The 288358-nt window shown below is 42.5% G+C and overlaps 2 protein-coding genes across 3 annotated transcripts in view; both read left to right on the top strand.

Moving 5' to 3' along the window:
• Positions 1-16870, top strand: part of LOC136883045 (stabilizer of axonemal microtubules 1) — a 33855-nt gene extending 16985 nt beyond the window's left edge. The window contains exons 4-5 of the mRNA XM_067155186.2: positions 4587-4638; positions 16784-16870. Coding sequence (XP_067011287.1) covers positions 4587-4638; positions 16784-16790 — 59 coding nt within the window. The 3' untranslated portion in view covers positions 16791-16870. The remainder of the gene's footprint in view (positions 1-4586; positions 4639-16783) is intronic.
• A 76185-nt stretch (positions 16871-93055) lies between these two features.
• LOC136883294 (Golgi resident protein GCP60) lies at positions 93056-223185 on the top strand. 2 transcript variants are annotated; one of them, XM_067155529.2, is made up of 9 exons: positions 93056-93450; positions 127145-127286; positions 140416-140556; positions 169930-170034; positions 201255-201342; positions 209343-209520; positions 211589-211689; positions 214777-214948; positions 217628-223185. In XM_067155529.2, exons 1-9 carry the CDS (start codon positions 93267-93269, stop codon positions 217867-217869), a joined length of 1353 nt encoding a protein of 450 aa, XP_067011630.1. In that variant the 5' UTR covers positions 93056-93266; the 3' UTR covers positions 217870-223185. The 2 variants fall into 2 exon arrangements, with proteins under 2 accessions (XP_067011630.1, XP_067011629.1); XM_067155528.2 differs by having other exon boundaries at positions 211565-211689.
• Positions 223186-288358: the final 65173 nt, after the last annotated feature.

The raw sequence follows: 288358 nt of genomic DNA, 5'->3' as shown, positions 1-288358 counted from the left end.
ATACCGATATAGTTGGTCCGTTATTGGACAACCGAGCTCGATAGCTGCAGTCGCTTAAGTGCGGCCAGTATCCAGTATTCGGGAGAACCCCACTGTCGGCAGCCCTGAAAATGGTTTTCCGTGGTTTCCCATTTTCACACCAGGCAAATGCTGGGGCTGTACCTTAATTAAGGTCACGGCCGCTTCCTTCCCACTCCTAGACCTTTCCTATCCCATCGTCGCCATACGACCTATCTGTGTCGGTGCGACGTAAAACCACTAGCAAAAAAAAAAAGCGTTATTGGACATCATACATTTTCCAGCTAACTCATTCCTGATTGCCAACATTTCACCACAGTGTGCTAAGTTGGGTTCCTCAGTTGGTAAATAGAAAACCCACCAAGACGCATGGCTAGTGCATACTGTGGAGGCCACTGCGTAGGCTACTTGGAACCACCGGCAGTGTCAATGCACTACAGTATAAGAGACTTTATCTCATTTTCAAAAATTGATGCCTGCCTGGCCATCAAGTGATACAGATGTTGATTCCCGTAGGGAACCTCAAATAGTACAGCTGTCAGCAGGGTAATCTGATTCTTGTTCTCAGCAAGTCAGCAAAGAGTAAAGGCGCTGAGTCCATAACCATCCTCGTAGATTCTGTAGCCAAGATATTCTCCTTCCTTCAATTTTACCTTGTAAGATAAGCTGAAAGAGTCTCTACTTATCACTTTGAAAGATATGGTCAACGTACTCTAGTTTCTTCTTGACCCCGACTTGGCAGGTTCGATCCTGGCTCAGTCCGGTGGTATTTGAAGGTGCTCAAATACGACAGCCTCGTGTCGGTAGATTTATTGGCATGCCAGTGGCTCCAAGTAGCCTACACAGTGACCTCCATGGTATGCACTAGCTATGCATCTTGGTAAGTGTGCTATTTACCAACTGAGGAGCCCAACTTAGCATACTGGGGTGAAACGCTAGCTACCAAGAATGAGTTAGCTAGAAAATTTATAATGCCAGTGGCTCCAAGTAGCCTACACAGTGACCTCCATGGTATGCACTAGCTATGCATCTTGGTAAGTGTGCTATTTACCAAGTGAGGAGCCCAACTTAGCATACTGGGGTGAAACGCTAGCAACCAAGAATGAGTTAGCTAGAAAATTTATAATGTCCAATAACGGACCATCTATATTGGTATAATAGTGTAATTTAAAAGTTAATTGTTATTAAAAATACTGTATTATATTTTTAAGAATGTTATAATGATTGTTATAGGAATTGTAATAGGCATTCCATTGTTAAATATATTCTAAGATTGAAAATATATGTATGTGATAGAAACAGACATCAGTATGTGAAGAAATGAAGTTTATTCTTGTCTTTATATGTACTTATTTATATCCTCACCTCTCCTTTCTACTGTTCCCTCTACTGTACTGTACTGATCAGTGTCTGCGTTCATCCTTTGCAAGTGTTCCTATCCTTCTACCTAGCTTCCTGTCTTTAAAATGCAGAGTGGGCAAAGAAATTTTAAAAAAATTAATCTGACCCAGAAAATATTTATAAGACTGATACGGAATTGACCCTTGTTAAGAACAGGAGAACAATATCAACAACCATGTTAGGTTCCTCATCAGTATTATGATTTATGAGTAAGAAATAATGGCCAAAAAAACATGTCATTCAACCTGTTAACTTGACAGTAGCTGGCACATCACTGGAGAAAGTCCAATGCTTTAAGTGTCTCAGCTACGTACTTTGTACTTGATCACAACCACAACAATGCTGTTGAAATTAGGTCTCAGATTGAACAGGCAAGGACTGAATTCAAGAGAATAAGTAAAATTCTCTGTAACAGGGACTTTAATATTAATCTGTGTCTCAGTTTACTTCAGTGTTATGTATTTTCTGCCTTACTTTATGGTATTGAGACCTGGACCCTAACAGAGAACACCACCAAAAAACATTGATCTTTTAAGATCTGGTGCTACCAACACCTGCTCACAGTATCATGGGTTTATATAATATACAGCACTGAAGTACTCCACCTGAACATAGCTAGAGGTCATGCACAACATCAAAAAGAAGAAACTAGAGTACGTTGACCATATCTTTCAAAATGATAAATAGAGACTCCTTCAGTTTATCTTACAAGGTAAAATTGAAAGAAGGAGATTATCTTGGCTACAGAATCTACGAGGATGTTATGGACTAGGACCGGCTTTATAATACGATCTCCAGAGCTGCAGAACCACCAGAATGAAAGAAATAATATACAGCAATTAGCGATCTCATCCTTCATATTGAGTGTTGTTATCGAGTCAAAGATCGATACACATTCAGATACTGGTAATCTGGCAACCTTGTTTGGATCTGTGAACAACACAACATCAGGTTGAAAGCACAAGAGAGTGCACTTAAGTACAGCTTTCTCTGATAGGTGGATAAGAGTCGCCCATAAGGTCCTCTATGAACTGCATGCCTTGCGGTATGGCTGGCCTATTCACATATCGCTGAGACCATAGAGTTAGTAAATAATAAACTAGTACTAGCATCAGCAACTCCGTCTGCAAGAGAATCACTGCAGCAAGCAGAGCATGTTGAAATCTCAGCTGTTTGTATAAAAGCTCCCTCCGCTGTACTCATCAGTGTAAATAGAGAACTTTTATAAATGTGTGGATATTGATATGGTTTAAAATTCTTACATGTCAACATTCTCAGATAGTACAGTATAGTTGTGATGTTTCTGTTTGCTAGAAAGAAAGCGCAAATACCTTAAATAAAAGCGTGATAAAAGAGGACAGTGTTCAGATGTGATCCAGTACCACAAAATCAATTTACTTTTCGTGTTAAGTCTTCAAACAACGTGCTTTAAGATTGGGGATACGTATATTTCTCTATCTTTTGTGTAAACAGCCAGTGCTTAAGCATAATTCTATCCAATGACTGAAAACATTCTCTCTTGTACAAAGCAAGTGAGTGAGTCCTTAGGCCTACAAGTAATCATGAGTGTACCGGGCGGTATACCCCTACGCCGCACATTTAAATCTTGCGCCAATTTGAACTCCTGTACAGGAGAAACACTGAACTTGGAACTAGACCTACTTAAACTTTTCCTCAGAAGAGGTCACTACCGTAATTTTGTGATTATGAAGTTGCCAGTACTGTGTGAATTTCTATTTGTTTTGTTCTTCATTGATCAAGAAGTGTAGACATTCTCTCATAGATGTCACTACAAAACTATGATCATGCACCCTGGTGCGAAGTGAAAGACCTTTCAGAAGAAATTTTGTTTTCATAAGTTTTTCCTTTACTAAATTTCGTTCATTCATTTTTGGGTTGGCAATATTTATCCTTTCTTTCCGCCTGTTTTGAATTTAACCAATCAAGAATTTCTGTAATTAATGTCCAACCAATCACATATTTCTTCTTCGATTTTGTGTGTAACTTTTCATCTACCAATAAAACTGAGAGGGTGTGGCTTCATTATTCATGAAAGGTCTCGAACTTTCCCGGAGGGTTTATAAACTGCGGATTTTCACGTCTCTTGGCCACTTGATCAACATCTAACTAAGTGTGTGTATGTGAAGCAGGAGGCGGGAGGTGCCTGGTAAAAGACTAAGAACTTACAACAAATTGTATGTATGTACAGGGTCTCTCATATAAACTAAGACTGAACATTCGGTGTTTGTACTCTGCACTATGGCAACTGCCTCAGCCGAAATTACGCCGCCCACGGCTGCCCTGCTTTAAGTGTATATGAAACCTTACCTTATAAGAAATGTGTCGTCCTTCCTGGGTTGTACAGGCACTACATTCTGGATGACGAGAGTGAGTTCTGTCACTGCAATGTTTCTGATTTCATTTGTAATGTTCTCTTTCAGTTCTTCCAATGTGCGAGGATTTGTTTGATACACTTTTTCTTTCAATTTACTCTGCAAGTAAAAATTGCCCACTGTTAGATCTGGAGAATGAGAGGGAAATAGACCAGCACTGAACACTCTGCCTGCAAACACCTCCGAGATTGTAAGTAAGAAAGGAATCTTCTGCTGTACGATCAGGAGCTGAATCTTGTTGAAACCACCCATGCGATTTTGCTTCTTCCATTAATTGATGGAAGAATGGTGTCATAATGTCATCTTGGTACCTCTCTGCATTTACTGTCATCTTGAAAAAAAATGGGCCCAATTATTCATCTTGCACTAACAGCGCATCAAACACCAATCTTGAGGGACTTCACAAACACCATTACGATTTTCTGCCTATCAATAGCGAGAGTTATGACTGTTCACATGACCATTAAGATGAAACCAGAACTTTTACATACAAAAATATGGTGTTGCAGTGATAACTGTTTCACCATGTTAACAGCTGAGATTTAGATTGGCGACTGATGCTTGCCAGGTCAAACACGTGCAGGCTGCTTGCGAGGTCAAGAACTAAGCGCGCACCTCCCATACTACGGTTTACGTATTGGAGTGTAAAAACACCACTTCGATGGTCTTTATGAGAGACCCTGTATATATATGTATGGACTTAGGTAATATTATCCTCAACCCTTTGCTGTAATGAACATTTGAAGTTTTCATCTCTATATGTGCTTGTTACAGCTAAACAAGACTGCTGCAAAGCATCGTGTTTTGATCCATGCTGCCCTGGAGTGTAAGTATACAGCCTTGCAGGTTTAGCAACATTGAGCTTTATATTTTTAATTCTGTAAAATTGTAATCAGTGTTGAATTTAAGCTGGTACGACTAAGTAATCTGTGCTGGTAGAGCTATTGATATGCCACAGATGTATGTCAGTGAAAGTTTGAGAAACCATGGTCAAAATGTATCTGGGTTCACAAACCATGGAAATGGGGCAAGCAACATACAACAATTGCATCAGCAGCATATTAGTCTGGTTGCAAATGGAATGGTTTAGAAGTGAAACTGGACTAAGCCAGGGGAGTGTGTCATCACCTCTTCTGTTTCTAACAATTATGATGAAATTCTAAAGGAGACAGAGGAAGCATATGGGAATAGAGAGATGAACTTATTAATATTTGCAGACAATATTGTGGTCTGGGGAATGAACAGCAAAGAAATACAAGAACAACTTGATACATTGAACAAAAAATTAAAACGTATGGTATGAAAATCGGTGCAGAGAAAAGCAAGACCATGGTGATATCAAGGGGGAAAAGACAAGGGAAAGGCATTGTGAAAATTTGTGGTCAAAGCCTTGAAATTGTGGACAGTTTCAAATACCTAGGGAATGAATTAATGCAGAATACAAGGCTGGACATGAAGATTAGCACGAAGGTGAAACTGGGCGATGCATTCTACCAGAGTGTAAGAAACCTTGTCTAGAATAAGGAAGTGTAAAGAGATAATGTACCAAATGTATTATGCACCCATATTGACCTAAGTTATGTGGCTGAAATATGGGCAATGACAACTATCGAGGAGAGTAGAATTCAAGCCAGCAAAATAAAATACCGTACAATCTCAAATACCACCCGCACAGTTTTTTCGAAAATATCGCTTCCAAAATTGGGTGCGGGTCTTATTTAAAATTTTGGGAAATTTATCTTTCCGAATGCGCGTAAATCGGGCATCACCGCCGGCGCGGCTTGGCAACAATGCTCTCTCCGCTCTCAGTATACGCTACTTCCACACTTGGCGTCAGTCTCACGTACGTTCTCGGAGTATCAACATGAATTCCACAAAGCGTTTGCAATCTTTTACTGCGAGTGAGAAAATGAAAGTAGTTCGGGAAGCCAACATTATTGGAAATTTGCCGCCAATAGGAAATACGATATTGACAAGTCGTGCATTCGCGATTGGAGAAAGAAGAAAAATGTGTTGTTAACATGTAATGGTGATTGTTACCGTGTTTTGGTGGTAGTTATGCATGAAAGAAGGTGCTGGGTGGTGAATAGGTCTCAAGCTACTAAAGTGAAATTAATTTTAAAATTTAACAAGGTTATATTTTCTTTTCAAAATTAGGTAACAACAAATAGAACAGGTACTTAGTAGCCGAAACACAATTGAAAAAAAATACATTTACATAGGTACCCCATTTGGGGCTTCAAAAGTCAGAAACATAATTCTTGGGCAATCAGCTCAGTTTTACCCCAAACACAATTTTAACGGAGGGGCAGAAAACCCCATTCATACCTAGGAGCCCTTGCTCCAAATTACACTGAAAAGCCTCCTCGAGGCATACAATATACAATTTTCAAAAGAGCCACTCGCTCTCAATTTTAAGCCTCTCCCAGGCCACACCAAACTCCACCTTTAAGCTGTCCTCAAAGGACATATACACAGGGGTAAAATACCCAACCTACTGAGGTCTATTAAATGACAAGAAGGTTAATACATGACCTCTAAAATACAATTTGAGGGGAGGCGAACTTGCACTCCTAATACACTTTGTTTAAGACCTACTTGGCCTTAGGCCGTTAGTGCAAGGGCTAATCCCATACTACAGAGGTGACTTAAGAAAATAACAATTTACATTACATTACGGAAGAATTGGTTGAGAAAATAAGTTCACCTCCAGACAATGTGAGTGGGAGCTCGAGAGGGTTAGCACTCTCTATCCCAGAATGTAGCTTTACAAGAGAATAGATGAAAAGAGAAGTTACATTTTAGGAAAAGGTTACATAGTGGAACGCTTAGAACCCGCCCCGAAAGTTAAACTGCTGAGCTAGCAAAGAAAGAATTTATTAATCGGCCCTTACCTTGTTGTTGACCGCTGCCGAGGAAAGAGGCGCTTCCCGCCTCCTGCTATGTACTTAATACACTGAAAGATGGAACAGAAGTGGCCGAGAGACCCAAAAATCAGCAGTTTAAATACTCTCGCGGAAGTTTCTAGGCGTTAGGGGAATGAAAACACCCTCCCACAAACACTTTATTGGGTAGGACACAGCAACATATTCAAGTTGGGGGAAGATACATCTGATTGGATAGAAATTAATTTAAGAAATTCGGGATTGGTTAGGTTCAACACAAGGGGAAAGAAGGGGTGAATATTGCCAACTTAAACAATGACTGAAAGAAATTTAACAAAGAACAAACTCTTGAAATTAAATTTTCTCCAACAAAATAGTTCTTTGACTCCGCACTAGGTTGCACTATTGTTGATCTTCAGTAGTGTCCTCTAGGAGAGAAGGTTTACACTTCTTACTTCAAGCGAAACCAAAACACATCAAAAATGACACAGTTCAAAAACTCAAAATTTTCCACGTGGTGACATCTTCTGAGAAGGTAAAGAATTAACAGCGTAGATAAAGTTCAGACTTCCTCCAGCAGAGGAGTTTCACCTGGCGCAATTTTTAAATTAGCGGCGTGGAGGTGTACCGCCCGGTACAGTGATCATAGAGCTTTTCATGGACTCAGTGCACAGTTTCCAGAAATTGAAAAAAAAAAACTTTATAAATATGTGACAGAAAGGCAGGAATTGGGATATGGTGTGTCAGCCGAAATGTGTCCGCTAAAGGCATTAGAGATCGCAAAGGAACTCGTTGGATATCGTTCTGGAAATGTTTGTTTTCTTTTATTTGTACTTTCTAATCATTTGATGTGTGTTAGTAAAGATTGTAGTGTAAATAATTTTGACTTCACTTTTTTTTAAATTTTGTTCTTTCAAAATAAGGGTGCGGATCTTTTTCGGTGGCGGGTGGTATTCGAGATTATACGGTATATAAGAAGAGTGATAGAAAAGACAAGGAAAGATGAAATGAGAAACTGAGCTTGGTAGCCACAGTCGCTTAAGTGCGGCCAGTATTCAGAAGATAGTGGGTTCAAAACCCACTGTCGACAGTCCTGAAGATGGTTTTCCCTGATTTCCCATTTTCACACCAGGAAAATGCAGGGACTGTACCTTAATTAAGACCATGGCCGTTTCCTTCCCACTCCTAGCTCTCTCCTATACCATCATCACCATAAGACCTATCTGTGTCAGTGTGACGTAAAGCAACTTGTAAAAAAAAAATATATACAGTAGAGTCTCGCTCAACCGACCTTCGCTTATCCGACACTCCGTGTTATCCGACACTGGTAGTCTTAATTTGAACTTTAGGTGGATGCAATTCTGGGGCACGGGATGTGGAGGGTGCGACTGTCGGACAAGCACTGGCAGTTATGCGGTAGGATTGTTCAGTGTAGTACTGGTTGGGTGCGGATGTTATAGTTTTCATATCCTCTGTGAGTATGGCGAGTAAACGTAAGAAAGTGATTGTTTCTGTGGAAGACAAGTAGAGTGGGTTAAAGAGACTGGACAAAGGGGAAACTCTCCGAGAAATGGCTTCAGATTATGCTGTTGGACGTGTTACAGTGGGAGACTGGAAACATACGAGGGAAAAAATTGAAAAGTGGTGCTCTACCAGAGCAACAAGTGATGCACTGAAAATTAGAAAAAGAACAATGAAAAATGTGAGTACGAAAAAGTAAGTGAAGTACTATTTTTTTGGTTCACTAAAAACCAGGAAAAGGGCTTATCAATATCTGGCCCCATTCTGCAAGAAATGGCGGTGTATATCCAGAAGTAGTTTAATAAAGGGACCCTAATTTTACTGCCAGTGCTGGGTGGCTTGATCGGTGGAAAAAAAACGGTACGGCATTGGGCAGCTTAATATCTGTGGAGAAAAACTGTTAGCTAAATCCGATGAGGTTGTGAAATTTAAAAGACAATTTCAAGAAATAATTCTTGCTGAAGGATTACCCGGTGATCAGATTTTTAATTGTGATGAGACTGGGCAGAATTTCAAGATGATGATATCAAAACTCTTGCAGCCCAAGCCAAGACGTCTGCACCTGGCTACAGGCGTAGTAAGAAAACAGTACTGCATCTACTGTACAATTGAATTAATAAGTCAATACATCGAGTCCCGTAAAACATTGTACATAATACAGTATAGCCTTCCTGTTTGTTTTAGTTCATTTTCAAAGTTATTCCGTATTATCCGACATTTTCGGTGATCCGACGTACTCCAAGTCCCGTTTAAGTCGGATAATCGAGACTCTACTGTATATATAAAATAAAAAAAACAGAGTGAGAAACAAAGATGTTACAGTAGAAATAAATTTGGAATAGAAAACCTAAATGAAAGAACTGATAGAAATAAACTAAGATGATTTGGACATATTAAGAGGATGGATGTGAAAAGAGTACCAAAAAAGATGTTGGAGATGAACTTCAAGAGAAAGAGATCAAGAGGGAGATCTAGAACAAGATGGATTGATTCAATAAAGAGGAGTGCAAGAAGAAACCTGGACTGGGTCAAAGTGATGGATGAGTAACAGTGGAAGGAGAGGGGAAGGTTGATTAGTGTCATAAATGCCCTGACATGGCAAGAGCTGAATAAGCGGAAAGGAGGAGGATGATGATGATGATACATATTTCCTAAATGTACCCCTTTTTTATAAAAATCACCCAGTTTCAAAGTTTAATGTGACATTTTTATCACATCTATATACTGATTTTGTACTACAAGAGTCAGCTGCTCAAAGAACCTCTGAATACTGTATTCAGATAAATAGATAAATAATACTTGGGAAGTAGAATAACAAGAGACAGTCGAAGTAGACGAGAGATAATTAGCAACTTTCAGCTCAGAGAAAAGCTTGTTTATATTTAATGACCTCAGTTTCAAACTAACGAAGAGACTGATATAAGCATTTGTTTGGGATGTTTCCTTGTATGGCTGTGGACAGTACAGGAGACTTGAAACTTTAGAAACTTAGTGCCATCACAGAATGCTCAAAATTAGGTGGATGGGCAGAGTAACGAATGATGTGGTGTTCGCTAGAGCAGGAGAATCAAGGCGTCTTTGGCATCAGATTCAGATTAGACAAGACCGACTGATAGGTCATCTGCTGCGCCATAATACAGTGCTAATAAGCAATAGCAGAGGGCTGCATAGAAGGGCAAAATCAGCAAGGAAGGCCGCATCTGGAATACATGAGCCAAATCATGTCAGATATGAAACATTCAAACTACATGAAACTGAAAAGAAAGGCCAAAATATTTTTTTTTTTTTTTTGTTATTTGCTTTACGTCGCAATGACACATATATGCCTTATGGCGATGATGGGATAGGAAAGGCGTAGGAATGGGAAGGAAGGGGCCGTGGCCTCAATTAAGGTACAGCTCCAGCATTTGCCTGGTGTGAAAATAGGAAACCACGGAAAACCATCTTCGAGGCTGCCGACAGTGGGGTTCGAACCCACTATCTCCCGAATACTGGATACTGGCCGCACTTAAGCGACTGCAGCTATCGAGCTCAGTAGGCCAAAAGAAGAGAAGAATGGAAGAGTGCTGCAAATCAACCTATGTGACGAGAACTGAAGACGGAGAAGAAGATGAAGAAGAAATAAAGAAATTATCCCATATTAATACAACTCAGTACCTACACAATCTTTTCATCTTCATGCTTCATGTTAACAAGGAGTTTATTCTTTCTTTCATTCTTTCTTAATCCATTTACCCTCCAGAGTTGTTTTCCCTCGGACTCAGTACAGTCCAATTTTTTCGATCAAATTCCCCTTTCGTCTTCTCTGAGAACTACTTTGTTCTCAAGGATCTTCTCTCTACTGGGTGCAGTACGTAAGTTCTCTTCCTTTCATCGGAGATGGATTTATACTGTAATGTACATACAGTGCGAAGCAGGAAGGGATATTTTAACCTGTCAGCGATAAATCACTGTGATGTCACTAGCAAAAAAAAGCTTCAATCACTTTTGTCCCATCTTTCCTCTATTCACTTCCCGACAGCAAGACATACGGGCATTACCTCAAGGGCAGTGTCCTGGAGCATTAGACTTTGGGTCACGGGGATACAACTGAACAGGAGTACCTCATCTAGGTGGCCTCACCTGCTATGCTGAACAGGGGTCTTATGGTGAGATGGAAAGATTGGAAGGGATAGACAAGGATGAGGGAAGGAAGACATAATAACATCTATGAGGAAAAGGTGACTAGCCTTCCATGGTCATTTGACCCGCATTGACCCCTGCAGGCTCACCAAAATCTTCAGCACAACAGGTAGAGGGAAAGCCTCCAAGAACAAATGGATTACCGCAGTGAAATAGGACCTAGAACAATTAGAAATTCCACCAGACACCATACAGGATCGCTCCCATTTCCAACGGATTACTATGCAGAGTGTGTTCCCAGTGTCCCTCACCAGCAAGAAGAACACAGGGTGCCAGGCTGAGTGACCCAGATAGTTGAAGCACTGCCCTTCTGACCCCAATTTGGCTGGTTTGATCCTGGCTCAGTCCGGTGGTATTTGGATGTGCTCAAATATCTCAGCCTCGTGTCGGTAGATTTACTGGCACATGAAAGAACTCCTGCGGGACTAAATTCCAGCACCTCACAGTTTCCAGAAAACTGTAAAATTAGTTAGTGGGACCTAAATCCAATAACATTACATTATTATTAAAACACAGGGACCACCAGACCGAAGTGGACAGGAGAGAGAAAGCTGGCACACAGCCAGAAAACAAAAGCTTTCTGGGCCAAGAAGAAACAGCAGACCCATTTAAAGAGTCATTGTGAGCCCTGTGGTCCTAAACAGGCCCAAATGAAAGTAATTTTAAAAAAGATGGGTATGGGTGGTAAAAGATTCCTGTGTTTATTTGGGTTTCTTCTTATCCTACATTTCCGACATTAAGAATGAAGATCTGTCAAGATGGTCCCTCAATGAGTGTTGATGCCTGTTCTCCTGATAAAGCTGGGAAGGAAAAATGAGCTGAGAAGAAACGTACCTTGAAGAAGTGAGACTGTCGAGGGGAGCGCCAATTGATCTGAAAACAATGATGTATGAGGATGTGTAATATGTCCTTGTCCTTTTGTGTTTTCTATTTGTCCTTCTTCTCACACTGACGTGTCATTGTGTTTATCCTATTCCTTTTGATATTCCTATCTTGATAGGGTAGAACATGGGAGATTACTGATGAAAATGAGGGCAATTGGACTATCTAAGATAAAATTCTGAATGAATTTAATTGTATAAATTCCACCTGTTCAATACACATTTGCCATTTGATAAATGGTCTGTCTAAAAAGCTATATAGGACATGTTTCGACCTAGCCTGGAGGTCATCATCAGCTAAAAAACATAAAGAAGAAAGACATATACAAAAAAGTGATACATAAAAAAACGTGAGATAAAATACAGTCAACACATGCAATGGAAATCTATGTCAAATATTTACATAGCTTCAAACTTGGATGAATTTAGTTGCAAGTGTGGGTCCAACCATATTAAATACAACTATTGGTTGGTTGGAGAAAATAATTTAAATGAATGAAAGCTTTCTGGGCCTAGAAGAAACAGCAGACCCAACATGAGCCACATGGTCCTAAATAGGCCCGTGGATGGATTTAAAGTCAATATGTAACCGGAATGAAGTTCATTAATTAGCAATTGGACTAGACAAAAGAGTGGTTGAATTTCTAGAAAACAGAACTCAGAGAATTGAGTAAGTGAAGCATTACCTGATCCTGTAATGAAGAAGAGGGGGTCCCGCAGGGCACTGTTCTAGGACCTTTGTTATATACTGTATATAACTGACATAATGAATAAAGAACTGGAATCACAGATGATGTTATACTGTATAGAGTAATAAATGAGTTGGAAGATTGTGAGCGACTGCAGGGGGACTTAGACAATGTAGTGAGATGGACAGCAGATAATCGTATGAATTAAAGTCTGGCTTTATGAAAAGTCAAGTTGTAAGTTTCACCAAGAGGAAAAATCTTCTCAGTTTTAATTATTGTTTGATGGGGTGATAGTACCTCATGGGGAACGACGTAAGTCAGTGGCGTATGCCGAGTCCAAAATGTCCTCCTTTTCGATGGTTGGTTTAGTGAATGTCAAGCCTTTTAAGAGTTTTGACCTGCAGCCAATAGCCAATGGAGTAGCCTACTGTGTTGTCTAGGCTGCTTCACAAGCTACTGCCCTGGCCATTGCTACTGTCAATACTCAACACCTGATCAGAGGAGATGGTAGCCTATGGTTTAGCAAATTAAAGTCTGGCTTTATGGCTAAATGTATAGAATGCTTGCCTTTGGTCCGATGGCCCTGGTTCAGTTCTCAGAATCAAAACTCTCGTACTGTTAATTCCCCTGGCTTGGAGACTGGGTGTTTATGACCTCTTCGCCATTCATTTTATCCTCATTAGGTCATCACCATGCCTATAAAAATGCTATGCACTATTATTATTAAATACAAATGTTGAATTTTACAGCATTACCAGAGGTCGTACGCATCATTCACTGTTTATTACCTTCCTCGGGAGATCAGTGGTGGTGTTCGACCCATGATCACAGGTTCGATCCCAACCCACAAAAGAGAACATTAAACCTGAAGGATTGCATTTCATTTTAGCATATATACCTATAAAAAGAAAACTGTATTACTTCTATAACAGCAGCCCTGCAGTGTCTTCCTACAAAGATGTAGAAGCAACGGGAGTGAAATATCAGCACTCTGTTATCTATGAGGTGAAGAGGGATATACGATGAGAAACGTAAGCACACATATCCCCCTGGTCCCTGCACCTATCGGGCATACATCAGCAAGCCGCGCGAGGTGGGTCAAGGGGAGAAGGACGCATAACCTTGCTCTCAGAAGTACATGCAATGTTCTTTTTCTTTTTCTAATTGCTTTGAAGTTTTGTACATTGAACAACATGTACATTATAATGTGCTTTAGATTTCCAACATTCCCATTTGAGGTTTGGACTTCACCGATACCCTTGGTAGCCCTCAGTATACGCCACTGATGTAAGTACCTCAGTGTTAATATAAGGAATAATCTTCATTGGGGTAATCATATTAATGAGGTAGTTTGTTATGAGAGTATTTAGGGGTTATAGTAAGGATTTAAAGGAGAGGGCATACAAGTCTCCGGTAAGACCACAGTTAGAGTATGGCTCAAGTCTATGGGACCCTCATCACGACTACTTGATACGAGAACTTTTTTTTTTTTGCTAGTTGTTTTATGTCGCACCGACACAGATAGGTCTTACGGCGACGATGGGACAGGAAAGGGCTATGAGTGGCAAGGAAGCGGCCGTGGCCTTAATTAAGGTACAGCCCCCACCATTTGCCTGGTGTGAAAATGGGAAACCACGGAAAACCATTTTCAGGGCTGCCGACAGTGGGGTTCGAACCTACTATCTCCCGAATACTGGATACTGGCCGCACTTAAGCAACTGCAGTTATCGAGCTCGGTGATACGAGAACTGGAAAAAATTCAAAGGAAAGCAGCACGATATATTTGGAGTGATCATAGGTAATAAATTTCTTATTAATCCGTATTGAAGAGCAATATACTGTAAAGCAAAAGCTAAAGGTTTCCACCTATTCAATACTGTTTGTTGTAACATTAAAAAACTTACAAATATGTTTGGGGTGATTTCTGACAAAGGAGTAGTGTTACAAAGAAATTGCAAACTTTGGACTGGGAAGACTTGGGAGTAAGGAGAAGAGATGCTCAACTATGTTACATGTTAAAAACTTCATCACTGTTCCGCATTAACTCCAAAATTTAAAGTTATATCAGTTGGCGAGATACAGAAGATTAAAACAGCCTTACAATCACTCTTAGTGATCAATTATATATACAAAAAACACAGCACATGTTTCGGCTCCTAAGAGCCATCTTCAGCTGTTACAAACAGTCTAAATTAAAATAGCCATAAATAAGACATTGTCTACGTGATGGTGTGCACAAACATAATAAACATTTAAAACAAGTTCTAACACATTAAAAACACTGTATTCGCAGTATGTATCAAGTACATTCAACTTGAATGTTAAAGAAAGTTCACAGTACAAATTAAAATCGAAAAATGCTGTTTCTTCAAATTATAACAGTCCTATTTTATAAATTCTTCTTAAAGTTAAAACATATCCCTTTCCTGCAACATCCATTAAAAAACTTCTGTTGCCAGCGCGCGTTAATGGAAGAGGGAAATACTCCTCAAGGTTGAATCCAATGGCTGTATTGAATGGTGTGGAACTTTTTTCTTTTGTAATAATATAGTACAAACCTGTATCCTTATTTTGTTCGTTTAGAGCTGACTCCCTTTCTCAGTAACGTGGACAGGTTTAGAGGCCGCTGCTGAGCATCTAGCGTTATGTGGTGTCTGGCTCCATGGCTAAATGGTTAGGGTGCTGGCCTTTGGTCACAAGCGTCTCGGGTCGATTCCCAGCAGGGTCGGGAATTTTAACCATAATTGGTTAATTGGGGGCTGGGTGCATGTGTCGTCTTCATCATCATTTCATCCTCATCAGGATGCGCAGCAGGGTGCAAAATCAGAAAGAAATGGTGGGGGGGGGGGGAGAAGGAACATAGGACTTAAACACTAGTGTCCATTTCAGGCAGTATCCAGCGGGGGGAGGGGGTATAACAATCCCCTGTAAGTAAATTACCCCAATCCTCAGAAAAATGTAAATTTTAGATGTTTTTGTTTGAATTTTGTTGTTATAGCAAGACTGATAAATATTAGAAAGTTATTCCAATCAGTTGAGAAGTTTATGACAGACTGTCCCTTTCTTAAGAAAGGCCAGACGAGGTGAGATTTGTCCTGATTTATTGCTTTATTAGTAGAATCTTCCTCTACCAGGGCTAAGTGTTGACTGAACCAATTTGTCGGTTTTTAGACACTTGAAGTGAATATTGTCCTATTGATACCTACCGGAATCACACCCTCTCCAAGAAGTACAGGAGCTACTTAGAGCAATGACAAGGGAGGAAAGCTCAAGTTACATTTTTGCCTGGGTTTCAGATGTACTTCCCAGAGTTAAACATGAACTATAGGCTGCAGGTGCGGAGTTGCCACAGCTGTCTTGTTTTATTGCTCAAGGTCTAGCAGTCACTTGAATTACTGCTGATGTTTTTATGAAAATATGCGCAGTAAAAATCATTAATTTCAGTTATAAAGTGTATGTGTTCTGAATTTTCCTCATTATTTTATAATGAAAGAATTCCCCCTGGGCAGTTTTAGTGGGGGGGGGGGGTGACTTTTGCGATAAAATCGTTGGTGGGGGGGAAATCCCTCCTCCCCCGTGCGATTTCGCACCCTGACACGCAGGTCACCTAAGGGCAACATATAAAAGGACCTGCATCTGGCGAGCAGAAACTCAGAAACTCCCGGCACTAAAAGCCATACCGGTACGCCATTTCATTTCAGTGTTATGTAGTATGTTTTGAGCTGTCAGTGAGGAGTTGGGATGAAATGACATAAGTATAAAAGTAAGCTTGAGTGGAGCTTTTAATATGAAGGTCCGACTCGTTGGCTGAACGGTCAGCATACTGGCTTTCGGTTCAGAGGTTCCCCGGTTCGATTCCCGGCCGGGTCGGGGATTTTAACCTTAATTGGTTAATTCCTACGGCACGGGGGCTGGGTGTATGTGTTGTCTTCATCATCATTTCATCTTCATCAACCTACGGGCGTCAAATAGAAAGACCTGCACCTTGGCGAGCCGAACCCTTCCTGGGATATCCCAGCACTAAAAGCCATACGACATTTCATTTCATCATAATATGAAGATAAAGTTAGAATTCAAGAGGACAGATTGGGGAGTAAGGGATTGGAATAAATTATCAAGGGAAATGTTTGATACATTTTTAAGTTCATTGAAAATATTTAAGAAAAATCTAGATAATCAATTGTAAATATGAAGTAAACAGATCATTGATGACTGGAAATTGAATGGAGTTGAATCTTTCTATGTATGACTTGTAGTTGTTTGTGCTTTCCATCGCTTACTCAAATATTTATACTGTATTCCTTGTGTTGCAGCTGCTGACAGCAAAGCATATAACAATGGATCTGGAAAACTGCTGCAGTTTGTGACAATACCATTGTATTGTATTGACCTCTCATCACAAGAGGAAGACACTTGTAAATTAATGTTCTGTAATCTTAATATTACAGAATATATTTTATTTATGTTTCAAAGAGTTTTTCAATGTAATTAGTTGTTTTGTAAACTATTTGGTGCATCAAATATACATACATACATACATACATACATTATCATTATAGACTATTATGCCTTTCAGCATTCAGTCTGCAAGCCTCTGTGCATTTATACTAAACGTCTCCACAATCCTCTATTTGCAACTAGTGCTGTGGCCTCATTTAGTTCTATACTTCTTATCTTTAAATCGTCGGACTCGTTGGCTGAATGGTCAGTGTACTGACCTTCAGTTCAGAGAGTCCCGGGTTCGATTCCTGGCCGGGTCGGGGATTTTAACCTTCATTGGTTAATTCCAATGGCCCGGGGGCTGGGTGTTTGTGCTATCCCCAACATCCCTGCAACTCACACACCACACGCAACACTACCCTCCACCACACTAACACGCAATTACCTGTATATGGCAGATGCCGCCCACCCTCATCGGAGGGTCTGCCTTACAAGGGCTGCACTCGGCTAGAAATAGCTACACAAAATTATTATTATTATCTTTAGATCATTAGAAACTGAGCCTAACCATCGTCATCTTGGTCTCCCTTTACTTCTCTTACCCTCCATAACAGAGGTAACCTATCCTCCTACATTCGCCTCTCATGATCCTACCACCGAAGCTGGTTTATGCGTACAGCTTCATCCATCGAGTTCAATCCTAAATTAGCCTTTATCTCCTCATTCTGAGTCCCCTCCTGCCATTGTTCATACCTGTTCGTACCGGCAATCATTCTCGCTACTTTCATGTCTGTTATTTCTAACTTACGAATAAGATATCCTGAATCAACCCAGCTTCTGCTCCCGTAAAGCAAAGTTGGTCTGAAAACAGACCGATGTAAAGATAGTTTAGTCCGGGAGCTGACTTCCTTCTTACAGAATACTGTTGATCGCAACTGCGAGCTCACTGCATTAGCTTTACTATACCTTGATTCAATCTCACTTACTATATTACCATCCTGGGAGAACACACAACCTAAATACTTGACATTATCTACCTGTTCTAGCTTTGTATCACCAATCTGACATTGAATTCTGTTGAATTTACCCACTGACATCAATTTAGTCTTCGAAAGGCTAATTTTCATACCATACTCATACACCTATTTTAAGTTCCAAGATATATTAGACTGCAGGCTTTTGGCACAATCTGCCATTAAGACCTAGTCGGCATCAAATATAAATCAGAATTAAAATTATCGGCTCTGTTAGCAAACGGAAACGGGTAGGGCTTAAGAAGGGAATTCCTCAAGGCAGTATTATTGGACCTTTATATTTTCTTATATATATAAATTATATGAGTAAAAAAGTGGAATCCGAGATAAGGCTTTTTGTACAGAGTAATAAATAAGTTACAAGATTGTGAGAAACTGCAAAATGACCTCGATAATGTTGTGAGATGGACAGCAGGCAATGGTATGATGATAAACGGGGTTAAAAGTCAGCTTGCGAGTTTCACAAATATGAAAGGTCCTCTCAGTTTTAATTACTGCATTGATGGGGTGAATGTTCCCTATGGGGATCACTGTAAGTACCTAGGTGTTAATATAAGGAAAGATCTTCATTGGGGTAATCACATAATTGGGATTGTAAATGAAGGGTACAGATCTCTGCACATCGTTATGAGGGTATTTAGGGGTTGCAGTAAGGATGTGAAGAGGAGGGTATATAAGTCTCTTGGTAAATAGTATTTATGTAACCAGTGGCAGTCAATCCCAAGCAATACTAAAATATTTCCAGTGTAGCCACGTATGAAATCTGTGCAAAGAGTATTTATACAACCAGTTGCTGTCAATCTCAAGGAATAGTAAAATATTTCAAGCACCATCATCTCTTTTCGTGTCGCCAGTATATATTCTCAGAGCTCAGCGACTATTAACTTCATCTAACGATGGATATGTGCAATATCTGTAAAAATAAAACATCTAGTAGGTCAGACAAAACTAACAGGATTACGTGTGGTTTATGTGATAAAGTATTTCATACAAAGGGTCTAAATTTTCAAAAAGAGGACATTGGAAATATGACAGCTGCAATGTCAAAAGTAGTAGTCTCCAAACAATTGGGCATGAGGGGGATACTGCTGGCATTGTGGATAGCAACGACCTGAAAGAGAGAGTTGTAGTAATAAAACTCTTTATTCAATAAAATTGATGATTAAACTAAGTGAGATACGGCAAATATAATAACCATGGAAGAAGACCCAGAAATCCTTAGAAACTGCTCTTGGAGAAATGAAGTATGAACTTGTGGAAAAGAAACAGGGAATTGGATCGGTCAAGAATTCTCAGAAAGAGCTTGAGCGTGATCTTGGTAAATCCATAGAAGTGTGTCATGAAAAGTTGGACCACAGTATCACACAACAAGAAGAACATAATACGGTGTTACAAGAGGCCCTGGGGATGATTGAGAGTTTGAAGGATGAGAACATAAAACTCAAGAACAAAAATCTGGAGCTAAAACAGCGCATTGAAGACTGTGAACAGTACTCGAGGTTAAATACAATAGAGATTCAAGGCATTCCAACACAAGCTAATGAAAATACAGTGCATTTAGTGAAGGCTGTGGGAAGATCTCTCGACATAAATATTAACAAAGAGGATATTGATGCATGTCATAGGCTCTCAAGTAACCCTAACCACCCGTCGTTTAATACTATCATCGTCAAATTCTGTCGGAGAGTACATAAAGATGAACTGCTGAGGAAACACCGCGTGAAAAGGAATCTGTTGACTTTGGACTTGGGATTCACCTACAACAATCCAGTTTATATTAATGAGAGCCTTTGCCCTGCCAGGAAGCGGCTTCTGGCTCAATGTTGTCAACTTCGGAGGTCATCTAATGTGAAGCATCTTTGGACAAGGAATGGCGGAATCTTCATGAGACAAACTGACAATTCCCCAGTTGTCAATATTGCTTGTGAAGAAGACATCAGAAAATTCAAGAACACTATTCATATTGTGTAATGTGTTTGTTAGATAATGAATTTATAATTTATTATCAAAATGTATGTGGAATAAGATCTAAAACACATACTTTATATACAGGTATATTATCTAATAATTTTGATATAATATGTCTGACTGAGACTTGGCTGAATGATGCTTTATATGATTCTGAACTATTTGATAATAAGTATACTATATTTCGTAAGGAGAGGAATGCCATAACTAATTGCAAAAAAGTCCTGGAGTCCTGATTGGTGTTAAGGCAACATTTAATCCAGAAATGGTTCATTCATTAGACTAAAATACTGAGTCAGTATGGGTTAAATTTACCTTCAACAAGTACTATATCTGCACAGTTCACTTTTCCCCAAATTCACATTTACATGCCTACTTAGAATTTTTTAGTAAGTTAGAACAATATATTAATTTACTTGGAAATAACATTATTATAGTTGGTGATTTTAATATCTCTGAAATAGTTGACAGTACGTATGATTTGAACAAACGAAGTAATATAAGTCAAGAATTAAGCAGGGTATTACATTTTTCAAATCTCCACTCTGTTAACAATGTACAGAATAGTAATTGTACCAGGAGGTACACCTCAACTCCGCTCATTCAAAATAAGCGCCTTAATAAACTCATCTATTGACCAAAAGTGGAAACTGCTGTATGAAGTTGGAACTTTAATCAGAAAAGGTCACCACTAAGATATTAAGTAATTTTGTTATTGTGAAGTTTCCTAAACTGAGTGAATTTCTCCTTGTTTTGTTTGCTATACATCAAGAAGTTTGAATATTTTTCCACAGATGTCACTACCAAAAAAAAAGAACCTCTGATCATGCACTCTGGTGCAAGTTGGAAGAAATTATAACATAAAGAAGTTTCGTATTCCTAGGTTTTCTATAACTGAATCTACGTTCTATGTTGGCAATACTTCCTTTTCTTTCCGCCAGTTTTGAATCTAGCCAATCAGGAATTTTTGTAATTAATTTTCAACCAATCCTGCATTTCTTGTTCACTTTGTGTAAGCCAATAAAAATTGAGAGGGTGTGGCCGGTTTAGTCTTGAATTCTCTCGAACCTTCCCTGAGGGTATATGAGTTATGGCTTTTCGTGTTTCCTTGTCAATTGATCGCCGTCTTTCTTCAGCCGGCAGACCATCTACAAGGTAATGGCCACATAAATTCTATCTTTCTTGCTGTCTCCACAACTTTATCTGAGGCGAAGGTCCGGATCTTTAATTATGTAACAAACATTTCTAAAATGTAAATCTTCTTTCGGCTAATGTAAAAAATTTCATAATATTTTTAACTGTAAATCGGGGATAGAGAGTGAGTTACCCTCTCGAGTTCCCCTTCATCTTGGTTTGAGGTGACTCTGTTTCCACAACCTTTCTTTCCTGTAATGAATTAAAGTTATTTCCATCCGAGCCACCTCAGTAGTTTGGGACTAGACCCAGTTTCATCGGCCAAGAGCCCTACAGTATTTTATATTTCATTATCTGGAGCGCGGTGTTCGCCTCCATTCAGTTTGTGCTTGGGCTATTTATTTATCCTGTTCTTTTTTCGCAAAGGCCCTGTAGGTTGGGTACAAGATACCTCTGCGTAATAATATTTCAGTTTGTAAATAGTGCCTTGAGTGGCCAGAGATTGTCAGATTTTCATGTAATGTTGCCTTGAGTAGGCTGGAAAAACTGAGAGCCTGTTAGCTCTTTTTTAAAGTTTTGTAACGGTAAAGAGTGCCTCTGGAAGGCTAGATATTGTAAGTTAGTGAGTAAGCGCTTGTGAATTAGGGGATTTCTGCCCTGGACTAAATTGTTCCTCATTTTGGGATTGAAATTTTGTAAAGTTGAGCTCATAGCCCCAAAATTGTAAAACTAGGGGCTTGAAGCCCAAAATTGTTAAAAGTTCTGAATATTGGATTTTTCCAAGTCTTGTTTCAAGATTGCTGATTGTACCTGTTATGTTGTTATTTGTTAAATTTTGAAATTCTAAAGAAATATAACCTTTGTTAAAGTTTTAATTCAATTCTTGATGTTGTAGTTAGACCCATTCAAGCCCACACTTTCTTTCACCATCTCTGTGTTCCACAAATACGTGGAACAGTAATAATAAGACACTTGATCTTGTGTTAACAAATTTATTAGGCTTACATATTGTTGAAGAAATTGATCCAGTCATTACAAAAAGATGGGTATTATCCTCCTCTTCAGATCATACTTAAAGTTAACCGAAATAGGAGGAAAGAAATTAATCATCATAGAAGGTATAATTGAAAGGCTGAGTAGTCTAACCCTCCCCAATGTCGAAATTGAGTTAACTGCACCATCTGTTATTATTAGCTTTGAACTACATACTGAATAAAGTAGTTTTTCGTGTGTTGGCAGCAATGTTATTTTTTGCCCTTGAAAGAAAGCAATGAATATTTCATGCAACTGTGGTCTAAGCTACTGCTGCCTATCAGAATTGATATATTGATATATGAGAAATGAAGAAATGTGGGCTAGAAATATGACGAAGATAAAATGAAGCACTGGAGAACAATGGCTTTGATATATCGGATTGTATACTCATAATGTTTTCTTTTTGTAAATCTTATTTTTCAAATAGTCGGACACTGTCATGAAGGGGATGGCGTTGATTTACTTGATTATGTTTAAGTATTCACAATGTTTTTTTTTTTTTTGAAACCTATTTCTCAAATATTCTGACATGACCATGAAGATGATGGCTTTGATACACCTGGTTATGTTTCATCAAAATTAAAATTAAAAACTAATTCCATAATTTCCTTTTACATGTTATGATACTTTGAGGTACCAGTAATACAAGAGTAGTTAATATAAGCACTTTTCTGAAAGGTATTTTTAATGTTATGTTCTGAAGTAGAAAATGTTTATCTGACATCCATTGTTATAGTTCTGTGCAACAATGGTGTAACCCATACCATGATGTGTCAAGTACTTACTTTTATGTAATTTTAGCCTTTTCATTTCATCTTAAAACAGTTTATTTAAAGTATAGAAGATTACCATGGTTCAGACTAAGTACTGATGGAAATTAAATGGATGTAATAGTAAATTATGAAAAACTGGCTTATGCCAAATTTGCTGTAAAATATCTCAGTTTTAAATAAAACAAGGTTAGACCACTGTTGCACTCAGCCTTTCAATTTCACAAAGGCAGATTTTGAGAAACTTTACAGTCTGTTGAAGGAAACTGATTGGATTAATATTAAAGAATGCAGAGATGTTAATTTAGCCACACAACTTTTCTATGATAAAATGTATGCTGTATTGGATCAATGTGTTCCAACGAAAAGCTACAAGAAAAGGTATTGCATCAGGTTTACAAAGGATATTATAAGTACTATTAAGTTTAAAAAAATAGAAAGAAGAAAAGTTCTGAGTGTTGCATGCATATATTTAAAACTCTCAGAGCAAAATTAAAAGAGATATAACTATTGAATACAACCAATATGTCCAGAAGATTGAAAATAACTTGAGTAATGATTGTAATGTATTCTGGAACTTCATTAATAATAAGAGGAGATGCTTAAAAAATAACCCACAGTTTGAATTTCAAGGTTGTCTGTTACAATCACCAGATGACATAGCTAATGGATTTGCAGACTATTTCAAAACTATAGACTGTCAGGAAAAGTCTAAATATAATTTGGAATTTAGGGTTAATGATCAGTTAAACAAAAAGGTCTACTTAATATACAGCATATAACTATAGAAGTCCTTAAAGCAATTGACCACCTAAAACCAAAAAAATCAGTAGGACCTGATGATATTCCCCCATATATTTTAAAAGGTTGCAGAGAAGTGTTAGTATATCCTTTAACCTAATTGTAAAAACAGAGACATTCCCTGACTTGTGGAAACACACCAAGGTTACTCCTGTACATAAAACTGGAGATATAAAATTGTTCAGTAATTATAGACCTGTTACTATTGTTTGCAAATCCAAGGAAGGAGAGGCCGTGGACGACCACGATTGAGATGGAAGGATACCATCCAACGCAGCATTATAGAAAGAAACCTGGACTGGGACACAGTGTTGGAGGAGGAGTGGTGGAAAGACCGAAGAAAGTGGAGAGGAACCATATTTGCCCCTACCCGGCTACAGCTGGATAAAGGGAAATGATGATGATGATGATGATGATGATGATGATGATGCTATTGTTTGTGCCCCAGCCAAAATTTTTGAAATTATAGTGTACAAAGAAATTTATGATCATGTTGGAAATAGTATCTCACCGAGACAACATGGATTCATAGCGAGAAGATCCACAGAAACAAATTTTTGCAACTTTACTGAATATGTATCCGCTAGTTTAGATGAATATGCTCAGGTTGATGTAATTTACACGGATTTTCAAGAAGCTTTTGACAAGGTTAATCATGATTGCTTAATAAATAAATTTTCTCCCTTTGGATTTTCTACTATATTACAAATCTTACTGGTATCGTATTTAAAGGATAGAACTCAGGTTGTTAGTTACGAAGGTCATATATCTTCCAAATTTGATGTGAATTCTGGAATTACTGAAGGTTCTAACTTGGGGCTTTTGTAATTTCTAATATTTGTCAATGACATACCGGAAACTATAACATCATCTGAAATTCTTATTTTTGCTGATGATATTAAAATATACAAATCTATTAAAACAGTATCTGATTGTCAACAACTTCAAAATGATTTAGATTCTCTTGTAGACTGGAACAAACAAAATAAGTTAAATTTTAATATAGGTAAATGTGTAGCCATGACATTTATTCGGAAGAACCGGAAGATTAAATATAACTATGCAATAGATACTGACATATTAACTCGTGTCAAGTCTAAAATGGATTTAGGAATAACATTCAATGAAGATTTAAGATTTAACGACCATTGTACCGGTTGGTACACCTATACGCCGCACGTTTGAATTTTCCGCCTTAAAGTACTCCTCTACTGCTAAAACTCTGAACTTTAAAACTGAATTAATTCAACCGTTTATCAGAAGATGTCACTGTGTTAATTTCGAATTGTTTTTGTTTACTAATTATCTAGAAGTGTAGACATTCTCTCACAGATGTCTCTACCAAAAAACTATGATCATGCACCCTGGTGCAAAGTGAAGGAACTTTTAGAAGAAATTTTGTATTCAGAAGTTTTGGTCTTTGCTTAATTTTGTTTTCTCATTTGTGGGTTGGCAATATTAATCTTTCTTTCTGCTAGTTTTGAACTTAGCCAATCCCGAATTTCTTTAATTAATTTTGGACCAATCGTGTCCTTCTTCTTCACATTTGATGTGTAAACTTTAGCCAACCAATAAACGCATGTGGGTGTGTCTTAATTATTCATGAAAGGTCTCGAATCTTCCACGAGGGTATAAAAACTGCTGATTTTCTTGTCTCTCGGCCACTCGTACAACATCTAGCTTAGTGTATGGAAGTATAGCAGGAGGCGGGAAGCACCTCTCTCATCTGCCAGCAGCTCTTCTACAAGGTAATGGCCTGTTAAAATCTTTATTTCTTGCTAGCTCAGCAGTTTAGCCCTTGGGGAAGGTCCGAAACCATTTCAATGTAACCTAACTTTCTAAAAATGTAACTTAGCGCTGGCTTAGGTAAAAGTTTCTTATTACTTTAACTGTAAATCGGGGATAGAGAGTGCTTTACCCTCCCGAGTTCCCCTTCATTTTTGATTGGAGGTGACTACGTTTTCATAACCGATTTTCTATTCTTAATGTATTAAAATTTTCTTATACGAGTCACCTCGCTAGTGTGGGATTAGCCCCTGTTTAATCAGCCTAGTGCCCCTTAGGTTTTAACACGTGTTCATGTAGGAGTGCAAGTACACGCCTCCATTCATCTTGGTATATTTTGGGCCATTTAATTAATCTGTTCTTTTCCACGAAAGCCCAGTAGATTGGGTACAAGATACCCCTGTTTCTTTGTAGGTGTGCCTTGAGGGCAGTTGATAGTAATGTTGGTTGTTGCCTTTGATAGGCTCGGAAAATTGAGAGCGGGTTAGCTCTCTTACTTGTGGTAAATGTGCCTCAGAGAGGCTTGAGATTTAAAGGTGGGAGCAAGGGCTCCATGTTATAAGGGGATTTCTGCCCTTTGGTAATATGTGCTAGTGAGCTGAGAGCTCAGGAATTGTAAAAATTAGGGCTTGTGGCCCAGATTGTTAAAGTCTCTCTAAATCTTGGCTTTCTTGGTCTTGTACCTGATTTGACTTGTTGTTGTTTGTTAAAATCTGAAATTTTTATGTGAAAATTGTTAACTTTTGAAAATATACCTTTATTGAAATTTTAATTTGTCTTTCGGCCTTGTAGTTAGACCCATTCCAGCCCGCACCTTCTTTCACCTCTGCTGATCCACCAAAACACGGTAACAACCATATTAAAAAAATTACGAATAATGCTCTTAAAATGATAGGCTTTATTATACGGAATTCATTATAATTTCGTCCAAAGACACTATTAACATTATTTAACTCATTTGTAAGTGTTCTTGGGTATCTGTGGAATGCAGAGAGATGTAATAAGGTGCGAGGTGAATGGGTCTATCTATGAAATAAATTAATAAAAAATTTTAAAATAAAGGTTATATTTCTTTTCAGAAAATCAAATATTAACAAACCAAATTCTTTGCTTAGTAAAAGAACAAGATATCAGCTACAATAATAATTTTGATTACAAGACTAGAAAACCCACAGATAGGTAAATTACAAGGTTTGAGCTTCTAGCTCTAAATTTACAAGTTTACAACATCGCCAATATGGTATTTAGATAGACAAGGAGAGGAATATTGCAAGACACAAATTATCCACAGCACTTTGCTTCAACCGTTACAATTTAAGGCCTTCCAAAGGCACCACTCAGTAGTACACAAAAATAAAGAGCTTACATGCTCTACAGATTCAACCAAGGAGGCTGCGCTCCCAAACTCTTATAGCCTACTCAAGGCAACTTTACAAAAAAACTTTACAATATGGCCTTTCTAGGTACAACCTATAACTTACAATCTAGTCAATTCAGGGGTATCTAGTACCCATACTACTGGGCCTTCATGGGGAGAAGAACAGGTTAAATTACTGGCCCCAACTCAAAGATGTATGGAGGAGTACACTTACGCTCCTTGAAAAAGAAGTTTTAAAACCCTACTTGGGCTTGTGGCTCGATGATGCAGAGGCTAATCCCAAACTACTGAGGTGCCTTGAAGGACAAGTTAATTGGTAATTTACAGGAGAGAAACGGTTACAACATTGTAGTCACCTCAAGATAAATTGAAGGGGAACTCGAGAGGGTAACGCACTCTCTATCCCCGGTTTACAGTTTAAGACTTAATGAAGTTTTACATCAGCAAGAAGTAGTTAACATTTTTAGGAAATGGAAGGTTACATAGTTAGAAATTAGAACTTTCCCCTCGGGTAAGTTTGGGAAAAGCTACAGAGATGTAAAACTGGTGGCAATTACCTGGGCTGACGTTCTACCTGCCGAAGAATGAGGCACCCCGCCTCCCGTCTTAACACACACACTCAAAGATTCGATGATCAATAAGACAAGGTAAGTTGAAAAAGCCGCAGTTTATATACCCGAGGGGAGGGTTCGAGAAGGCTCTGGACTAAATCCGGACACAACCTCTCATTTTTATTGGATAAACCAAAAACCTAAAAGAAGCCTGTGATTGGCTGAAAAATAATTACAGAAAATTTGTTATTGGCCAGTTTCAAAATTGGCGGGATGAGAAGGAAGTGTTGCAAACCTTGAAGTACCAAAATAAATGATAGTAAATTCTGTTGAGAAAACCTCTAAACACAAAACTTCTTCCAATCACTAATTATTCAACTTTGCACCTGAGTGCATGACCTCAGTTTTTTATAGACACATCAATGGAGGAAAGTTCAAACTTCTTGATGTACAAATAAATCCAATCAGTTTAGGAAATTTTAAAATAACATATTACTCAGTTATTCAGTAGTGGCATCTTCTGATTAATGTCCCAACTTTATGCATAAGCTGTTTCAATATTTGTCGGATAGATAGCGGTCCTTAAGGCGCTTTTTTTAAATGTGCGGGATCGAGGTGCACTTCCCGGTACAGACCTACTCCCCCAAAGGTTCTTCCCTGGGGTGACACAGTAGAATTTTTAGAAAAAATATCTCTAGTTGGAATTTCACGGATCAGAAATTTCTTGCTGAAGGTCCATTTTTAGAATTTTTTTTAGGAAAACTAGTTTTGAAGTCTTCTTGCAGTCATAGAAGTTTGAGTGACACAGTTCAAGTTTGACCGCAAGTGCGGCCGCCGCTGCCGACACCCGGACGATGTCCCCCGGACACCTCCCCCCAAGTACCCTCAGATACACCTCTCCCGCTACTATGAGAGGGGTCGTTATGGTGATCAGATGTAGAAGTACAGTCCCCAGATGGGTTGGCGGTAGAGTTACCGCACCTCAGCCCTAGCAGGAAAGATGGAGCTCCGGCGCGCCGCTCAGAAGGAGACATAACTAGAGTGGAGTGGGCCCATTCCCCACTCTGGTATCGCTCGCCAGATGTTAAGGCACGGCAACCGACGGCTGAGAGGGCACTGAAACAATAAGTATCTTGGTGACAGAGATTGTTTTGCTGGAGCTTGAGCGTACTATATTTATTGTTGCAGGATGTAGAAAGGCAGCGGCTTTGATGGTGAGTGAGTGTCAGCAGTACATGGATTTAGGGAGATGGGGGCTAGGTAATGGCCACCAGATAATAGATAACAGGAATATTAATCGGAAGGGAAGGTTATACAAATCTAATGTCAATGCCTAGTATGATTTTGAAATTATCAGGTCAGAAGGCCTCCATATTACCATCTAATTAATTTTAAGATCTACTATCCCTCTTAAAAGAAAAATAACCTTCAACTCCTGCCAAGATTTAGTGGCTAAAGTAATACACCAATGAATTTATACTGTCTTCTGAGACAGGTGAACCCTAAGTATTCTCTCTGTGGCTGGGTTACTGACCAATAATGTAACCGGGGTTAGAAAATCTAAAATGATACATGGCCCATGGAATCTGTGGGCAAGCTTGCCCGTAGGAACGAACTTTTAACCATGACCTGATCTCCAACTTTTACATTGGTGGGTCTCCGTCTGCGATCATATCTTTTTCTAACTTTTTCGTGGGAAGCTTTTAGGTTGCTTTTAGCTTTCTTCCATAGATCTCTAATATTATCGGGATATATTGTCTCTGGTAATGTCGTTAAGTGAACAAAGATTAGAAAGCCATGTGTTAGGGACAAACTTAAACATGAGAGATGCTGGAGTGAACTTGTGTGACTGATGAACTGCCGAATTTAGAGCAAAAGCTAACCAATGCAGGGAAGTTTCCCACCTGGAATGATCTTCATGATGAAATGCAATTAAGGCAGATCAGAAATTACGGTTGACCCGCTCAGCCAGAGACGACTGAGGGTAATAAGCAGAAGTGGTTACGTGTGAGATAGACAGGTCAAAACAGAATTTGTGGAATAAGTTGGATGTGAATGCCTTAGCATTATCAGAAACTATGTATTAGCAAGGAACAAAAGAAGCAAAGATAGTATTCAGGCAGGAAATGGTGGACTGAGCGGTAGCCAGCTTAGTCGGTAATAACCAAGAAAATCTCGTGAAACCATCTACACACACCAGAATAAGTTTATTTCCGTTCCCCTTTGATTGTGGGAAAGGACCAACGTAGTCTATATAAAGGCGTTCCATGGAGCGAGTTGCTTGATGCAATGACAAAAGCCCTAGCTTAGTGGACAAGGTGAGCTTACTAAGCAAGCAAGATTTACAAGTCTTCACCATTTCTCTAATTTCACCATCCATACCTTTCCAAATAAACACCTCTCGGATCTTTTCCCGAATTTTGAAGATGCCTAAATGCCCCCCCCCCCCTCCAATTTGGTCTCATGCTAGTATTTGAAGATCATCAGCTGGAACCACTGCTTTCATCTTTTGATCGTGCCTCAAAGGGCAATCCAAAAATCCGTTCCTCATTACATGTTCCGCAGAAGAAACAGTTTCCATTATTGGAGCCAGCACAGGATCTCCACATTGATATTTCTCAATATCCCGAAATAACATAGGGGCATCAGTCAAGATAGCCTTAATACCCAAAGGTACGGGCATGGGAAGAGAAGAACTATCTTCCTGTTCAATGGTCTCCACTTCATGTGAAAATATGCAGCTTAATCCATCTGCAACTACATATTCAGATAATCTAATATGCCTCACATCAAATTGGAAAGCTGAAATCCTGATAGCCCAACAGGCGATGCATCCGGTACGACGAGGCCTAGCTAACACCCAACTTAAGGCTTGGTTATCCGTTCCTAAGTCAAATTTGACATGTTCCAGATAAAGGCAGAACTTCTCTAGTGCAAACAAAACTGCCAAAACCTCTAGTTCATAGATGGAATATTTGGCCTCTTGAGCCGATAAGGTCCTAGAAGCATAGGCGATGGGTCGCCTCCCGAGTTCCGTTTCTTGAAGAAGGACAGCGGCAACACCCGATGACAAGGCGTCTTTTTGGACAATGAATTTCTTAGAGAAATCTGGCATGGCTAATACAGGGGCGTTACAAAGAGCTAATTTTAGATCTTCAAAAGCTGCTTGCTGAGACGGTCCCCATTCAAATTTTACGCCTTTCCTCCGCAATAAGTTCAGGGGTGTCGCTCTGTTAGCAAAGTTAGGAATAAATTTCCTGAAGAAATTTTCCATGCCTATAAACCTGGTAATGCCTTTGATGTCCTCAGGAGGTTTGAAATCATGGATAGCCTATATTCTGGAATGATCAATGGAAACACCATCGGGCAACACAATATGCCCTAAGAACGACATGGGAGGTTTAGCAAAAGCCTGTTATTGCCTGCATGTCTGCAATCCTGGCATCGCCTGCCTGCCGGCCGCCTGTCATTGCTTGGCATTGCCTACCTGGCTGCATTGCATTGCCTGCCTGTCTGTCTGGCATTGACTGCCTGGCATTGCTTGGCATTGCCTACATGCCTCTCTGGCTTTGTCTGGCATTACCTAGCATTTCCTGGCATTGCTTGCCTGCTTGGCATTGACTGCCAATGCATGCCTGCCTGCCTGGCATTGCCTGACTTGGCTGCCACCCTGCCTGGCATTGCTTGCCATAGCCTGCCTGCCTGGCATTGCCTCCCTGCCTGACATTGCTTGGCATTGCCTACCTGGTTGCATTGCATTGCATGGCTGTCTGTCTGGCACTGCCTTCCTGGCATTGCCTGGCTTTCTGAGGCAAAGCCTGGCATTTGCTGGCATGCCTGGCATTGGTTGGCATTGCCTTGCTTTGGCTGGCATTGTCTGATATTGTCTGGAATTACCTTTCTTTGGCTGGCATTGCCTGGTAATGGCTTTTGTGGCTGACAGCCTGCCATTGGCTGGCACTGTCTGGGATTGCCTGGCATTCCATGTCTCTCTGGCATTGTCTGGCATTGCCTGCCTGCCTGGCATTGCATGCCTGCCTACCTGTCTGGGATTGCCTGGCAATGCATGCCTGCCTGATATTGTCTGACAATTCATGCCTGCCTGCCTGGCATTGCGTTGTAATGTATGGCTGTCTGCCAGTCATTGCCTGCCTGCATGGCTTGCATTGGCTGAAATGGACTGGCATTGGCTGGCATTGTCTGGCATTGACTCTCATTGCCTGGCATTGTCTGGCATTTGCAGGAATTGTCTGGCATAGCATGGCATTGGTTAGCATTGTGTGGCATTGCCTGGAATTATCTGCCATTGCATGTTATTACTGGCATTGGCGGGCATGAGCTGCAGGCACTGTCAGGCAATGACAGATAGGTAGGCAATGCAAGGCAATGTCACGCAATGCAAGAGAGGCAGGCAGGTGGGCAATGGCAGGCAAGGCCACGACAGGCAGGCAGGCAAGGGAAGGCAAGGCCAGGGAAGTCAGGCAAGGCCAGGCAAGGGCAGTCAAGGTCAGGCAGACAAAGCAAGGCAGGCAGGCAAGCAAGGCCAGACAAGGCCAGGCAGGCAATGCCAGGCAGGCAATGCTAGGCTGACAGCCAGACCAGGGCAGGCAAGTCCAGGGCAGGCAGGTAAGGCCAAACAAGGCCAGGCAAGGGCAGGCAAGGGCAGGCAAGGCCAGGCAGGCAAGGCTAGTTAAGGTTATACAGGCCAGACAGGGAGGAAATTCTGGGCTGTGCTAGGAATGAAGTAAGGCAAGCAGGATATGCTAGTCAATGCCAGACAATGCCAGACAATGTCATTCAATGCCAGACAATGCCAGAGAATGCCGCCCAATGCCGGAAGCAGGCAATGCCATGCGGCAGGCAATGCCAGGCAGGCAGGCTATGTCAGGAAATGCTATGCATGCAAAGACAGGCAATGCCAGGTAAAACCAGGCAGGTGAGGCCAGGCAGTGGCATGTGGGCAGGCATGCATTGCCAAGCAATGCTATGAAAATCCAGACCATGCCAGACAATGTCAGAGAGGCAATGTCAGACAATGCCAGAGAGGCAATGCCAGGCAGGTAGCAAACAGTGCTAGGCAGGCAGGCTAGGCCAGGCAAAGTACGATGATGCCAGGCAGAAATTCTGAGCAGGCAGGCTAGGCCAGGCAATGCCAGGCAGACAGGTCGTGGCAGCAAGGCCTGGCAGGCATGGCCGACAGGCATGGCCGGCAGGCAAGGCCCGCAGGCAAGGACGGGAAAGCAAGGCCACCCAGGCAAGGAGAGATGGGAAAGGCCAGGTCAGGCCAGGCAGGCCGGCAGTTAAGGCCAGTACAGGCAAGGCCAGTAGAAGCAGGCAAGACCAGACAGGCAGGCCATGCCAGGGCAGGCAGGCATGGAGGCAAGTTCAGGGCAGGCAGTCCCGGCAATGCCAGGCAGGCCATGCCAGCCACTGACTGGCAGGCACAGAGGCAATGCCAGGCAATACCAGGCAGGCAGACCTCGCCAGTGAATCCCGAGCAGGCAAGCAATGCCAGGCCCTGCCAGGCTGGGATGCAATGCAATGCCAGGTAATGCTAGGGAGGCAGGCAATGCCAGGCCGGCAGGAAGGCAGGAATGCCAGGCAGCCTGGCAGGCAAATCCAGGCAGGCAGGAAGACGGGTAATAACACGAAAGGCCGGCAGGCAAGGACAGGCAGGGAGGCATCGCCAAGCTGGCAATGCCCTCCTGGCAGGGTATGCCAGGCAATGCCAGGCAGGGGAGGCAATGCCAGGTAATGCGAGGCAGGCAGGCAAGGTCAGGGCAGTCAGGTAAGGCCAGGGCAGGCAGACAAGACCAGGCAATGGCAAGCAAGGCCAGGAAGCAAGCAGGCAGACAAGGCCAGGCAGGCGGGCAATGCCAGGCAATGCCAAGCCATGGCAGGCAGGCAGTCAATGACAGGCAATTTCAGTCAGGCAGAAAGGCAATGCCAGGCATAACAGGCAGGCAATGCCAGACAATTACAGGCAGGTTTGGACGCAATGCCAGGCAATCCCAGGAAGGCAATGCCAGGTAATGACAGGCAGGCAGGAAGGCAGGCAATGCCAGGCAGCCCAGCAGGCAATGCCAGGCAGGCTGTCTATGCCAGCCAATGGCAGGAAATTCCAGCCAAAGCTAGAAAATGCCAGAAAATTCCAACCAATGCAAGCCAAAGCCAGACAATGCCAGGCAATGGCATCCAATGCCAGGGAATGCCAGAAAATGCCAGGCAATACCATCCAATGACAGGCAATGCCAGGGAATGCCTACTAATACCATTCAATGTGAAACAATGCCAGGAAATGCCATCCAATGTCAGACAATAACAGATAATGCCAGGCAATGCCAGTGAATGTGAGTCAATACCAGATGATATTAGGTTATACCAGCCAAATCCAGCCAATGACAGGCAATGCCAGACAGTGCCAGCAATGCCATGCTATGCTAGCCAACACCAGGCAATAACACGCTATGCCTGCCGATGCCTTCCAATGCGAATCAATGCCAGGCAATGCCAGATAATGCGAGGCTATGCCAACCAATGCGAGACAATGACAGGCAATGCCAGGCAATGCCAGCCAATGCCAGCCAATGCCATGCCATGCCAGCCTAAGCCAGCTAATGCCACGCTATGCCTACCAATGCCTGCCATAGCCACGCAATGCCAGCCCATGGCAGATAATGCCAGCCAATGGTAAACAATGACAGGCAACGTCAGGCAAGGCCAGACAATGCCAGACAATGCCAGTGAATGCCGCCCAATGCCGGGATTCATAAGAGAAAGCAAGGCAATGCCAGGTAGGCATAGCCAAGCGGCAAGGCCAGGCAGGCAAAGCCAGGGCAGGCAAGGCCGAGTAGGCAGGCAAGGCCAGGCAGGCAACACCACCCAGGCAATGACAGGCAATGCCATTAATGCCATGCAGGCAGGCAATCCCAGGCAGCCAGGCATGCATTGCCAGGCAATGCCTGGTTATGTCAGGCAATGCATGACAATGCCAGGGATGCGGACAGGCAATGCAAGGAAGCAGGCAATGTCATGCGGCAGGCAATGCCATGCAGGCAGGCTATGTCAGGAAATGCTATGCATGCAAAGACAGGCAATGCCAGGCAAAGCCAGGCAGGCAAGGCCAGGCAATGGCATGTAGGCAGGCAATGCCAGTGAATGCCAGCCAATGCCAGCATATGCCATGCTGTGCCAGACAATGCTAGTGAATGCCGGACAATGTCAGTGAAGGCCAGCCAATGCCAAAAAATAACAGTGAATACCAGACAAATCCGGTGAATGCCAGGCAATTACAGGTAATGCCAGACATGCCATCAAAGCCAGTGAATGCCAGAAAATACCAGTCAATGCCAGCAATACAGGACAATGCCAGGCAATGCCAACGAATGTCACAAAATGCCAATGAATGAGAAGCAATGCCAGACAATGCCAATCAATGCCAGACAATGCCAGTGAAGGGCCAGACAATGCCAGAAAATGCCAAGTAATGCTAGTGAACGCCAGACAATGTCAGGGAGTGCCAGACAAACCAATAATGCCAGACAATGCTAGTGAAGGTGAGTCAATGCCAGTGAAAGCCAGACAATGACAGGCAATGCCAGACAGTGCCAATGAATGCCAGGCAATGATAGTGAATGCCAGATAATGCCAGTGAATTTCATACGATGCCGGTGAATGCCAGCCAATGTCATGCTATGGCAGGCAATGCCATGCAGACAGGCTATGTCAGAATATGCCATGCACCAAAAGACAGGCAATGCCATGCAAAACCAGGCAGACAAGGCCAGCCAATGCCATGTAGGCAGGCATGCATTGCCAGGCTATGCCTTGAAATGCCAGGCAATGCCAGCTAATGCCAGACAATTCCAGGGAGGCAATGCCTGGCAGGCAGCATACAATGCTAGGCAGGCAGGTTAGACCTGGCAATGCTAGACGACGCCAATATAGGAATTCTGGTCAGGCAGGCTAGGCCAAGCAATGCCAGGCAGGCAGGCCAGTGCCGGCCAGCAGTTAAGGCCAGTGCAGGTCAGCAGGCAAGGCCAGTAGAGGCAGGCATGACCAAACCGACATGCAAGGCCAGGGCAGGCAGGCAGAGAGACAAGGCCAGGGCAGGCGGACAAGGCGAGGTGAGGCCAGGCAATGCCAGGCCGGCAGGCCATGCCAGGCACTGACTTGCAGGCAGGAAGGCAATGCCAGGCAATGCCGAACCATGCCAGGCAGGGAGTCAATGCCAGGCAATTACAGTCAGGGAGGAATGTAATGCCAGGCATAACAGGCAGGCAATTACAGGCAGGTTTGGTCGCAATGCCAGGCAATACCAGGTAGGCATTGCCAGGTAATGCCAGGCAGGCAGGGAAGAAGGCAATGCCAGGCAGGCTGGCTGTGCCAGCCAATGCCAGAAAATTCCCGCCAAAGCCAAAATGCCAGGAAATTCCACCCAATGCAAGCCAACGCCACACAATGCCGGCAATGGCTTCCAATGCCAGGGAATGCCAGGCAATAACAACCAATGATGAGCAATGCCAGGGAATGCCTACTAATACCATTCAATACGAAACAATGCCAGGAAATGCCAGCCAATGCCAGCCAATGACAAATAATACCAGGCAATGCCAGTGAATGCAAGCCAATACCGGATGATATTAGGCTATACCAGCCAAATCCAGCCAATTTAAGGTAATGCCAGGCAATGGAGACAATGCCAGACAATGCCTTGCTTTGCCAGGCCAACGCCAGGCAAAAACATGCTATGCCCGCCAATGCCTTAAATGCCAAGCAATGCTCGCCAACGCCAGCAAATGCGTCGCTCTGCCTACCAATGCCTGCCGAAGCCACTCAATGCCAGCCAATGCCAGATAATGCCAGGCTAAGCCAGCCTGTGCTAGACAATGACAGGCAATGCAGGGCAATGCCAGACAATGCCAGACAGTGCCATTCAATTCCAGCCAATGCGAGCCAAGCAGAAAGGCAACAGGCAATTCCAGACAGACAGACAGACAGGCAGGCAGGCAATGCCATGCAGCCTGATAGGCAATGCGAGGCAATACCAGAAAATGCCAGGCAATGCTAATGAATGCCAGCCAATGCCCGGCAATGCCAGCCAATGCCATGCTATGCCAGACAATTATACTGAATGCCAGACAATGATAGTGAAGGCCAGACAATGCCAGTCAATAACAGTGAATACCAGACAACGCCGGTGAATGGCAGATAATGCCAGACAATGCTAGGCAATGCCAATGAATGTCAGGCATTGCCATTGAAAGCCAGGCAAGAGACAATGCCAGTCAATGCCAGTTAATGCCATACAATGCCATGCTATGCCAGTGAATGCCAGGCAATGCCATGCTATGCAAGAAATTGCCTGCCAATTCCACACAATGCTAGCTAATGCCAGATAATGCCAGTCTAGGCCAGCCGATGCTAAACAATGGCAGGCAATAACGGGCAATGCCAGATAATGCCACGCAATGCAAGACATAGCCAGTCAATACCAGATATTACCTGCGAATGCCAGCCATACAATGCCACAAAATGCCAGAAAATGCCAGGCTATGCCAGGATTCGCCAGATAAGGCTAGGCAATGCCAGGCAGGCATGCAATCCAGGGAGGCAGGCAGAGAGAAAATGCCAGGCAGTTATAGCCAAGCAGGCAAGGGCTGCAGGCGTTGCCAGGCAGGCAAGGCCAGGGCAGGCAATGCCGCGCATGCAGTCAAGGCCAGGCAGAAAACGCCAGGAAGGCAGGAAACGCCAGGCAATAACATGCAATGCCAGGCAGGCAGGCTGTGCCAGGTAATGCCAGGAAATGCCAGCCAAAGCCAGGAAATGCCAGGCAGTGGCAACCAATGCGATCCAACGCCAGAAATTGCCGGGCAATTTCAGCTAATGCCAGGGAATGCCGGCCAATGCCACGCAATGCTAGGGAATGTTTGCTAATGCCAATCACTGACAAACAATGCTATTAAATGCCAGCAAATGCCAGACAATGCTGGATAATGGCAGGCAATACCAGTGAATGCCAGCCAATGCCTGATAATGTCAGGCTACGTAAGCCAATGCCATTCAGTGCCAGACAACGTCGGACAATTCCAGGCAATGCCATTGAATGCCAACCAATGCCAGAAAATACCAGGCAATACCATCCAATGCCATGTTATGCCAGCCAATGCTATGCTATACCATACTATGCCGGCCTGTGCCAGGCAATGCCAGATCATGCCAGGCTATGCCAGCCAATGCTGAAAACGAAAAACAATGCCATGCAGTGCCAGTCATTCCAGCCAATGCGATCCATTCAGGCGGCATTGCCACGCACTGCCAACAGGCAGGCATGCATTGCCAGACAATGCCAGAGAGGCATGGAATGAAAGAAAAAAGCAGGCAATACCAGTCAATTCCAGGCAGGCAGGCAATGCCGGAGAGGCATGGAATGCCAGCCAAGGGCGGGCAATGAAAGGCAATTCCAGGCAGGCTGCCAGGCAATGCCATGCAATGACAGGCAGGCAATGACAGATGGACATTCTGGCAATGCCATGCAGCCAGTTAGGCAATGCCAGGCAGTGTCAAGCAATGCCAGCCAGGCAGGCATCAGGCAATGCCAGACAGACTGGCAGATAATGCCATGCAGCCAGGTGGGCAATGCCAGGCAATGTCAAGCAATGCCAGGCAGGTTTACATGCAGGCAATGCCAGGCAATGTCAGCTGGCTGGCAGGTAATGCGGGCCATGCCAGACAATGCCAGGTAGGCAGGCAGCCAATGCCGGGCAATGCAAGGAAAAATCCAAGCTATCCCAGGCTGTGCCAGGCAGGTGGGCAGCCAATGCCAGACAATGTCAAGCAGCCAGGCTTGTAATGCACGGCAATGCTAAGCAATTCGAGAAAAAGCGAAGCAATGCCACCCAATGCCAAGTAATGCCAGACAATACCAGGCAATGCCAGCCAGTGCCAGCCAATGGCGGGCTACGTCAGCCAAAAAGCCATTGCCAAGCAATGCCAGCCAAAGAAAGGCAATGCCAGACAGTATCAGACAATGCCATCCGAAGCAAGGCAAAGCCAACCAATGCCGGGCATGCCAGCAAATGCCAGGCTTTGCTAGAGAAAGCCAGGCAATGCCAGGAAGGCAGTGCCAGACAGACAGACAGCCAGGCAATGGAATGCAGCCAAGTAGGCAATGCCAGACAATGCCAAGCAATGTCAGGCAGGCAGGCTATGGCAAGCAATGCCAGGCAGGCAGGCTTGCATTGGCAGGCAATGCGAAACTGGTCGGAAACAAAGCCAGAGAGGCACGCAGGCAATGGATAGCAGGCACGCTGTTACCGTGCTAAAGTGGATCAGCAGAGGTGAAAGAAGGTACCGGGGTGAATGGGTCTAACTACCAAATCAAAGTTACCGGTAATTTAAAACTTTAACAAAGGTTATATTTTCTGAGTTTTAATAATTAATAACAACAAAAATCTAACAACCTTTGACTAGGTGAAGAAACAAGACTAGGAAGGATCCAAGATTTCAGAATTATAACACATTTTGGGCTACAAGCCCCTGGTTTTACAAGTTTGAGCTCCTAGCTCAGCATTACCAAACAATGATTTGTTCAAAGGGCAGAAATTCCCTAAAACATGGAGCACCAGCTCCGTAATTTACAATGTCAAGCCTCTTAGGGGCACTTTCACAATACTAGAAAAGAGCTGACATGCTCTCAGTTTTTCAAGCTTATTCAAGGCAATATCAGATCTTACAATAACTTGCCATAAAGGCACAATTTACAAAAATGAAACAGGGGTATCTCGTACCCAACCTACAAGGCCTTCGTGTAAAAGAAATAACAGTTAAATAAATGGCCCAAGCACAAAATGAAAGGAGGCAAATACTTGCACTGCTCTATGCAGCAGCTTCTTAAAACCTAACAGGCATTAGGCCGATGAAACAGGGGCTATTCCCAAACTATGGAGGTGACCCACCTAAGAAAGAAATTCAAAACATTAAGGAAGGGAAGAAAATCAGTTACCAAAACGTAGTCACCTCAAAACCGAAATGAAGGGGAGCTCGAGAAGCTAAAACACTCTCTATCCCCGAATTACAGTTACAGTTACAAGTTTTTACATAAGCCGGCAGAACTTACATTTTAGAGAAAAAGGTTACATATTAAATTTTCAGACCTTCCCTGCGGGTTAAACTGCTGAGCTAGCAAGAAATAAGATGTTAAACGGCCATTACCTTGCTGAAGACCTGCTGCCTGATGAAAGAGGCGCCACCCGCCTCCTGCTTCACATCCACACACTTAGATAGACGTTGATCAAATGGCCAAGAGACGTGAAAGTCAGCAGCTTATAAACCCTCAGGGAAAGTTCGAGACCTTTCATGAATAAAACAGCCACACCCACTCAATTTTATTGGGTAGCTTAAAGTTACACACCAAATCGAAGAAGAAGCCTGTGATTGGTAGAAAATTAATTACAGAAATTCTTGGTTGGTTACATTCAAAACAGGTGGAAAGAAAGGATAAATATTGCCAACCCAAAAATGAATGAACGAAATTTAGTAAAGGAAAAACTTATGAAAACAAAATTACTTCTGAAAGGTTCTTTCACTTCGCACCAGGGTGCATGATCATAGTTTTTGTCGTGACTTATATGAGAGAATGTCCAAACTTCTTGATGGATGGAAAACAAAAACAAGTTTAATTTCACACAGTTCAGGAAATTTCACCATAAAAAAATTACAGTAGTGACATCTTCTGAGAAAATTTACAAGTTGGTCCAGTTTTTAGTTCAGAGTTCCTCCTGTAGAGGAGGTTTTATTGTCGCAAGATTTAAAAGTGCGGCGTAGGGGTGTACATCCCGGTACACAGACAATGCCAGGTGATGCTAGGCAATGCCAGACAATGCCAGGGATGCGGGCAGGCAATGAAAGGAAGCACGCAATGCCAGGCAATCATGCAGGCAATGCCAGGTAGGCAGGCTATGTCAGGAAATGCCATGCACGCGAAGACAGGCAATGCCAGGCAAAGCCAGGCAGGCAAGTCCAGGCAATGCCATGTAGGCAGGCAATGCAGGGCAGGCATGCATTGCCAGGCAATGCTATGAACTGCCAGGCAATGCCAGACAATGCCAGAGGGGCATGTCAGGCAGGCAGCAAACAATGCTAGGCAGGCAGGCTAGGCCAGGCAATGCCAGGCAGGCAAGGCCGGCAGGCAAAGCCGGGCAGGCAAAGCCACCCAGGCAAGGCCAGACGGGAAAGGCCAGGTCGGGCCAGCAGGCCAGCGCAGGCAAGGCCAGACGGAAAAGGCCAGGTCGGACCATGCAGGCTGGCAGGCCAGGGCAAGCTGGCAGTTAAGGCCAGTACAGTCCGGCAGGTAAGGCCAGTAGAGGCAGGCAAGACTAGACAGGCATGCAAGCCCAGGGCAGGCAGGCAGGGAGGCAAGGCCAGGCAATGCCGAGCTATGCCAGGCAGGGAGTCAATGCCAGGCAGGCAATGCCAGGCAATTACAGTCAGGCAGGAAGGCAATGCCAGGCATAACCGGCAGGTTTGGTCACAATGCCAGGCAATACCAGGCAGGCAGAAAATTCCAGCCAAGGCCAGAAAATGCCAGGAAATTCCACCCAATGCAAGCCAACGCCAGACCATGCGAGGCAATGGCATCCAATGCCAGGGAATGCCAGGTAATGCGAGGCAATATCAGCGAATGACGGGCAATGCCTGCTAATAACATTCAATGTGAAACAATGCCAGGAAATGCCAGCCAATGCCAGCCAATAACAGATAAAGCCAGGCAATGCCAGTGAATGTAAGCCAATACCAGATGATATTAGGCTATACCAGCCAAATCCAGCCAATGTCAGGTAATGCCAGACAATACAGACAATGCCAGGCAATGCCGGACAATGCCATCCAATGCCATGCTTTGCCAGCCAACGCCAGCCAATAACACGCTCTGCCTGCCAATGCCTTCCAATGCTAAGCAATGCTGGCCAACGCCAGATAACGCCAGGCTGTGCCAGCCAATGCTACACAATGACAGGCAATGCCAAGGAATGCCAGCCAATGCCATGCTATGCCAGCGAACGCCCCCCAATGCCACGCTATGCCATCAATGCTTGCCAAAGCCACTCAATGTCAGCCAATGTCGGATAATGCCAGACTATGCCAGCCTATGCTAGACAATGACAGGCAATGCAGCGCAATGTCAGACAATGCCAGACAATCCCGGAGAATGCCAGCCAATGTTATGCAATGCCAGTCAATACCAAGCAATGTCAGATAAATCTAGCCAATGCCATACTATGCCGGAAATGGCTGCTAATACCAGACAATGCCAGGCAATGCCATTAAATTCCAGCCAATGCGAGCCATGTAGGCAGGCAACGGGCATTGCCAGACAGACAGCCAGGCAATGCCATGCAGCCAGATAGGCAATGCCAGGCAATGTCAAGCAATGCCAGGCAGGCCAAGCCAGGCAAGGCCAGGGTAAGCCAGGCAGCCCCAGGCTAGGGCAGGCAAGGTCAGGCAAGTCCAGACAGGCAAGGCAGGCCAAGCCAGGCAAGGCCAGGCAAGGCCGTGCAGGACAAGGCTAGGGCAGGCAAGGTCAGGCAAGTCCAGGCAGACAAGGTGTGGCAGGCAAGGCCAGACAGACAGGCAGGCAAGGCCAGGCATGCAGGCACGCAAGGCCAGGCAGGCAGGCAGGCAAACCATCCAAGGGGAGGCAGGCAAAGCGAGGCAGGCAAAGCCAAAAATGCTGGACAATGCCAGCCAATGCCATTCTATGCCAGCTAATGCCTGCCAATGCCAGGCAATGCTAGCCAATACCAGACAACGCTAGCCAATGCCAGATAATGCCAGGCTATGCCAGCCGATGCTAGACAATGACAGGCAATGCCAGGAAATACCAGCAAAACAGGCAATGCCAGGCAATGTCAGCTAATGCCATGCAATGGCAGGCAATGCTACTGAATGCCAGACAATGATAGTGAAGGCCTACAATGCCAGGCAATAACAGTGAATACCAGACAGTACCGGTGAATGCCATACAATGGCAGATAATGCCAGCAATGCCATGAAATGCCATTGGATGCCAGAAAATGCAGAGAATGCCAGACAATACCAGGCAATGCCTAGAAATGCCAGTAAATGCCAGGCAATGCCGGTGAATGCCAGATAATGCCAGTGAATGCAAGCGAATGACGGGCAATGCCAGGCAATGCCAATGCCAGTGAATGCCAGACAATGTCAGACTATGCCAGGCAATGCCAGTGAATATCAGGCGAAGCCCGTGAAAGCCAGACGATGCCAGGCAATGCCAGACAATGCTAGTCAATGCCACACAATCTCAGTCTATGCCAGCCGACGCTAGACAATGACAGGCAATAACGAGCAATGCCAGATAATGCCAGGCAATGCCAGTGAATGCGAGGCCACGCCAGATAATGCCAGGCAATTCAACACATAGCCAGACAACACCAGATATTGCCGGCGAATGCCAGTCATTGTCTGCAATTGCCGGGAAATGCCAGGAAATGAAACCTAAGGCCATCTAATGCCACAAAATGCCAGGAAATGCCAGGCAATGCCAGGCTATGCCAGGATTCGCTAGAGAAAACCAGGCAATGCCAGACAGGCAATCCAGGGAGGCAGGCAGGGAGAAAATGCCATGCAGGCATAGCCAAGCAGGCAAGGACTGCAGGCTTGGCCAGGCAGGCAAGGCCAGGTAAGGCCAGGGCAGGTAAGGCCAAGAGAGGTAAGGTCGGGCGTGCAGCCGATGCCAGGCAGGAAACGCCACGCAGGCAGGAAATGCCAGGCAATAGCATGCAATGCCAGGCAGGCAGGCTGTTCCAGGCAATGCCAGGGAATGCCACCCAAAGCCAGGCAATTTCAGCCATTCGGAGGGAATGCCGGCCAATGCCACGCAATGCCAGGGAATGTTTGCTAATGCCGATCAATGACCAACAATGCAATTAAATGCCAGCAAATGCCAGACGATGCCAGATAATGCCAGATAATGCCATGCAATGTCAGTGAATGCCAGCCAATGCCAGATAATGTCAGGCTGCGCCAGCCAATGCAGCACGGCAAGCAATGCCAGGCAGGCAGGAAGTCAGGTAATGCCACGAAAGGCCGACAGGCAATGTCAAGCAGGCAAGGGCGGCAGGCAAGGCCGGGCAGGTAGGCAATGCCAGGCCTGCAGTGCCAGGAAGGGAGGCAATGCCATCCTGACCGGGTATGCCAGGCAATGCCAGGCAGGGGAGGCAATGCCAGGTAATGCGAGGCAGGCTGGCAATGCAAGGCAATTCAACGCAGGCAATGTCAGGCCGGCCCGCAAGGTCAGGGCAGTCACGCAAGGCCAGGGCATGCGGGCAAGGCCAGACAAAGCCGGGCAATGGCTGGCAAGACCAGGCAAGGCCAAGCAGGCAATGCCAGGCAAGCAAGCAGCTGGGCAATGCCAGGCAATGCCAAGAAATGCCAGGCGGCGAGTTAATGCCAGGCAGGCAATGCCAGGCATAACAGGCAGACAGTCCCAGGCAGTTACAGGCAGATTTGGACGCAATGCCTGGCAATACCGGGCAGACAGGGAAGCAGTCAATGCCAGGCAGCCTGCCAGGAAATGCCAGGCAGGCTATCTGTGCCAGCCAATGCCAGGAAATTCCAGCCGAAGCCAGAAAATGCAAGGAAATTCCACCCGTTGCTAGCCAACGCCAGAAAATGCCAGGCAATGGCATCCAATGCCAGGGAATGCCAGGCAAAGTCAGGCCAAGGCATCCAATGCCAGGAAATGCCAGCCAATGACAGACAATAACAGACAATGCCACGCAATGCCAGTGAATGCAAGCCAATACCGGATGATATTAGGCTATATTAGCCAAATTTAACCAATGTCAGGTAATGCCAGACAATGGAGACAATGCCATCCAATGCCATGGTATGCCAGCCAACGCCAGGCAATGCCAGTCTATGTCAGCCAAAAAAAGCAATAGCCAGGCAATGCCAGCCAAAAGAAGGCAATGCCAGACACTATCAGAGAATGCCAAAGAAAGCCAGGCAGTGCCAGACAGGCAGCCAAACAATGCAATGAGCCAGGTAGGCAATGCCAGGCAATGGCAAGCAATATCAGGCAGGCAGGCTATGGGTAGCAATTCTAGGCAGGGAGGCAGGCCATGTCAGGCAATGCCAGGCAGGCATGCATTGGCAGGCAATGCAAAGCAGGATGGCAATGCCAGGAAATGCCAGGCAATGCCAGACAAAGCCGGACAGGCATGCAGGCATTGCCAGGCTTTGTGAAGCAATACCAGGGAGGCTGGCAGGCAAAGCCAAGCAATGCCAGGAGGTCAATGCCAGACAGACAGGCAGGCAATGCAATGCAACCAGGTAGGCAATGCCAAGCAATGACAGGCGGCCGGCAGGCAGGCAATTCCAGGAAGGCAGACATGCAGGCAATAACAGGCCGGTGAAATGGCGTATGGCTTTTAGTGCCAGGAGTGTCCGAGGACATGTTCGGCTCACCAGGTGCAGGTCTTTGATTTGACTCCCGTAGGTGACCTGCGCGTCATGAGGTGGATGAAATGGTGATGAAGATGACACATACACCCAGTTCCCCGTGCTAGCGAAATTAACCAATGATGGTTAAAATTCCCGACCCTGCCGGGAATCAAACTGGGACCCCTGTGACCAAAGGCCAGCACGCTAACCATTTAGCCATGGAGCCGGACAACAGGCCGGTAACGCCAGGCAATGCCAGACAGACATGCTGACAATGCAATGCAGCCAAGTAGGCAATGCCAAGATATGCCAGGTGATCGGGTGGAAGGCAATGCCAATCAATGCCCGGCAGGCGGGCATTAACAGGCAATACAAGGCAATGCACCTAATTTCAGACAGGCAGGCAGGCAGGCATTTAATGCCAGGCAACGTCGAGCACGCAGGCAGGCAATGCCAAACAACGCCAGGTAATGCCAGTCAAAGCCAGGCAATGCCAGCCAGTACCAGTCAATGCCACCCAAAATCAGGCAGCGCCATCCAAAGCCAGGCAACGACACCCATTGCTAGGCAATGCTAACCAATGCCAGGAAATGTCGCCAATGCCGGGCAACGCCAGATAATGCCGGCATATGCCTAGATTCGCCAGAGGAAGCCAGGCAGACAGGCAATGCCAGGCAGGCAAGGGCTGCAGGCGTGGCCAGGCAGGCAAGGCAAGACAGGGAGGCAGTGCCGGGCAGTGCTTGGGAGGCAGTCAGGAAAGCAATGCCAGGCATGCAGAATATGCCAGGCATGCCAGTGAATGCCGGTCAATGCCAGGATTCGCCAGAGAAAGCCAGACAATGCCAGGTAGGCAATCCAGGGAGGCATGCCAAGAGGCAATGCCAGGTAGGCATAGCCAAGCAAGCAAATGCTGCAGGCGTGGCCTAGCAGGCAAGGCCAGGCAGGCAACGCCAGCCAGGCGGGAAATGCCAGGCAATGACAGGTAATGCCACGCAATGCCATGCAGGCAAGCAACCCCAGGCAGCCAGGCATGCATTGCCAGGCAATGCAAAGCAGCCAGGCAATGCCAGGTTATGCCAGGCAATGCACGACGATGTCAAGCAGGAAATCTGGGCAGGCAGGCTAGGTCAGGCAATGCCAGCCAGCCAGGCAGGCAGGCAGGCAGGAAGGCAATGCCAGGCAGACAAGTCGAGGCAGCAAGACCTGGCAAGCATGGCCGACAAGTAAGGCCACTAGGCAAGGCCAGCAGGTAAGGCCGGGCAGGCAAGGCCACCCAGGTAAGGAGTGATGGGAAAGATCAGGTCGGGCCAGGAGGCACCGACTGGCAGCCAGGAAGGCAATGCCAGGCAATACCAGGCAGGCAGGTAATGCCAGGCAGGGAGGCAGGCAATGCCAGGCAGGCAAGGGCTGCAGGCGTGGCCAGGCCAGACTGGGAGGCAATACCAGGCCATGCCAGGCAGTCAGGCAGGCCATGCCAGATAATGCCAGGCAAACAGGCCAAGCCAGGCAATGACAGGCAGGCAGGAAGGAAATGCCAGGTGACACCAGGCAGGGAGGCAATGTCAGGTAATGCCAGGCATCCAGGCAATGGCAGGCCGGCAGGAAGGCAGGAATGCCAGGCAGGCAGGAAGGCAGGTAATGCCACGAAAGGCCGGCAGGCAAAGTCAAGCAGGCAAGGACGGCAGGCAAGGCCGGGCAGAGAGGCAATGCCAGGAAGGGAGGCAATGCCATCCTGGCAAGGTATGCCAGGCATTGCCAGGCAAGGGAGGCAATGCCAGGCAATGCGAGGCAGACAGGCAATGCAAAGCAATGAAACGCAGGCAGAAGGCAATGTCAGGCAATTCCAGGCTGGCCTGCAAGGCCAGGGCAGGCAAGGCCAGGGCAGGCAAGGCCAGGGCAGGCAAGGTCAGGGCAGGCAGGCAAGGCCAGGCATAGTGGGGCAATGGCAGGCAAGACCGGGCAAGGCCAGCAAGCAAGGCCAGGAAGCAAGCAGGCTGGCAAGGCCAGGCAGGCAGGCAATTACAGTCAGGCAGGAAGCCAATGCCAGGCATAACAGGGAGGCAATGTCAGGCAATTACAAGCAGGTTTGGACGCCAGGTAAAGCCAGGCAGGCAGGGAGGCAGGCAACGCCAGGCAGGCTGGCTGTGCCAGCCAATGCCAGGAAATTCCAGCCAAAACCAGAAAATGCCAGGAAATTCCACCCAATGCAAGCCAACACCAGACAATGCCAGGCAATGGCAATAATGCCAGGGAATGCGAGGCAATACCAGGCAATGCCAGGGAATGCCTACTAATACCATTCAATGCGAATCAATGTCAGGAAATGCCACCCAATGTCGGACAATAACAGATAATGCCATGCAATGCCAGTGAATGCAAGCCAATACCAGATGATATTAGGCTATACCAACAAATCCAGCCAATGTCAGGTAATGCCAGACAGTGGAGACAATGCCATGCTATGCCAGCCAACGCCAGGCAATAACACGCTATGCCTGCCAATGCCTTCCAATGCCAAGCAATGCCAGCCTAAGCCAGATAATGCCAGGCCATGCCAGCCAATGCTAGGCAATGACAGGCAATGCCATGCTATGCCAGCGAACGCCAGCCAATGCCAAGCTATGTCTACCAGTGCCTGCCAAAGTCGCGCAATGCCAGCCAATGCCAGATAATGCCAGGCTAGACAATGAAGGGCAACGCCAGTCAATGCCAGACAATGCCAGACCATGCCAGACAATCCCGGAGAATGCCAGCCAATGTTACGCAATGCCAGTCAATAACAGGCAATGCCAGAGAATGCTAGCCAATGCCAGACAATGCCAGGCACTGCCATTCAATTCCAGCCAAAGCGAGCCATACAAGCAGGCAAAAGGCAATGACAGACAGACAGGCAGGCAATGCCATGCAGCCCGATAGGCAATGCCTGACAGGCAAGGCAAAGCAAAGCCAGGCAGGGCCAGGCCAGGGCAGGCAAGTTCAGGCAAATCCAGGCAGCAAGGCGTGGTAGGCAATGCAGGCCAAGCCAGGCAAGGTCAGGCAATTCCAGGCAGGCAAGTTGTGGCAGGCAAGGTGTGGCAGGCAAGGCTAGGCAGGCACACAAGACCGGGCAGGCAGTCAGGCAAGACCAGGCAAGTACCAGTAAACCAGGCAAGGGCAGGCAGGCAAGGGGAGATAGGCAAGGCCAGGCAGGCAAGGTTAATCAATGCCAGACAATGCCAGGAAGTGCCATTAAATGCCAGAAAATGCCAGACTATGCCAGACGATGCCAGGCATGCCAGTGAATGCCATAAAATGCCATTGAATGCCATACAATGCCAGTAAATGCCAGCCAATGCAACGGTATGCCAGACAATACCATGCTATAGCATACAATGCCTGACAATGCCAGGCAATGCCAGCCAATGCCAGATCATGCCAGGCAATGCTTGATAACGACAAACAGTGCCATGCAATACTAGTCAATTCCAGCCAATGCGAGCCATGCAGGCGGCATTGCCCCGCACTGCCAGGCAGGCAGGCATGCATTGCCAGGTAATTCCAGGCAGGCCGGTAATGCCAGACAATGTCAGAGAGGCATGGAATGCCAGCCAAAGGCAGGCAATCCCAGGCAATTCAGGCAGGCAATGCCAGAGAGGCATGGAATGCCAGCCAATGGCAGGCAACAAAAGGCAATTCCAAGCATGCTGCCAGGCAATGCCATGCGATGACAGGAAGGCAGGCAGGCAGGCAGACAAAGCAAAGATAGACATTCTAACAATGCCATGCAGCCAGGTAGGCAATGCCAGGCAATGTCAAGCAATGCCAGGCTGGCAGGCATTCGTGCAGGCAATGCCAGACGGACAGGCAGGCAATGCCATGCAGCCAGGTAGGCAAAAACAGGCAATGTCAAACAATGCCAGGCAGGCAGGCATGCAGGTAATGCTAGGCAATGTCAAGCAATGCGGACAATGCTAGGCACACAATGCCAAGTAGGCAGGCAGCCAATGCCGGGCAATGCGAGGAACAGCCAAGATATCCCAGGCTGTGCCAGGCAGGCGGGCAGACAATGCCAGACAATGTCAAGCAGGCAGGCTTGTAATTTAAGGCAATGCTAGGCAATTCCAGGAAAAGTGAAGCAATGCTACACAATGCCAGGTAGTGCCAGCCAAGCCAGACAATGTCAGGCAGGGAGGCAGGCCAAGTCAGGCAATGCCAAGCAGGCAGGTGTGCATTGGCAGGCAATGCCAGGATATGCCAGGCAATGCCAGACAAAGCCAGAGAGGCATGCAGGCAATGCCAAGCAATGCCAGGCAGTCAATGCCAGACAGACAGGCAATGCCTAGCAATGACAGGCGGCCGGCAGGCAGCAATGCCCGGAAGGCAGACATGCATGCAATAACAGGCCGGTAATGCCAGGCAATGCCAGACATGCAGGCAATGCAATGCAGCCTAGTAGGCAATGCCAAGCAATTCCAGGTGGCCGGGGGGCAGGCATGCCAATCAATGCCAGGCAGGCAATGGCAGGCAATGCAAGGGAATGAACCTAATTTTAGGCAGGCAGTTAATGTCGAGCAAGCAGGCAGGCAATGCCAAACAATGCCAGATAATGCCAGTGAATGCCAGGCAATGCCAGGAAATGCCGCCAATGTCAGTAAATGCCGCCAATGCCAGGCAACAACAGGCAATGCAGGCCTATGCCAGGATTCGCCAGAGAAAGCCAGGCAGGCAGGCAGGCAGGCAATGCCAGTCAATGCCCGGGAGACAGGTAGGGAGTCAATGCCGGGCAGGCAAGTGCTGCAGGTGTGGCCACGCAGGCAAGGACAAACAGGGAGGCAATGCCGGGCAGTGCAAGGAAGGCAGTCAGGCAAGCAATGCCAGGCAGGCAGAATATGCCAGGCAATGCGAGACAATGCCATTCAATGCCAGTGAATGCCGGCCAATGCTGGGATTCGCCAGAGAAAGCCAGGCAATGCCAGGTAGGCAATCCAGGGAGGCATGCTGATAGGCAATGCCAGGTAGGCATAGCCAAGCAGGCAAGGGCTGCAGGCGAGGCCAGGCAGCCAAGGCCAGGCAGGCAAAGCCAGGGCAGGCAAGGCCAGGGCAGGCAAGGCTGAGTAGGCAGGCAAGGCCAGGCAGGCAACGCCAGCCAGGCAGGAAATGAGAGGCAATGACAGGCAATGCCACGCAATGCCATGCAGGCAGGCAATTCCAGGCAGCCAGGCATTCATGCAAGGCAATGCAAGGCAGGCAGGCAATGCCAGGCACTGACTGGCAGGCAGGAAGGCAATGCCATTTAATACCAGGCAGGCAGGAAATGCCAGGTAATATCCGGCAGGGAGGCAGGCAATTCCAGGCAGGCAGACCTTGCCAGTCAATTCCGGGCAGGCATCCAATGCCAGGCCATGCAAGACAGGAAGGCAATGCCAGGCAGACAAGTCATGGCAGCAAAGCCTGGCAGACAAGGCGGGCAGGTAATGCCGGCAAGCTAGGTCGGCCAGGCAAGGCCACCCAGGCAAGGAGAGACGGGAAAGGCCAGGTCCTGCCAGGCAGGCAAGAAGGCCAGGCCAGCCCGGCTGTTAAGGCCCGTATAGGCCGGCAGGCAAGGCCAGTAGAGGCAGGCAAGACCAGAGAGGCAGGCAAGGCCAGGGCAGGCAGGCAGGGAGGCAAGGCCAGGGCAGGCAGACAAGGCCAGGCGAGGCCAGGCAATGCCAGGTCGGCAGGTCATGCCAGGCACTGAGTGGCAGGCAGGAAGGCAATTCCAGGCAATACCAGGCAGGCAGGTAATGCCAGGCAGGGAGGCAGGAAATTCCAAGCAGGCAGACCTTGCCAGTGAATCCAGGGCAAGCACGCATTGCCAGGCCAGGCCATGCAAGGCAGGGAGGCAATGCCAGGCAGGCAACAAATAATGGTAGGCAGGAAAGCTAGGCCAGGCAGGAAGGCAATGCCAGGCAGACAAGTCGTGGCAGCAAGGCCTGGCAGGCAATGCCGGCAGGTAAGGCCGACAGGCAAGGCCGGCAGGCAAGGCCGGCAGGCAAGGCCAACCAGGGAAGGAGAGACGGGAAAGACCAGGTCAGGCATTCAGGCAGGCCAGGGCAGGCCAGAGCAGGCCGGTGTTAATACAGGCTGGCAGGCAAGGCCAGTAGAGGCAGGTAAGACCAGACAGGCAGGCAAGACCAGGGCAGGCAGGCAGTGAGGCAATGCCAGGCAATGCCAGCCAACGCCGGATAATGCCAGGCTATGCTAGCAGATGCTAGAAATGAGAGGCAATGCCAGAACATGCCAGATAATTCCAGGAATTTCAATGAATGCCAGACAAATCCATTGAATGACAGCCAAAGCCATCAATGCCTGTGTTTTACAGACAATGCCAGTGCATGCCGGCCAATGACAGACTATGCCAGATTAAGCCAAACCATGCCAGACATTGCTAGTGAATGCCAGACCATGCCAGACAATGGAGGCAATGCCAGTGAAGGCCAGGCAATGCCATACGATGCCAGACAATGCTAGACGATGCCGGCAATGCCAGACAATTCCAGTGAATGCCAGCCTATGCCTTGCTATGGCAGACAATGCCAGGCAATGCCAGTGAATACCAGCCAATGTCAGAAAATGCCAGCCAATGCGACGCTAATCCAGCTAATGCCAACCAATGCTATGCTATGCCAGACAATGCCTGCCAATGCCGGGCAATGTTAGCCAATGCCAGAGAATGCAAGGCAATGCCAACCGATGGTAGAAAATGACATGCAATGACAGATAACACCAGACAATGCCGTCGAATGCCAGCCAATGCCAGATAAGGCAAGTTAATAACAGGAAACGCCAGATAATGCCAGCCAATGCCACACGATGCTAGCCAACGCCATGCTAAGCCAGACAAGGCCTGCCAATGCCAGACAATGCTAGGCAGGCAATGATAGAGAGGCATGGATTGCCAGGCAATGATATGGAGCCAGGTAGGCAAAGCCAGGCAATGTCAAGCAATGCCAGGCAGGCAATACCAGCAGGCTGGCAGGCAATGTGGGCAATGCCATGCAATGCCAGGCAGGCAAAGCCAGGTAGGGAGGCAGGCAATCCCAGGAAATAAAATGCAATGCCAGACTATATCAGGCAATGCCATGTAATGCCAGGATATGCCTGTCAATGCCAGGCAATGCCAGAAAATGCCAGATAATGCCGGGCTTTGCCAGAGAATGACATGCAATGCAAGGCAATGCCAGGCAGGCAGACATACAATGTCATGCGGCCAGGTAGGCAATGCCAGGCAATGCGAAGCGGGCGGGCAATGCCAGGCAAGCAGGCAGGCAATGCCATACAATGCCAGAGAGGCATTGCCAGGCAGGCAGGCTAGGCCAGGCAATGCACGGCGATGACAGGCAGGCATTAAGTCTAGGCAGGCAGGCTAGGCCAGGCAATGCACTGTGATGCCAGGCAGTCATGCAGGCAGGCAGGCAGGCACGCAATGCTAGGCAGGCAGGCTCTGAGGCAATGTCACGCAGGCTGCCAGGCTAAGCTATGCAATGACAGGCAGGCAATGTCAGGCAGTTAGGGAATGCCAGGCAGCCAGGCATGCAATGCCAGGCAGGCAGGCAGGCTGCCAGGCAATGCTATGCAATGACAGTTAGGCAATGGAAGGCAGGCTGGCATGCAAAGCCATGAAATGACAGGCAGACAATGCCAGGCAGGCAGGCAGGCAGGCAGGCAAGGCCAGAGCAATCCAGGCAGGCAATGGCAGGCAATGACAGACAGGCACAAAGGAATTGCCAGGCATTACCAGTCAGGGAGGCAATGCCAGGTAATGCCAGGCAAGCAGGCAATGCCACACAGCCAGGTAGGCAATGCCAGGGAATGTCAAGTAATGCCAGACAGGCAGGCATGCAGGCATTGCCGACAATGACAGCAGGCTGGCAGGCAATGCAGGCAATGTCAAGCAGGCAGTATATCAATGCCAGGCTATGCAACCCAACGCAAGGCAATGCCAGCCCAAGCCAGACAATGCCAGGCAATGCCAGCCAGTGCCAGCCAATGCCAGGCTATGTCAGCCAATGCCAGTCGTTGCCAGGCAATGCAGCCAATAAAAGGAAATGCCATACAATATCAGGCAATGCCTGCCACATCCAGGCAATGCCAACCAATTCCAGCCACTGCCAGGCAATGAGAGCCAATAAAAGGCAATGCCAGAACAAAATCAGACAATGCCAGACATAGCCAGGCAATGCCAACGAATGTCAGGCAATGCTGGAAAATGCCAGGCAGTATGGCAGACAAAGCAAAGAAATGCCAGACAGGCAATGCCAGACAGAGAGGCAGGCAATGCATTGCAGCCAGGTTGGCAATGCGAAGCAATGCCAGGCGTGCCACAGGCAGGCAATGCCAGGCAATTGCAGGCAGGCAGACATGCAGGCAATGCCAGGCAGGTAATGCCAGGCAATGCCAGGCAAGCTGGCTGGCAAGGGAAAGCCGGGAAATGCTAGGCAGGCAGGAGATGCCTGGAAGGTGGGCAGGCAATGCCAAGCAGGCAGGCAATGCCAGGCACGGAGGCAGGAAGGCAAGGCCAGCAGGCAAGGCCATGCAGGCAAGCCTGATGGGAAAGGCCAGGGCAGGCAGGCAGACAATGGCAGGCAATGCCAGGCATGGAGGCAGGAAATGACAGGCAATGCCCAACAGGCAGGCAATACCAGTGAATGCCATGCAATGCCAGAGAGGCATGCATGCAATGCCAGGCAAGTGCAGGCAGGCAGACATGGAGGCAATGCCAGGCAGTTAATGCCAGGCAATGCGAGGCAAGCTGGCTGGCAAATCCTAGACAGGCAGGCAATGCAATGCAGCCATACAAGGCAATTCACTTAATTTCGGGCAGGCAGCCAGGCAATACCAGGTAATGTCAAACAGGCTAGCTGGAAATGCCAAGCAATGTCAGGTATTGCCAGTCAATGCCAGCCAATGTCAGCCAATGCCACCCATTGCAAGGCTATACCAGCTAAAGCCATCCAATTCCAAGCAATGCCAGCCAGTAGCAGTATTACCAGCCAATATCAGGCAATGCCATCCAAAGCCAGGCCACGACAGCATATCCCAGGCAAAGCCAGCCTATGGCAGGATTCGCCAGATAAATCCAGGCAGCTAGGCAATGCCAGGGAGTCAGGCAGGGAGGCAATGCACAGCAGGCAAGTGCTGCAGGGATGGCCAGGCAGGCAAGGCCAGGCAGGCAATGCCAACAAGGCAGGCAATGTCAGGAGATGCCAGGCCATGCCAGACAATGACAGAGGGGCCTGCAGGAAATGCCAGGCACTGCCAGACAATGAAAGGCAGGCGGGTGATGGTGTGCAGTAAGGCAATGCCACACAATGGCAGGGAATGCCGGGCAGGCAGGCGTTCAATGCCAGGAGGCAAGGCCAGGCAGCCAGGCATGCATTGCCAGGCACTGCAAAGCAGGCAGGTAATGCCAGGTAATGCCAGGCAATGCCAGATAATGCCAGGGATGCGGGCAGGCAATTCATGGAAGCAGGAAATGCCAGGCAATGCCATGCAGGCAGGCACTGTCAGGCATGCAGGCTATGTGATGAAGGGAATGGTTGAGATTTCCCGAAACATGTATGGTTAATAAATAATGTTTCTTTCATTTAATGAGTGTATTGATCAAGGCGGATTTAAATAAACTATTATAAATAGTTATATTGTACAAAGACAGGTAATGCGAGGCAAAGCCGGGCAGGCAAGGCCAGGCAATGCCATGTAGGCAGGCAATGTCGGGCAGGCATGCAATGCCAGACAATGCTATGAAATGCCAGGCAATGCCAGACAATGCCAATGAGGCAATGCCAGACAATGCCAGAGAGGCAATGCCAGGCAGGTAGCAAACAGTGCTATGCAGGCAATGCACGATGATGCCAGGCAGGAATTCTGGACAGGCAGGCTAGGCCAGGCAATGCCAGGCAGGCAGGAAGGCAATGCCAGGCACACACGTCTTGGCAGCAAGACCTGGCAGACAAGGCCGTCAGGTAAGGCCGATAGGCAAGGTCGGGCAGGCAAGGCCATACAGGCAAGTAGAGATGGGAAAGGCCAGGTCGGGCCAGGCAGGCCGGCAGGCCGGGGCAGGCCGGCAGTTAAGGCCTGAACAGGCCGGCAGGCAAGGCCAGTAGAGGCAGGCAAGACCAGAGAGGCAGGCAAGGCCAGGGCAGGCAAGGCAGGGAGGTAAGGCCAGGGCAGGCAGACAAGGCCAGTTGAGGCCAAGCAATGCCAGTCCGGGAGGCCATGCCAGGCACTGACTGGCAGACAGGAAGGCAATGCCAGGCAATACCAGGCAGGCAGGTAATGCCAGGTAATACCAGGCAGGCAGGTAATGCCAGGTAATGCCAGGCAGGGAGGCAGGCAATTCCAAGCAGGCAGACCTTGCCAGTGAATCCCGGGCGGGCAGGCAATAACAGGCCATGCCAGGCAATGCATGGCAGCCAGGCAGTCAGGCAGGCCATGCCAGATAATGCGAGGCAAACAGGACAAACCAGGCAATGACAGGCAGGCAGGAAGGCAATGCCAGGTGATACCAGGAAGAAAGGCAATGCCAGGTAATGCCAGGCAGGCAATGCCAGGCCGGCAGGAAGGCAGGAATGCAAGGCAGCCCGGCATGCAATGCCAGGCAGGCAGGCAGGCAGGAAGGCAGGTAATGCAACGAAAGGCCGGCAGGCAAAGTCAAGCAGGCAAGGCCGGGCAGGGAGGCAATCCCAGGCTGGCAATACCAGGAAGGGAGGCAATGCCATCCTGGTAGGGAATGCCAGGCAATGCCAGGCAGGGGAGGCAATGCCAGGTAATGCGTGGCACGCAGGCAATGCAAAACAATGCAGCGCAGGCAGTAGGCAATTTCAGGCAATGCTAGGCCGGCCCGCAAAGTCAGGGCAGTCACGCAAGCCCAGGGCAGGAAAGGCCAGGGCAGGCAGGCAGGCAATGCCAGGCGATTACTGTCAGGCAGGAAGGAAATGCCTGGCATAACAGGAAGGAAATGCCAGGCTATTACACACAGGTAATGCCAGGCAGGCAGGGAGGCGGGCAATACCAAGCAGCCCGGCAGGCGATGACAGGCAGCCTGGCAGTGCCGGCCAATGCAAGGAAGTTCCAGCCAAAGCCAGAAAATGCCGGGAAATTCCACCCAATACAAACCAACGCCAGACAATGCCAGGCAATGCCTGACGATACCAGCCAATGACAGGCAATACCAGGAAATGCCTACTAATGCCATTCAATGCGAATGAATGCCAGGAAATGCCAACCAATGCCAGACAATAACAGATAATGCCAGGCAATGCCAGTGAATGCAAGCCATTACCAGATAATATTAGGCAATACCAGACAATTCAATTCTATGTCGGGTATGCCAGGCAATGGGGACAATGCCAGGTATTGCCAGACAATGACAGCCAATGCCAAGCTATGCCAGCCAACGCCAGCCAATGCCACGATATGTGTACCAATGCCTGCCAAAGCCACGCAATGCCAGCCAATGCGAGATAATGCCAGGCTATACCAGCCAATGCTAGACAATGATAGGCAACGCCAGACAATGCCAGACAATGCCAGACAATCCCAAACAATCCCGGGAATGCCAGCCAACGTTACGCAAAGCCTGTCAATAACAGGCAATGCCAGATAATGCTAGCCAATGCCTTGCTATACCAGAAAATGGCTGCCAATGCCAGACAATGCTAGGCAATGCCATTCAATTCCAGCCAATGTGAGCCATGCTGGGAGGCAGCAGGCAATGCCAGACAGACAGGCAGGCAATGCCAAGCAGCCAGATAGGCAATGCCAGGCAATATCAAGCAATGCCAGGCAGGCCAAGCCAGACAGGGTCAGGCTAGGGCAGGCAAGGTCGGGCAAGTCCAGGCAGGCAAGGCGTTGCAGAGAAGGCAGGCCAAGCCAGGCAAGGCCAGGCAGGGCCGGTGTAGGGCAGGCAAGGTCAGGCAAGTCCAGGCAGGCAAGGCATGGCAGGCAAGGCCAGACAGACAGGCAGGCAAGGCCAGGCAGGCACGCAAGGCCGGGCAGGCAGTCAGGCAAGACCGGGCTGGGGCCGGCAAACCAGTCAAGGGCAGGCAGGCTAAGCGAGGCAATGCAAGGCAGGCAGGCAGGCAGGCAAAGCGAGGCAATGGAAGGCAGGCAAGGCCAGGCAGGCAGGGAAATATAGGCAAGGCCAAACAATGCCAGACAATGAGAGGAAATGCCAGTGAACACCATCCAATTCCAGGCAATACCGGACAATGTCAGCCAATGCCATGCTATACCAGCTAATGCCTGCCAATGCCAGGCAATGCTGACAAATGCAAGACAATGCTAGCCAATGCCAGATAATGCCAGGCTAGGCCAGCCGATGCTAGACAATGACAGGCAATGCAATGCCAGACAATGCCCGGCAATGCCAGTGAATGGCAGGCAATGCCAGTAAATGCCAGCCAAAGCCAGCCAATGCCTAGCTATGCTCGACATTGGTAGTGAATGCCAGACAATGCCAGGCAATAACAGTGAACACCAAACAATGCCGGTGAATGCCACACAATGTCAGGCAAAGCCAGTGAATAGCAGGCAAACCAGTGAATGTCAGGCAATACCAGTGAAAGCCAGACAATGCCAGTGAATGCCATACAATGCCGGTGAATACCAGCCAAAACCATGCTATGCCAGACAAAGTCTGCCAGTGCCAGGCAAAGCAAGCCAATGAGAGATAATGCCAGTCTACACCAGCCGATGCTAGACAATGACAGGCAATAACGGGCATTGCCAGATAATGCCAGACGATGCCAGGCAATGCCAGACAATGCCAGTGAATGCGAGACCATGCCAGATAATACCAGGCAATCCAAGACATAGCCAGACAATACCAGACATTGCGGGCGAATGCCAGCCAATGACTGCAAATGCCGGGTAATGCCAGGAAATTAAAACCTAAGGCTAGTCAATGCCACAAAATGCCAGGCAATGCCAGGCTATGCCAGGATACGCCAGGGAAAGCGAGGCGATGCCAGGAAGGCAGGCAGGCAATCCAGGGTCAGGCAAGTCCAGGCAAGCAGGGTGTGGCAGGCAAGGCAGGCCAAGCCAGGCAAGGCCAGACAAGGCCAGACAGGGCCAGGCTAGGGCAGGCAACGTGAGGGAAGTCCAGGCAGGCAAGGCATGGCAGGCAAGGCCAGACAGACAGCCAGGCAAGGCCAGGCCAGGCATACACGCAAGGCAGGGCAGGCAATAAGGTAAGACAAGGCAAGGACCGGCATACCAGCGAAGGGCAGGAGGCACAGAGAGGCAATGCAAGGCAGGCAAGGAAAGATAGGCAAGGCCAGGCAGGCAACGCCAACCAACGCCAGTCAATGCCAGGAAATGCCAGTGAATACCAGCCAAAGCCAGGCAAAGCTAGCCAATGCTATGCTATGACAGACAATGTTAGTGAATGCCAGCGAAGGCCAAACAATACAGGCGATGCAAGGCAATAACAGTGCATACCAGACAATACCTGTGAATGCCAGACACGCCAGGTCAGTCAGAAATGCAAGCGAAGGCAGAAAATGCCCGTGAATGCCACGAAATGACAGTAAATACCGCACAATGTAAAGCAATTTCAGTGAATTTCAGGCAATACCAATGCATGCCAGACAATGCCAGACAATGCCAGTGCATGCCAGACAATGCCAATGCATGCCAGCCATGCCAGTGAACGCCAGACAATGCCACAGAATGCCGGAAAATGACAGTGAATGCCAGACAATGCTACTGAATGCCAGAAACAGCATACGAATGCCAGAAAATGCCAATGAATGCCAGAGAATGCCAGTGCATGCTATAAAATGTCAGTGAATGCCAGGCAAAGCAATTAAACGCCAGAAAACATCAGTAAATACCAGAAAGTGCAGGGAAATGCCACTGAATGCCAGAAATAGCCAGTGAATGCCAGACAATGCCAGTGATGCCAGACTAATCAAGCGAATGCAAGAAAATGAGAGCGAATGCAGAAAATGCCAATGAATGCCAGACAATGCCAGAAAATGCCAGCGAAAGCAAGAAAATGCCAATGAATGCCAACTGCCAGCGAATGACAATGAATGCCAGACAATGCCAGTTAATGCCAATGTATGCCAGACAATGCCAGTGAATACCAGACAGTGCCAGTGAATGCCAGAAAAAACTAATGAATGCCAGAAAATGTCAGTGAATGCCAGACAATGCCAGTGAATGCCAGAAAATACCAGTGAATGCCAGGCAATGCTAGTGAATGCCATAAAATGTTAGTGAATGCCAGACAATGCCAGTGAATGCCAGAAAATGTCAGTGAATGCCAGACAATGCCAGTGAATGCCAGAAAATGCTAGTGAAAGCCAGAAAATTTCAGTGAATGCCAGAAAATGTCAGTGAATGCCGGACAATGCCAGTGAATGCCAGAAAATGCTAGTGAATGCCAGAAAATTTTAGTGAATGCCAGACAATGCCAATTAATGCCAGAAAATGCTAGTGAATACCAGAAAATGTCAGCGAATGCCAGGCAATGCCAGAAAATGCCAACGAATGCCAGACAATGCCAGTGAATGCCAATGAATGCCAGGCAATGCCAGACAATAACAATGAATGCCAGACAATGCCAGTGAATGCCAATGAATGCCAGACAATGCCAATGAATAACAGAAAATGTCAGTGAATACCAGACAATGCAAGTGAATGCCAGAAAATGCTAGTGAATGCCAGAAAATGTCAGTGAATGCCAGACAATGCCAGTGAATGCCATAAAATACCAGTGAATGCCAGACAATGATAGTGAATGCCAGAAAATGTCAGTGAATGCCAGACAATGCCAGTTAATGCCAGAAAATGCTAGTGAATGCCAGAGAATGCCAGTGAATGCCAGAAAATACCAGTGAATGCCAGACAATGCCAGATAACGCCATTGATTGCCACACAAATCCAATAAATGCCAGAAAAGGACAGACAATGCTAGTGAATGCCAGAAAATGCCAGTGAATGCCAGATAATGTTAGTGAATTCCAGGCAATGCCAGTGAATGCCAAAACATGCTAATAAATGCCGGAGAATGCCAGTGAATGCCAATAAATGCCAGACAATGCCAAACAAATCCAGTAAATGCCAGTGAATGCCAGAAAATGCCAGTAAATGACTGAAAATGGCAGGAAATGCCGGTGAATGCCAGAAAATGCCGGGAAATGCCAGACAATGCCAGACTAGTCCATTGAATGTCAGGCAATGCCAGTGAAAGCCAGACATTACCAGTGAATGCCAGGCAATGCCTCTGAAAGCCTGACAATGCCAGTGAATGACATACAAATCCTGTTAATGCCGAGCAATGCCAAAAAAGCCATTGAATGCCAGACTATTCCAGTGATTGCGAGTAAATGCCAGGCAATCCCAGTGAATTCCGGACAATGCCAGACAATGCCATGTAGTTCCAGTGAATGTCAGGCAGTGCCGGTAAAACCAGACAGTCCCTGTGAATGCCAGGCAATGCCACTGAATGACAGAATATGCCAGTGAATGCCATACAATGCGGATGAATCCCAGCCAATGTGATGCTATGTCATTCTATGCCAGAAGATGCCTGGCAATGCCAGTGAATGCCAGGCATGCTATGCCAGACAATGTCTGCCAATGTTAGGCAATGCCAGTGAATGCGAGTCCATGCCGGATAATGCCAGGCAAGCAGGCAGACAATGCTAGACAATATCAAGCATGCAGGCTTGTAATGTAAGGCAATGCTAGGCAATTCCAGGAAAAGCGAAGCAATACCACCCAATGCCAGTTAATGCCAGCCAGTGCAGGCTATATCAGCCAAAAAAGCCATTGCCAGGCAATGAGAGGCCAAAGAAGGGCAATGTTTGACAATATCAGACAATGTCAGCCAAAGCAAGTCAATGCCAACCATTGCCGGTTATGCCAGCAAACGCCAGGCTTTGCCAGAGAGCCAGGCAATGCCAGGCGGGCAGTGCCAGACAGACAGCCAGGCAATGAAATGCAGCCAAGTAGGCAATGCCACGCAATGCCAAGCAATGTCAGACAGGCAATGCCAGGCAGATTATGGTAAGCAATGCTAGGCAGGGAGGCAGGCCATGTCAGGCAATGCCAGGCAGGCAGGCGTGCATTGGCAGGCAATGCCAAACAGGTTGGCAATGCCAGTATATGCCAATCAATGCCAGACAAAGCCAGAGAGGCACGCAGGCAATGCCAAGCAATTCCAGGCAGTCAATGCCAGACAGACAGGCAGGCAGGCAATGCAATGCAGCCAGGTAGGCAATGCCAGGCAATGCCAAGTAATGACAGGCGGCCGGCAGGCAGGCAGGCAATGCCCGGAAGGGAGACATGCATGCAATAACAGGCCGGTAATACCAGACAATGCCAGAGATGCAGGTAATGCAATGCAGCCAAGTAATGCCAGGCGGGCGGGGGGCAGGCAATGCCAATCAATTCCCGGCAGGCAGGCAATGGCAGGCAATGCAAGGGAATGAACCTAATTTCAGGCAGGCAGGCAGGCAGTTAATGCCAGGCAATGTCGAGCAGGCAGGCAGGCAATGCCAAACAATGCTAGGTAATGCCAGTGAATGCCAGGCAATGCGAGCCAGTACCAGGCAATGCCAACCAAAATCAGGCAACGCCATCCAAAGTCAGGCAACGACAGCCAATGCCAGGCAATGCCAGCCAATGCCAGGAAATGCCGCCAATGCCGGGCAACGACAGGCAATGCAGGCCTATGCCAGGATTCGCCAGAGAAAGCCAGGCAGGCAATGCCAGGCAATGCCCGGGAGACAGGTAGGGAGACAATGCCAGGCAGGCAAGTGCTGCAGGCGTAGGCATAGCCAAGCGGGCAAATGCTGCAGGCGTGGCCAGTTAGGCAAGGCCAGGCAGGCAAAGCCAGGGCAGGCAGGGCCAGGGCAGGCAGGGCCGTGTAGGCAGGCAAGGCCAGGCACTGACTGGCAGGCAGGAAGGCAATGCCAGTTAATACCAGGCAGGCAGGTAATGCCAGGTAATATCCGGCAGGGAGGCAGGCAATTCCAGGCAGGCAGACCTTGCCAGTGAATCCCGGGCAGGCACCAATGCCAGGCCATGCTAGGCAGGGAGACAATGCCAGTCAGGCAGCAAACAATGCTAGGGAGGCAGACTAGGCCAGGCAATGCACGACGATGCCAGGCAGGAATTCTGGGCAGGCATTCTAGACCGGGAAATTCCAGGCAGGCAGGCAGGAAGGCAATGCCAGGCAGACAAGTCGTGGCAGCAAGGCCTGGCAGACAAGGCGGGCAGGTAATGCCGGCAGGCAAGGCCACCCAGGCAAGGAGAGGCGGGAAAGGCCATGTCGGGCCAGGCAGGCAGAAGGCCAGGGCAGGCCGGCAGTTATGGCCAGTACAGGACGGCAGGCAAGGCCAGTAGAGGCAGGCAAGACCAGAGAGGCAGGCAAGGCCAGGGCAGGCAGGCAGGGAGGCAAGGCAGGGCAGGCAAACAAGGCCAGGCAAGGCCAGGCAATGCCAGGTCAGCAGGTCATGCCAGGCACTGAGTGGCAGGCAGGAAGGCAATGCCAGGCAATACCAGGCAGGCAGGTAATGCCAGGCAGGGAGGCAAGCAATTCCAAGCAGGCAGACCTTGCCAATGAATACCGGGCAGGCACGCAATGCCAGGCCATGCAAGGCAGGGAGGCAATGCCAGGCAGGCAACAAATAATGGTAGGCAGGAAGGCTAGGCCAGGCAATGCAATGCAGGCAGGCAGGAAGGCAATGCCAGGCAGACAAGTCGTGGAAGCAAGGCTTGGCAGACAATGCCGGCCGGTAAGGCCGGCAGGCAAGGCCGGTCAGGCAAGGCCACCTAGGCAAGGAGAGATGGGAAAGGCCAGGTCGGGCAGGCAGGCAGGCAGGCAGGCCAAGGGCAGGCCGGTGTTAATACAGGCTGGCAGGCAAGGCCAGTAGAGGCAGGCAAGACTAGAGAGGCAGGCAAGGCCAGGGCAGGCAGGCAGTGAGGCAATGCCAGGCAATGACAGCCAACGCCTGATAATGCCAGAAAATGCAAGACAATGCTAGCCAATGCCAGATAATGCCAGGCTATGCCAGCAGATGCTAGAAATGAGAGGCAATGTCAGATCACGGCAGACAATTCCAGGAATTTCATTGAATACCAGACAATGCCAGTGAATGACAGCCAATGCCATACAATGCCTGTGTTTTACAGACAATTTCAGTGCATGCCGGCCAATGACAGACTATGCCGGATTATGCCAAACAATGCCAGACATTGCTAGTGAATGCCAGGTAATGCCAGACAATGCCAGGCAATGCTTGTGAATGCGGGACGTTACCAGTGAAGGACAGACCATGCCAGACAATGGAGTCAATGCCAATGAAGGCCAGGCAATGCCTTGCTATGCACGACAATGCCAGGCAATGCCAGTGGATACCAGCCAATGTCAGAAAATGCCAGCCAATGCGATGCTAATCCAGCTAATGCCAACAATGCCATGCTATTCCAGACAATGCCTGCCAATGCCGGGCAATGCTAGCCAATGCCAGAGAATGCAAGGCAATGCCAGCCGATGGTAGACAATGACATGCAATGCCAGATAAAGCCAGACAATGCCGTCGAATGCCAGCCAATGCCAGATAAGGCAAGTTAATAACAGGCAACGCCAGATAATGCCAGCCAATGCCACATGATGCTAGCCAACGCCATGCTAAGCCAGACAAGGCCTGCCAATGCCAGACACTGCTAGGCAGGCAATGATAGAGAAGCATGGATTGCCAGGCAATGATATGGAGCCAGGTAGGCAAAGCCAGGCAATGTCAAGCAATGCCAGGCAGGCAATACCAGCAGTCTGGCAGGCAATGTGGGCAATGCCATGCAATGCCAGGCAGGCAAAGCCAGGTAGGGAGGCAGGCAATCCCAGGAAATAAAATGCAATGCCAGACTATATCAGGCAATGCCATGTAATGCCAGGATATGCCTGTCAATGCCAGGCAATGCCAGGAAATGCCAGATAATGCCATGCTTTGCCAGAGAATGACATGTAATGCAAGGCAATGCCAGGCAGGCAGACATACAATGTCATGCGGCCAGGTAGGCAATGCCAGGTATTGCCAAGCAATGCCAGGCAATGCAAAGCGGGCGGGCAATGCCAAGCCATGTCAGGCAGGCAGGTTAGGCCAGGCAATGCACGGCGATGACAGGTAGGCAAGTAAGTCTAGGCATGCTGACTAGGGCAGGCAATGCACAGTGATGCTGGGCAGTCAGCCAGGCAGGCAATGCCAGGGAGGCAGGCAGCGCCAGGCAATGCAAAGCAGGTAGGCAATGCCAGGCTGCCAGGCAATGCTATGCAATGACAGTTAGGCAATGGAAAGCAGGCTGGCAGGCAAAGCCATGAAATGACAGGCAGACAATGCCAGGCAGGTAGGCAGGCAGGCAATGTCGTGTAGCCAGGTAGGCAATGGCAGGCAGGCAATTCCAAGCAATGCAAGGCAAAGCCAGGCTATCCCAGGCAATGCCATGCCAGGCAATGTCTTGCAGGCAAGCTGGCACTGTCATTCAATGCTAGGCAACGCCCCAAAAATCCAGGCAATACCAGCCATAGCCAGCATTGCCAGCCAGTGCCAGCCAGTTTCAGCCAATGCCAGGCTATGTCAGCCAATGCCAGTTACTGCCAGGCAATAAGAGGCGATTCCAGAACAACATCAAACAATGCCAGCCATAGCCAGGCAATGCCAACGAATGCCTGGCAATGCTGGAGAATGACAGCCAATGCCAGGCAGGCAGGCAAGGCCAGGCCTTGCCAGGCAGGGAGGCAATGGCAGGCAATGCCAGGCAGGCTATGCTAGGCAATGACAGACAGGCACAAAGGAATTGCCAGGCATTACAAGTCAGGGAGGCAATGCCATGTAATGCCAGGCAAGCAGATAATACCACACAGCCAGGTAGGCAATGTCAGGCAATGTCAAGTAATGCCAGACAGGCAGGCATGCAGGCAATGCCGACAATGCCAGGCAGGCAATGAGGGGCAATGCAAGGCAAAGCCAGGCTAACCCAGTCAATGCTAGGCAGGCAGTCAATGCCAGGCAATGTCAAGCAGGCAGGATATCAATGCCAGGCTATGCCACCTAATGCAAGGCAATGCCAGCCCAAGCCAGACAATGCCAGGCAATGCCAGCCAGTGCCAGCCAATGCCAGGCTATGTCAGCCAATTCCGGCCGTTGCCAGGCAATGCAGTCAATAAAAGAAAATGCCAGACAATATCAGGAAATGCCCGCCAAAACCAGGCAATGCCAACCAATTCCAGCCACTGCCAGGCAATGAGAGCCAATAAAAGGCAATGCCAGTACAACATCAGACAATGCCAGCAATAGCCAGGCAATGCTGGAAAATGCCAGGCAGTCTGGCAGACAAAGCAAAGAAATGCCAGGCAGGCAATGCCAGACAGACAGGCAGGCAATGCATTGCAGCCAGGTAGGCAATGCGAAGCAATGCCAGGCGGGCGACAGGCAGGCAATGCCAGGCAATTGCAGACAGGCAGACATGCAGGCAATGCCAGGCAGGTAATGCCAAGCAAGCTGGCTGGCAAGAGAAAGCCAGGCAATGCCAGGCAGGCAATGCCAGGCCGGCAGGCAGACGGGCAATGACAGGCAGGCAGTAGATGCCTGGAAGGTGGGCAGGCAATGCCAAGCAGGCAGGCAATGCCAGGCAGGGAGGCAGGAAGGCAAGGCTGGCAGGCAAGGCCACGCAGGCAAGCCTGATAGGAAAGGCCAGGGGAGGCAGGCAGGCAGGCAATGGCAGGCAATGCTAGGAATGGAGGCAGGAAATGACAGGCACTGCCCAATAGGCAGGCAATACCAGGGAAAGCCATGCAATGCCAGACAATGCCAGACAATGCCAGAGAGGCACGCATGCAATGCCAGGCAGGTAAGTAGTGGCAGGCATTGCCAGGCAGTCTGGCAGGCAAAGCAAAGAAATGCCAGGCAGGCAATGCAAGACAGACAGGCAGACAACGCATTGCAGCCAGGTAGGCAATGCGGAGGTATGCCAGGCGGGCGACAGGCAGGCAGGCAATGCCAGGCAATTGCAGGCAGGCAGACATGCAGGCAATGCCAGGCAAGCTGGCTGGCAAGGCCTAGCAATGCCAGACAGCCAATGCAATGCAGCCATACAAGGCAATTTACTTAATTTCAGACAGGCAGCCAGGCAATGCCAGGTAATATCGAACAGACAGGCTGGCAATGCCAAGCAATGTCAGGTATTGCCAGTCAATGCCAGCCAATATCAGCCAATGCCACCCATTGCAAGGCTATACCAGCTAAAGCCATCCAATTCCAGGCAATGCCAGCCAGTAGCAGTATTACCAGCCAATATTACGCAATGCCATCCAAAGTCAGGCCACGACAGCCAATCCCAGGCTATGCCACCAATGCCAGGCAATGCCAGCCTTTGGCAGGATTCGCCAGAGAAATCCAGGCAGCTAGGCAATGCCAGGGAGTCAGGCAGGGAGGCATGCACAGCAGGCAAGTGCTGCAGGCATGGCCAGGCAGGCAAGGCCAGGCAGGCAATGTCAGGAAATGCCAGGCCATGCCAGACAATGCCAGAGGGGCATGCAGGAAATGCCAGGCACTGCCAGGCAATTCAAGGAAGGCAAGCAATGGCGTGCAGTAAGGCAATGCCACGCAATGCCAGGGAATGCCAGGCAGGCATTCAATGCCAGGAGGCAAGGCCAAGCAGCCAGCATGCATTGCCAGGCATTGCAAAGCAGGCAGGTAATGTCAGGTAATGCCAGGCAATGCCAGACAATTCCAGAGAGGCAGGCAGGCAATGCAAGGAAGCAGGCAATTCTATGCAGGCAGGCAATGCCATGCATTCAGGCTATGACGGGAAATGCCATGCAGGCAAAGACCGGCAGTGCCAGGCAAAGCCAGGCAGGCAAGGCCAGGCAATGCCATGCAGTGCCAAGCAGGCAGGCAACGCCATGCGGCCAGGTAGGCAATGCCGGTCAATGCCAAGCAATTGCAGGCAGGCAATGCCAGTCTATGCCATGCAGGCAGGCATTGCCATGCAGGCATGCATTGCCAGGAAATGCCAAACAGAAACGCAATGCCAGAAAATGACAAGCAATGCCGCACCATGCGAGAGGGGCAATGCCATGCAGACAGCAAACAATGCTAGGCAGGCAGGCTAGGTCAGGCAATGCACGGCGATGCTAGTCAGGCAATGCTGTGCAGGCAGGCTAGGCAAGGTAATGCCAAGCAGGCAGGCAAGGCCGGGCAGGCAAGCCCATCCAGGCTAGGCCAGACGGGAAAGGCCAGGTCAGGCCAGTCAGGCTAGCAGGCCAGGGCAGGCAAGGCCAGGGCAGGCAAGGCCAGGGTAGGCCAGCAGGGAGGTAAGGTCAGGGCAGGCAGGCAAGGCCAGGCAATACCAGGCAGGCAAGGCCAGGCAATGCCAGGCAGGCAGGCCATGCTAGGCAATGACTGGCAGGAAGGAAGGCAATGACAGGCATTACCTGGCAGGTAGGCAATACCTGGTAATGCCAGGCAGAGAGGCATGCAATGCCATGCAATGCTAGGCAGGCAGGAATGAAGGCACTGCCTTGCAGACTGGCAGGCAATGCCAGGCAGGGAGGCAATGCCAGGCAGGCAGTCAGTCAGGCAGGCAGTGCCAGGTAATGCTAGGCAAGCAGGCAATGCAGGGCAATGCCAGGTAATGCTAGGCAGACAGGCAATGCCAGGCCGGCAGGAAGGAAGGAATGCCAGGCAGGCCGGCAGGCAATGTTAGGCAGGCAGGCATTGCCAGTCACTGCCAGGCAGGCAGGTAGCCACTGGCAGGCAGGCAGGTAATGGCAGGCAATGCCATGCATGCAGGCAGTGAATGCCAGGCAATGCAAAGCTATACCAGGCTGGGAGGCAGGGAATGCCACGCAACCAGGAAGGCACGTGATGCCAGGAAAGGCCGGCAGGCAAGGTCAGCAGGCAAGGACGGCAGGCAATACCGAGCAGGCAAGGCCAGTAAGGCAAGGCCAGGCAGGTAGCCAGAGAGGGAAGGCCAGGCAATGCCAGTCAGGCAAGGGAAGGGAATGCCAGGTGGTGGTGGTGGTGATTATTGTTTTAAGAGGAAGTACAACGAGGAAACCATCCTCTATATAACACTAATCAGAGGGAAAAATGGAAGGGATCGGACACTTCGAAAAATGAAGATATCGGTCAAAGAAAGACAAGGGCCACGAAGGGCGTGAAAATGAAAGACTCCCTAGCCCTCGCAAACCTAATAGCGTCGGGGTCGGAAAAGAACAAGAGTTGACCAAGGTAGGTCGGATAGGATAGATGAAAGTGAGGAGACTGGCACAAGTAAGTGGAAGCAATGCCAGCACTCAGCTGAGGGCCCCGTGGTCGCCAACCCACGCTCCAAAGTTCAGAGCCCCTGGGGCCCCTTTTAGTCGCCTCTTACGACAGGCAGGGGATACCGTGGGTGTTATTCTACCGCCCCCATCCACAGGGGGGAATGCCAGAGAAGCAGGAAGACCTTCAATGCCAGGAAATGCAAGGCAGGCAGGCAATGCCAGGGGAGACCAGGGTAGGCTGATGAGGCCAGGCAAGGCCAGGCAAGGGAAGCAAGGCCAGGCAATGCAGGGCAAGCAAGGCAATGCAGGCAGGCAAGGCCAAGCAAGCACGCAATGCCAGGAAAAGCAGGCAAGAAGCCTGGCAGGGCCAGGGCAGAGAAGCAGGCAGGCAGGAAGGCAAAGCTAGGCAACGCAAGGGCAGGCAATGATAGGCACGGCCAGGGCAGGCAAGCGGGCTAGGGTAGGCAAGGCCAAGGCAGGCAGTCAATGCTAGGACATCAAGCAAGGCCAGAACAGGTACACAAGGCCAGGGCAGACAAGGCAGGTGCATGCTGTGATGCAGGTCGGCAAGGCCACTAATACCAATGCAGGCCAATCCAGGAAAGTCCAGGTAAGGCCAGGCAAGGCCAGACAGCAGGCAATGCCAGGCAATTCCAGGACATACCAGGCCGGCAGGCAATGTCAGGCAATGCCAGGCATTGCTAAACAATGCCAGGAATGCAGGCATTTCCAGGCAATGGCATGCAATGGCAAGCAGGCAGGCAGGCAGGCAATGCCAGGCAGGGAGGCAGGGAATGACAAGCAATGCCAGGCAGCAATGCCTGACATGCAAGGCAGTCGGGCAGGCAATGCCAGGAAATGCCAGGATGGCAGTCAATGCCACGCAATACGATTCAGGCAGGCAATGCCACGCATTGCCAGAGAGAAAGGCAGTGTGCAATGGCAGGCAAAGCCTGGCAATGCCATGCAATGCCAAGCAGGCAGGAAGGCAAGGCCAGGTAATTCCAGGCAGGGAGGCATTGCCAGGCAATGCTAGGCAGGCAGTGCCAGACAGGGAGGCAATGTCATCCTGGCAAGGTATGCTAGGCAATGCCAGGCAGGGAAGGCAGTGTCAGGTAATGCCAGCCAGGCAGGCAGGTAGGCAGGCAGGCAGGCAATGCAAGGCAATGCAACGACTGCAGGGAGGCAATGTCAGGCAATGCCAGGCCGGCCCGCAAGATCAGGGCAGTCACGCAAGGCCAGAGCAGGCAGGCAAAGCCAGGCAAATCTGGGCAAGGCCAAGCAGGCAAGGCAGGCAAGCAGTGCCAGGCAGGCAGGCTATGCCACGCAATGCTGGGCCATTCCAGGCAGGGAGTCATTGCTAGGCGTGCTGGGCCATGCCAGGCAAGGAGTCAATGCCAGGCAATGGCAGGCAATTTCAGTCAGGCAGGAAGGCAATGCCAGGCAATTACAGGCAGGTTTGGATGCAATGCCAGGCAATACAAGGGAGTATTGCAAGGTAATGCCAGGCAGACAGGTAGGCAGGCAATGCTAGGCATTCTGGCAGCAAATGCCAGGCAGGCTGGCTGTGCCAGCCAATGCCAGGAAATGCCATCCAAGGCCACAAAATGCCAGGAAATTCCAGCCAATGCAAGCCAAAGCCAGACAATGCCAGCCATCTACATTAAATGCCAGGGAATGCCAAGCAATGCCAGGCAACATCAGACAATGGCAGGCAATGCCAGAGAATGACTGCTAGCACCATTCAATGCAAAACAATGCCAGGAAATGCCAGCCAATGCCAGACAATAAGAGATAATGCCAGGCAATGCCAGTGAATGCAAGCCAATACCAGATGTCACGCTATGCCAGCCAAAGCCAGCCAAGGCGAGGTAATGCCTGACAATGCAGACAAGGCCAGACAATGCCAGACAATGCCAGCCAATGCTATGATATGCCAGCCTACGCCATCCAACGCCACGCTATGCCTGCCAATGCCTGCCAATGCAACGCAATGTCAGCCAATGCCAGATAATGCCCAGGCTATACCAGCCAATGCTAGACAATGAAACGCAATACCAGGCAATGCCGACAATGCACGACAATGCATGACAATCCCGGAAAATGTAAGCAAATGTTACGCAATGCCAGTCAATAACAGGCAATGCCAGATAATGCCAGCCAATTCCACACAATGCTATCCAATACCATGCTACACCAGAAAATGGCTGCCAATGCCAAACAATGCCAGCAACTGCCAGACAGTGCTAGGCAATTCGAGTCAATTCCTGTCAATACGAGCCATGCAGGCAGGCAAGAGGCAACGGTAGGCAGGCATGCAATGCCAGACAAAGCCGGAGAGGCATGGAATGCCAGGCAATTCCAGGCAGGCAGGCAGTGCCAGGGAGGCATGCAGGCAATGCCAGGCAGGCAGACGAGCATGCAATGACATGCAGCCAGGTAGCAATGCCAGGCAATGTCAACAATGCCAGGCAGGCAATGTCAGCAGGCTGGCAGACAGTGTGGGGAATGCCAGACAGGCAATGCCAGGTAGGCAGGAAGGAAATGCCAGGCAATGCAAGGAAAAGCTTGGCTATCCCAGGCAATGTAAGGCAGTCAGGCAATGCCAGGCAAAGTCAAGCAGGCAGGCTGGCAATGCCACATAATGCCAGGAAAAGCCAGACAATAACACCCATTGCCAGCCAAAACCAGGAAATGCCAGCTAGTGCCAGCCACTGCCATGCTATGTCAGCCAAAGCCAGCCATTGCTGGGCAATGCCAGCCAATAAAAGGTAATGCCAGACAATATCAGGCAACACCAACCAAAGCCAGGCAATGCAAACCAATGCCGGGCATGGCAACAAAGGCCAGGCTTTGCCATAGAAAGCCATGCGATGCCGAGCAGGCAAGAAATGCCAGAAACTGCCAGCCAGGCAGGCAGGCAAGCAGTGCTAGGCAGGCAGTCTAGGCCAAGCAGGCAGGCAAGGCCAGGCCATGCCGGACAGGCATGGAATGCCAGGCAATGGCAGGCAATGCCAGGCACTGCAAGACAGACAGGCAGGCATTGCCATGCAGCCAGGGAGGCAATGACAGGCATGCCAGGCAGGCAAGACAATGCCATGTAATCCCAGTCAATATCAGGCAATGCCATCCAAAGCCAGGCTACGACAGCCAATGCCTGGCAATGCCAGCCAATGACAGACAATACCGCCAATGCCGCCAGGCTTCGCCATAGAAAGCCAGGCAGGCAGGCATGGAGGCAACGCTAGGCAGGCAAAGCCAGGCAGGCGAGGACTGCAGGCGTGGCCAGACAGGCAATGCTATGCAGGCAGGCAAGGTAGGCAAGGCCTATCAGGCAAGGCCAGGGCAGGCAGGCAGGCAATGCCAGGGCAGGCCGGCAAGTCGAGGCAAGGCCAGGCAGGGCTAGGCTGGGGCAGGAAGGCATAGCAGGCAAAGCCAGGCAGACAGGCAGGCACACAAGTCCAGACAGGCAGTCAGGCAATGCCAGCCAACGCCAGATAATGCCATACAAAGCCAGACAATGCTAGCCAATGCCAGATCATGCCAGGCTATGCCAGCAGATGCTAGAAATGAGAGTCAATGCCAGGCAATGCCAGATCACGCCAGACAATGCCAGGAATTTCAAGTGAATGCCAGACAATGCCAGAGAATGACAGCCAATGCCAGGCTTTGCCTGTGTTTTACAGACAATGCCAGTGCATGCCGGCCAATGCCAGACTATGCCAGATTATGCCAAACAATGCCAGACAATGCCAGTGAATTTCAGGTAATGCCAGACAATGACTGGCAATGCTGGTGAATGCGGGGCATTACCAGTGAATGCCCGGCCATGCCAGACAATGGAGGCAATGCCATTGAATGCCAGGAAATGCCAGACGATGCCAGACAATGCCAGACGATGCAGGTAATGCCAGACAATTCCAGTGAATGCCAGCCAATGTCAGGAAATGCCAGCCAATTCGATGCTAATCCAGCTAATGCCAGCCAACGCCATGCTATGCCAGACAATGCCTGCCTATTCCAGGCAATGCTAGCCAATGGCAGAGAATGCCAGGCTATGCCAGCCGATGGTAGACAATGACATGCAATGCCAGATAATGCCATACAATGACAGACAATGCCAGACAATGCCGTCGAATACCAGCCAATGCCAGGTAAGGCAAGTCAATAACAGGCAACGTCATATAATGCCAGCCAATGCCACACAATGTTAGCCAAAGACTTGCTAAGCCAGACAAGGCCTGCCAATGCCAGACAATGCTAGGAAGGCAATGCAAGGCAATACCAGAGAGGCATGGATTGCCAGGCAATGGAAGGCAGGCAGTGATATGGAGCCAGGTAGGCAATGCCAGGCAATGTCAAGCAATGCCAGGCAGGTAAAGCCAGGTAGGAAGGCAGGCAATGCCAGGCAATAAAATGCAATCCCAGACTATCTCAGGCAATGCCATCTAATGCCATGATATGCCTGTCAATGCCAGGCAATGCAGGAAAATGCCAGCAAATGCCGGGCTTTGCCAGAGAATGACATGCAATGCAAGGCAATGCCAGGCAATGCCCATAGGGCAGGCAGGTTATGCAGACTGGCAATGCCAGGCAGGCAGGCTATGCCAGGCAGGCAGACATACAATGTCATGCGGCCAGGTAGGCAATGCCAGGTAATGCCAAGCAATGCCAGGTAGGCATGCATTGCTGGGCAATGCTAGGCAGGCATGCAATGCCAGGCAATGCCAGGCAGGCAATGGCAGTCAATGCCAAGCCATACCAGGCAGGCAGGCAATGCCATACAATACCAGAGAAGCATTGCCAGGCAGGCAGGCTAGGCCAGGCAATGCACGGCGATGACAGGCAGGCAAGTAACTCTAGGCATGCAGGCTAGGCCAGGCAAGGCAATGCACGGTGATGCTGGGTTGTCAGGCAGGCAGGCAGGCAATGCTAGGGAGGCAGGCAATGCCAGGCAATGCAAAGCAGGCAGGCAATGCCAGGCAGGCAGGCTAGGCCAGGCAATGCACGGCGATGACAGGCAGGCATGCTAGGCCAGGCAATGCATGGTGATGCCAGGCAGACAGGCAGGCAGGCAATGCCAGGCAATGCAAAGCAGGCAGGCTAGGCCAGGCAGGTTCTCAGGCAATGCCAGGTAGGCTGCCAGGCTAAGCTATGCAGTGACAGGCAGGCAATGCCAGACAAACAGGCAGGAAATGCCAAGCAGGCAGACAAGCAGGCTGCCAGGCAAAGCTATGCAATGACAGGCAGGCTGACAGGCAAAGCCATGAAATGACAGATGGACAATGCCAGGCATGCAGGTAGGCAGGCAGGCAGGCAATGCCATGTAGCCAGGTAGGCAATGGCAGGTGGGCAATTCCAAGCAATGCAAGGCAAAGCCAGGCTATCCCAGGCAATGCCATGCCAGGCAATGTCTTGCAGGCAAGCTGGCACTGTCAGGCAATGCTATGCAATGCCCCAAAAATCCAGGCAATGCCACCCAATTCCAGGCAATGCCAGCCAGTGCCAGCCAGTTTCAGCCAATGCCAGGCTATGTCAGCCAATGCCAGCCACTGCCAGGCGATGAGAGCCAATAAAAGGCAAGGCCAGAAAAACATCAGACAATGCCAGCCATAGCCAGGCAATGCCAACGAATGCCAGACAATGCCGCAAATGCCAGACAATGCCGAGCAATGCAATCAAATGCCATGCTTTGACAGAGAAAGCCAGGCAATGCCAGGTGGGCAGGCAGGCAATGCCAGGCACGTAAGCAATGCCAGGCAATGGCATGAAGGCAGGCAGGCAATGCCAGGCGGGCAAGGCCGGTAGGAAAGGCCGGCAGGCAAGCCCGGGCAGGCAAGGCCAGGCCATATCATGCAGGGAAGCAATGCCAGTCAATGCCAGGCAGCCCATGCCAGGCAATGACAGACAGGCACAAAGGAAATGCCAGGCGTTACCAGTCAGGGAGGAAATGCCAGGTAATGCCTGGCAGGCAATGCCACAGAGCCAGGTAGGCAATGCCAGGCAATGTCAAGTAATGCCAGGCAGGCAGGCATGCAGGCAATTCCGTCAATGCCAGCAGGCTGGTGGGCAATGCGAGCAATGCCAGCCAATGCCAGGCAGGCAATGCCATGTAGACAGGCAGGAAATGAGGGGCAATGCAATGCAAAGCCAGGCTAACCAAGTCAATTCCAGGCAGGCAATGCCAGGCAATGTCAAGCAGGCAGGATATCAATGCCAGGCTATGCCACCCAATGCAAGGCAATGCCAGCCAGTGCCAGGCTATGTCAGCCAATGCCAAGCAATGCAGCCAATAAAAGGAAATGCCTGACAATATCAGGCAATGCCAGCCAAAGCCAGGCAATGCCAACCAATTTCACGAATGCCAGTAAATGCCAGGCTTTGCGAGAGAAAGCCAGGCAATGCCAGGCCGGCAGGCAGACCTGCAATGGCAGGCAGGCTGGCAGGCGATGCCTGGAAGGTGGGCAGGCAATGCCAAGCAGGCAGGAAGGAAGGCAATGTCAGGCAGGCAAGACCTGGCAGGCAAGGCCACACAGGCAAGCCAGATGGGAAAGGCCAGGGCAGGCCGGCAGACAAGGCCAGAGCAGGCAGGCATGCAGGCAGGCAATGGTGGTGGTGATGGTGGTGGTGATTATTGTTTTAAGAGGAAGTACAACTAGGCAACCATCCTCTATATAACACTAATCAGAGAGAAAAATGGAAGGGATCCGACACTTCGAAATATGAAAGTATCGGCCGAAGAAAGACAAGGGCCTTGAAGGGCATGAAAATGAAAGACTCCCTAACCCTCGCAAACCTAATAGCGTCGGGGTCGGAAAAGAACAGGAGTTGACCAAGAGAGGTCTGATAGGATAGATGAAAGTGAGGAGCCTGGTACAAGTAAGCGGAAGCAATGCCAGGACTCAGCTTAGGGCCCTGTGCAATGCATTGCCTGCCTGCCTGTCTGGCATTGCCTGCCTGGCATTTCTTCCCTTTGCCTGCCAGACTGCCTGCCATTGCTTGCCTGCCTGGCATTGCATGCATGCCTCTCTGGCATTGTCTGGCATTGCATGGCATTCCCTGGTATTGCCTGCCTGTTGGGCATTGCCTGTCATTTCCTGCCTCCATGCCTGGCATTGCCCGCCATTGCCTGTCTCCCCCTGTGGGTGGGGCGGTAGAATAACACCCACGGTATCCCCTGCCTGTCGTAAGAGGCGACTAAAAGGGGCCCCAAGGCCAGGGCAGGCAACGTCAGGCAGGCAGGAAATGCCAGGCAATAGCATGCATTCCCACGCAGGCTGTGCCAGGCAATGACAGGAAATGCCAGCCAAAGCCAGGAAATGCCAGGCAGTGGCAACCAATGCAATCCAACGCCGGAAAATGCAAGGCAATTTCAGCCAATGCGAGGGAATGCCGGCCACAGAATATGCCAGACAATGCCAGTGAATGACAGGCAGTGCCATGCAATGCCAGTGAATGCCGGTCAATGCCAAACAATGCCAGTCAATGCCAGTAAATGCCATCCAATGCCGGTGAATGGCAGACAGTGCCATACAAAGCCAGACAATGCCAAGCAATGCCATTGAATGCCAGAAAATGCCAGATAATGTCAGTGAATGCCAGACAATGCCTTGCTATACCTGTGAATGCCAGTCAATGGTAGTGAATGCCATAAAATGCCTGGCAATACCAGTGAATGCCAGAAAATGCCAGGCCATGCCATTAAATGTCAGACAATGCCTTTCAATGCCAATGAACGCCTGTGAATGCCAGAAAATGCCAGGTAACGCCAGTGAATGCCAGACAATGTCGGTGAATGCCAGATTATGCCAGGCAATGCCAGTCAAAGCCAGACAATGCCAAGCAATGTCAGTGAATGGCAGAAAAAGCCAGACTATGCCACGCAATTCCAGTCAATGCCAGGCAATGTCAGACATTGCCAGTGAATGCCAGCCAATGCCGGACTATGCCAGACAATGCCAAACATTGCCAGACAATGCCAGGTAATGCCAGAGAATAAACGTGAATACCATACAAAGTCAGACAATTCCAGTGAATCCCAGACAGTGCAAGACGATGCCAGGCAATGTCAGTGAATGCCATACAATGCCAGGGAGTGCCAGCCAATGTCATGCTATGCCAGTCAATGCCAGTGAATGGCAGCCAATGCCAGGCAATGCCTGCCAATGTGATGCTATACCAGCTATTTCCAGCCAATGACATGCTATGCCAGACAATGCCTGCCAATGCCAGGAAATGCTAGCCATTGCAGATAATGCCAGGCTATGCCAGCCAATGCTAGACAACGACAGGCAATGCCAGATATTGACAGACAATGCCAGACAATGCCAGACAATGCCGTCGAATGCCAGCCAATGCCAGGTAAGGACAGTCAATAACAGGCAACGCCTGATAATGCCAGCCTATGCCACGCAATGCTAGCCAATGCCATGCTTAGCCAGACAAGGCCAGCGAATGCCAGACAATGCTAGGCAGGCAATGCCATACAATGCCACAGAAGCATGGATTACCAGGCAATGGTAGGCAGGCAATGCTATGCAGCCAGGTAGACAATGCCAGGCAATGTCAAGCAATGCCAGGCAGGCAATGGCAGCAGGCTTGCAGGCAATGCCACACAATGCCAGGCAGGCAAAGCCAGGTACTCAGGCAAGCAATGTCAGGCAATAAAATGCAATGCCAGAATATATCAGGCATTGCCAGACAAAGCCAGGCAATGCCAACTAATGCCAGGATATGTCAGTCAATGCCGGGCGATGCCAGCAAATGCCAGGCTTTGCCAGAGAATGCCATGCAATTCCAGGCAGGCCAGCAATCCCAGGCAGGCAGACGGCAATGCCAGGCAATGCCAGGCAGGCAGTGATAGGAACCAGACATGCATTGCCAGCAATGCCAGGCAGGCATGCATTGCCAGGCAATGCCTGAGAGGCTTTGCCAGGCAGGCAGGCTAGGCCAGACAATGCACAGTGATGCTAGGCAGTCAGGCAGTCAGGCAGGCAGTTAATGCCTGGCATGCCAAGCAGGCAGGCAATGCCAGACAATGCCAGGTAGTCAATGCCAGGCAGGGAGGCAGGCTAGGCCAGGCAGTGCATGGTGATGACAGGCAGGAAAGTAACTCTAGGCAGGCAGGCCATGCAAAGCAGGCAGGCAATGCAAAGCAGGCTGGCAGTGCCAGGCAGGAAAGCAATGCTAGGCAGACAGGCTGGCAGGCAATGCCAGGTAAGCTGCCAGGCTAAGCTATGCAATGACAGGCAGGCAATGCCAGACAGATAGGCAGGCAATGCCAGACAGAGAGATAGGCAGGCAACAGAAGGCAGGCTGCCAGGCAAAGCCATGAAATGACAAGCAGACAATGCCAGTCAGGCAGACAGGCAATTCCCAGCAATGCAAGGCAAAGCCAGGCTATCCCGGGGAATGCCATGCCAGGCAATATCTTGCAGGCAGGCTGGCACTGCCAGGCAATACTAGGCAATGTCCCGGAAAGCCAGGGAATGCCACCCAATGCCAGACAATGCTGGCCAGTTTCAGCCAATGCCAGGCTATGTCAGCCAATGCCAGCCACTGCCACACTATGAGAGCCAATAAAAGGCAATGCCAGAAAAACATCAAACAATGCCAGACATAGCCGGGCAATGCCAACGAATGCCAGGAAATGCCGAAAATTGCCAGCCAATGCCAGGCAATGCAAGCAAATGCCAGGCTTTGACAGAGAATGCCAGGCTATGCCAGGCAGGCAGGCAATGCTATGCAGGCAGGTAGACCAGCAATGCCAGGCAGGAAGGCGATACCAGGCAATGCCATGAAGGCAGGCAATCCCAGGCCATTCAGGCAAGGCCAGATGGGAAAGGCGAGGTTGGGCCAGGCAGGCCAGGTCAGGCCGGCAGGCAAGGCCCGGGCTGGCCAAGGCAGGCAAGAGCAAGTAAAGCCAGGCAGGCAGTCAGGCAGGCAATTGCAGTCAATGCCAGGCAGGCAGGTCATGCCAGGCAATTACACGCAGGCAGGAAGGCAATGCCAGGTAATACAAGGCAGGCGGGTAATGCCAGGTATGCCAGGAAAGCAGGCAATGCCAGTCAGGCAAGCAATGCTAGGCAGGCAGGCATTGCCAGTCAATGCAAGGCAGGCAGGCAGGCAGGAAAGGCCAGGCAATCCCAGGCAGGGAGGCAATGCCAGGCAGGCAGTCAGGCAGGCAATGGTAGGCAATTCCAGGCAGGCCTTGACAGGCAATGACAGGCAGGCAGGAAGGCAATGCCAGGCGATACCAAGCCGGGAGGCAATGCCAAATAGGTATAATACCAGGCAGGCAGGCTATGCCATGCAGCCAGGTAGGCAATGCCAAGTAATGCTAGGCAGGCAGACAATGCCAGACAATGCCAGCAGGCTGGCAGGCAATGTGGGCAATGCAAGCCAATGCCAGGCAGAAATCCAAGGTAGACAGGCAGGCAATGAGGGGCAATGCAAGGCAAAGCCAGGCAAAACCAGACAGGCAGGCAGGCAATGCCAGGTAATGTCAAGCAGGCAGGATAGCAATGCCAGGCAATGCCACCCAATGTGAGACAATACCAGCCAAAGCCAGACAATGCCAGCCAGTGCAAGCCAATGCCAGGTTATGTCAGCCAATGCCAGCCATTGCCAGGCAATGCAGCCGATAAAAGGAAATGCCAGACAATATCAGGCAATGCCAGCCAAAGCCAACCAATTCCCAGAATGCCAGTAAATGCCAGGCTTTGCCAGGGAAAGCCAGGCAATTCCAGGCAAGCAGGCAATGCCAGCCCGGCAGGGAGACGGGCAATGCCAGGCAGGCAGGCGATGCCGGGCAATGCCTGGAGGGTGGGCAGGCAAACAAGGCCATGCAGGCAAGGCCACACAGGCATGCCAGACGGGAAAGGCCAGGGCAGGCTGGCAGGCAAGGCCAGGGCAGGCAGGCAAGTCCAGGGCAGGCAGGGAGACAAGTCCAGGGCAGGCAGGCAGGTAAGGCCAGACAAGGCCAGACAACGCCAGGGCAGGCTGAGCCAGGCAAGGCCAGGCATGGTCAGGCTAAGGCAGGCAAGGCCAGGCAGGCAGGCAGGCAGGCAAGGCAATGACAGGCAGGCAGTAAGGCAATGCCAGGGCAGGGAGGCAATCCCAGGTAATGCCAGGCAGGCAGGCAGGAAGACAATACCAGGCAGGGAGCCTATGACAGGTAGGCAGGAAGACAATGCCAGACAATGTCAAGTAATGCCCGGCAGGCAGGCATGCAGGTAATGCCAGCAGGCTGGCAGGCAATGCAGGCAATGCCAGCCAATGCCAGGCAGGCAAGGCCAGGTAGGCAGGCAGGCAATGAGGGGCAATGCAAGGCAAAGCAAGGCTAACCCAGTCAATGCCAGACAGGCAGGCAATGCTAGGCAATGTCAATCAGGCAGGCTTGCAATACCAGGCAATGCTAGGCAATGCCAGCTGAAACCAGACAATATCAGGCAATTCCAGCCAGTGCCAGCCATTGCCAGGCTATGTCAGCCAATGCCGGCCATTGCCAGGTAATGCAGCCAGTAAAAGGAAATGCCAGACAATATCAGGTAATGCCATCCAAAGCCAGGAAATGCCAACCTATGCCGGGAATGCCAGAAAATGCCAGGCTTTGCCAGAGAAAGCCAGGCAATGCAAGGCAGGCAGGCAATACAAGGAAATGCCAGGCAGGCAGGCAATGCCAGCAGACAGGCAGGCAATGCCAGGCTGGCAGGCAGACGGGCAATGCCAGGCAGGCAGGCGATGCCAGGCAATGCCTGGAAGGTGGGCAGGCAATGCCTGAAGGTGGGCAGGCAATGCCAAGCAGGTAGGCAATGCCAAGCAGGCAGGCAATGCCAAGGCAGGCAGGCAAGGTCAGGCAAGGCCAGACAAGGTCAGAGCAGGCCAAGCCAGGCAAGGCCAGGCAAGGTCAAGCTATGGCAGGCAAGGCCAGGCAGGCAGGCAGGCAGGCAGGCAGGCAGGCAGGCAGGCAGGCAGGCAGGCAGGCAGGCAGGCAGGCAGGCAGGCAGGCAGGCAGGCAGGCAGGCAGGGATGCAAGGTCAGGTAAGGCCAGGGCAGGCAAGGCCAGGACAGGCAACGTTGGGCAGGCAATGCTGGGCAGACAGGCAAAGCCAGGCAGGCAAAGCCAGGCAGACAAGGCCAGGCTGGCAGGCAATGCCAGGCAGGCACGCAAGGCCAGGTATGCCAGCAGGCAGGCAAAGCCAGGCAATGGCAGGCAGGCAATGCTAGGCAATGGCAGGCTGGCAATGCCAGGGAGGCAAGTAATGCCAGCCAGGCAGGTGAGCAATTCATGAAATGATAGGGAGGCAAGGCCAGGCAGACAGGCTGGCAGGCATTCAAGCAGGCAATGCCAGGCAGGCAGTCAATGCCAAGCAATGCCAGGCATGCAATGCCAGACAGACAGGCAGGCAATGCCAGGCAGCAAAGCAGGCAATGCCATGCAGGCAAGCAATCATTGCCAGGCAATGCCAAGCAGGCAGGCAATGCCAGGCAAAGCAAGCAATGCAAGGCAGGCAATGTAATACAGCTAGGCGATGGCAGGCAATGCCAAGCAATGCCAGGCAGCCAGCATGCAGGCAATGCCAGGCAGGCAGACATGCATGCAATAACAGGCAGATAATGCCAGGCAATGCCAGGCAGGCTGGCAGGCAAAGCTAAACAATGCCAGGTAATGCCAGTCAATGCCAGCCAATGTCAGCAAATGCCATCCAAAGCAAGGCCACAACAGCCAATGCCAGGCAATGCCAGCCAATGCCAACAATGCTAGGCAATGCCAGCCTTTGCCAGGATTCACCAGAGAAAGCTGGGCAGGCAGGCAAACCCAGGCAATGCCAGGGAGGCAGGCAGGGAGGCAATGCCAGACAGGCAAAGCCAGGCAGGCAAGGGCTGCAGGCGTGAGCAGGGCAGGCAAGGCAGGCAGGCCAGGGCAGGCGTGGCCAGGGCAGGCAAGGCAAGGGCAGGCAAGGTCAGGCAGGCAATACCAGGCAATGGCAGGCAGGAAATGCCAGACAATGGCAGACAATGCCATTCAGTTAGGCAATTCCAGGCAAGCAGGCATGCATTGCCAGGCAATGCCAAGCAGGCAGGTAATGCCAGGAAATGCCAGATGTCCAGAGGGGCATGCAGGGAATGCCAGGCACTGCCAGACAATGCATGGCAGGCAGGCAATGCCATGCGGTTAGGATATGCCAGGCAATGCCAGGGAATGCCAGGCAGGCAAGGCCAGGCAGGAAGCAGGTTAGGCCAGGCAGATAGGCAAGGCCAGGGCAGGCAAGGCTAGGCAAGCCCAGGGCAGGCAAGGCGAGGACAGGCAAGGCCAGGCAGGCAGGCAGGCAAGGCCAGGCAGGCAGGCTAGGCCAAGCAGACATTCTGGGCAGGCAGGCAATGCCAGTCAGGCAGGAAATGCTAGGCAAGGGCAGGCATTGCCATCCAATGCCATTCAGGCTGGCAATGCCAGGCAGGCATAACATAATAAGAAATAGTATGGTACGTGAAAAACATTGACAATGCTTGTAGCTGTCTATAAAAATGATTGTACTTATATTTTATTACTGCAGGGCAGTAAACAGTTAAATATTATCGTAAATTGAAAGGAAATATCAGGTCATGAACAGAAAGATACTATACATGATTGATTTGACACACTTCTTTTCCATTCCGTTACTTTGTGTTCCGGGGTATCTGTGGAACGCAGAAAGAAGGTGCGGGCTGAATGGGTCTATCTACGAAAGTCAAGGATTAATTTAAAATTTTAAAATAAAAGTTTCTTTTTATTTTCAGGAAATCAATCTTAACAAACCAAATTCTTCGCTTAGTAAAAGAACAAGGTATCAGGTACAATAAGAATTTTGATTACAAGACTAGAAAACCCCGATTTAGAGTTTAAGTCTTTATGAAAATTTTACATTAGCAGGAAAGAAGCTTACATTTTAGAACACAGATGGTTATATAGCTGAAGATTAGGACCTTCCCCTCGGGTAAGTTTGCGGAGATAGCTACAGAGATAGAAAACTGGTGGCCATTACCTGGGCTGATGTTCTGCCTGCCGAAGAATGAGGCACCCCACCTCCTATCTTAATACACACACTCAGAACTTCGACAATCAATAAGACAAGGTAGCTCGATAAAGCTGCAGCTTATATACCTGAGGGGAGAGTTTGAGAAGGCTCTGGACTAAATCCAAACACACCCTCTCATTTTTATTGGCAAATTCAAAAGATACAAGAAGCCTATTATTGGCTGAAAAATAATTACAGAAAATTCCTGATTGGTCAGATTCAAAAGCTGGCAGAATGAGAAAGAAGTGTTGCAAACCTTGAAATAACAAAATAAATGAAAGTTAATTTAGTTGAGAAAACATAATAACACAAAACTTCTTTAAATCACTCATTCTTCCACCTTGCAGCAGAGTGCATGATTTCAATTTTGTATAGACATCTATGGTAAAAGGTTCACCCTTCTTGATGTATACCAAAACAAAGAAAAATAAATCCAGTCAGTTTAGGGAACTTTTAAATAACAAATTTCTCAGTTATTCAGTATCAAGAATCAAGAATCTTTATTTGCCATTGACCATATACAATGAAATAAGCTTCGTCAACTGATAATAATTTAGAACTTAATATTAGTAAGGCTAAATGAACATAGACCTTTTATTAAAGCTTAATCTAACTGTACCGGGAGGTACACCTCAACACCGCGCATTCAAAACTGGCACCTAAAAGAACTCCTCTATCAATCAAAAGTGAAACCAATTATACAACAAGTTAGAATTTTAATCAGAAGATGTCTCCACTGAAAATTTAAGTAATTGTTTAGTCATAAGGCTTCCTAAACTGAGTTGAATTTCTCTTCGTTTTGCTTGCCATTCATCAAGAAGTTTGGACTTTTTTCACAGATGACACTATCAAAAAGACTATGATCATGCACCCTGGTGCAAAGTGAAAGAACTTATAATGTAAAGAAGTTTTGTATTTCTAGGTTTTTGTAGCTGATTGATATTCATTTATTTTTGGTTTGGCAATATTTCTCTTTCTTTCCGCCAGTTTTGAATCTAGCCAATCACTAATTTTTGTAATTAACTTCCAACCAATCCCGTATTTCTTCTTCACTCTGTATCTACCAATAAAATTTAAGATGATGATGATGCTTGTTGTTTAAAGGGGCCTAACATCGAAGGTCATCGGCCCTTATAAAATTTAAGAGGGTGTGTCATGATTAATCTTGAATGATCTCGAACCTTCCCTAGGGGTTTATAAACTGCGGCTCTTCATGTTTCTTGTCCAATTGATCGTCGACTATCTCAGTGTGTGTGTTAAGCAGGAGGCGGGCGGCCTCTTCGTTGGCAGCTAGAACATCCATAAGGTAATGGCCACATAATTTGTATCTTTCTGCTGTCTCCGCAACTTTACCTTAGGGGAAGGTCCGAATCTCAACTATGTAACAAACCTTACTAAAATGTAAATCTTCTTTCGGCTCATGTAAAAAACTTTTATAAAGCTTTAACTTTAAATCAGGGATAGAGAGAGAATTTCTCTCTCGAGCTCCCCTTCATCTTGATTTGAGGTGACTACATTTTGTATCTGTTTTTTCTTCTGTAATGTGTTAAAGTAATTTCTATTCCAGTCACCTCAGTAGTTTGGGAATAGCCTCTGATTCATCGGCCTAGAGCCCTGTAGGTTTCTAAGTTTTCATTATCTTGGAGTGCTGTGCATGGCTCCATTCCTTTTGTGTTGGGCCAGTTATTTAACTTGTTCTGTTTCCATGAAGGCCCCGTAGGTTGGGTATTAAATACCCCTGTAAAAGTAAGTTTAATCTGTAAATGGTGGTTTGAGCGACGTGACATTGCTGTAACGTTGCCTGAGTAGGCAGTAAGAAACTGAGAGCCTGTTAGCTCTTTTTCAAGTTTTGTAACTGTAAAGTGTTCCTCTGGGAGACTAGATATTGTGATTTAGGGAGCAAGTGCTCTTGAATTAGGGGATTTCTGCCCCTCATTAAATAATACCTTTTGTAAAATTGTAAAACTAGGGGCCAAAGTGTTAAGGTTCGGAATCTTGGATTTTTCCCAAACTTGTTTAATGATTCCTATTTGTACCTGTAATATTGTCATGAAAAAGATTGTTAAGTTTGTTTTTGGGAAAGAAACATAACCTTCTAAAGTTTTAACTCAATTTTTTATATTATAGATAGACCCATTCAAGCCCGCACCTTCTTTCACCTCTGCGTTCTACAGATACCCTGGAACACTAACATTATGCATTTCTAAGAATTCAGAAGTATTATAAAATGGATTTTCTATTAACCAATCATACATTCTTCTTTTAAAATTACTTAAAAGAGTGGGTTGTGCAGAATAGGGTAATTTATTAAATAATCTTAAACAAATGATTTTCTGTGAGTGAGCAGTCTTTGACAGCCTGTGAATTGGGATGTCAATGTCTGCTTTGCCCTGAGTATTACGAAGGTGAATGTTTTCCCTAGTACTGAATTAATTTATGTTGTTTTTAACATGTGTCAAAGATATATAAATATACAAATTTATAATTGTCAGTATTTTAAGATTAGTGAAGAGAGGTCGACAATGGTCAATTATACCAGCCCTACACATTGTTCAGACAACATTTTTATGTATTAGAAGAATATTATATACATAAGAAGAATGCCCCCCGTAATCAAAGTCCATAAGTAATGTGTGACTGGAAGAGACCAAAATATGCCATCCTTAGGTAGTCACTGCTAATTAAATCCCTCAACTTCCATATCAAATAGGCCATTTGTGATATTTTTTTACAAACATGATCAATGTGTTTTTCCCAGTTCAATTTGGCATCAATATGAAAACCCAAAATTTGACTGACTGACTTTCAATATCTTTGGATAATCCTGGTGTGAGAAATTGAGTTTTATCCTGATTGCAAAACAGCCTATTGGATGAAAACAAATGCATTGCAGTTGCGAGAGCTTCCTGTGACATCTGATGCAAACCTAAGATGCTCTGGTGTTCTGTAATTAACGTTGTATCGTCCGCATACGATATGAGAGCATGACATTTGGCATTTTGCGGTAAATCATTGACTGCCAGAATGAATAAAATTGGACCGAGGACAGAGCCCTGTGGCACACCAGTTGTAACTTTCTTCAAAGTGGATTACCTATTTTTAATTGAGACAAACTAATATCTGTTATTTAAGTATGACTTAATTATGTTCAGTGAGGGATACTCGACACCATACGTTTCAAGCTTTGCAAGTAAAATTTAATTAATAATACAATCAAAAGCTTTACTTAGATCACATAACACCAAAGAGATCGCTTGCTTGTTTTCAAAAGCTGTTAATATCTGATTAACAATTTCAGGAACAGCAGTAGTAGTATATTTACCTTGTCGAAACCCAAACTGACAGTCGGATAGGAGATTGTAAGTTTGAAAATAGTTGCTAAGTTGATTGTATAAAAGTAATTCAAATATTTTAGAAATTAATGGAAAAATCGAGACTGCACGATAGTTCTGAAGAAATCCTTTGTCCCCAATTTTAAATACTGGAATAACTTCAGAAATTTTAAGCAGATAAGGAAAAACTCCAAACTCTAAACACTTATTAAAAATAAAAGGTAGAGGTTCAGAAAACAAATGTATTATTCTTTTGATGATGTAATTAGATAACCAATAATAATCCATACTCTTAGAGTTTGATAATTTTCAGCTAACTTTAATAACTTCATCAGATGTGATTTCAATGCAAAGGGAAGTGTTTTGGCAGGGGGGTTGATTGTAAAGAAAGTCACTCACAGCTGTACCTGTTGCCTTAATTTGATCTCCGATTTCTTTTACAGAGTTTAAGAAATAATTATTCAGTTCTTCCAGATCGAGAAATGTGTCTTGAGTTTGAGTATGGATGTTTTCTTGTACTATAACATCCCATGCCACCTTGCATTTGTTGGGTGCATTCTCAATATATTTTTCACAAGCTAAAGTTTTGGCATGATAAGTTTTCTTTTATATAACTTTTTACAATTAAGATAAGCTTGATACACGCCATTCTGCTCGGTTCCTCCTTGACAAGAGTTTTTATAAATTCTATACAGCAAAAGCATTCTTTCTCTATACTGAGTCAAGTCATCAGAATACCAGTTCAACTTCTTGCTTTTAAGTTTACCATTATGACTAATTTTTACCAGTGGTGAACATAAATGCCACAATTCAACCAATTTATCTAAAAAGTTTCCAAATACAGTTTCAATATCATTTTCTCCCATTTGAAATTCAAATACAAAACCCCAGTTCATTTGTTCCACATTTTCAACAAATATGTTAATATAATCATCACTCTGACTTTTTACCCACATCAGAACAGGTTCGTCATTGTAAATTATGTCAGGCTGGTTAAGACATAATGATATAATGAAGGGGTCATGATCTGCAAAACCCTCACCAACAAGTCTAAGTTTATACAAATCTCTCAAAAAATTTACAATAATATTATCCAAGCATTATCCAAGTAGTGACATCTTCTGATTAATGTACCAACTTTGTACACTAGCTGTTTCAAGATTTGTTTGAGAGATAGCGTTCCTCAAAGCACTTCTTTTAAAAGTGCGGGGTTGAGGTGTACCTTCCAGTGTACAAATATCAAAAAGGAGTTTACGTGCTCCACAACCAAGGAGGTTTCGCTCCCAAACTCTTATAGCCTACTCAAGGCAACTTGACAAAAACTTTACAATCTGGCCTCTCTAGGCACAACCTACAACTTACAATCTAGTCAATACAGGGGTATCTAGTACCCATACTACTGGGCTTTTGTGAAAATGAAGAACAGGTTAACATTACTGGCCCCAAAATCAAAATGTATGGAGGCGTATACTTGGGTTCCTAGAAAACCAAGAATAAAACCCTACTTGGGCTCGCGGCCCGATGATACACAGGCTAATCCCAAGCTACTGAGGTGACAAGAATGAAAGGTTAATTAATGCTTTACAGAAAGATAAACAGTTACAAAATCGTAGTCACCTCAAAATAAATTGAAGGGCAACTCGAGAGGGTAACGCACTCTCTATCCCCTGATTTACAGTTTAAGACTTTATGAAATTTTACATTAGAAGAAGTTTACACTTTAAGAAACAGGTGGTTACATAGTTAAAGATTAGAAGCTTCCCCTCGGGCAAGTTTGCTGAGATAGCTAGAGAGATAGAAAACCGGTGGCCATTACCTGGGCTGATGTTCTGCCTGGCAAAGAATGAGGCACCCGGCCTCCTGTCTTAACACACACTGTCAATAACTCGGCAATCTATAAGACAAGGTAGCTTGAAAAGGCCGCAGCTTATATACCCGAGGGGAGGGTTCGATAAGGCTCTGGACTAAATCTGGACACACCCTCTCATTTTTATCTGATAAACCAAAAAGCAACAAGAAGCCTGTGATTGGCTGAAAAATAATTACTGTACAGAAAATTTGTTACTGGCCAGATTCAAAAGCTGGCAGGATGAGAAGGAAGTGTTGCAAACCCTGAAGTACCAAAATAAATGAAAGTCAATTTTGTTGAGAAAACCTATAAGCTACACACAAAACTTCTTCCAATCACTAATTATTCCACTTTGCACCAGAGTGCATGACCTCAGTTTTTTATAGAGACATCTATGGAGAAAAGTTCAAACTCCTTGATGTACACCAAAACCAAAACAAATAAATCCAGTCAGTTTAGGAAACTTTAAAATAAAAAATATTACTCAGCTATTCAATAGTGCCATCTGATAAATGTCCCAACTTTATGCATTAGCTGTTTCAATATTTGTCTGGTAGATAGCGTTCCTTAAGGCACTTCTTTGAAATGTGCAGGGTTCAGGTGTACCTCCCGGTACATTTGGAAAGAAAATGTTTGAGACATTTGATTTTGATTCCTTTCAATCCAGAACCTAAATAGGTGCCATTTTTGAAATCTTAGAGGTGCCAGATGTGAGACTGAGAGCAAACACTGCTTTCATGAAGACAAAACCTACTATTCTGTCCCCATATGTACTGTAACAGTCAACATTCTTAGCTGCCATCCTCAGTAGCCTGGGTTTGATTTCTGGTACTGCTAGAGATTTAAGAATGGCAGGATAGTTGGTATGTGGTTAAAATGGAACTTGCAACTCACTGCCATTGGGGTGTGCTTGAAAAGAGCTGTGCCACCTCAGGATGAGGACACAATTATTTATTTATTTTTTTCTACTATGCTGCCATGACCTGGGACTAAAACTGAAGAAGAGGAGAATAATTCTCAATTATTTTATATGACATTGAAACATGGACCTCTTCTGCAGCTACAGAGAAGAAGATCCAAACTTTTGAATTGTGGATTTATTAGTAGAATTTGAAGACTTTGTGGAGACTGTATCACTATTGATCTATCCTAGGCTTTAGATAGGGTAGATTATGGGAGACTGCTGACAAAAATGGTGCCTATAGGACTAGACAGAAGAGTGGTTGAATGGGGGCTCCCATGGGGCAGTATTATTGGAACTTCATGATTTCTTATGTATGTAAATGATTTGAGTAAAGAACTGGAATTAGAGATAAGGTATTTTGCAGATGATGTTATACAGTATGGAGTAATAAATAAGTAACAGGATTGTGAGCGACTACAAAAAGAACTTGACACTGTTGCGAGATGAACAGCAGACAATGGCATGATGGTAAACAGGATGAAAAGTCAGGTTGCAAGTTTCTACAGGAGGAAAATCCTCTTAGTTTTAATTAATTTGTTGATGGGGTGAAAGTACCTCATGGGGATCACTGTAAGTATGTACTTACTCTTGTGGAAAAAATGTATAGATACCCGACAAGTTCATCCTTTGTCCCACGTAGAAACAAGCTACGCCCAAATTTAGCTTATTTTATTCTACATTTAATCATGTGGAGCAGAAATTGTTATCATACCCAGTTAAAATTTTAACACAGGTTGAACAAAAAAGTGCCAGTATTTTTTTTCCATTTCCAACTGAGCGCTCCCTTTGAAAATTCGTTGCTTTAAAAGTATTGATCTGATCATTACCAAACTTTAATACGAGAACGGTTTGAAAACTTCTAGGAATCACCGCTAGAGCAATGAGGTTCCCGCGCAATAATCACACATCCTTTGTGAGTGAACACGTGGCGCGTCAGTGCTCTAGCTGCAGGACTGTGGTAGTGACGACTCTTTGTTGTTGTTCCCACATAGTGATTTGTGACAATGGAAAAAACGGAGATTCAAGCAGTGATTAAATACTTTGTAAAGAAAGGTATGAAAGCAAAGGAAATTCATGCCGACTTTCAGAACACACTGGGGGCTCTGCTCCTTCATTTTCAACTGTTGCCAAGTGGACCAGCGAGTTTAAATTTGGTTGGGAGAGCTTGGATGATGATCCGCGTAGTGGACGGCCAAAAAGTGTTACGACCCCAGAATTTATCGCAAAAGTGCATAAAATGGTCATGGAGGATCGTCGACTGAATGTGCGGGAGATTGCTGAAGCTGTAGGGATGTCTTCTGAACAGGTATATTATATTTTAACCGAAGAATTGGTTATGAAAAAAATATCTGCAAGATGGGTGCCGCGACTCTTGACATTGGACAATAAACGCACCAGATTGGAAATGTCCGAACAAAGTCTGGCCCATTTTCAGTGCAACCAACAAGATTTTTTGCGCTGGTTTGTGACTACAGATGAAACTTGGGTCCATTACTATACCCCAGAGACAAAACAGCAGTCAAAGCAGTGGAAACATGCTGATTCACCACCACCAAAGAAAGCAAAGGCAGTGCGTTTGGCCGGAAAGGTCATGGCCTCAGTTTTCTGGGATGCAAAAGGCATTCTGCTGATAGCTTATCTTCCTACTGGCCAAACAATTACGGGGCAATACTATGCAAACCTCCTAGACCAACTACAGGAAAAGATACGCGAAACAAGGCCTGGTTTCGCAAGGAAAAAGGTCATCTTTCATCAGGACAATGCTCCGTCGCACACAAGTGTTATTGCCATGGCAAAACTTCATGAACTGGGGACGAATTGTTGCCACATCCACCTTATTTACCTGATTTGGCATCATCAGACTTTCATCTATTCCCCAAGCTGAAAATTTTCCTCGGTGGACGGAGATTTTCTATAAGGGAAGAACTGACAGCCTAATTGGAGAGGTATTTTGCAGGCCTGGAGGAATCTCATTTTTGAGATGGGATCAAGTCATTGGAACATCGCTGGACCAAATGCATTAGTCTACAGGGAGACTATGTTGAAAAATAAAAGCAGTTCCACCGAGGTAAGATACTTAATTCTGGTGCATTCCGAGAACTTTTCAAACCACCTACGTACATCTTAAAGTAACTTAATGTTGATCTGTATACCAAGTTTTTATTTCATCTGATATTTGCAAAAAGGGTTGTTGTAAATTTTGTGGAACAAGATTTTCTCTTTACTGGGTTATCACAGCCGTAAAAAAATTGGTTTGCTATTGTTACGGAGTTTCCATGGTTCAGAGAGAGGTGAAAGAAGGTGCAGGCAGAATGAGTCTATCAACTATATCAAAGATTAACTTAAAATTTTAAATAAAGGTTATATTTCTTTTCAAATCTCAAAACTTAACAAAGTCTTCACTTAGTGAAGGAAAACCAATGTATCAGATACAATGACAATTTACTGTAAATACCAGAATAGATAACCCCAGAATAGGGAATTTAAGACATTTGGGCTTCAAGCCCCTAATTTACAATCACATTGCCGCCAATGTAGCATTTACCTAGATAAGGAGAGAAATCTCCCAAGACAGATCGCCTTGTTCAAACCAATACACATTTACAGCCTTCCAGAGTCACGCCTCAATATTACAGTTGAATTAGAAATCACAGAAAAGAGGTTACATGCTCTCCCACTTTAACCAAGGAGACTGTGCTCCTAATTTTTTACAGCCCACTTAAGGCAAAATTACAGCAAAAATCTTACAAACTTCTGGCCTCTCTAGGCCCAACCTACAATTTTACAATTTTGCACACAGGGGTAACTAGTACCCAAACTACTGTGCCTTCGTGGAAGAGAAAAACAGGTTAGATTACTGGCCCGAGCACAAAATGAATGGAGGTGTACACTTGCGCTCCTAGAAAATTAAATACAAAACCCTAATTGGGCTCTCGGCCCGATGATGCAGAAGCTAATCCCAAGCTAGTGAGTGACGAGAATGAAGGTTAATTAAACGATTTACAGAAAAGAGAAACAGTTACAAAATCGTAGTCACCTCAAACCAAGTTGAAGGGGAACTCGAGAGGGTAACACACTCTCTATCCTCGATTTACAGTTTAAGATTATATGAAATTTTACATTAGCTGAAAGAAAGTTTACATTTTAGAAAACAGGAGGTTACATAGTTAGAAATTAGTACCTTCCCCTCGTGTAAGTCTGTGGAGATATCTACAGAGATATAAAACTGATGACCGTTAGCTGGGCTGATGTTCTGCCTGCCGAAGAATGAGGCACCTCGCCTCCTGTCTTAACACACACACTCAGAACTTCGACGATCAATAAGACAAGGTAGCTCAAAAAAGCCGCAGGTTATAGGTATACCCGGGGGGAGGGTTCGAGAAGGTTCTGGACTAAATCCGGACACACCCTCTCATTTTTATTTGTTAAACCAGAAACCTACAAGAAGCCTGTGTTTGGCTGAAAAATAATTACAGAAAATTTGTTATTGGTGAGACTCCAAAGCTGGCGGAATGAAGGATGTGTTGCAAACTTTCAAGTACCAAAGTAAATGAAAGTTAATTTAGTTGAGAAAATCTATAAACACAAAACTTCTTCCAATCACTAGTTATTCCACTTTGCACCAGAGTGCATGATCTCAGTTTTTTTGTAGAGACATCTATGAAGAAAATTGCAAACTTCTCGATGCACACCAAAACAAAACAAATAAATCCAATCAGTTTAGGAAACTTTTAAAATAACATATTACTCAGTTTTTCAGTAGTGGCATCTTCTGGTTAATGTCCCAATTTTATGCATTAGCTGTTTCAAGATTTGTTCGATAGATAGTGTTCCTTAAGGCACTTCTTTTAAATGTACGGGGTTGAGGTGTACCTCCCAGTACAATTATAATAATAATGGGGCATCTGTATAGACTTGGTGATGACCTGATGAGAATGAAATGAATGGCAAAGACATGATAAACACTCAGTCCCCAAGCCAGGGGAATTAATAGTAGGTAGGAAGGGGTTGATTCTGAGAACTGAACCGGGCCAATCGGACCAAAGGCAGGCATTCTATCCATTTCACCACAACGCCGGACTTTATCTTGCTAAACCAGGCTACCATGTCCACTGATCAGGTGTTGATTATTGACAGTAGCAGAGGCCAGGGCAGGACCGGTAGCTTGTCAAACAGCACTGACAACACAGCAGACTACTTCGTTGGCTATTGACTGCAACTCAAAACACTTAGGACTTGACATTCACTAAACCAACTACCAATTTCAAAAAGGGGTAATCTAAGTCTAGTGGACACTGGTAGCCCACGTCTTGATCCCTCCATACGCCACTGCCTATATCCCTCCACATATCGTTGGCGTCGGGAAGGGTAACCGGTCGTAACACACGGCCAAGTCTACATGCACGACATAGTTATCCGCGACCCTACCAAGGTGTGGGAAAAGCGGTAGAAGTAGAAGAGTTCCTTGCTGATAGGGATAATCTTAGAGCAATAATACTGATCGAAGGGGATAATAATAATCCGCTTTATGCTCAGCTTGGAGGAAAACAGTGACGTCAAATATGACATTGGCATCTATGACGTAAAACTGCTCCAAAGAATCAACAACTCCTTCAGCGAGCAAACGGGTCATAATGTATTCTTTGCCTTAAACAGCTGAGCATGTGAGCAGAGCAACATTCCGACAGATGTCGTGCTAGTTTGAGATGATTTCCTTACACTTGTGTGTGTAGTGCATCTAGTTCGGGAATGCGAGTAAACTGACTCTTGTGCCGGGTTATCTATTTATAATGTTATGTTGTTAATAAGTAAAACTGTGAATAAAACTGTCAGTGAAAAAAGTACGTGAACATTTTTGTGTATACATTGTTCCATAATTACTTTGACAGCAGGTATACGGAACGTCAACAACGTAGACGTGTATAAAATAATGGCGACGAATGGGGAGGTATCCCAACTCGATAACCAAATTGACCGCCTCAGCATTGCCTCTGAAGAAAGTTTAATTCGCTCAAATGCAGAAGTAGAAGTCAGCAGGGAGGATGAAGAAGCCTTAGAGAAGTGGGGATTTCGACTGAAGGACTTATACCGCCTTGCATTGAGGTTTTATAAAGGTGAGTACATCTATTTGCTGGACACTCGCTAAGTTTTCCGGTTCGTTTTTCCAGTGTCTTTGAAGTTGCTTATACATGTGTATATTGATTGAAGGCTCATCAGTTTGATTTTATGAGAAATAGTTTTTCCGACCGTAGAAAATTCGGTGAATTTCTTCTGCTTGATCATTTTCAAACTTCACATTTGACAAGGACCATTTGACAGATATTTGAGTTTCCTTTAAATGTAGGCCTATTATGTTTAAAGGTACCGGTGCATGCTGCTTATTTGAATATTCGTTTCATTTACAGCCATTAACCTTTCCAAATTTCCTCTGCTGATAATGAGAGCATAGTTGTAGGTTAATGGCCTTATAGCCTATGTGGGTATGCATAGTTACTAATGATTATATTACACTCTCAAGTGTAAGCTATTCTTCTGATAATTGTTTACTTTCTTGGGAGGCCGTGTGTGTTAAGGATTCATTGCCTGCAGACACTAGGCTCTATACGTACTGGTATAGGCCTATTTTATCATCTAGTTAGGAGTCTGCAAAAGGGTACTAAGTTTAATAATGTTATTGGCTTTACATCCCGCTAACTACTTTTATGGTTTTTGGAGAGTACTAAGTTTAAATTAGAACTAGGCCTAAAGGAAACTAGGCCTACCTCTGCATCATCGGGCCACTAGCCCAAGTAGGGTTTTAATTCTTGGTTTTGAAGGAACGGAAGGGTACGCCTCCATACATTCTTGAGTTGGGGCCAGTAATTTAACCTGTTCTTCTTTTCACGAAGGCCCATTAGTATGGGTACTAGATACCCCTTTATTGTAAGTTGTAGGTTGTGCCTAGAGAGGCCAGATTGTCAAGTTTTATGTAAAGTTGCCTTGAGTAGGCTATAAGAGTTTGAGAGTGCAACCTCTTGGTTGAATTTGTAGAGCATGTAAGCTTTTCTTTAAAAATATTTGTGTAATAATGAGTGGTGCATTTGGAAGGCCTTAAAGTGCTCCGGATAATTTGTGTCTTGGGAGATTTCTTTCCTTGTCTTTCTGATTACTATGTTAACGGCGTTGTAAACTTGTAAATTTAGAGCTCGAAGCTCAAACCTTGTAATTTGCCTATCTGTGGGTTTTCTAGTCTTGTAATCAAAATTCTTATTGTACCTGATATCTTGTTCTTTTACTAAGCGAAGAATTTTGGTTTGTTAATACTTGATTTAAAGAAAAGAAATAAAACCTTTATTTTAAAAATTTTAATTAATCTTTGATATCTTAGATAGGCCCATTCAGCCCATACCTTCTTTCACATCTCTGCGTTTCACAGATACCCCGGAACTGAGAGTACCGGGCGAGTTGGCTGTGCGGTTAGGAGCGTGCAGCTGTGATCTTGCGTCTGGGAGATAGGCTAGTGGGTTCGAACCCCACTGTTGGCAGCCCTGAAGATGGTTTTCCGTGGTTTTCCATTTTCACACCAGGCAAATGGGGCTGTACCTTAAGGCCACGGCTGCTTCCTTCCCACTCCTAGCCCTTTCCTATCCCATCATCGCCATAAGACTTATCTGTGTCGGTGCGACGTAAGGCAGCTAGCAAAAAAAAATTTAAAAATGTGGAGAGTTAAGTGCAAAACAATGAAGCAGGATACATCTGCTCTAATCTTTTTATCATATTCATGTGTTGGTCTGCTCCTATTATTCTTACTCCCTACATTTCCCTTGGGACGTAGCTGAATGGGTGTTATTGGGGTAATCATATTAATGAGGTAATTGAGAAAGGTTACAGATCTCTTCACATGGTTATGAGAGTATTTAGGGGTTGTAATAAGGTTGTAAAGGAGAAGGCGTATAAGTCTCTGTTAAGACCGCAGTTTGAATGGCTCCAGTGCATGGGATCCTCATCAGGACTACCTGATACGAGAACTGGAAAAACATTCAAAAGGAAAGCAGCATGATTTGTTAACTGGATGATTTCTGACAAAATAATAGTCTTACTAAAATGTTGTAAATTTTGGGTTGGGAAGACTTAGGAATAATAATAATAATAATAATAATAATAATAATAATAATAATAATTGTATGGCCTCAGCTGCTGTGTGCAGACATTTGAATCTGATGCCATCTGGCTGTCTGCTTGTCGATTTTGATGTTCCATTTTTCTCTAGGCCTACTAGATGGCAAAGTAAACCGAATCTCTCTTGGGCGTCTGTAACGTTTAATTAATTTTGTCGGGTAAACCCCAAATATGTCACCAGAGACATGTAGACATCATACGACATAGTGTCGAATGGACTTAAAAAATCCGACTACCTCTTCCGGGTTTGAACCCGCTATCTTGGGATCCTGAGGCCGACTACCAGTGATCCACAGAGGCAGCTGATTTGGGAGTAAGGAGGCAAGATGCTCGACTGTGTGGTATGTTTCGAGCTGTCAGTGGTGAATTGGCATGGAATGACATAAGTGGAAGAATAAGCTTGAGTGAAGCTTTTAAAAGTAAGGAAAGATCAAAATATGAAGATAAAGTTGGAATTCAAGAGGACATATTGGTGGAAATATTCATTTAGGCCTATAGGAGGAGGTGTAAGGGATTGGTATAAATTATCAAGGGAAATGTTTGATACATTTCCAAGTTTTTTGAAAATATTTAAGAAAACGCTAGGTAAACAGTTGCAAATAAATGTAAATATGAGGTAAATTTTTTTTATAGGGAATCTGCTGCCTGGAGGACAGCCTAAATATAGATCATTGATGATTGATTGTTGATTTGTAAAGAATATGTCCTATTGATATCCCTTTTCTTTTTGTCACAGGTTGCTGAATCATTGTTTGCACCAACTTGATAAAGTATCTTTTCACTTCAGCATTCTTCTGTAACACGACATTGTTCAAATGCTTCTGTTCTTCATCAGACTTCTGTGCAATACCACATTACACTTTGAAGTCTTCAAAAAACATCTTTCTAATACTGTATGTGTATGGCATCTAAGTTGTGTATTCTGGGTACTCATCCTTAAAATTTAATTTTGTTCCAAATTTTTTGAGGCACGTATTCTCCTCCTGCACTTGCTGTTTCAGTTCCTTGCATGTTTTGTTTATCATAACATTGTCATCATATAATAACTTTCACGGGTGTCGCATCTGGACTTCATTTGTGATGGCGTTCATCCATGGTATGAGAAGCGGTGGTGATGAGACTTGTCCTAGATGGACACTAACATTGATTTGGAAGGCATACGATGAAGTCTTACGTGGTTGACATAGGTCAGAGGTAATATAATCAGACTGATCAAGTGCATTATTGCCTTCTTTAAGCAGAAGAAAACCAAAGGGGCGTGGTTCATTGCGGTGGATAGAGACCGTGAAGAAGTGGGAATCATACATAATGACATCCCGGAGCATATCCCATGTAAGAAGAAACTTCAAGCGTTTCAGTGTTTCCAAGACAAGCCAAAATTAAAAACTGGAAAGGCATGGATGCAGGAGGGGAAAGAACGACACTGAGAATGCTTGCGGAAGTATTGGGCAGACATCAAAGTAAGAAGTAGCCAGTTGAAATGATGTGGTCCAGAGTTGGCCAATACGACATGAATGAATAGTAAAGTAAACTCTTGTCTTCATACCAAGGTGGTGCAGCTCTTTTCACGCACACCCCCACTGGAGGCGAGCTGCACGTGCCATTTTAACCCCATGCCAGCCCTCCTGCCATTCTTACATTTCTGGCAGTACCAAGAATCAGACCCGAGCCCCTGGGGATGGCAGCTAATAGCGCTAACCGTTACACTACGTAGGCAGGCAACGTGAATTAATAATCATCAGGTTTATCAACATATTTTTTCTTTAAGCAAGGGAAAATGAGATATATTAGAATGGTAGTTGAGGCCATACAATTATTGTGGGGACGGATTTAGCCCAGTAACTCAGCTGCTGGCTTTCCACTGACATTCAGATCATAGTGAATCTTGAGTGGATTTATCACCTGAAAAATCTTGTGAATTAAGGAAGGGCATCTAGCTTTAAATCCCCACCCAAAACCAATCAATCAATATGATGCAGCCTGGAAAGTAATTTGAGGTGATAAAGAGTTTAAAAAAATATTATTATTGTTGTTGTTGTTACAGGGGTTTCGTGGATCACAGAGGTGAAAGAAGGTGCTGGTTGGAATGGGTCTATCTACGATATCAAAGATTAATTAAAACTTAAAAAAATGAAGGTTATATTTCTTTTCAAATGACAAATTAAAAAAAAAAACTTTTCACTTAGTGAAATAACAAGGTTACAGGTACAAATAGCAGTTTCGAAATTACAAGTGCTGAGCTTCCAGCTCCAAATTTACAAGTTTACAACATCGCAAATGTTGCATTTAGTTAGACGAGGAAAGAAATCTCCCAATTCAAGAGCATTTTGCTCCAAAGGTTACAAATATGATCTTCCAAAGGCCCCGCTCAATATTACACAAAAACCAGAAAGAGTTTACAATCTCTCCACATTCAACGAAGGAGACTGGCTCCCAATTTCTTACAGCCTACTCAAGGCAACATTACCCAAAAATCTTACAAATTTCTGGCCTCTCTAGGCCCAACCAACAATTTACAATATTGTACACAGGGGTATCTATTACCCAAACTACTGGGCCTTCGTGGAAAAGAAGAACAGGTTAAATTACTGGCCCGAACACAAAATGTATGTAGGCTTAAACTTGCGCTCCTTGAACTCTGTTTTAAGACCCTACTTAGGCTTGTGGCCCGATGATGCAGAGGCTAATCCCACACTACTGAGATGACTAGAAGAACAAGTTACTTGATAATTTACAGGAGAAAAACGGTCACAAAATTGTAGTCACCTCAATATAAATTGGAGGGGGACTGGAGAGGGTAACGCACTCTCTATCACCGATTTACAATTTAAATCTATGAAATTTTACATTAGCAAAAAAAAAAGTTTACATTTTAGAAAACAGGTGGTTACATAGTTAGAAATTAGAACCTTCCCCCCCATGTAAGTCTGCGGAGGTAGCTACAGAGAAATAAAACTTGTGGCCATTACCTGGACTGGTGTACTGCCTGCCGAAGAATGAGGCTCCCTGCCTCCTGTCTTAACACACACACTCAGTAAGACGACGATCAGTAAGATAAGGTAGCTTGAAAAAGCCGCAGTTTATATACCCGAGGGGATGGATCGAGAAGGTTCTGGGCTAAATCCGGACACACCCTCTCGTTTTTATTGGCCGAATAAAAAGGTACACGAAATCTATTATTGGCTGAAAAATAATTACAGAAAATTTGTGATTGGCCAGATTAAAAAGGTGGCGGAATGAGAAGGAAGTGTTGCAAACCTTGAAATATAGAAATAAATGAAAGTTACTTTAGTTGTGAAAACCTATAAACACAAAACTTCTTTAAATCACTAATTCTTCTACCTTGCACCAGAGTGCAATACCTCAGTTTTTTGTAATGACATCTATGGAGAAAAGTTCAAACTTCTTGACGTAAAACAAATAAATCCAGTCAGTTTAGGCAACTTCAAAATAACACATTACTCAATAATTCAATGGTTACATCTTCTGGTCAATGTCCCAACTTCATGCATTAGTTGTTCCACATTTTGTTTGATAGTTAGAGTTCCTTAAGGTGCTTCTTTTAAATGTGCAGGGTTGAGGTGTACCTCCTGGTACAGACCTCCTCCCTAAAGGTCCTTCCTTTGGGTGATACAGAGGAAATTTGAAAGAAGAAAATTTTCACATTGAAATTTTATAGATGCTGAAAGTATTTCTTTGAAAATTAATTTGGAAAACAAGATATGAAGACTTCTTGTGATCGTAGAAGTTTATGATGTGCCGATTAAGTTTGACGGCAAGACCGGCCGCTGCTGCCGATAACCCAGATGAGGACCCCCAGGTACCCTCAGATACACCTCTCCCGCTACTTTGAGAGGGGTAATCGTGGTGATGGTCGCCGCAGATCAGATGTAGATGTGCAGTTCCCCGAAGAGTTGGTGGTAGTATTACCGTTCCTCAGCCCTTGCCGGAAAGGTGGAGCTCCTGTGCGCCGTTCAGGAGGAGGCTTCACTAGAGTGGAGTGGGCCCATACCCCACTTTGGTATCGCTCGCCAGATGTTGAGACACGGCCGCCGACGGCTGAGAGGCACTGAAACAATAATTATCTTGGCGACAGAGATTGTTTTGCTGGAGTTTGAAAGTACAATCTTTATTTGTAGGAGGCAGAGGGGCGGGCGGCGTTGATTGTGAGTGTGTCAGCAATGCGTGGATGAAGGAGACGGGGGCTTGGTAATGGACAACAGGAATAACCAGAGGGGAAGATTGTACAATACAAATTTACATATAGAAGCGGGGCAGAAGGCATCCCTATTAACATTAAATTAATTTTAAGATCAAATCCCCTTTTCCAAAGAAAAATAACCTTAGACTCCTGCCAAAATTTAGTGGCTAATGGAAAACCACAATTAATTTACACTGGTTTCACCTGAGAGAGGTGAACGCTAAATATCCTCTCCGTGGCTGGGTTACTGACCAGTAACGTAACTGGTGTTAGAAACTCTAAAATGATACACGGCTCATGGAATCTGGGGGCAAGCTTGCCTGCAGGAACGAAATTTTTAATCATGACCTGATCTCTGACTTTTAAATTGGTGGGCCTCCGTCTGCGATCATATCTTTTTCTAACTTTTTCGTGGGAAGCTTTTTAGGTTGCTTTTAGCCTTCTTCCATAGATCTCTAATATTATCGGGATCTATTGTCTCTGGTAATGTCGTTAACAAAGATTAGAGAGCCATGTGTTAGGGACAAACTTAAACATGAGAGATGCTGGAGTGAACTTGTGCGACTCATGAACCGCTGAATTTAGAGCGAAAGCTAATCAATGCAGAGAAGTATCCCACCTGGAATGATCTTCATGATGAAGCGCAATTAAAGCAGATTGGAGATTACGATTGACCCGCTCATTCAGAGACGGTTGAGGGTAATAAGCTGAAGTGGTTACGTGTGAGATAGACAGGTCAAAGCAGAATTTGCGGAATAAGTTAGATGTGAATGCCTTAGCATTATCAGAAACTATGTATTGACAAGGAACAAAAGAAGCAAATATAGTATTCAGGCAGGAAATGGTGGACTGAGCGGTAGCCAGCTTAGTCGGTAATAACCAAGAAAATCTTGTGAAACCGTCTACACACACCAGAATAAATTTATTTCCATTCCCCTTGGATTGGGGGAAAGGTCCGACGTAGTCTATATATAGACGTTCCATGGGGCGAGCCGCTGATGAGATGACAAGAGCCCTAGCTTAGTGGACAAGGCGGGCTTACTAAGCAAGCAAGATTTACAAGCTCTTACCTTTTCTCAAATTCACTGTCCATACCTTTCCAAATAAACATCTCTCAGATCTTTTCCTGAGTTTTGAAGATGCCTAAATGCCCCTCTAATGGGGTCTCATGATAGTACTTGAAGATCATAGGCACAAGCATAGCTGGAACCACTACTTTCATCTTTAGATCGTGCCTCAAAGGGCAACACAAAACTCCACTTCTAAACACATAAAGGACCGCATGTTCCCCAGAAGAAAGGGTTTCCATTCTAGGAGCCAGTACAGGATCTTCACGTATATATTTTTCAATATCCCGAAATAACATAGGTGCATCAATTAGAATAGCATTAATACCCGAAGTTATGGGCGTGAGAATAGAAGAACTATCTTCCTGTTCGGTCGTCTCCACTTCATGGGAAAATATGCGGCTTAGTACATCCGCAACTAGATTTTCAGATCCTCTAATATGCCTCACATCAAATTGGAAAGCAGAAATCCTGATGGCCCAGTGGGCTAGACGACCGGTACGACGAGGCCTACCTAACACCTAACTTAAGGCTTGGTTATCCGTTTCTGGGTCGAATTTGACATGTTCCAGATAGAGGCGGAATTTCTCTAGTGCAAATAAAACGGCCAAACCCTGAAGTTCTTAGATGGAAGACATAGAAGACATGAAATCGGCCCCCAATATTGCAGGGCAGGACAAGTGTTTAGCAACAAATAACTTCACTTTCCAGGTAAACTTAGAAATACAAATTTTAGCAAAAATGAAACCTAAAATTTCTAATGGGGATGAGTTAGTCGAAAACATTTAACAGAAGATGAACTATAGTCCGGAAACCTACAAACAGTTTTTAAATTAGAGTAACATCCTTCCGAAATTGTGGAAATCACACTCCCTGAGTCTAATAGAGCAGTGACGGGTTCACTGTTCACTTCAATTTTAAGGAATGGCACAAATGTGGGGGGTCTCTGCTGTAATACTGAGGCATACACTGGGGCCTTCAGACGATAAATTAGAAGAGACTTTACCCTTACCAGAGCTTTTACTGGGTTCATCAGGGGCTGAGCCTCGGAAAGGTGAACATGCTGACTCAGCCGATGACACTAGTCATTTCCTATTATCAGAGTTTGCGGAGGTTGCACCAGAAGTTGAGCAGGAGGGGGTGCTATTGACATTAGTGCAATTCTTGCCGAGGTGAGCAAATGAGCCGCATTTAAAGCAACCTTGAGATGTAGCAACTCCGTTCTTAGTCCCACTAAATTTTATCAATGGGCATTTATTGTGAGATGTTCCGTTGAACCACAAGCATAACATTTGCAGGTGGGGAAAGTTCAGCAAGGTGGACGCCGAGAACTGTTAGAAGACGGAGAGGGCTCCTTCGCAACTCGTAAGGTGTCGGCATACCTTACTCCTTCGGCTGATACAGCCATGGCCTCTAACTCTGAAAAGGTGTGAGGACGTGACGCAAAACATAGATAAGACGTATAGGGCGGAGAGATACCTTCAACAATAGTTTGCACTATTTGGTCTTCCAGAAAATGAAGGGCGAACACCTTGGTGTAAAATTTAATGTCTTTGATATAGTCTTTAAGATTCTCATCCAATTGCTGTATTCTGAAATGAAACTCTTGTATCAAAGATGACATTGCTCTAGCCGGAATAAAGTTTGCCAAGAGGTGGGCATGGAAGTCTTCTATGGGTGAGCAATCAGGTATGGCCTCAACTATTTTGTCCGAGAGGACGCCTACGGAATATGGATACATAATTTGAAGTATTTGAGAATGCGATAGGGAGAATACTAATGCGTGATCTTGAAATTCTACTAAGAACTTTAGAAAGGAAATGACTTCATTAGTGGAGTTTACTGAAAATTTAGAAATTCCCTTAAGCAACATAGCCAATGGATGAGGCAAACTATTGAAACCGGGTAACATAATTGGTTACGGCATAGAAGGTTGAGAGGTCTCAAACACAGCATTATTCAAAAAGAAAGGTGGAATTTGTCGAGGATGACCAGACTCAGTTTCCAATGGGGAAGATGTTTGCCGAGTTGCCACAGATTTCGTACTTTCAGTAGATTTACTAGGATCTTCCTCAGTAGGCAAGTTTATCGAAGGGACTTGGTTGGTTTTGGGAGCAGCTGCCCCAGTCAACAATTGACTAACTCTATTTGACATTTCCGACAGATGTTCGACCAAATTGCTAGCCTCCTTAGCATGATCATCCTTTAGCTTTAGAGGCAATATGTTCCTAGCTCTATTATAGAAATGAAATAGTCTAGCTTGTACTCTTTTAAGCTGGTTAGCTGATGGATTGTTCACTTTAAAAAAAAAAACTCACTACCGATGCTAGTGATGGTGGCTAGAGCCTCATCAATTTCTTTTTCCCCAAAGACTGTGATAGAAATAGGAAATTCCAATGACTCTTTGAGCTTGGTTATATCTGCCACAACCGTGCCTCCAGACTGGGTTTTCTAATGAGTAACTGATAGATCAATTCCCCCTTTGTGCAAGTATCCGAGAACGAGGACTTCGCAAGGACCAGGCATGTTGACAGAAAAGTTAATAATTTAGAAAATTTCCTTGCAACCAAAAAAATTCTTAGAGTTTGAAACAGATCCTACTTTTAGCTGTCAAAAGGGCTCAGACTAGACCATTCAACCACGCTCTGCTACCACTTGTTACTGGGGTTTCGTGGATCATAGAGAGATGAAAGAATGTGCTGGTTGGAATGGGTCTATCTACGATATCAAAGATTAACTTAAAACTTAAAAAAAAAAAGAAAGGTTATATTTCTTTTCAAATCACAAATTAAAAAAAAAACTGTTCACTTAGTGAAATAACAAGGTTACAGGTACAAATAGCAGTTTCGAAATTACAAGTGCTGATCTTCCAGCTCCAAATTTACAAGTTTACAACACCGCAAATATTGCGTTTAGTTAGACGAGGAGAGAAATCTCCCAATTCAAGAGCATTTTGCTCCAAAGGTTATAAATACGGCCTTCCAAAGGCCCCACTCAATATTACACAAAAACCAGAAAGAGTGTACAATCTGCCCGCATTCAACAAAGGAGACTGGCTCCCAATTTCTTACAGCCTACTCAAGGCAACATTACCCAAAAATCTTACAATTTCCTGGCCTCTCTAGGCCCAACCTACAATTTACAATATTGTACACAGGGGTATCTATTACCCAAACTACTGGGCCTTCGTGGAAAAGAAGAACAGGTTAAATTACTGGCCCGAACACAAAATGTATGCAGGCGTACACTTGCGCTCCTTGAACTCGGTTTTGACACGACTTGGGCTTGTGGTAATAGATGTTGATTCCCATAGGGAATCTGAAATAATTGTTCCGAATGAGTCAATTTATAATACCAATATAAATGGTCCGTTATTGGACATTATAAATTTTCCAGCTAACTCATTCCTGGTTGCCAGCGTTTCGCCCTCGTGTGCTAGGCTGGGCTCATCAGTTGGTACCTAGCACACCTACCAAGATGCTGGCCAGTGCATACCGTGGAGGCCACTGCATATGGGAATCAACATCTATTATCTGATGGCCAAGCAGGCATCAATTTTTGTAAATGAGACAAAGTCTCTCATAAGTGCATTGGCACTGCCGGTGGCTACAATTAGCCTATGCAGTGGCCTCTACGGTATGCACTGGCCAGCGTCTTGGTAGGTGTGCTAGGTACCAACTGATGAGCCCAGCCTAGCACACGAGGGCGAAACGCTGGCAACCAGGAATGAGTTAGCTGGAAAATTTATAATGTCCAATAACGGACCATTTATATTGGTATTATAAATTTACTCATTCGGAACAATTATTTCAGATTCCCTATGGGAATCAACATCTATTATCTGATGGCCAAGCAGGCATCAATTTTTGCAAATGAGACAAAGTCTCTCATAAGTGCATTGGCACTGCCGGTGGCTACAATTAGCCTATGCAGTGGCCTCCACGGTATGCACTGGCCAGCGTCTTGGTAGGTGTGCTAGGTACCAACTGATGAGCCCAGCCTAGCACACGAGGGCGAAACGCTGGCAACCAGGAATGAGTTAGCTGGAAAATTTATAATGTCCAATAACGGATCATTTATATTGGTATTGGGCTTGTGGCCCGATGATGCAGAGGCTAACCCCACACTACTGAGGTGACTAGAAGAACAAGTTACTTGATAATTTACAGGAGAAAAACAGTTACAAAATCGTAGTCACCTCAATATAAATTGAAGGGGGACTCGAGAGGGTAACGCGCTCTCTATCCCCGATTTACATTTAAGTCTTTATGAAATTTTACATTAGCTGAAAGAAAGTTTACATTTTAGAAAACAGATTTTTACATAGTTAGAAATTAGAACCTTCCCCTCATGTATGTCTGCGGAGGTAGCTACAGAGAAATAAAACTGGTGGCCATTACTTGGGCTGGTGTACTGCCTACCGAAGAATGAGGCTTTCTGCCTCCTGTCTTGACACACACACTCAGTAAGACGACGATCAATAAGACAAGGTAGCTTGAAAAAGCTGCAGTTTATATACCCGAGGGGATGGGTCGAGAAGGTTCTGGGCTAAATCCGGACACACCCTCTCGTTTTTATTGGCCGAATAAAAAGGTACACGAAGCCTAAAATTGGCTGAAAAATAATTACAGAAAATTTGTGATTGGCCAGATTCAAAAGCTGGTGGAATGAGAAGGAAGTGTTGCAAACCTTGAAATATAGAAATAAATGAAAGTTAGTTTAGTTGTGAAAACCTATAAACACAAAACTTCTTTAACTCACTAATTCTTCTACCTGCACCAGAGTGCATTACCTCAGTTTTTTTTAAAATGATATCTATGGAGAAAAGTTCAAACTTCTTGACGTAAAACAAATAAATCCAGTCAGTTTAGGCAACTTCAAAATAACACATTACTCAATAATTCAATGGTTACATCTTCTGGTCAATGTCCCAACTTCATGCATTAGTTGTTTCACATTTTGTTTGATAGATAGAGTTCCTTAAAATCACTGGAATAGAACCAGCTTTTGGGTGGTTAGGCCGTGTGCACTTGCAGAGTTTTACCCAGACGTGCCATTTGGGCTCATCAGGTGGATTGGCACGCCCCTCCAGGAGTCTGCTTAGCAGTGGCAGACCAAGCGCATGGTCCCGCCGTGTTAGCAAATAGCGATTGCTAACCTGCTAAAGGAGAAGTGAATTCTCCGTTTCCAAAAATATCAATCAATGAATCAATACTGATCTGCATTTAGGGCAGTCGCCCAGGTGGCAGATTCCTTATCTGTTGCTTTCCTAGCCTTTTCCTAGATGATTTCAAAGAAATTGGAAATTTATTGAACATCTCCCTTGGTAAGTTATTCCAATCCCTAACTCTCCTTCCTATAAATGAATATTTGCCCCAGTTTGTCCTCTTGAATTCCAACTTTATCTTCATATTGTGATCTTTCGTACTTTTATAAACGCCATTCGAACTTATTCGTCTACTAATTTCATTCCACGCCATCTCTCCGCTGACAGCTCGGAACATACCACTTAGTCGAGCAGCTCTTCTTCTTTCTCTCAATTCTTCCCAACCCAAACATTGCAACATTTTTGTAACACTACTCTTTTGTCGAAAATCACCCAGAACAAATTGAGCTGCTTTTCTTTGGATTTTTTCCAGTTCTTGAATCAGGTAATCCTGGTGAGGGTCCCATACACTGGAACCATACTCTAGTTGGGGTCTTACCAGAGACTTATATGCACTCTCCTTTACATCCTTGCTACAACCCCTGAACACCCTCATAACCATGTGCAGAGATCTGTACCCTTTATTTACAATCCCATTTATGTGATTACCCCAATGAAGATCTCTCCTTATATTAACACCTAGATACTTACAATGATCCCCAAAAGGAACTTTCACCCCATCAACGCAGTAATTAAAACTGAGAGGACTTTTCCTATTTGTGAAACTCACAACCTGACTTTTAACCCCGTTTATCAACATACCATTGCCTGCTGTCCATCTCACAACATTTTCGAGGTCACGTTGCAGTTGCTCACAATCTTGTAACTTATTTACTACTCTATAGAGAATAACCTCAGCTGCAAAAAGCCTTACCTCCGATTCCACTCCTTTACTCATATCATTTATATATATAAGAAAAGATAAAGGTCCGATAATACTGCCTTGAGGAATTCCCCTCTTAATTATTACAGGCTCAGATAAAGCTTCACCTACTCTAATTCTCTGAGATCTATTTTCTAGAAATATAGCAAACCATTCAGTCACTCTTTTGTCTAGTCCAATTGCACTCATTTTTGCCAGTAGTCTCTCATGATCCACCCTATCAAATGCTTTAGACAGATCAATCGCGATACAGTCCATTTGACCTCCAGAATCAAAGATATCTGCTATATCTTGCTGGAATCCTGTAAGTTGAGCTTCAGTGGAATAACCTTTCCTAAAACCGAATTGCCTTCTATCGAACCAGTTATTAATTTCACAAACATGTCTAATATAATCAGAAACTCCCCATGGAGTTAGAATATCAAAAATGGCTTTCACAGCCGCAGATCTTAAAATCACAGGAATAGAACCAGCTTTTGGGTGGTTAGGCCGTGTGCATTTGCAGATTTTCGCCCAGACGTGCCATTTGGGCACTTCTTTTAAATGTGCGGGGTTGAGGTGTTACTCCCGGTACAATTATTTATTTATTGTCTGTGAAGTCTTCAGATTTGGGGCTTGTTGGATCCTCAGATAGCACCACTGAAGGTTATTAGTTAATAATAGAGAAACCGCAAAATCCGATGGTGGCGCCATAATGAGGCTTGCAAGGCATGATGGGGAGTGGGGTGGTTTGCCATTGCTTTCCTAACGACCAGAAAGTACTATTGCAGCACACCTGACCCTACAAGTAGCACTGTTCATAACATCCAGATGCACAAGTCATGCTCTGAATGTCATTTGCGCTGAGCATCAGTATTCAGCACTGTTCGTACTTAAGCATCTTGATGATGGTGATTATTATTATTATTATTATTATTATTATTATTATTATTATTATTATTATTATTATGTCCTTTTGGCCGAGTATGGATCACATTAATTTGAATTCAGCTTCATGTGTATCTGCGCTTTAATCCTCATCCAGTACTCCTTCATCCTTTCACTCTGCAATCTTGTATTTTCTTCTGTTCATGGTGCTGGGTACAGGATCTAACTTTCTCTCTCTTTATTATTATTATTATTATAATTATTATTATTATTATTATTATTATTATTATTATTATTATTATTATGCTACTAGGCCTTCTACCACCACTACTACACTGAGGAAATTGATGACTGAAAGGTGTGTTCTGGATTCCTCATATCCCTATACGTATATGTAGCAGAACTGTAATTGATCATAGCTTTATCTTATCTGAACACTCCCTGTTGTTATGATTATGTTGCTGCTGTTGAATTGCATGTGCAAACATGATTGGAGTATTGAAATCACTAAATGTGTTGTCCATTACACTTTTGATTATAAATCTACCCAAAATTATGTTTTTAAAATTCTGTTCACTGATAACTTACAATCTTCCTTATATTATCTTACTTTCACTTCAACTTCAAGCCGTTAATCACGTAGTACTAATATAACTACCCAAAAATGAATAAAATACTGAAAAAAATATACAGGGTGTCACTTGAACAGGTATTACATTTATATTTACCTTCTATGAAATTGATAATGACATTTCACACACAGGTAGCGTGCTCTTTGAAAGTATATTTCACTTTAGCATATGTTCAGTGTGCTCTTAACTCTTAACTACAGTCATGCAGTCATGGGACTGCACTACTTTTCACACCCCTAATTCTTGGAACATTATTGGCCTTGGAGATCTGCGCGTCTCAGTAGCTTTCTCAGTCTACTGTCACCCCCTATGGGTGGGGGCTGTAGAATAACACCCTCCATATCCCCTGCCAGTCGGAAGAGGCGACTAAGAAGGGCCTCAGGGACTCGCAACTTGGGAGCGTGGATTGGCGACCAAGGGGGCCTTAGCTGAGACCTGGCATTGCTTCCTCTTACGTGTGCCAGGCTCCTCACTTTCATCTGTCCTGTCCGATCTCCCTTGGTAAACTCGTGTTCTTTTCCGACCCTGACGGTGTTAGAGCACTTGAGGCCTAGGGAGTCTTTCATTTTCACGCCCGTCATGGCCCTTGTCTTTCTTTGGCCAATACCTTCATTTTTTGAAGTGTCGGATCCCTTCCATTTTTTTCTCTCTGATTAGTGGTATAGAGGATGGTTGCTTAGTTGTATTTCCTCTTATAACCGTAATGACCGCCACCATCAGTCTGTCAGTTATCATGGTTGCCCGTGTTGGAGGTGCTGTTGTCTCTCATATTGTTAAAGAGACGTCCAGGGGACCACACGACTGTGAGTGTGTGTCAGTGACAGGCGGAGCAATTTTTTTTTTTGCGTCTTGTTTGTTTTCTGTATCTGTTGATGGCGGAGAAGGTGACATGGAAACTGGAAAAATCTTAAAATATAGCCCACTATAAAAACACAATAGGCGGTGTTGATACCGTAGATGATAAGAGCGCCAAATACTTTTCAAGCCATCGTTTACAGCGCTGGCCCATGGTTTTGTCCTTTGTCTGAGGGTTATCAGCGCATGTACTGTTCACCCGTCCTTCACTGAAAGAACTGTACTTAGCAGAAAAACTCTTGTGAAGAAACTGATTTAACCTACACTGCGCCTTCCAACAGAACTGTGATTTTCTATTGGTCGAGGTGTGGAAGCCGAAGGAACTCTCCATGAAGACCTGGGCCAGGATGACAGACTGCTGAGGGATGCGAGGAAGACATGCCAAATTTGTCCATCAAAAAGGAAGGGTAAAAACAAGCTACTTGTGTTGCAAGTGCAAAGTTCCACTTTGTTTGGAATGTTCAAATAAGACGTGGCTACAGTGCATGTGATGTGACGTTGAATGTGGTCAATTTGAGTTGTGCAGATTTTTTCTGTGTAATTTACGATAGAGAACATGTATCAATTTTAACATCGGGGAGTCCTGTGTAACATTAAATTACAATGTTCATGTTTTCAGGAAGGAAATTCCTTCAGTTATTATTAGTGTTCATATGTGAAAATTTTGAATGTAACATGAACAAATTACTTTCAAAACGGTGAAACTAAATTTTGTAAACTTGATGCAATTTTATGGTTTATTAAATAATGAATATGTGATACAAAACTTAAAAAAAAATTGTGTTGGAAGGTGTTTTTTTATATATTTTACCCACCATCCAAATGCGATCCAGAGGACCGCACAATTGTAGTTGTGTGCAAACTATTTACGACTGTGGTTGAGTGTTAACTACGGCCAGCAACCTCTTCAAAAATGAGTGTGTATGTTTATAATGACTTTGTGGCACAAGTCTTTGTGACTCCACTTTGCATCTCAACAATCTGTGCACACATTTCAAGTGTATTTTTAGTTCTTAACAGAAAATACCTTTCTTTCAAGAAACCCTACAAAAAGAAATCACAAATCTGGGTTCAAATGGGGCCAAAATATCCATCATTTAGATCCGGAGAGTGATTTTATGCGACCACCAAATATTGTCCTTAGGAACTCCCAGTGGCGGTTTCTGGTATAGCGCAATGGAGCAATGAACCTCCAGTTTATATCAAATTGTACTCAACTACGTAATTTTCACAACTCCCTTGTCAATCTCGAAGCTCTTGCTAAATCCCTCTATCCGTAATATACTCGTACTGGCTTTCAATTCATGTGAGCTGCGCAAGGTCTGTGGCTGGATACTTGTCTGGAATGAACCCCCTTACAAAGGCGATCTCTCCGTCCGTACATAGGCGAAGGGAGTGGCGAGGTGCGAGGGGACGAAAGCCAGCACTAAGGCAAGACCAGGATATCGCAGAAACGGATCTCTGTTCTTTACGCATGCGCAATAGGCCACTGTCTCAAGACTAGCTAGTCGTGTTGTTGGGGTTGGGGTATGTGCCTGCCATCTGTTGGCCTTACGGGAATTTGACTAGGCAACAGAGAATAGTGCACGTAACTAGCGCTAGTGTTGAAAAGCATCGTTACTACCAAAAGTCACATTAAACTGTCAAATTCCAATTAATATCTTGTCCCAAATATATCATTACTTACTAAACACCTATTAATTTGCCTTCTTTGGAATAATTACCTTTTGGAGAGAAACTTAACTCAAAAATCATTGAGGCAAAGAATAGCAGCAAGGCAATACCAATGAAAACTTTTAAATATAGTTGTTACTATTCCCATGACATCGGAAGCAGAAAGGTGTTTCTCTACCCTGAAGAGAATAAAGACTTTCTAGCGCAGCACAATGACCGAGGATAGACTTATTGCTCTTGCTATGTTGTCAATTGAAAGGAACTTTGTTCGAGACTCTGCGGACTTCAATGAAGCAGTTATTTCTTATTTTGCATGTGGTAAAACTCGGCATGTAGGCCTACCGTATTTTCTGCTCCTCTCGTATTTGATCACATTTCTAGAACGTATGTCATCTTAGTTTAGGAGGTTACGGCCCACGACGGAAGAGAAGCTGGCGGAGATGGGGAGAGGAGAGGTTGGGGGGGGGGGGGAGGCAATTTTTTCTTCTTTTGAACCCCCAGTGATGAAAGTCACGCGCCGCCACTGGGAACTCCAATGCAGTAGGAGCAGTGTGAGGTATCGGATCATCTTACGTAAACCACTGCATTTGGATTGGCAGTTAAGCAGTGAGAAGTTGACTGTCAGTTTGCAATATACAAGGGAGGATCAAATATAATTGGGATTTTATTTTTTATTTAAATTCATTTATTGAAAAACACAAGGCTATTACAATTTATTTTTTCACACAGTTTCCTGCTTTGGAAATGCATTTGTCCCAGGGTATGGGCAGCTTTTTGATGCCCTCGTCATAAAAAGAATAGGGTTGTGTCACCAGCCAGTTGCAGACGAAGTCTTCCACACTTGTCATCTTCAAATCTTTGCCCTCTTAGAGCTTCTTCAAGTGGTCTGAACAAATTCAAATCGCAGGGCGATAAGTCCGGGCTGTAAGGAGGATGATCAAGTGTAGTCCAGTGCATTTCCTTTAGCTTGGAGACAGAGCTGCAGTATTGGGCTGGGCAATGTCGAATCAGTTGGTCTTGTCTTTTGCGGTGATATGCAACCCTCACCTTGTTTAACAGCTCACGGTAGTAAGCAGCATTGATTATGCATCACTCATGCAAAAAATCAATCAGCAAAATGCCTCGTTGATCGAAAAAAAAAAAAGATTGCAAGAACCTTGCCAGCTGACAGTCGAGTCTTGGCTTTCTCTGATGCTGCCTCGCCTTTCCTCCGCCACTCCTTACACACACGCGTCCTTGACGATGTTTGATCACCGAACTGTACAGACAATCTCTGGCAAATTTCCGCTGAACTGTAACTCCTTCATGAGCAAGAAATTTTATAATTACGCGTTGCGCAGTGGAGGGGGTGCACCTGTTGCTCCGACATCGTGAGCGTTACTGACGAAATGGCAATAAATATCTAACAGCACATTCTCCCCACTCCTAACGGTATGCATAGCGCGGGGCCAGTCCTACCAACCATTTATTTATTTATTTGGGAAACCAAAACAGCGAGAAGCCGAATTACAGAGTTCCGCAATGAAATACATATTTACAATAGAGTAGCACAAGGCAAACATAAAGAAAAGTGGAAGAATAATGACGAAAAAACATCTAACGATAAAAATAGAGGAAAAAATTAAAAGCTAACAAAATTAGAGACACAACATATAAAAACAAAAAATAAAGGCTAAAGAAACAACGAGAAAAATTGTTGGACGTAAAACGAAGAGAAGAACTTATAGCTAGGCACAGTAAGATAAATACAGATATAACACTTAAGTAATTGTATAGTACAGTAAAAAATAAATATTATATTATGTACAAATGAGAGGACAGCAATGAGAAGAGAAAAAAGGAATATGAAGAAAATGAACTAGGTTAAGTTAAGGAAGAATCGATTAAAGGAGGCATACGAAGAAAAAACGTCCAAGTTCCGGTCAGAAAAAGAGTTAAGGAGGGTTGGTATGCGGATAAATAAACTTCTTTGAACGAGAGAGAGGTGGGAATACGAAATATGAAGGGGCGGAGTAATCCTGGTTTTGCGAGTTGGAACATGTAAGGAAAAGAAGGATGCAGGTTCAGGAGAACGAAATAAACCGTTAACAGCGTTATATAGGAATCTAAGGTCGGCTACATTCCTGCGACTAGATAACGGGTGAAGGTTTAACTTGTCTAGTATCTGATTACTGCTCAAGTTTCGACAATCAGATACTCTGGCTCTAACAATGGCACAGAAGAATGACTGCACGCGGTCAATATGATTCAGATTAGTGGGTGAAGAGGTAGACCAAATGGGAGACGCGAATTCAATAATCGGTAGGATGCAAGATACATAGTAGGCTCGGAGGGCGCGGATATCGGTGATGTCAGAAAATCTATACAACAAACCGAGAAGTGACATTGCTCGTGCGGTTATCTTTTGTATATGGAGGACAAATAACAATTTACTGTCAAACATCACTCCTAAGTCATTTTGTTCTGTTAAAGTTGGGAACGGGTTACCGAGGAGGGAGTATTTACTGAGAATATGGGATTTACGAAGCGTGATCGAAATAGAGGAACACTTGGCAGGATTAGGTTTAAGACGCCATGTGGAGCACCATTCAGAGAGTGAATTAAGCCCACTCTGTAAGGATTTACGTCAGATAAAGAATCGATTTCTTTGAATATTTTACAGTCATCTGCAAATAGTAGAATTTCACAAGAAACGGAGGATATAGAATTAATGAGATTGTCAATAAATAAGACAAAAAGAAGCGGACTTAGGACACTGCCCTGTGGGACGCCAGAATGTACCATAACAAGAGTCAAACTGAACCCATCAAGAACCACACGCTGAGTTCTGGTATTGAGGAAGCTCTGCAGGAGAGTTAGCAAGCGACCATGGATATTAAAACGTTCTGAGAGTTTATAGGAAAGAAGTGCGTGGTCTACGGTATCAAAAGCCTTAGCAATATCAATGTAGCACACGTCCAGTTGAGAACCGGCGTTAAGAGCAGATGTTGCACGATGGAGAAAAACAGCCAGATTAGTTAGGCAGGAGCTACCAGGAAGAAAACCATGCTGCTGGGACGATATATAAGGAAGTGTGAAAGAAAGAAGGCGCTGGTGGATAATCTTTTCACAGATGAGTGACAGAATGGGTAATATAGAAATCGGACGATAGTTTCTGACATCAGACCTCTTTCCACTTTAAAAAACCGGAGTGATGTTAGCGATTTTCCAGTCAGGAAAGTAGCCGGCTAAGAAGCAACGGTTAAATATAACAGCAATAGGATGGGCAAGAGTCGTAGCGGTATTCTTAAGGAAGACAGGACTGAGACCATCCGGACCAGTAGGTTTATTTTCTGGCAGGGAGGAAAGTAATGAATAGACTTCTGACTCAGAGGTGGAAAAATTACTGAGACTATGAGAAGGAACAGACTCAATAGACGGAAAATCAGGGAACTGAACAGGTGCAACAAAATTAGACGCAAAGTAATCGTTGAAAATTTCCGGTCTATTACTACCACTGGCTAAATTATCACCCTAAGTCACTGTGTCTGGCACACGCTTTGTATTTTTCCTGCTGTTTATCAGAGACCAGAATCTTTTGCTATTACTTCTCACTTCTAGGCAGGCAGAGTTTATGTAGTCCTAGTAATCCCGTTTTAGAAGCTGTTTATGGTGTTTGCGAAGGTCGGAAAAAGTTTTATAGCTGGCTTCAGAAGGTGACCTTTTCCAGTCTTTCCAGGCTTTCGTTTTATTAATTTCTGCAATTTTGGTGTCACTTTTCTTCCAAAGTGGGCATCTGGCGGATGTTTTACGAGTGGGAACAAGGTCACGGATCACAGCACGAGTCCAGTCATAGAACAGGTCCACTGCTTCTTGCACTTCACCCACTTGCAGCAAGTGCCAGGGTAGAAGAGAGAGGGTGTGATTGACAGCCTGCCAATCAACCTTCCGCCACAAGGGTACACAGTTCCTGGTAAAGGGTCGATGACATTTCGGGGGGCGGGGAGGGGCAACAGAGTATGTTGCCTCTACAGACTTGTGGTTCGATTTAAAAATATTTCGTCCCACAGAAATAACGGAAGGCTCCACGGAGCAGAGCAGGTAGTCAAGAAGACTATCCCCGCAGGTGTTCTCAAGGACGTACTGTTGGAGGCCTAGGCCCGTAATATAATGGTCGAGATACCACTTGTCAAGGCTATTAGAAGGGACACCATGACTAGGGGAATTCCAAGAAATAGAGAGGTTAAAGTCGCCTAATATAATTACATTAGGATTCAGATTAATGGCTTTCATTACAGAAGAGAGAAGATTTTCAGAATAATTGAGGGTTGATCGAGGTGGCCTGTAAAAACAAGCAAATAGATATTTGGAATGTTGAAATTTCACTTCTACCCAAATGGCTTCGCAGTCACTACTTAAATCAGTACGTTGGTTAGCATACCATTTGGATTTAACGGCCAGGAGAACTCCCCCGCCCCGAGATCCACGGTCCGTTCTGAAAATGGAAAACTCTTTGGAAAGAGGGATTTCCGTGTCTGAAACAAAGTCAGTTAACCAACTTTCAGAGAAGGCGACAATATCGAAAGAAGATAGTTCTTGTAGGTAGAGCTCACAGTCAGTAATTTTGTTTTTAAGAGAGCAGATATTCTGATGGTAAACTGAGATCGCACTATCCGCCGCGGGTCCCGGGTTTATCTCCACATCACCAGCTAACAGTAGGAATGTCAACAACAAACTTAAAGTAGACCGAGTAGAAAACCGAGATAATTTATTGGAGGCTGGAATCGAAGCTGGTGCTACAAGAATGCAAGGGAGGTTTGCAGTCGGCAGTGAAGGAAAATGAAACTGACGAACGGCAGTCAACCAGTTTCCAACCTGAGGTATATTCAGTCTTGAGACGGCGAGTCGTATACTTCCGGCAAGGGAGGCTTGGGTACGCCAGCAGCCGCCGTAGCACGCGGAATAAAAACAAAGCCGTTTATATTGAACAGACTTACTTCCGAGCATTTCACAACACATGGAATCACTGGCTGGATCATCTAGATGAACATCACTATATTCTTTTGCGCATACTACTTGTTTTGACACTAAAACTCCTAAAAGAACACAGAGGAAAAACACACAGTTATTTATGTAGCGTTGTGGGTAAACTGTTTTGGCTAAAGAAAATGAGGCGATACTGGTGGTGGTGATTATTGTTATAAGAACTACAACTGGACATCCCTAGGTCTTGAATGTTCTAATATTGTTGGAGTCAGAAAAGGACAAGAGTTGATGAAGGAAGGTCGGATAGGATAGATAAAAGTGAGGAGCCTGGGACAAGTCAGTGGAGTAGCAGTGCCAGGATTACAATTTATGTTTCCACATAGTTTTCTGCTTTGGAAATGCATTTGCCCCAGCGTATGGGCAGCTTTTTGATGCCCTCATTGTAAAAATAACAGGGTCATGTCGCCAGCCAATTGCGCACAAAGTCTTCAACACTCTTGTCACCTTCAAATCCTTGCCCTCCTAGAGCTTTTTTAAGCGGTCTGAACAAATGGAAATCGCAGGGCGATAAGTCTGGGCTGTAAGGAGGAAGATCAAGTGTAGTCCAGTGCATTTCTTGAGCTTGGAGACAGAGCTGCAGTGTGGGGGCGTGGAGGAGGATGACCTCTCGCATCGGTTGGTCTTGTCTTTTGCAGCAATATGCAACTCTCGCGCTGTTCAACAGCTTGCAGTAATAAGCAGCATTGATTGTGCGTCGCTTATGCAAAAAAATCGGTCGTCAAAATGCCTCGCCGATCGGAAAAAAATTGTTGCAAGAACCTAGTCAGCTGATAGTTGAGTCTTGGCTTTCACTGGTGCTGCATCCCCTTTCCTCCGCCACTCCTTACTGACTTGTTTGGATTTGGGAGTGTGGTGGTGGATCCATGTTTCGTCGCAGGTGACGATCCGACTCAAAAATGCATCACCTTCTTCTGCAAACCTTGCTGTAAGCCTCTGACAGAGCTCCAAACGCTTCAACTTCAGATTTTCGGTCAAAAGGCGTGGGACTCATCTGGAATACATTTTACGGAACTATAACTGATTTGTCGTTGGTAATGTCTTTAACCGCACAGATGTTTTCATCTGTAATGCTGGTCCGAGGACGGTGATTGTATTGCTGATTTCCCACATGTTCTTGTCCTGCCTTGAACTTTATATGCCAGGCAAATGCTCACGTCCTTTACAATGTTTGATCACCGGACTGCGCAGTCAATCTCTGGCAAATTTCTGCCGCTGTAACTCCTTCACGGGCAAGACATTTTATAATTATGCATTATGCAGTGGAGGGGTGCAACTGTTGCTCCGCGAGCGTTACTGACGAAACGGCGGGAAATATCTAACACCACACTCTCCCCACTCCTAATGGTCCCGCCTAAGCATAGCAGAACATGGCAGGTGCATACTGCATAAATAAATGGAACAAGCTACGAACTCCCACGATGTGTGATTGTGGAGCTCCACAGGAGACATTGTCAACGAATGTGCTTTCTGGGTATTGGAAGGTAGTTAAGGATTTCTTATGGCAACTTTAAAAGATTTGTGGTGTGGTGAGAAGATTGACATTCGTTATAATGAACCAGAATCATTGCTCGTTCATTGGTTGTTTTTTTGTTGTGTGCAGCTTTGTACATTTTTTGTAAATATTGTCTTTTTAATGAGACTATTTTCTAAGATATCTCGGTATTGACCCTATGCTGAATAAATAAATACGATACGGTAAATAAAAGATAAGCACTTTATGGGGAAAAGCAAGAAGTCATTGCTCTGTGGTTCTCTGTTCATGAGTGGATTTTATTATGTGGCTACTACATCATCAATAATTTTATAATTTACAATATTTAGATCATTAATTTGCTGAATTGATGCTGGCCTGGCCATCAGGAATTTCTTCACTATCATCATGGTAAGATCATTGATATTCTGTGACTGTGCATAAGATAGTCTGCCTAGACGCTCCACAGTCACTCTGTGGAAATGGTATCTTGCCCCGTTTAAACAGCAAATCTGGTCATCTCCCAGGTCTGATTTGGATCCTGTTCAAGGCTGACCTGTTTCTTTTGGCGAGTTCAGAGTGGGGGTTTCTTATGTATACCAGCAAGCCATGCAGTGCGGGGGGGTTATCTGGATTTTCCATACTTCTTCCTGCTTTGATATAATCCAGAAATTTTCTCCTTCTAATAGTTGGGCTGTTGTGGTGGGGCAGTTTTGAGATTTTGAGTCTTCTGATCCCCATAGCATCTTAAATGTCTCAGTGAGTAAAAAGGACAGAGTTGCTGCTTACCTTCCTGTATTCCTGATGTAAAGCTTGTTTGTGACACAGGCTTGAAAGTGCAATGTTAACTTACGACAGGTGGACGGTATGTGGGCATGGATTTAATGGTTACATATGAACTGTTCAGCCGAGTGGGAGCACCATATTCAGCTGTTGAGGAAACCAAGCCGAGAGAGATTATTGAAATATCAGAGCATTATAAACTGCCCATTAACGTTAATCTCTCTGGCTTATTGTTCGTATGCATGTATGCTCATGCTTAATGGCCACTGTAGCAGTGTGCCGTATATGTGTATGATCTACATATGTGAAAACAGCATTTGTATAGCATATATCAAGTATTCATGGAAATTGCAACCGTTGAGTCCTAGAATCCGTGTTACCTTCCTGACCACAACAGATATTTTATAAGATTTACAAGTAATATATGACATGTTTAGACCGTATTGTCAACTTTGAATAGTTTAAAGATACTTAAGTTCCACCTTTATAATATGTACAAAAGTTACTCTTAAAGTGAAGTTATAGGTACATGTTTTGACCACATGAAAAGTTTCTCCTATGTTATCGGCCTAATTTTACCACACACTGTTTATTATCCATTAAACCACTCATGGAACACATTTTATGATTAGCAGCATAGAACTGATAGTTTTCTCTTAACTTGTGTGTGAAGAAACATAAGATTTTATACTAGTTTTGTGATGAGATGTTTATAATCCATTAACCCATTAATGGAACACATTTTATGAATAGCGGCACAGAACCAAGACTGAACTACTAGACATGATTTTTCTCTCTTACGAGTAACGATGAGATGTTTCAAATCGATTTCACGTTACCATTTTGTTGTCAAATGGCACACTAAGACCATGTAAATTTGATTTAGCTGTAGACACATATGCAGGGTTATTCACCTAACATGTTACACAGAAATTACTTCTAAACCATTAAATATATTGGCATTCTGTTTTCATATTCGTAAATGTTAACCAGGGCCTTGTAAAATAACGTTCTACTTGGTCTCATGGGGTGATTAATAACCGAGATATTGATACTGACTTCATATTTTTAAATGGAATGGCAAAAATTCATACAGCTGGCCTAAAGGATCAACTGCGTACAAGTTCAAATATGTAAGTATTTTTAAAATCGGACATTTGCTTTTTGAGATATGAATAAGAACAGCATGCGTGGTTTTGCTGCCGCATCAGACGGCGTGAAGTCGGGGCAAGGACATATTGAGGCGCAAGCTGCTTCCTGGCCTTGATTCCAGCCACAGAACGTATAGCAGGCATGTACTGTAAACATATTGTGATGTACTGTAACATACCCTGGGTGTGCAACGGTATTGTATGACTGGCGAACACACAACGGGGAAGGGAGATTAAAGTTGTATTGTTTTGTTTTGACATGTAATAGGTTGCGCTCAGTTTAGCATTTTTTCTCATGGATGGGAATGGGAAGGATTTGGAAAAGAAGTCGACCGTAGCCTATCACAAAGGTACCTATCCGGTATTTGCCTGGTGTTGAACATGGGGCACCATGAAAATCACTTTTTGGTTGCACGAGGCAGGACTCGAACCTACGCTCTCCCGAATGCACGCTACTACAGTCGCGCTGGAGCTCTGCGGAGATTAATGCGTGTAAAATAAAACATAAATAATAGTGTTGCTGCCATCTCACCACGATCACACCTCTGACCATTTGCTTTTCTAGAAGGAGGTCTTCCGGTGTTTTGTGTTATGTTTATTTCTCAACTCATAGAGTAGTATGAACTGTACACTAAAACCAGTGGCAATTATAGCTTTCATTATGTTCCTTTCAAGGCAAAGTTCTTATTTTATTCCTTTTAAACACATCAACCATTTCTGTCCTTTCATGTGTTCGTCTGTCATACACACTTTGCAAACCCATCACGTGTATGAGGTGCTTACATGCCTGGTATCCATTCTGTGGCTGAACTCACTTCCAGGAAACTGCTTGCGCCTCAGTATGTACTTGCCCGACTTCACGCCGTCTAATGCGCATGCAAAACAGGACATGCTGTTCTTACTTATATTTCAAAAAGTAATTGTCCGATTTTGAAAATACATATTTGAACTTGTACGCATATGAACTTTTAAATCAGCTGTATGAATTTGGGCCGTTCCATTTAAAAGTATGGAGTTAGTATCAATATCTCGGTTGTTAATCACCTCATGAGACTGAGTAGTACGTTATTTTACAAGACCCTGTGTACCATTTACGAATACGAAAACAGAATCCTGATATCTTTAATGGTTTAGAAGTTATTTCCGTGTAACATGTTAGGTGAATAACCCTGTATATTGCCTTTTTTTACTGCTAAAAAGTTAATTTTACTATTAACTTTTGTTCTTCACTAGGCTGAGAATGTCCCCAAGAGGGACGAAACATATACCTAAAACTTTGCTTCAAGAATAAAAAGTTTTCTAAGTACTGTAAAGATAGAACTTTTAATGTTAAACCGTTTTATAAGCTTGTCTCTTAATGCGTCACTGAAGTGATGAATCATTTTCCTTAAGCCTTCTGTTAATACAAAAAGAAACTATTGATGATAACTTCCATCTGTGCTAAGAATTTAAATGTCATATAGTCCAAAGAGGAAGGTGAATATTGGCAGGGGACGTACATGAAAAGTGGTAGGGTCTTTGCACAGTCTTTTGGCTTCTGAAATTGAAATTAATCAGTTAGGTGAGAAGTAAAGTTGTGTAAAAAGTTTTGCCAGTGATTCCTGCAAGTGATGTAGATGTCCAGAAGAATGTTCGCCTGTTGAAGAAAAAGATGAAGACATAGAAGATGTCTGTATAACGTCTGCTTATGGTAACATTCAATGGGTGTGGCACGAGTTGTATACTGCGTATAGTGAGTGAATAATTCCTTTTACTTGACAGTTTGGCAAACAGAAGGATTTCGTCGGTGGTTTACATGTGTTTTTACTTTGCTTTGGTAAGGTGGTTATTAATATCACAGACTGAGCCAGGATCGAACCTGCCAAGTCGGGTTCAGACGGCCAGCGCCTCAACCGTCTCAGGAAAATAGTTTCTACAGTACAATACATACTGTAATTTGAAATGTCCATTCTTTAGCAGTTACATTAATAAAAAAGTGTATAAAATTACAGTAGGGTAGTTAAGAACCCGTAGAGGAGAAAACTACTAAAACGAGGTTAAAACTTGTCTAGTAAAACTGCTAAAATACACTTTTGCATAGTGCGCGGGATGCGAAGAGCTGCCTGTGATATTTATGTAATAGTTCTGCCGCTCTCTCAGTGGTAGCGCTGCAGAATGTGAACACGTGACTCACTGAGGTGGTGTTTATGAGATGCTGGTTTATCACTGCATCTTCGAGTAGGTTCCAGTCACTACGGCAAAAGAAACTAACAGATTTTGTAAAGATAAACGACCAGTGATTGATGGTATATGATGTGTAATTATGTTTACATTAAGTTATTCTAGTAAAATATGACTAATAAAGTGCAAGTAAATCTTCACTCTATATGATGTTCTTTCATTTCAGTAAGGAGAATTTAATTTTTTTTTTAATATTTCAGTTCGGATTAACCGGACTTTAGGATTAACGGGACTCTAGTGTATTACGAACTGGGAGCCCATGACAGGTGAGAAAATTTCGTCGGCTTACAAGTGAAACACACTAAGTCGAAAACCTTACTTTTGTGAAAACAAGCTTTGAATATTTCTGCCATATTTCCAGTGTTTTAATGAAGCAACGGTACTTATTTAAACCAAAATTATTTTATGGTGATGAAGGTACATGTTTTCTATTGTAACCAGCAATAATTGCAATCAAATATACTAATATTTTGCAGCATTTATTTGATATTTTCTGAAAAGTGGCACTGACTTAGTAGATTTCTCCTGACAATAAGCACTTAGTGTCTTTCACCTGACTATCTCCAGCAATTTATATCTCACTTCGGTAACAAAACATATTTTTTTGCTTTCTGTCCGTATTGTAGGTTAAAATATTTCCATTCATTAGTTGGGGAAGTTACCTACAGGAGGAGGGAGATCATCTGATCTGGTATAATGGAAGGAGATTATCTGGTATTTTATCCTAACGGGACAAGTGCTAAGTTCTCAATGTGCTTTAATACATAATTATTTTCAAACACTAGAAATAAATACAAACTTGTCATCTTCTAGAACTTGATAGAAACATTGGACATTGTTTAAAATCCGACATAAACCAATTTTTAAATGTGCAACCTTGGACTATTCGTCAACTAGAGATTATTTTATTCAATTTTGAGATAATTGTTGTTTAATATTGTAATTTTATGATACATATACCAAGAGATTTTATTTGTCACTGTTCAACATAACTTTGCTACATCTACAACAGTTCATATTTTCACCATTTTATATGTATATCATTCCACCACATCCCCATTCCATTCTTTCATCTCTCATCTCACCGCATAACTCTGTTTTAGGATTATGGTATACACTTATGTATCTTGGCTAGGCTGATGATGGTCCTTATAGGACCGAAACTAGTACCTTGTAATGCATTGTAATGCTTTTGTAAACATTGCATGATTGTCAAGTATTGAGAAGGTGGATTAAAAATTTTTGTATTTATTTTATGTGTAATCTTAACTCAGTACGGAACCAACTATGAAATTTATAACCTTGAATTACTGTAATTTGGTTCATTTGAATCAAAAAGAAAACGAGTAAAGAAACAAGCAATTTTAGGCTGTTTTTTTTTTTGGAACTGCATTTAGTCCAGAAGCGATTTTAGAAAAAATTAAAAAAAAGGTTGATAGAGCTATCCAAGACTCACAATTTGAAACTTTTCCGGGCTGTTTAATCCAACTTTTGGCATAATTGAGGAAACCGCTTAATTTTACGTTTTTTGTAGTATGGGGACCCCTACTTTGTGTGCTAAGAAATGTTTTCAACATTAATATACAAACTTTGTGAGTCATCTACAGATATACACTACTCACACCTGGGAACATTCAAGACACCACTGGTAATTAACCCTGAAAATTTTGTGTTATTAACTTGTACGGTTTCTGAAATATGCAACAAAATCTCACTTGGGGCCGTTGACCTAGCTATTAGTCCCCTTTAAACGACCATCATCATCAAAATCTAACTCAGCTGCCAAGGTGCAGAAACTAAGCCATTTAAATGCCTGCCTGAGAGGTTAAAGGGAACTGTTAACAAAGTCACATAAAAGTTTACGAGGGTCAGTGTATATGCTATACACAGTTTTATGAGTTGTTTGAGTGTTTTGACAATGGTTGGCAGTAAACTTATGATGACCTGATTCTATATGACCCTGAATAATATCAGGTTATGCTCATATTGCACAAATTCATGTCTTCTAATTGTTGTTTGACAGTTTTTGAAGCAGAATAATGTTTCATTTTGACAGGTTCATGTCATGTTCTCCTGGTAAAAATTAGAAATGTGTTTAGAAAATTTCTGTTTATTTACACAGCTTCTTCCTGGAAACCAGAGAGAGACATTTACATTTCAATCTATTGAAACGTTATCACACAAATGAGGATAAGAACTTCATGTAATCGTAACTGTTATGTTGACGTACGAGTTTATGAATGTCATGATGAAACAAAAATTCATTTTCACTGTAGAGTGGGAAATATTTGTTTAGGCTGAAATGTTTGGCAGATGAATTTTATCATGAAAGTGATGCTGACTACTTTTTGCCCTTGATGGTGTTGGCATCACAAAACATTATGGGTTGGACAAATAGCACATTCTTGGTATTATCTCAGAACAGCAAGGAATTTCTTTGATGGAGAAGTGAAAGGGGAGAGACCGAGGAATTGATGGATAGACACAGTGAAATCTGAGGTCAGCAAGAGGAATTTTGAGTTGGAGGACATGCAGCAACAGAAACTATGCCAGGAAGAAGTGATGAGCGCTTGTTCACCACACCCAGAAACTGGAGCTGGAATATGGTGATGATTATCTCAAAATTCTTGAAATGACAGAGAATATTTCAAGAGAAAAGTTGAAGTTCTGGAGAAACAACTCCTGAAGCCTTTTCCATAATGTTGATGATTACCACTCCTTTCAAGTTAAGAGCTCTTGGAGAATGAATGATGAACACAGGTTGTCATTATTTGTTTTGTGCCAAGCTTTTCTAATTTTCTTCACCGTCTGCCCATATCCAGTAGACACGCTGCAGTAACGCTGCAACAATACACCACAAATACTGGCACAGTCAACCTCCAAACTCTCAGAAAACATATTCCTTAATACCAATTTTATATTCTTGTCAAGCTGAATACCGGACCTGTGAAGATTACAAGATTATTTTGTGCATCTACAGAATGGTGGTGTTAATGAAGCTATGTAATATAGAGAGAGACTTTCAAAGGTGGTTAAATGAAGAAGTTATATCATGTTCAAGATCATGCTTTCACATCTCTGCACAGTATTTAAAATACAATTTACCGTTGGTCTTTATAGCTGTTGATGAGAGTGAAGGAGAATTTCCTGTTGTGTATGTTTATCAGGAACTCAAGGGAGACTTCATTAGTTAGTCGGAACATAGAAAAAATGATGAACTCTTCTCAGAAGAACTCTTAAGGTTTCACCTTACTTTTTCCTGCCTGCTGGCTCTTCAGAAGTGTGTGCGCATGCGTTTTGTATTCAGGAATCATTCAAGGCAAATATTTTTGCACTGCAAGATGTGTGGTTAAGGTTATTTTTAATATGTATAACTTTTGCTTTCTCAACGGATGCATTTGTTTCTACATTCGTCCCTGTTTTTATCTCCTCGTAAGATGTGTATTGTTTAATGTAACACCTTGTGTAAAAAATTGGGTTAAATGAAGAAGTTATATCATGTTCAGGATCATGCTTTCACGTCTCTGCACAATATTTAAAGTGAAATTTACCGTTGGTCTTTATGGCTATTGTTGAGAGTGAGGGAGAGTTTCCTGTTGTGTATGTTTATCGGGAACTAAAGGGAGACTTCATTAGTTGGTCGGAGCATGGAAGGAATGATGAACTCTTCTCAGAAGAACTCTTAAGGTTTCACTTTACTTTTTCCTGCCTGCTGGCTCTTCAGAAGTGTGTGCGCATGTGTTTTGTATTCAGGAATCATTCAGGGCGAATATTTTCGCACTGCAGGATGTGTGGTTAGGGTTGTTTTTAATATGTATAACTTTTGCTTTCTCAACGATTCATTTGTTTCTGTATTCGTCCCTGTTTTTGTCTCCTTGTAGGATGTGTATTGTTTAATGTAACGCTTTGTGTAATATAAATGTCTACATGCTAGCCTATTTCCCACATTTTGGCTGATGATGACGCCAAACAGCGTCGAAACTAGTTCCAAGTGCAAATATATGTTCTAAATAAACTATAACATTTTTGTATTGAAAAGGTGGACCCTTTTAAGTTTTCCTGTTTTCCTATCTTCCAGTAGACACAAGTGGTATTGAGGCTTCGGAGTTCTTTATGATACCTGCTTCGATACCCATTATCATATTTTTAAGAGGTTGAGATGATTCCATGTACAGTAATAAAGTTGAGTACCCTTTAAATACTTGGGTGCGAAGGTTGATGAGAGGGAGGATGAGGATGAGGATGAGAAGTTTTTGAAAGAATTAAGGCTGGTCGGAGTAAGTGAAAGGAAATGGCAGGATTAGTCTGCAGCTGGTGGATGACATTTCACGTAAAGCTGAAGATTTATAAAACTTTAATCTATCCAATGACAATATATGGGACTGACATGAGCTTTGAGAAGAAATTTCAAGGCAGTTTTAACAAAGTAACCCCCTGTGGGGGCGCAGGCGAAGAATACACCCATGGTATCCCCTGCCGGTCAAAAGGGGCGACCAAGGGATGATCGAATTAGAACCATGAAACTACTTGTAATTAGTACCACCACACGAGGAATACCATGGGTCGCTTTTACTTGCGCGTAGTACCACTGTTAGGTACACAATAGGTTTGTGATTAGTAGCGACAGTGTGTGAAACCTGTGATTAGTATCACTATATGAGTGACACCATGAGTCTGCCTTGCCTATTATTAGTACCCACTATGTGAGGAACTCCACGGGATAGTACGAGTCCCTGTGATTAGTACACCTATGTGAGGAACACCATAGGTTTGCGTTGCCTGTAAATGGTGCCGCAATGTGAGAAACACCATAGGTCTGTGTTACATGTGCGCATTACATTACCTGTTAGTAGTATCATAATGTGTGGAATACCACGAGTCTACGCTACTTTCGATTAGTACCGCAACATGACAAATACCATGATTCTACTTTCTTAGCGATAAGTACCATTATGAGGGGCCGATGACCTGGATTTTGGACCCCTTTAGACTACAAGCATCATTGATTCAGGATTGTGCTTTAGAAGCTGTCCCTTGGTCAGTAATACTATTGTTTAACGCTAGTTTCTGGGAATGTGGGGCATTACGGGTCGGATCCACCGATTGTTTTAAGTTCATATCCATCCATTCATTCTACGTCATGTTTAGAATTCTGGTCAGTGGATGGTTTTGGACTTTTAAATTGTCATTACGTTTCGTACCATTAGGAGCCGATGACCTAGATGTTAGGCCCCTTTAAACAACTAGCATCATCATCATTTAACAAAGTCAACATTGAAAAGCATGGCTTCCATCTTAACAAAACATCTTGTAATGGAAATGTTCTATTCTGATGTGGAGAATTCAACGTCAGAGCATGGTGACTGCATGACATCTGCTCTGGCTTCTCATTAAGGCAGTTATGATTTAAATCCCGTCTAAAGCCACAACACATCCTTACATTCTGAATTCCATATAAAACTGGAAATCTCTTGGCTATTAGCATGATGTCAGTATTTGCAAAGAATTGGATTGTTTATAAATTATAAGACATGATCTGTCTGTTTACAAGGAATTTACAGAACAATGAAACTATTGATTCTGTTGTTAATTTCCTTACTTTCTCTCTCTTGCAGACAAGGAAGGCAAGGCTGTCCATCTTTCGTATGAAGATAAGTTGAAGTTAGTGGCGTTTACTTGCCAAGTGAGTCATGGAAAATATAACCCAGATAGTCTTCCGCCATTAGGGGTTCTAGATGTGATCGGTCGTGATCGAAGGTGAGTAACATTTGATCCTCGTCTTGTATTATAACGTGTTTGTTTAAAAGGTCTTAAATTGTTGCAATTGCTGCACGTGAGTAATACTTTTACCACTTACAGAGAAAGTATTTTGGCTAAGAAACAGTCCCTTAATGCAAATTTTCATAAAGTTACGGCTTTGAAACTTTTTATGAGGCTTAACAAATCATCCAGCTCCTTGGTGGCATAGTCGACATAGTGGACTTTGGTTCAGAGGATCCCGGGTTCAGTTCAATTCCCATTGGGGCTGCGGATTTTGGCTGCATCTGGCTGATTTCTATGGCTCGGGGGCAGAGTGTTTGTCTTTGTTTTAACTTAATACACATCTTGATTAATATACAAGCCCCCTCTGTGAATCATTTGTAGAGTGTTTGCCTCCGGATCTCAAGATTGCAGGTTCAAACCTGGCAGAGGTAATCAGATTTGTGAAAGATCTCCGGTGATACATTTGGTGTTCACCCAACAAGATAAATTAAAACTCTGCATAGATCACCCAAGAGAGATCTGGCTTACTCTGCCATCTGGTAGAGGAAAACGAAGCATCTATATTGACACACAAGCAGCTTTGATGATGTCAAATTAAAATGTTTGCACATGGTAGCTGAAGCCGTATGATGATTACTATTGTACCGGGAAGTACACCTCAACCCCGCACATTTAAAAGAAGCGCCTTAAGGAACACTATCTATCGAACACAACTTGGAACTGCTAATGCATAAAGTTGGAACATTGACCAGAAGATTTCACTACTGAATACCTGAGTAATATGTTATTTTAAAGTTTCCTAAACTGATTGGATTTTTTTTTTTTTGTACTGGATTTATTTGTTTTGTTTTGGTGTACATCAAGAAGTTTGAACTTTTCTCCATAGAAGTCTCTGCAAAAAATCTGACGTCATGCACTCTGGTGCAAAGTGGAATAATTAGTGATTGGAAGAAGTTTTGTGTTTATAGGTTTTCTCATCTAAATTAACTTTCATTTATTTTGGTACTTCAAGGTTTGCAACACTTCCTTCTCATCCCATCAGCTTTTGAGTCTGGCCAATAACAAAAGTTCCTATAATTATTTTTCAGCCAATCGCAGGCTTCTTGTAAGTTTTTGGTTTAACCAATAAAAATGACAAGGTATGTCCAGATTTAGTCCAGAGCCTTCTTGAACCCTCCTGTCGGGTATAAAAGCTGCGGCTTTTCCAAGTTACCTTGTCTTATAGATCGTTGTGTTATTGAGTGTGTGTGTTAAGACAGGAGGCGGGGTGCCTCATTCTTCAGCAGGCAGAACATCAGCCCAGGTAATGGCCACCAGTTTTACATCTCTGTAGCTATCTCCACAAACTTACCTGAGGGGAAGGTTCTAATTTCTAACTATGTAACCATCAGTTTCCTAAAAATGTAAACTACTTCTTGTTAATGTATAATTTCATAAAGACATAAACTGTAAATCGGGATAGAGAGTGCGTTACCCTCCCGAGTTCTCCTTCAATTTATCTTGAGGTGACTACAATTTTGTAACTGTTTCTCTTCCTGTAAAGCATTAATTAACCTTTCTTTCTAGTCACCTCAGTAGTGTGGGATTAGTCTCTGCATCATCGGCCCACAAGCCCAAGTAGGGTTTTAAAGCTTGGTTTTTCAGGAGCGCAAGTGTACATCTCCATACATTTTTGAGTTGGGGCCAATAATTTAACCTGTTCTTCTTTTTCATGAAGGCCCAGTAGTATGGCACTACTCAATGGAACATTACAGAAACCTTACAATTTCTGGCCTCTCTAGGCCCAATTTACAATTTAGTTAACACAGGGATATCTAGTACCCATACTACTGGGCCTTCGTGAAAAAGGAGAACAGGTTAAATTACTGGCCTTAACTAAAAAATATATGGAGGCGTATACTTGCGCTCCTGAAAATCAAAGGTTTAAAACCCTACTTGGGCTTGTGGCCCGATGATGCAGAGGCTAATTCCACATTACTGAGGTGACTAGAAAAAAAGGTTAATTTATGCTCTACCGAAAGAGAAACAGTTACAAAATCGTAGTCACCTCAAGATAAATTGAAGGGGAACTCGAGAGGGTAACACACTAAAAATTAAATTTAAAGATAAAAATTTTTCATTGTTCCGTATTGAAAGTATTAACGTTAAAAATTAAATAATTGAAAAAGAGGTTCAACCTATTCTATACATAAAAGAAAGGAATGTAGTGATTACATTCTTATTTAATAGTGATTAGAAATGGGACCGGTTTCGACCCTAGTCCAGGTCTTCGTCAGCCGTTCAAAACATAAAAAACAAGAAAAAACAATGCATATGAAAAAGAATAAGTGAACTCTGGATCGGTATAAGATGAAATATAAATTGATGATGGGGGTAGAAATTGCGAGTCACTTAAAATAACAGTACGTAATATTATGAAAGGTAGTACGATACACGCAATGATGAGTAAAGTCTCTCAATGTTTATGAATAGTGGAGAACGGTCATATGGGTCAGTTTTTACACTCTGTCAGGTACAAAGTCACAACACTATCGAACAACATATGAAGATCCATAAATATTTTGAAGTCGCAGACGAATAGATTTGTAGAAGCAAACTGCCAGCTCTCGGAGATCAGCGCGGCACATCCAAGGTCATGCGCTGTGGTCTCGAACGCCAAATAAAGGGTAACGCACTCTCTATCCTGATTTACAGTTTAAGTATTTATGAAATTTTACATTAACAAGAAGTTGTTTACATTTTTAGGAAACAGATGGTTACATAGTTAGAAATTAGAACCTTCCCCTCGGGTAAGTTTGCGGAGCTACAGAGAAAGAAAACTGGTGACCATTACCTGGGCTGATGTTCTGCCTGCCAAAGAATGAGGCACCCCACCTCCTGTCTTAACACACACACACACACACACACACACACACACACACACACACACACACACACACACACACACACACACACACACACACACACACACACACACACACACACACTCAATAACACGACCATCTATAAGACAAGGTAACTTGGAAAAGCCTCAGCTTATAAACCTGAGAGGAGGGTTCGAGAAGGCTCTGGACTAAATCCGGCCACACCCTCTCATTTTTGTTGGTTAAACCAAAAACTTACAAGAAGCCTGTAATTGGCTGAAAAATAATTACAGAAAATTTGTTATTGGCCGGACTCCAAAGCTGGCGGGATGAGAAGGAAGTGTTACAAACCTTGAAGTACCAAAATAAATGGACGTTAATTTAGTTGAGAAAACCTATAAACACAAAACTTCTTCCAATCACTAATTATTCCACTTTGCACCTCAGTTTTTTGTAGAGACATGTATGGAGAAAAGTTCAAACTTCTTGATGTACACCAAAACAAAACAAATAAATCCAATCAGTTTAGGAAACTTTAAAATAACATATTACTCAATTATTCAGTAGTGACATTTTCTGATCAATGTCCCAACTTTATGCATTAGCAGTTCCAAGTTGTGTTCCATAGATAGTGTTCCTTACGGTGCTTCTTTTAAATGTGCGATGGTGAGGTGTACCTCCCAGTACAATTATTATTATTATTATTATTATTATTATTATTATTATTATTATTATTATTATTATTATTAACATGGTGAAGTTAATTATTACCATATGCAGCTCTTGACAGGTCATGGATACTTTAGAAAATTTCTACATTGAATAGCAGAGCGAGCGATCCATTGTGTATTTGTTGTAATGCTGCTGACGATGTACTTCACACATTTTTTTGTATGTGAGCGATGGTCTGCACGGAGATGTTGTTTGGAAGTTGAGCAATGAGAACTGACACCAGAATCTATTGTCTTAGAAATGTTACGGAACCAGGAATGTTGGAATCATATTGCTGCATGTGCAGAAAGTATCCCCTGAGAGAAAAAGGGTGATTTGGATGCTCATGAACGTCAGTATAGGAGAAACGAAGAAAGAAGCAGCCTGGTAGGGTAAAAGCACAATGCCGCCCTGAAGTAATGCGAGAGTGGTTCCAGGGCGGAAATACACATTATGGGAAAACTGTATGTGGTTTTTGGCGGGTAAGAATCCCACACGCTTGTGGAGTGTGAATACTTCACAAGTATCTCGTGAAAAAATTTCCACACTCCCTTGTAAACATGGAAGGAGCCTCCCCGAAGAGTGCTAGATAAGGCATTCGGGCGTTCCCTGGGCAAAGGTGGTACACCGGCTGATTCTTCCACGAAGGTGCTACTACACAGCAACAAGCAGATGATAGCAAGTACTATGTCCACTAACAGTCCTTTTCAGGACCAACCAGAACACTTGTTGATCAGACTTGGTAACAATCTCTGCATTTGTCACTTAAATATCGAATCCATATCACCACCAAAGAGTCAGTACCTGTCTCGCCTTATGCTGGAGAACAACGTGGATTTGATAGCACTACAGGAAAGACATACCAGTGACAGTGAAGATCTCTACAGAAGAGGAAAAATAGGTGGTTACAATCTCGCTGGGGCAATCAATGATGAACGTTATGGGATCGCAACTTACATCAGGTCCCAGTTAACTGATTTTAAAGTTGTTTATGAAGACAACTCAACAGATATCTCTGTCCTGGCAGTGGAAATCTCAGGCATTACTGTTGTGAATATCTATAAACCACCAGGCGTCAGTTGGTCCAGCCGTTCATTAAAGGTTTTTGATCACCCTGTTCTGTACGTCAGAGATTTCAATAGTCACAGCCCAGCATGGGGATACGAATTCGAAGATGATAGTGGGTCCAACCTAAATAACTGGATTGAAGCAAACTCCCTACAACTCGTCCACAATGCTAAACATCCTGGCGGCACATTTCATTCTGGCAGATGGCTAAAGGATTATTCTCCTGACCTGTGCTTAGTGTCACAGTCAACTCCTGAGAATCAACACATGGTACAAGGAAAGGTCATCAGTTCCTTTCCTCACAGTCAACACAGACCAGTTATTTACTATGGCACTGAGATCCCTCTTGTGTCTTCAGTACCACAACCTCGTTGGAATTTTCATCTAGCAAAGTGAGATAAATTTGAAAAAGGGCTTGATAACACTGTACAATGGATACCATCAGTTGCTGAAAATTACAATAGATTTGTCAACGCCATAAAACCTAATGCTAGGAAGTTTATTCCCCGGGGATATCGTAAAATGTACATACCAGGATGGTCAAAAGAATGTAATCAGCTCTACACCGAATATCAGAACTCTCCTAATAAAACAACAGCTGATGAGTTGCTAAGGGCTCTAAATAAATCTAGGAGAGAGAAGTGACACAGAACTACAGCAGAGATGGACTTCACACACTCTAGTCGTAAAGCCTGGAACCTCATAAGAAAACTTGGTAGTGACCGTACAATGAAACGCAGAAGTTTGCCAATGAACCCAAACACCATTGCCTCCAGACTGACACAAATCTCTAGAGCGAAGATGGACAAGGTACACGCAAGGAGTGTTAAGAAGCAACTAAGAACGAGAAGATCACAGTTGGCATCCCATCCGGAGTATTCCTATGACTTCAGTACTGAAGAATTGGACAAGGCTCTATCCAAGATAAAGATAAATAAAGCTGCTGGTCTGGATGAAATCTATCCTGAGTTCCTGGTACAAAACAATGGCTAGTCAACTTCTTTATTGAAATTCTACGAACTGGTAAATTACCTAAGTTGTTCAAACAAGCCAAAGTAATTGCAGTCTTGAAACCAGGAAAGGAATGAACTGATGCTTCACATTATCGACCAATTTCACTCCTTAGCGTAATCTACAAGATGCTCGAAAGAATGATACTTAACCGTATCCAGGAAGCAATAGAAAGAGTCATCCCAGTTGAGCAAGGGGGTTTCAGAAAGAATCGTAGTTGTTGTGATCAGGTGTTAACACTGACAACAGAGATTGAAGCAGGATTCCAGAAAAGACTGAAGACTGCTGCAGCTTTTGTCGACCTTACATCAGCCTATGACACGGTCTGGAGAGAGGGACTGTTGTTCAAGTTTGTTCAAGTCATCCCTTGTCAGAAGCTAGCATGCTTACTAAACAACATGTTATCTAACCGTCGACTTGCTGTATTTTTGAACAGTGAAAAAAGCAGGTTGAGATCTCTAAATAATGGTTTACCCCAAGGGTCAGTTTTATCTCCGATTCTATTCAATCTTTACATCCATGACCTGCCAAGAACAACTTCAAAGAAGATACAGTTTGCAGATGATCTAGCTTTAATTACTCAGAGTACGGATTTGGTACACTGTGAGGATGTACTTACAGAGGACCTAGCTACCGTGTGTGACTATTTTCACAAATGGAGACTCCAACCAAATCCTAGTAAAACGGAAGTAACAGCATTCCACTTGCATAACGTGGAAGCTAATCGGAAGCTACATGCGTTTTTTAATGGAACAGAAATCTCCCACAACTTCTTTCCAAAATATCTGGGTGTCACACTGGATTGATCCTTGTCATTCAAACAGTATTGCTCGAATCTGTCAAAGAAAGAGTAAATCTACTGCATAAACTAGCGGGCAGCAACTGGGGTGCAGATGCAAACACTCTTCGCACTGCTTCACTTTCTCTAGCATACTCGGCTAGTGAGTACTGCGCTCCTGTGTGGGAAAACAGCGTACATTCGAGCAAAATTGACGTACAGCTCAATGAAACCATGAGAGTTGTTAATGGTACAGTGAGGTCCACTCCTACTCAGTGGCTGCCTGTTTTAGCAAACATTGCTCCTCCAGATCTGCGGAGAAAAGCAGCGAAAGTACAGTTGCTCAAGAAGACCTTTACACACAGGAACTCGCTTTTGTTCAATGCCTTACGAGATCCACCTGTGATGAGGTTGAAATCCAGGAATCCACTCTGGACTGATCTACACTCCTATGAAAAATTCAGTGTAACAGCAGAATGGAGACAGCGATGGGAACAATGTCCGCCCACCAACGCCTTTCTGATTAAAGACCCGACGAAGAAAGTGCCAGGTTTCGATCTTCCTCGACATGAGTGGTCAAAACTCAACTGTTTCAGAACAGGCCACGGCAGGTGCCGATATATGATGAAAAAGTGGGGATATTGTGAAAGTGCTGTGTGTGAGTGTGGTGCTGAGAATCGGACATTGCTTCATGTTGTTGAGAGTTGTCCACTGTCAGCATTTAAGGATGGTTTACGGACTGCATGAATTGATACCAAGTGCAGTGGACTGGTTGTTGAAGCTGGACATTCTAGTTTAATTACCTCTATATTTTACTTTGTATGTTAATTATATATTTTACCGGGCGAGTTGGCCGTGTGCGTAGAGGCGCGCGGCTGTGAGCTTGCATCCAGGAGATAGTAGGTTTGAATCCCACTATCGGCAGCCCTGAAGATGGTTTTCCATGGTTTCCCATTTTCACACCTGGCAAATGCTGGGGCTGTACCTTAATTAAGGCCACGGCCGCTTCCTTCCAACTCCTAGGCCATTCCTATCCCATTGTCGCCATAAGACCTATCTGTGTCGGTGCGACGTAAAAGCCCTAGCAAAAAAAAAAAGATATATTTTTACACATTATGCTTGTAAATGCGATACGATATTATTATTATTATTATTATTATTATTATTATTATTATTATTGTTACAGAGTTGTCCGTGGTAGTTAAGAGGTGAAAGAAGGTGCTGGGATGAATAGGTCTCAACTTACGAAATTAAAGTTAATTTAAAACTTTAACAAAGGTTATATTTTCTTTTCAAGATCAAGAAATAACAAGAATAACAGGTACTCAGTAGCATATCAACAAGTTAAGGATGTACAATTACAGTTTGTTAATGGATTTTGGGCTTCGAGCCCCAGATTCACAATCCTTGAGCAATGAGCTCAACTTTACTTATGAACAAGGTTCAACAAAGGGGCAGAAAACCTCGATCATGCCAAGGAGCACTAGCTCCCAATTACCAGTTAAGCCTGCTCGAGGCACACACAAACCAAATTTAAGAAAGAGCAGCCCACTCTCAAAGTTCAAGCCTATTCAAAGGCCACACCAAACTCCACCTTTAAGCTGCCCTCCAGGCACATAAGAACAGGGGTAATAATACCCAATCTACTGAGGCCTATTAAGTAAAGAAACAGGTCAATTACAAGGCCCCAAAATACCAACTTGAGTGGAGGCGTAACTTGCACTCCTAATACACCTTTTTTAAAACCTATTTGGCACTAGGCCGCTTATGCAAAGGCTAATCCCATACTACGGAGGTGACACGATAGGAAAACTTTATTACATTATGAAGCGAAGAAAAAAAAAAGGTTATGAAAACGTAGTCGCCTCAAAAACACTATGAGAGGGAGCCCGAGAGGGTTAGGCACTCTCTATCCCGATTGGTAGTTAAAGAGACGGAATTTATACCAAGAGTCTTTTACATTTTAAAGGAAGGTTACATGATAAAAGCTTCGAACCTGCCCCGAGGGTTAAACTGCTGAGCTAGCAAGCAAAGAAGTTATTAAAAGGCCATTACCTGATGGATGAACTGCCGCCTGAAGAAAGAGGCGCTTCCCGCCCCCTGCTATATAATCACACTAGGAAAGATGTTACTGAAGTGGTGAGGAGACCAGAAAATCAGCAGTTTATATACCCTCGCGGAAAATTCGAGACGTTTCATGAATGATTAGAACCCGCCCACAAAATTTTATTGGATAACAGCAAAAAACTAATACACCAGACAAAGAAGAAACACCTTATTGGTGGAAAATTAATTACAGAAATTCCTGATCGGCTACATTCAAAACAAGCGGAAAGAAAGGATTATATTGCCAACTCTCAAACCACAGAACAAAATTTATGAATGTTAAATTTCTTCCGGACAGTTCATTCCTTTACACCAGAGAGCGTTATCAGTTTTGGTAGACACATCTGTTAGAGAATGTTCAAAGTTCTTGCTATGGAGCAGACAAACACGAATCGAAATTGACATAGTTCAGAACACTTCAAAATTTACAGTAGAGACATCTTCTGAGAAACTTTAGAATTAACATGGTTGTTAAAGTTCAGGCTTCCTCCAGTAGAGGAGTTTCAACTGGCACAATGTTTGAATTAGCGGCGCGGAGGTGTACCGCCCGGTACAATTATTATTATTATTATTATTATTATTATTATTATTATTATTATCATTATTTATATAGAACATATCATGCTACAAATCACTGTAGAAATACGCAATAGTGAGTACATCCCTCCTCATAGGATTGGTATCAGAAAAGGAATCTCGTTGTAAAACTGGGTTTAATCCACATTCGTTCTGACCCCAGATATTTGGAGAAGGCCAAGAAGAAGATGTGAAAAGAAGTCCAAAATATTTTTTAATTGATAAGGAGTATTTGATATATATAGCTATTAAAAATATTGAAAAATCGAGATCTCATTCTTATTTTGCTGTTTGACAGAGTTCACTAGCAGTCGCCATTATCTATGGTCTTCTGCTTTCCGGATTATCACTTGAAGAGGTGCGCGAGTTGTGTCTTCGATCTAGTCTATCATTCTTCTGGGAGCCCTTTTACTTGGCCTGATTCCATTTAGTTTTCCTTGCATAACTTGTTTTTTTCAAGGCTATTGTCTCCCCTTGGTATGTGTCCAAAGAACTGCAAGGTTCTCTGTCTAACAAGTTAAAGGTCTATTTGGGATACCAAGCTCTTTGATTATGGAGAAGTTAGTTCTTTTTTCCGTCCAAAGTATTTGTAGCATCCTCTGCCACCACCACATTTCAAATGCATCCATGTAATTTTTGACCTTGCCTTTCACAGTCCATGATTTAAAGTCGTAGAAGAAGACTAAAAATACTGACACATTTCCGAGAGAAATTTTTCTTCTGGCAGCTTTATTGCTGCTCTTAGAGTTGTTGAGCAAGGAGTCAAGAAAAACAAACCCATTAACAACATCTAGGCCTGCTAGACCACCACAAAATGGGAGCTTCTTTCCTCTATCAACAACCATCACCTTGGTTTTGCTGCAATTCACTTCCAGTTCAAGTTGAAGACTTTCATTTTCTACCTGTTGCAACAATTCAGCAAGTTCATCTTCACTGATTGCCAGTAGAATAGAATCATCAGCAAAATACAGGTTCTGTAACATTCTCCAACTGACACTCTACCATGCCAGCTGTCCAAAGCCCTTCGCATAATTTATTCCCTATCTATATTTTGAACAACGGGGGACAGAATACAACCTTATCTCACTCCTTTTGATATTCTGAAGGCCTCTGATAAGCCACAGTTCAGCTTGACTAGGGTGATGTTTTCATATAAGCTTTTTATCATAGCAGTAAGATAGGGAGGAGCGCCCGTTTCATGCAATACTTCCCAAAGCGTACATCAGCTAACACAATCAAATAGCATTTGAATATTATATTGAGTTTTATTAGCAAATTAGTTTAGAAATTTTAAAATGTACTTTTATATTAAACTGCCATGTAAATATATTTTTTTCTCCAGCTGTTATTGTCTGCTTTTTTTTCCATTGGAATATTTAGTTTTTAATGTTCAAAACATTTTTTAGCAGACGAAAAATGTAAAATTAAGCAGTTTTGTCAATTGTGCCGAAAGTTGAAGGGATAAATGACCCAGAAAACTTTCAAATTGTGAATGTTGTATAGCTCTGAAAAAAAAAAAAACCCACAAGAAAACTAAAAATAATTTCCGGCCTAAATGCACTTCCAAAAAAAAAACCAGCCTATTGTAAAATCGCTCATTTCTTTACTCATTTTCCTTTTTATTCAAGTCATAGCCAAATTAACTAATTCACATAATTCTTTCTGTAATGTGTTCCTTGGTTCAAAACTCTCAGGAATTTTTTTAATTTTTTGAAAAATGTCCTCACTGAATGTAATTATTAAGGGCTTTAAGTGAAAAACTGCATTGGTTCACATTAGTGCTCGTAGTGGTAAAAAAAGATGAACTGCTACTCTAATCGACCAGATAACAATGATTAAGAAAAGGATTGTAATTTTTAGGAACAAAATTAAAGAATATATTCTCATACTTTATTATATTTTATTCATCTAAAATTTGTAGCTCATATCTCTAGGATGTTTTCAACAATGAGTTGCTTGCCTGAAGGGCTAGAACAGTGGATTTTTTTGTATGTCTTTATTTCTCACTCTGTCCCTCTTTGTCTTCTGTACCATACTCCTCAAAAAATTTATTTCAGCTGCCTTTACTCTACTTTCATCTCTCATATCATTTTCTTGGTTCCTGCTATGTACTGTATATCATTATAGGTATATAATTTTCCTTGTACATTACTTTAGTTTTCATTGATATGCCTTTTTTTTTTTGGTATATTGGACTCTGTGCCCAGCAGTAGAAGGCACTCCCAAGTTGTATTCCTCTTTCTCTTTTACCGGGTGGGTTGGCCGTGCGGTCAGGGACACGCGGCTGTGAGCTTGCATCCAGGAGATAGTGGGTTCGAATCCCACTGTCGGCAGCCCTGAAGATGGTTTTCCGTGGTTTCCCATTTTCATACCAGGCAAATGCTGGGGCTGTACCTTACTTAAAGCAACGGCCGCTTCCGTCCAACTCCTAGGCCTTTCCTATCCCATCGTCGCCATAAGACCTACTGTATCTGTGTTGGTGCAACGTAAAGCAACTAACAAAAAAAAAAGTATTCTTCTGATTTCCATATCCAGTCTTGCATTTTCCATTAGTTAATTTCCCAAATACTTGAAGTTCCTCACTACTTCAAGTTTGTCTCCTGTTTTAATTGCTCCTTTTTCTTCTTTCATTCTTGTAGGCCTACTCATTGACCATTATCTTCCTCTTCTCCACACTGATCTTCCAACCCCATTGTTCATTCTTTCCATTTACTTGTTGCACTTCCTTCTCATCCTTTCTTCTGATCAAATCATTGGCGAACATCATTACATTCATTCTTGCATCTCTGTAACCTTCCCTTGCTGCCTTCATGATGTCATTATGAATAGTAAAGGCGACAGCACTTTTCCTTGCTTTAGTTCACTTCATATTTCCTAACAGTCCGTTTTACCCACTGCTGTCTTGACACAGCTGAACAATTGTAGTCTATTGCTTCTAAGATTAGTATTACTTCCTTTCCTATACCTCTGAATGTCAGGCTTTCCCAGGCTAGGATTATTGCCATAAGCCATTTTCAAGTCAATTTATCAGTGTTCTCCCTATACTTCTCTTCAGGCTTTCTTTTCCATGTTCTGTGTTAGAACGAAAATGGGTTCCACTGTTGACCTTCCACTTCTGAATCCGCATTGCTCCTCTTGTAACAGTCTTTCCACCTTTTATGTAGTTCTTCTTTCCAATATCCTTTCTATTATATTGACAACTTGTGAGATGGATTCCTAGGTAGGAACCACATATCTTGCCTCCTTTCTTGAATTTTGGTATTATAACTCCCTTTTGCCAATCTCCAGGAACTTGCTTCTCTCTCCATCCACTCTAACAGTCTGTATGTCCACTGCACTACCACAGGTCCTGCACCCTTGTTCATTTCTATGGGCACTTCATCTGCCATCAAAGCTGTGCCCATCTCTATCCTTTTTTGCTGGCCAGACTACCTCTGCCATTGTAATGTCAGGTCCTGTTCCTATTACTTATTTCTCTGATCCTGCTTTGTGGGTAAAGTCTCCAAAGTCTGATTTCTTACATTCAGTGCTTCATGGAAATAGTCTTTCTGATTTTGTTACTATTACTACTTTGTTATTTTTCCCAGAGTTCACATTGCATAGTTTCTGTTTTTGATTATCTTATATAATCATTTTTAATAGTGTAAAGTGTCATTCATTTCCTTTATGAATCTTCCCCAGCTTTTCTTCAGCAATTACTTTCTTGCAAGCTCCTTTTGCTTCTGTACATCTTGCTCTTTTCAAGTGTTTTTTCTTTTCTTTCCAAGTTCTGTTCATTTCCTTCAGTTTTTCTTTCACTCTCAGTCCAACATGATACCTCGTTATTATTGTTTTTTTGTTTTGTGGTCGTAGAAATAATAGGTTGGAGACCATTGCTCAAGGAACTGTGAAGTTAAACATCCATCACACCTTTCAGCCCTTTCTTCAGTGTCTTAAGAAAATAGAAGGATAGTATTTCATTTTTTTTGGCATTATGGCAATATAATAATATGCTTTTCTTCATTTCCAGAATAGCATGGCAGGCGCTTAGCAACATATCACGTGAAGAAGCGATGATTGGTTTTGCAGAACTTCTTGATAAGCTCTGTCCCCAATTCACACCGTTCGTTGAAGCCCACAAGCGTGACATCGAAGAACGGGAGAGACTTGCGTAAGTGTCCTTTTCACTCCACAGTCACCAGAGTACTAAGAAAGGAAAAAAGAAATATCCCATGACCATTAGTCTAGCTGCAACTATGCAGATGCTTTGTATCTTAAATGTACTTTCATTGTGACCCTCGTCTTCTCATGGGCTTACATTTTGAGAGCATGATGTGACAACCATGGGGTTCCATCTGAGTTGAATAAGTAAGATATTTTTGTATTTATCTGGGCAAAGTTATGTATGAATTCCCTTTCTTACATTTAACTAGTCTTAGGGCCGATTTCGTAGAAAGCGCTTATACATAAAGTGCCCCTTATAAGCCAGGTTTCATTTCATATTACCTACTTAAGTGTCCCACTTATTGCTATAAGTGGATCTTCCACACCCACTTAAGTGACTTACTTATGTTGCAGCAAGATGGAGGATAATGATTTTACTGAATGTTGCATTTCCTTCACAGAATGCTTTCTGCGCACACAGTAGAGATGGAAAATCCTGTTGAAATGTAATGTGACAAACAGTTTGCGCTCGGTGCCAGGCAGATCCCTGGACAACAACCTCTGTTGGCATTGCCACAGAGAGAAAGAAACTCTTGGTCATGTCCTCGGATTCTGCACATGTGGGGAGCTCCTAAGAAACACGTGGCACCACCAGATCAGATCCTTCATTGCCGAAGAACTGAGAAAGAAGGGATTCAGTGTACATGAGGAGGTACACGGACTGGCCATAAATGGTAGTTCGCAGAGAATTGACATCATAGCCTTTAAAGACAACAGCTCTCAAGGATTCATATTAGATCTGACTGTGAGATTCGAGCACCATAGCGGTTAGGCAGAGGAGGTTAATCTAGAAAAGATTAACAAATACAAACCCACTATCCCTTACTACAAATCTAAATACCACCTTCAGGAAATCGAAATAATAGGGATAAAGTTCGAGAGGCCAGAGAGTGTAAGAATTGTGTATTACGTTGCCTTGAATGGGCAGTAAGAAACTGAGAGCCTGTTCGCTCTTTTTCAAATTTTGTAATAGTAACGAGTGCTTCTGGAAGGCTAGATACTGTATTTTGGGAGCAAGCGCTCTTGAATTAGGGGATTTCTGCCCTTAAGTAAGTAACACCACTTCCGTTTGTAAAATTGTAAAACTAGGGACTTAAAGCCCAAAGTTCTTACGGTTCTGAATCTTGACTTTTTTCTAATCTGGTTTCAAGAATGGCATTGTACCTGATTGTTATTTTTCCTTGTGGAAATTTGTTTGTTGATATTTCAAGAAGTATATGAAAATGAAAACCTACAATCTGTTTTCCAGTCATTGACCGGGTCAGGGATGTAATGAATGAAGAAGATATAGGCTGTTAGTACGATGGGGTCGTCACTCCCAAAGTGATTTATTAATGCATGATAGATGCTATGAAATGAGAATGGAGAGTGTTGCTGGAATGAAAGATGACAGGGAAAACTGGAGTACCCGGAGAAAAACCTGTCCCACCTCCACTTTGTTCAAGAAATATAATCTTTATTAAAATTTTAATTCAATTCTTAATATTGTAGTTAGACCCATTCAAGCCTGCACCTTCTTTCACCTCTTTCTGCTCCACGGGTAACCCTGTAACAATTATTATTATTATTATCATCACCATCATTACCGGTATTTCGCTTCATTAATTGGAAACGTGTTACAAGTTGATAAGTTATCAAGACTGTAGGCCTATGGAATAGTAAAGAACTATACTGAGTTATAAGAAAATCGAACATGTTGCACTGCCACCATTTATTTTAAGATTGATTTGTGCTAATTATATGAGGTTAGTCAACCAATTGTTTGCTGGATTATATCAGAAGTTTCTGAAATTATGGCATCGCGCATCAAAATATACTATTTACATTTTATTGGGGAAGTAATTAGGCCTATTACAACGTAACAACTATGGATATATTTGTCAAATCATTAAGAGTTGTAAGGCTAGATATTCTACATTTGGATGAATATTTATATAGGTTCGAGTACCTGGATAACTATAAACGTATTATTAAGAATAAAATTTGACTCTGGGCATTTTTGTACTTTGCATTGTCAACAACAAGTTTTTCCCATGTCATTCATATTCTGACGAGAAACTGTGTCGGTCTGTTTGTTCTATATTATGTGCACATACGTCGACACAAGTTCTTGCAGGTGCCGTCTCAGCTCGCTGTTTTGTTATCCATACAGTATAGATGATCTTTTAACCTCAAAAATGTTGCGCACGGTCGCGCGATGTCCTTCGGAAAACAAAACATGATAGATCATCCCACCATTCGGTAGCCAGAACTACACGATCCAGGAAGCATGGGCATAATATACAGCATTGCCACATCTCCAGTGAATACTTACTGTAACAATGAGTGTGCTCTTTAAGTGCTGTCTATGAAGTATAAACTCATATACAGTAGAGTCTCGCTCAACCAACCTTCGCTTATCCGACATTCCGTGTTTTCCGACACTGGTAGGCTTAATTTGAACTTTAGGTGGAGGCAATTCTGGGACACCCGGTGTGGAGGGTGCGAGCGTGGGACAAGCACTGGCAGTCATGTGATAGGACCGGGTTTTTCTCAAGGACAGGTGCAGCGAGTTTTCAGTCATTGTTCAGTGTGGTATTGGTAGGTGTGGATGTTATAGTTTTCATACCCTCTGTGAGCATGGCGAGTAAATGGAAGAAAGTGATTGTTTCTGTGGAAGACAAGTTGAGTGGGTTAAAGAGACTGGACAAAGGGGAAACTCTTCAAAAAGTGGCTCCAGATTATGGTGTTGGACGTGTTACAGTGGGAGACTGGAAACATAAGAGGGAAGAAATTCAAAAGTGGTGCTCTACCAGAGCACTGAAAATTAGAAAAACAATGAAAAATGTGAGTGCGAAAAAGTAAGTGAAGCACTATTTATTTGGTTCACTCAAAACCAGGAAAAAGGCCTGCCAATATCTGGCCCCATTTTGCAATAAATGGCGATGTATTTCCAGAAGGAGTTTAATGAAGGGGATCCTAATTTTACTGCCAGTGCTGGGTGGCTTGATCGGTGGCAAAAACGGTACGGCATTGGGCAGCTTAATATCTGTGGAGAAAAATTGTCAGCTAAATCCTATGAGGTCATGAAATTTAAAAGGGAATTTCGAGAAATAATTCTTGCTGAAGGATTAACCCGTGATCAGATATTTAATTGTGATGAGACAGGACTGAATTTCAAGATGCTGCCATCAAAAACTCTCTCAGACCAAGTCAAGACGTCTGCACGTGGCTACAAGCGTAGTAAGGAAAGTTACTGTTGTTGCCTGTACTAATATTACTGGGAACTTAAAAGCAAAATTGCTTACGATCAGTAAAGCAAAGAAGCCTGGGACATTTAAAACATTTCTGTTATTGTTCCTGTTCATGTTCATGTTTCTCTCTCCTAACGTGACGTCATTATGCTGCCAATGGACCAAGGTGTGCTGGAAATATTGAAGATGAAATATCGCCGGAAACTCCTTTCATCTCTGATAGAGAAAATGAACAATGGCAATGAAACCACATGAAAGACGTGGCTACTGGATAGCGCAGTCATGGGAAGAAGTTGGAACAACGACATTAGAAAGTGTGGGAACATACGAGTGAGGTTGAACATCGAGAGGAGGTGGTACAAGAAGACATGGAAAAACATTGTTCCCTTACTGAATTGTGTTCCTGTCTGTGAGGATGCTACGACTCAAGATGTAAGTGGTGTGCACAAGATTATCTGTTTGAACTAACTGATCCTGATATTCTTGCTTTTGTGAATGCTAACGAAAATGAGGAAGAAGAAGAACGAGGCATTTCAGAACAAAAGGAGAAAAAAAATTACTCGTAATGAAGGATTATCATCGACGGCGGGATCTTGCACCAAGAAAATGTGAATCAGCAGGCAAGCAGACATTGTTGACAAGTTTCTTTTCGTAAGACATTTGGAATGTTTTTGTTCAGAACTGCATCTACTGTACAATTTAATTGGTAAGTCAATAAATAGAGTACCGTAAAACATAGTAATACAGTATAGCCTTCCTGTTTGTTTCAGTTCATCTTCAAAGGTTATCCGACGTACTTCAGGTCCCGTTTAGGTCGGATAATCGAGACTCTACTGTAAGTGAATACTTATTTTAAGTGATCCCTTATTACTTAAGGGTTCCACTTATGTATAAGTGCTGACTGTGAATTCGGCCCTTAACCTAGTGTGACTAGCAACAACTATAGTTAAAAATAATGCAGATTATGATCTTATTATTATTGTTGAAAGAATAATAAGGAGAATTATGAAGACTGATAAAAGTACCGTAATCATATTAATAAGATAATTAATATAGTGATATTACAAGGACTATTTTTTAATTAAGAACCATTTGCCTGTAAAATATCATCTACATATTATCGATAAGTTCCTTTTTTAATGCCTTTCTGCGTACTTTTAGCTACTTTTCCCCATAATTCCAGGCTTATTGAAACTTATGTCATAGCGTGGAGCAAAGTTTTGTTGACCCTCGTCGTAGAAATCTGCCGTCTATGTTTTCACTTCCATCAGTGTCAAAACGCTCGCTGCAGAAAGAGGTGGTAGTCACTAGGTGCTGTTCAAACACAAGCACTCGTCCTGTCTTTTGGCTGGCAACAGTTTGACTACAGTCCCTACATCCCTTGTCATAGGTACGACATCGTAACTGGTGTAAAACCTTCAAATATTGTGGTTGGTATATTTTGGTCCTCTTTTATTAAATATTAAATATGACTAATACATGGTTTCCCTGTAAATGAATATGAAAATCTACAACCTGTTTTCCAGTCATTGACCGGGTCCAGGATGGAATGAATGAAACATATATAGGCTGTTATTACAATGGGGTCGCCACTCCCAAGGTGATTTATTAATGAGTGATGAATGCTATGAAATGATAATGGAGAGTGTTCCTGGAATGAAAGATGACAGGGAAAACCGGAGTACCCAGAGAAAAACCTGTCCCGCCTCCGCTTTGTTCAGCATAAATGTCACATGGAGTGACCGGGATTTGAACCACGGTATCCAGCGGTGAGAGGCCGATGCGCTGCCATCTGAGCCATGGAGGCTCTCCCTGTAAATATGTATTATAAAATTTATATAACCTCAAATACGTATGGTGTACAAGTTTAACCTCAAAATCTATATAGTCGAAAGGGGTAGAAAACTATGTTTGTACATTAGATTTATTCTACTATAATTTGATATATATGAAGGGTTCTGGAAACTTATTGTAAGGTTTATTATCCAGGTACATGTAGAGGCATTTGGAATGTTGGACTATGTGTATTGGTAAACAGTATAGAATGTTTGAGTACTCCATTCGACTAGCTGGTCGATCGATGTTTCGAGTGTGTTCCATTAGAGTGTTGTAAGAACACTTCCAGAAATAGATAATTCTAGATGGTTGATCGAACTGTACATATATCGATCTGTCAGTCTGGTTGGACTCGAAGGCAAGTGTTGGACTCGGAATGACTGTTGGGCTCCGTGGTGGAGTCAGGTGAGTTCAAGAGAGCGTATGTTATAGTGCATGAGTTCATGTTGTTGATATCTGTACTTGTCAGAATTTACTTCAGGGTACTGTCCCCTTCTCCGGGGTCGCTCAGTCGGCGGAGCGAGAGTCCCAAAAGGGTGGACCGTTCGCAGGGCCGATTATGCTGTTAAGGGACAACTTCCTAGAATTTACATTTTCAGGACCCTTGGTGACTGGATAGGTGACACAATATAAATGAAAATCAGGGCAAAATAACAACAACGTTTATTAAAAACATAATGGAAACCCAGTCTGGACAAATGCATGAAAGAGAAAAAAAAAGAAAAAAAATTATTAAATACAATGTGATTTTTGCAATAAAAGGAATATCTCAATCTTTAATGGCTTGTGAATAAATGAATACGACTGTAAGTCCTCGCATGCTTTTGGTGTTAGGTTCCATTGCTTCTCCAATGAAACTCCACCTAAGATTTTATTCTGTAACATCGAATAAATCACTAAATTAGCAAAGCTGTCATTTCCCGTTATAACTCATGTTTAGTCATTTACAGGTAAAATAATTTCATACATTTTGAAGAACAATTCCTATTAACTCAGCATTTACTTGTTCAAGAAAATTCCTTGAACATTCATTTCACTCTACCTGTGAAAAATCCTCTAACTCATTTTGTCATCATAAAATTTCTTTACAATTTCATTTTAGTGTTGGGTAATATTTTTACAAATTCTTCACTTTAGCGTTTGGAAATATTTTTACAATTTCTTTGGCATAACTCCCTCTCTCTCGTAGACTACGCTTGACTGTATTCTTTCCTTACTCTATTTAACCTTTCTAAATTACCTAGCATTACATGGATGGATAGAGCATCATGTGATCCTACACGGAATCAACAACAACAACAATGCATCACGATCACACAAACAAAAAAAAAATATACAAGATAAGTTTCCTTGGAATGATAAAAGTAAATGACACCAAATAACCCAATTCTACCAACTGGTTATAAGTACATTTTTATCCCACAATGAATCTGTAATATTTATTATTATTATTATTATCTAGTCATTTATCTCGTCTTCCTCTTGGGTTTTATTGAAGATCCTTATAATCATCTGATCAGAAATAAACTCGCTCATGACTATAGTTATAATGATACAGAAAGCTAAATTTCTCTCTCGAAGAATAACCACCACCATCATCAGTGATAAGAGCTCAAGAGCCTCGAAAACATCTAATAACGATTAAGCCGTGTATTATTTTTATCAGTGGTTGAGCCAGAAATAGACCTATTATAGTCCCTAAATCCGTACATCCTCATAAATCATTATCGCCATAATCATTCATTACAATCACTGTGACTCATAATACCGTTTAGGCCCGACATGCACCCTAGTAGTCCCATGTCGTCCATTAATGGCGAACTCCATTATCACAATGACCATACAAGTTGAATCTCAACAACTCTTACATTATCCGACCTTTACTATTTTGATCATTATTATTATTACTATTATCCTATAATGGCTCCTAGATCGTTCTCTCGAAGAATATTTCTAACATTCGTCGTTCACTTTCCCTTCTACCATCAATCACTACACATGACTAACAGGGTTTTAAAACTACGATTTAATTATAGTTTACTCCTACATTTAATCATATCTTCATTTACTATTTTTATGAGTTTAGTTTACTCTTATTATTATTATTATTATTATTATGATTGTTAGTAGACCTTACTCCCTTAAATCACTTTCGAAGATCATAATCATTCACTCATGTCAACTCGAGAATAACTGGGATTATTCATCATCACGTCCAAAATAAAATTATCATTATTCCAAGAAAATGCAAAGATAGAACAATATTGAAATTACAAATCAACGAAGTAAGGAATGCTCTCCCATCACCATTACATACAAAATTACTAAGGAAACTACTTTACTCTACGCAAGAATACAATCTAGTCATCTACTAAAAGAGAAGAAATTTTACAAGGGTACTCATATTTCCGGTGAAAATCCTTGGCGTCGGGATGCTGCTGCAGGCGACAACGTCTCTTGCCTCATCTATGGTGGTTTACGGATGTACAAAGTCATCGCGTTGGCGTGCACTCTGGAATTTAGTTCCTCATGACTGTAGCTATATTCAGCGTCTTCTTTTTACTCCAGCAAAGTCTCAGAAAATCTCTCGATTTCCCTCTTGATCGCCGCATGTCGACAACTTGGTTTCCTCGGAGATAGCTGAAACTAAAATATTCTATTAGCACAGGGATCCACACTAGCTATAACTCACTAAGTTATGTACAACACTTAACTTGGCGCAACGATGTACTTTAGGTCCATTATTACTATAAGCTTCGTCTTCTGAACACATTCATTAAGTTACGATACGCCTTAGGCTGACAAATAATAGGGCTGACTATTATGATGATTAAATAAAGGTTAGATTTCCTCTCGCCTATCCACTTGAGATCGTGATTTCCTTTCATAATGTCCAATGGAACATTCCTAAAGCTTCTATGGCAAGAATCGGCTTAAATGAGCACGCTGACTGTCTGCGGTTTAACATTTTCCACCCGGGAGAATGTACAACTGTAATAAGCTCGCTGGATACTGCGTTGAGCTAACAATGAATTACACTGGCATTCAAGTAATGTAATGATCGTGCCCTATAAGGATTACACTAGTATTCACGTCGTCTGAACATATTCTTCTTCCCCGTAGAGAATACACGGTTCGACTTCTCGTAAGAAAAAAAACTGTCCAACGTGCTCTTGAAAAACTGTTCTGGCCGTCGTCTCGTAAAATTTTTCTTGAACTGTTTTGACGTTCTTACCCAAGAACTTCCTTCGACTTAGTTCCAGAACAATCCTAATATTTCCAGCACTTTCCTCAATTTCTATTGGCTGGTAATCGACCTGCGCCATAGCTCGTCCTTGACCGCTACGAGTGGATTTTATGAGAACATTTCTCCTCCCCTTTGTCGTCTGCCGGTGTCATGACGTAACTGCGCTCCGGTCGCCCTCGATCAGCTGTTGACCTAGTTTCGGCCGGCTCGCTCTCGCACAACTGTGTCACAGCTGGTACACGCGCACTCGTAAGCAATGCTCCGTAATAAATATTCCCAGCTTTCTCACATTAACTGAGGTACCATTTAGACGGGTACATAATCCCCCTTGGTTGATTTAGGATTTAATTAGCAGATTAAATCATAACAGCTCAGTTTATTTTCTAAATGTACACGGAAAATGTGCACCATTACAGCTCCTTTTCAAGATTAATTTCTAGGATTTCTCCGGAACTGGTGATAGACGCGTAAATTCCCAGCATTATAAATAGCTCTAAAGTGTCCATCAAAGCTCTCTACCTGGTATGCATTGTTCCCCAAATCTTTAATTACTCTGTAAGGTCCAACATATAAAGGTGCGAACTTCGCGTAGAATTTTTCAACAGGACTTGAAATAGCGGGTTTACGGAGTAATACGTACTCTCCAACATTTAAGGGACGATGAAATCGTTTCTTACGTATTCTCCTCCGTCTTCTGTTGGCGTGATCTACAAGGTTTTCTCTCGCTTGGAGAATTACTTCCGCATGAGTAGGACGTCTATGATCCAGGTGTGGAATTACGTTGTCCCAAGTTCGGACGGGATATTGATTGAAATGAATGACTGAGGGAATTAATTTCGTCGCCTCATGCACTGTGTTATTTACCTTAATTCGGGTTGTTGCCCTGGCGTCTTTCTTCCAATAAATCATGCGGTCGTGTGAGCCATGAATCTACCTGAATTATCTCAAAGCAGTCCCCTTGACCATTCGCCAATATTTCGGGTATTTCTTCATTCAAAAATTGACGTTTTTTTTTTTCACCCCTTGACTCCTTCCGGGTTGGCAGACGGTCTCCTCCTCTCCTTTCCGTCTTTTTTTCTCTTCCTGAAATGCGAGGGATTCTGCGCCTGTTACGTCGGGATCTGTATTTTGATTCAAAATAGCTCTTCTCCATATTTCACCTCCGTCTGTTTTCTCCTTGAGTTCCCGGACATGTTCTTTGTTTTCATCAACTGTCCCCCTTGGTTGATAAAACCGATGATAATTTCTTCTTTTCTCGGCAGCATATTTTACTCCTCGAGAAGTTCGGCCAAAATATCGATCTCTTCCTCTTGATCCCATCGAATACGGTCGAAATCCATGGAAGCCCCTCTGTAATCTCTGCTCATCCCTTGCTTCACTCCGTTCGGACCTCTCTTTAGTTTGTACTTCTTTATTTTTCTGTGGAACCACCGTCCTTTCTTTCTCAACATAAGTCGAATTGATTTCCTGACTCAAAGTTCGAGTATTACGGGTATGATCCCTAGACGTCATATCTAGCTGTCTTAATACTCTTTCCAGCTCCATAGCTGTTCGGATGTTCGATGCTATTAATATTCTTTGTACGTCCGGCGGTAACTGTCGAATGATGACTCGGCATAATTCTTCCTCTGGAAGTGGGTCGTCCAATTCTCGGATTTTCCGGATCTGATTTGCGGCGAACTCGGAAAATTTCGTAGGCAGCGTCGAAGCATATCGACGAGCATACCATTCCGTCCTCAAATTGTGCTGAATATCTGTGTTCCAAAATTTGTCGAAAAATGCGACTTTAAATCCTTCGAAATCATCGAAACTGTACCGGAATGCCATAAACCACGTGTGAGCTGACGAATCTAGGTATTTTTCCGTCACTCGTAATTGTCGTTCAGGAGGAATGTCATTATCTTTAAAATATTCTTGTAGGTCCTTAATAAAGGTTTTAGGTGTAGGTCCGTTTTGATTGTTGAACTTTCGGGGTTGATTGTCCTGTAGACGTATAATATTCACAATCTGCGGCCTGTTCCCTTTATCGTCCATTTGATTTAAAGATGCGGTATTATTCTTAGCTCGACCGGAAGTTTTTATCTCCTGTGCTGCATTAGGAGTCGAACAAATAAATCCTGCTTTAAACTGTTGCTCCATTTGTGATTGCCTTTCAATTACGGACGCAGTCACAACTCGTGTGCTGTCACTATGCAATCGCAACGTTTGTAGTTCCGTTGTCATATTTGATATTTCGTCTGACATCCCCTTTATTTTATCCTCCATTTGTCCTACTAACCCACGGGACGCAAGAAGTTCGTGTTCCACCTTGGATACAACTTCTCCGATAGCTTTCTTATTGTCATTTACAGCTGTTTTCAGACCTTCTACTTCATCAGTAATGAGTTCTTTGCTCATCCGAACTTCCTGTCTGACCCCCTTGTCGACCTGAATTATACTATCACATACTTCCTTAAATCGTTTAGTCCACCTCAATTGCGCATCGGTCGTATTTTCTTTATGCGATTGTATTTGGTTGCTAAGTTCAGAAATTTTCCTTTCCACCTCAGTCTTATGTGTGATCATATTATCCATAATTGATTTCTTGAGCGTGCCTAGTCTCTCAGTAAACTCCTGCGCTACGCTAGCTATCGAGTTTGTAACTGTTCGTTCAATCTCTTGTTTCAACTTCGCCTGACTATCTTTAAAATCACGCGACATCACTTTAATTTCTTGGGTTAACCTAGTCTGGTTGTCTTTGAACTCACGTGACATCTGTGCTTGACTCTCCTTAAACTCAGTCCTAATAGAATCAACACTAGCCTTAGTTTCCGCTCTCATTTCTGATTGATTACGTTCAAGTCTTTCAATACTAGCTTTAGTTTCGGCTTTCATAGAATCAGCACTAGCCCTACACTCGGCCGACATTTGAGATTGCGCAAGTTCAAGTCTTTCAATACTAGCCTTATTCTCAGCTCCCAATTTCTCAGCGCTGGCTCTCATCTCCGCTATCATCCGAGCTAAAGTATCCAAATCCATTACAATTCATAAGCATTGTGCTCGCCAACAACGATGAACCTGTACATCTTTGCCCCATTTGCCTAAATTTCACCGGAAATTGCCAAAGAATTTGTAAAATACAAAGTATGAACTCCACAAGCATGCTCTCCGTACTGTAACAAATAGACCTATACCAAAGCAATGTCCAGCTGTATTATGTCATTACCAACCTTGGTATCTCTACCCATTTAATTGTCACCATTTAACTGAATAAAAATTACCATCTCCTTGCTTCTGCGCCACAATAGTGTTCGCCGAAACAACAAGATCGTACATATAACAACAACAAAAATATGCCCTGGAAATAACTCACCAAAACGATCAATGCCTAAGCAATGAGGGTTTGGGTTGGCCCTGAAAGTTGGGCGCCACAGAAATATGTCCCCTTCTCCGGGGTCGCTCAGTCGGCGGAGCGAGAGTCCCAAAAGGGTGGACCGTTCGCAGGGCCGATTATGCTGTTAAGGGACAACTTCCTAGAATTTACATTTTCAGGACCCTTGGTGACTGGATAGGTGACACAATATAAATGAAAATCAGGGCAAAATAACAACAACGTTTATTAAAAACATAATGGAAACCCAGTCTGGACAAATGCATGAAAGAGAAAAAAAAAGAAAAAAAATTATTAAATACAATGTGATTTTTGCAATAAAAGGAATATCTCAATCTTTAATGGCTTGTGAATAAATGAATACGACTGTAAGTCCTCGCATGCTTTTGGTGTTAGGTTCCATTGCTTCTCCAATGAAACTCCACCTAAGATTTTATTCTGTAACATCGAATAAATCACTAAATTAGCAAAGCTGTCATTTCCCGTTATAACTCATGTTTAGTCATTTACAGGTAAAATAATTTCATACATTTTGAAGAACAATTCCTATTAACTCAGCATTTACTTGTTCAAGAAAATTCCTTGAACATTCATTTCACTCTACCTGTGAAAAATCCTCTAACTCATTTTGTCATCATAAAATTTCTTTACAATTTCATTTTAGTGTTGGGTAATATTTTTACAAATTCTTCACTTTAGCGTTTGGAAATATTTTTACAATTTCTTTGGCATAACTCCCTCTCTCTCGTAGACTACGCTTGACTGTATTCTTTCCTTACTCTATTTAACCTTTCTAAATTACCTAGCATTACATGGATGGATAGAGCATCATGTGATCCTACACGGAATCAACAACAACAACAATGCATCACGATCACACAAACAAAAAAAAAATATACAAGATAAGTTTCCTTGGAATGATAAAAGTAAATGACACCAAATAACCCAATTCTACCAACTGGTTATAAGTACATTTTTATCCCACAATGAATCTGTAATATTTATTATTATTATTATTATCTAGTCATTTATCTCGTCTTCCTCTTGGGTTTTATTGAAGATCCTTATAATCATCTGATCAGAAATAAACTCGCTCATGACTATAGTTATAATGATACAGAAAGCTAAATTTCTCTCTCGAAGAATAACCACCACCATCATCAGTGATAAGAGCTCAAGAGCCTCGAAAACATCTAATAACGATTAAGCCGTGTATTATTTTTATCAGTGGTTGAGCCAGAAATAGACCTATTATAGTCCCTAAATCCGTACATCCTCATAAATCATTATCGCCATAATCATTCATTACAATCACTGTGACTCATAATACCGTTTAGGCCCGACATGCACCCTAGTAGTCCCATGTCGTCCATTAATGGCGAACTCCATTATCACAATGACCATACAAGTTGAATCTCAACAACTCTTACATTATCCGACCTTTACTATTTTGATCATTATTATTATTACTATTATCCTATAATGGCTCCTAGATCGTTCTCTCGAAGAATATTTCTAACATTCGTCGTTCACTTTCCCTTCTACCATCAATCACTACACATGACTAACAGGGTTTTAAAACTACGATTTAATTATAGTTTACTCCTACATTTAATCATATCTTCATTTACTATTTTTATGAGTTTAGTTTACTCTTATTATTATTATTATTATTATTATGATTGTTAGTAGACCTTACTCCCTTAAATCACTTTCGAAGATCATAATCATTCACTCATGTCAACTCGAGAATAACTGGGATTATTCATCATCACGTCCAAAATAAAATTATCATTATTCCAAGAAAATGCAAAGATAGAACAATATTGAAATTACAAATCAACGAAGTAAGGAATGCTCTCCCATCACCATTACATACAAAATTACTAAGGAAACTACTTTACTCTACGCAAGAATACAATCTAGTCATCTACTAAAAGAGAAGAAATTTTACAAGGGTACTCATATTTCCGGTGAAAATCCTTGGCGTCGGGATGCTGCTGCAGGCGACAACGTCTCTTGCCTCATCTATGGTGGTTTACGGATGTACAAAGTCATCGCGTTGGCGTGCACTCTGGAATTTAGTTCCTCATGACTGTAGCTATATTCAGCGTCTTCTTTTTACTCCAGCAAAGTCTCAGAAAATCTCTCGATTTCCCTCTTGATCGCCGCATGTCGACAACTTGGTTTCCTCGGAGATAGCTGAAACTAAAATATTCTATTAGCACAGGGATCCACACTAGCTATAACTCACTAAGTTATGTACAACACTTAACTTGGCGCAACGATGTACTTTAGGTCCATTATTACTATAAGCTTCGTCTTCTGAACACATTCATTAAGTTACGATACGCCTTAGGCTGACAAATAATAGGGCTGACTATTATGATGATTAAATAAAGGTTAGATTTCCTCTCGCCTATCCACTTGAGATCGTGATTTCCTTTCATAATGTCCAATGGAACATTCCTAAAGCTTCTATGGCAAGAATCGGCTTAAATGAGCACGCTGACTGTCTGCGGTTTAACATTTTCCACCCGGGAGAATGTACAACTGTAATAAGCTCGCTGGATACTGCGTTGAGCTAACAATGAATTACACTGGCATTCAAGTAATGTAATGATCGTGCCCTATAAGGATTACACTAGTATTCACGTCGTCTGAACATATTCTTCTTCCCCGTAGAGAATACACGGTTCGACTTCTCGTAAGAAAAAAAACTGTCCAACGTGCTCTTGAAAAACTGTTCTGGCCGTCGTCTCGTAAAATTTTTCTTGAACTGTTTTGACGTTCTTACCCAAGAACTTCCTTCGACTTAGTTCCAGAACAATCCTAATATTTCCAGCACTTTCCTCAATTTCTATTGGCTGGTAATCGACCTGCGCCATAGCTCGTCCTTGACCGCTACGAGTGGATTTTATGAGAACATTTCTCCTCCCCTTTGTCGTCTGCCGGTGTCATGACGTAACTGCGCTCCGGTCGCCCTCGATCAGCTGTTGACCTAGTTTCGGCCGGCTCGCTCTCGCACAACTGTGTCACAGCTGGTACACGCGCACTCGTAAGCAATGCTCCGTAATAAATATTCCCAGCTTTCTCACATTAACTGAGGTACCATTTAGACGGGTACAGTACTCTGCTATTAAGTGTTGTAGGTCACTTGCTAGTGTGTATAATTCTATGTTGTGACTTACAGTGACAATAAAGTAATTTACACAAGGAAGTGAACGTGTTCCCGTGTGATATTTATTTCACATTTGAGAACGATACCCTGACTTGTGCATTGGACTACAAATTCTTTCTGCATCTGTGGAAGTTCCTCAGTGGCAATAATTTTCACGCTGATGGTAAAGTGAGCAATGATTCAGAAATGGTTTTACTAGCAGACGTCTGACGTCTACGACGAGAATCCACAGAATCTTGTCCCGCTATGGCAAATGCTTGAATAAATATGAAATTATGTGGAAAAGTGGCTGAAGGTATGTAGATTGGAATAAGAATGGAATGAACCAATAATATGTAGTGATTCTTATTTCATTGGCAAACAATCCTTTATTTAAAAATAGCCCTCGTAAAATAGAATCTTATCATATACAAGACCATAAATAAATAAATAAATAAAAAAATACATCCCAATGTTTTATCAAAATTGGAATATATATGGCAATAACGGTAAAATAACGTAATCATCTGTTTCTTTTTCCCTTGCTATAATAAATGCAGTTGTCACTCTTTCATTGATGTGCCGGGCTGAATGGCTCAGACGGTTGAGACACTGTTCTTCCTACCCCAACCTGGCAGATTCGATCCTAGCTCATTCCCGTGGTATTTGAGGGTGCTCAAATACGTCGGCATCGTGTCTGTAAGTTTATTGGCACTTAAAAGAACTCCTGCAAGACCAAATTCCGGTACCTCGGTGTCTCCAAAAACTGTAAAAGTAGTTAGTGGGACTTAAAAACCATTAACATTAATCTTTCAGAGGTGTATTCCACGCTTTGAATACAAATTACCATTTGTTAAATAAATAAAAATACACAAACATATTACCTTTTTTTTTTTTTTTTTTTGGTAGGACATGTTTCATCCCTATTCGGAACATCTTCAGCTACAGTGAATTTGGTATGTAAATTCAAATGAGAAAAAAATTGTGTATATTGTTGGCCGTGCGGTTAGGGGCGTGCAGCTATGAGCTTGCATTCAGGAGATAGAGTTCGAACCCCATTGCTGGCAGCTCTGAAGATGATTTTTCATGGTTTCCGATTTTCACACCAGGCAAATGCTGGGGTTGTATCTTAAGGCCATGGCTGCTTCCTCCCCACTCCTAGCCCATTGTCCCCTTAAGACCTATCTTTGACTGTGCGACATAAAAGCCAAACTTTTAAAAATGTGTATATAAAAACACTATGTTGTAATAAAATTAGATTTTAATGCAATTTGAAATTAATCTCATGCAATGCTGTTGTCCTTAAACTGCTCCCTTCAGTTTGGGGTCCCTGAATCAGTAACTTAATCTAAGAGAAGTATTCTTCTCTTGTGCACGATGGCAAAATTATCATTTTTCAAGCAGGGACCCATGTCCGGAAATGCTTGGTTTGGCACTGTGGGATGTTCCACATTCTTTCGAGATACCTCCATCAACCCAACCAGAGCATCACAACGTGCATTAAATTACAAAAGAGGTTTGAATTGTTGACCTCCAACTTGAGTATGAGTGACAACCAATCGCTTGGCAAATCTTATATAGTGAGACCTCATGGTACTCTTCTAAGCACTACAAAGATCAGCTCAAGGAGGCCCTGATGAGCACAAGCATAAACCCGATTAACATTGTTACCGTGTTTTGGTGGTAGGTAGAGGTGTAAGAAGGTGCGGGCGTGAATGGGTCTCAAACTACGGAATCAAAGTTAATGTAAAATTTAACAAGGTTATATTTTCTTTTCAAGATTAAGTAATAACAAAGAACAGGTACTTAGTAGCCGAAACACAATTTGAAATGTACAATTACAGGGGTTACAGAGTTTGGGCTTCGAACCCTGAGTTGACAATTCTTGAGCAACTAGCCCAACTTTCCGATATACAAATTTTAACCAAGGGGCAGAAGACCCCAATCAAACCCTGGAGCACTTGCTCCAAATTACACAATAAAGCCTCCTCGAGGCACACAACACTCAGTTTCCAAAAGAGCCACTCGCTCTTTAATTTAAGCCTCTCCCAGGCCACACCAAACTCCACCTTCAAGTTGTCCTCAACGGACATAAACACAGGGGTAAAATACCCAATCTACTGAGGTCTATTAAATGAAAAGCGGTTTAATTAAATGACCTCTAAAACAATTTGAGAGGAGGCGAACTTGCACTCCTAATACACTTTGATTTTAAGACCTACTTTGGCTCTTAGGCCACTGATGCAAGGGCTAATCCCATACTACAGAGGTGACTTAGAAAAGAACAATTTGTTTTACGTTATCGAAGAATAGGTTGAGAAAAATAAGTTCACCTCAAAACAATATGAGTGGGAGCTCGAGAGGGTTAGCACTCTCTATCCCAGTATGTAGCTTTACAAGAGAATAGAGGAAAAGAGTAGTTACATTTTAGGAAAAGGTTACATGGTAGAACGCTTCGCACCCGCCCCGAAAGTTAAACTGCTGAGCAAGAAAAGAATGAATTTATTAATCGGCCATTACCTTATTGTTGACCGCTGCCGAAGAAAGAGGCGCTTCCCGCCTCCTGCTATGTACTTAATACACTGAAAGATCGAACAGAAGTGGCCCAGAGACCCTAAAATCAGCAGTTTATATCCTCTCGCGGAAGGTTCTAGGCGTTAGGGGAATGAAAACACCCTCCCTCAACGTTTTTATTGGATAGGACCCCGCAACAGATTCAAGTTGGGGGAAGATACCCCTGATTGGTCAGAAATTAATTAAAGAAATTCGGGATTGGTTACATTCATAACAAGGGGAAGAAAGGGGTAAATATTGCCAACTTAAACAATGACAGAAAGAAATTTAACAAAGAACAAACTCTTGAAATTAAATTTTCTCCAAAAAAATAGTTCTTTGACTCCTCACTAGGTTGCACTATTGTTGATCTTCAGTAGTGTCCTCTAGAAGAGAAAGTTCACACTTCTTACTTCAAGTGAAACAAAACCACATCAAAAATGACACAGTTCAAAAACTCAAAATTTTCCACGTGGTGACATCTTCTGAGAAGGTAGAGAATTAATAGCGTAGATAAAGTTCACCCCTCCTCCAGCAGAGGAGTTTCAAAAGGCGCACATTTTAAATTAGCGGCGTGGAGGTGTACCACCCGGTACAGACCTCCCCCCCCCAAAAGTTCCACCAGGAGTGACACATGAAATTGTTTGAAAACAAAGTCCAAGTTTTGATGTTGATATTAAAATAAATTGCAGAAGTATTTGAGAAATTCCTAAATGGGGTTTGATTCAGTTCCAAAATTTTGTTGTAATTGGTAACGTAAAGTATTTATGTTTGTAGAAGGCGAATTTCTGAAGATGATCTTTTAAAAGGTGATGAAAAATTTTGCAATGTCCACCAAATATTGCTGTTGAATTCCCATGAAACGGTATTAAGGTTGAACAGGAATGTCTATGTAGTTGATATAGGCTAAGTTGGATGGCCAGACCGGCCGTTACAGCTTGCGTCCAAAGGAAGCCGCTCGGACCCCTCAAGTACCCTGAGATACCGCTCGCCCGCACTATGAGGGGAGCAGAGGTGTTGAAACACGCCGCGCCCGCGGTGAACATATACAGGCTGCGGGCAAGTAGCAGGTCGTGCGCCGCACATCAGCCTTGGCCGGGAGGAGAGCTCCGGCTCGCCGTGCACATGTCGTCCTCGCTGGGGCCGAGGGGGCCCGTCCTCGGGCCCAGTTGCCGCACGGCGCCGCGCGGCTGCGGGGGCACTGAAACATTAAAACTAGGCGGCAGAATTGTGTTGGACCATCATGTATCTTTTGAGGGCACAGGCATGTAGAGAGATTGAGGGGCCAGCGGCGTGGAGATATCCATGGCGTTTCATCTAAGCCAGCCACTGTGTGTAGTGGAGCAGGAGACGGGAGCGTGGTAATGGCCGTGACAAGGACAGGATGGCAGTTTAACAATCGGGGGAGGTTTACAAGAAATGCTTACATATAAAATAAAATAGAAGGAGCAGAATGCCTTAAGAGTGGAACTCAAAAAAAAATATAACCCTCATATTCCTTTCAAATTATATGAAGCAAGTTGACACAAAATTTACACTGGTTTCACCTGTGACAGGTGAACCCTAAATATCCTCTCGGTGGCTGGATTGCTTACTAACAACGTAACTGGCGTAAGAAAATCGAGAATGATACAAGGCCCATGAAATCTGGGGGCAAGCTTGCCCGCGGGAACAAAATTCTTGACCATCACCTGGTCACCTACCTTCAAAGGGGAGGGTCTCCGTCCACGATCATACTTTTCCCTAACCTTTTCATGAGATACCATAAGATTGGCTTTAGCCTTCTTCCAAAGATCTTTGATATTATCCGGATCTATTGTCTCGGGTAGAATGTCACTCAGAGACCAGAGGTTAGAGAGCGGCGTGTTGGGAACAAACTTGAACATCAAGGAAGCTGGAGTGAACTTATGAGATTCATGAACCGCCGAATTCAAAGCAAAAGCTAACCAATGCAGGGACGTGTCCCACCTGGAAGGATCTTCATGATGATAGGCGATAAGTGCGGACCTGAGATTACGATTAACCCGTTCAGCCAGAGATGGTTGAGGGTAATAAGCAGAAGTGGTTACATGAGAGATGGACAAGTCAAAACAGAATTTACGAAAAAGATTTGATGTGAACGCCTTAGCATTATCAGATACAATATATTGGCACGGACCAAAAGAAGCAAACATAGAATTTAGACAGGTAATGGTGGACTGAGCGGTAGCCAGCTTAGTCGGAAATAACCAAGAAAATCTGGTAAAACCATCTACACATACAAGGATGAATTTGTTGGCATTTCCCTTCGACTGGGGGAAGGGTCCTACATAATCAATATACAGGCGTTCCATGGGGCGCGACGCTTGATGAGAAGACAAAAGGCCTACTTTAGTGGACATGGTGGGTTTACTGAGCAAACACGATTTACAAGCTTTTACAAGTTCCCGAATTTCACCGTCCATACCTTTCCAGATGAACCTTTCACGAATCTTTTCACGGGTTTTAAAGATTCCAAGATGCCCCCCTAATGGGGTCTCATGATAGTATTTGAAGATCATAGGCACCAGAACAGCTGGAACGACAACTTTCATCATCTTGTCCTGCCTCGAAGGGCAACATAAAACACCATTCCTCAGAACATAAGGGAAGACATGTTCCCCAGAAGAAAGGGTTTCCATTATCGGAGCCAGCGTCGGATCTTCACGTTGGTATTTCTCGATATCCCTAAAAAGCATGGGAGCATCCGTTAGGATGGCATTAACCTCAGATAGCATGGACTCGGGAGGTGATGAACTGTCGACCTGTTCATGGTTATCAACGTCGTCTGAAAACATACGGCTGAGTCCATCAGCAACAACATTTTCAGTACCTCTGATATGCCTGACATCGAATTGGAAGGCAGAAATACGGATGGCCCAACGGGCTATACGACCAGTACGACGCGGCCTACCTAAGACCCAGCTTAAGGCTTGATTATCTGTCTCCAGGTCGAATTTAACATGTTCCAGATAGAGACGGAACTTCTCTAAGGCGAATAAGACTGCCAAACCTTCGAGCTCATAGATGGAATACTTGGCTTCTTGAGCCGACAAAGTCCTAGATGCATAGGCGATGGGTCGCCTCCCTAGTTCAGTCTCTTGAAGAAGGACTGCAGCTACTGCTGACGACGATGCGTCGGTTTGGACGATGAATTTCTTCGAGAAATCAGGCATAGCAAGTACAGGGGCATTACAAAGTGCTAATTTAAGGTCTTCAAAAGCGGCTTGTTGAGAGGGTCCCCACTCGAATTTGATGCCTTTCCTAGAAGAAGGTTTAAGGGCGCCGCTCTATTAGCGAAGTTAGGAATAAACTTCCTGAAGAAATTCACCATACCAATGAACCTGGCGATACCTTTAATGTCCTTGGGAGGTTTAAAATCACGAATGGCCTGTGTTCTAGAATGATCGACTGCTACGCCATCAGGTGACACAATATGCCCTAGGAAAGACATAGAGGGCTTAGCAAAGGCAACCTTGGACAACTTAACCGTTAACCCAGCCTTACGAAGGCGATCGAGAACTTCTCGCAGATGATCTAGATGTTCTTCAAAAGTCTCTGAAAATACGACGACATCATCCAAGTAGTGATATAAGTACTCAAATTTGATGTCGGAGAAGACCCTATCTAGTAGCCTAGTGAGTACAGCTGCTCCGGTGGGGAGCCCGAAAGGCACGCGGTTGTATTCGTATAAATTCCAGTCCGTAGCAAACGCTGTAAGATGTTTAGACTCTTCGGCAAGGGGAATTTGATTATAGGCCTGATTCAAGTCCAAGATGGTGAAGAACTTGGCCTTACGAAACCATGAAAAACAAGAATGAAGGTCAGGAAGGGGCACAGATTGCAACACCACCTTCCGATTGAGAGCCCTGTAATCAATGACAGGCCTGAAGCCTCCTTGGGGTTTCGGGACTAGAAAAATAGGCGATGAATACGCCGACTTAGAGGGCCTAATAATACCATCCTTCAACATCTGATCGATAATTTCTTTCAGAGCCTTCATTTTAGGAGGAGATAGCCTATAAGGTGGAAAACGGACAGGAATCGAATCCGTGACCTCAATTTTGTATTCAATAAGGTCAGTAACACCAAGAGTATCAGAGAACACCTCGGGAAACGACTGACACAGTTTGCGAATACTATCAGCCTGCTCCTCAGGTAGATGTCTAAGGTCTAACAACATCTCATCCTGGGTAGGCGAAATAGAAGAACATGACACAGAATTACACTTTAATAGTGGGATTTTACAATTAGAAGCAAATTTGAATGTGCACGACCTAGACTGGAGATCGAGCACAAGACCAGTGTGAGAAATAAAGTCCGCTCCCAATATAATGGGGCAAGACAATTGCTTGGCCACAAACAATTTAACTTTCCATGTAAACTTAAAAACACGAATTTTGACCAGTAAGGAACCTAGAATTTCTAATGGAGATGAATTAGCCGAAACGTATTGAACAGGAGAAGAGACATAGTCAGGAAGTTTACAAACCGTTTTCAATTTAGAATACCATTCAGCCGAAATAATCGAACAAACACTGCCTGAATCTAAGAGAGCTGTTATAGGCTCGTTATTTAACTCAATCTTAAGAAAAGGAACAGGTGCGGGGGTATCCGCCGCAATCCTAAGACATTCTTTAGGGCATTCAAAAGATGAATTTGAAGGCTGATCGTCCTCTGAATTTACAACCTGTTTACCAGGGGCTGAGTCTCGGGAAGATGGATTAGTCGACTCAGCCGAAGCCACTAGTCACTTTTTGTTATTGGCGTAGGTGGAATTTGCACCAGAAGTTGAGCAGGAGGGGGTGCTATTCGAGTTTGGGCAATTCTTGGCGATATGTGAGAAGGCCCCACACTTAAAACAGCCTGGTGATGACCCGGCTCCATTCCTCGTCCCACTTGACTTGATCAGTGGACACTTGTTGCGCAGATGATCAGGCGACCCGCAAGCATAACATTTACGGGGATTGACTGGTCGGCGAGGTGGAGGCCGAGTGTTACTAAAGGAAGGCGGGGGTTCTTTCGCGACACGCAAAGAATCGGCGTATCTAACTCCTTCCGCTGAAACGGCCAATGCTTCAAGTTCAGAGAAAGTTTGCGGGCACGCCGCGAAACACAAATATGACCTATAGGGAGGTGAAATTCCCTCTACAATAGCCTGTACAATTTGATCTTCAGGAAAATGAAGGGCAAACACCCTAGTATAAAACTTAATGTCCTGTATGAAATCAGCCAAGTTTTCATCCAACCTCTGTACTCGATAATAGTATTTCTGAATCAGAGATGACCTAGCGCGGGCAGGAATAAAATTTGCAAGTAGATGTGCATGAAAATCTTCGATGGATGACTGTTCAGCTATGGCTCTTACTATTTTGTCGGAGAGAATGCCAATTGCATAGGGATAGATGATTTGCAAAATTTGACATGGAGAAAGAGAAAACACGAGGGCATGATCCTGAAATTCCACTAGAAATCTTAAAAATGAAATTACGTCACTGGTGGTATTAACAGAAAACTTGGATATACCTCTGAGCAACATTGCCAATGGATGAGGCAAGCTGCTGAATCCGGGTGACATAGTGGGTAAAGGTTTAAGTGGCAAGGAAGTTAATTCAGAACGGATGTTACTCAATGATGCACGACGTTCAGATTCGTTGTCCAATGGGGCAGGGATAGTTTGAGCAGCAACGGTTATCCTATTAACTTCTCCCTTGGGAGGCGCTTCCTCACTACCTGCATTCACTATGGTGGGTTGATCAGATTTGGGAGGAACTTCCCCAGTTAACAATAGAGTGACCTCACTAGATAATTCGGAAATATTTTCCAGGAGCGTACTAGCTTCCTTCCTCTGAACGTCATTCAGTTTTAGAGACAACAGATCGTTAACCCTATTCGAAAAATGATATAGCCTGCCTTGCACGCGCTTAATTTGATTAGGAGACGGATCATTTTCATCAAAAAAACTAACTACAGAAGCTAGCCCAGTAATATTCTCGACGATCATGGAAAGAGAGTCATCAATTTCTTTCTCTCCCAAATTGGGGATGGAAATGGGCAAATCAAGGGACTCTCTAAGCTTGTTAGTGTCTACTGCAACCGTGCCTCCAGATTGCACATTTCTGATAGTTAATTCATAGATCAACTCCTCTTTGCGCAAATAATTAAGATGGAGAACATCGCGAGGGCCTGGCATGATAACAGAACAATTTTGAACAAGTCAAAAAAATTCCAGCAACTGAGAAAATGGTTAGAGTTCGGATCAAAACAATGTGTAGCCGTCAAAAGGGGCTAAATTGAGACCCATTCAACCACGCTCTGCTACCACTTGTTACCGTGTTTTGGTGGTAGGTAGAGGTGTAAGAAGGTGCGGGCGTGAATGGGTCTCAAACTACGGAATCAAAGTTAATGTAAAATTTAACAAGGTTATATTTTCTTTTCAAGATTAAGTAATAACAAAGAACAGGTACTTAGTAGCCGAAACACAATTTGAAATGTACAATTACAGGGGTTACAGAGTTTGGGCTTCGAGCCCTGAGTTGACAATTCTTGAGCAACTAGCCCAACTTTCCGATATACAAATTTTAACCAAGGGGCAGAAGACCCCAATCAAACCCTGGAGCACTTGCTCCAAATTACACAGTAAAGCCTCCTCGAGGCATACAAAAATTGAATTCCAAAAGCGCAATCTGCTCTCAAAGTGTAAGCCAATCACAGGCCACACCAAACTCCACCTTCAAGTTGTCCTCAACGGACATAAACACAGGGGTAAAATACCCAATCTACTGAGGTCTATTAAATGAAAAGCGGTTTAATTAAATGACCTCTAAAACAATTTGAGAGGAGGCGAACTTGCACTCCTAATACACTTTGATTTTAAGACCTACTTTGGCTCTTAGGCCACTGATGCAAGGGCTAATCCCATACTACAGAGGTGACTTAGAAAAGAACAATTTGTTTTACGTTATCGAAGAATAGGTTGAGAAAAATAAGTTCACCTCAAAACAATATGAGTGGGAGCTCGAGAGGGTTAGCACTCTCTATCCCAGTATGTAGCTTTACAAGAGAATAGAGGAAAAGAGTAGTTACATTTTAGGAAAAGGTTACATGGTAGAACGCTTCGCACCCGCCCCGAAAGTTAAACTGCTGAGCAAGAAAAGAATGAATTTATTAATCGGCCATTACCTTATTGTTGACCGCTGCCGAAGAAAGAGGCGCTTCCCGCCTCCTGCTATGTACTTAATACACTGAAAGATCGAACAGAAGTGGCCCGGAGACCCTAAAATCAGCAGTTTATATCCTCTCGCGGAAGGTTCTAGGCATTAGGGGAATGAAAACACCCTCCCTCAACGTTTTTATTGGATAGGACCCCGCAACAGATTCAAGTTGGGGGAAGATACCCCTGATTGGTCAGAAATTAATTAAAGAAATTCGGGATTGGTTACATTCATAACAAGGGGAAGAAAGGGGTAAATATTGCCAACTTAAACAATGACAGAAAGAAATTTAACAAAGAACAAACTCTTGAAATTAAATTTTCTCCAAAAAAATAGTTCTTTGACTCCTCACTAGGTTGCACTATTGTTGATCTTCAGTAGTGTCCTCTAGAAGAGAAAGTTCACACTTCTTACTTCAAGTGAAACAAAACCACATCAAAAATGACACAGTTCAAAAACTCAAAATTTTCCACGTGGTGACATCTTCTGAGAAGGTAGAGAATTAATAGCGTAGATAAAGTTCAGCCCTCCTCCAGCAGAGGAGTTTCAAAAGGCGCACATTTTAAATTAGCGGCGTGGAGGTGTACCACCCGGTACAAACATAATAATAATAATAATAATAATAATAATAATAATAATAATAATAATAATAATAGTATGGCCTCGGCTACCACGTGGAAGCATTTTAATTTGACGCCATGTGGCTGCTTGCTTGTCAGGTTTGACATTCCATTTCATTCTAGGCCTCGTAGAAGACAGAGTAAACCAAATCTCTCTCTTGGGCATCTGCGGCTGAATTTTTAATGATTTTTGTTGGGTAAACACCAAATGTGTTACCAGAGATCTTTTACATGCTGGAATCATATGACAGGAGTGTCAAATGGACATTTTTCTGCCCTTCAAAAATACAACTACCTCTGCCGGGTTTGAGGGCGCTATATTGGAATCCGCAGGCTGACACTACCACTGATCCACAGAGGTAACTGGCATGCTCAAGCAAAGACGGCTCTTATTGACACGCAAACATCTTGGCTGATGTACAATCTTAAGTACGTTGAAAACAAACAGGCTGGAGAAATACAGAAACTTCGCCCAATCCAGCCACACTCTCCACCTTCCTTAAGTCCGACATGTGTGACTGCATGTTCTATACTACGATTGCCCTTCTAAGTCATCAACAGCACCACCATATACGAACAAAAGGGACAACAGATGCAAAAGCTACACTCAAAAAAGAATATCATCTGACATTGTTAAAAGAGTAAAAAAACACAACGGTTCCACCTGATCGATACTGTTTATTTGCTTAAGGCAAATTAAAAACTGTTTCGTCTACTTTGTAGACATCTTCTGCTACATATACTTAGGCATAATGCATAATTAACAAGAACACATTCCTGTTCTTTCCCCATTTCATTTCACTTGTGGATACTATTATAAAGGAAGAAATACATAAGAAAGATCTTAATGCATTTGTTTTTGCTGATGTTGCCATTTGGTGAGAAACTGAGAGAGATGTTCAGTAGAGACTGGATCTTTGGAACACCAAATTTAAAGAATATAAATTAACTGTGAGCAAGATCAGAGCAGTGGAAATGAAAGTTAGCAGGACAAATACACTTTGTAACCTCACCCTCCAGGGAGAGAAGATTGAATGTGTGAATACCTTTAAATATGTGGGGAGTACAATGTCAAGTAATGGAAGTGCCAAGAAAGAAATGTTGAACAGGGTGCAGAAAGGATCCAACTTCTTCCATCAGGTTTGGAACATAGTATGGGACAAGGGAGTTCCTCAGAGGGCTAAACAGACCCTGTTTAAGACTTATCTCCTGCCCATCATGACGTATAGTCTGGAGAGTTGCGTCATACTTAAAGGAGATGTAAGTAAACTGCAAGCTGTTGAAATGAAGTTCCTTAGATCAGCTGTGCAGAAAACAAGGAAGGACAGAATTAGGAATGGTCAGATACGAAGAGACCTGCAGGTCAACCTGACCATGGAGAAATGGTTGAAGTGGCTAGTACATGTTAAGCAGATGCAGATGACTCGAACACCAAGGAAGTATTTTGAAAAGATTGTTCCGGGGCGAAGACCAATTGGACGCCCTAGGAAAAGGTTGTTAGATCAGATAAGAGAAGACCTAGAGAAGAGAGGAGAAACCTGGGATGTCCTAGAGAGAAAAGAAGCATAGCAGGACTGTAATAAATGGAGCACATCGCTCTTAAACATCCTACCCATCTTGCTGGAAGGAATTCATGATGATGATGACATTCCTGTTATCTTAATGTTAAAACACACATTAAAATCATTTAAAAAATGTTAGCCTTACTTGTACTAAAAACTACGTGTCCTTCCTTAGGAGACCAAATAATCGTCCCCGTAGTGTATTGTTGCTAGATTTGTCACGTATATTTTACAAGAATGTTTTACATGACATAGGAACACTGATAACGGCAAACGTTTTAGCTTGAAGCTATTTTTAATAGGATATTTGAGAATAGGGGCTGCCTGGCCGAGGTGGTAAAGGTGTGCTCAGTTCGTCCGGAAGGACATGTATTCGAATTGCCGTCAGGAAGTCGTAAAATTTAAGAAATGTGATTTCCACTTCTGGAGGTGCATATGGCTCTGAGGTTCACTCAGCCTACATAAAAAACGAGTATCAGGTTAAATCACGTTTATTCCTGAGGGCAAAGGTGGTTGGGCGTAGAGCTAACCACTCTACCCCATCAAGTGCCGAGGTTACGAATAGTGGAAGCCTTTACCTTCCACCACTCCCAGGGCCTTCATGGCCTGTATGGAGATGATTTTGCTTTCTATTTTAGTGAGAGTTAATGTACTATATTCCCTTTCCATCCATGAACGGTCCCCTCTGCCCTCTCACCTTTCCATTACTCTAATTTTTTAGTTTAATCAGGCTGAAATTTTTAAAATGTTTTTTTATGTGTGTTTTAACATTAAGATAACAAGAATGTGTCCTTGTTAATTATGCTTTACGCTTAAACATATGTAGATGTAGTATCGATCAGGTGGAACTGTTGTGTTTTTTACTTCTTTTAACAGTGTATAACATCGATACGGAAAATGCAGATGACTGTTGCAATGTCAGCCGACATGTTCTGCATGCCTTCTGTCATTGAGAACCATAAATATCATCCATTCGATGATATTGGACATCATATGAGAGCACTGTTTAGGGTTAAGTTCTCCCATCACTGAGTCAGTGTTGTCATGTAGTTGTTGTAGAGTTTATGGCAGAGGTGTGAAATGTTGTTCCATAAGCATCACATATTGGCAGATCTGGACTTCTATGAAAACAGTGGAAAAGCAGTCCTTCTGGACACAAGGTGTTCTTGAAACAGTTGGCCTGTATGTTGGGTGGATTCATCTTGCTCGAAAACTTATTGAAATTCATTTTATTGAGATTACAAAAATGTTTGCATTAAACTGGACTATGACCTGATCCCTTCATTCTTCATTGTGATTTTTCACTGACCCTATTCTTCAAGATGGTTTTGTTCAAATATGCTATTGGTCATTCCATGTTAAGGAAACAGTATTGCTCTTATGACAACAGGGTTGCGTTATCGAATGACGCTGCTCAATAGCACCACAGGGAAATGTTGGCACTACATTTCTGAAATTTAGTATTTAAGTTCAAGATACTGTAGAAAGGGTAAGAAATTACGCTGAAAATAATTTTTATGTACTCAAGGGGACTAGGGGTTTACAGGGGGCTCATTTTGGTATTCACGGCACAATGGGAAAACGACAGCACATAAAATTGTGAAACTTAGTTTTAAAGTTCAATAAAAGGGAGAAGAAAATAAGCTCCAAATTAAGCACAGTTTACGTTTGTTTCTTCCTCAGCCTCGTCCATAAAGTAAATTACTGTAAAGAAAGAAATTGCGCACATAGCCTAATTAATTACGTGATGCTCACTCACAAGTACGCACTGACTAAAAACATACGCAACACATAAATAGATGACTTCTCTACAACAGTGATAAGCTGCCAGAATTCGGAGAGTAACGGATTACGCGTTACATTTACCAGAGCGGCACAGAAGGAAAATGAAGGAAGGCAACAAAGCAGTGGCTGTTCCTGCCATTGTGCCTCCTTTCTACAAATGTATTTATGAAATAGGTGATCTTCAGTAGTTATTTTAATAATGTACGGGCAAAAAATGCCGCGTACATTTTAATTCCTTTCACAACACAATATAAGGTGCATTATAATATTCCTAAATCACGAGGGATTATTGTTGTCTAAGAGTGGGTGTGTTTTCTTAACATCTTTAGTTTCTGAGAATGCTTTTCAAACACATGACATGCTCCTGCTGAGGACAGTCCATCATTTCGTCCGGTGCTATAACTTCTGAAGTAATACTCTGTGTCCCAAATAAATTCTGCTGCTGTGTACTTCATGGTGATCCATTAGTCTGCAGTTATCTGAAAACATGCAACATTAAACTTGTAGGCATCCAAGAAATGTATTTTCAGTGAGAAACAAAAACACCAATTTCATCTCATTTTGATGTTTAGTATGTTTGTATTCCCCTACCTGTTCATGACACATGTACCTATCATAGTTGTGGAATAGGTCAATGATTTATAAAAACTGGATGGCAGTTCTTGTTACCTTTGTATTTGGAGAGCTCTATTAATAAATTTTGTGTTGTGTTTCATGTCCAGCCGAGAAGAAGAAGAGAGGCGGAGAGAAGAAGAAGAAAGGCTAAGGTTGGAAGAAGAGGCGAGACAGAAAGAGGAAGAAGATAGAGCGAAACAAGAAGCACAAAGGTGAGTCTGTTTTTCTTTAAATGAGTGAAAATTTATTGCCTTTAATACCGAGGTGAAGAGAAGCAAAAATGTCGTAAACATCTTAGTAATAGGCCTACAGTAAAACCTCGATGCATCGTTTTCCTAGGGGGAAAGGGAAAAATGACTATGGATGTAGGAAAACTATAAATGCGGGTGACGTAAAATAGGGGGAAAGCAAAATAATAAAATACGGGTGCTGTATTTGGGCATTTTTCATCGTGTAAAAAAAAAAAAAAAAAAAAAAAAAAATAGAATGTGGTCTCCGAAACTAGTTGCAGATCTTACGAGTTGTCGCATGATAAGCAATCTACGCGCTTATGAAAATATGGCTCTGCCTAAGATGAATCTTAATGCATAAGTCGGAGCGCACACACACAGCCCCCGAACTGTTGGAATTAACCAATGAAAGTTAAAATCCCCGACCTGATCGTGACCCCTTGAACTGAAGGGTAACATGTGCTAACCATTTAGCCATTGAGCCAGACATGCTCATACTATACATACTGGTATCAAAATATTGCAATCATGTTATACACAATGAAAATAAAAAGCGTGACTTTTACGCCGTTTCATTTCACTTTTCGTTACATCTCATAGTAATTGGAAAACCTTCAAGGTCAGTTCTCTTATTGCAAATTAATGATATATGTGGATATTACGGCGATAACCTGTACTTTGGTAATGATTCTATAGACCCTTCGTGAACGATAGGTTAGAGATCCCACATGGCGCAGCTCGGACGATGTCACAGAGGTTAGAAATTCAACATGGCGCGCCTCGGACAGTGTTACAGCAGGCTAATGGGTGCTGCCAACTTAGGAATTAATTTCAAGACCAGGCTAGTGAAAAGATTATTGGTCTGGCTTAGTTAGATCCAGCTTGTAACAAGACAACTGGGCAGGGGGCAACCAAGTGGTCAACAGGCCTCTAGCATCCCACACTCATCACAAGTTAGGACACGATTAATAACACTGTGATTAATTAAAACGTACCTGACGCATGCTGTGACTATTTTAAACTGCGCAATTTTCTTTTTTCAACGAAGCTGGCAGCCCTAGCGAGCCAGTAGCAACACAGAAAATGGTGGCAAATTTGAGTTTTACAGTGCCTCCGATTATATTCTTGTAAATATGAATACTTCTAGGGGCTGGTTAGTGGGTTGAGGAGAAGTGTTGCCGCCAGAAGGCTCATAGTGATGTCGCGTGTGAGTAACCTGCGCACAACACTCCAGCCTACGTGATCCTTGCTCAAGACTAGCAACTCGCAATCGCTTGTACAATTTTGTGTAACAGGTTGCCGCTATTATGTGCTAGAGCATTCGGCTGTCTCTTTAAATTAAAAGAAAATTGCGTATAATTTTCATACGTACAATCAATCCATGAGGGAAAATTGTGGCCGAAGATAAATATTTTTTTGGCGATCGATGCGATAAAACGATAGTTAGAGGAACGATTGATACGGGGGAATTTAACATTGGTTTATGTGGAACATTTTTGGGACCGAATAAATTGAAGGATGGGTACGGGAAAATGACAGTTACGAGAATGATGCATCGAGGTTCTACTGTAATGGAATGCAGTGAATGTCTCTACAGTAGAAGTCCGCTATAGCGAGTACGGTATATAACGAGAACTCCGTTATAACGACAAGTTTTGTCTGTCCCTTCAAAAGTTCTATATTAAATTGTGTATTATCCTTCGGTTACAGCGAGAGCCCTATCACTGACGCATCTGTTATTACGAGCGATTAAGTGCGCGCGAGTTTTTCCGTTATAATTATTTATGCACCCCAGCAATTATGTTGCGTACGATCGATCACTTTCGCATAGTTTCCTCGCTATGTCCACTGGCGATGGCTCTCGTCGACATTCGAAGGCGATTTAACGTAAGAAATTTCATTATTCCGTATTGAATTAAGAATTACAAATAAATAAAGTTTTGGTATTTCTACCTATTCAATACAAAATTTAATGTTGTTATTCAACTACAACATTTACAGAATTATACAGGACTAGTTTCGACACATAATAGTGTCATCCTCAGCTGTTATTGAAAAATAGGCATACATACAATTTATAATATGACTTAAAGTAATGGTGTGGAAAAACTATTTCAAACTGTTTTGAAGATATTAACACATTAAAAACATTTATAACAAGTAAAGAACTTGCGAGTCAGTTATATGTTAAGAGTTCGTTAAGGTCTCCTTGTGATAGCCGGTTGCGATGTTCTTGAATATGTGCTCTTGATAAAATGCTGTATATCATTCATGTGTATAATGCAGAAATATCATAAAAGTTTGTGAAGGCTTGCAATTTTTAGTTTATGTCCTAGGCTGATGAGGTGGAAACATTCAGATGGCTTCTTAAGATCTTACTAGAGCATATGTTTCTTAGTTCAATATGGAACCTGTATAGAAATGAAATGCCGTTAAAAAACCTATGTTGGATATTGTCAGAGTCTATACAACGTGAATGATAATGATGAAATGTTATTTAAAAGGGAAGGAGGCTCACCTCAAACAGCCGTAGGACGAACCTCTTGTTAGCCACACGCTATGACATGCAAGACAGCACTGAGTGTGTGTTCGCAGTCGGACGATGTTAGGAGAGGGGAGTAGGGGCGGGCCGAGGCAGCGGGTGTGGGTCGCGCCTGTGGGGAGAGTCAGGTGGGCGTGAGCTGCGGAACGAATACTGAGAGAACTTATTGCGTATTATACGTAAAATTAATTTCTTGTTTGGAATCTGGACTTTATTAAGAAATGTTATCAAAAAGTCGAAAAGGACTTTCGGAGTTTCAGAAATATCATTGAGATTAAGATTGGCATTAAAGTATTGGTCGATATGAATGTAGCATGATTCCGTAGTGTTGAGTAATGGTCCTTTACTCAAAGATTCTAGTATTTGGATATCCTGTTCCAAATTTGTAAAATTATGTTTTAAATCGTGTATGTGTTGTCCGACAGCGGAGAATCTATTTTATTTTACTGCGTTGACATGCGCGGCGTATCTAATCTTAAAGTTGCGCCCTGTTTGCCCTAGGTAGGCGCTGCCACAGTCATTACATTGAAATCTGTAAACACCTGAACTTAAATAAGGGTTGGATTTATTTAAGGTAGCTGTGTTATGTAAAACATCGGAACTTTAATTATCCGTTCGAAAATAAATCTTTACATTGTTCTTTTTGAATATGTTGGTAACTCTATGAATAAGAATTATGACTTGGTTTATCCCTAATGAGCTTAGTTTGTGGCCGATGTTTAATCTTATCGATTATGCCTTCAATAAAAGAAGTCTTGTAGCCATTGGCACGAGATATTTTACGGATAATATTCAACTCTTTATTTAAATCTGTTTTTGACATTGGAATTCTAAAAGCACGGTCTACCAGGCTGAAATAAGTGGCTCTTTTATGAGCTTGTGTGTGTAATGAGTCATGCCTTATGGTTACGTTGGTTTGTGTTGGCTTCCTATAGATGTTGAAAGAAAATGAAGGGGGCTGTCTCTTAATAGTTAAATCCAAATAGTTAATTGATCCCTTATTTTCAGGTTCCAAGGTAAACTTGATTTGCGGGTCTATATCATTGAGTTTATTTAAAGTAGTCTTAGCATCTACTAGCCTTTCGTCTAACACTACGAATACATTGACTACGTACCTAGACCAATAGTGTATATTGTTGAACGTGTTCATGTTACTAATTGCAGAACCTTCCAAAAAATCCATATAAATTTCTGAAAGTATCCCTGAGGCGGAAGATCCCATGGATAGCCCGTTTTGTTTATAAATCGTGTTGTCGAAAGTAAAATAATTGTTGTTGATTAACAACTTTAATAAACTCATAAAGTCCTGTATCTCTAGTTCACTAAGGTGACTATAAGTTTTTAAGTTTTTATACATGATCGGTATTATCTTACTGGTATTAACACTTGGGAACATGTTGACCACATCGAACGAATGTATCGTGTGATATGGTTGTAGTTCAAAGTTACTCAATTTATTAACTAATTCAGTGGTATTCTTAATTGATTTATTAGCACTGAATTTATAATGTTGTTTAAGAAATTTCTGAGTGAACTGTGCTACTTTGTAAAAAGGACTTGGTCTATAATTAATTATCGGTCTAATGGGGATTCCGGTCTTGTGGATTTTTGGAAGGGCTTTTACTGTTGGAAGCCCTGGGTTCATGTTAATTAATTTGGTTTTTTCCTGTTCCGTAAATAGAAACTTCGTTTTCTTTAATGTTTGTTTTAATTGTTTTTGAAGTATCTGTGTTGGGTCTTTCTTAGTCACTGTGAAATTCTTATATTCAAAAAATGTTTTAGTTTTTTGAATGTAATCCGTCTTGTGCATGATAACTGTCGTATTACCTTTATCCGCCTTGGTTATGATAAGTTCTTCATATGTAATCTTTTTTTTAACATCTATGATGTGCTTTCTTTCGGTAAAAGTAGCTTCTGAATTGCGGCCGGTTCTGTTATTGTTCGCGATGAAGATTTTTTGTAATTGCCTTTTTACATCTGTCCTAACATCGTCTTGCAAATCCTGTGGCATTTTTCGTATCGCTACTTCAGATTCTATCACTAATTTGGAAGCTCTGTTGGCTAAGTTAACATTAGGCCAATTGTGTTTGGGCCCTTTAGACAGAATACTTTTTTCTACTTCATTTAAATCAGTTTTAAATAAGTTAACTAGAGGAGTATGGAATTGATTCGTTGAATCTTTATTGGCATTATATTTAGGATTATTAGCGGAGGTTGTTTTGCTAGAGACTACTTCATTATGTAACATATTTTTTTTTCTAGTGTTGTTTGTTTGATGTTAAGCAAATTGGTAAGCTTATCTTGAACCTGAGCTTGAAAAAGGTTCCATTGAGCCTTTGTGAGTAAAGTTGTGGCCTTCACAAACTTTTATGATATTGCTGCGTTATACACATGAATGAAATACAGCTATCACAAGGAGACCTTAATGAACTCTTTTAACATATAACTGACTCGCAAGTTCTTTACTTGTTATAAATGTTTTTAATGTGTTAATATCTTCAAAACAGTTTTAAATAGTTTTTCCACACCATTACTTTAAGTCATATTATGAATTGTATGTATGCCTATTTTTCAATAACAGCTGAGGATGACAGTATTATGTGTCGAAACTAGTTCTGTATAATTCTGTAAATGTTGTAGTTGAATAACAACATTAAATTTTGTATTGAATAGGTGGAAATACCAAAACTTTATTTATTTGTAATTCGAAGGCGATGTCGGGGTCATTTAGTAATACCCATCGACTGCTGTTTCGTAAAGAAAATTCGCAATGAAAGAGAACATATTTTTGTAATAAGTGAATAAATAACTTGTCCGATAACAGTTGTTCACTCGTTAAAAATAAAGGCTGAATAAACGACCTCTTAATTTTAATGCTAAATACTGCAATTAAGTAAGAATGCATAATTGAATTTAGAGAGAAAAGTGGGGAGAATTTGTCCTTTGTTTTACCCAGACTGTGAGCAGTTTTAGTGGCAGTGCCAAACACGGGTTTTATATTGTGTTTGCGGAGGAATTTAGCAATTCGATCTGTGGTGTTGTGAATGTATGGCAAGGTTAACTATTATTTGGGTATTACAACATAGAGGTATCTGGAGGGTGATGCTTATTATAATCTCCAGCTCGTGTGCCCCAAACATCAGCCTGCATTCTGTTAATATTGCTATACCAAAGAATTTACAAACCTTAAAATCCTCTGTTGTCTTTGTTCCTGAAATCATCTGTTGTTATCTATAATAAAAAGTACGTCCCCTCCTTTTTTTAATAGCCCTGTTGATTTAGACTATTTTCCAACACTGGCTTCTCTTCAGTACAACTCCAATTTTTGCAGGGTAGAGATTCACTATAGAAATTGGAAAAAGAAGTGAGCATAAGTGAAGAACAACATGCTGTAGCATGTGCCTACAAGACTGTGGTTTGGTCAAAGTAGCATATTGCTGCAAAATTGATGTTTGCTCTGCTTTGAGGCAAAAACCGGATACAGGCAGTCGTAGTGTACGTCCTAGATCTGCTGCTTTGATCTGAAGCTAGCGTAACAGATGGCTTACAGCTGTGGACATGTGCCCTGAAATCAAGAGTCGGGTGTCGACTGTAAAATATCGTATACATGATGTTGGTTGTGTGGACATGTATCTGCCAGAAGGCCTCTTTTAACATGCAGGCATATAATGCAAAACCTCGTTGATGCGTTCCTCATGAGAACGTTTTCTCATACTTTGAAGGACTTTACAATGAAGTTCATTTTATGTAACGTTTTCTCACTTAGCATGTCATAAATTAGAAGTCCCGCTTCACGTTGTACTAAATTTGTATAAAAATACCTCACTTATCGCGTCACAAATTTTCTCTATTACTGTTTAGTATGATCACATTTTACCTCACCAAAAAAATTTTCTTTGTCCTCCCTTGTGAAAGGAACGTGTTTTCCAACATAGATTAGAGCCCTTGTCACAGGACACAGGTCGGGAAAAGTGGTGTCCAATCCAGATGTTCCTCCTTTTCCTCATGTACTCTACTGTGTCGAGCATGACGTCTCTCCTGTTCTCAGTACTTCTTGGTTGCTAACTCTGTCCAGGATAACTTGAGCCTTCCTCTGTCTGTCACACCTACTGTCCAGGTCTCACTTCCATTTAGGAACATGCTCCACATGTCTTGACCATTTGTTTTCATAGACTCAAGTTGATGTTGTTAGACGTGAATGGCTTAATTTTCTTATTGAACGCTGTCTGCTTGGTTAATTTTGCTGAAGAGATCTCTTACCTCTACCGTCAGCTGTTATTTAGCTTCCTAAGTAAGTAAACTCTTCCACTTTTTTTGACATTCTTCCCATGCGGCTTTATTTCAGCTTTGGTATGGTGCCTGCTTACCACATTTATCCTTGTCTTGTCCATATTAATTTTCATGTTGTACCCAGTTAAGGTACTATCCATTACTTGCAACATTATATTAAACTCCTTCTCACTTTCTGCTAACCGAACGAGTTGGCCGTGCGGTAAGGGGCGTGCAGCTGTGATCTTGCATTCGGAAAATAGTGGGTTCGAACCCCACTGTCGGCATCCCTGAAGATGGTTTTTATTGGTTTCCCATTTCCACACCAGGCAAATGCTGAGGCTGTACCTTAATTCAGGCCATGGTCGCTTCCTTCCCACTCCTAGCCCTTTACTATCCCATCGTCGCCACAAGACCTATCCATGTCGGTGCGATGTAAAGCAGATCATAAAAAACAAACCTAAGCATATCTATTTTCTCTCCTTGGATTTTAATCCCATCTTTTTGCCTTAAGTTCGCTCTTATCTCAACTAGAGCTTTCTGGATGTACCCATTGAAAAGTACTGGTGAGAGAGGATATCCTGGCTTACACCTTGTTTGATGTTTGCTTCATGGTCATGTTTGCCCCACCTGATCGCAGCCATGTCTTCTCTGTAGAGACTCCAGATGACTCGTCTGTCCCTGTACTTGACTCGTGCTTCTCTTAGCATTTGAAACAACTGGAACCACTGAACAGTGTTGAAGGCATTCTCTATATCAACAAATGCAACATGTGTCCTTGCCCTTCCTTGGGTGTTTCTCCAGCACTAGTCTTAATGACACTATTGCATTCCTCGTGCCTCTTCCCTTCCTAGAACCAAATTGATCTTGTGTGATTAAAGTGTCTCTCTTAGACGCTTATAGCTAGAATACCTTAAATTGATGATAAAATGTAATTACAAATTTCTTATGTGTATTATAACACACAGTACCAATATAATGGATCCATTATAGGACATTTTAAATTTTCACACTAACTAATTCCTGTTGCCAGAGTTTCGCCCCAGTGTGCAACAGGAATGAGTTAGCCTGAAAATTTATGATGTCCAGTAACAGACTCATTATGTTGGTATTATAAATTTACTCATTTAGGATAAATAATTCAGGTTCCCTAAGGGAATCTGTATCCACATCATCTGATAGTCTGGCAAGCTTCAACTTTAGCAAAAGAGGCGAAGTCTCTCGTAATGCTTTGCCACTGCTGGTAGCTTCAAATAACCTACGCAGGACCTCCACGGTATGCAGTAGCCGTGTGTCTTGGTAGGTGTGCCTGCAAATTTATAATGTTGAATAACGGACCCATTATACTGGGTATTATAAATGTACACTTTCACAACAAATATTTCAGGTTCCCTGAGGGACTCTATATCCATATTAAAAAACATGTTAAATGATTATATAACCCATTGAAATGTTCATTCTTCTTTTCCTACCGTTTTTCCCACACCTGTGGGGTTACGGGTGCGAACTGCATCGCACGTGTGGATTTGGCCCTGTTTTACGGCCGGATGCCCTTCCTGACGTCAACCCTATATGGAGGGATGTTGGCACTATTGCGTGTTTCTCTCGTGGTTGGTAGTGTGGTATGTTGTCTGAATATGATGAGAGTTTTGGGATGGACACATACACCTAGCCCCCGAGCCAGAAGAATTAATCAGAAACGATTAAAATCCCCGACCTGTCCGGGAATGTAACCCGGGACCCTCTGAACCAAAGGCCAGTATGCTGACCACCTTTGAAAGGTTCATTAAGCTTTATTAAATCAAGAAATATGTGAAAATTCCTAATTCAATGGCAGACCACTGCATATGTTGAATGATCATTTATCCTCTGTGGACAGTTTGATGAATTAGAATGCAGTTATAAACATATGCTAATTATATGGGAAGTTGTAGTTATGTTCATCCTTCCACTTGTAAAAAGAAAAGCAATATTGATGATATTGTGATAAGGTTATGAGCACATAAAGAATTTGTAGGTTGGTGATTGCATTAAAACTGTATTCAGTGTCTCCCTGGTATTTCTCTGGTCAGGCTGGGATTTAAGGCTGGATGCTCGTCCTGACACCACATGATTCTTCCTGTTGAAAACTCTGTTCATGGTTCCACTGGAATTCAAGCCTTAACTCTCAGGATGGGAGGGTAGTTGCTAATCCTGTGCACTATTCACGCTCCCACCTAGTGTGTGATCATGTTGCCAGATGTAAATCAAGGAGGCTTCAGGTATTATCTGAAATCAATGCCTGGATAGAAAGTCGAAGCGCAGTGTTCAGCAATGAAGTACAATTGCTTTTGCTGCGGATGAGGCGGTCGCTAACTTGCACAGCATGTTGTTGCGTTCTCCAGTTTTAGCTGCTGTTCTAGGAAAGAGCTGACAGAATTTCAGTGATCTATCAAGCTTTACACCCAGATATTTGTCTGTTGTAAAGCCATTGAAGTTGGTGAATAACTCCCTGTTTGAAAGTTTTCTGTTCAGTTGGAAGCTTACTGGCCTCTTGTAATGATAGTGGAGAAAGAGGAAGCAGGAGAAATGAGAGACAAGGATTAACATAAAGCAAGATATTGGGGGCAAGATAAACACTGGAAATAACAACAACCAAAAGGGATACCATACAGATAGGAGGAACAAATAGGACCAAATAGGCTATATTCAGTTCTTAAACATGCGTCTCAATTCTCCGTTAACTGTAGATGCAGGCAGCTTAATAAATAGGTAGGATTAACATGTTAGGCACCTCCTTCTCAGCAGGGCATTTGAATGCCTGCAGCAGCCATTTTCATGCCCGGCCCTCTAACTTGCAGCACTTAATACAAATTACCATTACTCCTGAAATATAAATGTTAGAAACATGATACTTTGTGTTTACCTCTAGTAGATACTGAAGGTGTGATGTCTGGTGTCATAGGTTCCATATTGTTACACTTCTAATTTTCTGTCTGATGTACACTCTACACTTTGTGGAGGAAGTGCTCTTACTTTTCACAGGGGGAAATGTTACAAGAATAGGCTGCTTTCTTTTTCCAGCAAGCCAGAAAATTGGGTCCTTGGTTGGGGCTTGTTTTGGGGGTGGGGATTTAGAAGTGTTCATGCTTGATGAAGATTCTTTCAGATGGAACAAGAGATGCTGACTCAGTTATTTGTGTATCTTGTATCAAGTAGCTACAGACTGTTTGCACGAACAACAGAAATGAGAGGGATTTGTTTCTAATGTTTTTTTTTTTATGAAGCCTAAATGCATTGAAGAGGGTGCATTGCAAAATGGGAAAAGAATACCTTTTTGTGCCATTTAACTGTTTTCCTCATGAATTGATACATTGCAAGATACTGATAAGCAGTGTCCACTCTACGCATGTGTGGATTATAATCAACAATACATTTTGGCTTCATTGCAGGTTTTCCATATTCACCCTTTGGTACTTCTGCCATTTCTGTTGAATGCATTGTTGAAATAATTGTTACAACCCTTTTGTGCATCCGTGAAAGAAGAAGAACCTCGCCAATTCTAATGAAGTTCATTTCTCCCCTCTTCAGAGATTTCGGTCATTCCCTGACTTCCCTAGGGATCCCCCACTGTTTAGCCTTATTGTCCCACAAACAGTAGTGTTGCACTCACGTAACTCTTTAGCCAGCCCTACACTGTTAGAGAAAATATCCATATATATATACTGTGTACCCCGGGTCAAAGTAGGGATTCAGTGAGTGAAATTCCACTTCCATCATAAATTTTTAGAATGCAAATATTTTCTGAATTAGACTCTCGTACTATCCTGGCTAATGTCATACTCAGTGAGTTTTCTAGGATAGTACATTGAAATTTCAAACGCCCTTGCCAAACTAGCATTCCCTCACCCAGTGCAATTTTTTTCCCTGGAGCGTTTGCAGTTGCAAATGTATTGCTCAATCTTTCCAAAATAGGTCTAATTTTATTCAGCCTATCTGTACTATCAGTATGACTATTGTCACTGAAGTGAAAAAATGGGAGAATATGACCTTGAAAAATCCAGAATAATTATTAGGAATCTGAAGAATATGAAGCATGGTGAGGACATTGTTTGAGAAAATAACAGAGTTTTAAAATCATGGTCTTCGGTTCAGTAAATTTTTATATCCGATTTTTGGACTATTCCTGTGATGAACATCAACCCTCAAAACTTTTTCAACTTGGAGACATCAATCGGTTTCCAGGATTACATGATCGAATGCCTCGAGAAAGGCAGGATCGCCTCACTTATCAGTTGACCCGTGTATAGATTTGTCCATTCACATACATACTCTTAAAATTCGTTGTTCATGAAAATACTTGCATAACTTGTAATTTCCTGTTCATTTTTATTTTAACTTTTAGACCTGAATTCCATCTAAATGGTGGAATAGGTGGACAATAACTAGGATGATATGTATGAGGCACTTCACTTTCCTCTTGGATTCTCGCCACTTTCACTACCTGAGTGCATTTCAGGAATAAGTTCCATGACCAGAATCATCATTCTGAACAATATTCAAAAGTTCTTCTGCAAGAAACTTTGTTTTATAAGCCATTTAAAAAAATTATTTGATGCCCACATTGCAGCACTTTAATTAATCCATATAAATTTAAATCTTAAGAGTATTAGCTACAAATTTGGCTTATGTTTCTTCTTCTGCTCCCAGAACTGCTTCATTCGTTCCGATTGGTCTACCCCTTCTTCGTCACCGAGCTCGATAGTTGCAGTCGCTTAAGTGCAGCCAGTATCCAGTATTCGGGAGACAGTAGGTTCGAACCCCACTGTCGGCAGCCCTGAAGATGGTTTTCCGTGGTTTCCCGTTTTCACACCAGGCAAATGCTGGGGCTGTACCTTAATTAAGGCCACAGCCGCTTCCTTCCAACTCCTAGGCCTTTCCTATCCCATCGTCGCCGTAAGACCTATCTGTGTCGGTGCGACGTAAAGCAACTAGCAAAAAAAAAAAACCCTTTCTTCGTCAGTTATGGCGTACTGTTTGCATGTAAAAGTTTTTAGTTTGTCTCAAGTCTCTGTTTCTCAGGATCCTCTTCTCTTCTCAGTCTTCAGTTTGCTGCATTGTCAAGCCTAACTCATCTAAATCATCTTGGACTTCTTCAAACCAATTATTCTTGGTTTTACTTTTCCAAAAGTGGTTGAAAAGATGTTTCAGTATCCTGGTTCCTGGTAGTCTTGATATGTGGCAGAAAAGTTCAACCCTCCTTTTCCGTATTGTCTGACTCGGTTTCCTGGTATACAGCTTCATTAGGTAATAATCGCCATTGTCCATCTACATGGTGCTTTTTGTTTATGATTGTTCTAAAGATACTTCTTTTTGTCTTCTGTAATTTATCTGTTGTTGATTTGGTGTTCAAATTGAGTGTTTCACTAGCATAGGTTGCTTCAGGTTTAATAACGGAGTTGTAGTTTTTGAATTTTGCATTTGTCGAGAGAGATTTCTTCTTGCAGGTTGGCCAAGTGATACGTTGTGCTTGTTTCAGTTTAGCTGTTGTATTTTCTACTGATACTTTCTCGTTTAAGTTCCAAGTAATAATCTCCCCAAGATACTTGAATTTAATTACAATCTTATTGTTATTATTCAGTGTGATATTTGATGTTTCAACCTTGAAGGATAGCGTCATTTCCGTCTTTTCAAATAAGATTTGTAGTCCAACTTTTGCTGCTATTTTTTCAAGTTCTTCAGTGTGGTGTTTAGCCTCTTCCACACTATTTGCGAGCAGCGCAAGGTCATCTGCAAATGCCAGGCAATTGAGTTTTATATTTTTGCCAAACTTGATGTTTACTGTTAAGGAGTTTCCGTGGAACAGAGAGAGGTGAATGAAGGTGCTGGTTGGAATGGGTCTATCTACGACAGGGCCTCTCAAACGCCCAAAATCTCATGCGTGCAGAGCGAGGCGCAAGAGCTCCGTGCACTGTGCATCGGTGCCGCTCGGTATGGCTCGGATCAACGCTTCGTCTCTGGGCTACTCGGCTATGCTCGGCTCTACTCGGCTATACTCGGCTCAACTCAGCCCGGATTTGGAGTCCTACGGCGCTAGTGGGGGAGAGGGAGACAGGCGGAGCGAGCGAGACAGGCGTGAGGAAAGAGAGAGTAAGCGCTATTGCTCCAAATCGAGGAGTGGGGGGTCTGCACTCTGGTCAACCAAGCCAAGTCGTCTTTTGCACCGTGCACAGTGCATGCACCACGCGCATGCACCCTGAGAGGCCCTGATCTACGATATCAAAGATTAACTTAAAACTTAAAAAATAAAGGTTATAGTTCTTTTCAAATCTCAAAATTAACAAACTTTTCACTTAGTGAAATAACAAGGTCACCGGTACAAATAGCTGTTTGATACAAGAAAGAAAACCCAAGGGTTGGATAACTTTGATGTACATCGAATATCAGACAGTGAACAAGTAACGTATTTGTACAGTGAAGTAGACGGCCACAAGGAGTGTTCGGATGCTTGCAGTTAGTTAAGACACTGTGGAAATAAAAAACCACCTAGTTACAGGCACATACAATATATTTTAAAATTAAAATCTTATCTAGTTAGCATTATTTTGATATTCATAGCTCGTTTATATTAAGATAGTCCTGCAATTTAAAAAAAATACATTAAGATGATTTCATTGGAAACATGGGCATATCGCCATAAGACCTATCGTGTCGGTGCGACGTAAAAACAAATAGCAAAAAAAAAACCATGGGCATAAAATAGTTTTTTTGTCCCTCCTGTAAAATTTGGTTTACTGAAGTTAGTGGGTTTTTTATATCAATGATTCACATGCGGCATATACTGTATATAGTTTCATGTTTTTAGAATATTTTCTTGCTCGTTTTAAGTCATTTTTTGGCATTTATTACGTCATCAAAATCCAGGCTCTGTTCATCAAGAGCAGTCAAATACATGACTGACTTAATGTGTCACCTAAGGTTGGAGTTCAGGGGGTTTAAGCCATGAAAGCATGACTAAGAAAAGTTCTGATAACTTTGCATTTCTGCATTTCTTCATCCATGCCATACATTTTTTTTTTTCTTCTCTACATGAGGAATTAATTCATACAGTTTTGCCATTTAGTTTTGATACATTCTGTATAGCCTATAATAATCTAGAAGAAATAATCTTGCCAACGGTGAAAGAATGACTGAAATCTGTTGTGTGGTTCCTGAGATTACTCTCCATAGATAAACTTTGTCTGTTTGGAATATTAGAATAGGTGATATTAAATTATAAATTAAAGCATGTTCTGTTAATTGTGTTGTTTCCAGAAGTTCATACCTAAATGTGGACCTCATTAATTGTATTAGTATCACCATATGTAGACACTGTCCCATTGAGTAAACAAGCTGTGCCTGCCTCATTATCATTTCCCTTGCTTGAGGCCTTCCTTCCACTCCCCTCTTCCCTGCCTGCTGCAGTTGTTGACATGCTGGCTGTGTTAGTCCTGCTCTGTCTCTGAGAGTGTGCAGTCCTTCAGCTTCTTGCTTCAAGTGTCCTGTCCTGTTGTAACTCCCACCATGTGAAGCATTGAAGAGAGGTTCATATATAATACTTTACCTGTTGGTAAGATCAGTAAGATTATCTAGAAAATACACACTTAAAGATTTCAAAAGTTTTCTCTTTGTATTATATCTTGACTAACCTTGTATGAAATGAAGTCATTTTTCTGAGGAATGGTCCATATAAACGCCGAACCATGAGAAAATGGATGAACAGTATGAAATGAAAATCAGAATGTAAAGTCTGGGAATAGGGCACTACAGTCTAGGCTATAAATAATTTTTAGTCACGCTGGATGAAATGGTAGTTCAGAAGAAGGTGCCTAAAATTTAATTTTTAAAGTACTTTTATTATTAGTCCTATCAAAAAGTATTACATAACAAAAGCTATAGAGAATAAATGGTCCAATCATTTGTCTTATACAGTTTTACCGTACCAACTTTAGACTTTTGTTGCGTAGTCCATATCAACGTCGAGCATTTCTGACATGGAAATATTGTTTGTGTTAACTGGCAATGGTTTTTGTCATGATTGCCTTAAGGTGTAAAATCGCATGGTCATCGGCCTGTATTGACAAGGAAAATTGTGAACATAATTATAAAGAACTAGAAAAAATCGTGAAGGAATGATTGCTTAAAGAGTAAGGGAAGAGGGAATCGTGAAAGAAGGAAGATTTCCCTTTACATTAGATGCCCTAATAGCACAGAGTCAGAAGAAAACTAAATACGAAGGCCTACCATATCGAAAACTCATAAAACTGTTCAACAATAACATTACATTGACCATTGTTGTGATGTGATTTGTCTCTTCTGCTACCTCTCATCTCGGATAGATGGGATTACTGCTGCATCCCGAATAAAATAGCATGCCTGAATATAGGCGGAAAGAAGCTGGGGAGTTAGATAACTTTGCACATGCTATATGATGGTCCTGTGAACGATAGGTACTACAGCTACTCTTCAAATACCACTCGTGTGAGCCAGGATCAAACCTGCCAACTTGAGCCGCTCTGGCCAGCTAGGAAGAAAGAAAGCTACTCCCTGAAGGACATCTGAAAACTAAAGCTTCATTTCGGTCAAAATATCAATTTTTGCCTGCTCCTTTCTTTGATATTCTTTGTTTCTTTGCAACATCTACCTGAAGTAATGTGGCAGTATGCTTCCAACTTCCTGGATGTAGTGTATGAAATGATTCTAGTCTAGTGGTGGGTGCTCAGGCAGATCTGTGAAAGTGTTGTCTAGAATATCTTGCACAGTTCATTTGCAAATAAAGGTTTTAAGAATTCTGAGCTAAACCTGTGGCATTAATTTCAGTTTTCATTATAGGGGAATGCAATTATAATAAACTGCTTATATAATGTTATAGCCTTTTTTATTGTAGTTAATAAGTCATAAATACACATTTTATTATGCATTGTGTTGTGATTGTATGCTGTTCAAGCATGCATGTAGTGTTGCGCATGTGCTGTTGATTTCTGCAAATAACCATAATTCTTACAGTAGTTCTTCTTCAGCTTGTTAATCAGCATATCTCTGCCTTTGTTAACACTTGCAAATACTTATTCAGTTTTCTTGGTTCGTCCCAACCTTGTGCAGCATGCTGTGCGACACCATACAAAGGCCAGATTAAACTAATATAATACCATAATATGTAAATTTTTTGCACCCGCTATGACAATTTTTTAGTAATTATTTTTGAAAAATGTTCACTAACGCTCATGTCCAGTATCAGAAATGTCCACAGATATTAAATTACCATTATGAAAAATGCCTGTAGTTTTTAAATATACATCATCATAATCATCTGGAGCAGTTTCCAACCACAGGCTGGATCTGCTTGGAACATAAGCCTCTCCATCATTTTCTGTCCATCCACCACTTCTCTTCTGTCACTGTCGTTCGGTTCCCTCCTTGCCTCGATGCTCTTTTGTACACCTTTCAGCCATCTGTCCCTTGGTCTTCTAAATATGTCCAGAGAAATGTCTTCTCTTCTTCATCCATTCCCTTTTCCAGATTCTTTCTGGGTAGGGTAATGTGCCAAAGCCCCCCACCTTACTCGATCTTTCCACCATTCCTCTTCTAGTACTTTATTGCTATCGACTCCTCTATTTGCAATACAGTCCACAACAGAGCTCCTCCATCTCATTCTAGGACGTCCCCTAGGACTCTTTCCAGTCTCTGTATCCATGGAAGTTCTCTTTGGTATTCTCTCTCCTGGCGTTCTCATCATGTGTCCAAACCATTTTAGCTTTGCTATATCAATCTCTTCTTGAAGTTTACACACTCCCATGCTTCTCCTTATTTCCTCATTTCATATTCGCCTCTTGTCTTTCCCGGTATGCTCCTCAAGGACCTCTTTTCAGCTGCTTGTATCTTACTTTGGTTCCGCTTAGTTAACGTCCAGGCTGCTGAAGTATAGGTCAGTATATGTTTATAATAGGACGAGTATAAAACCTTCTTGCACTTCATTGGCACATCTTTGTTCCGTACAAAGTCTCTCAAACACTGCTAGAAACTTCCAAACTGCTGTATTCTTCAATTTCTCCATCCAAATTTCCATCTTGTGATATCACACTGCCCAAATATTTAACATTTTTCACTACTTCAGTAGGTTAATTTCCTATTTTTATCACTCCCCTGGATTTTCTGTTACCTCTTGTCATGATCAAAGTCTTACTTTTCGCAGTACTAATCTTCATTCCAAAATTTCTTATCTCCTCATTCCATAAATTAACTTGTCTGTACTTCCTCGTCATTATCTCCCCAAACTGCAATGTCATCAGCAAAGAGCATAGACTTGACTTGCTTGCCCATCATCTTCTCCTTGATATTATGTAGAATTCTATCCATGATTATAATGAAGAGTAAGGGAGACAATACACTTCCCTGTCTTAAGCCTGTCTCAACTCTGGACCATTCAGTTTGACCCACTTTGGTTCTAACACAGCTTTTGCAATTTTGATACAGTGGTGTTACCATCTGCATTGTTTCATTCCCAATCTGTGCCTCTGTGAATGTTTTCCATACCAAGAAATGTATTAAATGAAAATTAATCATTTAACAATGAAATGTTGAAAAAAATCACAATATTGTGCAACATAAGTAGAATTTTTTTTCTTTCTAATTTTCTTCTGCACCATGGTGAGGATGCATGTTCATATGATATGAGATTACCTGCAGGTAGAGATTCACATTATTTTTATCCCTATTCAGTGCATCGGCATAAATCCTTTCATTTTACCTTTGATTTGTTACATAACTTGCTAGTTATTTATGGGATTACATTTTTGTGGCCATTTTAAATTTGTATTATAATATTCTATGTCTCATTTTGTTTTTGTATCACATTTTCTATAAATCTCCAGCTATATATATGATGTTGCCATTGATGCTTTCACAGCCTGTACTTATAGACATGATATTGTATAGACCTTTGGGCTTATGCCGTGTCAAGAAAATAAGGTGTAATTCTTTACGTTTTGCAGAGAACAGTGCTCTGCGTCATGAGCAGAAAATCTCTTCTGGATATTTCCACCTATTGTACATTTTGGCTCGTGGATATCTCTGTATACCGGATACTTTTACTTGTGACATTATTTGATTAGACCTCCATGTAGTTTACTTTCTGTACATTGGACATTGTGCTGTGGACCACTTGACCTGAATAAAAACATTTCTAGCAGACAAAGTAGGGCTCCCCATACTACGAAAAACATAAAATTAAGCAATTTCCTCAATTGTGCCGAAAATTGAAGTGTTAAAGGGCTCAGAGAGGTTTCAAGTTATGAGTCTTAGATAGCTCTATCAAAGAGGAATTTCGAAAATCGTGTCCAGCTGAAATGCAATCCGGAAAAACAGCCTAAAATCGCTTGTTTCTTTACTCGTTTTCTTTTTGATTCAAATCCTAGCTAAATTAACTTATTTACATAATTCTTTCTGTAACGTGTTCCTTGGTTCAATACCCTCAGTCATTTTTTGATATTTTGAAAAATGTCCACACCGAATGTATTTATAAGGGCTTCAGTGAAACTCTGCATTGTCTCACATTAGCAGTCGTACTGGTTAACGATGATTAAGAAAATATTTAAAGTTAAAAACTTCATGATCGTTCCGTATTGAATAGAGAAATAAGATGATGTACAATATTAGAAGGATCCACCTTTCAATACTCCGTTGTAAGTTGAACTAAAAAGAAGTCACAACTTGTTTATTGGGACCGGTTTCGACACGTTACAAGTGTCATCACCGGGCGAGTTGGCCGTGCGCGTAGAGGCGCGCGGCTGTGAGCTTGCATCCGGGAGATAGTAGGTTCGAATCCCACTATCGGCAGCCCTGAAGATGGTTTTCCGTGGTTTCCCATTTTCACACCAGGCAAATGCTGGGGCTGTACCTTAATTAAGGCCACGGCCGCTTCCTTCCAACTCCTAGGCCTTTCCTATCCCATCGTCGCCATAAGACCTATCTGTGTCGGTGCGACGTAAAGCCGCTAGCAAAAAAAAAACAAGTGTCATCATCATTGATTCAGTGTTAATTTTTTTGCCTGTGTTCAATGTATTAGTTGTTTTAAGATCTTTATATCTTGCCCTACTTTACTATTTGGCTGATGATGACACTTGTAATGTGTCGAAACCAGTCCCAATAAACAAGTTGCGACTTCTTTTTAGTTCAACTTACAACGGAGTATTGAAAGGTGGATCCTTCTAATATTGTACATCTTCTGATTAAGAAAATAATTGTAAATTTTAGGAATAAAGAATATATTCTCATACTTTATATTTTATTTACCTAAAATTCGTAGCTCATATCCCTAGGATGTTTTCAACATTGAGTTGCTTGCCTGAAGGGCTAGAACTGTGGATATTTGTTTCATCTGCCACTGTGATGTAGCATTTAACTCAAGAGCTTGAAATGACCTGCATTCACATTTGGAAAATTTAGGTTAAAATCTTACACAGGACCAGCCAGAAGGTTTCTGTGATTTCTGCCTTCTTCTCTGGCAAGTGGTAGGATGGTACCATATATATTGGGCATGGCTACTTCCATCCCAATGCTAGTTCACATCTGCACATTATAATAGGTCCAGTTCAATGGCTAAATGATTGGCATGTTGACCTTTGGTCCAGTGGGTCCTGAGTTTGATTCCCAGCTGCTTTGGGGATTTTAACCTTCATTGACTAATTCCTCTGGCTCTGGGATTGGAGGTGTGTGTGCAGTCTTTAACATTAAAATTCATCATTGATAGGTCCCCATCCTCCTCCCCCCCCGTGGGTGGAGGCAGTAGTTCAACACGCACGGTATCCCCTACCCATCACAAGGGGCGACTAAAAGGGGCCCCAGGGGCTCTGAACTTGGGAGCGTGGTTTGGCGACTACTGGGATCTTATGTGAGTCCTGGCATTGCTTCCACTTACTTACGCCGGGCTCCTCACTAAAATCTGTCCTATCTGACCTTCCTTGGTCTACTCTTCATCTTTTCCAACCCCAACGGTACTAGGTATCAAGGCCTAGGGAGTCTTTCATTTTCACGCCCTTCGTGGCCCTTGTCTTTCTTTGGCGGATACCTTCACTTTTCGAAGTGTCAGATTCCTTCCATTAGTGTTATGGAGGATGGTTGCGTAGGTGTACTTCCTCTTAGTCACCACCACAACCACCACTAGTCATCACAGGCACATTGTGATCATTTCAAAATACCCCCACCAGGACTCTCTGGAGGCCATATGTGGTAATTACATAATCATAGCAGTCAGTATAGGTTATTTGATAGATTTTGATGGCATATAGTATTCAGAGGTATTGATGAAGAAATTGGAGTTTGGGAAGTTCCTGTTCTTTACCAGCTTCTGAGCTAATTTTTTCTTCCCTGGATCAATCAGGAGGAAAGGTATCAACACTCTCTGACCAATCTTCATTCTTGAGGTGGGAAATGGAGGGAGAGAAGAAAGCTGGGTAAAGACAAAAGGATAAAGAAGGCAAAAGACTAGGAACACAGGACATATACACAAGAATAAAATAAACTCAGTGGGTAATAGAAAGGAACAAGCAAGAGACAAATCAAGTCATTCCCATGATTTGTTTACTGGTTGTTTGTTAAAAATATCTTGGGCTGTGGCTTGAACTGCTGATCCAACTGGGTTAAAGGAAGGAAGTTTGGTTTGGCATGAAAAGACAGGAACTAAGCTATAGTGACTGTGTGTGTACACAGGTATTCATATGTAGATACTCTGGTGCATCAGTTGACTTTAAATTGACAGATCCTAGTCCAGAAGTGAGCCTTTCTCTCTGTAACATTCACATCTCTGGCTTATAACCTTGGCAGTGTTATGAATATAATTTTTGATCCTTTAATAGGGGTGATTGGACATTTGCCTCTGAAACTTCAGTTAAAGATCCATGTCCAGAATACAGAACATGTAAAAATATGCTTACCTTGGTCAGAAGTTCACTGCATCCATCTAGAAATGGCAACAGATGAAACCTGAATTTTAGGTACACTAACTGTTTGCCCATTGTTATGGTTTTTAGTGGATGAATCAAGTGGAAGTTCAGTAAATACCTCTCTTAGCAGACTGACCCCCAATGGAGGTGAGCTGCACGGTACCATTTTAACCATGTACCAGCCCTCCTACCATTCTTAAGTTTCTGGCAGTACCAGGAATTGAACTCAGACCCCTGAGGACGGTAGCTAATAGTGCTAACTGTTATGCTACCGAGGTGGAGATTAAAACAATGACACGTTAACTTGCTGAGAAATTGGTGTAGTCATAAAGAAGGCTATTTAATTGGTCTGTGGGCGTTGAAGGCTTGTGTAAATATTGGCTACTGTGTTAGCAGCTATTGCCAGTCATGACCAGCTTCAGACAATGGAACAAGCGTTACACCATCCTGCATACTGATTACAGTACTTGAAGGTCTCTGTCATGAACCCTCTTCTGATTTTCAATGAACTTGCTGTTCCAAGAATTCTTTTTGTGTATAATGTTACACGAGGCAAATGCCACACGTAGAGAGAAATTCTTATGTACATTATGAGAGTTTAGGAATTAAGGACAACTGACCTGTATCCTGTTTTCATACCTTGCAGAGGAGCGTTGTTACAGTATCTTATTAACCCTTAGACTTGTTATTACCTTGTGTTATAGAAGTATGTTGTTCGTTTAAACTACTCTCTGACTGTTGAGGCGCTGGTCTTCCGACCCTAGCATGGCAGGTTCGATTCTGGCTCAGTCCGGTAGTATTTGAAGGTGCTCAAATATGTCAGCCTCGTGTTGGTAGATTTACTGGCGCGTAAAGAACTCCTGTGGGACTAAATTCTGGCACTCAGCATCCCCAAAAAACGTAAAAATAGTTTGTGGTACATAAAGACAATAACATTATTTATTAAACTACTCCCTATAACACCAGCTTAATCTCTTGCATTAAATTTACACTCATTCATATGTTTCAGTCCTTTCATTTTTTATGTTTTATGCCTGTAACTTTTTCATGGCCTACTTCCCAATTTATTGGGGTTGGCACTCAGTGGGGTTTTTGGCCTAGTTTTATGGCTCGATGCCCTTCCTGACACTTTCCTATGTGGAGGAATGTATTGATTATTGCAGGTTTCTGTTGTGGTTAGTAGTGTCGTGTGTTGTTTGTAGATGAAGAGAAATGTGTTAAGACAAACCGGCCAGTCCCTGGGCCAGAGGAACTGAGCCCATCCAGTTTAAATCCTTGGCCCAACCAGGAATGAAACCTGGGGCCCCCTGAACTGAAGACCAGCATGCTGACAATACAGCCAAGGAGCTGGATGTTTTATACCTATCAGTGGGTAATACATGGCTGCTTCATCTCCATCCTAGCCCTTGTTCCTTTCATTTGGTGTTGGCTCCCTTTCAATTCCTTCTGTCCCTGGTTATTAAATTTAGTTGGGCTTTCTGCAGGCGTTAACGAACATCATATTTGGTGGGTCTTTCTCAGCCTCGGTCAAGTTCTTATTGCCATTACTGTCCAAATTACTGTATATCCCCCTGTGGGTAAGGGTGGTAGAATAACACCTGTGGTTTCTCCTGCTTGTCTTAAGAGGAGACTAAAAGGGGCCCCAGGGGCTCTTAACTTGGGAGCGTGGGTTGGTGACCACGGGGCCCTCAGCTGAGTCCTGGCATTGTTTCCACTTACTTGTGTCAGGCTCCTCACTTTCATCTGTCTGACCTTCCTTAGTCAACCCTTGTTCTTTTCTGACCACAACGATATTACAACACTCGAGGTTTAGGAAGTATTTCATTTTCATGCCCTTTGTGGCCCATATCTTTGTTCATCAGTGATGGACCTGACTTAGAATCTGTCACAAATGTGGTTGTTTCTCACTTTGTCCAATAGAGTGACTCCACCGACCCACCTTGCAACATATAACTTATCCGCATGTTGCCTTTCTTGAAGGTTAAAACTTCACACCTTACAATATGGCTGATCTTGTTGCTGTGTTATAGACTTTACCCTTTGTTCTGATGAGAGGCTTAGTAGTGATTACCGTTTTAATGGGGAAGTACAACTAATAACCATCTACTCTTAATTTTGATCAGAAGAGAAAAAGAAGCCTGACTCCTCGAAGAATGAAGGTATTGGCAAAAGGGTGGGGGGGAAGGTTTTAAAGACCAGATATTACAGACTTGCTAGGTTTCACTGAGCTGATAGCATCCGAAGAGAACAATAGTCAACCAAGGGGAAACATAAGGTTATGCAGTTATAGGGATCCACAAAAACCAATGACAGCACCAAAATGAGGCATACTAGGCAAGATGAGGAGCGACATTGTTCGTAATTTATACTTCATTTCCTCTCATTTCACCTAGTTATTGCATTGTGATACATTATCCATATAAATGGTCAGCTGTGCAGAGGGGTGTTGTAATAACAAAAAAAGGAATGGACTTTCAGAATGCAGATGGGATTTCCCCTCCTCCCACAGGGAATAGTTTGATAACAAGAAGGTCTGTTTGATTTAGACTGCCATATTTTAAGCTTGTGTGGAACATATGTTGTGCTGTTCATCTGCTGTCTTATCTAAGTGTATGGTAATTGATCTGACATCTCCAAGGCAACAGCTAATGCAGTGTTCTCTGAGAAGAGCAGTGTTTAGCATGCTACTGGTATGTACTTCGGGCTTTTGAAGTACACATTAAATGATGGCTGGAAGTTTTATGTATATCATTCATTTTAATTATTGACCAAGGCTAGGAACAGTGACTGTTTCTTATATTAATTACTTCTTCTTTCACTTTTATGACTGGATAAGATGTCTTAAACCAGTCCATTATCCAAGTCTCATCGAAAGGACTGTTTGGGCCTTGCGGCCCTCCCAGTACATTTTCATGTATTTCAGTCTTTGTACCCTTTCTGGTCTTGAAAATATTCATGCTTCACTCACAAGAAAGAAACAAAACTTCATAACAAAGAAAGTAATATACTGCGTACTGTGTTGACACCATCCAGGCAAGTAATGCACTAATATAAATTTTTTTGTCTTGACATCAAATAGTAGCAACATAGTCTTAACTGTGATTGGTGCTCCTAGTAACAAATCTGGTATTCCAAATGAAATGCTGTAGGTGAAATGTTTATGCCATGTGGATACCAGCATTCTTTGCATGCCAATGTGACATGATGACCTGTGGACATTCTTACCTTCAAAATCCCAATAATAATAATTTATTAAAGGCGTTGTTGTCAGGATATGGAAGTTAGACCAGCCATACCACGTCACGAAGGACACGTACAATGAAAGGTCGCGTATAGGAGCAAAGTTCAGGCACTAAAACACAGTTGTTAAAATGGAGGGATTATATGCATCAGAAACCTTGACCATGAGTAGACAGGTGCAAATCAGTCAACTGGGAAAAAGGGAGTGCAATATGTTGAGGAAGATCTCAGGTAACAGATGGGTTGATGGGCAGGTACAATTGAGATCTAATGAAGACATGTACCGAAAGGTGGAACCATTGACAACAATGGTGAAGAAGAAGAAGAAGAAGAAGAAGAAGAAGAAGAAGAAGAAGAAGACGAAGTAGTAGAAGAAGAAGAAACTGTATGGATGCATTTTCATGATGTCAGATGACTAAAAGAAGAATGTATAATTTTCATCAGAGCAAAGTCAACAAGGGCGAGGTGGTTCCAGGAATGTGTAAATAATCTGAGACAGATTATCCTAGGGCGTAAAATTGACAGGGTTAAATTTAGACAGATGGTTAAAAGGTACCAAGGTTTTAAGAAGGAATCAAAACCCAAAAAAACAGATAGGACCTCTACCCAATAAGCGCAAGAAGGCACTGGTTGATGAGCTCAAGAAATACTGGGAGGATGTCAAAACCAGAATAATAAGAAGAAATGATATAGAAAGTGGTTAATGTCACATAGTCCATAGAGGCTCAACTCGATAATTATAAGCTACACATTTCATTTTTGTTCCGTATTGAAGGGCAGTTATAAGAAATAAATTGACCTTTTCAATATAATAATTGTATTAAAAAGCTGGATACAATAATTGCATTGAAAATTGCATTGTCAATTTATTTCTGAACTCGATACACAAAGAATCTTAATTATACCTTGGCTACTGAGCTGAAGTGGTGCGATCTAAGCACCCTGCCTACCAATTTTGACATTCTGATTATGCTGCTGTCTAACAACAAAAGTGGAGTTATTCTGGAATGGGTACTGTGGCTGAGTTCATTTAATTTTGTCAGGTGACTTGTGAGTGTGCCACCAGAGATCTTTAACATGTCAGCAACAATGGAATGGAATGCAATGCTAAGATTTTAAACTGCCCTTCAAAAGTTGACTGCTTCAGCGTGGATCATGAGTTGGACACCTGTCTACTGAGGTAGCTAAAATTTCACTGTAATGTGTTTGGTAAGAAGGGAAAGGGAACAGATTCCGTAGTTGCAAAATTTGATAAACATGAACATGACTGGAATGTGCTGTATTTGGCAGAGTCAGCACAGTTTACAAGAAGGGATTAGGCAAGCTCAGGATCCAAGGCAGTTAGGGTAACTATTTGTTACACTTCTTGTATCTTGAATATTTCTACTCGCCAGGCACATTATAACCTTATCAGGGATTGAATCAGCAATTGTAGGCTAACTTATAAACCCCACAGCATCTTGAACTTGAATTCTGTGAGTACTGGTGCAGCCTTAGTTCACCAATAATTTGCATGATCTTTGGTTATAGTTTGTTAAACCTGAGCATTAGTAACCGTCTTTTGAGCATTATGTTTAGCTCCATAAATATCAAACAGTCGATCAATGTTTCTTAACACAGTTGACCTTGCTGGACTCCATTACAAGGAGCTTGCAATAAAACATTAGTTTTATAGCCCTTGTGATTGCTTAAGCAGCAGCAGAGTTCCATAATTACACTGAACAGATTGCTCCTTTGATATCACAAGTTAATACTGGAGTTGTAATACTTTGAACAAAGCAGAAATCTGTCTTGCTTCTGGTCAAGTTATCCACAACCTTCACCAAGGAAGAGTCAAGTTGTCTGTCAATACTGGTGAGGTTCATCTATGGTCTCTACATAGCTTTGTGAGATTTTGTTTAAGGGTACCTGGACAGCAAGCCTGTACGTTTTAAGGCCCATTTTGTAGGATTATATCTAAGAAATTACCAAGCTTTGTTCTTCTTTTAATATCAACTAGGGCAAAATGCTTAATATGAACTGTCTGGTTTTCTTAGTTCGTCAGCAGGGATGCAGATAACAACAAATCACTTTTATAAATTCAAATTTCTGCCATAACTTTAATATTTTCCTTGAAAATTATACCTAAAGTCTCATTTCTATACAATTCTGTACAAACAAGTTAATAAGACTAGTACTAACAAATACTTGTGAGTGTATCCTAATTAAACTTGGCTCTTAAAAAGAAAATATTTTCCCCCTAAAAAATTTGGATGTGGTTACTTACATTTTTTTTGGAAAAGTATACAATACAGTAATTATTGTTACTTGTAATTTGACTGATGGTTAGGCAGTGAATATCCTCTACCACTCCTTGAGTGAGTTTGAGCACATTCCTAAATTTATCTATCTTTTAAAAATTATTTTGAATTTGTATATGTTGAATCCTGTATGCAAAGGCTGGTTGGATCTCTTAACAGATCTTCCAACACAAAATTATTTTTTAAATTTATGTTTGAAATTCTACTACTACAGACATTGATGAGGAAAAAACTCATCTCTTTGAAGACTGTATTGTGCAAATTATTCTTTAGTGTTTATATGTTTGTCCTGTCTCATCTTCCTATTGCTTCCTATTGCTAACCGCTCTACCCCACCAAGTGCCGAGGTTACGGATAGTGGAAGCCTTTACCTTCTACCCCTCCCAGGGCCTTCATGGCTTCTACGGAAATGACTTTGCCTGTAACAATCCGATAAACAGACACAAATTAAGCTGAACCCAAAATAGGTCATCATGTGTCCTATTTATTTTAAAAAAACCAAGGAGCCGGTAATTTTAAGAAATAACAGATTGAAGGGCGATTTGATGTATATTGGTGTTTTGCTTGCAAAAACCATTGTGTGATAATGTTGTGGGAGAAAGTTGATGTGCAGCACACACATCATTAAGAGCAAGAATTCTTTGAAATTCCGTCTGTTAGGTCATCTGCCCAGAGGCTTGTTGAATCCTCAAATAGCACTACCAATGATTATGTGGTTTTAGAGAACTGAAAACACCAGTGCCAGCACCAAACTGAGGCATAATAAGCAAGATGAGGAGCAAGGTAGTTCACCATTGCTTTTTTCTCTGGATCAGAAAGTGCTATTGCAGCACGAGTGACCTGTGAGCAACACCTTTCATAACACTCAGACACGCTGGTTGTGCTCAGCACCACCCATACCCCAGCAGCTTCCATATTGTCACAGCCATGGATGAGACTGGGACTTCAGTGGAAGCTACACTTTTCACTGGCCTGTGCCAAGAGACGGAAGCAAAAATACTGCATCCATCAAGAAATGACAGCAGGTAGTCATTGAAATTACTCACACAATGTTGAACGTTTGATGACAGATTTTTACTGCCCAAAGTTCCAAGCTGAAATATTTCACACTAGCTATATCACCCAGCACTGCCCGGGCACTTTATTATTGTTTACCTTTAGCTATTTTGTTACCCGTGAATTATGTGTGAAGCGAATTTTTGTAGATCTTGTTATTGTGACGTTAAGTGATACTTCACCCCCTTCTCGCCCCCGCCCAGACGGCTGCGCACACACACACACACATCCATAATCTGGGCCATTTTGGACTTTTATCACCCCTTCTCACCTCACCCCCTTCCCCATGCGGATGGTGGCTGAACTTGGACTTAAACGATATGCGGAGTGTCACTGTACCTCAGCGACCCCGAAACCTATGGATTCAACAATATTTTAGATTATATGCCACCCCCTCCCCACCTCCACCTATAGCAGTGCTTTTTTCCAGACTGTCATATGTGTAGCAGAATCTCTCCTTGGTATAGCCTACATTTACGCATGCACCTATTTCGAACTACAGGCCTGTATTCTGCTGTAGAATCATTGACCTGACATTGCCAAGGTTATGCCTGTAGGGCCTTGCCAAGCATCGTGAGGCTTAAAATGAGCTTTGTCTCGTCCTTGTGTGACAAGTTTGATATTTCGTCTATATTGGCTTATAATGACATTTATAGGCAAATTTTTTATACATTGGGTTACATTATTTCAATTTTTGTAGGGATCTCTAATTGTTTTGAAAATAAAATACAGCCTTTGTTACTCACCGGTAACGTAGTTTTCTATAGGTGAAAGAATTTTTAAAATTGGCTCAGTAGTTTTTGAGTTCATCAATTACAAACATACAAACATACAGATATTTTTCTCAAATATTAGTATAGATAGCAGTTTCTGTGGGTGCAGTGATTGTATATAGATAGGTACCACACCATATCTCTTTTCTGTAGAGACTTGTTTATAAACAAGTTATCTGTCTACTTGCAATGTATTTATGTATTGATTGTTTGTGGTAATTGTAAGCATGCTGGTACCTGTTGTCAACAGGCAGGTGCTCTCTGGCCTTGACATAACATTCACTCCTTTATCTCCTCTTGTCTGGTCTTACACAAGTATTTCAGCTTGGATGTTTTTAACTTGACTTTTGAAGTGCGTTCTACCAACTTCTCTGTTATTTATCCTGTGTTGTCTGTTACTGTCCCATGTAATACTGCACTGTTTTAAGATTATAACTTTCCTCTGGCTGATCTTTCTTGTTTATTATTGAGAAAAAAAAAGCCCATAGTACAGCAGTGCATTGCCAACGTGACTACTGGCCAGTTACATGACCTGCAGATACTGGAGTGCCACGTGGTCAGTGTGTCAACATTACCACCCCTAATGGATGGGAGTGGTGTGCCCTGCCTTAAAAGGGAGCCAGGGGCGAGTTGGCAGCCACTATTCTCCTAGCTGAGTTTGGCATTGTTTCCACTTACTTATGCTAGTCTCCTGACGTTTATTTTCCTATCTGACCTCCCTTGTTCCCTTCCATTCACAACGGTTTTAGGTTTACGAGGCCTAGGGAGTCTTCCGTGGCCCTTCCCTTTCTTTTGTTGACCCCTTCGTTCTTCAAAGATTTGGACCTCTTTTTCCTTTTTCCGTCTCTATCATTGAAAGGATAGTGTAAAACAAGAGCTAAAAGGTTTCCACCTATTCAGTACTATTTATTCTTCAAGTGGTAGTATTTTAAGTGTTTCACCTGGTCTTATGTGAAGTGCATTCTTCAAAATGGAAGAAAACTTTGAGAACTTGCAACAACACATGCTTGTTTCATAAATTTTATCTATCTGCAATTCGTGCCTTGCCTTAACATTATTGATTTTGACTGATAATGGTCTCTAGCAAGACTGAAACTAGTTTCATCAAATAGATGTAACTTTTTTCAAGATTACAATAAATAGTATTGAATAGGTGGAAACCTTTTAGCTCTTGTTTTACCGGGCGAGTTGGCCGTGCGCGTAGAGGCGCGCGGCTGTGAGCTTGCATCCGGGAGATAGTAGGTTCGAATCCCACTATCGGCAGCCCTGAAAATGGTTTTCCGTGGTTTCCCATTTTCACACCAGGCAAATGCTGGGGCTGTACCTTAATTAAGGCCACGGCCGCTTCCTTCCAACTCCTAGGCCTTTCCTATCCCATCGTCGCCATAAGACCTATCTGTGTCGGTGCGACGTAAAGCCCCTAGCAAAAAAAAAAAAAAAAAAAAAAAAAAAAAAAAAAAAAAAAAAAGCTCTTGTTTTACGTTATATTACATTTCAATATGGATTAATATGAATGAAATTTATCACCTATGATCAGTGAAAGGATAATTGCACAGTTGTACTTCCTCTTAAAACAGTGATCACCACCAGGTATTACTTGCCTTTCTTGACTGGGGTCCGCTGCCTCTCGTATCAAACAGCTTCTCAGTACGTCGCATCAGGCTGTGTTGAACCCTGCTCCAGCCCTCATTCCAGAATTGAAACCCTTGGACTGGCTTGGAATCGAACCTGAGTCTCCGGGTAAGAGGCAGGCATGCTACCCCTACATCACAAAGCTGGCTGTTATTAAGATAAGGACATAATCAGTTTTTTAAGTCAGAGATCAAGAGAAACCATGTGACGGAGTACCAAGCAAAATAGATGTTTCACTGAGCAAGTTGGCTACACAGTTTGTGATACGAAGCTGTGAGTTTTCATTCGGTAGATGGTGGGTGTGAATCCATGGTCAATAATCTTGACCATAATGGCCAGTATTGAGTCTGTATTGACTTAATTACGGGTAATAGATAGATGGATAATCCACCTAATCATTACTCTGTATTAAAAATTTATTTACATTTCACATTTTAAAATACTGTATATAGTACATGTTTCGAGAAATATGTTAATTCTCTTCTTCAGCTAAATAGGTTAAAATTCATATATTACATGAAAACCTAATGAAACAGGGGACCCCCACTAAGAAAACTAAAACTGTGACATGTACAATATGACATATTAAAAATTGATGAATAGTAGCACGGAAGTAAAGTCCATCTTGTCATCTCCATATAAACACGACATTAGGGGGATGTCTATGCAGATAAAATGTTCAGCACTGTTGCAATATGACGTCAATGTGTCTTTGTTAATCCATTACTCCCTTATCAAAATCAAATGGGATCATGTTAAAAATACCATAAAATGGTGTATAACCAAGTTATCAAGCCGATCCCCTCGGGTAATAGATGCTTATGTTGCCGGATTAAAATGAACCTTGCATAGTCGATATTATAAAACAATTGGATGTGCAAGGCTGACATGTGACTGTCTGAGGGTTATAGAGGCATCAAATTCATACTTGACTAGGCAGATTATCCTTCTCTCTATTTACTGTAATCCCATTGTCGGCAGCGCTGGAGATGGTTTGGGTTGGTTTCTCATTTCGCACCAGGCTGCACCTTAATTCAGGCCACAGTCGCTTGCTTCCCCTGTTCCATCCCTTCATCACCATAAGAGATGTCTATGTCCATGTGACATAAAACTGATAGCAGAAAAAAAAAAAAAAAAAGCCATGGCAGATTCCATCTTAGTACTACTCTTTCCTATCCCATTGTTGCTAGAAATATTTCTGAGTTAGTCCAACATGCAAAAGTATACATTGGTTCTTGTAGGATTTTTCCACCTACCGTGCTCATTCATGACTTTATCTCTGCAAAGGAATATCATTGCTCCCATCAGCATTCAAGTCTATTGCCAAGAGTTTATCAATCTCATTAGAAATTTTAATTATATTTGTACAGTTGTGAAATATAGTTGTGCGGATCAAAGTAGTAACATTTGTCTTTTTTTCTTTTCTTAACAGGCGGCAGGTGCAAGAAGCGTTAAACCAGCAGACTTACCACCAGTTCAAATCCTATGCAGAGCAGCAGTACCCTGGGAACCCAGAACAGGTGTGATTTTATTTCATTTTAGACCTTCAATGTTGAAGGAATGTTCTGTAAGTGATTGTTGCCTCTTTTATGTTCTTGCCACATTTCAAAGGGGGAGAGTGTCACCCAGGGCTGCTATAGTCGAGGGTTTATGCAGGTATATGCCCTCTGGTGAACTCCACTCATTAGACTATGCCTTCTGATTTCTTGCATGTACTTTCTATTGTGGTTCTTTTCTTTCTAATTTTGCCATTCTGTCAATGTTTTTTGACTCTCCAGCTTCGCTTGTAATCCTGAACGTCGAAGGTTCATCTTGATGAATAACATTATCAGCCATTGCTTATTTAACGTCATCGCTGTTTATTGCATATGTCTCCACCCTTGTGTTCATACATTCAAATGCGTCGCCACTTGAACGATTTAAGCCTGAGGAATTCGTCGCTGCAAAACCACCGCATACCGAGCTCGATAGCTGCAGTCGCTTATGTGTGGCCAGTATCCAGTATTCGGGTGATAGTGGGTTCGAACCCCACTGTTGGCAGCCCTGAAGATGGTTTTCCATGGTTTCCCATTTTTACACCAGGCAAATGCTGGGGCTGTACATTAAGGCCATGGCCGCTTCCTTCCCAACCCTAGCCCATTCCTGTCCCATCGTCGCCATAAGACCTATCTGTGTCGGTGCAACGTAAAGCCAAGAGCAAAACAAAAAAAAACCCACCATACTGCAACATACATCTATTCAAGAGTTTGCCCAGTGTAAAGTGTGATCGCAAATGAAAAGAGGCACCTTGGATTGTTTTTTAATAAATAGGTGGAAGTAGGTCCAGGAGGTCCAGTAGAAAACTACTGTGTAAGAAAATTAAGATTTTCAAACTATTGCATTCAAATATGGATTTCTTTTGTGTCATAATAAAATGTCTTCTATATGCCTGATTTATGCCAAATTGAGGAAGTTTGTTGTAACTAGCTGTAACCTACTAATTTTAAACATCATGGTGGTCTTACATCTGGGATTGGTCATACCCTGTCTTAGTTTATACCCTGTGAGAATTTTGAGACTACATCGCTCGCGTCACCGTGGTGATATCAAGTAGTGAATACTTCAAAATAAACTTAAATATTGTATTTGAGTGGTCTGCCTCTTCAATACATAATATATTTATTTTGATCTAGAACATGTTTCTTCCCCTAAGGGACATAATCAGCTGGAATATTTCACAAAATACATCAGATATAAAATCACATTAACCCCTTAACTGAGCATTAATTTTCCATGTGTTGCATAATTTTTTTTTACATCAGATAATTTTTCATCACTAACAAAATGTTCAAATATTGTCAATGGTTTGCGATTATCCCCAAAGTTAGCATGAATCCCACTATTGCTGTTAAAATCGAATCTGTTGCGTTGCCTTCCTAACGTAACCCAGTCAGTCTAAACATATTAAATTTCTTCACATTCGTGCCTGTCACCGTGGAATTCATCACTCTGTTTGGAAGAATAATTGTCACTTTGGTCTTCACTTTCATCACAAAGCAAGAGCATTCGCTCAATATCACTGCGAAATTACTTTGTTTACGCTCGGGGGTTATAGGGCGGAAGCCATACTGCTTCAACTGCTGACCACACAGAAAACGTGTGCACGGCCACATGATTTCAACACGGAATACGATATTCCGTGGAAATAAAATGTAGTACTTTGTTACAGAATAAGGCCGATAGACGTTAGAAGTATCTATAAATTTCTGACGCTGATAAGCGGTTGACACAATCTTTTATAAACACATGAACTTGGGTGACTCTTATAAGCAGTTCACGCAACTTGCAAATAATTAGCTTGACGCTTATAAGCGGTTGACACTGGGAAAGGGTTAATAGATTGGTAAGACAATGAGTTAAAATATACTATCATATACAAGGACATTTAAAATAATATAGTGGATGGTTGCCTAGTTGTACTTCTTCGTAACATGTTCCTTGCAGTTCGGGTCACCATGTGTCCTGAAGAATGTTACTCTTATCCGTTGGTGCAAACTTCCCAAAATTGCGGAGTAAGTACCTATGTCCTAGTTACAAATTTCCAATAGCTAATGGCAACATAGTGTTCCCATTGATGTAAAGGATCAAGGTATACTGCTAATTTTGATCGGCCCACCTGTGACCCAAAGGAATTTTTTTTGCATCTTCCATTCATATTGCTTCGGGCCACCCTGTGTTCAGATTGTTGTTTAACCTATATTTTTATGTGGGAATCACTTGCATGGTTACGGTGAATGAAGCCTACAATGTTGCTGCCAATATTGTTGTTTAATATGAGCAGTACCACCCTTCTGACATTTTGTATAACCTATTCCTTTCTGTACCGGGCGAGTTGGCCGTGCGTGTAGAGGCGCGGCTGTGAGCTTGCATCCGGGAGATAGTAGGTTCGAATCCCACTATCGGCAGCTCTGAAAATGGTTTTCCGTGGTTTCCCATTTTCACACCAGGCAAATGCTGGGGCTGTACCTTAATTAAGGCCACGGCCGCTTCCTTCCAACTCTTAGACCTTTCCTATCCCATCGTCGTCATAACACCTATCTGTGTCGGTGCGACGTAAAGCCCCTAGCAAAAAAAAAAAAAAAAAAAAAAAATTCCTTTCTGCATTGCTCTCAGGTAAGCGGATATAAGTTTTAAGATTTTTATTTATTTGGTTAGTTATTTATAGTTATTGAAATGTTTATTATCTTCCGTAGATAATATTTACAAGCAAGTTCACATCTTTTTTTTTTTTTTTTTACTCGTGGAGCCTTCACATTCTGACACCGGTGGCATGGAAAAGAAAGAGGTTTAGGACGGCACTGGATCCCGGAGGAATTGCTCATGATTTGAAACAAAGTGATGACAGTGATGGTGATTTCTCTCCAGTATCTTATGATGACCCTACGTACAGCCTTGTATTTTGTGATATTATTTTGTTACTAAGCATAATATGAAAATAATTAACATACGCCTATCATATTCCCATAAATACAGATCAATGAACGAGAAGCTAACATTTACTTCCGAGGTCATTTCTGGGTCAAGCACTTCTTGACTGGGATAACTGTCACATAGGTAAATACAACGGAATATCTCCTCAACAATAATGCACACAACAAGTGCTCCAGCATTGTTTTGGATTTCATAGCAGGTACAAACTGCAGTCAAATTCGTCAGGTCACCGGTGGGCTGATACAATGTAAAATTAAGTCATCAAAATTCACTGCCTCAGGGAACGTGTTAAAACAGTATTTACCACCACCGCCTTTAAAATACTATAATCGCAAACTTGACTAAAGTTCCAAGTTGTGTTGTCAATAATATAAATAAGAATTATTCATAAAATTCTTGATGAAGTAGTCTGTAAAAACTAACAGGTGCAGTCTACTTCCAAAGATCATAAGGATCATTTGTCATGAAATATTATAATTCAAGGATTTTACTCAACATCAGTGGTCATTCTTACAGACTTCTTCATCAAGAATTTTATGAACAATTCTCATCGATATTATTGACAACATGACTTGCAATTATATTATTTTAAATGTCTTTGAATATAATAGTGTATTTTAACTCATGTCTTACCAATCTATTAATGCGATCTTATATCTGATGTATTTTGTGAAATATTCTAGCTGATAATGTCCTTCAGGGGAAGAAACATGTTCTAGATAAAATGAATAAATATATATGTATTGAATACGTGAATCACTTAAATACAATGTTTAAGTTTATTCTTAAATATTCGCTTCTTGATTTTAAAGTCAGTATGGGTTTTTTTTTTTTCTTTACAAGAATGAAGCAATTAAAGCTTGTTACTTTTAACTGCGGTGATAAGTTGATTTAAGGGGAAAATCATTGGAATCAGTCCCTCTTAATTCTAATCAGAGGTATATTGGATGTCTGTTTCATCCAGCTGCCTTGCATTTATTATTCATAGCTACCATTTCTCTTCTGACCGTATGTGGTTGATACCTGCATGGCGGTAAACTTTATCATGTGGAGTTGGTCTCAGGCAGTCGGTGATAAGTTGAGATGTTTTATTCAGAGCCGTGTCTACTTGTCTGGAGCTGTACCAGAGAACATGCTGCCACGAAGTAACAAACAGCCAGTACAGTGGTTAACGATCATTCAATGATGCAAGATACCACGTGGATCAGCAGGTTTTAAACAGTGGGCCCATGCACAGTAAATCTGTATGGTTTGATGTGTAACAGCTTTGTAGCTCTATGTGCAGAAGAAACCAAAAACTCCTACTTCTTGTGCTAATTTTGAGGGTGATTTATTCGGTGACGTTCAAGATTCGTACGAATGTCATTTAGCTTTTCCTGTCTTAAAACTGTTCGTGTGCGTGCATGTTTTTTTTATTGAGCTCTGAGCCAGTAGTTTCAAATTTATTTACAATTACGTGAGTCTGTGCTCATGAAGATGGCACTTCACCAGGAAATTTCTGAACAAATGCATCGCGTACCCGTCAAGCTGACTCATACTTAACATAACTTTTACATACGATAATATTGTGTTGCCGTGATAATTGTCTCACCATGTTAACAGCTGAGATTCAGACTGGCTACTGATGCTAGGTCAAACATCTCACTTCGACTACCTAGCTTGCCTAGTCAGAAAAGGAGCCTGCTGCCAGAATAGAATGACGGACTCATAAACGGACGAATCTGGATAGACCAGACCCAGACTCATTTCTGCTCAGCCGAAATGGACAGTATTTGAACAGTGAGCAGTATGAGTCAATCTAAACTCAATGCTCAAAAACTGGCTGTATATGCCAGACCACTGAATTGTTTAGTGGATGACTAAACTGCAAGTTGTTGCCATGTTTCTGCTTCACGCGTGTATGCATTAAGAGCATTATATGCAGTGGTTATACAAGAAAGAACTAATGCATATGGCAACAGTGTACCAGTGAGTGAGTCACGTGAACTTACAAGTTTCTGAGTTGCTTGATCTGTCCAAAACTGGGCGAGTTGGCCATGCGGTTAGGGGTGCGCAGCTGTTGGGCTTGCATTCGGGAGACAGTGGGTTCAAACCCCACAGTCAGCAGCCCTGAAGATGGTTTTCCGTGGTTTCCAATTTTCACACCAGGCAAATGCTGGGGCCATTTCCTTTCCACTCCTAGCCCTTTCTCATTTCTTACTCTGTCCATTCTTGTTAAACCTGCTCGACACCTTTGAAACTTAATTTCCACTCCTTGTATTGTACTTTTACCCGTTTCCTTCATCACCCACGTTTCTGATCCATACATCAAAATTGGCACAAAATAAGTCTCTGTGGTACATCGCTGTTCCATATCAATCCTCCCACACTCTTAAAGAATCCATTTGTACACCTTCCTCTTTCATCAGCCATAAATCTTAAAAATTGACATGTCAATGATACAGTGATTTACAATGAAGAACAATAAAAGGTGATGATGTTTTAAAGTTTAAACAAAAATACATATCCCTCTATTTAAATTGTCATCAAAAATTCTATTTTAAAACTTGAAGATAACACATATAGTTTGTCATATGAAAGCAAAATCATCTAGAGAGTGTTATATGATAGCTTATCATATAACGTGAAGCTATTTGTGTTCTTGAAGGTACCAAATGCTTAATGGTCGGCTGGGGAACAACTTACTGTGACCGGGCGAGTTGGCCGTGCGCGTAGAGGCGCGCGGCTGTGAGCTTGCATCCGGGAGATAGTAGGTTCGAATCCCACTATCGGCAGCCCTGAAAATGGTTTTCCGTGGTTTCCCATTTTCACACCAGGCAAATGCTGGGGCTGTACCTTAATTAAGGCCACGGCCACTTCCTTCCAACTCCTAGGCCTTTCCTATCCCATCGTCGCCATAAGACCTATCTGTGTCGGTGCGACGTAAAGCCCATAGCAAAAAAAAAAAAAAACTTACTGTGACACATCAAAGTACCATGAGTCCAATCCAAGTTTATTATTAATGCAAGAAAAGTATCCCTATTTAATGCATTGTCCAGCATATGTATCCTAAGGGGGCCAATGGCTTTGGGTGGATCGGTCTCCTTTCTTGGAAAGATGGTCCCTCAGTAGAGGAAATGCCACTGGTATCCATCCCCGTTGGTGAGCTGCTTCAGCATCGCTGGATACGAGGTCACTGGCAGTACTGCAGGCTCAGGTCAGAGATTGCAGAAGAGTTGGTGGTGGATGACTATTTGTGGTCAACGGCAGCACTAAGGTCTTCCAGGTACAACTGGTCATAAAACTTTTTAACCATTATCTACAGTAATTGTGAGGTACAAAAGCAATGGACATGAAACAATGGTGCCTCATGGTTAAGAAAACTGACCTCATTTAACTGCGACAAAGCTAGGGGCATGAAGACTTGAAATTAAATTATGGTTCCAATTTGGAAACATAATTTTTGATATAAAAGCTTTTATTTATACCAGTGGAGGTAAATGTCTCTCTTAGTGCGCTCTCACTGCATGTGCTATGAAACAACACCCTGGCCGCTAGTGTCTCGGAAAGATGTGGCAATCCAGCAGATGAGCCCTCTGCCACACTGAGGTATGAAACACTGGCAATTTCACAATTGGAAAAGCATGAAGACCTTGAATACTTTTATAATTTTCACAATCTATGAAATTAAGTTACGGTTTCCTTTTAGAAAATTCATTTTTAATATCAAAGACAAAGGCAGCAATTACTGTATGTTGTTTGTGAAGTTGGATTCGTAAGAAAATTACTTTAGTTTTCAGACTTTTTTTTTTTAAAAAGCCTCCAATGGTTTCTTCTCTTACTCTTAATATCACTTTTACCTTTTTTTTTTTCAAGCCTTCAATGGTTTCTTCTCTTACTGTTAATATCGCTTTTACCTATTGTTACCATGGTTTGGTGGATCAGCAGAGGTGAAAGAAGGTACCGGGGTGAATGGGTCTAACTACTTTGTCAAGAAAGAATTGAAACTGAAATGGAAGGTTATATTTTCAAAAAGCAACAATTTAACAAATTCTCACTTCGTGAGATAACAATTACATAGCAAATTAAAAACAAGATGCAGGGGTGGAAAAAAATCAAGATTTTGAATCTTTAACACACTTTGGCTACAAGCCCTTAGTTTTACAATTTTTGAGTTCCTAGCTCAAAACCCAAATTTGTTTCAAGGGCAGAAATCCCCTAATAAAATGGAGCACTTGCTCCTACTTTGCAATGTCAAGCCTCCCAGAGGCATCCAAACAACACTAAAAAAGAGCAGACATGCTCTCAGTTTTTCAAGCCTATTCAAGGCAATACCATACTTTACAATAAATTACCGTCAAGGCACAACTTACAAAAACGAAACGGGTATCTCGTACCCAGCCTACAGGGCCTTCGTGTAGAAGAAATAACAGGAAATAAATGGCCCGAAAATGAAAGGATGTTGATCGAGTGGCCGAGAGACGAGAAAATCCACAGTTTATAATCCCTCAGGGAAGGTTCGAGACCTTTCATGAATAATCAAGGCACACTCCCAGGTTTTTATTGGCTACATTAAACAGTTACACACAGAATCGAAGAAGAAATGCGGGATTGGCTGAAAATTAATTACGGAAATTATTGATTGGCTAACTTCAAAACTGGCGGAAGGAAAAGCTAAATATTGCCAACCCACAAAAGAATGCAAAATTTAGTAAAGAAACAAAACTTATGAGTACAAAATATCTTCAAAAAAGTTCCTTCACTTCGCACCAGGGTGCATGATCATAGTTTTTCGGCAGTGACATCTATGAGAGAATGTCCAAACTTCTTGATAAATAGTAAACAAAAACAAGTCGAAATTCACAGAGTGACATCTTCAGAGGAAAGGTGAAATAGGTCCAGTTTCAAGTTCACTGTTTCTTCCGTAGATGAGTACTTCAAGGCGGAAGATTTAAATGTGCGGCATAGAGGTGTACCACCCGGTACACCTATTATACATATTTCAACTTTCACCTCATCAAGTTTTAGTTGAAGTGAGGGTGATTCACTCTTGTTTTTCCATATGTTACAGCAAGCCGTGCTAATTAGACAGCTACAGGAACAACACTACCACCAGTACATGCAACAGTTGTACCAGCAGCAGTGTCGCCAGCAAAACACCATGGTGGACGAGGAGACCCAGCTCTTGTCAAATGGTGTGATCGACTCACAGGAGGGAGCAGACGAGAGTGAGGATGAAGTATCTCAAGGTAATATAATTTAAGATAATGAATGAATGTGTTCTGCTTGGCAATGAGATTACTTTTTATAAATTTTGTGGTGGAAAATGTTACAGAGTTCATGTTCTCTTCTCCCCTGAATATTTTGAGCGTGCGCTCACTCTCTCTCTCTCTCTCTCTCTGTCATGTATACACGCTCCCTCCATTCATGTTATCCCCTGCCCATTGTATGAAGTGACTATGAGCGAGTTAGCCGTGCGGTTAGGGCCATGGGTTTGAACCCCACTGTCGGCAGCGCTTCCCATTTTCACGCCAGGCTAATGAAGTCACTCTCAGAAAAAAAAAAAAAAAAACAGACTTAAATTTCATTACCACCTACCGCAGAAGAAAATATCCTAAACCAGGTGGGCAAACGGCTGACACGAGTGAGTGATCACTCCCTTCAAGAGGCTCCGCTAAACATCGCTGACGTGTTAGACCAATGAGTTTTCGTCATTAGTAAGTACGTCCACAAACCAATAAAGAAAAGTAGTACCATAACTATGGTTCTGGTATTGTGCAGTAGCAACTGCTCGTTGCAAATCAGAAAGCTGAAGCGATTGCTGCAGGTCGAGCATCTAAATCAACAACAACAAAAGACAGCGGAGCACCTTAGAATTAATAACAAAAGACAATCATACTTTGGCATGCCGTGACAATATGCATAAACTACAAGCAAAGTATCTAGGAACTAGCATGAGGGCACTTATTTGACCTATACCCTCTAATTAAGACATATTATATACCAAATTAGAGGTAAAAATCCACGTATTAATTGCAGGTAAAATCTGTGGGTCTGTTAACATTCACACACATCCTAATTGCTGACGATGTTATGGCTTTAAAATGTCAAAAATTTAAATTTGAATTCCTGCTTCATAGAAATATTTGTATTTTCAAGTTCATAAAATCTGAGATAGGCCTACACAAAATCATCTACATAGTATAAGGTAACACAACAAATCACGTACCTCCTTATAACACTGCATTTGACGACTGTGAGCACCCATGGGCAACCTGCTCATCTTGGTGGGAGGTGATAATGAAGCAGGGAGAGGGTGAAACCTGGTGTTGGTGCAAAGCATACTCCTGTGAAACAACACCAAGGTGTCTGCTCAAGACTTTTACGTCCCCGTCTGACAGAAGAATCGCCATCAACAGCGCCATAGGCACTCATTCCGTATGAACATTGCGGAGAGGTTTGGAATTGAATCTAGGCGTTTGGTACGCAGTCTGATGATTAGAAATTGTATACCACCACCTCTCCTGCCCTGCCAGTCAGCATTCTGATGGTGAAAATTGTAATCCAATGAGATATACCTACCTAGGTATTTGAAATGGTTAATTCTACAGTGCTTAGTCATCACTGATTTAGGGCAGTCACCCTGGTGGCAGATTCCCTATCATTTGTTTACCTAGTCCTTTCTCAGATAATTTCAAAGAAATTTATTGAATATCACTCTTGGTAAATTATTCCAATCCCTACTTCTCTTTCTATAAACTAATATATACCCCAATTTGTCCTCTAGATTTCCAACTTTATCTTCATACCTCTCAACGTTATTCGTTGACTAATGTCATCCCATGCCATCTCCCCACTGATAGCTTGGAACATAACTGCTAAGTTGGGCAGTCTATAATCTGCTTATATATAATTTAAAATTGATGTGGTATATATGATTTTCCTCTGAACCAAATGGTAATTGAGGTGGTCTTCTGTCAAATTTTTTCTTTGTCTAAATTGTTGAGTAAACTTGCATAATTACCAGCTTATGTTGCTACCTGCATAATCCACCTCGTGTGTGAAGTGCAGCTAGATTGCATGGTAGTGTAGGTAAAGTTTTACTCAGTCATATTGGCATTGTGTAATTCTTATTTCTTTTTTAAATCATTTTCTCTCAAAAATTAGTTCTATCCTCTGGCATGCGCTCCTCTGTGGATGAGCTGAAATGTTTCGAGACAAACCTGGTTGTATTTATGAATGATTATCTTTTGTGTTTTTGTTAAAAAGTGTTGTATTGCATGTGTAACTCAGGTGAATTCCCTACCACTTCCCCAGCTTCCATGTGGACGCGCAAGGATATCAAGGAGTTCAAGGACTCGATACGAAAAGAGGGTGGAGACGCCATCATCAAAGTCGGACATGGCGAGACTGTCACGGTAAGTTGATCTTTTAACTACATTGATTTACCGAACCTCAGAAGTCCTTTCTGTGTCTTCTGAAGATTAAGATTTTTACTGATGTCAGTAGATTGTTAAGGAATCGTAACCTGAGGTAAAAAAAAAAAAAAAAAGGAATGAAAGATTTAGATCTGTCCCATATTTCTGAACTTCAAAACTTGGAAATTAACCTATACCTCCTTGTTTGTTGGGAGTGGCACGACATTGCGATTTTCCCTTTCTGATCGTGTCGGGCAAGTAGTGCATTGCCAATGACTTATCTTTCATCTCTTTCGTGACAGAATATCCATTGCTATGCTCCTCTTGTATCTTTTGGTTGAGTGAAGAACTTCATACAATCTTGGTACTATTTGACAGGTAGTCTTGAAACTGTTTTTCTAGCTGGCAGCACAGTCGGTCAGATGTGTCCAGGCCGACCTCCCGCATGTTAGTAAAGAAATATGGTGGAAAACAATCAGATAATGAAGTTACTCAAGTTGTCGAATGTATTATCAATGTATCAGAATTGGAGGTAGTGAATGGGATGCATTAAGCAAAGAAGGTGATGACACAAATAGTGATAACAGTGATAGTGATCAAAATAACCCTGATAACGAGAAAACATAGAAACCTTCATGGCTTAGGCGGCAGCGCGCCGGCCTCTCACAGCTGCATATCGTGGTTCAAATCGAGGTCGCTCCATGTGAGATTTGTGGTGGACAACGCGAAGGCAGGACAGGTTTTTCTCCGGGTACTGTGGTTTTCCCTGTCATCTTTCATTCCAGCAACACTCTCCATTAACGTTTCATTTTATCTGTTAGTCATTTATCATTGCCCCAGAGAAGTGTGACAGGTTTCCTATCCTTGCTGTTAGATGGGGGCTTCATTCATTCCATTCCTGACCTGGTTAAGTGACTGGAAACAGGCTGTGGATTTTCAATGAGAAAGCACTATTTTGTGAGTATACATTTACTTATTGGCACTCTGCAAACAACGATACACCCCCTGTGGATGGGGGACGCAGATGAAGAATACACCCATGGTATCTCCTGCCTGTCGTAAAAGGCAACTAAAAGGGGCGACCAAGAGATGATGGAATTGGAACCATGAGATTACTTGTGAATAGTACCATTATGCGAGGAACACCAGGAGTACTTTACCAGTGATAAGTACTATTTTAGGGGTGACCTGGATTTTGGACTCCTTTGGACAAGCGACATTTCAGAATATGAGGCATTGTGAAATGGGTCCACCGATTGTTTTGGATTCATGGTCATTTTTTCATCTTCATTTGTTTTAGGTTTTAGTCAGTGGATATATTTTGAAGTTTCAATTATAGTTTCATTTCATTGCACCTCGTATCATTAGGAGCTGATTACCTAGCTGTTAGGCCCGTTTAAACAACAACAGCCACCACCACCATCACCATCAGGATCAAACAATGATGCCACCATTATCCTTTGAGCATTTAGGACTGATGGGAATAATTCCACCTAATCAATACTGCTTATTAAAAGTACAATGTATTTATGCTTAAAAATACACTATTTGTATTACCGGTTTCGATTGTATCGATCATCCTCAGCTGCCTTAAGAACCTGAGAAAAAACATGTACAAATCACTGGACATTACTTAGTTCAGGAATGTGATTAAAAAGCACCATGAACAACATTAATAATAATAATGACAATCTTGATTATCTAGCCTTAAAACATCCATTAAATCTACAAACCATCACAGCGCTGTGAATTTCTTAGTTCAATTTTCATTTTTAATGAACGATATTAATGGCAAGTTAAAATCAATACAATTAGAATTTTCCATAGGTCCCTTATAGCACCCGTTACACCTGTTGTAGTTCTGTCTTCTTCATATTTAAGATGCACTTAAAAGTCCTCTTGTGTTGGTAGTTGAACACTTCGTATCTTGTATGATACTTATTCTGGTGAGGTGTAGGCTTGTCAAATATAGTGCTGAGGTGTGTTTCTTTTTGTGCTTGCAGGGCTATCATAAAGTCAGATGAGTTAAACTGGTGTTGACTAATCTTCAAAAATAAATTACGTGCACAATTTCTGCAATTATTTCTTAAATTAGACGATGAACAGTTAAATACATCGATATCCACTTTGTTTAAGGATCTTACCATTCTTTAAATTGGGTCATGGAATGAATACATAGTTCTTTGCCAGTCTCTGTCAAATGAGAAGCATTTTGGCCTCGAATTATCCAACCAAGGTGTTACTGTATTATACCACCGACTCAGTACTGTATGTTACACTCTGCAGAAAATTTCACTGTGTTAATCATTTCCACCAGGCCAGAACATTTTTACTTCACAAAAGCAACCACAAAGGGAAAAGCTTCCCACTTGAGATGGACTGTATTGCACATAGTACAATTAAATCTAATGCACCAATATAGAATATTGAAGTTCATTTTCTTCTAGGAGTTATGAGGAATTCACCAAGGAGTGGAATAGCTTAAAAATGAAAATTGAACTAAGAAATTCACAGCGCTGTGATGGTTTGTAGATTTAATGGATGTTTTAAGGCTAGATAATCAAGATTATCATTGGGGAGCTTTGCTCTAAAGAAGTACAAACAAAGAAATTTATGTGATACTGAATCTAATCTCTGAATAGAGGTGTTATAAGAAAGGTTCCACAAAGGTTCTAGCAAAACATGTACAAGGACATGTATAGGAGGTGATAAATACGGTAACTAAGTTGGAAAATTGTTTGGAATGTATAGTAATTCAACTTAGTATTTATAATGATTTCTTGCAAATTTGCCAGATAAGTTCATCAAATGATGGATTATACATAACTGAATAAAACACTAAGGTCGTTAAGTTGTGAAACAGGACATAGAATATTATTTCTAATTTTATATTGAAACTATATTTTCCCTTTGTTTAAAAAAAAATAATTATTTTACATTTGTCTTTCAAACCATTTTGTGAACCATACTTTACCAGATGATGATGTAAATCACTTGGAGTTTTAGGTCACGTGTAACTGATCCCAAGTAACGTAAATATTTCATATATGGTCATTTTTCTGAAGAGTGTACTCTCTATTCCAACAGGTTCGTGTACCTACTCATGAAGATGGTACTTGCCTCTTTTGGGAATTTGCCACGGACAATTACGACATAGGCTTTGGTGTATACTTTGAATGGACAAAGTCTGCTTCTAGTCAGGTGTCTGTACACATCTCAGAAAGTGAAGATGAGGAAGAAGATGAGGAAGATGATGAAGGTAAATAGTTTATCAGGAGCAGAATGCTGAATCAATTTGGTATTCAATATCCCATTTTCAACTTCTTGTAGTAATTTATTGGAACTGATTAATCCAAATTAGACTAATATCAAGTAATAGTTCATTAGGCACGTGCATCCTGTACTCAAGGTAATGGAATTGAATTCCAAAACTATCATTATCAGAGACATGATAGAGGCTTTTGGAGCTTATGCCGTGTCAAGAAAATAAGGTGAAATTAGAAATAAGAAGTGATACATTCATTCGTCACCAGATAGCTCAGCATACTATGGCACAGCGCTAACATTCCAAATCAAGGGTTATGAATTTCATGTTGTTTGTCCGTATTGAACTGAGAATAACACATAAATTATGCATAGTAGAGTTTTCCACCTATTCAATACTAAGATGTATTTACAATATTTACATTACATGGGACTAGTTTCAACCCTCCTTGGGGTCATTATCAGCCATATTAAAACATACACAATATTTGGCGAAATCCTAAAACATGTTATTACTCACCTGCATCACACGTAATATCTCATTCTCATTTGCAACATTTCAACCACAGTTCATATTGTATATTATATATTCATAAGATTCTTTCTGTTAAAAAACATGTTTTAGGATTTCGCCAAATATTATGTATGTTTTAATATGGCTGATGACTCCGAGGAGGGTTGAAACTAGTCCCATGTAAAGTAAATATTGTAAATACATCTACTGTGCATAATTTATATGTTAACATTCCAAATGGCAGCTGACGGTACCATCAGAGCTGGTCTGGGAGGGTGTACATATGCATGAAAGTATGACTCTAATGCAATCCTGGAATGAAGCATCTGGTGGTGAGGAACATACGAATTTGGAAAACACTGAAACGAAATAACAATAGTGAAAGGACAGGGCAAGAGAACTACCTGCATAAATCCTTAATGGCTGGCAACCACGTATTACTTAATTGACAGCCAGTGTCCCTGTTGAAATTGTTAAGATTTCTACATATTTCCACAGCTTCCTGTATAACCCTATACCTGTAATGTTTAGTGTGGGTAAGAGCTCGAACATCTTGGAATATGACCTCATGACTTGACGATAGGGCGTGCTCAGCTATTGCTGGTTTGTCATTTACTTCGTTCTGCTCCTGCAGGGTGGAATGTTTATACCACCTTTCAGTTTTCCTCTATCCAACCACCATTGCTCCTTCTCAGCTGTGTTCTAATCCAGGTTTATTCTAATTATAGTCTTCTTGATTGCTTTCAACCACCTTAGGCGGGGTCTTTCCCTTGCCTTCCCTGCTCTCTGGGTCTTCATCTGCTTCGGCATCCTTTCCTTTTCCATTCTCTTAACATGTCCAAACAATCTTAAGTTTATCCCTTTCCATTCTGTTGTAAAGCTTTCCCATTCTGATTTCCTTTGTGATGTCTTCATTTCTAACTCTGGCCTTTCTTGTCTTTCTGATCATACATCTTGAAAGTTTCATTTCTCTGGTCTGGGAACTATCACTTGGCATTTAAGTGTGCTTTAAGAGACCCATATCGGTAGATGTACTAGCACGTTAATGAACTCTTATCCAAGGCAGAATTCTTTCTCTCTTGCATTTTTATAAGATTGGCAGCATATTTTTCTTCATCCATTTCCTTTTCCAGATTTTCTCTGGGTAGGGTAGAGTATCAAAGCCCTCTCTACCTTGCTTAATCTTTCCACCTCTCCTCATGTGGCACTAAATTGCTATAGGCTCCTCTATTTTCAGTACAGTCCATTACAGAGATCTTCCATCTCGTTCTAGGCCTCCCCTATGTCTCTTCCCAATCACGGTATCCATGAATGTTTCCTTTGGAATTATCTCCGTTGGCATCCTCATTATGTGTCCAAACAATTTCAGCTTTGCTATGTGAGTCTCTTCTTGAAGTTTACTAACTCCCATTGTTCTTATTTCCTCATTTCATATGCTATCTTGTCTTTCCTTGTATGGTTCTCAAGAACCTGATCTCAGCTGCTTGGATCTTACTTCGGTTTTGCTTAGTTAGGGACCAGGCTGCTGAAGCATAGGTCAGTATAGGTCTAAAATAGGACAAGTATAAAACAGTCTTGAAAAGCAATATAATGATGAAGTTCGTAAATTGTACTGAGCCATACCTCTGTCGCCCTCAGCCCAGCCACCGAATCACAACGCACTGAGTCTCACACTGACTCCACTACGGAGTCGAATACTGACTCAGAGTCCAGTACCAACACTGACTATAGCTCCACCACGGAGCCCATCTGTGACTTACTGTCCATGGCTAGCCTCGATTTTTATAGCTCGGGTGATTTGAGTCAGAATTTTTGCGGGGTGACTAGAGGCAGAACATTCCCCTTGAATCTCCAAGAAACTTCCTGGTAGTACTGAGTGGGGCTGACACCTAACCATATGTAACCTTTTAGGTTAGTGTAAATGAGTATCGAATAGGTGGAAACCTTTTAGCTCTTGGTTCTCATTTATTGCTCTTCAATACGGGGAATGATATGAAATTTATTACCTATGATGGTGTATGAATATCAAACTTAACATTCAACTTGTTTGTGATCAGTGTTCTTAGTATCCTGTAGTGTTGTGTGTAACTCTGTATAACCAGCATTTGAGTAAACCTGTTCAGTACTTTTTAAAATCTGACTTGTTTTTGTTTCTTACAGAATTAACAGGAGAAGACATCGAACGAGGCAGGGAAGCATTGGCTCAGCTGAAGGCTACAGATCTTAGCAATAGACCTCCACTATCCATCATTGTACCGGTGTATCGACGGGACTGTCAGGAAGAGGTCTACGCGGGGAGTCATGTGTACCCAGGCCAAGGTGTCTACCTCCTCAAATTTGACAACTCCTATAGCTTGTGGCGGTCAAAGACTCTGTATTATAGGGTGTACTACACACGATGAAATATCATTGTTAGTATTTAAATATTTAATAAGAGGTTTAGGGTTGGAAAGGAGGAAGCAGTTGAGCGAAATCATACTGATATCCTCGTTTTATGTGTGTGGTAGTGTGCATGTATGAACAGCCACGTCCAGACTAAGGAAGATTATCGTGGTGAATGAATTTTAAGTATGAATGTTTGAAGCTGTTCTAGGCCAACTCTTCTCTCAACCAGAATGTAGGATTGGCGTCTGGGGTTCATAGCATAGCTAATACAAACATGGTGCTCTGAAAGATGGATAATTTTCATCTACTTACTTGAAAAGTAATATGGCTTTTTCGTTGAATTAACTGAAATACAACTAAAAGTGTGAAACTGCTTTGGAATGTTAATTATATATTTATTTTTTGTCCAGTGATTTAAACATTCCAGGTTTAGCTTTAATTTATTTTTCTGAAAGTTTTTCGTGACTCTTCAGTTGCTGAAGTGGTGCTTTTGTATATACATAGCAATAGCTATCCTTTATTTTTTAGGGTTGGAGAAAAACAAATTTTGGCCTCTAAGTAATGATGGAAAAATGTATTTTGAAATTTATGTGAAGACCCCTTGTGGTGGCATGATCCACTTCTTAATGGTCTGACGCTTTGGTTAACCAGTTTGAGTCCAGTTGGTTGAAGATACTTTCACCATCAGAATGTTGGCCAGAGCATGAGAGACAGTGGTATACAATTCCAGTTCATTAGATTGCGTGCGAGAGGCCTGGGTTCAATTCCAAACCAGTCCACAGTGCTGGTATGGGGTGAGGACTCATGATGCTGCGGGTGGTGATTTGTCCATCGGATGAACACGTTAAGCCTGGAGCAGGCTTCTTACTGCTATTTGATAAAGGAGTGGACTACTTCCAATATAAATGGTCCATTATTGGACATTATAAATTTTCATCTATCTCATTCTTGGTTGCCAGCGTTTCCCCCCAGTGTGCCAATTTGGGCTCATCATTTGGTAACTAGAGCATCTACCGAGATGCATGGCTAGTGCATATACAGAGTCTCTCATATAAATTAAGTCCGAACACACGCGCGGCCACCCTGCTTTAAGCGTGTATACAATCTTATATGAAAACTTGCCTTATAAAAGATGCCGGAAGTGTTGTCTTTCTTGGGTTATACAGGCATTGTATCTGATAACCACAGTCTAGCTGATGTGAATGAGTTCTACCACTGTATTGTTTTTGATTCCATTCGTAACGTTTTCTTTCAGTTCCTCCAATGTGTGAGGATTTGTTCTTGGGTTCACTAGGCCAATTGTTGACAGTCCCAGTGACAGTTGGAATCGTGTATATCATATGTTGTGCATTGCGCAAACACATACAACCATCACTCAATTATTTTTATTATTTGTCTGAAAGGATCATTTAATTCGCAGACAATATGGGCTGCAACAAGGCCAAGTTTCCACCCAAAAAAATCTAAAACTGCAAGAACTTAAAAAATAAATAAAACTTTCAATTAAACACACAACAATAATTCTAAAAGTACAAAAACTTTGTAAAATATCAAGCAATATCTCAATAAAAAATTGACAAAAATTCACTTGGCACATTAACAGGTAATATAAATCCTAAAAGAAGTTTTTCAAAAAAGTTTCAGGGCAACGCATCGAGCATTTTCATATAAAGACACGTTATTTGACCTACTGGTATTTATACTGAATACTGCGGAGCAGCACGGATCCTCTACTTGTGCTAATTTTGTGAGTGATTTATTTTGTGACTGTTCAAGATTTGCACCAATCTCAACTAGCTCTTCCTCTGTTAAATCTGTTCGTGTGCACGTATGATTTTTATTGAGCACTGAGCCAGTGGTTTCAAATTTAATTACAACTAAGTTACATGAATCCGTGCTAATGAAGGTGGCACTTCACCAGGAAATTGCTGAGCAAATGCATCGCGTGCCCGTCGAGCCGACTTGTACTTAAAAGAACCATTACGTACGAAAATATGGTGTTGCAATGACAACTGTCTCGCCATGTTAACAGCTGAGAGTCAGACTGACAGCTGATGCTTGGGCAGTCGAACATTTGCACACTGCTTGCGAGGTCAAGGGCTATGCGTGCGTCTCCAATACTGCCGCTTGCGTATAGGAGAGTAAAAATGCCGCTTGGACGGTCTTTGTTTATATGAGAGAGCCTGTAGTGAGAAAGGGGATGTAAGCGGAAGCTTGCAGTCCTTGGTGATTGAGTCTGAACCATCAGAGATCTTACATGATAGCCAGCCTGCTGCAGCAGAGGTCGTCTTACCTCCAGAAATAGTCTGCAGAGAGCTGTCGCTATGCCAGAACAGGAAGCATCGGAAAGTGAAAACCATGATGATGGGCATACTTTCTTGAAGTTATAATAAACTGTACAAATGTCCAATAACAGACCATTTATATTTCAGGTTCCGTATGGGAATCGATATCTACATTAGGAGTGGGCTTCGTGCAGATGCTGGATTTCACCTTCTCTCTACCTCGTTATCGCACACCACATAACGTGCAATCATTACACTAGACTTACACTCACATAATGATCTCCTCTAAGGCAAGGAGCAACTAACTCCTTGATCTAAGATGAGCTGCACAAATATACAAACAGCTTATTATCACTGCCAATGGACTCCTGTCCAAGTGCCTGGGTATTGGAAAAGTAACAAAACTCATACATATTTTAAAAGAAGGTTTGTAAGACCTTTTTTTTATTTATTACATTTGTAGCCATCTCTTCTGCAATTTAAGCATTTAACAATACAAATCATTACCTGAATTTTAACTCTTCGCAAAGGGAAGGTAACTTTGAAAATAGAATGGTACATTGTGGCTAATTTCAGTCTAGTTTTGGCACTTTAATAGTTCACGGGTATTTTATTATATAAAGGATGTTTTAGGAAATGATTGTATTGTACTGTGGAGAAAATGCCTTTCACAAACAGTATCTTCATTGGTCTGGATGAGTGCTTCATGGAGAGCGTTGTTAAGATTTCATAGAAATGATGTGGGCCACAAACGAGAAATGAATGTCGCTGTAGATTTGGTTACAGGAAAAGCTGCCTGAAGTAGAAACATTTCTTCAGGATGGTGAGGAAGATGAATTTCTATATTTGGAATATATGCCTAAGTTTAATATTAATGAAATATGAATGTATGGGCATTCTAAAGCTCAGGTTTATTCCAGTACCATGAGGTTAAATAGCAATATTGTTGTATTGACAATTTGGTGCACAAAGGTTGAAGTATCTTTCTTTAAAAAAAAAACCCATGCATATGAGGAAAACAGATTAAGAGCAGCAACTTATCAGGTAAGAACGCAATCTGTAGTATATACTTGGGGAAAGAAGTGTCACATGATCCCAATTTTAATCTAAAATTGACGTTCTGTATTTCTCGAGACCTGAGTTAAAGTATTGAATGAATACTAGCGGATGGGTTCAGGAGTTATATAAGCAACAATTTTCATTATGTGTAGAAGGTTTGTGTGATTTATTATAACGTTAAGAAATAATGCCCATCATGGGTTTCACTTTCCATTGCTTCCTATTCCAATGTAGCAACGTTCTGGGGACATTTCCCTGCAGACTATTTCTAGAGGTAAGTGACCTCTGCTGCAGCAAGCTGGATATCGTGTAAGACCTTTGATGGTTCAGACCCGACCACCAAGGGCTCTGAACTTCCACTTACGCCTCCTTTCTCACTTCCAATTTTGTGATATCTGTATCGTAGGCTTCTTAAGCAAGAGACAGAGTCTGTGACTTTTCCATATCCTCTATTCCAAAGGCAATCTAGTTAGCCCTCAATGACGTCAAAAGAAGCTCTGAACCAAAGCACCAGGACTGTAGAGACAATCAACTTGCTGCTGCCAAAATGGCTTTCTTTCAGAACCATGCGATGTAAACTCTGATTTATCAACAGGTGTGGTTAGATTTTTGTCTTGAAGAATTGCTGAAGGTGATCATTTTATGATGGAAAGTAGTACAATTTTTTTGAATGAGTTAATGCTAATTATCTCATATTAATGTATTGATTAGATGGGATAAAAACTCCTGTTCTTATAAAGTCAGGGATTATCTAACTTAGTGCTACAGATTAGTGAAGCTCTCGCTTTCCGCAGACATCACCTGGGAACAGCTTAACACTACAATCACCTTTATTTCTTCTAGGCCCTTTTCGTTTTCCTGCATCTGTTTATTTTGTCAGTCTGTGTACAACTTACTACTACTACTAAATTGTTTTTATTCTTCCGCTGAAGAGGGAGGCAGGTCTCCCAGATGGTAACGCTGTCACTCGGGCCAGGATAATTGTATCGGAGAAGGTGATGTGTGGAGAAGGTGAGAAGGTTCGTGATCGTGGCCTATACTAGGAACTGTCGCAGCATTCGCCTCAATGCAGGAGAATGGAAAACCATTCTCAGGACAGCTAAGAGTAGGGACCAGCCCCTCTCAGTCTCCCGAATACAGAGGCATAGAGCCACAGTAGAGTCGTGGCCACCCCTCCTCTGCTCGGTTGGCCGATCGGAGTGCAGAGCTGTCGGACCACGGACTATCCGTGGCCACTTGTGGGCCGAGACCCACTCTGCAACCACCGCAAGTTAAGCCTATGATCATCACTCTCATCTGATTGCATATACATTTTATTAATGATCAGTTAAATAAGCTTAAATAATTCATAGTTGGAAACATCAGAATAATATCTTAATTAAAGAGCTGTTTTCAATTTGTAACAGTGCTGTTGTAACCAGTGCAGAAAGCAAATGTAACGTAGACTTCTGTTCCAAGTTTCTTAAAAGTGCATTTTGTATCTGAATGTTGGAATCTTGAGGCCATCTGTTGCAGTGTGCTCAAACTAAATGCAAATCCAGATCAAGGACACATCATAGACCTTTGTTCCATAACTCTATTTTCACGAAAGTAGAACAGACATTTGTTTGCTCGTGCGCTTCAGTTCTTACCTGATAGCTTGCTAACCTTACCAGTTAAGAAAACAGAATATTATGCTGCTCTTAGTTTTCTTAGCTCAGTATATATCATTACATGCTGTACTTGTATAACTAGAGTTTCTTTCAGTCATGCCAGCAGAAAGTCAAATATTGTTATTTAGACTGGTAACTACATCTTGGGAACTATAACGGTACATACCAACGTGAATTGAAGTCCACCATCCACAATTATTTTTGCACTAATACAACTTTATGATCATGTAGTGATAAAACTGGATTTACCTGTAGAATATCTTTATTGTGAAGAGCTCTATAAAGATTTTCCATTTGAGTAGAATGGAAATAAAAATAGTGAATAATAATGAAATGATATCGTGTGTAATTTTAAATAGACCAAACCTAACTCCTTGGAATTCTATATTTCTCAGCGTAATGGATGCAGTAATTGTCGATAAAACAAAGTATACCAACATTTCATTGCTACTGTTATGGTAAAACTTGCTGTATAACTTGAGTATTTTAACTCTGTTCATCTCTGTTCATCAACCGGCCTATTATTGTAAGCATCAGTGGAGAGAAAAAAATCTTAAATAGCTCCATCTTATCAATACAACATATATTTACACGACATGTTTTGCCCATATTTCGGGCATCTTCAGCTGCTTAGAAAAAATTAAACCACTAAAATTCACTTCCTAGGTTATCTTCATAAAAGTTCTTGAAAAACAGTTTTTTTCTTCAAAATTTATAGCCCCTATAATAATAGAAATGAGACAATAAATTCTCAGTGTTTTTATGACATTCTAATCATATGTTTTTCAACAAATCTCAAAGAGACTTCTAAAGTTGTGTTTTAATAATTTTTTATTATTCTTACTCATTTATTGTTGTCATACTTGTTATCTATGAAACCTTTCAGGTGGATGTCTTCATACCTAGACATTTCGAAGAAAAAAACGTTTTTCAAGAACTTTTATGAACGTAACCTAAGAAGTGAATTTTAGTGGTTTAATTTGTTCTAAGTAGCTGAAGATGCCCAAAATAGGGGCGAAACGTCCTGCATTTTTAATAATTTTCTTATGTATATATAATGTAAATATACGTTGTATTGATAAGGTCTACCTGTTTAAGAATTTTTTTCTCTCCACTGAAGTCTGATAACGATCAATACGGATCATAAACGTGAAGTTTATAACTTGCAATATTACAGGCATTCCAACAACACTGGATTGTTAGCCATTGAGTGTATTTTGCGTCCATTCAAAAGTACCAATTATTGCATTTAGTTTTCGTGCATTTTTTTTATTAAAATCTTGAATTTGAACACTATTATTGTGCTGTTCACTTATTATTGCCAATAAATACTACACTACACCCACATTGTAAAAATGCTGTGCACTATCATACCATTTACACACATGCTATGGATAGAGCCCTGCGCGGGTATAAAAAATAATATCCGCATCCACAAAATGGTTATCCGCGGATATTGTAAATATTTAACTACAGTATATTACACTCAAGATATTGAAATGGATAGATCTGTTAACATAATACAATAGGCCTGACACCTGGCACCAGAACCCCTACAGTCACAGGTTCATGATGGACTTCCTCTTGCAAAAACTACCGACGTATTGACCTTTGTTCCTAACTTCCATTAACTGAGGACATGATCCAGCTAGGCTTAGGTCTGATTTTTGGCTTTATGGTCTCAAGCCTCTTTTTATGTCACTATTCTCCCATACCAGTGTCAAGAGTCGCCTAACCACAAGCAAAAATAAAAGAGTATACCTGATTGGAGATCAATAAACATTATTTAGAAATTATCAGCAAAATTATCTGCACTGCCATACAGTTTGTATCCGCCAAGACACTAACTTCGCGGATATCTGCATCCGTGCAGGGCTCTAGCTATGGAAGTATTTGCTATCCTTTGCAAAAAATGTGTGTGGTCGGGGCAACTGAGTCTGCAGCCATTAATCTTTGTTTACCAGAACTAGTTTTATTGTATACTTCCAATTACAAGATTTTGTTGAAAATGAAATATATTTATTAATTATAAGTGGAAAATTTGGATGCGTCCATTATGTGAATATATATGGTAATTGACCAAGTGACAGAAAGCTACTTATCATATTGGCTCCAATGTAAGATTTTTTTTTTTTTTTTTAAACATGAAAAGGTACGTACTTATAAAAACCATACTTGTTCCATATGCACGGTCGTTGTCATAATCTAAAGGCTAAGCCTTGTTGATGCAGTCAGATGTCTATCATGAACCAGTCTTTTCAAATCGGCGTGGGACTTGCAGTTTGTTCTCTGAAGCAGGTTCTTGAGAAAAAGACACTCTGGGTTGTCCTCTTCCTCTTTTCCTTGCAATTCTTCCTTCAGTGATCTTTCAAACGAGCTCTTCATGCCGCAGAATGTGAATGTAAATTTTATTTTCAGTTTTTCTTTCATCTCTCTAAGGACTTCGGTATTGCTCTTTGTTTCAGTCCAACTTATCTTTTGGATTCTCCTCCAGATCCATATTTCAATTGCTTCTAGTCTTTTCCTGCTCTCCTAATGTCTAGCTTTCGTAACTGTACAGAAGCATGCTCCATACAAAGGTTTTTGCAAAGGCCTTCCTAGATTGAATATCTGTATGTTTCATGTCAAGCAGATGCTTTTTATCTTGGAAGGCTCTCTTTGCTATTGCTATCCTTTTTGTGAAGGATATGCACAGCCTAACATGTAGACCTGAAGGTCTATTTCTGTCACTCCCAAACTGTACTAGCTTGTGCAGTGGAAGTCATGGCTGAGCTTAAGGTCACAAACATACCAGATTTTCTCGAACTTTGACGATATTGTGGCTTCCGACCTCAGTTTTCAACTCTTGAATTCTCTTCCATTTCACAGTAGGCTCATGACACAAACAAAAGTGATGGCAAGTTAAGGTTGTTACGAACTCAGCATTCAGTTTCGGGAACTATTCCAGTCATGGCAGATCATTTGGAAAGGAGAACATCTTTGTCATTTTGGAAGAGAGAGGAGTTGATATATAAATTTCAAGCTACAGGTTTAATGCAAGGTTAACGTACTAATAATGTACAGGCTGCCGAAAAGTTCAGTGTTTCAGAGTGTAACATACAACGTTTATCAGAGTAAGGAAAGATCCCCCTATTCAATACACATTGTGTATCGAGCGTCTGTTGAATAGGTGGATATTTTCTTATTTTTGTAATTGTGATTGCTTGTCAATACGGATCATTGTGAAATTCATAACTTACGACATGCAACATTGACGTAAAGGCAAAGAAAAGTTTAAGAATGTGACGCGTCAAGAAAAGCATTCTGAGGACCAAAGACAACAAAACAATTATCAAAAGTGATATGTTTATTTCTGAATTTGTACAGGAGAAACAAAATTTAAGTCATCCAGAAAGTTGCAAAGTTATTAGAATGAGGACATATATGAGGTGGATCTAAATTAAAAGTTCTGGTAACAGAATTTAAGTCTAGCTTGGGGTAATGTAGTGTAGTCTAAACAAGCAGTGTTCAAGACCGTGTTTATGTTGTGTTACTATTGTGCAATGCCGACTGGCAGATTATGGCAAACAATTGATCACCTATCAGTCTTGCATGATAAAACTGGAGTAAGACCACAATATTATGCTGTATAGTCAGTTCCATGGCTCAATGGTTAGCATGTTGTGATATGCTATAGTTACATTTCTAACGTAATATTCTTGTAAATATCTTCTAAAATTTCAGGATCATCCTGTGCGAGACAATCTTATACTGTATTCAGACCATTATGGTTCTTTGGGATGGAGCCAGTTAAATAAAGGAGAGAGGCGAAGTTAAGATGTAAACTTCAAGCTACAGGTTTTATGCAAGTCCATGCAATGGATCCCATCACGATACTATTAGATTTCCAATACTGGGATTGCTACGAATTTTTTTGTCGTGTGCTATTTTCAAGAGGTTGAGTTGGTTCTGTTTCCGATGACTATACCTAAGAAGCATTCAAAGCAGTGGTGGGTTTAAAACCTTGGATCTTCTAACCGTATGGCTGTCATCTTATTTAATCAGTGATACCTTGGTTTAGCCTACTTATTTCATTTTTTTTGCTAAGAAGAAATGGAGTTTAATTTTAATAATGGTACAGCTCCATTTTCGGAGAGCATGACACAGTTCTTTTACACTCTGTTTTTCCTAACTTAAGAGTTGCTGTAAACAAAAAAATGTGTAGAACATGAAATTGAGCTGATGGGCTGATATACTTTTTCTTTACCCACTTGGCAAACCATTTAGGTGCAGTGATTAACGGCAATAATCCCTTAGAATTAACAACCAAGTTTTCCGGTAGATGGTCATTGGCTGTTCAGATGCGCAAAAAGAAAATGACCGGGCGAGTTGGCCATGCGGTTAGGGGTGCGCAGCTGTGAGCTTGCATCCACGAGATAGTGGGTTCGAACCCCAGTGTTGGCATCCCTGAAAATGGTTTTCTGTGGCTTCTCATTTTCACACCAGGCAAATCCTGGGGCTGTACCTTTATTAAGGGCACGACCGATTCCTTCCCACTCCTAGGTCTTTCCTATCCTATTGTTGCCATAAGACCTAACTGTGTCAGTACAAAAAGAAATGCTTAATTGAGGCAAAGTTGGTAACAAATGAGGAGGAAGTAGATGAAACTGTTTTGTGTACCTCGCTAGCATTGTTCAGAAAGATGGAGAAGTGAAGATGATGTCAAGCAAATTGCGCCTTTGCGCAGCTAAACCCTATTTTGTGAAACGAGCATCTCAAGAACAGCAAAACTTTGGACTGTTTAACACCAACATAAAGGTGGTTCTTTTGTATGCTTGTGAATAGTTACGTGGTCATTTGTCTAAACCACTGCCTTAGGGTCTCCAACCAGAATGTGTGGGGTCTTCAGGATCTCTCTCCTCCCCTTGATCTTTCCTTCATTTATAGTATGATTTACAGAAGGCTTCCATGTGCACCGTGATATGACTAAAATAAGAGAACTTCGTGATCTTAACAGCTGTACAGATTTTTTCTGGTCAGTATCACTTCAATTTGTATTCTGTTTACCCAGCTGACATGAAGCATTTATGTTGGTATTATAAATTTACTCATTTGGACAAACATTTCAGGTTCCCTATGGGATTCAACATCTATATCATAGTTAACCCTATTTCAAATGCTCGTAGTTATCGTCGCCATAAGACCTATCTGTGTCGGTGCGACGTAAAGCCCCTAGCAAAAAAAAAAAAAAAAAAAAAAAAAATGCTCGTAGTCTTCACGTCTAGAACTCGACTCCGAACAGCACGATAGAGAACACACATCACTGTGCAATTCTAAACCACAGCTGCAATGGCATATCTCTGCTGCAGAACAGCTGGTAGAGGCTGTTAAATGCTTCCCTGACCTTTTCATTGTGGTGCATCTTGGGAATGGCCCCAGAGCTTGTTGATGATGATGCTGCTGAGGTATATGATCTTCTTGACCCTCTCTATTGGCATACCATTGACTCTTAGACTGGGTTCTACAACAGGGCCCCTGCTCACAATCGTCTTCTCAGTGTTCAGATTTTGTCCAAAGTGTTTGCATGCCTCCACCACTTTTGACAAGATCTGCTGTAGGTTCTTCAGACTGTTGGCTGTAAGGGCTATGTCATCAGCATCACTTATGCATGTCTGCCCTGGGCAGTTCTAGACAAGCAACAACATTACTGGTGAAATAGATGAACTTTTTTTTTAACTGAACGTTGAAAATAGTTGTTGCAGGTAGGCTAGGTGCATTTTTTTGCTAGTGGCTTTACGTCGCACCGACACAGATAGGTCTTATGGCGACGATGGGATAGGAAAGGCTTAGGAGTTAAAAGGAAGCAGCCGTGGCCTTAATTAGGGTTGCCGACAGTGGGATTCGAACCCGCTATCTGCCGGATGCAAGCTAACAGCCGCGTGCCCCGAACTGCACGGCCAACTCGCCCGGTCTAAGGTGCATATTAAGTGAGAACATTGCATGAAAAATCTTACTATTCTTAATAAAAATTCTGGCAGAATTGTCTCTCCAAAAACTGTAAAAGTAATTAGTGGGATATAAAACTATTATTATTATTATTATTCACTGTCATCTTAATCCCCATAGTGTCAGTGCTGTGAGCAATACACAAAATGCCAGAACTTGCCAGCATCACAATCTTGTAAGGTCTGCAAACCGTGTTGTTAAGCTGTCGCAACCATTGGTGGATGTTCAAGCAACCATGCATTGATGACTGTTTTATTTCTTACTAGCTATACTACCCGGCGTTGCCTGGGTACTTTATTGATTGTTTACTTTCAGGTATTTTATTATCTGTTAATTATGTTTGAAGTGATTTTTTGTAGATTTCGTTATTGTGACGTTGACCAATACTTCATTCCCTTTCCACCCCTGCCCAGAGGTGTGCACAATCATAAATCCATAATCTGGGCCATTTTGGACTTTTTCACCCCCTCTCCCCATGCTGATGGGGCTGAGCTTGGACTGAAATGACACGTGGAGTGTGTCTGTTCATTTCAGCGACCCCAGAACCTATGGATTCGACACTATTTTCGATTATTTTTATTGCCACTCCTTCCGCACCTCTGCCCATAGGGGTGCCTTACCCCCACAGTGCAGTGCATTTTTCCAGACAGTCATGTGTAGCAGAATCTCTCCTTGGCCTAGCCTACATTTCCCCTCGTGCCTACTCAAACACGAGATATGTAGAATCGTTGAGCTGACGTTGCCGTGGTTACGGCTGGTCATTTCTTATCCGATTCCAAGAGTAAGGTAGTGTGACGCCAAAATCTCCATAACGGTTGGTTTTAGGCCCTTAAAACATTGTTTTTGGGGCCCATAGGGCCTTGCGAAGTTTTGTTCCTTGCGTTGTGAGGCTTAAAATGTGCTTTATTTCGTCCTTGTATGACAAATTCGATATTTCGCCTATATTAGCCTATCAATATGTGAAAGGGCCTGAATCTAGGCAACGGAGAGGGATGTTCAAATTTCTTGTAGATGGGGTTACCCAGAGGGCCCTAAAACATAAGTATTAAAAATTTGGTTCCGATTGGTGGAACGGTATGGATTTGTATAAGGAACAGACAGACAGACAGACATTCTGCTTTATATTGACCAGTGTTATTTATTGGGTGATTTGTTTTAGCTTGTCAGGGAGGCAAACCTGACATCCGAGAGCAGCAAGTGCTTGTGAAGGGACAATGAAATCAAAGATATGCTCAGTAATGCGTTAACAACACAACAGACCTAATACCAAAACTAAATAAGACCAAACGTGCCTACCAAGTATTGGCAAAAGAACCAGCCAAATAGTTCTAAACAGAGCTGAAACAAAAGAAGCTTTCTGGGGCAATGGAGGCCCTGGATGGCAGAGGTTGTGCAGGACTTGGTGATCAGTTTGGTTAAACTTTTGGCACACTTATTAATACTTGTCGAAAGAGTTAAATGTTACATGTTTCTTAAATAATGTGTTTGCAACTTCCACTACTCGTTTTAATGTCTCAAATTTCAAGATTTTTGTTTTCATAATTTGGAATTCTGCATTAATTATTTCATAAAATGAAGAATTCATTGTATATTGTCGTAAAAAGTTACAGAAGCTTAGAAGATAATGTTTTTCACTTTTAAGCGAAGTTTCAGTTTGATAACTAAAACCAGCAATGACAACTTTTTCTCTGAAGGCGTACATTTTTCTAAAAAACCACCTGGTACTGTTAGAGCACACCTGGGACTAAGGGGGTTAATTAACCTTTTGACGAGTGCGTATGGCAATAACGCCAGCCTCATCTTAATGTGTATTTTACCAGTAAACAACTTCTGGGTAGTAAGAATTTTGTTTTTAAATTACAAAAAACTTATTACAACTTTGAGAGACTTTGAGGCACATGAAAAGACATTTTGGATCGAGATTTCAAAACATTCTTATTATATCACCTTCATTAATATCTCTATTTAGTTAATATATAATATCATCACTTGTGTCCAGAAACTCCATAGTATCACTTATAATTTACAAAAGGATAAACATTCAGTTATATTTACAAAATTATTTATAGCTACAAGCAAACATCTATCCACATCGGTGGCAATCGTAACACTGCTGTAACCTGTAGGCTAACGGCATGCTAAACTCTTACACTGTAGGGAGTATACGCATTGCCGTCAGAGACCACCACCATACAGAACTAGGATTTGTATGGCGACACTATTCGAATAACTGAAGAAGTTCCAAAAATTACCGCCAGATGTCATATTACGTCAGTATGCAATTAAGTTCTTAGTACTAGCCTAAAACGACAGATGCCGTGCTCCCTCATGTGGGACCAAACGGCAAATGCCGTGCTCACTCTATTGACTGGTCTTAGGTGCACTCGTCAACAGGTTAACCAACAGATTAATATTGTACGTATTTTCACACTCGATTGTGGCACAGATCTTAAAGAAATGTGATTGTATTTCAGTTGTTTCAAACAGTATGATTCTCCTCTTCCTCGACTGTATGGAAATGTATAGCACAATAATACATAAGTAATAAGATATCTTGTAAAAACAAAATATATATTTTGTTTGTAAATCAAATGAAGTTTGCCATTTTTGTGGTTGTTGAGGCACATGGCATGGGGGAAAGAAATAATAAGCATGGTGGTACTTATATTGTATCATTACATAGAAGACTTGTTGTGAAATTTAAATTTGTCTGATCCCCTTCCTGTAAAGATGAGTATTTATTCTGTGCTGAAACATTGTTTGCATTTTGGTGTATATATGTTAGATCATTAAAATTTTCATTAAAACTTTTGAGATGTTTTACACATTTGTCATAATGTAAGCTCTGCACAATCTTATTGAAAAAGCGAGTACTTGTTTCTCTTTCTTACAATGATATACCTAGGTCATTGTACCACAGTGTACCAGAAGTAACCAAATTTGATTGGCATCATGCCCTCAGGGTAATCAAAGTGAGCCTGCTATAGTTCTAAGTGAACAGCTGGAGACACTCAAACGTGTTTGCAGTATTCCCTTCATTCCTTACTTTTCATGTAAAGATACAAGTTAAGCATTACAAATTACCATTAAGGGATAATAGAAGAACTTTTTTTGTCGTTGACATATTAAAAAACACTTATGCTCGTTCTATGAAAAAAAAATGGCACAAACATATTGAAAATGAATTTTTTCACAAGGGATCATAAAGGTAACTGATAACGCCCAGGTTGAAACACTTACCAGGATCGAACCCGCAAATGTGAGATCGTGGGCTAGATACTCAAACGCTCATCTACCAAGGCAGTATCAATAATTAGCTTTTACCCATGGCTCTGCTCACATCAAGCAGGTTTTGTGAATGCAAGCAATTGAATCCTTTGAGTTTTATAAGAAGTTCTAAGTGAAGCACAACGGTGTGGGTACCACTTGCAGAAACATGAATTTGAATAAACCTTGGGTAAACCTCGAACTTTGCATGTTCTATAATTCTAACACACGTAGTTTGAGGGATATCTTAAATAGTTAAGCTAAGCCTTAGGAATGTTCTTTTCTACCTAGCGCAGGGTTTCTACTGGTAACAAATATAAAAACTGTAGGTATGTGGTCCCAAGGACTTTTTATGCTGTACAATTCTTATGGATATAGTTTGTACCCCCCCGTGGGTGGGGGATGTATCCTTTACATATCATAAGAGACAACCAAGTTATGATGAAATTAGAACCATGGAACTACTTGCAATTAGTACCATTATGTCAGGAACAGCATGTGTCGACGTTACGATTAGTACCACTGTGAGGAACACCACGGGTTTGGCTTTTGCCCGTGATTAGTAACTATGTGAGGAAAACCATGGGTCTGCGTTGCCTGAGAGTAGTACCATTATGTGAGGAGCACCATTGGTCTATTTTGCCTGTGGGTGGTACCATAATGTGTGACATGCCATGGCTTTGCATTGCCTATGATTAGTACCACTAGGTGAGAAACACCACGGATCTAGCCAGCACCCGTGATTAGTCCCACCATGTTAGGAGCACCATGGCTCTGCGTTGCTTGTGAGTGGTGCCATTATGTGTGACATACCATGGGTCTGCATTACTTGTGATTAGTACCACCATAGCTGCCTCTCTGGATCATTGGTAGTGTGTCGGCCTCTGGATCCTAAGATAGCGGGTTCAAACCTGGCGGAGGTAGTCAGATTTTTGAAGAGCAGAAAAAAGTCCATTCGACACTCCAAGTCGTACGATGTTGGCATGTAAAAGTTCTCTGGTGACACATTTGGTGTTTACCTGACAAGATTCATTAAATCTCAGCCATAGACGCCCAAGAGAGTTTTGGTTTACTCGGTCTGCCATCTAAGAAGCCCAGAGTTAAATGGAACATCAAGATTGACGAGCAGACAGCCAGATGGCATCAAATTGAAATGTCTGCACACGGTAGCTGAGGCCATATTATTATTATTATTATTATTATTACTATTATTATTATTATTATTATTATTATTATTGTTACCGTGTTTTGGTGGTAGGTAGAGGTGAAAGAAGGTGCGGGCGTGAATGAGTCTCAAACTACGGAATCAAAGTTACTGTAAAATTTAACAAGGTTATATTTTCTTTTCAAAATTAAGTAATAACAAAGAACAGGTACTTAGTAGCCGAAACACAATTTGAAATGTACAATTACAGAGATTACAGAATTTGGGCTTCGAGCCCTGAGTTCACAATTCTTGAGCAACTAGCCCAACTTTCCGATATACAAATTTTAACAAAGGGGCAGAAGACCCCAATCAAACCCTGGAGCACTTGCTCCAAATTACACAGTAAAGCCTCCTCGAGACATACAAAATTTGAATTCCAAAAGCGCAATCTGCTCTCAAAGTGTAAGCCAATCACAGGCCACACCAAACTTCACCTTCAAGCTGTCCTCTAAGGACATATACACAGGGGTAAAATACCCAACCTACTGAGGTCTATTAAATGAAAAAGAAGGTTAATTAAATGACCTCTAAAATAACAATTTGGGAGGAGGCAAACTTGCACTCCTAGTACCCTTTGATTAAGACCTACTTGGCACTAGGCCGTTAACACAAGGGCTAATCCCATACTAAAGAGGTGACTTAAGAAGAGAACACTTTGTTTTACGTTATCGAAGAATAGGTTGAGAAAACTAAGTTCACCTCACAACAATATGAGTGGGAGCTCGAGAGGGTTAGCACTCTCTATCCCAATATGAAGCTTTAAAAGAGAATATATAAAAGAGTAGTTATATTTAGGAAAAGGTTACATGGTAGAACGCTTAGAACCCGCCCCGAAAGTTAAACTGCTGAGCTAGCAAGGAAAGAAGTTATTAATCGGCCATTACCTTGTTGTTGACCGCTGCCGAAGAAAGAGGCGCTTCCCGCCCCCTGCTATGTACTTAACACACTGAAAGATGGAACAGAAGTGGCCCGGAGACCCAAAAATCAGCAGTTTATAACCTCTCGTGGAAGGTTCTAGGCGTTAGGGGAAAGAAAACACCCGCCCACAACGTTTTTATTGGATAGGACCCCGCAACAGATTCAAGTTGGGGGAAGATACCCCTGATTGGTCAGAAATTAATTAAAGAAATTCGGGATTGGTTACATTCATAACAAGGGGAAGAAAGGGGTAAATATTGCCAACTTAAACAATGATAGAAAAAAATTTAACAAGGAACAAACTCTTGAAATTAAATTTTCTCCAAAAAATAGTTCTTTGACTCCGCACTAGGTTGCACTATTGTAGATCTTCAGTAGTGTCCTCTAGAAGAGAAAGTTCACACTTCTTACTTCAAGTGAAACAAAAACACATCAAAAGTGACACAGTTCTAAAACTCAAAATTTTCCACATGGTGACATCTTCTGAGAAGGTAGAGAATTAATAGAGTAGATAAAGTTCAGAGTTCCTCCAGCAGAGGAGTTTCAAAAGGCGCACATTTTAAATTAGCGGCGTGGAGGTGTACCACCCGGTACAGACCTCCCCCCCAAAAGTTCCACCAGGGGTGACACATGAAATAGTTTGAAAACAAAGTCCAAGTTTTGATGTTGATATTAAAATAAATTGCAGAAGTATTTGAGAAATTCTTAATTCAGTTCCAAAATTTTTGTTGTAATTGGTAACGTAAGGTTTTTATCTTTGTAGAAGGCGAATTTCTGAAGATAATCTTTTAAAATGTGATGAAAAATTTTGCAATGTCCACCAAATTTGTTGTTGAATTCCCAAGTGTAGTCATCTCTTATAGTGGCTGTCCATGTAGTTGATGTAGGCTAAGTTGGATGGCCAGACCGGCCGTTGCAGCTTGCGTCCAAAGGAAGCCGCTCGGACCCCTCAAGTACCCTGAGATACCGCTCGCCCGCACTATGAGGGGAGCAGGGGTGTTGAAACACGCCGCGCCCGCGGGGAAGGTATACAGGCTGCGGGCAAGTAGCAGGTCGTGCGCCGCACATCAGCCTTGGCCGGGAGGAGAGCTCCGGCTCGCCGTGCACATGTCGTCCTCGCTGGGGCCGAGGGGGCCCATCCTCGGACCCAAACGCGGCACAGCGCCGCGCGGCTGCGGGGGCACTGAAACATTAAAGCTAGGCGGCAGAATTGTGTTGGACCATCATGTTTCTTTGAGGGCACAGGCTAGGTGAGGAGGTTGAGGGGTCAGCGGCGTGCAGATATCCATGGCATTTACTCAAATTACGCCACAGTGTGTATGAAGCAGGAGACGGGAGCGTGGTAATGGCCGAGGCAAGGACAGAATGGCAGTTTAACGGATCGGGGAAGGTTTTACAAGAGGATTACATATAAGACCAAAATATTATAGAAGGGGCAGAAAGCCTTAAAAGTTGAACTCAAAAAAAAATATATAACCTTCATATTCCTTTCAAATTATATGAAGCAAGTTGACACAAAATTTACACTGGTTTCACCTGTGACAGGTGAACCCTAAATATCCTCTCGGTGGCTGGATTGCTTACTAACAACGTAACTGGCGTAAGAAAATCAAGAATGATACAAGGCCCATGAAATCTGGGGGCAAGCTTGCCCGCGGGAACAAAATTCTTGACCATCACCTGGTCACCTACCTTCAAGGGGGTGGGTCTCCGTCCACGATCATACCTTTCCCTAACCTTTTCATGAGACACTTTAAGATTGGCTTTAGCCTTCTTCCAAAGATCTTTAATGTTATCCGGATCTATTGTCTCGGGTAGAATGTCACTCAGAGACCAGAGGTTAGAGAGCGGCGAGTTGGGAACAAACTTGAACATCAAAGAAGCTGGAGTAAACTTGTGAGATTCATGAACCGCCGAATTCAAGGCAAAAGCTAACCAATGCAGGGACGTGTCCCACCTGGAATGATCATCATGATGATAGGCAATCAGTGCGGACCTGAGATTACGATTAACCCGTTCAGCCAGAGATGGTTGAGGGTAATACGCCGAAGTAGTTACATGAGAGATGGATAAGTCAAAACAGAATTTACGAAATAAATTAGATGTAAAAGCCTTAGCATTATCAGATACAATATATTGGCACGGACCAAAAGAAGCAAAAATAGAATTTAGGCAAGTAATGGTGGACTGAGCGGTAGCCAGCTTAGTCGGAAATAACCAGGAAAATCTGGTAAAACCATCTACACACACAAGGATGAACTTGTTGGCATTACCCTTTGACTGGGGGAATGGTCCTACATAATCAATATACAGGCGTTCCATGGGGCGCGATGCTTGATGCGAAGACAAAAGGCCTACCTTGGTGGACATGGTGGGTTTACTGAGCAAACAAGATTTACAAGCTTTTACAAGTTCACGGATTTCACCGTCCATACCTTTCCAGATGAACATTTCACGAATCTTTTCACGAGTTTTAAAGATACCCAGATGCCCTCCTAATGGGGTTTCATGATAATACTTGAAGATCATAGGCACAAGAACAGCTGGAACGAAAACTTTCATCATCTTATCATGCCTCGAAGGGCAACATAAAACACCATTCCTCAGAACATAAGGGACAACATGTTCCCCAGAAGAAAGGGTTTCCATTATCGGAGCCAGCGTCGGATCTTCACGTTGGTATTTCTCAATGTCCCTAAAAAGCATGGGAGCATCTGTTAAGATGGCATTAACACCAGATAGCATGGACTCGGGGGGTGATGAACTGTCGACCTGTTCATGGTTCTCAACGTCGTCTGAAAACATACGGCTGAGTCCATCGGCAACAACATTTTCGGTACCTCTAATATGCCTGACATCAAATTGGAAGGCAGAAATACGGATGGCCCAACGGGCTATACGACCAGTACGACGCGGCCTACCTAAGACCCAGCTTAGGGCTTGATTATCTGTTTCCAGGTCGAATTTGACATGTTCCAGATAGAGACGGAACTTTTCTAAGGCAAATAAGACTGCCAACCCTTCGAGCTCATAGATGGAATACTTGGCTTCTTGAGCCGATAGAGTCCTAGATGCATAGGCGATGGGTCGCCTCCCTAGTTCAGTCTCTTGAAGGACTGCAGCTACAGCTGACGATGACGCGTCCGTTTGGACGATGAATTTCTTTGAGAAATCAGGCATAGCAAGGACAGGGGCATTACAGAGAGCTAATTTCAGATCTTCAAAAGCGGCTTGTTGAGAAGGTCCCCACTCAAATTTGATGCCTTTCCTACGAAGAAGGTTTAAGGGCGCCGCTCTATTAGCAAAGTTAGGAATAAACTTTCTGAAGAAATTCACCATACCAATGAACCTGGCGATACCTTTAATGTCCTTGGGAGGTTTAAAATCACGGATGGCCAGTGTTCTAGAATGATCGACTGCTAGCCCATCGGGTGACACAATATGCCCTAGGAATGACATAGAGGGCTTAGCAAAGGCAACCTTGGACAACTTAACAGTTAACCCCGCCTTACGAAGGCGATCGAGAACTTCTCGCAGATGATCTAGATGTTCTTCAAAAGTCTCTGAAAATACGACGACATCATCTAAGTAGTGATATAAGTACTCGAATTTGATGTCGGAGAAGACCCTATCTAGTAGCCTAGTGAGCACAGCTGCTCCGGTGGGGAGCCCGAAAGGCACGCGGTTGTATTCGTATAAATTCCAGTCCGTAGCAAACGCTGTAAGATGTTTAGACTCTTCGGCAAGGGGAATTTGATTATAGGCCTGATTCAAGTCCAAGATGGTGAAGAACTTGGCCTTACGAAACCATGAAAAACAAGAATGAAGGTCAGGAAGGGGCACAGATTGCAACACCACCTTCCGATTGAGAGCCCTGTAATCAATGACAGGCCTGAAGCCTCCTTGGGGTTTCGGGACTAGAAAAATAGGCGATGAATACGCCGACTTAGAGGGCCTAATAATACCATCCTTCAACATCTGGTCGATAATTTCTTTCAGAGCCTTCATTTTAGGTGGAGATAGCCTATAAGGTGGAAAACGGACAGGAATCGAATCCGTGACCTCAATTTTGTATTCAATAAGGTCAGTAACACCAAGAGTATCAGAGAACACCTCGGGAAACGACTGACACAGTTTGCGAATACTATTAGCCTGCTCCTCAGGTAGATGTCTAAGGTCTAACAACATCTCATCCTGGGTAGGCGAAATAGACGAACATGACACAGAATTACACTTTAATAGTGGTATTTTACAATTGGAAGCAAATTTGAATGTGCACGACCTAGACTGGAGATCGAGTACAAGACCAGTGTGAGAAATAAAGTCCGCTCCCAATATAATGGGGCTAGACAATTGCTTGGCCACAAACAATTTAACTTTCCATGTAAACTTAAAAACACGAATTTTGACCAGTAAGGAACCTAGAATTTCTAATGGAGATGAATTAGCCGAAACGTATTGAACAGGAGAAGAGACATAGTCAGGAAGTTTACAAACCGTTTTCAATTTAGAATACCATTCAGGCGAAATAATCGAACAAACACTGCCTGCATCTAAGAGAGCTGTTATAGGCTCGTTATTTAACTCAATCTTAAGAAAAGGAACAGGTGCGGGGGTATCCGCCGCAATCCTAAGACACTCTTTGGGACCTTCAAAAGATGAATTTGAAAATTGCACGTTCCCTGAATTTACAACCTGTTTACCCGGGGCTGAGTCTCGGGAAGATGGATTAGTCGACTCAGCCGAATCCACTAGTCACTTTTTATTATTGGCATAGGTGGAATTTGCACCAGAAGTTGAGCAGGAGGGGGTGCTATTCGAGTTTGGGCAATTCTTGGCGATATGTGAGAAAGCCCCACATTTAAAACAGCCTTGTGCTGAACCAGCTCCATTATTTGCCCTACTAGACTTGATCAGTGGACACTTATTGCGCAGATGGTCAGGCGACCCACAAGCATAACATTTACGGGGTGTGACTGGTCGGCGAGGTGGAGGCCGAGTATTACTAAACGAAGGAGGGGGTTCTTTCGCGACACGCAAAGAATCGGCGTATCTAACTCCTTCCGCTGAAACGGCCAATGCTTCAAGTTCAGAAAAAGTTTGCGGGCACGCCGCGAAACACAAATATGACCTGTAGGGTGGTGAAATCCCTTCCACAATAGCTTGTACAATTTGATCCTCAGGGAAGTGAAGAGCAAACACCCTGGTATAAAACTTAATGTCTTGTATGAAATCAGCCAAGTTTTCATCCAAGCGCTGTACCCGATAATAGTACTTCTGAATAAGGGAGGACCTAGCCCTAGCAGGGATGAAGTTAGCTAGCAAATGGGCATGGAAATCCTCAATAGATGATTGCTCGGCAATGGCTCTTACGATTTTATCAGAAAGAATACCAATAGCATACGGATAGATAATCTGCAAAATTTGACATGGAGAAAGAGAAAACACAAGAGCATGATCCTGAAATTCAACTAGAAATCTTAAAAAGGAAATTACATCACTGGTGGTATTAACGGAAAACTTAGAGATCCCTCTGAGCAACATTGCCAATGGATGAGGCAAGCTGCTAAACCCGGGTGACATAGTCGGTAAAGGTTTCAATGGCAAGGAAGTTAATTCAGAACGGATGTTACTCAACGATGCACGGCGTTCAGGCTCGTTGTCCAATGGGGCAGAGATAGTTTGAGCAGCAACGGTTATCCTATTAACGTCTCCCTTGGGAGGCGCTTCCTCACTACCTGCATTCACAATGGTGGGTTGATCAGATTTGGGAGGAACTTCCCCAGTCAACAATAAAGTGACCTTACTAGATAATTCGGAAATATTTTCCAGGAGCGTACTAGCTTCCTTCCTCTGAACGTCATTCAGTTTTAGAGACAACAGATCGTTAACCCTATTCGAAAAATGATATAGCCTGCCTTGCACACGCTTAATTTGATTAGGAGACGGATCATTTTCATCAAAAAAACTAACTACAGAAGCTAGCCCAGTAATATTCTCGACGATCGTGGAAAGAGAGTCATCAATTTCTTTCTCTCCCAAATTGGGGATGGAAATGGGCAAATCTAGGGACTCTCTAAGCTTGTTAGTGTCTACTGCAACCGTGCCTCCAGATTGTACATTTCTAATAGTCAATTCATATATCAACTCCTCCTTGCGCAAATAATTAAGATGGGGAACATCGCGAGGGCCTGGCATGATGACAAAACAATTTTGAAAAAGTCAAAAAATTCCAGCAACTGAGAAAATGGTTAGAGTTCGGATCAAAACAATGTGTAGCCGTCAAAAGGGGCTAAATTGAGACCCATTCAACCACGCTCTGCTACCACTTGTTACCGTGTTTTGGTGGTAGGTAGAGGTGAAAGAAGGTGCGGGCGTGAATGAGTCTCAAACTACGGAATCAAAGTTACTGTAAAATTTAACAAGGTTATATTTTCTTTTCAAAATTAAGTAATAACAAAGAACAGGTACTTAGTAGCCGAAACACAATTTGAAATGTACAATTACAGAGATTACAGAATTTGGGCTTCGAGCCCTGAGTTCACAATTCTTGAGCAACTAGCCCAACTTTCCGATATACAAATTTTAACAAAGGGGCAGAAGACCCCAATCAAACCCTGGAGCACTTGCTCCAAATTACACAGTAAAGCCTCCTCGAGGCATACAAAATTTGAATTCCAAAAGCGCAATCTGCTCTCAAAGTGTAAGCCAATCACAGGCCACACCAAACTTCACCTTCAAGCTGTCCTCTAAGGACATATACACAGGGGTAAAATACCCAACCTACTGAGGTCTATTAAATGAAAAAGAAGGTTAATTAAATGACCTCTAAAATAACAATTTGGGAGGAGGCAAACTTGCACTCCTAGTACCCTTTGATTAAGACCTACTTGGCACTAGGCCGTTAACACAAGGGCTAATCCCATACTAAAGAGGTGACTTAAGAAGAGAACACTTTGTTTTACGTTATCGAAGAATAGGTTGAGAAAACTAAGTTCACCTCACAACAATATGAGTGGGAGCTCGAGAGGGTTAGCACTCTCTATCCCAATATGAAGCTTTAAATGAGAATATATAAAAGAGTAGTTATATTTAGGAAAAGGTTACATGGTAGAACGCTTAGAACCCGCCCCGAAAGTTAAACTGCTGAGCTAGCAAGGAAAGAAGTTATTAATCGGCCATTACCTTGTTGTTGACCGCTGCCGAAGAAAGAGGCGCTTCCCGCCCCCTGCTATGTACTTAACACACTGAAAGATGGAACAGAAGTGGCCCGGAGACCCGCTCGCTCGCTCGGACGCTTTCATTCCCCACCCTGAGGGGGTGGGGCGGGCCACCTAGAGGGTGTCGCCCTCTTCCTGGCCAGGGGATTGGACGGGGTTGTGTGGGATTGGAGGAAAAGAGAGATGGGGGGAAAAAAAGGATTAATGCGTTGGAGGAGATGTTGAAGTGCAAGAGTGACTGGAGGTGGGCGTAGGATTACTCTTTATTATATATGACGGGCATAGGGGGGGAGGCGGGACATTCTGTGAGCGGTTTTTTTTTTTTTTTTTTTTTTTTTCAATACAGACATGATGCAAAAATGGATACAACAGACTTCGTGGGTAACATAAATTGACAGAGAAAAGAAAAAACACATAAGGTGATGAATATCATAAGTACATGTTACAAAGTTTGGGAAAAATAAAAATAACAAGCATACTTAGTGACATAGCCTTCCTTAGCAGAGCCTAATTCAAAATATCGGACATGTACACTCCAGTTAATATACGTAAATTATACAGGAGGAGGCAGAAGCGAAGTATGTATATATGGTCTATCTTGGAGATATATAAAGTAAGGAATAGGTGATTAATTATCAGTACATTAAGTATGAATTGTATAAAGAGATTAAAGAAAATAGGTACTAAGTGAAAAAGTAGAGGACTTGGTAGCAATGTAAATGAAAAAAGTTGCCCCTAGACAGTCTCCACACGCTGTCCGAGTGGAGGGGTCTGGTGGAGAGATTTGAAGATATGGAGTGGGGTGGGGATAAAGAGAGGGGTTTTGAGAGGGGAGTGCAGGAGAAGGGAGAGTATAGGATTGTTGCGGTCAAGGGAACGTTGGAAATAGCGGGCAGCAAGAATGGAGACGAAGGTATCTAGTTTGGGAATTGGGAAGATGTTGTACAAGTCAGAGGTGTGAAAGAGTGGATGAAGGCGGAGGGCGATGCGAACTAGGCGGCGTTCCATGGATAGGAAAGGTTTAAGGAGGGTAGGGTGAGAGTCTGCAACAGCCAGCCAGGCGGTGAAACCATAGACGATGGCAGAACGAATGAAGGCGGTGTAGGTGAGTAGGAGAAGGTGGGAGTTAAGGCCCCAGGTAGTCCCGGCAAGCCGGCGAACCAACCGGGCTCGACGGGAAGATTTGGTTTGAAGGGTCCGGAAATGCGGGCGGAAAGTGAGGAATTCGTCTATGGTTACACCAAGGTACTTGAGGGAGGGTTGAACGGTAAGTGGGGTGTCGCGGATGGTGAGTCGGAGGAGGCCAGGGTCACGGGTCACTGAAAAGCGACGGCGGCTACGACGGATTAAGATTGATTGGGTTTTGGAGGGGTTTATACGGAGATGCCACTTGTCACACCAGGAGAGAAAGGAGTCAAGGTAAGGCTGTACAAGGTTATTCATGCTAGAGACGGAGGGAAGGGGTGCTAGAAGTGCAGTATCGTCCGCGAACTGAAGTAACTGAATGGGGGCGGGTGGTTGAGGAATATCTGCTACGAACAAGATGAAGAGTATTGGGGATAGCGGGGAGCCTTGAGGAACACCATAGGACATAGAAAATGAAGAGGAGAGTTCACGATTAATGGATATCCTAGCAGATCGGTGGGAGAGATAAGAGGCGATGAGGCGAATGTAGGTAGTAGGTAGGGCAAAAAAGTGAAGTTTAAAGATGAGGGCTGCGTGCCAAACAGAGTCGAAGGCCTGGTTGAAATCGAAAGTTATGAGAAGGGAAGGTTTTCCATGGTTGAGGGGATTGGAGGCTATTTGGATGAGCTTAAGGAGTTGGTCGTGTGAGGATAAGCCGGGACGGAAACCTCCTTGGGAAAGCGGGAGAAGGTGATGGGACGACAGGTGGGAGTGGAGGCGGCGGACCAGGATTTTATCTAGAAGTTTAGCTAGGACAGAAATGAGACATATTGGTCGGTATGAGTCTAAGTCGGACAAGGGTTTTCCGGATTTGGGGAACAGAAGCATGATGGATTTCTTCCAGGCGGTTGGATAGAAACCGGTATGGAGGATAAAAGTGAAAAGGGTGGCTAGAAGAGTGAAGAGGATGGGAGGGGCTTCACGTATATGGCGGTAACGGATATTATCGGGGCCGGGTGCGGTGTTGCGAGTTTTGGAGAGAGCGATATGAATATCAGTGGGGGTGATGGGAGAATTGAGAGGATGAGGGGAGGGTGTGTGTGTAGCAGAGGGAATGAGTTTAGGAGAAGCTTGAATATCATGATAGAGCGGTGTGTCAGCAAAGCAGAAGTGGTGGGAGATTTGGTTGTTGAAGCGCCAGGCGAAATGTTCAGAGAAGATCTCCAACTTTTCCGTGGTGTTAGCTGGAGACTTTCCTTGGTGAATGATAGGATAGGTAGGGGTGCTGTGTTGGCCGAGGAGGCTGGAAAGACGACGCCAGTATTGGGAGGGATGAGCATGTAAGGAGTTAAGTGTTGTACAGGTTTGAGACCATGAACGACGTTTATAAGAGATAAGGTAGTTACGTATTGTGCGGATTAGTTGGCGGTGCCGACGGAGAAAATAGGTGTCACGGGTGCGGGTGAAATCCTGGAGATAGGATTGAGAAAGTTTCTGGAGACGGAGAAATTTAGGCGGAAGGCGCGGTTTGGAGGGTGAATGTAAAGTGGTGGGGATGTGTGCTTGGGAAGCAGAGGAGATAGAAGAGTGCAGGAGATCCTGAAGTGAATCAACTGAGGTCTGGTCGGTCAGAGGTGGAGAAGAGTGTGGGAGCATGTTGGAAAGGGCGGAGCGATATGAATTCCAATTGGCTTGAGCAAAATTGGGTACTGGTTGGGGAGGTGATGTATTTGAGGAGTGGTGGTGAGTGGGGATTTGTAATAGAACAGGGATATGATCACTGCCAATGCTGGGAAGAAGTGTAAGAGTGATGAGATGTGTAAGAGAATTATGTGTGATGATGGCATCAGGTGTGGTCTGGGAGGAGGGGCGTGTTGGGCCGGGAAGGGGGAGAAGGGAGGAATCGATGGCACTGAGGAGGGAGTGGAGGCTGTGCATTTCTCGAACGGATCTGTCGGTGAGATTCAGGTCGGCAAGAAGAATGTAGTGCGGAAAGGTTCTGCTGAGGTGAGTGATGTAATCTAGTGGGAGGGGTTGGGTGGAACGCGTGTAAATTGTAGCGAGATGTAGGATGCGGGAGCGAAAGTAGATTGTGGCGGCGATGGATTCTGGAAAGTGAAGGGGATGAGGTGGAACATGAAGGCGAGTGGGAAGGGAACCTTTTATAGCTATTGCTGATCCCCCTCGTCCGCGGTCGTCGGGGTGATCTGCTCGATGAAGGATGTATCCAGGAAGATGAGCTGGAGTTCGTGGACGGAGCATGGTTTCGTTCAGTAAGATGGTGTGAACGGGGTACTGTTGGATGAGAGTCAGGAGGTGGAGACGCTTGGTGGAAAATGATTGGATATTGATGAAGAGAATGGAGATGGGAGGGGAGGAATTCACACGTTTGGATCGACAAGCCATCAAACAAGAGTCTCCAAGCGGGTGAATTGAAAATGGGAGTTTAGGCCTGAGTGGGAGGTGACAAAATGTAGGTTGAAAGTCTGATTGGCCGCTGCTTGCAGGTGAGAGAGGACTAATGGTCGGTGATATGGGAATAGGTTGAGGAGAGTGAGAGTGGTGAAGCGAATGATATCTTCGATGGTAGGAGGAGAGAACTGGGAACGGTTGAGATCTGTAGGTGGGTCAACGGTCCGAACGGGGGCGATAAGTTCGGGTCGGTTGTCAGGGGGAGGAGGACGGGCCTTACAGAGACGGGAGTAGGTGGGATGTGAGTCACCACACGTGTTGCAGTGAGGGGGTTGTGTGGTGTTGGGGCATTTTGGAGTAGGATGTTGCTGGGAACAGTGTCCGCAAATAGGTGTTGGTGCTTTGCAGTCGGCCGTTTTGTGGACGTTGTACTGTAGACACCGTTCGCAGCGTAGGGGTTGCGGAGGAGGGGCTTTGGAAGGCTCCACTCGGTGGTGCTGGCGATATATTGAGACACCTGTGGAAAGTAGTCTATCAAGATCTTCGGTGGTGGGGACCAGCACCCGCACCATGAAGGTCGGCCCGGATACGTTCTTAATTCGAAAGACTTTTCTTGCGGGAACGCCCTCGGCGTTAAGCTCCGCAAGGATCTCGGAGTCTGGAATATCCGGGTCGACCCCCCTGATCACACAGCTGAAGAGACTGTGGCGGGGTGGAGGGGGAGGGGTCTTTTGTTTGGGTTGTGAAAGAATTTTAAATGGTGAGCTGGAGCCCAGTTGATGAGCACCTACTAAATTGGAAAGATGACTGGCGGCTTCTGCACTGGTGACTTTGATGAGGTATCCATGGTTGGTAGGCCTGATGTCGGCGATGTCTTCACGACGAAGATTGAAGCGGAGAAGTGTTCGGAAGATCTTCTGCGATGAACGGAAATCAGGGGATGGGTTCTGAAGGAGGAAAGTATGGGTAGATTGGGGTGGTTTTTGCAGGAGACGGGGGTTGGTTATAGGACGATGACTGCCAGAGAGAGGAGGAAATTCGGTGGTGGATGATGTATTTATTGGTGGAATATTGGCTGTTTCCATGGAGTCAGTGTGCTGTGAAGGTGGAGGAGGCGGTGGCGGTGGCGGTGTCTCGATGGCGACGACTTTAGGTGGTACTGATCCCTTTGGTGTGGCGAGACGTCGTTTAACTCCCTGGGATGGCTCTCGTTGCGGCGCTGGTGGTACTAAGAGGTGACTTCCATGTGCAGAAGAGGGAAGGGGATGCTCCTCGGAAGACATGAGGCCCGTGGCATGGGCTTGTGCTAGTGTCACAGATGAAGGTGACAGTACGGCAGTGGTGGTGGTGGCTGTCGATGTGGTAGCGGCGATGGTGCTGGTGGCGATGAGATCCATTATGATAATATGGCTGTCTTAAAGACAGAATATTCCCTAGGGGGTAAAAACCCCCTGATGTGGAGAGGGGACCCCAGAGATTACCGAGTCCACAACTATGTAGCAGAGAAGAATGCAATGATGAATGCAGATTGCCTGGGGAAACCCTTACAGTAATAGAATTCCTCGACGTCGATGGCACGTCCCGAGGTGAAACCTCACGAATTACTATGTCCACCTGGCGAGACCACGTTTTCAAGGAGCCATAAACTCCCGTGACTGCTTGCGGTGTAGCGCAATCCGTTGGACGGTCAGCTTCGATCGTCAAATCCTCTGATGCCGGAGACCCAAAAATCAGCAGTTTATAACCTCTCGTGGAAGGTTCTAGGCGTTAGGGGAAAGAAAACACCCGCCCACAACGTTTTTATTGGATAGGACCCCGCAACAGATTCAAGTTGGGGGAAGATACCCCTGATTGGTCAGAAATTAATTTAAGAAATTCGGGATTGGTTACATTCATAACAAGGGGAAGAAAGGGGTAAATATTGCCAACTTAAACAATGATAGAAAAAAATTTAACAATGAACAAACTCTTGAAATTAAATTTTCTCCAAAAAATAGTTCTTTGACTCCGCACTAGGTTGCACTATTGTAGATCTTCAGTAGTGTCCTCTAGAAGAGAAAGTTCACACTTCTTACTTCAAGCGAAACAAAAACACATCAAAAGTGACACAGTTCTAAAACTCAAAATTTTCCACATGGTGACATCTTCTGAGAAGGTAGAGAATTAATAGAGTAGATAAAGTTCAGAGTTCCTCCAGCAGAGGAGTTTCAAAAGGCGCACATTTTAAATTAGCGGCGTGGAGGTGTACCACCCGGTACAATTATTATTATTATTATTACCATGCGAAGAACACTCGTGAGTCTATGTTATCTGTGATTAGTACAACTAAAGGAGGAACAGCATGTTTCTGCTCAACTATTATGAGAGGCCAGTGACCTGGATTTTGGGCCCCTTTGGACAACAAGCATCATTTCTGAAAACAAGGAATTGTGAATTGAACCTGTTACGGAGATATCCGTGGAGCAGAAAGAGGTGAAAGAAGGTGCCGGTGTTGAATGGGTCTAACTACGGTATCAGAAATTGAATTAAAACTTCAACAGAGGTTATATTTCTCTTTAAATCACAAACTTAACAAACTTTTCACGTGGTGAAAATGTCAAGTAATAGGTACAAATAGCAATCTTGAAAAAAGAATAGGAAAACCGAAGATTAGGGAATTTTACAGATTTGGGGCTTCAAGACCTTAGTTTACAAATTCTGAGATACCGGATCCAGTTTACAAAACTTTGCAAAATCTCCATTTTTAGACAAGAACCGGAATATTCCAATTTAAGAGCACATTGCTCCAACAACTTTACAACCTTTCAGAGGTGCACCTCAATATTGCAATTGAATTCAGAAAAAACAGAAAAGAGCTACATGCTCTCCAACTTTAACAAATTTCTTACAGACTACTCAAGGCAACATTACGTCAAAATTTTACAATCTCCGGCCTCTCTAGGCACAATTTCCACTTAACAAAATTTAGTACACAGGGGCATCTAGTACCCGACCTACTGGGCCTTTGTGGAAAAAGAACAGGTTAAATTAATGGCCCAAAACACAACTTGAATGGAGGCGTACAATTGCGCTCCCAGAAACTTTAACCCCTTCAGACCTACGGTGCATAATTATGCACATCAGTTTTAAAGCTTCTTAAATTGAAGCATGTTATTCTTACAAACGTTCAGAAGATTTGTTCATAATTCTGGACATGAGCTGAGAATCATAACAACAGCAGTGGTGCTTCCTGTGTGGAAAACAGGGAACTAAGCCACATTGAAGACAGCATGGCTGACTGCTACTCTACTGACCAAGGTAAGCTCACATATTTTTGCTTTTATATAATATAATCCAACTGCAATTTTGAAATATCTGTAATGAATGTTACAGAAGAGAGTTATTAAGATAGTTGTACGTCATAATATACTTAATTTGAGCCAGGTGATGCTCCAGTTTCTCATCTTGAAAATGATGTGCGTTATAATGACCACCCAGGCTGAAAGGTTGCATTGTTTAGGTAAATTGTTTACTTGTAGTAATGGTGTGTTACTAGCCTAATTCGACTTCTTGTATATTATTGTGTGGTGGAATCATCATATTTCCTATCATTTTGCTATCTTTTAATTCTTAATTAATCCCTTATTTATTTTAGAGATATTAACTACCTTTATTCAGCTGACACTGCCTTTGAAATCAGTGTGAATTCTGTAAGTGTGTCAACAGAACTGTTTTTACAGAGGTGTATTTTTTTTTTTGCAGAGGTGTTCCGAGCAGATGATGTGGACAAAATATTACAGCTCCTACAATCTGGAAACCTATCGGATTTGGATCTGAGTGATGAAGATGATAATGTGGAACCTCATGTACAGTCCAATAATTTTTTATTCGCGAAGGAGTTGATAGAGTGCTGCCTGAAGATACAGTGCAAGAAAATGGTGCAGCAAGTAACTGGGATAGGGATTTTGCTAGTGACAATGTGGATAGTGCAAGTAATGCTAATTTAGAGACGACTGAAAAGCAAAATATAAAATGGAGAAGGCGTTCATTTGACAGACTTCACAATCCTTGGCACAAGTCTGAATCTGAAACTGACATAGTGCACATGAATCCTATCAATTATTTCAAGTTGTATCTTCCTGATAGTATTTTTGAACAAATGGCAAATTTTACAAACATTTATGCCCTACAGAATAATATATTGAATTTTAACCCTACAGATATGCTCAAAATTCAGACTCTAATTGGCCTCCACATTGCAACTGGTACTTTGAAGCTTCCAAGGGTTAGATTGTTTTGGGATCAGTTTGTTGGAATGAATTTGTTCTTAGATTCTATGTCTAGAAACAGGTTTTTCAAACTACGTACAAACCTACACATTGTCAACAATCTTGACAGACCTGAATCATGTCAAGATAAAATGTTCAAAGTCAGATCTTTGTACAATTCTGTTAGGGAACGATGTCTTCAGTTAAGTTTGGAAGAAAACCTTTGTGTAGACGAGCAAATAGTACCCTTTAGAGGAAATTTGTCATTTAAGCAGTACGTTAAAGGAAAGCCCACTCCTTGGGGAGTAAAGATTTTTGTATTGTGTGGGAAATCAGGTCAGGCCTATGACTTCCTGGTGTATCAGGGCTCAACAACTGAGCTTGATCAGGATACCCTCAAGAAATTTGGATTGGGAGCTTCTGTTGTTCTACACCTAGCAAAACGAATAGACGGAGAAGGTCACAAACTATTTTACGACAATTTCTTCTCATCATACAATCTTCTTTAGCTATTAAAAAGCAGAAAGATATGTGCTGGAGGTACTGCAAGGCTCAACAGGTTTGCTAACCCTCCTCTCCTATGTTTATTTATTTATTTATTTATTTATTTATTTATTTATTTGGGAAACCAAAACAGCGAGAAGCCAATCAAAGAAACGTGGAAGACCAAGTTGTGCAGAAAGTCAACCTAAAAGCAATCCCAAGCACAGTAAAGAGGAACAGCGTCCTATTCCAGAAGTTCGTCAAGACCTTGTTGACCACATGCCACATTTAGATGGAAACAAGGAAGGCAAACGGTGTAAAAACAAACTTTGCAATCAGAAAACACATTTCTATTACGACAAATGTATGGTTCACTTATGTATTAAGAAGGACAGAAATTGTTTCGTTGATTTCCATCGTCCTGGCAGAATTACAGTGACACAGTAAAGTGACTTGTTAGTTTCGAAAGACTGCTGTGGCGTTTAACAGGATTGTATTCTTTTTTTAAACATAATATATTTCTAGTATTTTATTGTTTCTAATGTGTTGTGTATAAGCTATTGTAACATATAAATAAACATTTTACAACTAATAGATGAATTTGTATTACTGATCAAACAGGAGCAATTAACCTTGAATATGCAACGTTTGGGTAGAATTGTGCACAATTATGCACATCAAAATTCGGCAATTTAGAAATTACACCCAGAGAAATTGGGTAAATCATGTTACATAATTGAGTATAATAAACAAAAAATAGTATTAAAATATTTTTTTCCATTGCACAAAATAATTCAGGTTTGAAGGGGTTAATATGAAACCGTAATTGGGCTCTTGGCCCGATGATACAGAGGTGACGAGAGTGAAAGTTTATTTTAACACTTTACCAAGAGAGAAAAAGTTACAAAATCATAGTCACCTCAAATTAAATTGAAGGGGAACTCAAGAGGGTAACACACTCTCTATCCCTGATTTACAGTTTTAAGACTTTATGAAATTTTACATTAGCCAAAAGAAGGTTTTCATTTTGGAAAACAGGAGGTTACATAATTAGAAATCTGAACCTTCCCCTCGTGTAAGTCTGCGGAGGTAGCTACCGAAAAATAAGCCAGGTGGACATTACCTTGGCTGCTGGACTGCCTGGGGAAGAATGAGAATATTAACACACACACACACACTCAGAAGGACGACGATCAATGAGACAAGATAGCCCAAAAAGCCTCAGGTTATATACCCAAGGGGATTGTTCGAGAGGATTCTGGACGAATCCGGACACACCCTCTCAATTTAATTGGCAAATTCAAAAATTACACAAAAAGAAGCCTGTGATAGGCCGAAAAATAATTACAGAAAATTCCAATTGGCCAGATTCAAAATTGGCAGAATGAGAAGTGTTACAAACCTTGTAATATATATATATATATATATATATATATATATATATATATAAACAAATGAAAGTTTATTTACCTGAGAAAACCCATAAACACAAAAATTCTATCAATAACAACTTCTTTTACCTTGTACCAGAGTGTATGACCACAGTTTTTGGTAATGACATCTATGGAGAAATGTCAAAACTTCTTGACGTACAGCAAAAACAAAACAAAATACCTCCAATCAGTTTAGGAAACTTAGAAATGATAAACTTCTCAATTTTGCAGTAGTGACATCATCTGATTAATGTCCTAACTTCATGCAATAACAGTTTCACGTTTGTTGGATAGGTACATGGGCGCCCGCAGGATCTTTTCCAGGGGGGGGGGGGCACATTAACAATTTTCTTGAATATAAAAACCAATATAACGTCAGCAACATTAAATTGTTTACAGAAATTTCTGCTTATAACAGATCCTAGATGACTGTGAGTAAGTTCAGTTTATGAAATAATCTGGTATGATATTAAACAATTGAACATCAACCATTTTAGAATTCCAGGGGGGGGGGAGGGCAAGTTCAGGTATGTTCAGGGCGCTTCTTTTGAATGCTCGGAGTTGAGGTGTACCTCTCGGTACAGAACCCATTGATTGTTTTGGATTCATGGTCATTTTTTTCATTATCATTCATTTTAGGTTCTAGTCAGTAAATACATTTTGAAGTTTTAATTATCGTGTCATTTCGTTGCACCTCATACCACTAGGGGCCGATGACCTAGCCTCGCCAGGTAAGTGTTTTGATTACAGACCTCCGAGCTGATAGGATCTCGTCAAAGCAAGTACACTGTGGTAACACTGGCTGAAATCAACGATGTGTTTGTGTTTGATGCTGATTCCTCGAAATGGCTCTCAATCCGTTCTGAAGTCACGTACAGATTTAACACCACCATCGCGCAAAGCCCATTTGAATTTGACCACGAAGTGATCTGATTGGCTAACTTGAGCAGCTGATAAAATGACTGTGGTGCGAGATATCGAATTATTTATCGGGCTGATGAACCGTCTACCACTTATATTTCCGGGTCACATTGTTTCCGATCGCCCTGTATATAAGAAAACAAATCTCCACTAATACCACTTTTAAATGAATAGTGCAAGACTCGACCTATGAAAGGCCAAGTTTCAGGCGTTTAACTTCAAGTGAAACTAAGACAAAGTGAAGACCCTTCTTTGAGACGTTAATATTCCAAAGAAAGCAATGTTTTAGTAATATTCAGTATCTACTTATGTCGAACTTGACTTGTGATAATAAAATATACTACCTCACGAAGAAAGGCTCGTCAAGACTGCAGGCATCACAGATGAAGTTTATGAGATCCGCTATCGAGAAGACAAGGATAAACAAGTTAAGAAATGAGGAGGTGAGTTGTCCAGACTGGCGGCTAGGACATGTGATGAGGATGGAGCCTATGAGAACAGCCCAAGTGCACTTGGAAAGAGAGTTCGAAACCCTTAGTAGTTGATACTCGTAAAGAGGAGTAAATAGTGTCAGATAATAAAAACTTTTATGCATTTACATTTTTGTGTAGTTTCTTTGTACCGGGCGAGTTGGCCGTGCGATCAGGGGCACGCGGCTGTGAACTTTCATCCGGGAGATAGTGGGTTCGAATCCCACTGTCGGCAGCCCTGAAAATGGTTTTCCGTGGTTTCCCATTTTCACACTAGGCAAATGCTGTGGCTGTACCTTAATTAAGGCCACGGCAACTTCCTTCCAACTCATAGGCCTTTCCTATCCTGTCGTCGCCGTAAGACCTATCTGTGTCGGTGCGACGTAAAGCAACCAGCAGCAAAAAAAAAAAAGTTTCTTTGTTACCCCCTGTGGATGGGGGACGCACCCACGGTATCCCCTGCCTGTCATAAGGGGCGACCAAGGGATGATCAAATTAGAACCATGAAACTATTTGTGATTAGTACCACCACGCGGGGAACACCATGGGTCACTTTTACTTGCGCGTAGTACTACTATGTTGGGTACCACATAGGTTTGTGATTAGTAGCAAACAAGAGCGTGATGGCTTTTACAGTACCTGTGATTAGTAGCACTATATGAGCGACACCATGGGATGAGGGAACCATGGTTCTGGCTTGCCTGTGATTAGTGCCCACTATATGATGAACACCACGGGATAGTATGAGTCCCTGTGGTTAGTACCCTTATATGATGAACACCATAGGTTTGCATTGCCTGTAAATGGCGTTGCAATGTGCGAAACAGCGTAGGTCTGTAATACATGTGCGAATTTTGTTACTTGTAAGTAGTACCATAATGTGTGGAATACCACGAGTCTACGCTAGTTTTGTTTAGTATCCTAGCGATAAGGACCATTGTGAGGGGCCGCTGACTTGGATTTTGGACCCCTTTCGACTACAAGTATCATCGATTCAGTATTGTGCTATAGAAGCAGTTCCTTGGTCAGTAATACTATTGTTCTACACCAGCTTCTGTGCATGTGAGGCACTGTGGATCGATTCCACTGATCGTTTTAAATTCATATCCATCCATTCATTCTTCGTTCTCACATTTTGAATTGTGGTCAGTGGATGTTTTTGGGCTTTTAATTTGTCATTTCATTTCATCTCATTTCGTATCATTAGGGGGCGATGACCTAGATGTTAGGCTCCTTTAAACAACAATCATCATCATCATCATCAGTTTCTTTGTTACAAAATACATATCATTGTCGTGCGTAGAAAAACTGCTATGTGATAATATTTCAGCTTAGAACTCAGACCAGAAAGGTTCTGTCATCTAAGGTTCAGTATTGCGTGAACTATATTAACAAATTTTCGTAAGTGATACATGTGCTGCGGATCAGTATTTCAAGGTGCATCAACGATACCTACATGAAAACTGATTTTTTCCTTAATATCAATTGTTTATTAATTCAGGCCTTTACATTTTTCAGGACAGTTTGGTATTACATTATTTACATTTTGTTCGGTTTTGTTTAGTTTAAATTTTAAGTAGGTTTTTCAAATTCATATTGATTGAATTTTGTTAAATGTAGGTCAACTGAAATATCACACTACCTGTAAATAAATTTGCTTTACATTAACCCCCAAAATCTAACCTACCGACTGGTGGTTTCTGGCCTGGTTGCAGGTTTATACAACAATCACTTTTTTATATTCTTTCAAGTTACTCTTTCTAAGCGGTGATTTGTTCTCTGCATCAACATCCATACATCTTGGTTTCTGGTCAGTCCAGCAGAGTGTGGGTGGTTGGTGTGTATTTGCTTTGCAACTAAAGGGCAGACTGCATTCGCCACTCATTTTTCATGCGTGCGCATCTCACTAGCTTCTTCACTGCTGGCGTTGTAAAGCTTAGTCCGGAGAAACTGATTCTCAGTTGACTCGCAATCCTTGTAGGTTGCACATAGACATGCATAGTGTTGCTGCTATTTAATTCAAATCTGATTTAAATAGTGCATTTTTGCAATGAATTTAGTGTCCAATTTGCTGATAGAAGTCTTCGGCTTGCATTCAGCAGAAGAGAAGCTAAAAATTAATTTAGGCTGTACAAAGTAAAAGCAGATAGTGTACATGAGTTCAAGTCATCTGATTCTGATAAAACGTAATTGGATTTGTTGTTATGAAAAGAACAATTTGTTGCACTGTTTTCCATGCTTGTTTGGTGGACAGGATAAATAGACCAAAACAAGAATGACATGCTCAAATGATCTAGCACACAGGAAAAAAAAATTGCATGAAACCTTTTACTGAAAATACTTTATTGCATTCAAGAAATGAGAAATTGAAATAAAGGAAATATTTCACTACTGAATTAGGTTTTAAATTGTTAAACACACGTTATGCAAGGATAGATCATAAGTCTGATCTTGATGTAGATTATATACATAGTACGGACATACTTATAAAAATTAATTTTGCTGCCTTTCAAATTAAAAAATAACGAGTCGTTTAAAACGAAATTCAAACGTTCCTGCCATCCGCGCCTGGTCGCGCAATCTGTGAACAAACTCACGAAAGCAAAGAATATAGACCGGTAAGGGGAAGTATTGACTGCTCTATGTAAGCGGTGATTTCAACAATAATTATTCTAGATATAAACAGAATGAACTCTGAACTTGATTGATTCTTCTTGGTCGCTGTTTCTGGTTCGTGGAACCCCTCAAATGCCTGCATCTTGTTTCTGAATGTCGTTCTGTCGTGGACGTCTCCATGATGTTCATTTCTTTCAGATCCTTCTTGGTGTTAATAGCTTGTTAAAATGGTTAAAATGTTGTTTAGCTAGCTTATCGTCGATCATTCTCGAAATTTGTCTTATGACGTCTGATATCCTGCCGCATATTTTGTAGTTCTTTGTTACTGCTTAATCGGCAACTATCAGCGCATTTTCTGGATCCGAGGATTTTTGTTTCTTCTCGATTTCTTCTGTGTTTTCCAGCCGTTAACCCTAGGCATTCGGAAGCGTACAGGCACTCACATTGGATCACGGTATGGTAGTGTCTTAAATTGGTCTTATATGAGATCGCTTTCGTGTTGTGTATGTTTTTCTAAAGGTGGAATGTAAGCTCCATTTTCCTCGCTCTCATGGTTTGTATCTTTATCGAGTCCATTGAGTTGTATGATCTCCCCAAGGTACTAGAATTTAGCAACTTTCTTTATTGTCATAATGTGTTTTGAGGCTTCTTTAATGTTGGTCATGAATTTCGTCATTTCAAACAATATCTTCAGGCCGGTTTACCCTGCTATCTCTTCCAAAAGTCAGTTAACTGTGATGTTTCCTTTCTTGTAACTTTTTTTTTTTTTTTTACATCGTTATGCCCCTACTCAGGAGCACGGTTGAACTTGCTTAGCTGATGTGTTGGCCTTCTTTTCCTCCCAAAATCTCTTCATCCTCTCGCTGAGCTTCTTCCTTCGTTCTTCTGTCCATATTAGCCTATAGTAGCTCTGGTGTTGGGTTTGTCTTCAAAGTGGTGATTGTCGATTTTGGTTCTGAATTTACAACTGTCCTATACAATATCTTCTGAGATGTTGATTTCCTGGAGATCTGTTTCAATTTCACGAAGCCAGCTGTTCTTGGTTTTTAATGAAAGGGCCAGGTTGAGAATTCTTTTAGTTAGCCTGTTAAGTGTTCATTCTGATAATGTGTCCATAAAATTTCAATCGTCTTTTCCGAAAAGTGTGAGAATTTTTTTCAGAATGACAATATATCTCCTGGGATGATTTTTTTCTCCATATTCCATCTATAAAAACTGGGCCAAAAAATTTTCGTAAAAATTTTCCTTTCTTGTTTCTCAATGTCTTTGGTTAAAGATCCGCCACCAATGATTAAGGTTTCTGAGGCATATAACGCTTCAGGTTTGTTCGCTGTATTATAGTGTCTAAGTTTTGCATTCCGAGATATTGATTCTTTATTATACCTGTTCCAAGTGATCCTGTATGCTTTCTGTAATTTGGAAATTCTTTCTTTATTTGCTTAGCGGTTTAAACCAGGGGGCTGAATAATTTCTCCCAAATATTTAAATTGGTTCACTTGAACAATTTTGCCGAATTTAGTAACTTATTATTGTAAATTATTATTATTATAATTATTATTATTATTATTATTATTATTATTACCGAGCGAAGTGGCCAAGCATCAAGCATGTTAACGCGCTACGGCTATGGAGTCAAGCTCTGCACTCCGGTGATGCATGGGTTCGAACCCCATCGTTCGCTGTCCTTTTAATGAAAGGGCCAGGTTGAGAATTCTTTTAGTTAGCCTCTTAATGTTCATTCTGATAATGTGTCCATAAAATTTCAATCGTCTTTTCCGAAAAGTGTGAGAATTATTTTCAGAATGACAATATATCTCCTGGGTTGATTTTTGTCTCCATATTCCATCTATACATATTCCATCTATTCTGTGGTTTCCCATTTTCAGTTCTAGACAAATGCCAGGGCAGTTCCTATTCATAGGCCACAGATGATTCCTTCCTCTTTCTTACCCAGTTGAATTCGCTAGAATTCATTTATTGTCATTAACTCGACTGAGGTAGGCGTTAGGAAGGACATCGGTGGTAAAAACATGCCTATACTCACCTCATCCCTGACCCCGTATCAAGGAACGGTACTAAGGGTAGACATACATTTATTATTATTATTATTATTATTGAAGGAAAAAAATGCTTGTTGCTAGCCGCCACTCATAATTTACTATTCTAAAATAGGGAAAACAAGCAATTGTCGTGGTACCCGGGTACTTGTGTTCAGACCGGGCGAGTTGGCCGTGTGGTTAGGAGCGCGCGGCTGTGAGCTTGCGTTCCGGAGATAGTAGGTTCGATCTCACTGTCGGCAGCCCTGAAGATGGTTTTCCGTGGTTTCCCCATTTTCACAGTAGGCAAATGCTGGGACTGTACCTTAAGGCCACGGCCGCTTCCTTCCAATTCCTAGGCCTTTCCTATCCCATCGTCGCCATAGGACCTATCTGTGTCGGTGCGACGTAAAGCCACTAGCAAAAAAAAAAAAAAAAAAAAAAAACTTGTGTTCAGTACAAGGTTACCGCTTATCTACGATTCGAACCCCACGATGAGCAACTCATTTTGCGACTCCATTCAGTTAGCACCGGCAGATACCCGCTGTTTTAAATATTATTATTTATTTCGATCACTTTTGCCATTACATTGTTATTGTTGTTATAATGTAGGCTATGGTAAAGCTCTACTCGTTCCCAGCTTGTGTACTAGCTTATATACTATATAATTAGTATACAGTGTCGTTGCAATATAAACAGGAAATGTCAAATTTTTCCGTTAACATCAGCTGTATAGAAAACATGTTCATAATAAAAGTAGACCTAGTCCAAAATATACTTTCTGGTTTCTTATGTTACTTTCATGATGCCTTTGTTGGCGAGACCTAGTGTTTACAGGGCACTTAAGTTTCTGATATGGACATGATAAAACTTGTGACTTTCATTGATCTGTCTCAGTATTATCCCCATGTGGGTGCGGGTGTTAGAATAACATCCATGGTATCCCCTGCAAGCCGTAAAAGGCGACTAACAGGAGCCCCAGGGGCTCTGAACTTTGGAGCGTGGGTTGGCGACCGCTAGGCCCTTAGCTGAATCCTGACATTTTGCTTCTACTTACTTGTGCCAGACTCCTCATTTTCATCTATCCTATCCGAGCTTCCTTGGTCAACTCTTGTTCTTTTCAGACCCCGACGGTATTTTCGAAGTGTCGGTTCCAGTTTTATTCTCTTATTAGTATTAATAGACACAATAAACACCACCACCTTCACGTATTCTTTCACTTTATTTTGATCTTAGAAAACATGTTTGCCCCTTTATCAAATGGCTTCCGCAAGGAGCGCTGATGTTATCCATTTCGCTCTTCGCTTCTCCATGGTACTAGTCTAGCTCGTTGGGAAAGGCGGCTTCCTTAACCTCAAATTATGATTCGAAATGCTGAACACGCACGATGGTTTCGATATCACTATGATATTTTCATACTGTAAGTTCTTTATACATTTCTCCCTTAAATCTTTATCTTTCAGGAATTCATAAGTTGGAGTTTTTGCATCAGTTTAATTTTATTCTTTTTTTTTTTTTACGAGTTGCTTTACGTCGCGCCGACAGTTATGACGACAATGAGATAAGAAAAGGTTACGAGTGGGGAGGAAGCAACCGTGTCCCTAGTTAAGGTACAGCCCCAGCATTTGCCTGGTTTGAAAGTGAGAAGCCACGGGAAAACATATTGAGGGCTGCCGACAGGGTTCGAATCCATTATCTCCCGAATTCAAGCTCATAGCTGTGCTAATCACTCGGTAAATGTTATTCTACAACCCAGTAGACAACACTCATTTCATTCAATGTTACAGCATGGCAACACATACGGTATCGTACACACTATAAACAGTATTAAAATATACACTTCTAACAACTGCTCTGTATTGATGACACGAACAATTGTTCGAATTGCTCGGAAGATGCCGGTACGTTATACATAAATAAGACATGTGCGAACCACACTTTCCCCATGATCGCGCCATTTTCCTTTTAATCGATAGTAGTATTGCGTTCTGAGATATTGCAGTTTGTTCTGTCTTGTCTAAGCATAATTTGCCGATGTTATCGATCACCATGGAGAACATTCCTTGCGGATGCTGTAAACGATAAAGAACTCTTTTCCATAATGTGTTTGTTAGTACACAGACACAATCGGACTTTATTGACAGGACAAAGACCTTCGCTTCCAGACATGAAGTACCGGTAGTGAACGAAACAATCACCTTATAGTTCCATGGTTACCTCTGCCTCAGTTGAGGTGTGTTATTTGTCTAGGCTTCCCAGTTAGAGTGTGGACTTCAGCACAAGGAGAAGAAGATTGTGAAGAATCTTCTGATGCCTAGTATGAGGACAGCTCCGTGTTCCTCAATGGAGACACTTTAAGAATGGACACCTGCGGTCTATGCTGTAAATTTAAGTCCATTTCCACTTCTGTTGTATGTGCCGAAGCAGCGGATACGCCTGTCAGTAAAGTAGAGAAATGGTTAGCATGTGGGGAAATTTGTAGAGCTAGTCTTAATAAAGGAGAAAAAATGTCTTCTAAATCAACAGGCTACAAGAAAAGTGCTGCGGACGTAGATGATACTTATTCCGATCTCGAAGAATTTCAAGACGTAAATTTTGATCTTGAAGAAGATATAGAGGCTAAAGTGGTGGTAAATTTTCAAGAAGAAGCTTCTCAAGGATTAGAGAGTTGTGGCTCACAATCACATTCTGTCATTACGTCCGAATCTCCACACAGAGATTTTGATTCTGATTGGAACTCTGATTATGATACCCAGTCGAGTTACTCAAAACCAGTTCACAGATGTGAAAGTTCTTCTGACGGTGTCAAACATCGTGATTCGAAAGAAATATATTCAAAACTAAGAGGTTCATCGCAAGAGAGTGTTGGCACTTGTAGGAAGAAAAAGTGTGCTGAACAGGAGACAGTTTATGTGAACGAAATGTTTGGCGGAAAGACCATGAGTGAAACAGCTTTGACACACGAGAAGAATACTTCAGAAGAACCCAAACTGGAAGGACTATTCATCCCTGCAGATTCTGAGGTGCTCTATTGGTCGAGACATTCTACATCCAATAGTAACAGTGAGGATGGTCTATCAGATTATTATATTCAACTCTTTAGCAAAATTGACAACAAGGATTGTGGTTTATATCCTATTGAGTCTGTCAATGACGAGGATGAGATCTTCTATAAAATTAGGGATTATAATGCTGGAGAAAGAGAAGGGAACAATGACCTCGCGTCTGAAGTTACTCTTCGGACATCGGAAGACTTGAACAGAAGAATTTTGAACTTGACCTACGCCAAATACATGAACACATATTTTCGTCATGGTGCAGATGATTCTGTGAAGAGTGATACTGTGCAGGAGATAAGCTATAACCGAGGACAGACTTCTGATACGGCGATGGGCAAAGGGAGAAGAAGAAGTGTCAACTTAAAGGGTAGTAAAACTATCAAGGAATCGCTAGAAATGTTAAGTCTGGACAAGAGTGAAGACAAGGACGTAGAGGATTCAAAATACAGGTTGGTGAACTAGTAGTGTCCTTAATGCTGACCATACTCTGCGAGGAGATTTCCAGAATGTAATCGTGGATTTGGTTTCTGGTATTTTAATCGTATCCTTACAGGTTATGCGTCTATTCCAGTTATCCGTAGTATATTTGTGTTTGAGGAAAAAGTTCCATCCATCTTTCAGCTTTTTGAATACACTGTACTTCACAAATGTACATTTTGAAATCAAATGTGTTACTAAACTTACTATATTTTTGTTTTTATACACACTCAAATACCGTACTTAACACTTGACTTGGCATTTTGATTGCCTGAAGCATAATATTGGCATGTGGGCCTAGGGACCAAGTTCAAGAGACAATCAATGAAAACAGGGATATTAAACAATTAGAACAAATTGTGCTGTGTTTGAATGCCCTTGAATAAACCGGAAACTGATGAACATTTTAAAAAGGAGGTGAGAACACCAAAATGACATGGATCCGGACAGTGCTGTAGGCCTACGTCACTTGTTTTCACAGAACTATTGTCGCGGCCACCGAATTAGGCGGGTTAGTGAAATTACATTGTTGCCAAGGTTGTGCAGTAACTGGTGAAGAAATATCTAACTGAACACATCATTTCGGAACCTGAAACGGTTTGTTCTCTCCTAGGCTCTTGATGTTATCTCCTACAATGTTGCAAAACAAATTATACTACAAGCTTTAGGAAAGACTTCTGATATCAGCGGTATAACTATTTTCAACAAACCAATTAAAATTCTTCTTGTTATTCTTCTTGTTCCTGAAACGTTCCTGCTTATGCAGGTCCTTCGCAGAGCCTCTTCCAATCTTCTTTTCTTCTTCCCCACAGTCTATCATTCATCACTGTCTCCCATTGTAGTCCTACGTCATCCTCCACCTGATCCCTCCATCTTATTCGCGTTCTTCCAATGAGTCTTCTCCCAGATTCTGTCAGTTCCAGAACTCTTCTTGGTAATCTTTCTCGTCCCATTCTTTTGACGTGGCCGAACCATTTCACCGTATTTCTTTCCATAGATTATTTTAGGGGGTTGATCTATATCGTGTTTCGCATTGTTTCATTTCTTATCTCGTTCCTTCTCGTTTTACCCAAGATTCCTCGCAGAAAGCGCATCTCTGTCGCTTGTAATCTACTCAAATCTTTTCTTCTTATTATTATTATTGATTATATACAGTCGTATCAGCACACACTTTATTAAAACATAACCGGTTTTTGGACACTAAACGAGTTTTAACTCATTTTGACGACACACTTATGTGAAATTAAATTTAAATTTTAACACTGATGATGGACCTTAGTGTCCGAAAACCGGTTATGTTTTAATAAAGTGTGTGCTGATACGACTGTATATAATCAATAATAATAATAAAATAACTACATCAGCACTGTCAAGAAATGGCTTTGATATTTTATATTATTATTATTATTACAACTTCCCCCATGCGGAGGCTGCCACAAGGACAAAGTATGTCGACTACACAGTATTTTGTCTTCTAAGTTACTGTTGACTTTGCTAGTGTGCCAGGTAGAAGATTCCCCAAAGGCTCAGGAATAGATTTGCAATACGGTTCGTCAGATGTTATATAGATGATTGCGGAGTATGGTCACTGAACCTCGTATTGCGGCGATAGCGATGTCGTGGAGTCGTGTCCGGCTGAGACCGAGAGAATCCCATAGCTGTACAAGAAATTTAGGGATTGTGCCTCGAGCTCCGATCATGAGTCCATGGACGGAAATATTGTCTAGGTGATATTTATCTTTATAGTAGTTTACAGTTGGCTGGTAAATTGACTTCTTTTCGGCGTCCACCTCTTCGGCCTGGCCAACGTGCGACTCGAAGCGTATTGTGGGATCTAAGATTAGTCCTTGCTTGCTAGCTGGTTGAAAGGCTATCATGTCAATACGTCTGTTTCTTTTCTTATCCAAGTCCAACATTGTGATCCATAGGTCAATATTGGTAAATTATATGATTTATATAAATGATTTTTGCTTTGGTAGGTAGTTTCCAATTTCTAATTATGTCTGATACACAGCAATGCAATTTTGAGCAATTTCCTCTCCTCTCCGAAATTTCTTCCTTGATGGTTTCCTTTCCCAGTTAGCTTACTTCTTAGATATTTAAAAGCATCTACTTCTTTAAGAATTTTTCCATTACACCTGACATCCTTCATTTTTCTGTTTCCTCTACTGATTTTCATTACCGTACCACACTTTCTGTTAAACTTTCCATGCCTGCTTCTTCAATTGCCTTCTACCAGATATTGACATTTTCAGTAAGCGGCCACGTTTTTATCTCTTCAGTCAATAAAATGTTGTCTGCGGGAAAAATGTAGTAACTCGTCTAATTTAATTGTTTTATCTGAAACATGTTTCATGCGTCATTTGGTTTTATAAGTGTCGTTAGTTGAAGCCACGCAGTGCTCAGGACACGGTAAGTACTTTCGGATTACGTATTAATCTGCATAAGCCTCCGTGGCTCAGGCGGCACCTGTCTGTCGTAAGAGGCGAATAAAAGGGGCCCCAGGGGCTCTGAACTTTGGAGCGAAGAAGTATGATACAGGAGAATTGCCATCTGATTTTCGGCAGAATGTTGTTGTACCTATTCCCAACAAAGCCGGTGCCGAAAAGTGCGACAACTACCGCACTATTAGTTTAGTATCTCACGCCTAAAAAATTTTAACACATATTATTTACAGAAGAATGGAAAGACAAGTTGACACTGAGTTGGGAGAAGATCAATTTGGCTTCAGGAGAAATGTGGGAACACGTAAAGCAATCCGGACTTTACGTCTGATCTTAGAGGACCGAATTAAGAAAGACAAGCCCGCGTACCTGGCGTTCGTAGATCTAGAAAAGGCATTCGATAATGTTGATTGAACCAAGCTTTTTGAGATTCTGAAGGTGACCGGGATCAGATATCGACAAAGGAGAATTATCTACAATCTATACAAAAATCAATCTGCAGTGATAGGAGTCGAGTGTTTTGGAAAAGAGGCAGCAATCCATAAAGGAGTGCGGCAAAGCTGCAGTTTGTCCCCTCTCCTTTTCAATGTTTACATAGAATACGCAATAAAGGAAAATAAGAGGCATTTGGAAAGGGTATCAATGTTCAAGGAAAGGAAATCAAAACCCTGAGATTTGCCGATGATGTTGTTATTTTATCTGAGTCTGCAAAAGATCTGGAGAAATTGCTGAATTGTATGGACAGAGTCTTGGAAAAGGAATACAAGGTGAAAATAAACAAGTCCAAAACAAAAGTAATGGAGTGTGGTCGAACAAAGTCAGGTGATGCAGGAAATATGAGATTAGGAATTGAAGTCTTAAAGGAAGTAGATGACTATTGTTACTTGGGTAGCAAAATAACTAATGATGGCAGAAGTAAGGAGGACATAAAGTGCAGACTAGCACAAGCAAGGAAGGCCTTTCTTAAGAAAAGAAATGTGCTCACGTCGAACATTAGAATATGTTTTTGAAGACTTTTGTCTGGAGCGTGACATTGTATGGAAGTGAAACATGGACGATAACTAGGTCAGAAAGAAAGAGAATAGAAGCTTTTGAAATGTGGAATGCTGAAGGTGAGATGGGTAGATAGAATCACGAATGAAGAGATACTGAATCGAATTAGTGAGAGGAGATCGATTTGGCTAAATACGACGAGAAGAAGAGAGGACAAATCTTAAGACACTCAGGTCTTGTACAGTTGGATTTTGAGGGAAGTATAGGTGGTAAGGACGGTAGGAGTAGACCAAGGTATGAATATGACAAGCAGATTAGAGCAGGTATAGGATGTAATAGTTATGTAGAAATGAAAAGTTTAGCACAGGATAGGGTGGCATGGAGGGCTGTATCAAACCAGTCTATGGACTGATGACTAAAAAAACAACAACAACAATAACAATAACAACAACAGCAACAACCTTCTCTTTATTATCGGTATACTATTTTAGATGCGTGAGAGATACCGTGATAGTCATGTATCTAGTACGTTCTGAAAGTACTGTGGTACGAAAAGTGCTCGTAGATATTGCTTTATATTATTATTATTATTATTATTATTATTATTATTATTATTATTATTATTATTATTTTTGCTAGGGGCTTTGCGTCGCACCGACACAGATAGGTCTTATGGCGACGATGGGATAGGAAAGGCCTAGTAGTTGGAAGGAAGCGGCCGTGGCCTTAATTAAGGTACAGCCGTAGCATTTGCCTGGTGTGAAAATGGGAAACCACGGAAAACCATCTTCAGGGCTGCCGATAGTGGGATTCGAACCTACTATCTCCCGGATGCAAGCTCACAGCATTATTATTATTATTATTATTATTATTATTATTATTATTATTATTATTATTATTATCCTTAAACTCATATTATGGAGCCGTTGGTTTGTTCCGTACGGCTCGTGTTATTTTCTGAGTGCTTTATGTTTACACGACCATTTTCAATTTTTATTATTGTATGATCAGTCCCCTCGCCTGTCAAATGGGAGTGGAATCCCGTTAGTCTCCCCCTGTGGGTGGGGGCGGTAGAATAACACCCACGGTATCCCCTGCCTGTCGTAAGAGGCGACTTAAAGGGGCCCCAGGGGCTCTGAACTTTGGAGCGTGGGTTGGCGACCACGGGGCCCTTAGTTGAGTCCTGGCATTGCTTCCACTTACTTGTGCCAGGCTCCTCGCTTTCATCTATCCTATCCGACCTCCCTTGGTCAACCCTTGTTCTTTTCCGACCCCGACGCTATTAGGTTTGCGAGGGCTAGGGAGTCTTTCATTTTCACGCCCTTCGTGGCCCTTGTCTTTCTTTGGCCGATACCTTCATTTTTCGAAGTGTCGGACCCCTTCCATTTTTTCTCTCTGATTAGCGTTATATAGAGGATGGTTGCCTAGTTGTACTTCCTCTTAAAACAATAATCACCACCACCTCCCGTTAGTCCCATAGGTCCGATGCTTGCTTGAAACGTTCTGAGCGTGCTCGGTGAAAATTCTGTGAAGCAGGATGCTAACCTTACTCATAGTCCAAGTGAGGATCTCTCCTTTAACTGGTTAGGGCTCAACGGTGGATTGTATAGTCCTAGCCGCTTGAGCACAGGAGGGCCATGACTCAGAATATGTCCGAGATGACCACTCCCATTCCATAACAACTGGTACCCCGACTTTCAGGACCACTTACTAGGCCACTCAGCCGGTGTCAATGGTTCTCGACTAGGACGTGACTACAGTAGCCCACACCGATCGAGGAGGATAGGTTACCTAGGAGAATAGTGGACTCCATTATGGAGGGTAAGAGAAGTAGGGGGGGACCAAGATGACGGTGGTTAGACTCAGTTTATAATGATATAAAGATAAGAGATATAGATCTAAATGAGGCCACAGAACTAGTTAGAAAAATAGAGGATTGTGGCGGCGTGCGTGACGTAAATTGCACAGAGGTTTGCAGAATGAACGCTGAAATGCATAACAGTCTATAACGAAAATGAAATGTATGTATGTATGTATGTATGTATGTATGTATGTATGTATGTATGTATGTATGTATGTATGCATGCATGTATGTATGTATGTATGTAAATCATCCATTGAAATTTTGAGTGGAAACTTTCAATTACGTTGTTGGTTCTGCGTATCGTAAGAATTCCACAAAGGTGGTGGTGGGGCTCTGCGACGCTACTGTGTTCGATGGCCGCTCACATATGTATGGGCAATGTATTCCTCATGGATTTCATCATACAAATATTGGAATATCTTTTCAGTATCATCCTTTGGAATGAAAGACAGAGGTAAACAATTCTTGCATTTCTTGCTTCTTGGTTGGGTTTACAAAGACAATCTTCTCTCAATCCTAATCCTAAAGAAACGATTTTTCTCTAAACAGACTCTATTAAAATGAAATAGATAGCCTTTAATATTGCTGTTAGGGAAACTACGACGTGTAAGTTGGTTAGTTCAAAATCGATCTTACAGAGTTAGGTTCCAATTGACTGTCTTGCTACGTGGCATTAGTCTATAAAATACATTTCTTCCGTTTTCCTGGTGATAATATCAAGTACGAGTGGGAATGCAATATTGTGTACCAAGCCGTGTAATGTTACTACAGTAATTGCACGAGTTGAAGACGGAGTGTTATAAAGATACCAACTGTATTATGCACTCTGAATTGCAAAGATTTGTAATGTTGCTGATTTCTGAGAATACAATCACCTTATCTTCATCATCCTGCCCGCAATCAAACATCAGGAACCTTTTTCCCGGTTGTATAACATCATATAGTGGGCGTATATCAAGGTCTCAAACATTTCTTATATTAGGAGGACGAATGCGTTTTTCTCTGTTTACTGTCCTTGTTAGGTTATTCCGTTCAGGTAGGTTTCCGAGAACCTCTTCATTTCTTATGCCACTTGTTATTTCTCCTAATAAACGGGATGGATTTTCATTCGCCTGATTCATTACCCTTCCACTTATAGAGCCAGTGATTATTTTGGCTTCGGTCGCAGCTGCGTTAAAGTCGTGTGCAGGTTCCTTCACAATATCCTATCATCGAAGTGCTACTTGTATGAAACTCGCCAATCGATGGATTCCATCAGCTATATAAATATGATGGTACCATCGTCACTCTCCTCTCCTCCCCACCACGTCCCCTCAGCTGTCAGCTAACATTATCTTTCTCAGGAATCGTAAGAGCTAGAGTAATCGAACTCAGTATACTTTTTTAATTACCTGAAAGCTACAAGGAAAGTTTATTTTTCCCCAAATATAAGTAGTATGGAACTAATCATCTCCGAACTTTTGAGGGAAGAGAGCTCATTTTAACAGGATACATTGTAGTTATTAGAGGTACAGTACGTGGTAAAACTGTCTCCGCTGTGTGGGTGCGGGGTGGTAGAATAACATCCACAGTATCCTCTGCCTGTCGTAAGAGGTGACTAAAAGGGGCTTCAGGGGCTCTTAACTTGAGAGTGAGGTTTGGCGCCCACGGGGCCCTTAGCTGAGTCCTGGCATTGCTTCCACTTACTTGTGACAAGCTCCTCACTTTCACTTTTCTATCTGAATCTTGCGGAGTCTTTCATTTTCCGCCCTTCGTGGGCCTTGTCTTTCTTTGACTGATATCTTCATTTTTCGAAGTGTCGGTTCTCTTCCTTTTTCCCCATCTTATTAGTGTTAGGATGATTGCCTAGTTATACTTCTTCTTAAAAAATAATCACCACCACTTCTTCCTTTCGGCATGGCTGTGACCTCTATATCTTTCGTGTGGCCTTTTCTTTACCTCTGCATATCCTTTTCCTTTTTTGAAAAATATGTTGTCTAATAGCTGGTATCTCCTCCTTCCCCTTTCTCGGTTTCCTTTTATTACACCTTCCATTGCTTCTCGTAATAAAGCATCATGTCGTAGATTATGTCCTATCCAATTTTGCTTTAATTTTCGAATCACGGTTAACATGCTTCTCTTTTCTACCACTCTCTTCAGCACTTCCTCGTTTGTTATTCTATCTTCCCAGCCATTCCCCTCCGAATCCACATCTCGAATGCCTCTATTCGTCTCTGTTCTTCTTTCCCCATTGTCCATATCTCTAAGATCTGCGCAAGGAATTGTACAGAGTGGAAAAAATAAATCTGGCTCGGAAAATATTTATAACAATGATACGGAATTGAGCCTTGTTAATGAACAGGAGAACTGCCATACAAACGTAATGACAAAGCGACGTACTCGGGAGATGCAGGAGATGTGCACGTGCCGGCATGTGACAACAGCAGAATTTCCACGGTTTCCAGCATTTCCTGTGATTGGCAGTTGTCCTATTCTCTAACAAACTTGTATCAATTCCGCGCCATTGTTTTAAGTATTTTCCATCCAGATTTATTTTTTCCACCCTGTGCAATTCCTTGATCAGTCTTTCCTCTCTCTCTCTCTTTCTCTCTCTCTCTCTCTCTCTCTCCAAGTCTGTGCTTTTTAATTATTTTTGTGAGATTATCTCACTTAACTATGTTAAACGCCTTATCTAAGTTTATAAAGTGTACATATACTTTTCTACTCTTCTCTATATACCTATCTCCTATAACTCTCGCAAAATCTATGTCATACGGTGCAATTTCAGCTCCATACGTACGGCTGCTTGTGCTGACAGCAGAGAAACATTTGCTTCTTGTGCCAATTTCCATATTTATTTAGTGGGGCTCCTCAACATTACATCAGAAACTTCGTTCAATTTTGCGTCGGTTGAGATTTTAGGTCTAATGCTTCCCGCAGCGTCAAGTACGGCTTTACGAAATGTATGTGTTACGATGGGTATCTGTGGAACAGCAGAGGTGAAAGAAGGTGCTGGGATGAATAGGTCTCCACTTACGAATTTAAAGTTAATTTAAAACTTTAACAAATGTTATATTTTCTTTTCAAGATAAATAAATCACAGAATATAACAGGTTCCACATAGCAGATCAATAAATTAAGAAGATACAATTACAGTTGTTACAAGATTTGGGCTTCGAGCCCAATACTCATGAACCTTGAGCTATGAGCCCAACTTTTACTTATTTACAAGGTTCAACAAAGGGGCAGAAAACCCCAGTCAAGCCAAGGAGCACTCGCTCCCAATTACCCAGTAAGGCCTCCTCGAGGCACACAGAAAATCAACTTTAAGAAAGAGCAACCCGCTCTCCAAATTCAAGCCTGTTCAAAGGCCACACCAAACTCCACCTTTAAGCTGCCCTCCAGGCACACATGAACAGGGGTAAAAATACCCAACCTACTGAGGCCTATTCAGTAAAGAAACAGGACAATTACATGGCCCCAAAATACCAACTTGAGTGGAGGCGTACCTTGCACTCCTAATACACCTTTTAAAAACCTATTTGGCTCTTAGGCCGCTTATGCAAGGGCTAATCCCATACTACGGAGGCGAAACGATAGGAAAACTTTATTACATTATGAAGCGAAGAAAAACGGTTATGAAAACGTAGTCACCTCAAAACAATATGAGAGGGAGCTCGAGAGGGTTAGGCACTCTCTATCCCGATTTGTAGTTAAAGAGACGGAATTTATACCAAGTGTCTTTTACATTTTAAAGGAGGGTTACATGATAAAAGTTTCGAACCTGCCCCGAGGGTTAAACTGCTGAGCTAGCAAGAAATGAAGTTATTAAAAGGCCATTACCTTATGGAAGAACTGCTGCCCGAAGGAAGAGGCGCTTCCCGCCCCCTGCTACATAATCACACTAGGAAAGATGTTACTGAAGTGGCCCGGAGACCAGAAAATCAGCAGTTTAAATACCCCCGTGGAACATTCGAGACCTTTCAAGAATGAGAACCCACACCCCCTCAATTTTATTGGCTAGGATCAAGCAACATATCCATATCGGAGAAGACATACGTTATTGGTCAAAAATTAATTAGAGAAATTCGGGATTCGCTAAATTCAAAACAAGTGGAAAGAGAAGGGTTATACTGCCAACCCAAAAATGACTGAAAGAAATTTAACAAAGAACAAACTTATGAACACAAAATTTCTCAAAAAACAGTTCCTTCACTTCGCACTAGGGTGCACAATTGTAGTTCTTCAGTAGTGCCATCTAGAAGGGAATGTTCACACTTCTTACTACAGAGCAAACAAATATAAATCGAAAAAGACACAGTTCAGAACTCTTCAAAATTTACGATAGCGACATCTTCAGAGAAACTTTAGAATTAACATGGTTGTTAAAGTTCAGGCTTCCTCCAGTAGAGGAGTTTCAACTGGCGCAATGTTTGAATTAGCGGCGTGAAGGTGTACCGCCCGGTACAGTATGTATTAAATCTTTCATGGTATCACGAAATTTAAGTTTTTCATTTTCCGAAAACTTAGCACCTTCATTTGAATCTTTAACATATTGACTTCAAAAGCACAACTTTCATACTAAGCTAGAATGCTATTCAGATCAAGAATAGTACCCGGTCGAGGTAGAGGTAGATTACTATATGATGGTAAAACCTTAACTGCGCACAAAATGAGTTTCGTAGGCGGACGAGTCCATGTACTGCATTGTTAGTGAGATGGGAAGAACATTGACTCTACTAGTTGCCACGGAAGTGTTCGCGTCGGCTTCTAATAATTGTAACTCCAAGTTACAACAGTAGTTACCCCCTCCACAACCTTCCTCCCTCCTCTTTCCCCGCCAAGCTCTTGGCTTCATGCAGGTTTGTGCTATCAGGTATCAATCTATTTCTACAAGGTCAATGCTCTATTGCCTCGTTGTCAACTTTAGGATACTCACCGCGCCACTGAGTCCACTGTGGAGAAAGTTTTGCTAAACGTTGTACTGGTGTTAACTTGCACAGAAGAAAATTATTTATGACTTATGATATCTTCGATTAAAATTATTGTACCTGAAGTTGTGGCAGAAATTTAATTATTAAATGCGATTTATTGCTATCTGCATTCCCATTGATGAACTAGAGGAGGTGAATTGTTGGTATTAAGTAATAATTTTTCCGTAGATGACGTTAAAAAATGTGCAAAGTTTGGCCACCTTCGAACAAATAGTTTCTAAAGATATGAACATACGAAATTGGCCTTAAAATATGCAGGTTTCATGTCCAGGCCAGGGGTGCGCTGGCTACACCAAGAGGGCGGTGAATAGACTGGTACCGAGCTCGATAGCTGCAGTCGCTTAAGTGCGGCCAGTATCCAGTAATCGGGAGATAGTGGGTTCGAGTCTCACTGTCAGCAGCCCTGAAGATGGTTTTCCGTGGTTTCCCATTTTCACACCAGGCAAATGCCAGGCCTGTACCTTAATTAAGGCCACGGCCGCTTCCTTCCAATTCCTAGGCCTTTCCTATCCCATCGTCGCCATAAGACATATCTGTGTCGGTGCGACGTAAAGAAAATAGCAAAAAAAAAAAAAAAAGAAAGAAAGCGAATTGACTGGTACGGGGGAGTCTGGGGAGCTGGCATACCACCAAGAAAGGGGGGTTCTGGGGTCCGACGGTATTACGTATGGAGGGCTGGGGAGTCTTTCATTTTCACGCCCTTCGTGGCTCTTGTCTTCCTTTGGCCGATACGTTCATTTTTCGAAGTGTTTTATCCCTTCCATTTTTCTCTCTGATTAGTGTTATATAGAGGATGGTTGCCTAGTTGTACTTCCTCTTAAAACAATAATCACCACCACCACCACCACTTCTGGGGTCCTATCCCGGAAAATTCTGAATTAAAATATGTGTCTACAATCATGATTTTAGGCTATTTAATTATATCGTTTTAGAAGGCCTTAAATACAAATCTGATTGCAAAAATTTGGATTAAACAAACTCTACGTAAGATGTGTATTATCTAGATGATATGGTTTGTTTTATGTATGATATGATTCTTCCTTAATATCACTACGTTTGATTATTTTATTAATACTATTATTATTGTTAATATTATTTTCATCAGTAGTTATTGTTAACAGTGTTCTAGGTTAAGACTGGTTAATTGTAAGAAAGCGAGTACACCCTAACTTCGCTAGAGTAAATAAAACATTTTATTGTTATTGTTATTGTTACCGTGTTTTTGTGGTAGTTAGAGGTGAAAGAAGGTGCGGGGTGGTGAACAGGTCTCAAGCTACGAAAGTAAAATTAATTTAAAATTTAACAAGGTTATATTTTCTTTTCAAACTCAGAAATAACAAGAATGGCAGGTACAGAGTAGCAAGGCAACAAGGAGCAACAATAGTATTTACAGGTTTTGGGCTTCGGGCCCCGAACTTCCAATTCTCGAGCAGTTAGCCCGAATTTACATGTACATAAGGTTCAGCAAAGGGGCAGAAAACCCCAATCATGCCCAGGAGCACTTGCTCCGAATTACACAGTAATACCTCCTAGAGGCACGCAGAAACAAATTGCAAAAGAGCGATCCGCTCTCAAAGTTTTAAGCCTATCACAAGGCCACACCTAACTCTACTTTCAAGCTGCCCTCTAAGGACGTAAGCACAGGGGTAAAATACCCAACCTACTGAGGTCTATTAAGCGATAAAAGGATAATTATATGACCTCTAAAATAACAATTTGAGAGGAGGCGATCTGCACTCCTAATGTATTTGTTTCAAAACCTAATTTGGCTCTAGGCCACTGATGCAAGGGCTAATCCCATACTAAAGAGGTGACTTTAGAAAGAAACAAATTTACATAATGTTAAGGAAGAATAGGTTGAGAAAATAAGTTCACCTCAAAACAATATGAGTGGGATCTCGAGAGGGTTAAGCACTCTCTATCCCAATATGTAGTTTAAAAGATAGAATAGATACAAGTTTCTTTACATTTTAAGGAAGGTTACATAATGGAAAAACTTCGGACCCGCCCCGAGAGTTAAACTGCTGAGCAAGCAAGAAAAGAAGTAATTAATCGGCCATTACCTGGTTGTTGACTGCCGCCGAAGAAAGAGGCGCTTCCCGCCCCCTGCTATGTACTTTACACACGAAAAGATGGAACAGAAGTGGCGCCGAGACCCTAAAATCAGCAGTTTATATACTCTCGCGGAAAGTTCGAGGCGTTTTAGGAAGGAAAACACCCACCCACAATCTTTTATTGGTGGTTAAAGAAAACCCCTACACAAGATGAAGAAGAAACACATCATTGGTGGAAAATTAATTTAAGAAATTCGGGATTGGCTAAATTCAAAACAAGGGGAAAGAAAGGGTTAATATTGCCAACTTAAACAATGACTGAAGGAAATTTAGCAAAGAACAAACTTTTGAAATTAAATTTCCTCCAAAAAAAACAGTTCTTTCACTCCGCACTAGGGTGCACTATTGTTGATCTTCAGTAGTGTCCTCTAGAAGAGAAAGTTCACACTTCTTACTACAAGCAAAACAAAAATACGTCGAAAATGACACAGTTCAAAAACTCCAAAATTTCCAGGTAGTGACATCTTCTGAGAAAGTAGAAAATTAATACCGTAGATAAAGTTCAGACTTCCTCCAGCAGAGGAGTTTCAACTGGCGCAAATTTTAAATAAGCGGCGTGGAGGTGTACCGCCCGGTACAGTTATTATTATTACAGTTTACTTATTCGAATTTTATGGCTCTGTTATGTTAAACTCATTTTCACATGATAGTCAGAAATTATGTCACTGTATTATGTCTTTTGGTATGGGCTAGAGCAATTTTGTTACTTTCATTGATTAGCTTTGACAATATGAAAGTGACTGAGGTATGAGCGATGTTTGTAATGCCATTCCTTATGCAGCCAGACCCTGCTATGAATGGTGTGAACATGTTTCTCATAGGGTCGGTTGGTGCGTGGATTTCAGCGGGCTTGGTAACAATTTCTGGCTCAGTATGGAAAGTAACGGGAAACTACCTCACTCCTCGTTTCCCCAGTACACACGCCTCTTTAGTGATGCTTAGGCAATCTATGACAGCTAATGGTGGAGCTTCTGAGGATCCACCCAACCTTTGGGCGGAGGACTGAACATACATACATACATACATACATACAGTCAGAAATCTGTACACAGTCTTCTAATTTCTCCAGCTGACTATGTTGCATTTATTAGCCTCATACAGGGTTGCCAGGTTATACCTTTTCCCCCGTATTCTTATGTTTTTTACTGTTAACTTAGCCTTACGTTTTTTATTTCCCCGTACAGCACTTTCTTCCTTTTTAAATTAATATTTAGCGCTGGCTTATAATAGAAACCATAACAATTCTTCCTGTTAATACGATAAAAATACACATTGTTTTTATTATCATCTTCGTTATTTTTTCCTCAGTTATGCAAGTTTGGGTTGCAGCAATAAATTGATGTGTATATTCGCAGATCCAGAAACAGCTGTAAAACCTTCCTGTGGCAAAACGAAGGCAGAAATGTTAGTGGAAAAATATTAGCATCTAAATGTATCAGTGATTTTGTTAATATCCTGAAATTTTCACACCAGGCAAATGCTGGGGCTGTACCTTAATTAAGGCCACGGCCGCTTCCTTCCAACTCCTAGGCCTTTCCTCTCCCATCGTCGCCATAAGACCTATCTGTGTCGGTGCGACGTAAAGCCCCTAGCAAAAAATATCCTGAAATCCCCTGAAAGTATCAAGTGGAGTGATGTTGGGAAGAGGTGCTCACCCGAACACAAAAAATCAGAGCTTCAAATTGTAATAAATTTCGGCTAGCCCTGCGAAGAATTTTTTAACTCACTAAGGAATAACAGTTGATTGCTAGATTTTTATTTAGCGTATTGCTTGTTGGATACATTCTGATAAACATAATTACATTCATCACTATACTATAAACGAACATCCAGTTCTTGGATGTATATGATGGAATTCGCGGTCGCCATTAGGAATTCCTCATACTCTCTTCAATTATAAAATCTATTTCTGCAGTCTTTCCTAATATGTTGAATAGTCTGCCGTGGTGCGCCGCAGTAAGTTACATGCGGGTGAGGATTGGACCCCCACTTGAAGAGTGAGTCTTCACATCTTCCATGCCCTGTTCTTAACCGATTGAGTGTTGTCCATACATTGCGAGGTAGATCAAACCCAGGGACCGTCTCAGAGATACACGTAACAGCTAACATGTTTCTGGAGCATTTTGAAGCCGTTCTCTTCTCCAGGAATCAATGATATTAGACCTAGTGGAACTATTCCCAAGTGTGGGAGGAGGATTTCTTTAACGAAGTCTTTTTGTTCTGAGGTCAGGAATATCAGAATGCAATGGTATTAAGTTGGACATTTACATGGGTACTGTTCAAGCAAACTGGTGCACAATATTCCGCCGCAGAGTTGTCGCAGATGATCCCTACGTGGCTCCACAAAGTTTCTGAATGATATTATTTCTTGTTATCAGTTTAGTGGCAGTTTTTGTGAGGTGTGATTTATAAGGCAGAGTTATACCGAGTGTGACATGCAAAAATGGTGGTTCTTTAGTGTGGTTAAGGCCTGTACCATCCATATACACTTTCACTGTTCTATTGGATTCTCTATTATTAAGTTGAAAACAAAACACTTCAGTTTTAGCCGTATTCGGTCTGAGTCTTCATTTCCGGAAGTGTTCTGCTAGTACAGACAGATCAATGTTTGTCAAGACTTCTTCCATGGTTTCAAACAGAGAGTGCCTTGTTGCTGTGGCCCAGTCGTCAGCATAGCCAAATTTCTTACAGGCTGTTTCTGGCATATCAGCAATGTAGAGGCTAAGCTTGCTAGATAAAGTTGAAGCAGTTTCAAAATACCGAAGTATTAAGAATCAATGGGGTTTAAGACATAAATGTGTGTGAGTTTTGATCGAAAATGGCATTTGATAAAAATTATGAAGGCATGCGTTATTTAAAAATATGTCTGTGAAAGAATCTTTTTTATTTTTTAAAAAAATTTGGCAACCCTAGCCTCACACCAATTCAGTATATTAATATAATTTACTTTTAATACGTAAACGATTTGAACGCAGACGAATAATACACCCACGGTATCCCCTGCCTGTCGTAAGAGGCGACCAAAAGGGGCAACCAAGAGATGATGACGACATTATAACCATGACACTACTTGTGATTAGTACTATTACGCGCGGAACACCATGGGTCGACGTTACTTGCGACTAACACCACCTAGCGAGGAAAACCATGGGTCTAAGTTACATTGGAGCAGTACCAATAAGCGAGGAACACCATGGGTTTATGTTGCTTGTGATAAGTGTCACCGTGTACATTCCACCGGTCGGTTCCACCGGTCGGTTCCACTGTGTTCAAGTGGGTCTACCGTTACCTGTGATTAGTACCACGAGTGAGAAACACCACGGGTTTGCTGGTGCCCGTGATGAGTAACACTATGTGAGGTAAACCGTTGGTCTGCGTTGCCTGAGGGTGTTACCATAATGTTTGATATACTGTGAGTCTACATTGCGTATGATTAGTACCACTATGTGAGTGACACCATGAGTATACGTGGCCTGTGGTTAGTTTCTCTTATACCGGGCGAGTTGGCCGTGCGCGTAGAGGCGCGCGGCTGTGAGCTTGCATCCGGGAGATAGTAGGTTCGAATCCCACTATCGGCAGCCCTGAAAATGGTTTTCCGTGGTTTCCCATTTTCACACCAGGCAAATGCTGGGGCTGTACCTTAATTAAGGCCATGGCCGCTTCCTTCCAACTCCTAGGCCTATCCTATCCCATCGTCGCCATAAGACCTATCTGTGTCGGCGCGACGTAAAGCCCCTAGCAAAAAAAAAAAGTTTCTCTTAGTGATTTAAGAAACGGCTCTTTCAGAGCCATCAAAGACAATAATATCCATAAATATTGAAGGGTTGCCAGCTGCCAAAATATAACTCTTACAAAAAATATGCCAAGATCAGAAATGTGACGTCTTGTGTATTCAGGAAACGCATAGGGATGAACATCAGAAACGTCCAAAGATTTCAGGAATTATTTTAGTTGCAGAAATGCCACATGCGAAATATTGCAGTGCTGTATTTGTAAAGCCAGGTCTCCAGATAATAATAATAATAATAATAATAATAATAATAATAATAATAATAATAATAATAATAATAATAATCGTATGGCCTCAGCTACCGTGGGCAGACATTTCAATTTGACGCCATCTGGCTGTCTGCTCGTCAATTTCGACGTTCCGTTTTACTCTAGGCCCACTAGATGGCAGACAGAGTAAACCGAAACTCTCTTGGGCGTCTGAGGCTGAGATTTTAATGAATTTTGTAGGGTAAACACCAAATGTGTCACCAGAGATCTTTTACATGCCGACATCGTACGACGTGGAGTGTCGAATGGATTTTTTTCCGCCCTTCAAAAATCCGACTACCTCTGCCGTGTTTGAACCCGCTATCTTGGGATTGGGAGGCCGACACTCAACCGCTGATCCACAGAGGCAGCTAGGTTCCAGATCAGCAGTACTCATTATTCTGAAGATAACGACATCAAAATAATCACCGTGGAGTTAAGCAACATGACCATTACATCTGTGTACAAGCCTCCAAATGAAAAGATCTCTTGCTCGCCACCTGCAAATTTTGGTAAACATACAAAGTCAATAGTAATCCGTGACTTTAACAGCCGTAGTCACATCTTTGGATATGCTCAAGAAGATGAGAATGGAAGAATGGAGAGATCGTCATTTCATGGGCTGAAACTCCTTTCCTCCTTCAACAGTGGAAGATGGCGCCGAGGGTATAACCCAGATCTTCTCTTTTGTGAGCAACTGCTTTGTGCAGCAATATTCTAAAGAAATGGGTTCACCAATCCCAAGAACAAAACACCGGCCACTAATATGTCACCTCTCTTCATCCATAAGACCACACGAAGTACGGTACAGACGGAGAAATAACTTCCGAAAGGCTGACTGGAAAAGGTTTTCCAGTATGTTGGATGAGAGGATAAAAACTGTCTCTCCAATACCCGAAGATTATGACAAATTCATTGATATCGTGAAATTCTGTTCACGGGCATCAATTCTCAAGAGGCTACAGGATACGCTACCTTCAAGGTATAACTCGTGAAACAACCGCTCTGCTGCACGGTTACTGCAGGCTTCACGAGGAAGATCCATTTAGTGAGCAAAATATTCAAGCAGCACAAAGTGTTCTTTCCTCTATCTCCCATGCAAAGAAGGAGACGTGGATGAAGTTGATATTTGAAGTCGATATGGGTAGGAGCAGTCAAGAAGCTTGGAGACTTTTAAGACGCTTGAGCAATGATCCTACTCAAGCTAACACACATGCCAATGTAAATGCAGATCAAATAGCACACCAACTTTTTCTTAATGGAAAACCAAAAATTTTCTATGAAAATAGGGAAGAATCCTACAGTCAGACAACCAGACGAGAACAACGAGTTATCTAAGCATTTCACACTAACTGAACTGGAATTAGCTCTCAGTAAGTGTAAGATTGGGAAGTCAGCAGGACTTAATGACCTTCGAATGGATCAAATTAAGAACTTTGGTCCTACTGTGAAGTGCTGGTTGGTAGATCTCATGAACAACTGCGTTCAGTCTTCCATAATATCTAAAGTGTGGAGGAAGGCTAGGGTCATAGCCATTCTAAAACCAGGCAAAGATAAATACGACCCTAGAAGCTACAAACCAATCTCCCTATTGTGTTATCTTTTTAAGATTCTGGAGAGCCTTATCCTCAATAGGTGGACTGACCAAATCGAGCCACTTCTGATTCTACAGCAAGCTGGTTTCAGCACATGGAAAAGCTGCACATTGCGGGTGGTAAAATTAAGTCAACACATAGACGATGACTTTGAAAGCCGGAAAATCACAGGAGCTGCATTTACAGATCTCTCGGCTGCATATGATACTGTTAATCATCGAATTCTGTATATAGCGTGACAAAGGGCTTTCATCTGATTTGTGCCATTAGAAAATCGAAGTTTCTTCGTTGAGTTCCAGGGAAAAAGAAGCAGGTGGAGGATGTAGAAGAACGGACTACCTCAGGGAAGCGTTTTGGCACCAATGCTTTTCAATATTTACATCTATGACCAGCCTCTACCCGCCGGGACGAATAGTTTCATCTATGCTGATGATTGTGCATCACTTCTCAGGGGGATAACTTTGAGACGATCGAACAAACATTGTCCAAAGCTCTAGACACTCTCGCTGGCTATTACAAGAAGAATCAACTAACACCAAACCCAACTAAGACGCAAACCTGTGTTGTCCATTTATACAACAGAGAAGCTTCCCGAACTCTGAAGGTCACTTGGCAAGGCATAGCATTACAATATTGTCCTACCCCGAAGTACCTCGGAGTCACTCTGGACTGTGCCTTAACCTACAGAAAACATTGTTTGAACATCAAGCAGAAAGTGGCTGATAGAAACAATACTGTGTGGAAGCTAACTGGAACATCTTGCGGAGCACAACCAGACACAGTGAGGACATCTGTCCCTTCGCTCTGCTATTCCGCAGCTGAATACGCATGCCCGGTGTGCTACAAATCTTGCCATGCCAAAGCAGTTGATGTAGCACTCAACGAGACCTGCCGTAATATTACTGGATGTTTGAGACCTACACATTTGGAAAAAGTGTATTGCCTTGCAGGGATAGCACCTCCCGATATCCGCCGTGAAGTGGCAGCCAAAAAAGAAAAGAAAAAGACGTTAACATCTGAAGCCCACCCTTTGTTTGGATATGAGCCACCACGCAAGCGTCTTAAGTCTAGGAAAAGCTTCTTGTGAGGAACCGAAACAGTTGCAGGAACAGCGCAGTAAGCAAGAATTCAAGAATGGCGCACCAGGAGTCAGCATACGAGTGAGTATCAGTCAATGGACGATCCAAAAGAGGAACTCCTTCCTGGCCATGTTACAGTTTGGGTGAATTGGAGAACGCCAAATAGACTGCGCTCTGATGTTACGCGGTGCAGGCTCAACCAGAAGAAATGGGGTTTCGAAGTGGACAGTACCTTTTGTGTATGTGGAGAAGAGCAGACCACAACCCATTTGCTGCAATGTAGTTCATGTCTATTCAGTTGCACAACGGAAGACCTGGTTAAAGCGAAGCCAAATGCACTTGATGTCGCAAGGTTTTGGGCTCACATAGTTTAATGTGGCTCTTTGTCACTGAAGAATTTATATTATATTTTATGTTCTTTCCTCATATTTGATTTAAAACTTATGTATGCTTCTGACACGATATAAATAAATAAAATAATTTCCACTTAGTGAGGAACACTACAGGAATACCGGTGCACGTGATTAGTCTCGCTATGTGAGAAGCACCATCTCCCTGTGGGTGGAGGTGGTAGAATAACACCCACGGTACCCCTGCCTGTCGTAAGAGGCGACTAAAAGGGGTTCCAAGGGATCTTAACTTGGGAGCGTGGGTTGTCGACCACGGTGCACTCAGCTGAGTCCTGGTATTGTTTCCACTTACTCGTGCCGGGCTCTTCAGTTTCATCTATACTATTCGACCTCCCTTGGTCAACTCTTGCTCTTTTCCGACCCCGACGTTATTAGAGCACTCGAGGCCTAGGGAGTCTCAGTTTCACACCCTCTGTGGCCCTAGTCTTCCTTTGGTCGATACCTTGGTTTTTCGATGTGTTGGACCCCTTCTATTTTTTCTCTTTGATTAGTGGTGTACAGAGGATGGTTGCCTAGTTGTACTTCCTCTTAAAACATTCATCACCACCATCAGCTGAGGAGCACCATGGGTCTGCGTTGCTTGTGAGTAGTACCCTTATGTGCGAAACACCATGGGTTTGTGTTACCTGTGAGTGGTACCATGGGTCTACATTAGCTGTGATTAGTACCACTGTAGGACTAACACCATGGTTCTGCTTTGCAAGAGGTTAGTACTATTATGAGGGACCGACGACCTGGATTTTGGACCCCTTTGGACAACAAGCATCATCCCAGAAAATAAGGAATTGTGAATTGGATTCACTGATTGTTTTGGATTCATGGCCGTTGTTTCATCATCGTTCGTTTTATATTCTAGTCAGTGGATACATTTTGAAGTTTTATTTGTCGTTTCATTTTTCGTTTCAGCTCATAGCATTAGGGGCCGATGACCTAGCTGTTAGGCCCCTTTAAACAACAACAACAACAATCATCATCATCATGGATAATTTCAAACCACTTATCTTAAATGCTCAGTCGTATTTTGTCCGACTCGTTGGCTGAATGGTCAGCGTACTGGCCTTCTGTTCGGAGGGTCCCGGGTTCGATTCCCGGCTGGGTCGGGGATTTTAACCTTAATTGGTTAATTCCATTGGCTCGGAGGCTGGGTGTGTGTGTGGCGTATTCAGCATTAGTAGTCATCCTAGGTAGGGTCCTCATCTTCACAGACATGAAGGTCGCCTAATAGGTCGTCTACGAGAAAAAGACCCGCACCAAGCATCTCCAGAGGCTATACGCCATTATTATAGTCTTATTTTCCTAAATCTAATAACTTCCCCAATAAGAATGTCCCGGTATCTCGGCGCGTTTCTGGTCCAGGTGCCCTTAAAGGACGCTTTGAAGAAAGTGTGATGTAATCGATGAGTTATTTTAATTTTTTTTTTTTTACAAGTTTGTTTAAGTGCCCCCACACAGATAGGTCTTGTGGTGACGATGGGACAGGAAAAGTCTAGGAGTGGGAAGGAAGCGGCCCTGACCTTAATTAAGGCACAGCCCCAGCATTTGCCTGGTGTGGAAATGGGAAAGCACGCAAAACCATCTTTTGATCGAAAATAGCATTTAATAAAAATTATGAAGGCATGAGTTATTTAATAAAAATATGTCAATGAGAAATCTTCCTTCTTTTATCTTGTAAAATTTGGCAACCCTAGCCTCACACTAATTCAGTATATTAATATAATTTACTTTAAGAAACTAAATAATACTTTATAAATCAGAAACGTAGTTGTCACGAAATCGCGATACAAAGTAAGGCAAGGGGTTCGAATCCACTGGACAGAGCTATCGAGATCAGAGACGAGTTAATTGATGACTTGAAAGTCGCCATGATGAAGGAACTCTTGGTAGTTTATGGTCAGCATAAGGGTACGGTAGGCCCCATGAGAGCCTTATACTGTGTGTTCAGCAGGTAGTGTTTTGTTTAGAGGCCAGAAGATAGCCAGGAAAGATTACAGGTGTTTCCTGTGCCTATCCGGGGAGAGCGACGAGCCCACAGTGTCTCCATGTCAGTGCCGCGGTCCTCTGGGGAATGCACATCGGAGCTGCCTGGCAGCGCGGGGACCAGGCCGATGTGCGGTCTGCCTCGCTCACTACAAGTACACGGGAGGTCCAACCGCCCTCCAGCCAGTACTTCTAGCCTCGCTCTTCTTCGTCCTGCTGCTCCGCTGTACCGTGACCGCCCTGCGCGCTGTCTACCACCAGGAGATTTACCAGGTACTCCTTATTCTTGCTTACATTTTGAGGTACATTTATTTATTCTTCTTTCTTTCTTAATCCGTTTACCCTCCAGGGTTGGTTTTTTCCTTCGGACTCAGCGAGGGATCCTATCTCTACCGCCTCAAGGGCAGTGCGACATTGGGTGGGGGGTACACAACTAGAGAAGAGGAACATTACCTCGCCCAGGCGGCCTCACCTGCTGTGCCTTGTTGGGGGGGGGGGGGGGGGCGGTGAGAACATTTGAAGGGATAGACAAGGAAGAGAGAAGGAAGCGGCCGTGGCCTTAACTTAGGTACCATCCCGGCATTTGCCTGGAGAAGAATTGGGAACCTCGGAAAACCACTTTGTGGATGGCTGTGGTGGGAATCAAACCCCTCGCTAATCAGTTGGCCTCCTGAGGCTCAGTGGACACCGTTCCAGCTCTCGTACCACTTTTGAAATTTCGTGGCAGAGCGGGGAATCGAACCCGGGCCTCCGGCGCTGGCAGCTAATCTCACTAAGCACTACACCTCAGAGGCAGACCGATTTATTTATTTATTTATTTATTTATTTATTTATTTACTTTAATGGCACGGAATTACGTAATATTTACGTCGCACCGACACAGATAGGTCTATTTTTGCTATTGGCTTTACGTCGCACCGACGACGACGATGGGATAGGAAAGGCCTAGGAATGGGAAGGGAGCGGCCGTGGCCTTAAATGAAAATGGGAAACCACGAAAAAAACATCTTCAGGGCTGCCGACAGTGGGGTTCGAACCCACTATCTCCCGGTTACTGGATACTGGCCGCACTGCAGCTATCGACTTCGGTACAGACAGGTCTTATGATGACGATTGGATAGGAAAGGGCTAGGAGTGGGAAGGAAGAGGCCGTGGCCTTCATTACGGAACAGCCCCAGCATATGCTTGGTGTGAAAATAGGAAACCACGGAAAACCGTCTTCAGGGCTGCCGACAGTGGGATTAGAACCCACTATACCTTAGTTAAGGCCACGGCCACTTCCTTCCCAGTCGTAGCCCTTTCCTGGTCCCACTGTCGCCATAACATATCTGTGTCGGTGCGACGTAAAGCAACTAACAAAAAACCCAGATGTTCTTTTAAGGAGGGACCGTTCAAAAAATGCGAGTGTTCAGTTTACTTTCTTAATTTAATATTGAACTTTTCTCTTTATAACAGTGCAAATATTTTGTTAATGTCTCCATCATTTTCGGAGTTATGACAAAAAACGTGAAGCTCTGTCACCCAAGTGAGCCCTTTATCGGTGAGTTTATTGCTCGTTCCCAGTAACTTTAGTTTTTCAGAACCGTTTCCCTCATTACTCTGATAGGTTTTAAGATATTAGGATGAAATTTTGCATGCATGTTTAAATCGTAGAGAAGAAGATATGTTAGAAGTATTGAGCTATCTTCATTGATTTAGTTTAAAAAAAAATATTTTCACAATGAAAATTAATGACAAATTTACTACTTGAGAATAACTTCCTGAAAAAAAAAAAAATATTTGTACTTGATGGACTTGACTGATTCTATTCTATGTTTTAGCTATAACATTTCTACTCATAATAAAAATAAGAACCATAGAAAAATATTCATGTGTTTGGAAATGATCAGGGTAACGGCGAAATAGTGGTCATGATACACCGCCATTTAGAATAATTAATTCTGTGTAATGACATAGGTTTATACGATGTATAAATATTATTAAGGGGGGAGACCTAGCTCAACACGGGGGAAATAGGCCAATATTCATTTGATTGTTATATATGCTACAAACGTTGTTGACAAATGCTGCACATACCTCAGTATTGGCATGCTTCAGAGCAATCAGAAGCAACTTCAATAATGTCAAAATTCTAATTATAACATTTTAAAATAAAATGTTCAAAATTTTCCGCCTTTTTAACAATATATCACGGTTTCCTTCATAACTCTCTTACTGATTCACGGATAATTATGATTTTTTCAGAGTTTCCTCCCATAATGTTGCACTACAATCTGTACCTCACTCAGATCAATAGGATTTAAATTTAAAAAGTTATTAATATTTTCTGGTGCTCGGAATAAAAACGCGACAAAAATCCAAATCACAGTCTATATTAATGTTTGAGGTTCATTTTGTAGCTGGAGTTTTGATACACACTTAAAAAAAGGAAAAGTACGAAAATTCATATAAACTTGGAATTTATAAGGGAAACAGTGATATACTGTTAAAAAGGCGGGAAATTTTGAATATTTTTTTAAAATATTAAAATATGACATTATTGAAGTTGCTTCTGGTTGCCAGGAAGCATGCCAATACTGGGATATGTGCAGCAATTGTCAACAACAATTGTAGCATATTTAACAATCGAATGAATATTAACCTATTTTTTCCTTTGTTAAGCTGGATCTCCCCCATTAAGGAATACTGTGTTTGTCATTCTGTTTCCTTTTAGTATTCACTTCCACTGCTGCAAAAAAAAAAAAAAAAAAAAAAAAAAGTTTAATGCACCCCATTTTTCTATGTTAAAGGTGTAGGTACCTCCTTAACGTAGATTTATGTTCCTCGACAACGAGTGCATGGAAAGACACATTTTAAGGCGCTTTTTGTGTTTGGGTAGAGGGTGTATATCGCCGAGAGTACCGTATTTAACTTGCAAAAAAAATTAATTGAATATCTGAAACGTAGTTTTCACGAAATAGCACTACATGTGTGACATCACAGGCGTACTCTGTTACAAGATGGCGCTGTGTTGACTCGCGCGCTCAGTTGGAGGTTAGCTGAAACAACGAAAACAATAAGTAATGCCTATTGCTCACGGTAAAATGTTCCGTAAAATTTGTTGTACAATTAATTTTATAAAAATTTGGTGAAAACAAATTCGAAATTATTTTATAAAATCCGTGGAAGCACAGGATAGCCATCTATGAATCACTTCTGAACTAAGATGTGTATGTATGCGCTGCCATCTATCGATAAACTTATAAACCAAGAACACTTAACAGTGTGTTTGAGAGTATAGCTCCAACAAACAAAGAAAAACTTGCTACTTTAGCTGCAATTGTGTTGTACAGTGGTAAAAAGGAAGAAAAGAAATGCCAGGAAATGCTTGACACAGCATTGGATCAAAAGAGGAGAAGAAGGTAGAGGATTGCTGTCCTTGGTCGAAAATTATTTGAGGTTAAAAGACCAGCATTCATATAGGAATTCGGCGATTTTGTTTTCTGCCTCTCTTCTTGAATTTCTATTGTGGTAAAGTGGCGTTTTAACTTCGTACAAACAAGGATATTCCTGGTATTCGTCCAGTAAAACACTAACAGCTTCCTTAGTCCACCCGGATCCTGCCATTTTAGGAAGAAGTGTTTGTTTACAATCGAGCTTCACAATCTTCTCACGACGTAGCGACAGCATCATCGTGATGGCAGCTTCGCTGATTGGTTCTTATCGTAAAATTAATTTTACGGAATAGAACATGTCCTATTTTATGAAAAGTTTTATCAAAGGTTTTATAAAACTTTAATTTGACCGTGAGCAACAGAAATTTTATAAAATTAAATTATTGTACAATAAATTTGACAGAAAATTTTACCATGAGCAACAGGCATACAGTAAGTCTACGAAATTCCGACTCGTTGGCTGAATGGTCAGCGTACTGGTCTTCGGTTCAGAGGGCCCCGGATTTGATTCCCGGCATGATCGGGGATTTTAACCTTCATTGGTTATTAACAATTTATCGGGGGCTGGGTGTTTGTGCTGTCCCCAACATTCCTGCAACTCACACACCACACATAAGATTATCCTCCACCACAATAACACGCAGTTACCTACACTTGGCAGACGCCGCCCAACCTCATGGGAGGGTCTGCCTTGCAAGATCTGCACTCGGCTAGAAATAGCCACACGAAATCATATACCAAATTTCATTCACAATCATTACTGTCTTCATTAGCTCTTCAAGTTACCTCCCTCTGTGGGTGGAGGCGGTAGAATAACACCCACGGTATCCCCTGCCTGTCGTAAGAGGCGACTAAAAGGGGCCTCAGGGGCTCTGAAATTTGGAGCGTGGGTTGGCGACCACGGGGCCCTCAGCTGAGTCCTGGCATTGCTTTCACTTACTTGTGCCAGGCTCCTCACTTTCATCTATCCTATCCGACCTCCCTTGGTCAACTCTTGTTCTTTTCAGACCCCGACGCTATTATGTTTACGAGGGCTAGGGAGTCTTTCATTTTCACGCCCTTCGTGACCCTTGTCTTCCTTTGGCTGATATCTTCATTTTTCGAAGTGTCGGATCCCTTCCACTTTTCCCTCTGATTAGTGTTATATAGAGGATGGTTGCCCAGTTGTACTTCCTCTTAAAACAATAATCACCACCACCACCTCAAGTTACCGGTAACCAACTTCATTGTTTGTTAATACTAAGGTATTATACTGTATGTATATTACTTTATATGGCTTATGTTTATAATATTTATGTGTATGTTCTTCAGTTTTCAAACTTCAGATTTTAATTTAATTTTCTTCCTCTTTTTTTTCCTGTATTATATTCATTGTTGATGCTACATAAAGGGACTCATTAGCCTCAGTGGCAAATTCTAACCGATAAATCCAAATTCAAATTCAACTGAGGTTCGTGTCAGGAAGGGCACCCGGCTGTAAAAAAGCATGCCATATAATTACATCTCACCTGATCCCCGACCCCATATCAGGAAACGGGACTCAGGGGGTAGACAGTAGGCCTACAAGAGGGTTTTCATAAGAAGTTACAACTTCATACTGTACAAAAATCAATTATGCAATAGAGTATGCCTTTGTGGAATGGGGCCCAGATGACAGATTCCAACTCTTGTTCTTTTACGGCCTTGACGGTATCAGAGCACTTGATCCCGCTGTGGGTGGGAGCGTTAGAATAACGCCCACGGTATGATTTGCCTGTCGTAAGATGCCACTAAAAGGGCCCAGGGGCTCTGAACTTGGGAGTGTGAGTTAGCGACCACGGGGTCCTTAGCTGAGACCTGGCATTGCTTCCACTTGTGCCAGACTCCTCACTTTCATCTGTCCTATCCGACCTTTGGTCAACACTTATTTTTTTCCGATCCCGACAGTATTACAGCACTCGAGGCCTAGGGAGTCTTTAATTTTCACGCCATTTGGCCGATACCTTCATTTTTCGAAGTTTCCGATCCCTTCCATTTTTATTTCTGATTAGTGTTATATATAGATAGCCGATGGCCGTAGCCGTGTCACCGGATCTCATGAGATCTCCGAAGTTAAGCAACACTGGGCGTGGTCGAAATTTGGATGGGTTGCCACGCGCTGTTGGTGGGGGTAAGGGAATGGAGGAGCGGAAAGGAACTGACCACCCTACCGTACGTAAACTACGGCTCAGGCACACCTCTGCGGAGGTTTGGACCTGTCATCGGGCAGAATACACCCTTAGTGTTATAAAGAGGATGGTTGCCTAGTTGTACTTCCTCTTAAAACAATAATCATCACCACCACCGCCTATCACTTGTTTCTCTAGTATTTTCTAAGACGATTTCAAGGAAGTTGGGAAGTTATGAAACATGTTCCTTGCCAAATTCCTCTTCTTTAAATGAATATGTACCCCAATTTGTCCTCTTTAATTCCAACTTTATCTTGATATAATGATCTTTCCTACCTTTACAAGCTCTACTCAGTCTTATTTGTCTACTAATATCGTTCCACGCTATCACTCTACTGACTGCTCGGAACATACCACTTAGGCAAGCAGCTCTTCTCCTTACTTCCAGGTCTTCCCAGGCCAAAGTATGCAATATTTTCGTAACGCCACTCTTTTGTCGGAAATCACCAAGAATAAATGGTGCTGCTTGCCTTTGGATTATCTCCCAGTTCTCGTATCAAGTAATC

The sequence above is a fragment of the Anabrus simplex genome, chromosome 11 (assembly GCF_040414725.1).
Source record: "Anabrus simplex isolate iqAnaSimp1 chromosome 11, ASM4041472v1, whole genome shotgun sequence".
Lineage (NCBI taxonomy): Eukaryota > Metazoa > Arthropoda > Insecta > Orthoptera > Tettigoniidae > Anabrus > Anabrus simplex.
This window is presented reverse-complemented; position numbering and strand designations above follow the sequence as displayed.

Bases quoted from the DNA above. Each gene is read 5' to 3' on its own strand.
- LOC136883294 (XM_067155528.2), top strand. From the start codon at position 93,267: ATGGCGACGAATGGGGAGGTATCCCAACTCGATAACCAAATTGACCGC. The intron at 140,557-169,929 runs GTAAGTGTCCTT...TTTCATGTCCAG, and splicing joins GAAGAACGGGAGAGACTTGC to CCGAGAAGAAGAAGAGAGGC. The intron at 170,035-201,254 runs GTGAGTCTGTTT...TTTTCTTAACAG, and splicing joins GCGAAACAAGAAGCACAAAG to GCGGCAGGTGCAAGAAGCGT.